Genomic DNA, 288,358 nt, shown 5'->3' with positions numbered 1-288,358 from the left:
GCGTAACTACAGATATGGCAGATATTAACTGGTAGTTTAAAAATCTTCCCACACCAAAACACTAGGCCCAGGTGGCTCTAGGGGCTTGTTCTTACCAAACATGCAAGTAACAAGTAACTCCAATCTTATACAAACTTCCAGAGACCAGACAAAGGGAATCCAGTACTCTCAACTCACTTTACAAGGCTAGCAAAAGAATACTAAACCAGACAAAGACAGCACAGAAAAGAAAAATTAAAGCCAAATCTCACTCACATATACAGATGTAAAAATCCTGAAGAAAATACTATCAAATCCAGCAGTAAGAAACCCATTGAGATCAAGCCAGCAATACAAACCTGATTAATGCTGCAAAGTTATATTAGAAAATCCCTTTTAACAGCTCACGCATTAACAGGTTTAAAGAGGGGAGTGAAACATATCTCCATAAAGGCACAAAAGGGAGTTGATAAAATTCAACATCTACTTATGAAAAAAATGTGTGTACTAGACGTTTGCCTACACAAAACCTAAAGTAAGTATAATACTTTCTAGTGAAATATGGAAAAAATTGTGTCCTCTCAAATACAGATCCTGGGCCCCACCCCAAACCTACTGCATCAGACACTCCAACCTGGCTGCTAGTGAACTTGTCATTTGGGCCATGCCCTCAGGTGATTCTGATAAGTTGGCTGCTCAAAGTCAAAGTGGGAGTCAAAGCAGCACAAGAGCATCACCTGGGACCTTACTGCTACTGAGAAGGGTTCTCCAACAGTTGAAGACCCACTGAGTCCGAATCTGCATTTCAACCTGAAATCCACGTGATTAGCAGGGCAGTCAGGTTGGGGACTGCTCGTGAGCATCACTCCAGAATCACCCAAGCACTTTAAAATGCAGATGTCTGATCTTCCCCAGGTCAAATAAACCTGAAGGTCTGTGGGTGGGGCCCGGTCAGCAGGTTGTTAAAGCTCTCTAGGTGAGCTAAAGACCAGTCGTCATGGCAAACCACCAGGTTCTCCAGCTCAGCCTGGGCTCTCTCTGAAGAACCCAAGAAGGAGTTCCTCAAGTTCTTTGAAGATGCTCCCAAGAAAGATGCATGTATTTCACATGTATACCAATGGTGACTTCTTAAGCCGGCTTACCAAACTGAAACGGAGAAAAGAACTCTCTGTTACTCAGTGGGTATGTTGTGAGGATTCAAATGAGACATATTGTCATAGCACTGGACAAAGGGCTTGGCCCAGATTACACCGAACATTAACACAAGGTTTTACGGAGGCGGTAGTGGCCTTGCCAGCAAATCTGCTAACATCACCAGCACATCAAGGTCAAAATGTATCTCTCCAAACTGTGCTGTCACTAGGCCATGTAGCTCCAGAACACATGAAATATGAGTAGTCCAAATTGAGGGGTGCAGTAAATGGAAAGTACATACCAGATTTCAACAACTTAGTACAGAAAATGGGGAAGACATCTCACTAATTATTATACTGATTACATGTTAAAATGATATTTTGGATATACTGGGTTAAATAAAAATCTATTATAAAAATTAATTCCATCTGTTTCTTCACTTTTTTAAATATAGCTACTAGGAAAACGGATTACACATATGAAACGAATTATCTTCCTAATGGACAGTGCGGGAAGCCAGGACGTGAAATGCTACTTAGCCCAGCTTCTCACTTTTATTTACATACAGATCACTTGGGTGGAGATTTTATTAAAATGCAGATTCTAGTTGTGCAGGTCTGGGTGGGGCAGCTAAGATTCTCCATGTCCCCTAAACTCCCTGGAGCTGAGGAGGAGCAGGGGCATCAGGATACTCTTTATCAACAAGGAAAAACTGTTTGGCATCATGAAGTGATAGGAACTTCTGGAAGAATGATCACATCAATTCAGAGTTGATAACAGGAAATGGCCAGCAGGGTTACACTCAGCCTCAACTATCAAAAATCAGTTATTCTGTCTTGCAATGAGGGTTACAAAGAGGTGAGGGCCAGCTCCAATTCCTTCTATCTGTGAGGGCAGTAGGGATTCGAACTTGCTCTCAGAAGGGAACCACCCATGTGTGCGAGGAGCACTTCTGGACTAGGAAGCTTGAAATGGAATCTTGACTGAGGTTTCTTATATCCTGCCTGGGTATGTGTACTCAGTGTCAAGAGCAGCAACCTTCTGGGGTCTCACTGAAACCAAGTGTAAGTCTTCCTTCTCACTGTGATGCACAAAAAGTACTGATGTGTCATGGCAAGGGGTCACTGTTGTGGAGGGACATTTATTATTTCAGTAAAAGAGCTCAGGTCAATTGCAGCCCTGCTGGAATGAACCCTGACAACACATTCCCAGTTCTCCTCAGTCCCCATCTAAATCATCTTAGGGCCATAAAGGAACTTAAAGTTCAGACAAGGGCATTGCAAGCATCACCACCTAATGCTAAGAATCCCCTTCAGGACCCACCTCTGCCTCCAGAGCTCCCACAAAGGGGAAAATAGGACACCCTGATCTGTTCCATTGTAAGAGGCTCTGGGAAATAAACTATGTTTCCTTCTCACAAAAATCTCAAGGATGTGATAGCAACATATAACAATGACCACAAACTAAAGAAAGGGCATCACTGTACTGTCAAGGTCTGCAAGCAAGGGCACCCAAGCTGGAGGAGTTACAAACAAGTTACTTTTCTTTTTACTTTCAATTATTACCCTTCAATTTCCCTTCCTCCTTCCCAGCCCCAACATACCAACAATTGAAGCAAAAAGCCACACAAATCTAATTGGAAACTGTTCGTGACAATAGTCCAAAAATCCAGAAGCTGGGAAGAAAAGGGTGGGAAAGCAATGTGTGAGACCTCTCCCAGTGCTGGACCCAAAGAATTTTTTTATTCATTTGCTAACTGACCGTGGAAAGAAAGACCAAGCCTGAGCTCTGTTGTTTCATTTTGCAGTCAGAGAATATAATTCTTAGACAGACAACATAATTTGTTGAAATTAACCCACCCAAACAATTCTAAACTATCCCTCCTTGCCTGGTTTAAGTCAAAGAATGTTTAGTAAATGTCTGCTGATGAAGAGGGCGATGTTAAGTTTTACCTGTCCAAAACAACGTCTCCAACTTCAGCTGTCTTGATTACAAGTTTGGAAGACGAAAAAATGAATACAGAAATACATAGGTGTTAGATATTAAGATGAAGAGTCGAGGAACACAATACTAAACTAATATAAGTACATGAAATTTCCAAGAGCTACTTATGGAGTCCTTTCAAGATACTGAGAAACAAATTCAAGTAACAAAGAGCACTCAGCACCGATTCTGTTTGAGCAAGGCAGTGCGGACCTGGAGAGCAATCAAGTCCTTTTCTTCCTGTCCCAACCCCAAGAGGGCCATCATCCAGTCTAGTATGTGTGGAGGAACTTGGCAGTGCCTCAAGTTGTATTGAGGAGCTAAGGTAAGGTGTTTATTTGAAAAAGAAAAGACTTCCATTTTGAGACACTGCAGAAAAAGGCAGGCAATATTCTATGATGGAGAGATTGCCTTGCTATTGCCCCATGATTATTGGTTATACAGTACTATCATTTTAGGAATAAAGAAAATGGAAGCTTGGAAGGTGTACCAATGGCTTCAGGTTCATTTGAGAGAGACAATAAAAACACTTGCACATCTCAATGCTGACAGAAGGAGAGTAAGGCAGAAGCCACACCTATAGCTATGGGGGAGATAAGCCAAGAATGGGAAGGATGCTGCCCTCTAACACCAGTTCTCCAAATAATGACAGCTTATATAACACATGACTGCAATAACAATAATGCCACATTGTCTTCAAAGGGTGCTGTTGCACATTTGACTCTCTGAAGAGCTCTGGGAATTCAGTAGGGCAGGTTTTCTTAGATCTATATTACAAATGCAAGAGCCATCAGCGAGATAAAATGACTTGTCCCTTGTCATAGATATAAGAGATGCAAAACTGGGACGTGAACCTGGCTTGTGGAATCCAAACTCAAGAAGATTTCTACCATGTCACACAGACACAAGGCTCTTTCCCACTACTTGCTCCTCAGGTAGAAACAGAACGAAAGCAGTAGTGCAAGATGCCAATTTTCTAAAATGCTTGCCACATTCTTAAAAACAAAAAGATGGGATTGTCCCAGTGCTCCTGTGGAAAAATACACTGTCAACATTTAACATGCAAAACCATCCTCCAATTACAGAATGGCAACTGGATCTCACCTGACTAACTCCACCTGGGTCTCCCGGTACCCTCTTGCTTTCACAGCAGAGGAATTTGAAGGATTCTCTTGCTCTACTCTTGTATGTAATAACAACAACAACAAAAATATGGCCTCAAGTTATTTGAGTCTAAATTGTGAAGGGAACTTAGCACTGCAACATCATCTAAAACTAAAGGATCGAGTTAATAACGAAATGAAATGTCTAGAAAATCAGGCTTACTAGATTTCCAAAAGTTTATTAAAACATATCTGGAAACATTTTTTTCTTTTTTTAAAAAAATATATCCTTCTTGATTTCAGAGAGAGGACAGGAGAGGGAGAGAGAGAGAAAGAGAAACATCAATGATGAGAGAGTCATTGATCGAGCCCGCAACCCAGGCATGTGCCCTGACCGATAATCGAACCCCGATCGCCTGGATCCTGGGTTGACGCTCAACCGCTGAGCCACGCCCGGCCGGGCCATTTTTCTTTAAAAGAAAAGAATGTAGTCCAAGTTAAAAGAAGGGAGTTCCATGTTAACATAGACTATCACTCAGTCCTGCTCAACACCCCTTTGAGGAAGGTACTATTATTATTTTCATTTTACAGATAAGGAAACTGAGACATGGAGCTAAGTAACTTGCTTAAATTCACACAGGTAGTATTAGAACTAGGATTCAAATCCAGAGTCAATAGTTTATAGGCAAAAGACAGCCCCTGTCACCCCATCTGCCAGAAAGGAATACTGAACTGAGAAACTAGAAAATAAAGAAAGCAGAACTTCAAAGAGGTTAGAAATAGAGATGGGGAATTACTAAAGAATAATAAAAACAATCATTTATTCTTTTATAAATTGTTTTTTAAAAACACCTTTAGAAATAACAAGAAACTCTACCTTTGAAACCCTTTGGCCACCAGCTCAAAATGTTGCCTACTAAGCCTTGAAGAGGCTCTGCTTTTCTCTTTATTTTGGAGACTTTAATAAGAACAAGAACCACATGTTCTTTCAGTGGTTTTTGAAGTAACTACATTTTGTTAATCTCCCTTTCACTTTGGAACAAAGAATATTAGTTTATGGAACTTTAATCATTTTTCAGAACCTGTACAAATGAAAACATTTGCTTTGAAGCCACTGAACATACAGAATATGAGAGAACTTGAAAAGGTACGTAGCAGGTGAACTTTTATTTTATTATTATTTTTGTTCAGATGTACTTTTAGAGTAAGCTATCATTAATGCCAGTTTATTGGCACTCTTGTTCTTAAGAAGTTGAGTGCTTCTTCACTCTAGAGCTACAGGCATACCTCGTTTTGTTGTGCTTCCCTTTACTGCACCTCACAGATGTGTTTTTTACAAATTGAAGGCAAGACTCTCCACAAGCAAAAAGATGACTACTCATTTTACTGTGATAATCACTTTACTGGGGTGGTCTGAAACTGAACCTACAATTTCTCCAAAATATGCCTGTAATTTCAAAATGAACTTGTTTCTTTACAAACCACACAAGACTGACAGGCATTTCAGATAGTAGGTTCTCAGTACAAACCAGTGTGCAGGAAGAGAAATCCTTGTATAAGGTAGCCTGACACTGGAATGACATCAACAACCAACATTGACCTCAGCAGAACCTTCTGTAGCTAGAGTGAGGTAACCACTGAGAGAGACAGCAAGGGACTTTAAGACCACCTCTCTAGGTGTTTGAAACAACTTACTGTTTGGATGTAAGGGGGGAAAATGCAATTAAAAATGAGGCTGTGGTGCACTTATCATCCAAAAGGGAATAGCTAGAGAAATGATGGACTCCATGGAATCTCTCTGAGTCAGAGAGATTTACGTTTCAATTTATTTGCTGTAATGGAGCAGCAGTTGATAGTCAAAAACTATCAACTCAAAGTAATGTCCAACTCACTCTCATTCAATCAGCCTGTTTAGTCATCATAGAGTTCCAAAGCTCTATTTTTCTTCATAATGTTAATCTCCATTAAAAAATATAGCATTGTTTATTTTTATTTGTTGTCTGCTTCCCCACACATTAGCCCTGTAAGGCAGGGACATCATTATCAGTGCTGCCTGTCTTCCCAGTGTGTAGGACACTGCGAGCAGACCGTGGGCCTCTGGGTTGAATGAATAAAACAACTGAGAACTTGATAAATGTGTTAGAACTTTAAGATAAGGAGACCAATTGTTTAATAACCATATTAGAATCTAAAAGCCCCAATGAATGTTCTTCACTTTCAAGCACGTCAGGAGACTGCTATACCCTGGCAGCACAAATGGTTTGAATCTGTTCCATCATGTGGAACCTCTCAAGGGTAGATTTGGTTTTGTGAAATAGCCAAAAGTCATTCAGAGTCAAATCTGGTGAATAAGTAAGCACGCCCAAAACATATGTTGGATTAAAACAACATGTGTCCATAAATTAACAAGCCTGATTGTCTTATTTGGCTGATAAACTGGTTTTGAAGGAAATTCAACAGTTTGAACTACAGCAAAATCACTGGCTCAGTTTCAAACTCTAAGGTGGATAGTTTACAAGGAACAAAAACTGAGCCATGATAAAAATAACATAAAATAAGTACCCAGGCTAGACAGCCACCAAGATATCCCCCAGAGACCTGACTTACATTGGCTTTACCATTAAGTTGCCTTGCAGCCTGTGTCACATTAGTTACCTTCTCTGGTCCTCAGTTTTCCCATTTGGGAAATAAATGAACTATATGAACTTCAAGGTCCCAGTCAATTCTAATATGCCATGATTCCATTCTTGATAAGGGTTAGTATGTCTGTTTCGAAACCAGTTAAGATCCACTTCGCCACATACTTTGTATGCGTATCAAAAGCTTATAGTATAATTTTTTGCAGTAGAACATTTCATCTTTGGTTAGGCAAAAACTAAAAGTAGTTTTCACTTCCTGAGCGTAGCGAAACAGTTAAGGGAGGCAACTCGGCAAAGGGCGCTTGCTCCAGTCTGTGCATACTTCCGACAGCGTATCAGGGAACTAACCTTTCCCTTTCAGATCTCCCTTCAACTGTTGCAAAAACAGACAAACCTCCTGTTTGTGACAGAAACAAGCACTGGCCAAGAGCGCAGATCCAGGATTCACCGCAAATGACCGGCTGGGGCCGCTCCGCAGAACCCACGGGGGATGCGGCGGGCACCCACCCCACATGGAGAGCCACGGCGAGGACCTGCTGAGGCGCTTCGCCAAGGAGGCAGGGAGGCCGCCCGGCCCACTCGCCGCCCCAGGACCGGGAAGCCAAGTCCAGGCAGCGGCCACGACGCCCCCACGCCCCACCCCAAGCCAGCAGGCCCTGATTCCCGACCCGACCTCCGTCCACCGCGGGCCTGGGACGATGGACGAGGAGAACCTGGAAACCCGAGGCACCTGCCTGCTACTCTCTGGCCTCAGCCCTGGCAGGCAGGAAGTGCTAAGGCATTTGGGCGAACCCACCCACCCCCCGGGCGCTGCGAGGTACCGCGGGACCTGCCGGTCTGGAGAGTTCCAACTTCCTCTTCGCCGCCCCCCATTCCCTATACCACGGGCCCCCACAACGCCCAGCTCAGAGACAAGCCAGCAGCAAGCACGCACCCACCTTGGGATCCCTGTGCCACCGCCGTAGCCAGGCTGCTCTGCTCCCGGCGCCGCTCCGCCCCCTTCAGGGTCCTCCCCCTGCGGCCTCCCCGCCCATGGCGAACGCCTTCCGCTATCCACCGCACGCCGGTTGGCGGGGATGCATCATGTGTCAGGGGCCGGAGGGCGGAGGGCTCCGGGAAGCTTAAGGAGCCTCGCCCAGGGGCGGGGCTCTTCACCCAGGTGGCTGCTGGGAAACCCTCTTTGAAGGGTCGGGCGAGAGGAGGCCACCGGGAGTTGTAGTTTTAAATAGCGGGGCTGGGAATGGGCGGGGCCAAGATGCTGGGGGCCACTCTGGGAGTAGACGCCAAGCGGAGGCCGCTGGGAAGCGTAGTCCCAGAACTCTTAGTGTCTCACTGTTTTTCTCCAAAAAGGGGAAACTAGAGGAAAAACTTCTCCAGATAAAACTTTAGCGGCTATCACTAAATTTAGCTATTATTATTGGGTGCATAAGGTTAGCTACGTGAAGTTGAGATACTATAAGGGAAAAAGAAGTTTCACTGTTTCTGTGAAACTTCTGTGCAGCATCTGCAATTCAAAAACCGAGCTCAAAGTTGACGCATTCTTTGCAAGAACTCTCTTGAGATTTAGTGAAAGGAAATATTTCAGGACAAAGTTCCTTCTACTTTCTGAGGTTTGGAGCAGGCAAACAATAATTCAGTAAAAAGAAAGTAAAAGAAAAAAGAGAAAGAAGGAAGACAACTTTAGGAAGATAATTCAGTATGTAATTTAAAAAAAAATTGGACACATAGAATGTGTGAAATGTTCTTTGTGATGCATGACAATTACATATAAGCAGTTCAGGTAAATGATTGTCAATAGGATTGCTTTAACATGACATTTTCCCTCTTATGTTTTAGTACTCTAGCATCCCAAAGCAGATGATTTACATACCAGTATATGTGTGTGTGTATAATCTAATATTATTATATATACACATACACACATAAACCCTGTTGAAGAGTCCAGACTTCTCAGATGAGTAACAAGCCCTTCAGATTCCAACCCCACCTACCCTTCAAGACTCCTGCCAATGCACCTCTTCTCTCCCCTCATCCCAGGTTCTGGTCTAACCACGGGGAACTTCTTTCTATTCTCTGGATGCGCCAAGTTCTTTCCTCCCTCCAGCCCTTCACACTTATTCCCTTCTCCTGGATTAATCAAACTTCTAGAAAGGTGGCAGAATAGCACTTGTTCCTGAGCCAGGTAGAATTAAAAGCTCTCCTCAGGGCCCTTTCATAGCACCCATGTCATCATTTGCTTACTTGTTTGCCCTAACAACTCCCCTCCCAGAACTTCTTTAATCACATTCACTTTGTACTGGATTTGAAAGAGTGCTCAGTAAATGCTTCTTGATTGCATGTGTTCATGCCAGAGAGGCTTCCTGGTGTGCTAAAGAATAACTGGATTCCCAGACCTCTGAATCTTGGAGCGGAGGGAGAGAGGAAAATGGATGGGTGGCGGGAGGGCATCAGCTGGGTAGGAGAACTTGCATAAGGTAGGCACTGTGTTCAAGGATGAGGATGAAGCCCTTTGCTCCATTGGGGGAAAGCAGAGGCACTTCTCATCCCAAGACTGTAGTTACTGGGGAAGATTTCTCCAGCACCTCCAACCTGGGTCCAGTCCTAGCTCCAAGCAGAAAGGGCCAGTAGAAGAGGCCAGTCTATGGCCTGTGAAATGGAGACAGAGACTCCTGCCCTGCCTGTCTCACAGTGTATGTGTGAGGATCATGCAAGGAAGAGAGTTAAAAGTACTTTGAAAACTGTAAAGTCTGAGGACCACAGAGTTTCCACCTTGCCGTTGGCCAAATCACTATGTTCTTGACCAAGTCCTACCCTCTCTCAGGCTGTATGTTGGGGGTTCTTCAGCCTTCCCTGCATAAAACACACAAACACACACACACACCCCAAATGCAGGAGGCCTGTGGAGAGGTGGCCAGCTTCCCAGCCAGGGGCTCCTGGACAATACAGAGGAGCAATAGATGTGGCATAGGCTGCTTCTCTGATGACAGAAGGGTAGGACATTTCTGATAACAGAAGCGTGGGACATTTTTCACCTGTTTCCTTAGAGTCCTCCTGCTTTTGCTAAGGCACAGGTGTCTCTTATCCTCTGAGTCTCCATCTATTTCTCCTAAGTTGGGGGAAGTAGAGCAGGTAGGTCTGGCCAGGTGGACCCTTACCCCCACTCCCAGCCTCCTGGGTGAGAAGCAGGCCTGAGAAAGGAAATGGACTGTTTCCTCCTTCTCTTCCTTAGCACACTCACCACATGGGCCCCACTGATGGCGCTTTTACCTCCCAGTCTTCACACCTGCCAGGCTGGGGACTGCCACCACCTGGTTCTACCAGGTTCACTGTATTGGGCCCAGGGTGGAGGAAGGTGGAGGAAAGTGAAAGGCATCCTTACAGAGGAAGGAGAAAGATGAAGAAAGAGGTTGTCAGAAATGAACACTTTAAATGTAGCTGGGGCACTCTCATCTGGCAGAAAGCACTTGGAATCAGAAACCTGGATTCCTGTCTCAGCAATTCTATAGACAAGCTGCTGGCCTTGGAAAAGTTACTTCAACTCTCTTATCATTGGCTGCTTTCTCTGGGAAAAAAATGGGGAGTCAAATATTACCTCCCAGGGTTGCTGTGTCCTAATGCAGCAAGGACAAAGGTGAGTACGGCATATAGAATGACAAGACAGCAGCATTGCCAAGCTGCAGGCTGGCTGATGGCCAGGGCTCAAATCCTATCTCTTCCATTTGTTAGGTGTGTGACTTTGAGCAAGTACATCTCTCTAAGCCTTGAATTCCTCATCTATGAAATGAGAATATTAGTATCTACTCTATAATCTTGTTGTGAAGAATAAACACATGAATGCTGAGGACCACTCTGCCATCCTCGCCCTTTATTTGAAAAGTAGTATCAGCAGAAGGGGTCAGCCATATTGGAAAATAGTTCAGCAGTGATTTATAAAGTTCGATGTACACATGGCCCAAAATACCACCCCTAGGTATTTATCCAAGAGACATGGAAACTTATGTTTATAAAAAGAATTGTATTCAGCCCTAGCTGGTTTGGCTCAGCGGTTAGAGCGTCAGCCCATGGACTGAAGGGTTCTGAGTTCAATTCCAATCAAGGGCACGTACCTCGGTTGCAGGCTCAATCTCCAGCCCTGGTTGGGGCACTTGCAGGAGGCAACCAATCCATGTGTCTCTCTCACATAGATGTTTCTCCCTCTCTCTCTCTCCTTTCAACTCTCTCTAAAAAGCAATGGAAAAAATATCCTCTGGTGAGGATTTAAAAAAATATTTTTAAAAAATTGTATTCAAATAATCATAGCAGTCTTTTCAAAATAGTAGTCAAAAAGGTAAACAACTCAAATCCCTATCAACTGGTGAATGGCTAAATGGCGATATGTCCACACAGTGGAATACTACTCAGTGATAAAAAAGATTTATACATGCTATGACATAAATGAATTTCATAGCAAAAATATTTTGCTATGTAAAATAAACAATACACAAAATATTACATTCTGTATCATTCTATTTATAGTACATTTGGGGAAAGGCAAAACTATAGTGATAGAAAGCAGATTTGTGGCTGACTGGAGCCAGAGGTGTGGGAAGCAGGTGGACTGCAAAGGGGCAAAGAAGGAAGTTTTAGGGCTGATGGAAATGTTCTATGCTTTGATTGTAATGATGATTATGCAACTGTATACAATTGCCTATCTCATTAAACTCTAAAAATAATGAGTGAATTTCATTGCAGATAAATTATATTTTTATAAAGCTGCCTTTATTAAAGGGAGGAGGGGTATCTTCACTTAAGGTTTCTGAGGTTGCCTACAATTGTCAACCTGTTTTGGTTTGGTTGGTGGGCTAGTTGTTGCTTTTTTTTCAAGTCTTGCTCATATATTTTTTTTCAATTTTATTTTTCAATTACAGTTTATATTCAATATTGTTTTGGATTAGTTTCAGATGTATATCATAGTAGCTAGACAATTATATACACTACAAAGTGGTTTCCCTGGTATTTCAAGCACCCACCCGGCACCATACATAGTTATTACAAAATTATTGACTACATTCCCTATGTTGTACTCTACATCCTCAGGACCATTTTGTGAGTACCAATTTGTAGTCCTCAATCCTTTCACCTTTTTCACTCAGCCCTCCAAACCCCCACCCTTCTGGCAACTATCAGTTTGTTCTCTGTATCCATGAGTCTGTTTCTGTTTTGTTTGTTTATATTGTTTTTTAGATTCCATGTGTACGTGAAATCATATGGTGTTTGTCTTTTTGTGTCTGTCTTTAAACATAATTGTGTTTGTCTTTAAGCATAATTCTAAGAGTAATATTCCATCATATATATGTACCACTACTTTTTTATCCATTTGTCTATTGATGAACACTTGGTTGCATCCATATCTTGGCTATTGTAAACAATACTGCAATGAACACTGGGGTGCATATATTCTTTCAAATTAATGTTTTGGGTTTCTTCATATATATACCCAGAAGTGGAATTACTGGGTAATAAAGCAGGTTCATTTTTAATTTTTTGAGGAACCTCCATACTGTTTTCCATAGTGGCTGCACCAATCTGCATTCCCACCAACAGTGCACTAGGGTTCCCTTTTCTCTGCATCCTCGCCAGCACTTGTCATTTGTTGATATGTTGATGGTAGCGATTCTGACAGGTGTGAGGTGATATCTCATTGGGTTTTAATTTGCATGTCTCTGAGGATTAATGATATTAAGCATCTTTCCATATGTCTATTGGCCATCTGTATATCCTCTTTGGAGAAGTGTCTATTCAGGTCCTCTACCCTTTTTTAATTGGGTTGAGTTTTTTTGTTTGTTTGGCGTGTGTGTGTTTTTTTATGTTGAGTAGTATGAGTTCTTTACAAATTTTGGATATTGACCCCTTATGGGATGTACCATTAGCGAATATGTTCTTCCATTCAGTAGGTTTTGTTGATGTTTTCTTTTGCTGTGCAGAGCTTCTTAGTTTGATGTAGTCTCATTTGTTTGTTTGTTTTCTTTTGTTTCCCTTGCCTGAGGAGATATATCAAAAAGTATTGCTAAGAGAAATGTCAGAGAGTTTGCTATCCACGTTTTCTTCTAGGAGTTTTATTGTTTGAGTCTTACATTTAAGTCTTTAATCAAATATTTTTAATTTATTCTTGTATGTGGTGTAAGAAGTTGGTCTAGTTTCATTTTTCTGCATGTATCTTTCAACACCATTTGTTGATGAGACTATCTCTACCCCAATATATGCTCTTGCTTCCTTTGTCAAATATTAATGGACCATAGAAGGGTGGGGTTTTTCTGGGCTCTCTATTCTGTTCCATATATATATGTCTGTTTTTATGCCAGTACCATGCTGTTTTGATTACTATGGCCTTATAGTTTGATATCAGGTAGTGTGATTCCTCCAACTTTGTTCTTCTTTCTCAAGATTGCTGCTGATATTCAGGGTCTTTTGTGGTTCTCTATAAATTTTTAGAGTATTTTCTCTAGTTCTGTGAAAAATACCATTGGTGTTTTGGTAGGAATTGTGTTGAATCTATAGATTTCTTTGAGTAGTATGGTCATTGTAATGATGTAAATTCTTCCTATCCATGAGCACGATATATGCTTCCATTTAATTGTGTATGTGTTTTTTTAACATTTTATTGAATTTATTGTGGTGACATTGGGTAATAAAATTATATAGGTTTCAGTTGTACAATTCTATAACACATCATCTGCACATTGTACTGTGTGTTCACCACCCCAAGTCAGTCTCCTTTCATCACCATTTATAACCTCTATAACCTCTATAACCTCGCCTACCTCCCCCTAAGTCCCTCTCCCTCTGGTAATCACCATACTGTTGTCTGTGTCTATGAGGTTTTCATTTTCTTCTTAATCCCTTCACCTTTTCAACCTAGCCCTACAACCACCCTCCCCACCGAGAGCTCTCAGTCTGTTCTTTATCTATGAGTCTGTTTCGTTTTGTTTGTTGGTTTATTTTTTTCATTAGATTCCATGTATGAGTGAAATCATATGGTACTTGTCTTTCTTTGAATGGCTTATTTCACTTAGCATAATGCTCTCCAGGTCCATCCTTACTGTCACAAAGGGTAAGATTTCCCTTTTTTTTTTTTTTTTTTTTTACAGCTGAGGAGTATTCCATGATGTAAATATAACACAGCCACAGCTTTTTTTATCCACTTGACTTATTTCAAAAAATTAAAAATGGAACTATCTTATGACACAGTGATTCCATTTCTGAGAATATATCCAAAGGAATCTGAAACAATAATTCAAAAGAATATATGCACCCTTATGTTCATTGCAGTTATTTACAATACCCAAATTTGGAAGCAGCCCAAGCTTCTATTTATTTGTATCTTCTTCAATTTCTTTCTTCAGTGTCTTATAATTTTCTGAATACAAACCTTTTACCCCCTTGGTTAAATTTATCCCTAGGTTTTTGTTGTTGTTGTTGTTGTTGTTTTGAGGCGATTGTAAATGGGATTGTTTCTTAGTTTTCCTTTCCAATGCTTCATCATTGGTGTATAAAAATGCAACCAACTTATGAATATTTATTTTGTATCATGTTACTTTACTGAATTCATTTGTCAGTTCTAGTAGTTTTTTGGTGGAATCTTTGGGGTTCTCTATGTACAGTATCATGTCATTTGTGAATGACAGTTTTACTTCTTTTTTTCCAGTCTGTATGCCTTTTATTTCTTTTTCTTGTCTTACCACTATGGCGAGGACTTCCAGTACTATGTTAAATAAGAGTGATGAAAGCAAACGTCCTTGTCTTGTTCTTGATCTTAAGGGAAACACTTTTAGTTTTTCCCTGTTGAGTATGATGTTAACTGTGGGTTTGTCATATATGGCCTTTATTATGTTGAGGTATGTTCTCTATAATCACACTTTACTGAGAGTTTTCATCATAAATGGGTGCTGGATTTTGTCAGATTCTTTCTCTACATCTGTTAATATGATCATATAATTTTTATCTTTCATTTTGTTTATGTAGTGTATCATGTTAATTGATTTGCAGATCTAAGTTGGTTGTTTTTAAGAAGTCCAGGGCTGTGAAGGGGTGTCGTGAAGCTTGCCTTAGACATAACAAGGGCATGCTACAAGGCAAGAGCTTGGGTGAGGTTAGGGGAAAGTCACTACAAGGAAATGATGGTGGCCCAGGCCCCTGGGGGCAGAACTGAGAGTGCTTACCTGGATGGAGGAGCCTGGGGAACTGATTCTGGACCAACAGAGCATGAGATTTGTAGACACCAGGGACCAGAAGTTTCCCCTACCTTCTCTCTGGGAACTGCCAGTGACCTGTGAGCAAACACATGGTGGGTCTCCAGAACACCATAGGGGGCAACCTGGGCTCTGTGTTCACAAGCAGACAACAGTGCTATTGCTTCTTGCCGGTGATTCCCTTCCGCTTTCTCATAGAACTCAGTAACTCAGTGTTGAGCTGGAACTTCCTCAGAGAGGCCCCGCTGGTCAGCAGGATCTGTTTTCCCAGGTGCTGGGTGGAAGTTTGAGCCAAGTAATGGGACATGAAAACACACACACAGAGAAAACAGCTTGTTTTTTGTCCCAGGGCCTTTTGGCCACAAGGGCCAAATATTCAGGGATTATTGTTATGACATCAAAATGTTTCCAAGGGCCATCCCTGTTTGTATCCCTCATTGTTAGGCAAATACAGAATGTCCAGGGATGGCTTTGAGGTTTAGTCTACAAACAGTATGATGAGAAAACTGCCCTGTGCCCCAGTCATATCACAAATCTAACCTAAATCACTCAGAAGAAAGGCCAACTCACAAGATACTCTCTCTCTATCCCTAATTATGAGTTTTGTAAAAAAAAATCTCAGTTTCTTACACTAAAAAGTTTTTAAGGAAGTAAACCCCATGAGGAACTGTTTCATGATACACTCAAGTGTATTTTATTCAAAATAGTTTTTTTAAAAGAGCTTTATCTTTTTATTTGAAATGGGTGACCTACTTCATGTTGACATGAAGAGTGTGCTACTTCTCAAACACTGAAAGGTTTGGAGACCCGAGATTAAAATTGAAAGAGAATATAATGAGAAAGGAAGAAATGAATAAGGAAAAACCTAAATGTCAGCAAATATTTGCTGAACCTGAGTTAAATTTTATTACTTGAGATTATTCAATCAAAAAGAATAAAATATTTAGGAATAAACTTAACCAAGAAGGTGACAGACTTCTATACTGAAAACTACAAAACTTTGTTGACAAAAATTGAAGACTCAAATAAATTAAAAGGACTCCTGGGTTCATATATTCAATTATTTAAAATTGTTAAGATATCAATACTACCTAAAGTGATCTATGGACTTAATGCAATCTTTTATCAAAATTCCAATGGTTTTGTTTGTTTGTTTGTTTGTTTGTTTGTTTGTTTTTTAGAAATAGAAAAATCCATTCTAAAATTCATATGGAATTGCAATCGCAAGGGACCCCGATTAGCCAGTCTTGAAAAAGTAGAACAAAGTTGGAGGTCTTATACCTACAGATTTCAAAATATACTACAAAGCTACAGTGATCAAAACAGGGTGGTACTGGCATAAAGAGAGAAATATAGACCAAGGAATAGATTACAAAGCCCACAAATAAACCCTCACATATAGGGTCAAATTATTTTTGACAAAGGTGCTAAGACCATTCAGTAGTGAAAGGGCAATCTTTTCGACAAATGGTGCTGGGAAAACTGGATATCCACATGCAAAATAATGAAAGTGGATTCTTGTCTTACTTGATATATAAAAATTAACTCAAAATTGATCAAAGACCTAAATGTAAGAGCTAAAATTATAAACCTCTTAGAAGAAAACAGAGCAAAGTTTTCTTGACGTTGGATTTAGGAATATTTCTTGGATATGACACCAAAAACCCAGGCAACAAAAGTAAAAATAGATCAATTAGGCTACATCCAAAATTAAAAACTTTTGTACATCAAAGGACACAATCAACAGAGTGAAAAGACAATCTGTGAAATGGAAGAAATGTATGCAAATCACATATATGCTGAAGTTTGCTATCCAGAATGTATTAAAAAACTCCTACAACTCAACAACAAAAAGTCAAATAACCCAATAAAAAATTGGCAAAGGACTTGAATTAAAATTTCTCCAAAGAAGATATACAAATGGTCAATAAACACATAAAAAGATACTCAGCATCGCTAATCATTAGGGAAATGCACATCAAAACCACAGCAAGATACTACTTCACACTCATTGGGATATGTACTACAAAAACCAAAATGAAAGAAAAAAAAAAAACAACTAAAAAATAACCAGTGTTGGCAAGGATCTGGAGAAACTGGTACCTTCAGTTGGTGGGAATGTAAAGTGGTCAGCCACTATGAAAAAGAGTATGGTGGCTCCTCAAAAAAATTAAACGTAAGATTACTATATGATCCAGTAATTCCACTTCTGGATATATACCAAAAGAACTGAAGGCAGGGTTACAGAGAGATATTTTGGACACCCATATTCACAGTAACATTATTCACAGTGGCAAAAAGGTGGAAACAACTCAAATGCTCATTGAATGATGAATGAATAAGCAAAAAGTGGTCCATCCATAAAATGGAATGTTCTTCAGCCTGAAAAAGAAAGCAAATTCACCTTAGCTAGTTTGGCTCAGTGATTAGAGTCCACGGACTAAAGGGTCCCGGGTTCGATTCCAGCCAAGGGCACATACCTCAGTTGCAGGCTCGATCCCAGCCCCTGTCGGGGCACATGCAGGTTGCAACCAATCCATGTGTCTCTCTCACATCAATGTTTCTCTCTCTCTCTCTCTCTCTCTCTCTCTCTCTCTCTCTCTGTCTCTCTCCCCCCTTCCACTCTCTCTGAAAAAGCAATGGAAAAAGCATCCTTGGGTAAAGATTAAAAAAACAAAGAAAGAAAGAAAGCAAATTCTGACACTTGCTACAGCATGGATGAACCTTGAAGACATAACACTGAGTAAAGTAAGGCAGGCACAAAAGGAGAAGAATAGTATGATTCCATTTATATGAGGTACTTAGAGTAGTCAAATTCATAGAGACAGAGAGTTGAATGGTGATTATCAGGGGCTCAGGGGAGGGGAATGGGGAGTTATTGTTTAATGGGAACAGAGTTTCAGTTTTGCAAGATGAAAAGAGTTCTGGAGATTGGTTGCACACAATGTCAATGTACTTAACACTACTGAACTGTACACTTAATAATGGTTAAGATGGTAAATTTGATGTGTATTTTACAACAATTAAAAAATTAATTAAGCCTCCACAGTAGCCTGATTTAAGAGTACCAAGAACCCAGACTCCTTGACAAGGTCTTCAGTAGTTCATCTAAGATGTGATTGTACCCTGTAAGTGGTCCTGTGTCCTGCTTCAGAAACAAAGCCTCCCATAGGAGGCCAGAATTAACCAAAAGCCCAAATCCTAGGCAACTATAAGAATGAGAGAAGCAAGAGCATGGGTCATTTCCAAAAGAAATACTAACACTTGCCCGGCCGGGCATGGCTTAGCGGTTGAGCGTCAACCTGGGATCCAGGCGATCGGGGTTCGATTCCTGGTCAGGGCGTATGCCCGGTTGCGGACTCTATCAATGACACTCTCATCACTGATGTTTCTATCTCTCTCTCTCCTTCTCCTTTCCTCTCTCTGAAATCAATAAAGATATATTTTAAAAAAAAGAAAAAAGGGAAAAAAATTACTAACACTTATTCTTTGTGTCACTGCCAAAAACTCCTGAAAGTCATGAAGAGACACCCTTTCCCAGAATGTTTCCTAATACTGGGGAGAAGTCTGAGCTTGACTTCATGATACCATGAAGGGAGCATGATACTATGGAATGTTTGTACATTCATCCATGAGTGAACATTTGTTTTTTCCCCCACCTTTTGGTTCTTTGAATAATGCTGTTACGAGCACTTGTGTAAATTTTTTTGTATGGACCTACATTTTCATTTCTCTTAGAGATAAACCAAGGATTGGAATTCCTGGGTCCTATGGTAACTCTATGCTTAACATTTGAAAGAACTGCCAGACTGTTTCCCAAAGTGGCTGCACCATTTTACATTCCCGCAAGTAATGTGTCAGTGTTCCAGTGTTTCCACATCCTCACCAAAACTTATTGTCCATCTTTGTTTTACCCTAGGCATTCCAGTGGGTGTGAAATGGTACCTCAAGGGGTTCTTATTTGCATTTCCTGATGACTAATGTCCATATTTTCATTTGCTCACTGGCTATTTGCATATCATTTATGGAGAAATGTTCATTCAGGTATTTTGACCATATTAAAAAACTGAGTTACTTGTCTTTCTATGACTAGTTGTAAGAATTCTTTACATATTCTGGATACAAATCCATTATCAGATATAGGATTTACAAAAATTTTTGCCCATTCTGAGGCTCATATTTTCACTTTCTAGATAGTTTCTGTTGAAAAACAAATGTTTTTTTAATTTTTTATTTTTATGATGTCTAATTTATCTATTATTTTTCTTTTATCACTTGTGATTTCAGTTTTGTACCTAAGAAATCATTGTCAAATCCAAGATCATGAAGACTTAGCACTATGTTTTCTTCTAACATGTAGGTCTATGATCCACTTTGAGTTAATTTTTGTTTATGATGTGAGGTAGGGGTCCAACTTCATACTTTTGCATGTGGATATACAGTTGCTTCAGTACCGTTTATTGAAAAGATTTCTTTCCCACTGAATGGTCTTTGTACCCTAGTTGAAAATAAATGACTATATGTGTATGGGTTTATATCTGGACTCTCAATTTTATTCCATCAATCCATATGTCTCTCCTAATACCACACTTCTTTCTTTCTCTTTTCTCTCCCTGTTCATTGGGAAGTTCACCTTGGATAGTCCCAAATATATCCAGTGCTTTCAAGTTTCCCAAGCCCTTTCAATCCCCCCTTTTTTGGTAGACATTTATGGAAAACATATTACAAATGTTCCTGTTTCCCCCCCCGCCCTTTGACCCCCTCCACCTTGCTTTCACCCTTTCCCCAGTCTTTCACTGCACTATTGTCTATGCCTGTGTCCATGGGTTATGCATATATGCATATAAGTTCTTTGGTTAATCTCTTTCCACCCCCTTTCCCTCTGAAATATGTCAGCCTGTTGAATGCTTCAGTGTCTCTGGGTCTATTTTGTTTTGTCAGTTTATTTTGGTTTTCTTTAAGAAGAAGCTAATGATCAACTCCTTTTATTAAATAAGGTGATCATCCCTCCTTTACAGATGAGGAAAGCATAGCTCAGAGAGACTGTGGGTAGCTCAAGGTAACTGTGCTGGAAGGTGGCAGAACTGGGGCCATAACCTTAGTTTTCTACTATAAACTCAAGCTCTCTCCTGGGTAGCACACTTTTCTTTGAAAGGCATGACTTTAAAGACATGCATTTGACCCTTTTAAATAAAGGCAGCTCCCAGAGTTTGTTTCCCTTCCCTAGTTAGTTCATAGAGGTGTTGTGAGACCCAATGTAGCTCATATAACTGAAAACCTTCTAGAAACTCTCAAGAGCTAAACACACCTGAGGAGTTATTAGTCTGTGTTTCTACAACAGCTCTCACCTGATATCATCTGGATCAAAGGTTGAAATGGGACATTTCCCACACTTTCCCCACACTGTAGCTTTTGTTGGACAGTGGACTACTGTAACTATATCACTTTTCCTCTGTCCAAGTACAAAAGGAACTCTGAGTCCTATGGCTGTCCCAGTTGTGTTTATTGTCCAGGAAGACCCCAATAACACATGGTATTCCTTTAGGATGGAAGTAGATACAATATCTTCTTTTAACTCATGGTCATTGTTTGGCCATTGAGTTATGTTTTTATATTAAACACTATCTCAATAAAAAAGCACTGAGCATCTCTGATGTTCTAGACACAGTAGTGGGCACTAAAGGGGACAGAGAAGATTAAGAGGGAACCAAGACAGACAAGAGATGACAGCTTTAAAGGGAGGACAAGCACTTAAAGAAATTCCTGTCATGTTATTTCATTTAAACTGTGTGCCGGAACACAGACATGGCCCCTGCCACCACTGGTTAGGAGCAAGTAATGGATTACAGTAATGGATACAAACTCCCCCAAATAGCTCATTATAGCCAGGCTACAGGCCATAAAGGGATGGGAGTCCAGGGAGCTATGAGAGTAGTGGCCAGGGCCCTGGGCCAATCAGGACATCAGGGGTTCATCTCTGGGAAGGGCACATTTGAACTAAATGATGTAAGGACAAGCACTGTGGGATGGAGATGTGTAAACTGCTCTGTGAACCCAGAGGATGAACTGATGAAATCTTGGCTGAGGTAGGGTATGTTTCACAGAAGCAATAATGTATGGGCTTTGACCAATGAGTAGAAGTTTACCAGGTAGAAAAGGAGAGGAGGACCACTTGAAGCTGGAGTTAGCACAGACAAATTCTTGGGTGGCCACTATTTGAAAGGGGGCACTATTGATTATCATGCTGGTACAACAGGCATAAGATGAGACTGTCCCTGGTAAATACATATGGGAGATTCCCCCTAGCCAAAACACACTATGGAAAGTGCACAGGGAGCATTAAGAGAACAGAGTAGTTAGAGTGCAGGATTGGGGGTGAAGAGAGGATTTGGAACAGAAGGCGAATGTATTAGTTTGCTAAGGCTACCATAACAAATTATAAGTCTGATATCAAGCTGTTTGCATGGCCATACGCCCTCTGAAGGTGCTAGGCAAGGATCTGTTCCAAGCCTTTCTCCTACTGTCTGGTAGTTGCTTGGCTTGTGGCAGCATCACTCCAAATGCTTCACATGACATTTTCCCTATGTGCATCGGTCTCTGTGTTCAAATGTCTATTTCTTTTTTTAAAAAAAAATGTTTTTATTGATTTTAGAGAGAGAGGAATGAAGAGGGATAGAAAGATAGAAACATCAATGAGAGAGAAACATCTATTCACTGCCTCCTGCATGCCGGGGATCGAGCTTGCAACGCAGGCACATGCCCTGACCAGGAATCGAACCGGTGACCTCTTGGTTCATAGGTTGATGCTCAACCAGCAGGGCTAAATGTCTCCTTTTTATGAGAGCACCAGTAATATTAGATTAGGAACAACCCTAAAGACCTCTTCCTAACTTAATCATCTGAAAAAGACCGTATTTCCAAATAAGGTCACATTCATAGGTACAGGGTGCTGTGACCTCAACATCTTTTGGAAGGACAAAATTCAGTCCTTAAAAGTGAGGCAGAAGATGGTGACAACTGAGAAAAAATGTCACACTGAAGAGTCTAGACTTTCCTCAAGGTCATGAGGAAAAACTACCAGTTTACCAATTTAGTCCAATTCGAGATTGACAATGTAGGGTGTTTTTTTGTTTGTTTGTTTGTTTTTTGTTTTTTTTTCCTCCTCACAGTTACAAAAATGCCTTTTTTCATATTGCACTTCCCTTTGAAAATCAAAGAAAGCAAAATAAGTATCCTAAAAACAATGAGATCCTTTAATAGAAAGGGTATTTCCTCACTCTCAAACCATTTTCACCACCCCAGCTTGCAAGATAACAATTGTGCTCTCTATTAGAATACACACTGTAGGGTGACTCTCAGTAAATACTTGTGAGGTAGAATAAAAAGCTGCTTATTTTTATGGACAGAATTTTAGGGGTGGATGTCAATGCCTTGGTGTTGTGTGTGATGTATCACCAGCACTTAAAACTCTCATTTACCTTTGATTCTTGACTTACAACAGGGGTTTCCACATGGCTCCTGGTGCCCCAGGAAGTACCTTGGGGACTGCCCAAAGGGTGGACAGGGCTGACCAGAGGGGCTCAAAATGGACTGCTTTTATACTGGTCAGATTTGTCTGAAAAATGCCTTGCACTTTTGTTAAAAGCTGGGGAATCCCAGGACTTGGTGCTCATGGCCCCCTTCTCTCAGCTGAAGAGCAAGTCTATTTGGCAACTGAATGGATTTCATTATATTTATTCATCTAGCAAGTATTTATTAAGCATCTCCTATACACCTGGCAATGTTCTGGAGACTGGCATGCAGCAGTGGACAGGGTGTGTTTCTGTGGTTAACCCTTCAGAAGGAATTTTGGTGATAATGTAAGCCACTTTGAACCACATTTTTCTCAATCAACAATATCACCATAAATAATATCTAATAAAGACCAACTCTGATATGCCCACATTGGCACAAAATTCATTTAGAAGCATATAGTGGATTAAAAGTGTCTCCCCCAAATTCATGTCCATCCAGAACCCCAGAATGTGACCTTATTTGGAAATAGGTTCTTAGCAGGTGTAATTAGTTAAGGGCTTTGAGGTGAGATCCTGAAATCATGCAATGACTGGTGTTTTTATAAGAATGGGAAAGGACCAGAGAGACACAAGAGAGAAGAAAGCCCTGTAAGGTGGAGGCAGAGGTTGGAGTGATATGGTCAAAAGGCAAAGAACGCCTGAGGCTACCAGAAACTGGAAGAGACAAGGAAGGATCCTCCTCTAGAACCTTTAGAGACAGTACAAACTTGCCGTCACTTTGATTTTGAACTTCTACACTCTAGAACTTAGACAAAAAATTTTGGTTTTGAGCCACCCAGCTTATGGTAATTTGTTCTAGCAGCTCTAGAAAGGCCTTCTATCAAGGCTTTCCAGACCCTTTATTTAGCTTTCTCTCAGAAGAGGAAGGACAAAGCACAGCAGTTTCCAAACACTTCGTGACATATTCTAGCCATTAGACCTGCTGGAGCAGAGAAACTGGCTGCTTTCTCACTTCCTCATCCTTTTTCTCACCTATTCAGTAAGGGCTGTCCATGAGTACTGAGGGTCCCTCTACTCCAGAACACAACTGGGAGACATCTATACAAGGGAATGAGGCAACTCTGGGTCATTTCTGCTCCCCCTCAACCTCATTTCTCAAGGAAAACATGTCTCACACACAGTGATTCCGCAGCAGGTCTGGCCCTTCTTTGCGTACCTCAGCGTAACCAACCCAGACTGCCAGTGCAACATTGGTGACAAACTTTAACCAAAGCAGCCCCACTCTCCTCTTTCCCCACTGCATGCCATCTGTTCTGCACTCTCTATATCACAGGGTCCAATAGGCCAACAGGAAGGGGGGGGTGCAGTCAAGCCCATACCAGGCAGGTTTGGGTTCTAACTGTGAGAGCTGTTGTTGGGAAATTCCTTTTGAGAAATCTGGCTCAATAAAATGTGAGACATGAACCTACATCCCCATATGGTAGCTTATTAAATCCTCACAACTGCCCCACAAAGTCAGGATGACTACTATACTCATTTTAGAGATGAGAAAACAGAAGTTCAGAGAGGTTTTGGGGACTTTCCTAAGGTGATATGGCTCTTAAGTGGCACCCAGGGCTAATCAGGTCCAGGGCCCAGGTGTTGGCACTTTGCCCACTGCAACCTCATTTTTAGATGTGCTTTGTAAAGGGTGAGATTCAGCTGCAGCCACACTGCCAACCTCCATTGAGCTGCTGCCATTATTTGTTTATTTGTTGTTATTTTAACAAGCTTCCCAAGGCTCCCAACTCCTATAGTAAATTTATGGAAGCTAAAAAGAAGGCATTGCTTCAAGCATCCTTGAGGGCTGCTTGTTTTGGTTCTTTAAAAAAAATGTCTCCCAAATGCCTGTAACTTGTGAAAAAGCAAACAAAATCATTGCTAGTTTGATATTTCTTCCTGTTTACAGTGGCTAGCATATTTATTTTAGGCCAAATTAAGTTCTGGTTTTATATGAATTGTGTACACTTTGTGTGGCCTGGGCTTTGAATAACTCATGTCCAGAGAACACTGGCCCCCACTGACAAATCCCCAAACCCCTTTCCTCCATTCTCAGTAATTCTCAAGGTGTAGGTAGCTACTATGCTGGGTATGTGGTGGTCATCGCTATGGTTCTCTGATGTCAGACCCTCAGTCAGGAAGTCCCAATATGAGAAATGTGTAGGCAGCTGTCTTTGAGACATGGACTCTCAGTCTGCTCTGCCACCAGCAAGGGGAAAGCTCAGAGCTAAAGCATGCTAGGTTTTCTGAAGGTAGTCTTGGAGAGAAAGGAGGGGGAAGAGGCACAAGGACTGAATGAATATGACCCAGGGGCAGGGGCTTATGGTGTCAAATGGGACTGCCTCTGACATCCTCCTCAGGGGCTGCTGCAGTTCCTGGAGGCCATGCCTGCACTCTGACAAGGAGCCCTGAGTTGCTGTCATATTTTCCTCCCCGTCTGGACCCCCAACCCACTGTAGCACTACCCTTACTGGCTCTCTCCCTTTTTTGTCCTTCACACCCAGGAGTAAGCACACTGGCAGCCAGCACCTTCCCGCTTTGAGACAATTGATGAATTCCACAGCCTTTTGGGCGTCTTGGGGCATGGTGCCTGGTATGGAGGTTCAGACCCCTTTTAGAAATCATCTCCAGGTAGCCTCTAGCCTTCAGGCTTTTATTCCTTGGGTGGGACTCCTCCTACCTCCTCTATTCCTCCCCTTCCCTCTGAAGGCTTCTTCTTTATCACACAGGTTTGAGGGAATGATAGGCTGGACAATTGCCACTTGCTTCAGGGCTTCAAGACACCACGGAGGCATTTTTATCTGAGGGGAGCACCACTCTTGGGACTCTAGTTAATAGGGCCCCTGCTCTTCCCAGATGAGGTGCCTTTGGGGTATTCCCATACCTCACTCCCTGAAGTTCCCAGACTTAGAAAATAAAAATATAGGTCATCCAGTTGCATTTGAATTTCATGTAAACAACGATTTTTTTTAGTATATCTCTTGCGTTACTTATATAAAAATGATTTTCTCCATTTGTTTGTTCCCTTATCTGTAATTCAAATGTAACTGGGTATCCTGTGTTTAATCTGACACCCCACCAGGCAGCCCAATGATTCACACCTCCACTGGTATTGGCACAAGGCAGCAAGTCAGGCTCCCAGCCTGCACTGGAGAATGAAAGGACTGTGGTGTTTGTAAATAGTTTGAACTTTCCCACCCTTCTCAGTAAATGGCTCAGCTGTCACTCTCCGCAGAAAGCCTGGCCTGTTCATCATTCTCTGTGCCCATAGAGTCATGCCTTGGGCACAGTACTTACTGGCTTCCAATATAATTATGGGTTTTCATGTCTTATTCTCCACTGGGCTTAGAGCTGGGGCTCATTAATCTTGGCTCATCTCCAACTCTCTGCCCCCTTCATAAGATGCCCAGCAGGATTTGGGACCCAGGATGGGGAGACTTTATAGAACACACCCATGGATGAATGAGCCAATGCCTCTGATTGCATCTAAATACAAATGGGCTGACTTGTGAATGTTAAGGCCTGGTGTGTTCTGCTTTATCCAATAGAATGGTGGGTCCCTATGGGAGGGAACCTTACCTCTTTCAATCCTTACCCTATCCCCAAGCACCTAGCAGGTGGTCAATACCCAGCAGATTCTCAGTAAACACACTGTTGCATGAATCAGAAGTTGTGTTTGTGGTTCCTGCCTACCTCCATTAACACTTCAGAGGTGCCTGGTAAGCATCTCCCAGGGAAGAATGAGTTGACAGTGACTACCTCTAGGGGAGTAAGAGGCGGAGTGGTGAGAAGGGCCAGAAAGTATCAGGTGGGAGTTTTGCTCCCTCAGCTGGAGGAGGCCACTGGCCTGGCTGAGGGAAAGGAGGCAGGAGGGAGGCAAGCAGTGACTGTACTAGGGGGAATGGGAGATAGAGCAGAGCTAGGTCCGGAGAGGCGGACCAGGGGCTGCTGGAGAGTCTGCAGGGAAGGCAGCGGTGCTGGGCAGCCTCAGGCTGGCTTTCCCGGCAGTCTGAGCTGGGAAAGGGAACGCCGGCGGCTTTGCGCCAGCCCTGGCAGCAGGACAGTGGGGATTTGCGAGAACCCGGCTCTGGGGGCTGTTCTGTCGCCAGCTGAGATGAGCGGCGAGCACATGACCCTTCTGGCCAATGGGGAGGCAGCGAGGTCAAGGGTACCGGTAGCGCGGAGCCTAGTGCACCGCGAGAACTGGCTGAGGCTGTAGAGACCTCCAGCCCTCGGTGCGGGTGACAGGGTTCCCACCTTGGGAGAAGCACCAGGGCCTGTCCCGCCGCCTGGCCCCTGGGCACCCGCCCCAGCCTGGAGGACAGCTTTCCGTTGGTTGCTGTGTGGGTGGGATCTGGACCGGGAGTGACTGCCAGGAATCCCGGTGGGACTCCTCCTGGAACCAAGTCCAGAGGGAACAGGACACTCCCTGTTCGGTTGGTAGAGGGGAAGGCCTGCCTGCCTGGGGAGCTCCGGGATGGAGGCCTGCCTACTTTCCCTCTGGGCTGGCCCCTAATGGCCACAAGCTCCAAAGCTCAGTCTTCTGCTGTGCCAGGTGCAGCTTCTGAGAAACCGCTTGCCCTGTTCCACATACCTGGAGCCTGAAAGAGTGGCAGGAGAGGTACCCAAACCCTAGTGGATGGTTTGTGAGGGAGCCCCACTGTCTTTCACTACTAACAAAGCAAGGGCTAGACCATTCACCCATACCTAACATGGGACCTCACACCTAGTAGGTGTTGCAAGAGTGTACATTGCTGAAGAAACTAATGAATGAATGAATGAAAACTTGTGATTGTTGCCAAGGTTGAGGACTGGCCCCTTGGGGAATGCCTCCTGACTGTGGGTGTCTCGACCTGAGGGGCTGTGACAATTCTCCAGTGCTATGTGCCTTTTAAAACAGGGCCATGGAAGAGGACACTGTTGTTCTCTGGTGCCAAAGAGGGGTGAACTCAAGCCAAATAACTGCAGTGTCCACTTTGGGGGAACATAATAAGTCTGAACAATGTGATAAAACAAAGTTCCTTCTTGTCCTGATGTCCAGTCCTTCCAGCATCACTGTCCTCTAGCAGGGCTGCGGGACTCTCCACTCAGAGAGCCTGCCTTCCTCCATACCTTCGAAGTCCTCCAGTTCTGCCAAGCCAGCTTCACTTGCCTCCTCCTTTAGGAAGGCTCCTGCCTCCTTCCATCAAAGACAATGGACCTTTCCCCCACCCCTGACATCTGTCTCCTGCAAACTGTGTTGTGGTTCCACTTTTGGAAATGTCCCCTCTCCTGGAGTCTGAGAAACCTGGATTGAAATCCTGGTACCTCCACTTTCTAGCTTATGTCTTTGAGTCACTTTACCTGCATCTATAAAACAGGATGATCATAGCAGCACTAGCATCGTTGTGAATGCAATGACTCATATAAAGCATCTGACACAGAAGTGGTTCTTGGCAAATGGCAGTCTTTGGGCTTCTGAAGGGTAGAACTGTAGCTTCTTTACTCTAATGACTTACAGACAGTCCCTGTGAGTAGGCACTCCAGGAAAATGTGTTGATTGAGCTGTTGCTGCACTGCCTTGCTTGGCCGGGAGTGGTTCCCAAAATGGGCAGGGCTGAACTTGCAGGCTATTGCTGGGGCTGGAGAAAGGAGGCAGGGGCCAACCAGTCTCAGGGTAGCAGTTCGGAATGTACTGGCCACCAAAACCAACTGCTTTTAAAATTGGGTGTCCAGAGGAATCAACTCCTTTCAGTTTCCTCTGCAGCCCAGCACAGAAAGGAATCAGCATGCTTGGCTGCCTCCTTCTTTTGGTGCCATCCACAAGATGGCTGCCTCTGGGGGTCTGGGCCATGAGGCTGGTGCTCAGGCAGGCTTTATCCCCTGCTGCAATTTGCCCAGTGACCCAGATTTGTGCCCAGGCACTGGTCTAACTCCCACCTGATTTGGCTGGAGCAAGGTTTCCAGTTTTAGCAAATAAAAATATAGGATGCCCACTTAAATTTAAACTTCAGATATACAACAAATAGTTTTGTAGTTTAAATATGTTTCATGCAATCTCTGGGACAACTTACACTATGCAATTATTTGTTGTATATCTGAAAATCCCATGTAACTGGAATCCCTGTGATTTCCTTGGCAAATCTAGCTGGAGCTTATCCAGCTGCTGGGAATTGGAAAGGAATCAACCTTGCAGGGTGGAGTGGGTGGGAACTGCTCCCACCGAAGGCACTTTGAATTAATGTAAGAACAATGGCATGGGTTGTTCTGTCTTTCTTTGCATGGAAAAAAAGCATTTCATGTCACTCAAAAGAAAACAGTATGATGAATTTCAGCTCCCTGCCTTGCTCTATTGATGTTGACCCAGAACATGCCTAGATTCTGAAAGGGACATTGACTGTTTGACAACTGGCTCTTTCATTTTTCCCTGCAACACTTCTAATGGTTGGTGCCCACTACCCTAGGGTCCCATTTGTAATACACTCAAAATGGGATGCGTAGTGGCCTTTTGCCTCTCCAGAGGTCCCTGTTCTCCTGGACTGCTCAGACACTCCAAGTACAAAGACCACTTAGTTAAGTGGCCTGAGCCACAGATACTACATGTGAAAAAAGAATGCAGTGGTACCTTGGTTTTAGAATGTAATCTGTTCCAGAAGACCACTCGAGTTCTCCAACGTTCGAAAACCGAGGACTTAACAGCCAACAGCTAGGCCTCAGGATCTTGTACTCAGTGGAAGCTGTGTGGCATGTTCGACTTCCAAGGCATTTGAAAACTGAAGCATTTACGTCCGGGTTTACAGTGTTCATAAACCGAAATGTTCATGGACGGAGACGTTCGAAAACCGAGGTACCACTGTAATTCAGTTTCCCCAGCATTTCTGAAGTGCTGGGCTATTTATTTATTTATTTATTTATTTATTTATTTATTTTTAATCCTCACCTGAAGACATGTTTTTATTGATTTTTAGAGAGAGGGGAAGGGAGAGAGGGAGAGAGAGACATTGATATAAGAGAGGAACATTGATCAGTTGCCTCCTGTATGCTCTCCACTGTGTCCCTACTGTGTACCCTGATGGGATCGAACCCTAAACCTAGGTACGTGTCCTGACTGGGAATTGAGCCCATAACCTTTTGGTGTACCGGATGATGCTCCAACCGAGCCACTAAGCCAGGGCAGGGCCCTTTATTTTATACAACCTCTAATCCTCACAACCCTGAGAGGCCATGTTATTATTCCCATTTTACAGATGGGAAAACTGAGGTGCACACAGGGAAGATATTTTGTGTGGTGTCATACAGCAAGTGAGTGGTGAGGCTGTAGTTCATACTTTATTCTCTCTGAATCCAGCGCCTTAACTCTTCCCCTGATCTTCTCTGTGAAACCTTGTGCCTACCAGCTTGATCAATCCCTGTTCCAGACCTCAGTTTTTCCATTTGTTAAATTAGGGGGGATAGACAAGTTATCCCTGAGATCTCTTCAGTGATTCTCTTTTCATAGAGATCACCAAACACATGAATTCACTCACTATTTTCATGTATGCACCTGTTGCAGGCACAGAGACTTCTGAGATATTATTCTTTGCCCCAGAACAAAACAACTGGCCAACATTTATATTGCAATGCTTGGTCAGCAACTAGTGGGCTGCCAGTCTTGCATAGCATGGGCCTGGTGGCTGTATATACCTACTGAAGGTCAAGGGCTCACAGTATTTTCTGTGCAGGTGACCTGCTGCTACACAAAACCTTTGGTCTCCAGGCCTAAACAGGAATGGGGCAGTAGGGTTAGCTAAGTGCCAAAACTACATGTAACCTGCTTATAAATTATTTCCCATAGATTTTGGGTGGTTATATGTTCATTTTCATTTTTTCCAAGAAGATTTTGATTTCTTCCTTGATCTTTTTGATAACCTATTCATTGTTTAATAACATGTTATTTAGCCTTCATGTGTTTCAATGTTTTTAGTGGGTTGTTTTTTTTTTGGTTTTTTTTTTGTAGTTGATTTCTAATTTCATGCCATTGTGATCTGAGAAGATGCTTGATATGATTTCAGTCTTCTTGAGCTTGTAGAGAGTTGCTTTTTGTCCTAACATGCATTCTATCTTTGAGAATGTCCCTTGTGTGCTTGAGAAGAATGTATATTCTGTATCTTTGGGATGGAATGTTCTGTAAATGTCAATTTATTTCATCTGATCTAGTGTGTCATTTAGGATCCCCGGGTCCTTGTTGATTTTTTGTCTAGAAGATCTATCCGGTGATGTCAGTGGGGTGTTTTAAAGTCTCCTACTATGATTGTATTGCTGTCAATATCTCCCTTAAAGTCCTCCAGAAGTATTTTTTTTATAAATTTAGGTGCTCCTATATTGGGTACATATATGTTTATCAAAGTTATATCCTCTTTTTGGATAGATCCCTTTAGTATTATGTAGTGACCTTTCTTGTCTCTCATTATGGTCTTCATTTTGAAGTCTATTTTGTCAGATATGAGTTGCCACCCCTGCTGTTCTTTCATTTTCATTTATGTGGAAATTTTTTTCCATCCCTTCACTTTTATCCTGTGTGAGTCATTTGTTCTGAGGTTGATCTCTTGTAGACAGCATATGTATGGGTCATGTTTTTTAATTCATTCAGCTACTTTATGTCTTTTGATTGGAGCATTTAAGCCATTTACATTTAAGGTTATTATTGATAGGTACTTATTTGTTGCCATCCTTTCTTTATGTCTGTGTTCCTCTCTTTCTCTACAGTTCTTGTTCTTCTTACACCAGCCCCTTTAGCATTTCTTGTAGTGCTGGTTTGGTAGTAATAAACTCCTTTAGCCTTTTATTTTGTTTACAAAGCTCTTTATTTCACCTTCAATTTTGAATGATAGCCTTGCTGGATAGAGTAACCTTGGGTTCAACCCCTTATTTTTCATTACTTTGAGTACTTCATGCCACTTCCTTCTGGCCGGAAGTGTTTCTATTGAGAAATCAGCTGTCAGTCTAACAGGTGCTCCTTTGTAGGTAAATTTCTGTCTCTCTCTTGCTGCTTTTAAGATTCTTTTCTTATCTTTAATGTTTGCCATTTTAATTATGATGTGTCTGGGTGTGGGTCTTTTGGGGTTCATTTTGATTGGGACTCTCTGTGTTTCCTGAACCTGTGTGACTTTTTCCTTCACCAGGTTAGGGAAGTTTTCTGTCATTATTTCTTCAAAAAAGTCTTCTAATCCTTGCTTGGATTCTTCTCCTCCTGATACCTGTGTGATGTGGCTATTGTTACGTTTCATGTTGTCCCAAAGCTCCCTTAAACTGCCCTCCTGCTTTTTAATTTTTTTTCTAATTGCTGGTCTTATTGGGTGTTTTCTTTACATTGTCTTCTAATTTGCTGATTCGATCCTCAGCTTCTTCTAATCTACTGTTGGCTCCTTCTAGTGTATTCTTTATTTCAGTTATGTCATTCTTCATTTTCAATAGATTCTTATTAAGTTGCTTGAGCATCCTTATAACCATTATTTTGAACTCTATATCTGATAACTTGCTTGCTTCCATTTCATCTAGTTCTTTTTCTGATGATTTCTCCTTTTCTTTCATTTGGGTGTTCTTTGTCTCCTCAGTTTATTATGCCGGTTGTCCGGGGGTACCAGGTCAAGGCTGCAGGGCATGAACAGGGCCTCATTTCTGGTATTCCCAGGCCCCCAGATCTGTCAGTGAGGCTCTGATGGCAGGCCTATGTGTTTGGGAGGCATTGTGTCACGATGGCAGGGACAAGTGCAGTACATCAAGGCTGTAGGCCAGGTAGCCAGGCAGGCAGGCCTGTTGCTCTGCATCAAGGAGTCAGGAAGGCTGGCAAAAAGGCCTGGAGTGTCGTGTCAAGGAGGTGAGGCAAGCAGGCAGGCAGGGAGGCTGTGCACATCACGTCAAGGAGGCATGGCGGGTAGGCAGGCCAGCAGGCAAGCTATGAGTGCCCCATTAAGAGGGTGGGCCAGACCGGCAGGCAGGCAAGCCTGGCCCCAACCACATCAAGGAGGCACAGCAGGCAGGTAGGCAAGCAGACAGGCAGGCAGGCAGGCAGGGTGCACCCCGTTAAGGAGGTAGGCCAGGCAGGAGGGCAGGCAGTCAAGTTGGCTGTGCACCCTCGTGAAGGAGGCAGGTAGACGGCTGTGTGTACCTGTTAGGGAGGTAGGCAGGAAGGCAGGCAGGCTGGCTGGCTGTAGGCACCCTGTCAGGGAGGTGCTCCTGTCAGGGAAGCAGACAGTCCAACTGTGCAACCCCATCATGGAGGCAGGCAAGCAGGCAGGCCAGAAGTGTGACTCCCTCAAGTTGGCAGTCAAGTTGGCCATGGGCACCACTGGCAGGGAGGTTGTAGGCCAGCCATGTGACCCTGTCAAGGAGGCAGGCAGGCAGGCAGGCAAGCAGTCAGGCCAACCGTGGGACCCCTTCATGGAGGCAGGCAAGAGGGCAGACAGGCTCGCAGTGCCACCGCTCAAGGTGGCAGTCAAGTAGGCCAGCCCTTGGCTCTGTGTCAGGGAGGCACGATCCTGTCACGGAGGCAGGTAGGCCAGGCGCTGCCCGGCTGTGGGAGCTTGGTTAGGGAGGTGGTGTGCCCATCGCTAACACCACCTCCCTTGGGACACTGGGTTGGGCTGCTCCCCACAGCTGCCTTCTGAGGAGGACCTGGAGAGCCTCCAAAATGGCTTACTCTCTACTCTCAATCAAAGAGTAGTGCCCAGCTGAGCTGGCAACTCCTCTGCCATGAGTTCTCGTACCCCCAGGGATCTCCCACACTGACTGACAGATGTTCCCCACACTCATACCCACACACACACTCCCCTCCACACACACACTCACCCACTCATACCCTCAGCATCCTTCATCTTCCTTCAGTCTCACCAGGCATCTCCTTATCGAGTGGAAGACCTCCTGCTCCCCACTCTTGTCTCATCAGGACTCAGACATCCAGGGAAAATGCATGGCAGTTCCAAATTTCTGGTTCAAAAGTTCTTTGACCTCTGAGATCAGTCCTCAGAAAGCCTTGTTGAGACACTCTGCTCCCTCTGAAGATGGAAGGGGCACAAGTTTTTCTGAGGGCTGCTCTGTACCTAATACTTCATCTGTGAAGCTGCACCTCCTGGCAAATGCTGAACAGCTGCACTGTTCTCACTCACAGTCCATCTTTGTCCCCAATGTGGAGCAGATGTACAGCTTGCTGGATGAAAAACCACACAAAGGGCCCCTTCTATGCTGCCTGTGCCACCAAGCCCCTCTCGCAGCACAGTCAGCTCTACTTGTAAGTTATGAAGCATGGGCTTGGCCTCTCCACCTGGATCCCACACTCCCCCAGACATGAGAACAGAGGAAAGCACAGGTCTGAAAGACTTGCTCTGCCCTGCTCTTCCAGACATGCTCGAATGCAGAAACCAGCCAAAACTCTTCATAGATGCCACCAAGCACCTGCTCATCAGCAACTCAGCAATGCCATGACTAGAGCTGGCTTGGGCCAAGCTGGGAACCAGAAAGTGTTGCTTTTTCTGAGTAGGGGTGGAATCACGGTTTTAGGCGTTCATACCTTCCCTTTCTCCTTTCTCTGGCTAAATCTTGCGTGTTATTCAAGGCCCAGTTCAGGAATCCTCTCCTCTATCTGCTCACCCAGATAGTTAGTGCCCTCCTATGGGTTCCCACAATAGTCTTGGAGTGCTGATTTCATTGTCTTTCAGCATATGTCTTCCACACTGGGCTGTGAAGATGGAGAAGACCTTGTCCTGAAGTGGTCTTCTCCCAGCTCTTTGTGTGGTGGGCTCATTACTTTCAAGTCTCAGTTTAAATGTCACCTCCTCAAAGAAGCATTTATTGACGTCCCTGGCTAAAACCCACCCCAACCGACCCTGGTTATTCTCTTTCAGTGTCTTCGTAGCACTAATCACTGCTGGAATCAAGTCATATACTTGTTCTTCTTTTAGGTGAAATGCACATAATGTAAAATTAACCATTTTAAAGTGTACAATTCATTGGGATTTAGTATATTCACAATGTTGTTCAACAATAACCTCTATCTAGTTCTAAAATATTTTAATTACCCCAAAAAGAAACCTCATACCCATTAGCAGTCACCTGATTCCTCCTTCTCCCCACTCCTGGCGACCACTAATTTGCTTTGTGTCTGTATGGATTTGCGTCTTCTGGACATTACATATAAATTGAATAATATAATATGTGGCCTTTTGTGACTGCCTTATTTCACTTTGCATAATGTTTTCATGGTTCATCCAAGTTGTAGAATGGACCAGTGCTTCATTCTTTTCCATGGCCAAATAACATTCCATTGTATGGGTAGGCCACATTTTGTTTGTCCATTCATCAATTGATGGACATTCAGGTTGTTTTCAGCTTTTAGCTATTGTGAATGGTGCAGCTATAAACATTGCTGCACAAGTTTTTGAGTGAACGTCTGTTTTCAATTATCTTAGGCATATACCTTGAGTGGAATGGCAGGGTCAAGAGATGACTCGATGTTTAACTATTTGAATAACTGCCAAACTGTTTTACAAAGTGGCAGCATTCTTTCTTATTACTACCAGAAATGCACAAGGGTTCCAATTTTTCCACATCCTTGCCAACACTTATTTTGGTCATTTTGATTATAGCCATCCTAGTGGATGTCAAGTATAATTTGGTTGTGGTATTTGTATTTTATTTCTTCTTGTCCTTCCTTCCCAAAAGTGAGTTCCTTTAGGCCAAGGGGACATGTCTGGCCTGTTCTTTGCTATATCCATCACCTACCCCTGGCACATGGTGGGTTCTCAACCCATGGAGGTTGAGGAAATGCATGAATGAATTTGTTCTCACTGAATCCTGGGCTCACAGCTGAGGAACTGGCTCAGAGAAGGCCTATAGTGGCTGTGTGTTGCATGTTCTGACCCAATGGCCCTGGGATGTGGTCTGGCCCCCAGGGGAAGAGGCTTTTAGGATCACCCAAAGGGCTAGACACAAGCAGCTGGAGTGCCTCAATGGGATCTGGAGTAATGAAGCAGGAACTGGAGTGGGGCTCAGCCCATGACAAGGACACCTACTCAAAGTGGGGGTATGGAGGGAGGTGAGCGAACAAGGCTGAGGAACCCCAGGAGCACTGGTCCACAAGCCAATTGTTCCTTTGCAATCTTCTTTGTAACTCCTCCTGTAGCAGTCCTTTGGAAAGTTCCTTCTATCCTTGCCTCCCCAACTCATGTTGCCCCTTTGGGATTTAGAGACCAAGCTCTGGGTTAGTGGCCTGTGGAACTGAACCTCTTCAGGTGCAGCTCTTGTTAATTGTCCCACAGTTGCAACCACAGGGGTGGGGTCTCCTCCCACTGCCTGGTGGGGAAAGGAGATAGCTTAGGGGGAGCTGGTGGTGCTGGGGTTTCTTCTAACCTGCCTGGCTCTAAATGGGGCATGGTGAAGCTTGCAGGCTGCAGATCATGAGTGGCTTGGGTTCTACACAGCCCATAGATGCCAAGGCTTTTTTTCCTGACACAGCAACATGCAAAGGCATTCCATGGGTTTTACTAAAGGCAGCCCTTAGGGAAAACTTTGGTCATTTCTCTAAAAATTAAACACATAGAGTTACCATGTAACCCAGCAATTCCATTCCTAAATATATACCCAAAATAATTGAAAACATGTTCAAACAAAAACTTGTACACAAATGTTGATAGAATCATTATTCACAATAACCGAAAGGTGCAAACAACCCAAATGTCCATCAATGGATGAATGCCTAAAATGTGATATTGCCATACAACAGAATCCTGTTCAACTATAAAAAGAAATGAAGTATCAAATCATTGTTGTATACCCAAAACTAATGTAATATTATATGTCAATTATATCTAAATTTGAAAAAACAATAAAGTACTGATATATACTACCACATGGATAAACCTTGAAAGTATTACCCTAAGTGAAAGAAATCAGATACAAAAGTCCACATATTGTATGATTCCATTTATATGAAATATTTAGAACATGCAAATACACAAAGACAGAAAGCAGATTACTCGCTGCCAGGGGCTGGGGTGAGATGGGCACTAATGGCTTAATGGGCACATGATTTCCTTTTGGTGTGATGGAAATGTTTTAGAAATAGGCAGAGATGTTGGTTGCACAGCATTGTGAATATACTAAATGCCACTGAATTGTCCACTTTAAATTGTTCATTTTCATGTTAAGTGAATTTCACCTCTATTTTTTTAAAAGCAGCTTTCTCTACCTAATACCCCTTTAGGCCTCAGGATTGCTAGTCTTCAGGCTTCAGTTTCAGGCAAACACAAGAAAATGGTAGGCAGCTACATGCCAGGAATCATTGGGCATTGGCATGTATCCACACAGTGCACAGAAGGAAGGTCTACTGCCCTGTTCCTATAACTTTCCTTGGCGTTTTCATTCCTGAGAGAAGTAACCAAATCAACACCTATTGTTTGTACCCTTGTGAGCCAGTGTCCAGAGAATACATGATAGGAGACTCCTATAGTTTTCACATTCAGAGAACCCCCAGGAGCTTTCTGGGACTGGCACATAGCCAAAGTGTGGAAAGGCTCACACTTAATTTGGCAATGGAAAATAGAAAAATACAGCTTCTTCTGGGAGGTGGACATAGTAACTTCATAGGGTAATCTCTGCTTCAGGCTCATAGCATGTAGAATAATCCAGGAGCATGGCCTTGACTAGTGGGCAAGTATTCAGATGAGTGGTGCCACTGAGCTAGGCCCTGCTTCTCCCTAAGATTTTCTGAAGTTCTGAAAACCTGTAAAGACCTCAAAAATAGAAATTAACTTTTCAGCGGCCATCCTCTCTTCCCAGGGCATTCATCTGCTGCAGGCCTCAAAAGGCCACCTTCATTAGGAGCCAGAGCCTAGCCAAGTTCTTAGGTCAACCCTGAGCTGAAATCTCCCAAGGCCAGGCTAATCCTTTCAACTTGCTCAGGCCAATAGGGGCCCTCTCAGCTCAGGTCTGCTTTGAATCTGGAACTCTGACCTTGAAATCAGTTTCAAAGCACATAGGTCTAATTCAGGCATTAATTAACATAGCTTTCAATCATACTTCCTGATGCCGGGGAGATCTTTCTAAAGCATAGATCTCAACATGTCTATTCCCAGCTTAAAACTCTCCTAGGCCTCCCCATTGTCTTTGGGATCAAATGCAAGCTCTGTAGCCCTCATTTCAGAACATCTATAGATCCCAGGTTTATCCTGCTGGCTCTAGCCTCATCTCCAGCTACTTGCTTGACTCTCCCAACTCCTCTCTTCTACCACCCCCCAAACAGGAGCTTGGTAGAGTTCCAACCAGAGCTTGCAGATCTGGAGTGGGGGAGCAGGGATTGGGCCTTGGCAAGCCAGGTGCTGGAGGCTGGAGGGGCCAGGGAAGCATGAGACTTCTGGGAGAGGCTGCCAGCTATGTAGAGACATGGCCCGGGCCCCAGGACAATAGGCCCAGTGACTGAAGCCAGAGCAGATGTACTCCAGGTCTGTCCTGAGCTGCCTTCTGTGGGCTGGGTACTGGCCTCCTGGCTTTTGCTTTGTCAGATCATAAAGTTACCACTCAAGCCTTGTCACACTGCTAACTACTCAGCACTGTGGAACCCTCCTCTGACCATGGTTTCTTGGCCTTTATCCATGGTCTCAGCTTGCAATGTCTTTATGCCCACTTTTTAAATTTTAAACAATAAGGAAAGTTATTAACTCATAACAGGAAGTCCAAAGATAGGGCAGGCTCCACAGTATCATCAAGTACTCAGATGTTTTTCTGCTTCTCCTTGCTGTCATCCATAGCACTCACCCAAAGGCCAGTTCCCCTTCTGGCCCTAATATGACCGCAGATAACAATTTTGGCTGCTGATTTCTTGTTGGCATCCACTGGGCAAGAAAGCCTCTAGAGATCTTGATGGGCCCTCTTAGTTCACAGGCTCACCCTTGGATCAGTGACTATCACAGAAGAAAATGTCATGTGCCTTTTGGCTCAAGCCTAGGTTCCTGCTTTTTACCCAGAAGTGTGGAACTGTTTGTGTCACTAAGCCCAGCTCAGTCCCTGTCCCACACCTCCAAGCTGAGTCAGGTGATCCCTTCTCAGGGCTATCCCAGCCCCTGTGCCTCCTTTGTCACAGCACTGCTGCCACTGTGTGGTAATTGACTTTTTTTACTGTCACCTCCAGGAAAGGGGAGCAGGGAGATGTCTTGGGTGCTCTGTGGCCTTAAGGGCTGTCCTTAAAAAGCTGCTTTGCATTATTTGGTGAATGAAAAAGAATGAGATAATAAATGGTTTGGTGGGTGCAAAGCCTGAGCAGTGTGAGCATAGGATGGGATAGGATGGAGTGGAGGGAGTGGGGAAAGCCATTGCAGCAGGCAGGTTTTGGTGTGTAGAGGCCATAGTCAACTGGAATGTGCCTGTGTGTGAGCAGCTCAAAGTCCCCAGCACTCTCTTCATTTGTAAGCCCTGAGCTATAGCCACAGGCAGCTCCAGGTGATCAGAGGTTGGCCTGGTGTGGCTTTTTTAAGCAGCTAGACCTACACCAGGTGTGACCCATTCTCCATCCCTCCTCCTGGCGTTTCCTGGCCACTGACTTCACCTTTCCTTTATTTGCCTGTCCTCATCTCAACCTGCGGATTTCACATACACTTGTGCCCTCTTTCTGGTCAAGGGTCGTGCTAACAGTGCCGGTGTGCTAGGGGCTGCACCAGGTGCTTAGTCTCCTCTCAACCAAGCTGTGACATAGGAATCATTACCCCAATTCCCAGAGGGCACTGGGGTTGTGGGTGCAGACAGAAGGGTGCTGCCTGAGAAGTTGCAACTCTGTTGCTATGTCTGGAGAAAAAGAACCTTAGCTGGGGCCAACGTCAGTGTAAAGGCAGCAGATCCCCTTCAGAAGACAAGCACATTTTTTCTCTTTTCTTTTTTTAAAAAAACTTGTTGCTAATTTAAGGATTTGGTTTTTCATAAAAATCCATCTGGGGAGTGTCCATTAATTTCGCATTACTTTCATAGCTCTTTTTTCTTAATTTTTATTGTTGATACCTCTACACATGTCCCCATTTTCCCCCACTTTGCCTGACTCCACCCAGCCCCTGCCCCCCTCCCTCTCACCATCACAACATTGTTGTCTGTGTCCATGCATACATGTACTTTGGAAAATCCCTTCACCTTCTTTCATCCAGTGCCCCTCTCCCCACTCCCCTGACATCTGACACTCTGTTCCATGCATCCATAACTCTGTTTCTATTTTGTTCATCAGTTTATTTTGTTCATTTGATTTCACATATAAGAGAGATCATATGGTATTTCTATTTTTCTGACTGGCTTATTTCACTTAGCATACTAATCTCCAGATTCATCCACGCTGTCTCAAAAGTCAAGATTTCCTTCTTTTTTACAGCTGTGTATTATTCTATTGTGTAAATGTACTACAACTTTTTTTTTGGAGTCATTACAATTAATTTAATTGCTTTTTCTGTTTTGTTTTGTTTGTTTGTTTATCTTTACTGTTGACAGTATTACAGATGTCAAGAGATTCCAAGATGGCGGCAGAATAAGTGGAAGCTACATGGGAGAGTGTAATACTTTCAACAATAAAGATAAATTAAAATTAAAAAAAGAAAAGAAAGAAAGTATTACAGATTCGTCAGCCTGTTCCATGCTTCAATACCTCTGGATCTATTTTGTTGAGTTTATTTTGATCATTACATTACACATATTAGTGAGATCATGTGATACTTGCCTTACCCTGGCTTATTTCACTCTCCAGGTCCCTCCATGCTGTCTCAAAGGGTAAGAGATCCTTCCTTTTTATAGCTACATAGTATTCCATGGTGTAAATGTCCCACAGCTTTTTAATCCACTCATCTACTGATGGGCACTTGGGCTGTTTCCAGATCTTAGCTATTGTAAACTGTGCTGCTATGAACACAGGGGTGCATATATTCTTTCTGATTGGTGTTTTGGATTTCTTAGGATATATTCCTAAAAGTGGGATCACTGGGTCAAATGGCAGTTCCATTTTCAATTTTTGAGGAAACTCCACACTGTTTTCCATAGTGGCTGCACCAGTCTTCATTCCCACCAGCAGTGTGCTAGGGTTTCCTTTTCTCCACATCCTCATCAGCACTTGTCACTTGTTGATTTCTTGATGGCAGCCATTCTGGCAGGTGTGAGGTGATACCTCATTGTGGTTTTAATTTGCATCTCTCAGATTGTTAGTGGCACTGAACATCTTTTCATATGTCTGTTGGCCATCTGTATGTCCTCTTTGGAAAAGTATCTATTCAAATCCTTTGTCCATTTTTTAATTGGATTGTTTGTCATCCTGGTGTTGAGTTGTATAAGTTCTTTATATATTTTGGAAATTAACCCCTTATCACATGTATCGTTGACAAATATGTTCTCCCATACAGTGGGTTCCCTTTTCATTTTGTTGATGGTTTCTTTTGCTGTGCAGAAGCTTTTTCGTTTGATGTAGCCCCATTTGTTTACTTGTTTCATTTCCCTTGCCCTAGAAGACATATTGGCAAAAATATTGCTACAAGAGATGTCTGAAATTATGGTTTTGTAACTTATATTTAAGTCTTTCATCCATTTTGAGTTTATTCTTGTGCATGGTGTAAGTTGGTGGTCTAGTTTCATTTTTTTTGCTGGTACTGTCCAATTTTCCCAACACCATTTATTGAAGAGACTGTCTTTAATCCACTGTATGCTCCTGCCTCCTTTGTCAAATATCAATTCACAATATAGGTGTGGGTTTATTTCTGGGCTCTCTGTTCCCATTGGTTTATATGCTGATTCTTATGCCAGTATCAGGGTGTTTTGATTACAATGGCCTTGTAGTATAGTTTGATATCAGGTATTGTGATATCTCCAGCTTTGTTCTCCTTTCTCAAGATTGCTGCAGCTATTCAGGGTCTTTTTTAGTTCCATATACATTTTTGGAAAATTCTTCTAGCTTTGTGAAATATTTTGTTGGTATTTTAATAGGAATTGTGTTGACTCTGTAGATTGCTTTGGGTAGTATGGACATTTTAATGATGTTAATTCTTCTAACTATGAACATGTTATATTCTTCCACTTGTTTATATCTTCCTCTATTTTTTTCTTCTATGTCCTATAGTTTTCTAAGTACAGGCCTTTTACCTCCTTGGTAAAATTTATTCTTAGGTATCTTATTTTTTGTTGATTCAATACTAAATTGGATTTTTTTAAAATTTCTTTTTTGAAGAGTTCATTACTGGTGTATAGAAATGCCACTGATTTCTGGACATTAATTTTGTATCTTGCTATTTTGCCTAATTCACTTATTAGATCTAGTAGATTTTTGGTACAGTCTTTAGGGTTTTCTATGTACATTATTATGTCATATGCAAATAATGACAATTTTACTTCTTCCTTTCCAATTTGGATGACTTTTATCTCTTCTTTTTGCATGACTGCTGTGGCTAGGACTTCCAGTTCTATGTTGAACAAGAGTGCTGAAAGCAGACATCCCAGTCTTGTTCCTCATCTTATGAGAAACACTTTTAGTTTTTGCCCATAGAGTATGATGTTGCCTGTGGGTTTGTCATATATGGCCTTTATTATGTTGGGGAATGTTACCTCTATTCCCACTTTGCTGAGTAATTTTATCATAAATGGATGCTAGACTTTATCAAATGCTTTTTCTACATCTATTGATATAATCATGTGATTTCTGTCTTTCATTTTGTTTATGTGGTGTATCACATTTATTGATTTGTGGATATTGTACCAACTTTGCATCCCTGGAATAAATCCTACTAGATCATGGTGTATGATCTTTTTAATGTGTTGCTGGATCCAGTTTGCTAATATTTTGTTGAGGATTTCAGCATCTATGTCCATGATAGTGGCCTGTAATTTTCTTTCTTTGTTGTGTCTTTATCTAGTTTTGGAATTTGGATAATGCTGGCCTTGTAAAATGAGCTTGGGAGTTTTCCCTCTCTTGGATTTTTTGGAATAGTTTGAGCAGGATAGGTGTTCATTTTTCTTTGAATGTTTGTTAAAATTCACCTGTGAGGCCATCCAGTTCAGAACTTTTACTTGTTGGAAGTTATTTGATTACTGCTTAAACTTCACTAGTTGTAATCTGTCCATTCAGATTCTCTAATTTTTCCTGATACAGTTTTGGAAAATGGTATGTTTCTAGGAATTTATCAATTTCTTCCAGAATGTACAATTTGTTGGTATATAATTGTTCATAATACTTTTCTTACTATTATTTGTATTTCTTTGGTGTCAATGGTTATTTCTCTTTCATTTCTTTTTTTTTTTAATTTAGCCTGCTTTTTTTTTTTTTTAAATTTCATTTTTGTTTAAAATATTACAGATTTCCTTTTTTCTCCCCAATGACCTGTTCCACCCTGTCCCATCCACCTCCCTAGTCCCTCTCCCCACCATTCTCCATGTCCTTGGGTTTTGCATATATGGATATAAATACTTTGGTTACTCTCCCCCCCTCCACCCACCTGCCCTCCTCCATCCCTCTGGCATTCGTTAGTCTGATCTATGCTTCCATGTCATTGAATCTACTCTGTTCATCAGTTTATAAAGTTCTTTAGATTCCACGTATAAGCAAGATCAAGTGATGTTTGTCTTTCTCTGCCTGGCTTATTTCACTTAACATAATATTCTCCAGGTCCATACATACTGTCCCAAAGGGTATGAGATTCTTCTTCTTTACAGCTGCATAGTATTCCATGGTGTATATGTCCCACAGCTTTTTTATCCACTCATCTACTGATGGACACTTGGGCTGTTTCCAGATCTTAGCTATTGTAAACTGTGCTGCTGTGAACAACGGGGTACGTGTATTCTTTCTGATTAGAATTTCAGGATTCTTAGGATACATTCCTAGGAGTGGAATCAATGGGTGAAAAGGCAGCTCCATTTTTTATTTTTTGAGGAACCTCCATACTGTTTTCCATAGTGATTGCACCAGTCTGCATTCCCACCAGCAGTGTACTAGGGTTCCCTTTTCTCCACATCCTCGCCAGCACGTCATTTGTTGATTTGTTGATGGTAGCCATTCTTACAGGTGTGAAGTGATACCTCATTGTGGTTTTAATTTGAATCTCTCTGATGATTAGCGACGTTGAGCATTTTCTCATCTGTATGTCCTCTTTGGAGAAGTGTCTATTCAAGTCCTTTGCCCATTTCTTAATTGGGTTGTTTGTCTTCCTCTTCCTGAGTAATGCGAGTTCTTTATACACTTTGGAAAACAGCCGCTTATCAGATACATCCTTGGCAAATATGTTTTCCCAGACCGTGGGGTTCCTTTGTATTTTGAGGCTGATTTCTTTTGCTGTGCAGAAGCTTTTTACTTTGATGTAGTCCCATATGTTTATTTTTTCTTTTGTTTCTCTGTCCTTAGGAGATGTATCTGTGAAAATTCCACTATGTGGGATGTCTGTGACTTTACTGCCTATGTTTTCTTCCAGGATTGTTATGGTTTCGTGACTTACATTTTGGTCTTTTATCCATTTTTAGTTTATTTTTGTGTATGGTGAAAGTTGGTGATCTAGCTTCATTTTTTTGCATGTAGCTGTCCAATTTTCCCAGCACCACTTATTAAAGAGGCTGTCTTCACTCCATTGGATACTCTTGCCTCCTTTGTCAAATATTAACTGACCATAATGGCTTGGGTCTATTTCTGGTGTCTCTGTTCTGTTCCATTGATCTATATGTCTGTTGTTGTACCAATACCAGGCCATTTTGATTACAGTGGCTTTGTAATAGAGTTTGAAATCTGGTAATGTGATCCCTCCCACTTTGTTCTTTTTTCTCAAGATGGATGCAGCTATTTGGGGTCTTTTTTGGTTCCATATAAATTTTCGAAATATTTGTTCTAGGTCTGTAAAATATGCTCTTGGTATTTTAATAGGAATTGCATTGAATTTATAAATTGCTTTGGGTAGTATAGACATTATAATGATATTAATTCTTCCAATCCATGAGCATGGTATATTCTTCCACTTGTTTGAATCTTCCTCTATTTCTTTTTTCAGTGTCATGTAGTTTTCTGAGTACAGGTCTTTTACATCCTGGTTAAGTTTACTCCTAGGTATCTTATTTTTTTAGTTACAATGGTAAATGGCATTGTTTTTTTAATTTCTCTCTCTGAAAGTTCATTGGTGGTGTATAAGAATGTCATTGATTTCTGGATGTTGATATTGTATCCAGCTACCTTGCCAAATTCGTTTATTAAATCTAGTAGAACTTTGACGGAGTCTTTAGGGTTTTCTATGTACAATATCATGTCATCTGCAAATAATGACAGCTTTACTTCCTCCTTTCCAATTTGGATACCTTTTATGTTTTCTTCCTGTCTGATGGCTATGGCTAGAACTTCCAGAACTATGTTGAATAAGAGTGGTGAAAGTGGACACCCCTGTCTTGTTCTGGTTTTAAATGGAAATGGTTTTAGTTTTTGCCCATTGAGTATGATGTTGGCTGTAGGTCTGTCATATATGGCCTTTATTATGTTGAGGTATGATCCCTCCATTCCCACTTGGCTGAGATTTTTTATCAGAAGTGGGTGCTTGATTTTGTTAACTGCTTTTTCTGCATCTATTGATATGATCATAGGATTTTTGTCCTTCATTTTGTTTATGTGATGTATCACATTTATTGACTTGCGGATGTTGTACCAACCTTGCACCCCCGGAATAAATCCCACTTGCTCATGATGCTTGATCTTTTTAATGTATTCCTTTATCCGGTTTGCTAGTATTTTAGTGAGGATTTTAGCATCTATGTTCATCAGGTATATTGGCCTGGAATTTTCTTTCTTTGTAGTGTCTTTATCTGGTTTTGGGATTAGGATGATGCTGGTCTCATAAAAAGAGTTTGGGTTTTTCCTTCCTTTGAAATTTCTGGAATAGTTTGAATAGAATAGGTGTTAATTCTTCTTTGAATGTTTGTAAAACTCGCCTGTAAATCCATCTGGTCCAGGACTTTTGTTTGCTGGGAGTTTTTTGATTACTGCTTCAATTTCATTAGTTGTTATTGTCCTATTCAGGTTTTCTGCCTCTTCTTGATTCAGCTTTGGAAGGTTGTATGCTTCTAGGAATTTGTCTATTTACCCCATGATGTCCAATTTGTTCGCATATAGTTGCTCATAATATTTTCTTACAATCCTTTGTAATTCTGTTCGGTTAGTTGTTATATCGCCTCTTTCATTTCTGATTTCACTTATTTGGGTCCTCTCTCTTTGTTTCTTAGTGAGTCTGGCTAAAGGTGCATCAATCTTATTTATCTTTTCAAAGAACCAACTCTTGGTTTCATTGATATTTTGTATTGTTTTTTTAGTCTCTATGTCATTAATTTATGCTCTCATTTTCATTATTTCCTTCCTTCTACTTCTTCAGGGCTTTTCTTGCTGTTCTCATTCTAGTTCTTTTAGTTGTTGTGTTAGATGGTTCATTATATCGTTTTCTTGTTTGTTGAGATAGGCCTGTCATGCTATGAATTTTCCTCTCAGGACTGCTTTCGCCATGTCCCATAGATTTTGGATTGTTGACTTTTCATTTTCGTTGCTTTCCATGAAGTGTTTGATTTCTTCCTTGATCTCCTTGGTAACCCATTCACTGTTTAATAACATGCTATTTAGCCTCCCTGTGTTTGAATATTTTTGAGTTTTTTTATACTCATTGATTTCTAGTTTCATGGCATTGTGATCTGAGATGTTTGATATGATTTCAATCCTTTTAAATTTGTAGAGACTTGCCTTGTGCCCTAACATGTGGTCTATTTTTGAGAATGTTCCATGTCCACTTGAGAGTAATGTGTATTCTGCTGCTTTGAGGTGAAATGTTCTGTAAATGTCAATTAAATCCATTAGGTCTAGTGAGTCATTTAAGATCTGTGTTTCCCTGTTGATTTTTTGTCTTGATGACCTGTCCAATGCTGACAATGGGGTGTTAAAATCCCCTACTATGATTGTGTTGCTGTCAATCTCCCCCTTAAAATTCCCCAAGAAATTTTTATATATTTAGGTGCTCATATAGTGGGTGCATAAATGTTTATAGGGGTTATTTCTTTTTGTTGGATTGATCCCTTTAGTATTATGTAGTGACCATATTTGTGTTTTATTATGGTCTTCATTTTGAAGTCTGTTTTGTCAGAAATCAGAATTTCTACTCCAACTTTTCTTTTCCTTTCCATTTGCATGGAATATTTTACTCCATCCCTTCACTTTTAACCTGTGTAAGTCTTTTGCTCTCAGGTAGGTCTCTTGTAGACAGCATATATTTGGGTCCTGTTTTCTTATTCATTCAGCTACCCTATGTCTTTTGATTGGACCATTTATTTTGTTTACATTTAATGTTACTATTGCTATCAACTGATTTCATGCCATTTTCCCCCTTTATGCTGATGTACCTTTCTCTCACTATTCCTTCTTTTTCTTAAAGCAGTCCTTTTAGCATTTCTTGTAATGCTGGTTTGGTGGTACTGAACTCCTTTAACGTTTTCTTTTGTGTGTCTGGGAAGCTCTTTATTTCACCTTCAATTTTAAATGACAGCCTTGCTGGATAAATCAATCTTGGTTGCATGTTCTTGTTTTTCATTACTTGGAGAATTTCGTGCCACTCCCTTCTGGACTAAAGAGATCTGTTGAGAAATCAGCTGTTAGCCTTATGCGGGTTCCCTTGCAGGTCACTGTTTGTCTCTCTCTTGCAGCTGTTAATATTGTCTCTTTGTTTTTGACATTTGCCATTTTAATTATGATGTGTCTTGGAGTGGGTCTCTTTGGGTCCCTCTTGTTTCAAACTCTCTGTGCTTCCTGAACTTGTGTGGCTTTCTCCTTTGCCAGCCTAGGGAAGTTTTCTATCATTATTTCCTCCACCAAGTTCTCTATTCCTTGCTCTCTTTCCTCCCCCTCTGGCACTCCTATAATGTGAATGTTGTTTCCCTTCATGTTGTCCAGTAGCTCCCTTAGACTTTCCACATGCTTTTTAAGTCTTTTTTTCTTTTTGCTGCTCTGATTGAGTGATTTTTCTACCTTTTCTTTTAAGTCACTTATTCTATCCTCTGGTTCATTGAGCCTGCTTTTAATTCCTTCCAGTGTATTCTTGATATCAGATACAGCATTCTTTATTTCTGTCAGATTTTTGTTTATGTTATGTGTCGTTTTTTTCATGCTTTCCCTGAAGGCCTCGATCTGATCCACTATTATCTTGTTTTTCTCTTTAAATTCATTGAACATCTTCATCATAAATACTCTGAAGTGTGTTTTGGATAACTTGCTTAACTACATCTCATCAAAGACTTCTTCTGGCGATGTTTCCTTTTCTTTAATTTGGGGGTTATTTCTTTGTCTCCCCTTTTCGATAGGTCTTAGTGTTTGTATCTATATATTAGATATATTTGCTGTCTCCTAGTCTTGTGGGATGGGATTTTGTCTTGTGGGTCCAGTGAATCCCAGAGGTGTGTTTTCCTTATACTACTGAGCTCTTTGCTCTAGGCATGTCCTTCTTGTGGGTGTCCATTTTATAGGTTCTTTATGTTCTGTTGTTGTGGAGGGTCTAGAGTGTTGTTGACCAGTCCTTGGGAGGACCCTCTTCTCAGGTTGGCTAACTGTGTCTCAGCCCCAACCTCATCATGTAAGCTGTTGTATGGGTGCTGGCAAGGCAGGACAATACACAACTAAACTTCCAGGAAACAAGGGGTATCTTACAAAATATCTTGGCAGTCACAATGAAAACAACCCATGTGAAAAGAGAACTGGGAGAGTGAAGGGAGAACACACACGTACACAAAAAGAAGCTTAAGAGAAAGACAGAGAGAAAGAAAAGTAAGGCTTAGAGAGAGAGATGTATATTGTTGTTAATAGTGGTGAAAATTTAGAAAATGATAATAAACTAAAATGTAAAAAATAGAGAAGGTACTGGGAGATTACAGAAGCAGAGAAAAGATTCTGAAAGAAGGACCAGCAAAAAATTAAGGGAGAAAATAGGAATAGGATAATAGTTGAAAATGAGAAAACAAAAATACAATAAATAGAATAAGAGAAACTAACAATTGAACAAAAAGACAGGAAGAAAGAAGGGAAGATAACAAATGAAAGAAAGAAAAGTAGAAAAAGAAAAAAAGTTATACCAATGTTTCGAGAAGAGAGAGGGAGCCCTGGCAGGGGGAGATTCCAGTAAGAGATTTGATGGAAACTATAGAGAAAAGCATTAAATTTGGTTACAATGATAAAAAGTCCCAGTCATTGAGCAGGGAATATCAAGAAAGTCTTGATAGTAGAAGCAAGGATAAAACCAAACAAAGTAAATAAACAAAACAAAACTAAAAACAAGCTAAGCAAGACAAATTCTTTTATAAAAGAGAGAAAAAAATTTAGTTAAAAATGTTTTATAAAAAAAATTTTTTTAAAAATTATTATAAAATTTTAAAAAGCTGAAAAAACAAATGAATTTTCTTCCCTTTCTCTTCTTCCTAAGGAAAAAAAAAAGAACAAACAAACAAATACACAAACAAAAAACAAAAAGAAACCAAAAAAACCCCAAAATACCAAAACCAAAACCAAACCAAAAGAAAACAAAAAAAACAGAAAAAAAAATGACAGTCAGGTGAGTTTCTTCTAGGCAGCTTATGTTGTCTGCGGGTTACTGTTTTATATGCTGAATTCTATTCTCCTGGGAGGTACCTGTGTATCAGCCAATGTGAGGAGCCGTCTAGGTTTGGCTCTGCTGTCCTTAGGTAGATGGTTGATCTGAGGCTCTCTGTGGACCACCTCCTCTTGTCAGCTATTTTGCAACTTTGTTGTTGCCTGGTCTTAGTCCAGAGTCTTCTGTAGAGTCCTTAGGGTGCAGGATGGCTAGTGTAGCTCTGGGTATCATGCCCCTTAGAGGTTTCGCTATCAGGCACTCGCTCTGTGGGAGTTAGCCTCTGCTCCACAGCCAGCTCTTCTGTCTCTACCCTGTCCTCTGATTCCAGTTCCCCAGGCTCTGGCCTGCTGTAGCTTCAGATTGATTTCAGCCTGTTGCCTTTTCTGTATGGGCCGTTTCAGCAGCCCGGGCTCAGTGGGTTAGATTAAAAACACATTCTGGTGAGCCCTTTTCCTGCCCAGCCCCCAGCAGGGGTTTTCAGCATTTCCTCCAGTTCCCAAACAACAGTCCCTGAGAGTCTTATTCTTGTAAAGTCCTCCTGTGAGCTGCTCTCCCTTCCCCCTCAGGACTGTGCCCTGTGGGTGTGTCTGGGGCTTCAGTGAGCAGGACCTGCCCCTTTCCTGTTTGGGGCAGTGCTCCTGGCTGCCAGAGAGTCCAGCAGGCTCTGCCCCTTCCTGATCAGCTCTGGTTGGCTGGTTGCACCAGGCTCGCCCCTCAGACCCTCTACTGCACAGACCCCAATCCCAACCTCAGCTGGTCTGTCCGTGCAGTGCACACCAGGAATGTAGGAACCAGTTCTGTGATCAAACTCACAAATGCACAATGCAACACACAGGCAAAGAGTATGCCCTGCATGGTCCTGCTGCCCGGGTAACGAAGCACCCAGCGGGAGGTGACCCAAAGTCAGCTCCCTGCAGCTCCCTGCACGCTTGTCTCAGCAAAGCTGGGGTGGCTTCACGCACCACCATGGTGCCGCTCATGGCTGGTCACAGATCCCAGCCTCTCCTCACTGGGAACTCACGGTGCAAGGCTCTCCTCTCCTTCCCCATGCCATGCAGATTCAGTGCTTTCTGGGACTCAACACACTGCCTTACAGGGAGGCAGAGGGTACCCATGTGTGGCCGCTCAGCACAGTCCTCTGGTCCCTTATCACTCGGGTGCCACACAATTTGGGACAGCCTTTCCTATGGTCGGCACCCCAAGCACTAGACGCCAGTTGCAGCCGCCACTAGAAGCTTTGTTTCACTAGGAAGTGGCCATCCGCCATTAGAGGCCTTGTTTCCTAGGAAGAAGCAGTCCTCTCCTTGTGGTCTCACTGCTTCCCTGGGTCCCTCTGCCCTGTGGGTGGGGTGCTCTTTCCACTCTCGTCACTCTGGGTGTGAGATCCCTGCTTTTGGATGCGGGTCTGCACTCCCTATGGGAGGGAGCTTTGTAGCCTCCAAGCCTTGGGCTTGGAGCCCAGCACAGACTTCACAGGGCACTCCCCCTTCCTCTGCCTGCCCCCTCTTACTGGACTCTGTGATGTTTCTTCAGTGCTCCCCACTTGTACTCTGTCCACTCAGGTATGTTTCTCTGGTTTTTCCAAGCTGTCTACATAGGATTTTAGGAGTAAATCGAGTCCGTGGCTGGGAATGGGGGCACTCTGCTCCTTCTCACAGTGCCACCATCTTCCCTCTTCTTCTTTCATTTCTGATTTTATTTATTTGGGTCCTCTTTTTTTTTTTTTTTTTCTGTTGAATCTGGTTAAAGGCTTGTCAATCTTGTTTATCTTTTCAAATAACCAAGCCTTGCTTTCCATCTGATAGCCACAGCCCTTTAAAGTGTTACTTTAAACTGTGATGTTTAGATTCCAGTTGTTTGCCCACCCTCTGGATGCCTTCAACACAACCTCTGGTTTCCACATGGGCTGTGAGTAGAATTCGACTGTGCTTATATTTGATTGAGCCTTGGGATGTAACCTTAAAGTTACACAGAGGGTTTATGAAGCCACTCTATATTTGCAGTAGGTCTTTAACAGGCTTCTTATTTGAAGCTGGGAGCTGATGTGCACAGATGAAAGCTTATTGACGTGGTCAGAAATTAATGCTTCAATATAAATGGTGCATGAGGAGCAAACATTGGCTGAAGCCAAATTCCTAATAAAAACCCTGGAATATTCCTAGGAGGTGAGAAATGGTTCCTTGGTGAAATTTGAAAATAAAACATAATTATCCACCTTTCCACTGTCTCTAGTCTGGTCCCTCCCTGCCCCACAAGAAAGTCCTGGCTTTCAGTTAGCCTAGTGGCACCTGTGCAGGTGTTCAGAAAAGTTCAGTCAAATGCAGGGTAGCAGAGACTCACAGGTTAAAATTTTACCCATGCATATAAAGGAAAGAGAATATTCTCAGCCTACTGACATTGTAGAAAGTATAGCAAAAGAAAGAGCAGAAAGGCACTATTGAGTGAAGAAGGCAAACCCTCCCTGCTGACATTTACATGACCCTCTTATGATTAGATGTGGTTCTGAAGGCACCTGTCACATAGTAGTCACTTAAAAATTCAGAGTCTTTCAAGGAAAATCTTACCTCAGGTTGTCCTCCAAGCAATGAAGATGGTTGTAGTCATAACCAATTATAATGGTTGCTTTATGATGAGCTCCTACACTGTAATGGTTCGTGGGAGGGTCTTCATTCTGCCCGCCCATATCTTCTCTTGCTCTCCTTTCTAGACACAGAGTACACTACATTGCCAGTCCACTTGTAGTTAGGAGGGGTGTTGTGATGACCTTTTGCCACTGAGACATGAGCAGAAACATTGTTTGTTGAATCCAAGCATTTGAGAGCCAGTATGCCAGTTCCATGCTCTCTCCCTTGGTCACCAGCAAATATGGTGACTCCATGTTGAGGTAGGGAAACCACAAGATGAAAGCAAGCCTAGATTCCTGGGTCAACTAAAGCAGAGGGTCCCTGCCAAACTGCATCAGAATTTATTTCCATTGTACTATTTACATCATTAAGTTTACATAGATATTTTGTAATATAAAGATTACTACATTGCATATATTATATATTACATACATCACATATATTATTGTTGCAAAAAAACTCTAAAACACAGAGAAATCACAATTTCTCCCTTTTCAAAATTCTTCCCAAATTCAGCCTCCTGCTCTGAGGTCACCACAAGTGACATATTGGTGCATATGGTTTTAAAGCTTATATTAGCATTTTTCATACACAGATGTGCTATGAAATATATGACCCAGGACCTACATATTGATCTGTCACATGCCTTTACCACTTAATAATTTGGATGCAGGATATTCCCACGACAGCACACACAGACCTACTTCGCTTTTGCAAGAAAAACAAATAACCCTTCTCAAAAGCGGGCAAAAGAATTGAACAGATATTTTTCCAAAGAAGATATTCATGTGGCCAATGAACAAATGAAAACATGCTCAACATCACTAATCACTAGGGAAATACAAATCAAAACCACAATGAGATATTACTTCACACCCATTAGAATGGCTACCATTAAAAAAGACACCTTAGAAAATCACTAGTGCTGGCAAAGATCTGGAGAAGTCAGAGCCTTTGTGCACTGTTGGTGGGAATGTAAAATGACACAGGCACTGTGGAAGACAGCACGGCATTTCCTCAAAAATTAAAAACAATTACCATGCTTCTGAGTATATGCGGCAAAGAATTGAAATCTGGTTCTCCAAATGATATTTGTATACCCATGTTCAGAGCATCACTGTTTATAATAGCTAAAATGTGAAAGCAAACCAAGTGTCTATCAATAGACAAGTAGATAAGCAAACTGTAACATAATGGAATATCATTCAGCCTCCAAAAGAAAGAAAATTCTGAAATATGCTAAAACACAGATGAGCCTTGAGGACATTATGCTAAGGGAAATAAGCCAGACACTAAAAAACACAAATGCTGTATGAGTCCTCTAATATGAGGTAGTCAAATTTATAGAGACAGAAAGTAGAAAGGTAGGTGCCAGGGGCTGAGGAGAAGGGACAATGAGGAGTTATGGTTTAAAAGATAGTTTCAGTTTTGCAAGAGGAAAATAATTCTGGAGATGGTGGTGGTGATAGTTGCACAACAATAAGAATGTACTCAATAATAATGTACTGTACATTTTAACATGATTAGGATGGCAAATTTTATGTTTTGTGTATTTTACCACCATAAAAATATACATTTTATTTAAAAACACACAATGTAAAAGAAATGAAGAGTGCCTTTGATTGGCTCATCAACAGACTGGACACAACCATGGACACAATGAGCAAGTTTGAAGAAATGTCAAGAGAAACATCCAAAACTGAAATGTAAAGAAAACAAAGAATGAAAACAGTGGAAGAACACATCCGAGAGATGCAGGACAAGTACAGAAGCTGTAAGATATCTATAAGTGGAAGAGGAGAAAAGGAAAAAAGAGGAAGGAACAGGAAAAATATTTGAAGTGGTAATGGCTGAGGATCTGCCAAAATCAGTTAGTGACATGAAAGCACACATCCAGGAAGCTTGGAGAACACCAAGTAAGATAAATAACAACAAAAAAATCTGCATTAAACATATTATATTCAAAGTGCAGAAAATCAAGGAGAAAGGAAACAACAGAAGCAGAAGTAACCAAAATTGTGAGAGGAATCCATTCTATTACTTCTCTGTCTGTGCCTCTGCCACTTGGCCAGCGAATCAGATCCATTGGAGGGAAGTGCAGAGTAGTGTGGGGAGTCTGGGGTCCCAGCTTCAAGCTAGAGGACCAGAAGGGGGTTCCCTGGGAACAGGGAGTATGGTTAAGGCAGTCAGTTCCAAACAGTTTAGTCTGTCCATGACCAGTGTGGACAACCTGTACTGGTGTTGTGCGTGGAAAGTGCCAGAGCTGGGCCCACCTGGCTGTGTCCTAGTCAGTACTGTGAGCTCTGCAACCAGGCTCCGCAGTCAGTTTGGATTCCCCGCACTTGCAAAAGCAGCATGGTGAGTTTTCCTCAGGAGGAAGGCAAAGCTTCCAGGAGCAGTTCTGGAAAACCTAGATCACTAAGCCCTCCCCCTTGCCCTTCCCAGGTGTCTGGTTTGATTTCCCCCACATCCTTATGAAATCAGCAGGTCTCATTCAGTAAGCAAACTTTACATTGTTACCTTGGTTATCTCCTCTTCTCCCCCAGTCCCTTTCATCTGGAAGGATTGTATGCAAAGGGACAAAAATATTTCACAAACATTGTCATACAAGTGAACCAGAAAAACACATGTTCAGGAAGTGATCAGGATGAAATTCTGAATTTCCACAAATTTCAAAAGGGGTTTCCATAACACTTTTCATCCTGCCTGCTTTTCCAGTGAGGGGTAGGGAAAAGGTCCATGCCTTTCTGTAGACCGTTCAGTGAATACTGGCGTGAGCACCAGGAGAGAGGTGAGAGAGTAGACAGTCAGCCCTTGTTGCAAACTGCAACTATTCAGGCCAGTCCTGCATAACAAGTCAATGCAGAGGACCCTCCACAGAGGGGGTCCAAGTCAGAGTGTGTGGAGGGCTCCCAGGCATTATAAGGGCCCTGCTTCCTCATGAAGCCTTCACAGGCATCTCTAATGAGAAGTGCAAGCATGTGCATCAGAAATCCACTGTCCATGAGCAACTCTGACTCACTGGGTCCCATAGATAAAAAAACCCTTCATCCCCGGCATCTTCAGGGATCCAGATGGTGCAGAACAGCACTTGGGATGTTTTGAAAGATTCAGACTCCACAGAGGGGTGTCCCAAATCTGCAACAGTCCGAGAGTCCAGGACCTGTTCATTAAGTTTTGCTGGCTTCTATTCAGCACCCCTCCTGCTAAAGCTGAAACAGCCTGTCGTGGACAGTTTCAGGTTGTAGGTTAGAGAGAAAGGCAGTGAATTGGGATTTGTGAGTTTGGGGTCCAAAAACTCAGTGTTTTTTTCTGCCTTGTCAGCTTTTGAGTCCCTCCCAATTGACCCCTAAAAAACATGCACCTCTAAGCGGCAGCCATGTGATTGCAAGAGAGCTCATTAGCAAACTACAGGGTTCTTGGAATTGGGGGCAGATCTGGGAAGAAGATATGATCAGGAGAGGCAGCAATACACAAGGATGGGGCCTGAACAGGGCTAAGGTAGAGGGGAGTTGCTTGCAGCAGGAGACCCTCCATGAGTTTTTGGGTCAGGAGGGCACTGTCCAGAAGGGAGTGCTAGGGTCTGAATGTTTGTGTCCCTCCTAAAAGGCTGATGTTGAAACCCTAACCCCTGAAGATGAAGGCACGAGGAGGTTGGGCCATTGGAAGGTGCTTAAATCATAGGGGCTGAGCCCTCAGGGATGGGAGTAGCACTGTTTAAAGAGACTCCAGAGACAATCCTGCCCCTTCCACCATGTGAGGACACAGCGAGGAGGGCCCTCACTGCAGCACGCTGGCATATTATTCTTTGACTTCCAGCCTCCAGATCGGTGGGAAGTAAATTTCTGTTGTTGATAAGCTACTCAATCTGTGGTATTTTGTTATGGCAGCCCAATTGGACTAAGGGAAGAAGGCAAGGGAACAACTGGAAAAGTGGCATTGGAGAGGAGGCTCACGTGTCTAAGAGAGGTTGCTCAGCAGCTCAGAGGAGTGGCTTGGGGTCTTAGAACCACAAGGCTCTATCTTACCTGTTCTTAGCAGCCAGGCTAGCCCCAAGGGCCCCATAGCCCAGAGCTCAGCACTTTCTTTATGGCTGCAAGGCTGTGCAGAAGCCACAGACAAGTCAAAACTGAAATCACTTTCCCTAGAGAGTGGCTGTCCTGGTAGCCCAGTCAGTTGTGCTGCCTAGAGTCACCTGACTCTGGGGACTCGGTTCATAAGGCAGCAACACACATGGGTCATCTCTGGGGCCTTTAGGGCTCTGAAGAGCAAACCAAACACTTCTCTCAAAAGGTCCTGAACATGGTGCCTAATAAAGACTGTCTGACTTATGGCCACGGGACCCAGGGTTGAATTTCTGGGACTGAGCAGGCTTAGCAGAGGGAGGCCAGTTCCATATGCCTTTCTTCAACGCCAGTGACATCAGCAGTGTGAATATTTCATCTCCAGAGTACAAGGTGAGCCTGATGTCATAGTTCCATGGTTCTTGAATCAAACAACATTAGCTAATGGTCCTACAGAAGCCCTGGGACTCAAGAATGCATATATCATATCAAATCCACAAACTGCCAAACTGTGGTTTCCAGAGACTTCTCTCCAATTTCCCTCCCATAAAACTGGCGAATCCTTTCGAATAAGTAATCAGCAGAATCGTAAGCTATCAAAGGTCAAAAGGAAAACTTTTCAACCTTTAAATAACTTGCTAGAGAAATGATACTTTGGTAAGCAACTGAAGGGAGCTGGAGGTTTAACCAGAGACACTAGGGGCCCCCCTCTGAAAAGCCACCAATTTTTACCCTATAGGGCACGTCCTCCCAGAATAAACTGACTTCTTGAATGAATGGTTTGTAAGCCTGTCTTGAAACACAAAGACCATGGATTGAGCCCGAATCCAGACCTGGGGGCTCTGTTAAGGATGCAGTCCTTAGGCTGAGGGGCACCTTGGGGGATCCTCTTCCCAAATGCCTTGAACTTTCCTTTCAGAAACAAGGGATTGCTCCTTGGAGAGGACAAATGACCTTACTTAGTGGCAGAGCTGGGACAAGGACCTGTGCAGGTTGTGCCTTTCCATGGTACCACTCTATCTCCCTATACAGAATGAGTATTAAGGCCAAAGTTGTCCACAACAACTAGAGATCATGGATCACCAAAACCACTGTAGTATCCACTCCTCTATGGTGAAGATGACTTGGATTTGGCTTTTGTCTCATTCTACACCCAGACTCTCATCTACATTCAAGTACATATTTATGATTATCTTCATGTTGGCTTCCTTCAGTCATGACTACCTAAACAAGTTGTAATTTTCTTTGGTAGTGAGTCTGTGTAAAGTAGTGCCTTTGAAAAGTATATAACCCAAGAGCAAAAAAATGATCCAATGGACCTATCTTCAAAGTGATGGCAGGAGAGGGACACACAGATGGGGGGAGTGTTGTGGGCTTCAGGCAAAGGGAATAACTCTGGCATGAGAGTGAGTCAGTGCACTGCTTTGTTTCAACAGAGCTGAATATATGCCTAATGCCCAAATCAGTAATGAAAAGGGGAAGTACCAAAAGAGATCTAATTTGGAAGTGGGAGGCCAGAAATCTGAGAAAGCAAAAGCCCATCCACCTCACTGAAGAAAGGAGATGATGCATAGAGGAGGCATCAAGGAAGGCTGATTTGAGAAAGCAAATGCAGGCATCCTAAAGTGAGCCCACCTTGGGTAGTGAGAAGCGTTCCTATGGGGAAGAAATGGAAACTAAAGCCAATCTTGTGATCTGAGAGGGGTGAGATTTGGGGGAAAGTGGAGATCAAGAGGGGGCGTTGAAAAAGGGGGCAACCACCTGAGGCTGGGCCAACCGCCATCTTCTGGGAGGTACAGTCTCCCAGGGGCCCATCTGACCCAGGCAGTCTTGATGGTAGCCAAGCTAGGACTAACCAGGGCCTTGCTCTTGAGCAATGAAACAGGCCATCAACAGACCTACCTCTGTAGGGGTGGGAGTGGAGATAGAACCATGGCTTCTCAACACACCCAGTGCCTAGCAACAAGAAACAATGTGCCTGGCAGCAGATTAACATCTTTTCTGGTAACCTGAACCCTGTTTTTCTGTACTTTCTAAAAAGAGAAAAGCTGGGGGCTCTACACATGTCTACTGCCCCACACTTAGCCAAGGCCACACTCCAGAGCAGCCATGAGCCAGCTTCATGACATCACATGACCAATGAACAAGACTGTGACTAAAGCAGCTGGTTGCCTCACGACCAGGGCTCTAGAATTTTTAGGACAGTATATATTGGGCATCCCTGCTGTGACCAAAGGCATTTCTGACCCTAGCGTTCATTGATAGGATCCCGGGTAGCGAATGCTTTTTGATGTAGAGCATCTCCATGGCTAGTCAGAATAACAATGACATGCACGAAGCCAAGCTGGCCCCATCAGAGGATGGACAGCCAAAAGTCAGGGTTCAATCTGATACACTCTGGGATCCACATGTGGCTTTGGAGAGGCATGGGGACCAAGCTGCGAGCCAAGATCCAAGCCCCCAAGACAACCTGCAACCACAGGACCCAAACAAAGGTGCTGCCAACGTGGAAGGAAACATTCTTCTTGGGCTTTCCTTCCCAAGAAAGTTTTGGAGGATAGTGGAGGATGATGCCTTCACATCTGTGTGCTGGAATGTTGACGGAGACACAGTAATCATCGAGGAAGACCTTTTCCAGAGGGAGGTTCTTTGTCGAAGGGGCAAGGAGCAAATCTTTGAATCAGACAGCCTGAAGACTTTCATCAGCCTGCTGAACCTCCATGGATTCAGCAAAATATGCCCAGCAGACTCTTCAGTTTGTTCTCCAGGGAACAATATGATGGTAAAGTAGAAAGCCCTCCTGTTTACCACGTTCTCTGTTACTCGAACATCTTCCCAGTAGACCGAGAAGAACGATATACTGAAAGGGTTTATTTCAGGGGATAACTTTTTGTCACATGAGACAGGATTTATCCAAAGATGAGAAAGTATAGATTTTCAAATGAAACTATAACCCCATTAGAGATAACCTGCAGGGATAATTAAAGACTCTGAGAAGCTAGTTAATGGCAAAGAGATATATTTTCTCCCCAAAAGACTAAAATAATTAATTTTGTTTCAGATCTATCGACACTGCAATTTCCAGAGAGACAAGCCTTGGCTCATCGAGAACATTAAGACAAAAGGCAACCTGATGACTCATGCTTGTCCAGGGACCAGCACAACACTTCCAAAGAGAAAGAAGAAGCTAGCCCCTACAAGACACTCCCCAAGAATTCACCACAAGAATGGCACTAAAGAAGCTGAGGGAAAGGCCCAGAAGAAAGCCTCACGTGCTCGGGGACCCAGTGGCACCCGGCCACTCAAGTACTCGGGTCTGCAGTCCACGAGCAGTGCCATGGAAGTCCAGTGTCCAAGTGAACAAGGTGGCCCAACTGGGGAGGGCACATCTAGGAATGTCATGTTTGTGCCCACTGCTACTGCTGGAACCAACGGCACAAGGGATCTGCCCACCAGCCCCCTTAATGACCCACTATATGGTTCAGTGATGTCTCTGTACAACACCTGTTATTCCATCCTGATGGCTGGCCTTTCAGTCATGGCCCCACCCAAAGACCCTGAGGAGGAGGGGGAGGAGGAAGACTCTTCAGATAACAAGTGTTCACTCTGTGAGCAGTTCAAGGACAATGCAGGCCCTTAAGCTCACAAGTGACAGAAAACAATCACCACTTTGCAACCACTAATCCATTTTGGCTTTAATAAAGAAAAGCAAAACTACATGGTAGTAAATAAACAATCCAATGAGAATTGTGTGTCCATGTTCTTCTGTTTCCGTGCCACACACCTCATCAGATGAGCCCGAGGAGGCTAGAAATCCTGACCCGAGACAGGCTTTTGTTCCCATTGTCCTCTTTCATTTTCACACACTCAGCCAAGGATCTGGCTAGGGAGTCCTGAGGTAAGACCAGGAAGACTGGGTCCCTGGGCTCTGCCTGCTGGTCAGGAGACAGTACTGCTTGGCTCCTGACCTTGGGGGGATACCTTTACATTAGTCATTCATCTTGAAACAGGAGAGTCTTTCCTCACGGGACCTCTGTGATACCAGAAAGTTTCTGATCAGCAGTTCAGCATCTCTAACTCAAATTCCAAGGGCCTCCAGGGAGAACCACCTAAAACTTGGACCACTCCATCTGGTAAGCAGTGTAAGACCATTTCAGTCAATGCCTGGGAGAAAACTCATCATCCTCACATCTAGCCACCATCAGTAACTCTGCTAGAAGGGACCTAGATAAATAATAGATTGCTCATGAAGAACAAAAATCTCTACTCATCACTTTTCCATCAGAGCTGTATTTCAGATTCTTTGGTAACTAAGTAGCTATGTGACATGTCTAATACTCATCTTCACGACCCAAGTGACACTTTTATAACAGGCGAGTCACTTGCCAGGACAGACAGGTGCTTTGTTTCAAAGTCCAATGACCCCCTTCATGATGAATGAGGCCATTCCTGACTGGTCACCCTTCGGCAATCATTCAGTGCCTCCTCACGGCCCTCCAAAATATCCCCTGGATGCTGCTATGAGTTTAACCAGAACCAAGAGAGGGGAAAATGTGTAAGGGAACCCCAAACACTAACCAGTTTTCTTAAGACATTCCAGGAATGTGCAAGACCAAAACGAGTGACAATATCAAGATACTTAATGGCAGCTTCCCCTTTTTCCTATAAGTCCTTGAGACTGTCAATGAGCCCACAAAGGCATCCCATGAGGAAGGACTCCTACATCTGTGTGCAGAAATCTGTTTACAAGAATAGCAGATGGTGAGTAGCGCTCTTTCCACAGCAGTGCCAATTCAGATTGAACCTGATTTCTACGTCTGGGACATGATGGCCAGTTGATGGTCATGATTCAGCTGGTTTCTTGGTAACTTCCCTTGGTAACTTTCCTCTTTCTCTGAGGGGATTAGGTGCTCTGGCATGTCTACCTGGTAGACATCCTTTCCCCTTGTCCTGAATATGAGCTCCAGTAACCATATGGGGTTTGAAAATGCAGTCAGGTACTTCGGTTTGGTCAGTACAGCCTGATTTCCACTTCCACAACCTCATCAGGAGCTATGTTTTCTAGGCACTACAAAGTTTCCCCAATGTCAGCGAGCCCTGCGCACCAGAGAGAAGCACAGAGATGGTTTTCCTTCCATAAATCAAGGCTTGCCAGTAAGAGAAAATTATTATTCAAAGTTATGACCACTAGAAGCTAAGCAGATTTCACCAAACACAGAGTGAGCTGGGTGCCTCTGACTGAGCACTTCCGATGTGTCAAACTCTGTTCAGGGAATTCTGGCTGAGGCCAGTGGGGAGAGAGAAATGAAGATGACAGGGCCTGCTCCTCAACAACTCCATCCAGTAATGGGCAAGTTCCAGCCAGATTGCTGAGGGCAGCATGTACAGGTCAGAAGGTCCCCAGCAGCTGTGGGGAACCCACAGACAATCAGGTCCCAAGCACTGTACCAGGTGAAAGGGGTTGATGTGGGATCTCAACCACTGAGTGGTGAGGGAACTTGCTCAGGATGCCATGGGCAGTGGGGATGGGGCGAGTGTGTGAAGTGAAGCAGACAGCCTGAGTCTGGAGGCCACCTGACCCTCTGTGTGCTGTGCAGCCTCTCGTGGTCTGTCACACACATGTATACACATAAACACACATGCGAACACACATGCAGACTTGGACCTGTCCTTGCCTCTCGGAACACCAAGGGGAACTGAGGCCTTGAGTGGACAAAAGGGTTGACCCAAGGTTGTAGAAACTTGGCCCACAGAACCCCAGCCCAGGGCCCCTTGCTGCAAGTTTGAAGGTATGCTGCTTACAGAAACCATAGCCCCACTCCAAGAGGTTCAAAAGAAAACAAGTCCCAAACTCTTGAGCAAGGTCCTGAGAGTACTCTTGGAGGGGTCTGAGCAGCCCTGGGTTATGGCCATTTGCCAGCGATCACTCCTTTTTCCTATCACCATTCAGTCAGTTGCCAGGTGCAATGGAAAGGGCTGGCAATGTGGATGCCTTGTCAGTCAGATGGAGTCTTTGGGGACCTCAAGGAAGAAGGTGGGGAGAGCTACAGAAAGGCAGTCAGGACAGGGTGTGGTCAGTTCTACAAAGGAGGTCACTGAGGCCAGGAGAGCACAGAGAAGGGAGGAAGGACCTTTTAGCTTCACACCCTGTGGGTGGGTTGTAGTCCTCTCACAGTACAGACCATCCTGGGCTTTACTTCTTCTCCCCACCCCAATGACACCAATACTATCAGCTCCCTGGTCCTTTCACTCCAAGGTGCTACCAGTCCTGGAGCACCCTCACCCCTCTCCCAAGGCTGCTGATTGCTAATGCTTGGAATCCAACCTCAGCTGGGCCCTGGGACACCATGTGATCTTGGATAATCCTGTCAGGTGTCTCCTGAACCCTTTGGGTGCCACACCCCTCCATCTCCTAGCTGCACCGCTGTTATCCACTGTCAGGAGATACCCCTGGCCCCCAGCTGAGCCTAGAAAAATGAATAACAGGATCAGGAACAACTAGCACCAGTACCCACACACCATCCCCACGCCAGGCCCTGGGATGGGCATGATTCACAGATCCTAGAATTCAATCCTCAAATAACTGGGTAGGGGCAGTGCCACTGTCACCCCATTCTACAGTTGAAAAGGTGTCTCTGAGGGATGAATAGATGGACCACAATCATGGGGTCCCTGACTGCATCACCCCCCTGTCCTTGCCTCCTTTCCTTGTACCTGGGGAAGGGGGCCTTTTCTCCTCATTGGAGGACAGAGCTTTGCAGTAGCAGGAGCAGAAACCTGGGAGAAAGATGGCCAGGTCATAGTACCTGGTGGAGCTCAGTCCCCATGGGGAAGTGAGTACCTGGCACCTAACAGGACAGTCACAACTGGTGGCTACCCATCATCATAATGGGTACTGAGGCTCGGCTCTGCCCTCTACATGAGCACCCCCATGCTGGCTGTCTCTCCCGTCCTGTCTTTAAAGGACATAAACGTCACCTCAGCTATTATGTCCTTATGTTTATGAAAACACACCCACTCTCATAGAGAAGGCCTGGAGAAAGAAATTTGCCTTGTGTTCATTCCCTTCCCAACCCACTGTCCTGCCAGGCCCTGTGCCCAGCTCCTCTCCATGCCCTCCCTTCCTCTGGCTGGATCACCTTTCCTCGTGTTCTGAACCCCACCTCTCTTGCTCACCCAAGTACCTTATCCATAAAAAAAAAGGGCTTTATAGAGGTAATCAAGTTAAAATGAGACCCTCATCCAATGACTGGTGTCCTCACCTAAAGGGAGAATTTACAGACAGACATGCATACAGGAGAATACCTTGTGAAGACGAGGCCGAGATTTATAAACCAAGGGATGACAAAGCTTGCCTGCAAACCACCAGAACCTTGGGGACAAGGATGGACAGATTCTCTCTTAGTCCTCAGCAGAGGCAAATTCGGCTGACACCTCAATCTTTGACCTCCAGTCTCTGCAACTGTGAGACAAGACATGTCTGTTGACTAAGCCACTAGGGCTGTGGTGCTTTAATGTGACTATCTCGGCAAATGACTACAGAGGCATAGCTCTTTCCCACACATCTTCACAGGATAGAGAACGATTTTGCCATTGACAGCCCATCAAGCACATTCCTTCATGTCTGTACATTTTCTTCAGGCCTATATTTTGCTGCCTGCATGCTATCTCACTGTCAGCTGCCCCAGGATTGACTGACTTTCCCCTACTGATGAAGAGTTACAGGCCACTTTGCACTTTCTGCCACTATAAAAGAAACTACCATATTCATCGACTGTAGACTTGTTAGGAGGAGGCCTGGGTCATGTGCATGCACATCTGAGATGCTGATACACGCCAGCAAACAGCTTTCCACAGAAGCTCACCAGTGAATGCTCTGCCAACCACAGGCCAGGATGCCATTTACTCATTCTTTTGTCAACCCTGAGCATCACCACTGTGTTTAATCTTTGCCCACCTGACAAGTGACAAAGAGTCACCCTAGTCATTAGGTTTGGATTATTTATGACGGAGGCTGGATGTCCCCCTGTGGCCTGGCCATTTGTTCTACTGGGGTATATGCCTGCCTAGTTTCTGCTATTGAGTTTCTTGGCCCTTTTCTCATCAAAGCCACAAAATCACAACAAGGAGACCTGAACTGCATGGGTGGCATTCCTAGGGAGAACTGAGGTAACTGTAAAGGCACGAAGGGGGCTGAGTGCTCTCTTGCCTCACGATGCAGAGTACCTGTTTTGTAGCCTGAGGAAGAAACACACTTTCACTTGTCGCTGCTTCTTCACCTGCATGAGGACAAGGTGGATAATGAGACAAGGTCATTAAGGACAAGACAGCAATGTTGGCTAACATACCAGAATAGTCTTCTACTCAGCAAGGACTGGAAACCACCAGGACTGAGGAGGTTCCAACTGGTGGGAAACATGTATGGCCCCTAACTCAGGGTTTGGTCTGCTAATCATTGCAGTGGCTCTCTCCTCCTCTACCTGGTCAGGGACCACATGATGACCTAGCCAGCAGCAGCGAAAACCATTTCCTCTAAGTGGGTCGTGTTCTTACAGTCCAGCAGACCCCGTATCCAAGAGGAGAAAAATCTCACCTTCCCTCACATGATCAAATGGGAAGGATTTGGGGACCCTACAATCTCATTCATCTCAATGTAATCCTGGGTAGGTCCCACTGGGAGGGGTGCCATGGGCAACCAGCTGAACACCCCACAGCCTGGGGTCTGGGTAAGGTGGTGAGAGCCTAAGGGCCAAGCAGGTAGTGGGGAGGACAGACCTGTGCATGTAGACCAGTATGCTCATCTCCATGAGCAGAAGCTACAGAGGTCTGTTGCAGGCACACGCACACTTACAAGGATGGTGGGCAAGTGAAGCAGCCAGAGGAAGAGACAGAAAAGTGCAGCCTCAGTTGTGGTGGGAGTTTGTAATATTTTCTTACAATCTTTTGTATTTTTTTGGTGTCAGTTGCTACTTCTCCTCTTTCATTTTTTATTTTATTTATTTGGGTCCTCTCTCTTTTCGCTTGATGAGTCTGGTTAAAGGTTTGTCAATCTTGTTTATCTTATGTTGACTATTGTACCTTTTTTAGACTTTAATTTATTTCTGCTCTGATATTTATTATTTCCTTCCTTCTACTCACTTTCGGTTTTGCTTGTTGTGTTTTCCTGTGCCTTTAAATGTAAAGTTAGTTGGTTTATTTGAATTACTTTTGTTTCCTGAGGTAGACCTGTAATGCTATGAACTTTTCTCTCAGGACTGCTTTTTTTGTGTCCCATAGATTTGCGTTGTTGTGTTCTTATTTTCATTTGTTTCAAGGCCATTTTTGATTTCTTCCTTGATCTCATTGTTAACCCATTCATTGTTTAGTAACATGCTATTTAGCCTCCATGGCTTTGTGTGTTTTTCAAGTTTTTCCTTGTGGTTGTGTTCTTGTTTCATATCATTTCGATTAGAGAAGATGCTTGATATGATTTCAATCTTCTTAAATTTATTGAGACTTGTTTAGTGTCCTAACATGTGGTCTATCCTAGGAAATGTTCCATGTGCACTTGAAAGAAATGTATATTCTGCTGCTTTGAGGTAAAATGCTGTAAAGGTATCAATTAAATCCATCTGATCTAGTGTGTCATTTAAGGCCACTGTTTACCTGTTGATTTTCTGTTTGAAAGATCTATCCATTGATGTCAATGGGGTGTTAAAAATCTCCTACTATGACTTTATTACTGTCAATCTCTCCCTTTATGTCCATCAAGATTTGTTTACATATTTAGGTGCTCCTATTTTGAGTGCAAACATGTTTACCAGGGTTAAATCCTCTTGTTGGATTGTTCCCTTTATCATTATGTAGTGTCCTCCTTTGTCTCTTTAACGACTTTGTTTTAAAGTCTATTTTGTCAGATATAAGTAGTGCTACCCCAGCTTTTTTTTTGGTTTCCATTTGCATGAGTTGTCTTTTTAAATCCTTTTCATTTTAGTCCTTTTAGGTAAGTATATATTGCCATTTTATTCTTTTAACTCTTCCTTTTTGCTTCTTACTTTTCTCCTTTTTTCAAAAAAATTGGCTTTATTGTTGAAAGTATTACAGATGTCTCCCCCCTCCAATGACTCCCTCCATCCTGCTCCCGTCCCCACACCAGGCCTTCCCTGCACTATTGTCTGTCCATGGGTTGTGCATACATGCATATAAATTCATTGGTTAATCTCTTCCCACCTCCACCCCTTCCATCTGAAATTCAACAGTCTGTTGCATGCTTCAGTGTCTCTGGATCTTTTATGTTCATCAGTTTATTTTGTTCATTAGATTCCACATATGAGTGAGATCATGTGATACTTGTCATTCTCTGGCTTATATGGCTTAGCTTAATATTCACCCAGTCCCTCTATGCTGTCTCAAAGGGTAAGGAACTCTTCATTTTTACATCTGCATAGAATTCCATTGTGTAAATGTACCACACTTTTTAATCCACTCATCTACTGATGAGCATAGGATTGTTACCAGATCTTATTGTAAATTGTGCTGCTATGAACACAAGGGTGCATATATTCTTTTTGATTGGTGTTTCTGGCTTCTTAAGATATATTCCTAAAGGTGAGATCACTGGGTCAAATGGCAGTTCCATTTTCAATTTTTGAGGAAACTCTACACTGTTTTTCATAGTGGCTGCACCAGTCTGCATTCCCACCAAGCAGTGTACTAAAGTTCCCTTTTCTTCATATGCTCGCCAGCACTTGTCATTTGTTGATTTGTTGATGGCAGTCATTCTGGCAGGTGTGAGGTGATATCTCTTTGTTGTTTTAATTTGAAGCTCTCTGATGATTAGTGACCCTGAGCGTTTTCTCATATGTGCCTTGGCCATTTGTATGTCCCGTTTGGAAAAGTGTTTATTCAGGGCTTCTGCCCATTTTTAAAATTGGGTTGTTTGTCTTCTTTTTGTTGAGTTGTATGAGTACTTTATATATTTTGGAAATTAACTCCATATCATATGTGTCATTGGCAAACATGTTCTCCCATACAGTGGGCTCCCTTTTCATTTTGAGGATGGTATCTTTTGTTGTGCAGAAGCTTTTCTTCTTGATATAGTCCCATTTGTTTATTCTTTCCTTTGTTTCTCTTGCCCTAGGAGATGTATCATTGACTATTCTGCTTTGTGAGATGTCTGATATTCTGCTGCCGACATTTTCTTCTTCGATTTTAATTGTTTCATGACTTACATTTAAGTCTTTTATCCATTTTGAGTTTATTCTTGTGTATGGTGTAAGTTGTTGGTCTGGTTTTATTTTTTTGCATGTACCTATCCAATTTTCCCAGCACCATTTATCGAATAAATTGCTCTTGCCTCCTCTGTCAAATATTAATTGAGCATAATTGTATGAGTCAATTTCTGAGGTCTCTGTTCTGTTCCACTGATCTATATGCCTGTTCTTGTGCCAATACCAGACTGTTTCGGTTACAGTGGCTTTGTAGTGTAGCTTGATATCTGGTATTGTGATTCCCCCCAACTGTGTTTTTCTTTCTCAAGATTGCCGTGGCTATTCAGGGTCTTTTTTGGTTCCATATAAATTTTTGGAGTATTTGTTCTAGATCTGTGAAATATATCATTGGTATTTTAATAGGGATTGCATTGAATTTATAAATTGCTTTGGGTAGTATGGACATTTTAATGATGTTAATTCTACCAGTCCATGAACACTGTATATTTTTCCATTTGTTTATATCTTCCTCTCTTTCTTCAGTGTCCTGCAGTTTTCCAAGTAAAGGTCTTTTACATCTTTGGTTAGGTTTATTTCTATGTATCTTATTTTTTTAGTTGCCATGGTAAATGGGATTGTTTTCTTAGTTTCTCTTTCTGAGAGTTCATTATTGGTGTATAAAAATGCAATCAATTTCTGAGTATTAATTTTGTGTCCTGCTACCTTGCTGAATTCATTTATTAAATCTAGTAGTTTTTTGGTGGCGCCTTTAGGATTCTCTATGTACAATATCTTGTCATCTGCAAATAATGACAGTTTTGTTTCCTCCTTTCCAATTTGGATGCCTTTTATGTTTTCTTCTTGTCTGATAGCTGTGGCTAGGACTTCCAGTACTATGTTGAATAAGAGTGGTGAAAGTGGACATCCCTGTCTTGTTCCTGTTTTTAAGGGAAATGGTTTTCGTTTTTGCCCATTGAGTATGATGTTGGCTGTAGGTTTGTCACATGGCCTTGATTATGTTGAGGTATGATTCCTCTATTCCCACTTTGTTGAGTTTTTGTCAAAAATGGGTATTGGATTTTGTTGAATGCTTTTTTCTGCATCTATTGATATTATCATGTGATTTTTGTCTTTCACATTGTTTATGTGATATATCACATTTATTGACTTGTGAATATTGTACCAGCCCTGCATCCCTTGAATAAATCCCACTTGGTCATTGTATATGATCTTTTAAATATATTGCTGGATCCGATTTGCTAGTATTTTGTTGAGGATTTCAGCATCTATGTTCATCAGGGATACTGGCTTGTAATTTTCTTTCTTTATAGTGTCTTTATCTGGTTTTTGAATTTGGCTAACGCTGGCCTGGTAAAAAGAGTTTTCCTTCTTGGATTTTTTGAAATAGGTTGAGGAGGATAGGTGTTAGTTTTTCTTTGAATGTTTGGTAAAACACCCCTCTGAAGCCATCTGGCCCATGGCTTTTGTGTGCTGGGGTCCCTTTGATTACTGCTTCAACTTCATCAGCAGTTAACAGCCTATTTAGGCTTTCTGACCCTTGCTGATTGAGTTTTGGAAAGTTCTATTTTTCTAGGAATTTATCCATTTCATTCAGGTTGTCCAGCTTGGTGGCATATAGTTGTTCATAGTATTTTCTTACAATCCTTTGTATTTATGTTGGGTCAGTTGTTATTTCACATTTTTTATATCTGATTTTGTTTATTTGGGTCCTCTCACTTCGTTTCTTGGTGAGCTGGCTAAAGGTTCATCATTCTTGTTTATCTTTTCAAAGACCCACCTCTTGCTTTCATTGATATTTTGTATTGTTTTTAGTCTCTATGTCATTTATTTCTGCTCTGATTTGTATTATTTCTTTCCTTCTACTTACTCTGGGCTTTTCTTGTTGTTCTCTTTCTAAGTTTTTAAGTTATAGGGTTAGAGAGTCTATTAGAAGTTTTTCTTGTTTTTTGAGGTAGGCCTGTAGTGCTATGAACTTCCCTCTCAGGACTGCTTTCATTGTGTCCCATAGATTTGGAATTGTTGTGTTCATTTTCATTTGTTTCCAGGAAGTTTTTGATTTCTTTCTTGAGCTCTCTGGCAACCCATTCATTGCTTAAAAAATGCTTTTTAGCCTCCATCTTTTTGAATGTTTTTTAGTGTTTTTTTGGTAGTTGATTTCTAATTTCATGCCACTGTGGTCCAAGAAGATGCTTGATATGATTTCAATCTCCTTGAACTTGTAGAGACTTGTTTTGTGTCCTAACATGTGGTCTTTCTTTGAGAATGTCCCGTGTGCACTTGAGAAGAATGTATATTCTGCAGCTTTGGGGTAGAATGTTCTGTAAATGTCAATAAAATCCATCTGATGTAGTGTGTCCTTTAGGGTCACTGTTTCCTTGTTGATTTTTGTCTGGAAGACCTATCTAGTGAAGTCAGTGAGGTCTTAAAGTCCTCTAGTATGAATGTATTGCTGTCGATCTCTCTCTTAAAGTCCTTTAGAATTTTTTTTTATAAATTTAGGTGCTCCTATACTGGGTGCATATATGCTTATCAGGGTTATATCCTCTTGTTGGATTGATCTCTTTAGTATTATGTAATGACCTTTCTTGTCTCTCTTTATGGTCTTCATTTTGAAGTCTATTTTGTCTGATATGAGTATTGCTACCTCAGCTTTTTTTTCATTTTCATTTGTATGGGAAAATTTTTTCCATCCCTTCACTCCCATCCCGTGTGAGTCTTTTGTTCTGAGGTGAGTCTCTTGTAGACAGCATATATTTGGGCCATGTTTTCTTATCCATTCAGCCACCCTATATGTTTTTATTGGGACATGTAATCCATTTACATTTAAGGCTATTATTGAAAGATACTTATCTACTGCCATTTTGTTTCTTTATGTCTATGTTTCTCATTCTCTTTATTTCTATTTCTAATTACAGCAGTCCCTTTAACATTTCCTGTAATGCTGGTTTTGTAGTGATAAAGTCGTTTAGCCCTTTTTTGTCTGGGAAGCTCTTTATTTCACCATCTACCTTGATTTATAATCTTGCTGGATAGAGTAGTCTTGGTTTCAGATCCTTGTTTCGTATTACCTTGAATAGTTCATTCCATTCCCTCTAGCCTATAGAGTTTCTGATGAGAAGTCAGCTGACAGCTTTATGGGGACTGCTTTGTAGGTAACAGATTGCTTTTCTTTAGCTTCCTTTAAGATTCTCTCTTTGTCTTGAATTTTTGGCATTTTATTATAATGTGTCTGGGCATGGGCCTCTTTGAATTCTTCTTGCTTGGGACTCTGTGCCTCCTAAACTTGTGTGACTTTTTCCTTGACCTGGTTAGGGAAGTTTTCTGCCATTATTTCATCAAACAGATTCTCTAACTCCTGCTTACTTTTGACCTCCTCTGGCACGCGTATAATCCGAATATTATTACATCTCATGCTGTCCCAAAGCTCCTTTAGACTGTCCTCCTCTTTTTAAATTTTGTTTGTTTGTTTTGGGGTCTCTGATTGAGTGATTTTTTTCTACCCTGTCTTCTAATTCACTGATCTGATCCTCAGCTTCCTCTAATCTGCTGTTAATTCCTTGCAATGTATTCTTTATTTCTGCCATGTCATTCTTCATTTCTGACTGGTCATTTTTCATAGTTTACATATTTTTTTCATGCTGTTGAGCATCCTTACAATCAGTATTCTGAACTCTATATCTGAGAGATTGCTTATGTCCATTTCATTTAACTCTTTTTCTGAAGACTTCTCTTGTTCTTTCATTTGTAGCTTGTTTTTTGTTTTGTTTTTGTTTTTGTTTTTTTTGTGTGTGTGTTTTGTCTCCCCATTTTGGCTACTTTTTTGGATTTGTTTTTAAGTGTTAGGTAGATCTGCTAGGACTCTCAGTCTTTTTGGAGGGTCTCCGGTATAGTCTAATGTCAGATGCAGTTGGTGAATCACCCTGAGTACCCTGAGTACCCTGTTTGGAACTATCAAAAACCCTGGGCTTGAGCTCTCCCCTGCTGGGCTGGGTGCATTTAGACAGGACCAAGACTCACAGCAAAGTCTGCTCTTCTAAGGCCAGGGTCCCGAAGCAGATCAGGCAAAGACTCAAAGCACCCTGAGGTCTGCCTCTGCATGCAGACTGATGAACGTGATTCTCTTAATGAGCCACAGACTATAGAAACTCCTCTGGTCAGGGTAAGAGGCTTTCCAACAGAGTGGAGCAATTGCTTCCCCTCTCAGGCAAAAGCCAAAAATTCTCTGCCCAAGAAAGATGTCCTTCACAGTCTGGGGGAATGATGTGGCACAGGAATCCAGATGGGTATCCTCTGATCTCACTCTCTAGAGCCCACAACCCCAGACTCTCTCCACACAGCTTTAGTCCACTTCATTCCCCCTCTGCCTAACCCCAAGGTGAGTGACTGCACAGGAAACTTTGTGCATTGGCTCTTTAGGAAAGTGCCTGCAGTTCCAGCTGCCTCTCCCTGGCACACAGAAACCCAGTTGCTTTTCTCAGCCAGATGTTACTTGGGCACCTTTCTCAGTTCTGGTGCTCTTGGCTGGGAAGCCCAGGCTGGGGTTTTTAGGCCCCAAAGTCCTTAGTTGGAGCCCCCCACAGCTGAGATATCCCTCCAGACCTTCAGCTGCTGCCTGTGGAAGCCCAGTGAGCCCTCTCGTGTCCACACTTCCTACCAGTCTCTATGCGGTCTCCACTTTTCTTTCTTGGTTGTGAGGGTGCTCTCCAGCTACTCTTCAGTTGTTTTTCAGGATGGTTTTTCTGTTTTAGTTGTAAATCCAGATTGGTCCAGGGAGAGTGTCAGTGTAGCTTCCACTCAGTCTGCCACCATCTTGGATCTCCCTCTCTTGTTGATTTTTTTTCTTAGATCTATTTAGTGATGTCAGTGGAGTATTAATGTCCCCTAATATGATTCTATTGCTGTCTCTCTCCCTTAAAATCTTCCAGAAGTGTTTTGTGTGTTTTTTTTTAATATTTGGGTCCTCCTATATTGGGTGCATATATGTTTACCAGAATTGTATCCTCTTGTTGTATTGACTCCTTTAGTATTATGAAGTGGCCTTTATTGCCTTGTTATGGCCGTCATTTTGAAGCCTATTTTGTCAGGTATGAGTATTGCTACCCCAGCCTTTTAAAAAAAATTCTGTTTGCATGGGAACATTTTTTCCATTTCTTCACTTTCATCCCGTGTGAGTCTTTTGTTCTAAGGTTGATCTCTTGTGGACAGCGTATATACGTTTTATGTTTTTTTTATTCACTCAGCTACTGTATGTCGTTTGCCTGGAGCATTTAAGCCTTTACATTTAAGGTTATTATTGATAGGTACTTATTTGTTGCCATTCTTTTTTTATGTTGTGTTCCTGTCTTTCTCTACAGCTCTTGTTCTTCTTCTTACACCAGCCGGTTTAGCATTTCTTGTAGTGCTGGTTTGGTAGTAATTAACTCCTTTAGCCTTTTTTTGTTTGCGAAGCTCTTTATTTCACCTTCAATTTTGAATGATAGCCTTGCTGGATAGAGTAGTATTGGATTCAGTTCCTTGCTTTTCATTACTTTGTGTACTTCATGCCACTCTCTTTTGTCCTGAAATGTTTTATTGAGAAATCAGCTGACAGTCTAATGCAGTGGTGGGGAACGTCTGGCCCATGGGCTGTATATGGTCCACTAAATCATTTGTTCTGGCCCTGCCAAGGCAACTACAGGCAGAAATCGAAATTCAATAAACCTAGGAGCTTTTTCATAGTTAATTTTTAAGTTGATAATTTTGTATGGCTTGCAAAAGATGTTATAAATATCCCAATGGTCCTTGGCAGGAAAATGGTTCTCCACCCCTGGTCTAATGGGAACTCCCTTGTTAGGTAACTTTCTGTCTCTCTCTTGCAGCCTTTAAGATTCTTTGTCTTTAACATTTGCCATTTTAATTATGATGTGTCTAGGTGTGGATCTTTTGGGGACTCTCTTGATTGAGACTCTCTATGTTTCCTGAACTTGAGTGACTTTTTCCTTCACCAGGTTAGGGAAATTTTGTCATTATTTCTTCAAATTCTTTATTTGAAGGTTCTCTATTCCTTTCTTAGATTTTTCTCCTTCAGCCCTCCCATAAATGTTAATACTGTTGTGTTTCATGTTGTCTTAAAGCTCCTTTAAATTCTCCTCCTGCTTTTTAATTTTTTCCCAACTGTTGCTCTGAATGGGTCTTTTTTTCTACCTTGTATCTTAATTTGCTAATTTGGCCCTCCACTAGTTTACTGTTGATTCCTTCCAGGGAATTTTTTATTTTAGCTATGTTATTTCCACTTGATTCTTATTCATGGTTTCTACCTCTTTTTTTAAAAAAAAAATTTTTTTATTACTTTTAGAGAGAAAGGAAGGGAGAAGGATAGAAACAGAGAAATATTGATGAGAAACATTGATCGGCTGCCTCTTGCATACCACCTACAGCAGATCAAGCCTGAAAACTGGGCACATGCCCTGACTGGGAATCGAACCTGTTACCTCTTGGTTCATGGGTTGACGCTCAACCACTGAGACACAACAGCCGGGCTCTACCCCTTTTTAATGCTGGCATAGGTCTCATTAAGTTCCATAGTGTTCTCATTAAATTGCTTTTAGTTCTCACTAAATTGTTTGAGTACCATTACAACCATTATCGTGAATTCTTTATCTGACAAATTGCTTGCCTCCATTTCATTTAGTTCTCTTTCTGGCGATTCCTCCATTTCTTTCATTTGAGGGTTGTTTCTTTGTCTCCCAGTTTTGCTGTCCCTTTGTACTTGTTTCTATGTATTAAATCAAATTGCTATGCCTCCAAGTCTTTGTGGGGTGGTCTTATGTAGTAGCTGTTTTGTGGGCCTCAGTGGTGCAGTCTCTTAGATCTCCTGAACTGGGTGCTCTTGGAATGGCCCTTGTTGAGTTATTTGTGCTCTCCTGTTATAACTGGGTCTGTAATGTTGTTGTTCTGTTCATGGATGAAATCTTCTTTTAGGCTGCCTAGGACTGTGAGGCTCACTCCCAACCACAACAACAACAAAAGCAACCACAAAAGAAGAGAGAATTAGGAAAGAGAAAAGAGAGCAAGAACGACAGAAGAAAAGGGGGGGAAAAACACAAGGAGAAAAGAAAAATAAAAGAGGGGAAGAAAAAGGAATATGAAGGGTCAGAGATGAAATAAAGAAAATAAGAATAAAGAATAAGGGAAGGAGCCCGGCTGGGCCTGGCTCAGGGGTTGAGCGTCGACCTAGGATCCAGGCAATCGGGGTTCGATTCCCGGTCAGGGCACATGCCCAGGTTGCGGGCTCGATCAATGACTCTCTTGTCATTGATGTTTCTGTCTCTCTTTCTCCCTCTTCCTTCCTCTCTCTGAAATCAATAAAGATATATTTTAAAAATAAATAAATAAATAAATAAATAAATAAATAAATAAATAAAAGAATAAGGGAAGGAAAACAGTATAAAAGTTAAGAGGAAGAAAAAAATTTGAAACTGAAAATAGAGGAGACCTAAAATAAAAAGAGAAAAAAAATGAGAAAAGAAAAAAAATTAGATCCATGAAAGAAACAATAAAGACTAAAATAATAAATCAATAAAGCAGATGGATAAAGAAGATAAATTAAAAAAGAGAATAAAGGGGAAGAAAAAAAGTGAAGTGGCATTTGTAAGCAGCATTTAGCGCCTCCTGGGAGCTCTCTTTGGATCCTACTCTTCTGATGACTGCAGCTGACTGTTCTGTCTGCCATTTCTGAGCTTCCTGGGAGGTACTTAGGTGATAACTACTGTCAGAAACTACCCTCCGTGGCTTTCAGCAACCTATTTGAACCTCTAAGCAGTCCACAGTTTGTGACTGTCCCCACAGGACTTGGCTGCACGTGGGAGGGGTCAAGCTGCACTCTAAGGCCAGTTTGTTAGCAGCAGGAGGCCCAGGGCCAACTAAGCAAACTTCCCTAGGTTCCCAAGGCTCCACCTCAGCCCACCTTCAACTGCTGGCCAGCTGTCAATCTTAATCACTCAAAAGTCTATTTCTGAAAGGACTTTAGGTGGAATCTGAGGAGAAGATACTGTTCAGATTTCAGGGAAAGTGGTGGGTGTGTTTCCCCATCCCAGGGCTGCTCCTCTGAAAGTGTCCCAGAATATTATTCTGCTTTCAGCTGGGCGGAGATCCTTATATACAGTCCAGTGGGATCAGCTGGATACCAGGAGTTTCTATCAGCTGTCCCATGTGGAGGAAGCACCAGTTAGGTTCCCGGGATAGTGAGTTGGATGGTCTCACCCCCAATCCAGTCACTGATGTTCCCTGAGACTTCTCAAACTTGTAGGCTTGACCTCTGCTGCTGTCTGCTCTTCAAAGTTTGAGATGCAGTGTGTGGCAGGCAGGGCCCCTGAGGGTGTGGTGGGCTGTATCACCTAGGGTGGGCTTTTTCCGTCTTCCTGAACAGTGGCTTCTGGGAGGGTCTAGAGTCTCTCAGGAAAAATGGCTGTTCTGGTTTTGGGGGATATGACCAAATGTAGGACTCCTGGCTGCTGCTTTTCCATGTCTTTCCCCAATGCTTCCCACTTCAGCCTATCCTTAGGCACTTCCAGCCCACACTGCCTCCCTCCACCAAAGCCTCGAGTAAGTAGCTGCAGATGAAACTCTGGTGCTCCGAGATTAAAAAAACAAAAACAAAAGCAAGCCAACAAAAAACCTGGGGCTTTCTCTCTGGTTGTCTCTGATCTATGGGCTCTGGTCTCCCGGGCAGCCAGAAGCCCTGCCGCCTTACATGGCTGGATGTTACTGTGAGCCGCTGGTCTCACCTCTGATGCTCCAGGTTGTGGAGCCCTGACTGGGTTCTGGGCCTCAATGTTCTCAGAGAAATAACCCTCCTGTAGCCAAGAGATTCCTCCTCCCTCTCAGCCTGCCACTGGTGGAAGCTGGGTCAGCCCCTCTGGTGACCTCGCCCTTCCTACCAGTCTCCAGGTGTTTTCTGTCCTTCATTGATATAAGTCTCCTCCTCAGCTGGATCTCAGTTGGTAATTCTGGGCGAATGTTCCCCAGTTTAGTTTTATTTCCAGTCTGGCCCAAGGAGGAAGTGCTAGAAAGGTCTGTCTGTCAACAACCTTCCTCCCTCCTCCTTCTTCTCCTCCTCCTCCTTTTTCTATTTCTTAAAGCAGGCCATTTAACATTTCTTGTAATACCAGTTTGGTGGTATCAAACTCCTTTAGCTTTTATTTTTTCTGGGAAGCTCTTTATTTCTCCTTCAGTTTTAAATGATAGCCTTGCTGGGTAAAGTAGTCTTGATTGTAGGTCCTTGCTTTTCATTACTTTAAATATTTCATGCCAATCCCTTCTGGCCTGAAATGTTTCTATTGAGAGATTAGCTGACAGTCTTATGGGAGCTCCCTTGTAGGTAATTGTCTTTCTTTTGCTGCTTTTAAGATCCTGTCTTTGTCTTTAACCTTTGCCATTTTAATTATGATGTGTCTTGATGTGTGCCTCTTTGGGTTCATCTTGTTTGGGACGGGACTCTCTGCTTCCTGGACTGTGAGTCTTTTTCCTTCACAAGGTTATGGAATTTTTTGGTTATTATTTTTAAAAATAGGTTCTTGATCCCTTGCGCTCTCTCTGCTCCTTCTGTTATCCCTATGATGTGGATGTTTTTACACTTCATGTTGTCCCAAAGTTCCTTTAAACTATCCTCATTCTTTTTAATTCCTTTTTCTTTTTGCTCTCTGATTGTGTATTTCTACCTTGTCTTCAAAATTGCTGATTTGATTCTCAGCTTCATCCAAACTAATTTTTATTTCTTCTTGTGTATCTTGATGTCAGATGTGGTATTCTTCATTTCCAACTGGTTAGTTTTCATGGTTTCTATGCCCTCTTTCATGCTGTTGTAATTCTCACTAAGTTCCTTGTGCATCCTTATGGACATTACTTTCAACTCTATATCTGATAGATTGCTTTCCTCTATTTTATTTAAATCTTTTTCTGGAGATTCCTCCTATTCTTTCATTTGGGGACTGCTTCTTTGTCTCCCTGTTTTGGCTGTCTCTTTGTATTTGTTTCTATGTGTTAGATAGATCTGCTATGACTCCCAGTTTTCATGGGTTGGTCTTATGTAGTAGGTGTTCTGTGGGACCCAGTGGTGAGGTCTCCTTGATCTCCTGAGCTGGGTGCTCTAGGAATGTCCCTATTGTGTGGGTTATGTGGGCCCTTTTGTTGTAATGGAGTCTTGATTGCTGTTGGCTTGTTCATGCATGGGATTGACCCTCAGGCTGGTGGACTGTGAGGCTTAGCTCCAACCATGCCATGCATGCTGCTGTTTGGGTGCAGTTTCGATGTGGCTTCTTCTGCAAATCCTTGGTTGTAAGTCTCCTTTTCAGCTGGTCCTCAATTGGTTATTCACGGTGATTATTCCTCAATTTAGTTGTATTTCCAGTTTTGTCCTGGGAGGAGGTGAGTGCAACATCCATTTACTCCACCACCATCTTAAAAGTTCAAACCCACTTTTTCTGTAGCTCTTCCTACCATCTCCCAAACTGTCATTTATCACCCCTATTCCCTCCCCATCTGTGTATCCACCATCCACTTATGGATGTGACAAATATCTTTTGGGTATCTACTATGTGCCAGGCACCAAGCTGAGCACTGGAGATCCCCCAGGTCTCTGCCTTCATGGTGCAGTTGTAATCATTCAGCATCAGGAAAGCTGGACTAGGGAAGCATCACACACACACACACACACACACACACACACACACACACACACACACAAACATGCCCCAAGTGCTTCAGGACCAAACCATTCTCATTTCCCCAGGGTCCTGTTCAACAGAGGATGGGGCTTAGTCCCTCTGGCCCCCACATTTTCTGCTAGGAAGGGTCTGTGATATGTTCTGCTGCTCCTGGGAGAAGGCAAATGATGCCAGCCTCTTGATCCTTTCCTTTTTCCAGGCTTTTCCCAGGGTTCTTCTGATGCCCTCAGCCATTTGGTCCTAGAATAGATGCATATGCTGGACAGTCTTGAGCACAGGGGGCCCCCTTGGGGCCACCCTGGGTAAGCCTTTTGGGGCTAGACTCAGGAAGTTGGAGAATGCCTCCCTCTACTATGAATCTGAAATCCCTTGGACTCAGGTACTCTGGCCGAGGGAAAGAGAGCATTTACTTACAAAACTCCTGTGTATATGTGTTCTGCAGCCTGGAGTAAATTTCTGGGTGCTCTGTGGTTTTCTGCTTTTTCAGTTCATTCTGGTTGCTATAACAAAGTACCACAGACCAGGGGACTTATCAACAACAGAAACTCATTTCTCACAGCTCTGGAGGCTGGAAGTCTGAGATCAAGATGTTAGCATGGTCCTGCTCTGGTGAGAATACTCTTCCAAGTTGTAGACAACCACCTTTGCATTGTATCCTAATATAGTGGGTAGCAGAAAAAAGGAGGCAAGCTGTCTTATGACTCTTGTAAGGGCACTAATTCCATTCATAAAACTTCACCCTCATGACCTCATCTAATTCTAATTACTCCCAAAGACCCCACTTCATAACACCATTTCATTGGAGGGTAGGGTTTCAACATATGAATTTGGAGGGGGGATACAAGTATTCATTCCATAATAGCCACCTTCCCTTGCCATGGACAGGGGCGTATGGAGTTAGAGGGAATGCCCCTCCAGTGAGATAGTAGCACTTTCTCTTCTTCCCACAGATACCTCAGTCTGGGTGAGGTATGCAAGGCCTTGAACCCTCTCAGGGGCAGGGAGCACATACAGGGCTTGCCAGGGAGAGCATTGGGCCTGCTGAAGGAACTTGTACCATCTCTGGGGGGGGAGGAGGGTATTGAGCAAGGCCGGGAGTGCTGGGGTAGCCATGACCCTCTTGGCCTGTGCCCTAAGAGTAATGTGCAAGGAGGCCTCTCCTGTTCCCCAGGGAAAGGGGAAGGGGTGAACACTTGTTAGTATTGAATGACAGCTTGGCAAAATACCAAGCCTCTACATCTGGGATCTGTAATAGCCTATGATCTGTCTTCCTGGAGGGTCAGTTTTACTTCAAAACTGGGGGAAAATAGTCACTTTAACTGATAACAGATAGATTATTTTATTATATTTGCACAAATGTGGATGTAGTATGCCTTTGAATGCAAACTTCCTATGGATTTCTGAGCTATAACATAAGGTATCAAAAGAGAAACTTGGGGCTGCCCCAGGCCATCCTTGGGGTCTGCATCTCATTCTCTTTAGCTGTTAAGGAGACTCAATGGAAAAACTTAAAAAACAAGGCATGCTGGTAGAAAAAGAAGTGGCTTTTGACATTAGATGGACTTGAATTACCATCCCACTTCCCTCCATAACTTGACTTCTCTGTTGATGAGATCACTGGGACCTTGAACAAGCGATTATAATACTTGGGGATGATGATGACTGCCGTGCAGACTGAAGTGAGGAAAAGAGACTAGGAAGGGAAGCAGGCCCTGCTCAGACCACTGCCTGGGTCATGGACTTGATTGGGAGTGCTGCTGTTCTGGGCAACACTGCTTTGAGAGCCTTACCTTGGGTTTTTCTACTGTTGTCTGGTGAGGCCATGAGTGTTACTGAGCCTATGTTGTGTCTGTGCCAGGCACTGGGCTGAAGAATTTACCCCCCATGATTTTCACCACTTTCCTACCAGCTATAGGAGAATACCAGGGACCTCTGGGGCTTTGAGGGGGAGAGTAGACAGGGGCTTACCCCCACCCTCAACCAACTTCAAGGTAGATTTAAGCTCCCCAATTTGTTCTAGAGTCCTAACCTTGATATCTTACCATTTCTTCCAAAAGGGAGGCCTGGGAACCCCCATGCAGAAAGGATTTCTCTTGGTCTACTACGCAGAGCCCCATAATGTCCTTAGTGACACTCAGGTTAAATTCCCCTGGGCACCCTTATTGCATTTCATTGTCACACCCACTTCTGGCATTCTCTAGACTTGGAGAGACGTCATTCTGACCCAGGTTTCTGGGTTTGTTGGAAGCCTCCAGATTGCATCCTGAAAAGCAATTGCTTGGGAGACCATGTGGAGCCCTTCCCTGGAAATGTGCCTCCTTGTATGCCATGGTCCGTGTCAGTCAGAGCCTGAGGTTTCTATCACTGCTATTTCTGCATGCTAACTGCACATTTGTTTTAGACTCATCCCAGGAAAGCCTGCTCTGATTTAATTCCTTTCACACTGTTCTAACTTATTTATATTTAACAGTTTGAACACTGAAGTATCTTGATTAGAATAATCAATTTTGTGTGAAGAAACAGCCTCCCCACCAAAGTAGAATTCAGCCAAGTATCCAGATGCTGAAAAAACAGTCTCCTCTTACCAGCCACATAACCCTAGACCTCAGGAGAGCTGTGTCTGGTGGGATCTCCAATCCCCAGGTCCCGCCACTGTGAAAAATGAGATTGGTTTTAACTGGATCCTTCTCAAAAGATTTATGAAAGGAGGCTGTTCCTCCTGCATAGCAGCTTCAGGTTTTAAGTTTGTCAGCATTTTTAGTGGCCCTATTAGTGTTAGGAGCATTTAAGAATAATCAAGTATGATAATAGCTAAGACTCATTGAGCACTGACCAAATTTCAGGCACTGGGCCAGCTCCTTCCCCTGCTATAAGGTATTTCACTTGATCCTTGTGGTCACCTTCCAAGGAAGATTTTATTATTATGACCATTTTTCTGATGTGTAGACTAGGGCTCAGAGGAAGTAAATAGCTTTTAGATAATGTAGTAAGTAAGTGGCAGTGGTTAGATTCAAACATAGGGCATCTGGCTTCAGAACCTTAGAACAGAATCGCTTGGCTGAGCTGAGAGTAAGCACTAGAAATAACTTGAGGATTTGATGCAATCCCTTCATCTCTAGGTGGTGAAACTGATACCCAGGGAGAGAAAGGAACCTGTCCAAGTTCACAGAGCAAATAGAATACACAGGCCAGTGTGATTTCACAAGTTACTATAGCTGGATGATGAAGTGAACCCCTAAGAGATTTGAAGGAGAGGCTATTTGCTTTCAGAGTCATCTTTACTCTAAACATCCCCAATACTTAAATCATTTCTCAAATGTCAGAGTTTCTTTGAAAAGGTTAAAAACCCCAGAAAATTAATCCTATGTCTACTCAGGAATGAAAAGCTTGCTCAATTTTTATACCTGTGCATTTATTCACCCCTCCAGATATTTATATTGTGCACCTAATGTGTGCCTGTCACTGTTCTACATGCCAGGGAAACATCAATGAATAAGATAGATACAAGTCCCCACCCTCATGGAATATATGTAGTAGTGCACAGACAATGATAAGCTGGGGGTGAAAAAAAGAAAGTCCTAAATGGCAAACAAACATGGCATGAGGCAGGAGAGGATAAATAGATTGGTTGGTCAGAAATGTCCTCAACAAGATGTCTTTTAAACTCAGATCTGAATGCTGAGAAGAATCTAGCACTGAGAGGACATAGAAAGGCATTCCAAGCAGAGAGACCACTAGGTGCAAAGGTCCCATGTGGAGAGAAGCTTGCTGTATTGAGGAATAGAAAGACTGTGTGGCTGGAGCGTGATGAACATGGGTAGGGTGGTGGATGAAGTGAGAAAACCAAGTAGGGGCTGGGACTGTGGGATTTTGCAAGTCAGGGTAATTGTCTCTCTGATGGTTGTGGAAAAGGGACCAGTGGAGGAGGCAGGAGTAAAAGCAGGGAGACCAGTGTGGATGCTGTAGGGAGTTAAATGATGCCCCTACTACACAAATGTCTCTACCTTGAACCAGTGAATGTGACCTTATTTGGAAAAAGGATCTTTGCAGATGGTAATTAAGTCAAGGATCTCAAAATGAAGACCATCCTGGATTTCTTGGGTGGATCTAAATCCAAAGACAAGTGCCTTTACAAAGTAAAGAGAAGAGAAGAAAGTCATGTGAAGATGGAGGGAAGCAGAGATTGAAGTGATGCTGCCACAAGCCAAAGCACACTTGAAGCCACCAGACACTGGATGCTGCAAAGAATGACTTATGGCCTCCAAACTGTGAGAGAATAAATTTTTGTTGTTTTAAACCACCCACTTTGTGGTAATTTTTATGGCAGTCCTAGGAAACTCATACAGATACTATTGTGATAATAGAGATGATGGTGGTTTGGATCAGGCAGTAGTCATGAAGCTAGAAAGGTGTGGACAGGCTTGGAATATGTTTTGAAGGTAGAACTGATAGAACTTGCTAATTGGACTGGATGTGGGGATGAAAGAAATGGGAGGAGATTACTAGTTACAAATCTTTAATGGACACTCCACAGTAAGTGGCCATCCTAGTAGACTCTCTAGATTTTCTGCTTGAATAATTGGAGGAATAGCAGTGCCATGCACCTAGATAAGGAAGACTGGTAAGGGAAGGCTTGGGAGCAGCAGGTTGGTAGTATGTTTAGCCAGGTTAGCTTTGAGATGCCTGTTAGACACCCAGGCAAGGTTAAGGTGGCAACCACATATTTGAGTATGGTATTCAGGAGAGGGCCTTGATGGGGATGAATAAATTTAGAGAGTTGTCAGTGTAGAGATGATATACTTTCTTTTTCAGTATTTTTTATTGTGGTAAAACACATATAATTTACCATCTTAACCATTTTGAAGTGTAGAGTACAGTGGTATTAAATGCATTTATAAAGTTGTGCATTCATCACCAACATCTGACTCTATAGCTCTTTTCATCTTGTAAAACTGAAACTCTGCCCTTATTAAACAATAACTCCCCATTCTCACCTCCCCCCAGCTCCTTGAAAACATTTTACTTTCTGTTTCTATGAATTTTACTACTCTAAGTAACTCATATAAGTGAAATCATGCAATATCAGTCTTTTTGTGTCTGGTTTATTTAAATTAGCACAGTGTTCTCAAGGTTTATCCATGTTGTAGCATGTATCAGAATCTCTTCTTTTTTTTTAAGACTGAATAACATTACATTGTATGGAAAGACCACATTTTGCTTGTCTGTTCATCCGTCTATGGACCCTTGGGTTGCTTATCTGTTGTAGTTAAGGTTAATAATGCTGCTTTGTACAAGTGTGTAAAAGTATCTCTTTGCAAACTTGCTTTCAGTTCTTTTGGGTATATAACCAGAAGTGGAATTGCTAGATTATATGGTAATTCTATTTATAATTTTTGAGGAAACTCCATACTGTTTTCCATAGTGGCTGTACACTTTTACAATCCCATCAACAATTCACAAAGTTTCCAATTTCTCCCTGTCATAGACAATACTTGTTATTTTCTGTGTTTTTTTAATGGCATACATCCTAATGGATATGAGGTGATATCTCTTTATAGTTTTGATTTTTATTTCCCTAATGATCAATGATGTTGGAGCACATTTTCATGCACCTATTGTCATTTGAATATCTCCTTGGAGAAATGTCTATTCAAGTCCTTTGCCCATTTTTGAATAGGGTTATTTGGGTTTTGTTGTTGTTGTTGTTTCTGAGTTTTTGGAGTTAAGAGATGGTATATTTTGATAGTTACAAGACTGGATGCAATTATCTAGAGGGTGAGTGTAGATAAAAAAAGAGTAGAAGTTCAAGGACTGAGCCCTGGTTCATTCCAACATTTAAAGAATGAATTGGTGAGAAGAAGCCAGCAAAAGATCAAAGGCTGTTGACAAATCAAGGGAAATACAACCTGAGAACTAACTAGTAGTTTTGACAAGATCTAGGTCATTGTTGACTTTGATGAGAACTGTTGTAGTGGCATGATGGGAATAAAAACCCAACTAGAGTGAATTGTGAAGACAATTAGAATGAAGAAATGGCAATATCCTGTATAGATGACTCAAGAATATTTCCTGTGAAGGAAAGTGGAGAACTGAGACACTTAGCTTATAATAAGAATGATCCAGGGATGGGAAAAATTCATGATGAAGTAGTGAAAGGGGATAACTGCTGGAGCAAAACCCTTGCAAAAGTGATGTGTCTGGGGTCCAGGATGCATGTGGAGGAGCACAGTGATATGTCTTCTATGGTTACATCAGGGAAGACAGGTGAGTGGGTATAGATGCCAGTCCTGGGTAGGTGTGGTGACCAGAAGATGAAACAGCTCTGATCTGATTGTTTGTACTTTTAGATGGGAGGTGAAAATGTGAAATTGTTCTTTAACGGAAGTGAAAAAACACCTGTATTTGGGGAGTGTAGTAAAATACTGGACATTGTTGAGTTATCATATGGTGTGTATTGTTGTTATTATAATTAAAAATACTAAAATAACACCACTTCCAGGCATTTCTGCTTAGCAATGTGGTAACATAGTTAAGAGCACTGGCTTTCAACCTTTCCTTCCTAGAAGGGGAACCCTGACTGAGTTACTTAAGTCACCCAATATCACACAGCCAGAAAGTGAACAAGCTGCGATTAAACCCAGAGCCTCCAGCCTTCCTCCTGTGTCATGTCACCTCCGTTCACCAGAGAAAATGTAAGATATCAAGAAATAACCAGAGGATTCCAAGATGGTGGCAAATTAAATGGAAGCTACACTGACACTCTCCCAGGACCAAACTAGAATTACAACTAAAATATAGAGAAACCATCCTGAACAATCAACTGAAGACTAGCTGGAGAGAATCTTCACAACAAAAGACCTAAAGTGGAGACTGCATAGAAACTGGTAGGAAGTACAGAGGTACAAGAGACCTGGCTGGGCTCCCACAGGCGGCAGCTGAAGGTCTGGAGGAATATCTCATATGTGGGGGCTTACCACTGAAAACTCTGGGGTCTAAACCCCAAGCTGCGCTTTCCAGCCCAGAGCTCCAGAACTGAGGAAGGTGCCCACATAACATCTGGTTGTGAAAAGCGAAGGGTTTCTGTCTGCCAGGGAGAGATGACTAGAAATGCAAGTACCTTCTTAAAGGGACAATGCACAAAATTTTGTGTGCAGCTACTCACCTTGGGCTCCAGCAGAGGGAGGGCAGAGTGGACTAAGGCTGTGTGAGGAGAATCTGGGTTTGTGGGCTCTGGAGATAGAGCTCAGAGGGCAGCCATTGGGATTCCTGTGCTGAGTCATTTCCTTATACTGCAGAGGACATCTTTCTCAGGAAGACATTTATTTGTCCAAGCAGCTTTTGCTTGGGGGGTGGGGGCAGGAGCAATTGCCCCACTCATTGGAAACCCTCTTGCCCCCACCCTGTGGAGTTTTTGCCTGGCTGTGGTCTACAGCCTGAGGCTCATTAAGAAAATCAGATTAGCCCAGCTGGGCATAGCTCAGCGGTTGAGTGTCGACCTAGGATCCAGGCGATCAGGGTTTGATTCCTGGTCACGGCACATGCCCAGGTTTCGGGCTCGATAAATGACTCTCTCATCATTGATATTTCTATCTCTCTCTCTCCCTCTCCTTTCTTCTCTCTGAAATCAATAAAGATATATTTAAAAAAAGAAAAAGAAAATCAGATTAATCAGCCTGAAGGCAGAGGTGGACCTCTGGGTGATTTGAGTCTTTGCCTGATCTGCTTCCAGACATGAGCCTTGGGAAAACAGACTTTGGTGTGCATCTTTGTCCTGTCCAAACACACCCAGCCCCAGCAAAGTGAACCACAATCTGTGGGTTGCTGATAGCTCCAAACATGGTACTCAAGGCCAGTCACAAACAGCATCTGACATTGGCCTGCACCAGAGACTATCCAAAAAGTCTGAGAGTCCTAGCAGATCTATCTAATACATGGCAACAATCCCAAATAGGCAGCAAAAGTGTGGAGACAAAAAAAATAAGCCCCAAATGAGAGAACAAGAGAAGTCTCCAGAAGAAGAGCTAAATGAAATGGAGATAAGCAATCTATCAGATATAAAATTCAGAACATTGATTGTAAGGATGATGACAAAAGATAGGGAAACTATGAAGGAATTCATGACATAGCAGAAATAAAGAATACATTGGGAGGAATAAACAGATTATAGGAAGCTGAGGATCAGATCAGTGAATTAGAAGACACGGTAGAAAAAAAACACTCAATCCCAAGAGAAAAAACAATTAAAAAAACAGGAAGAGAGTTTAAGGGCTCTGTGGGACAACATAATAATATTCACATTATAGGAGTGACAGAAGATGTAGAAAGTAAGCAAAGGATAGAGAAATTGTTTGAAGAAATAATAGCAGACAACTTCCCTAACCTGCTGAAGGAAAAAGTCACACAAGTCCAGGATGCACAGAAAGTCCCAAGCAAGAAGAACCCAAAGAAGCCCACTCCCAGACACATCATAATTAAAATGCCCAAAATTAAAAAAAAAAAAAAAAAAAAAAAAAAGAATCTTAAAGGCAGCAAGAGAAAAGCAATCTATTACCTATAAAAAAGCTCCCATAAAGCTCTCGCCTAATTTCTCACCAGAAACTCTACGGGCCAGAAGTGAATGGCATGAAGTATTCAAGGTGATGAAGAGCAAGGATCTGAAACCAAGACTACTCTATCTAGCAAGATTATCAATGAAGATAGATGGTGAAATAAAGAGCTTTCCAGACAAAGAAAACTAAAGGTGTTTATCACCATCAAAACAGCATTGCAGGAAATGTTAAAGGGACTGCTGTAATTAGAAGTAGAAATAGAAAGAGAAACATAGGCATAAAGAATTAAAATGGCAATAGATAAGTACCTTTGAATAATAACCTTAAATGTAAATGGATTAAATGGTCCAATCAAAAGACATAGGGTAGCTGAGTGGATAAGAAAACATGTCCCAAATATATGCTGTCTACAAGAGACTCACCTCAGAACACAAAGCTTACACAGGATGAGAGTAAAGGGATGGAAAAATTTTTTCCCATGGAAATGGAAATGAAAAAAAAGCTAGGGTAGCAATACTCATATCTGACAAAATATACTTCAAAATGAAGACCACAAAGAGATTCAAGAAAGGTCACTACACAATACTAAAGGGATCTATCCAACAAGAAGATATAACCCTGATAAACATATATGCACCCAATATAGGAGCACTTAAATTTATTTTAAAAATCTTCTTGCAGACTTTAAGGGTGAGATCAACAGCAATATAGTCATAGTAGGGGATTTTAACACCCTACTGAGTTCACTGGATATGTCTTCCAGACAAAAAATCAACAAGGAAACAGTGACCCTAAAAGACACACTAGATCAGATGGGTTTAATTGATATTTACAGAATATTCTACCCCAAAGCTGCAAAATATACATTCCTCTCAAGTGCACACGGGACAGTCTCAAAGATAGCCCACATATTAGGACACAAAACAAGTTTCTACAAGTTCAGGAAAATCGAAATCATATCAAGCATCTTCTCGGATCTCAATGGCATGAAATTAGAAATCAACTACAATAAAAACACTAAAAAACATTCAAACAGATGGAGGCTAAATAGCATGTTATGAAACAATGAATTGGTTACCAAAGAGATCAAGGAAGAAATAAAAACTTCCTGGAATCAAATAAAAATGAACACACAACAACCCAAAATCTATGGAACACAATGAAGGTCCTGGGAAAGAAGTTCATAGCACTACAGGCCTACCTCAAAAAACTTCTTAAACGTTTAATAGACTCTCTAACCCTACAACTTAAAGACGTAGAAAGAGAACAACAAGAAAAGCCCAGTGAAAGTAGAAGGAAGGAAATAATAAAGATCAGAGCATAAATAAATGACATAGAGATTAAAGAAACAATACAAAAGATCAATGAAACCAAGAGGTGGTTCTTTGAAAAGATAAATAAGATGATACATCTTTATCCAGACTCATCAAGTAACAAAAAACGAGGACCCAAATAAGCAAAATCAGAAATGAAAGAGGTGAAGTAACAACTGAAGAACGGAAAATACAAAGGATTTTAAGAAAATACTGTGAACAACTATATGCCACCAAGCTGGACAACCTGGACAAAATGGACAAATTCTTAGTAAAACTTACAGAACTTGTCACCCAAAAGCTGCCAAATATGAATTCACCTCAAGTGCACATGGGACTTCTCAAAGATAGACCACATGGTAGGACACAAAACAAGTCTCTACAAGTTTAAGAAAGGATATTGAAATAAAAAATATATATATATTAAAATCATATCAAGCATCTTCTCAACATTTATAGCATGGAATACTATGTAGCTGTAAAAAAGAAGGATCTCTTACCCTTTGGGACAGCATGGATGGACTTGGAGAGTATTATGCTAAGTGAAATAAGCCAGTCAGAGAAAGACAAGTATCACATGATCTTACTCATATGTGGAATCTAATGAAAACAATAAACTGATGGACAAAATAGATCCAGAGACATAGAAGCATGGAACAGACTGAGGACTCTCAGAGGGAAGGCAGGGGTGGGCGAGTGGGTGGGGAGATATTAATCAAAGAACTTATATTCATAAATGCATAATCCACTGCTACAGACAACAGTATGGGGAAGGCCTGGTGTTGGGGTGGATCCCGGGTGGAAGAGATCAATGGGGGATAAAAAAGGGACATCTGTAATACTTTCAACAATAAAGATAAATTAAAAAAAAAAAAAGAAATAACCAAATACTTCTGCCATTAAGATATTCTTTAAGAAAATGTCAACTCGTGGGCTCCATAGTTCGCTGCATGCCCATTTCTGGTTATTCCAGCCTGGGCTTTCAACTATGGAATGCTCCCGGGGCTGGCCCTGCCAGGTTCCCAGGCTCTGTCTCTTTCTTCTCTCCAAACCTTGAGCAGCTTGTCTTTGGCACCTACAAGCCCCTTTCTTGGAGCCTGGAGACCTGCCCAGTCCAGCTCAGCTCTGTATATCAAGAGTTTTGAAGAGAGGCAGAGTTTGTCAGGCTGTGTGAGATCCTTTCCTCACTTTCCCAGAACTAAGAGGGGCCAGGCCTTTGACTCTCCGATGATCAAAAACAAACATTTCCGAGAATCTTGAAGAGATTTTCAGGGGGGCAAGGTTTTCTAGTTCCACTCCACCAGGCACCCATTAAAAATGCTTGGCCTCATGCTGGGTGTTCACAGAGAAAACATAAGAAGCACTATGATTGGTATTAAAATGAACTTTAGAGGCAAAGATATTTTAGGCCAAAGACAAAATCTCTCTCATATTTTTTGGGTGAAATCTTCCATTTTTAAAAAATGTTGGTGATGAACTCAAATCAGAAACACCATATCAAATGTCCCAGGTCCTTGTCCTTGTTATAGCTTCATCCCAATAGAACATGAGTCCCTCTGGTGGATTGGAGAACATGACCACCATGTCTTTAAGACATTCATAGAACCCAAAAGAATCACAGAGAAGTTCAGTTGAGTTTGCAGGTGAATTGAAGACTTGCTTCTCCAGGAAGCAGTTTTGGAAATTGCCAGGAGTCTTTTTGATGTTCTAGTGCTGTCTATCTTCCTGCCTTTGAGTTTGTAGGAGGACATTTTAGTGATGACAGAATTCTGTTCTGCTGATACATTTATGAGCATGTCCTCCACACTGCACTGTGATTGTGTGGGTGCATGCTCGACACTGTCAGATTTGCCTGCTAGGATTAGAACAGGAGTCAAAAAATCATCAACTCTGGCCATGCATTTGGGCTTTGTTTCTTTCCCACAGGGACAGCTTTGAGCAAGGGCATTTAACATAATGGAGCAAGTTAGCCTGCTGGGATTTGGCAAAGTCTCCATGTTTTGTGTTTTACCTGGAACAGAGACAACCTGGGACTATTACAATGATAGGTAGATGGTTCAGTTATGGACTGAATGTTTGTGTCCCCCCAAATTCATATGTTGAAGGCTTAACCCCCAATGTGACTGTATATGGAGATAGGGCCTTTGAAGAGATTATCAAGGTTAAATGAGGTCATAAAGGTGGGGTCCCAATCTGATTGGGCTGGTCCCCTTGTAAGGAGAAGGAGAGACACCAGAACTCTCTCTCTCTCTCTCTCTATCATGTGAGGACACAGCAAGATAACAGCCATCTGCAAGCCAGAAAAGGGGCCTTTACCAGGAACTGAATCTGCTGGCACTTTGATCTTGTACTCCTAACCTCCAGAAATGTGAGAAATAAATTTCTGTTGTCTAAGCCACAAAGTCTGTGGTATTTTGTTATGGCAGCCTGAGCTGACTAATACAAAGGCCTTCCTCACAGATCTCTTCCCCATCTTGATGATTTCAGTAATCCTGTCACAACAGGCCTGATGAACTGTGGTGAGATGTATAACTGACCCTTGAAATTCGTGGCCTGGTGATGCCACTCCTTCATCTCAGGGTGGGGCAAGGCAGATACTGTCTCCATATCAGGCTAGCAGAACTATGGCACTTTTGATAGGCAACTTGGCAGGATCTCTGCTTACTCCCCATCCAGGTACAAAGCACATCAGGCACAGAGGTTGCACTCCCTGGGGGTCACTTATCCATCATGGGTTGGGCCAGTTGATTGTAGAAAAGGAAAGTGTCTTCCTTGGCCTCAGCTGAGGCACCACGTTTTTATTCTGCAGCTTCTTTATTGGTAAATGAGGGAGTGGTGGTCACCATTCTGACTATAATTCTTCTGCCTCTAGAACACCCATAGGTGAACATTCTGAGCAGAAGTTGTGCAAGTGGCAGCCTTATGTGCCTGTGCCTGGGTGGAGCAGTACATCTAAATGGTGTCTTTGGCTATTCACAGCTGTGGTGCCTATTGACTTAGATAGAGGGATGGATTGCACCCGAGGGGTCTTCTCAATTCCACTTTTATGAACTACATCACCTTAGGCAAGTCACTCTACTTCCCTGAGTGCCAGCTTCCTCCTGTATGAAAAGGACATCACAGTACCAGGTCCTGAGTGTTAGTAAGAGAAGGGACAAAGACCATATGTCCTTAAGGCTGTGAACTCAGAGTCTGGGATATGCCAAGTGCATAAGTGGGATTAGAAATTTACACCCAAACAGCTCTTCAAAGTATGTATATGTACAAAGTAAAAGGTCACTTCATCAGGTGACATAACTGCTCTATTGGGCTTCCACTCCAAGGGAAGAAGCAAGCTTTACTTTTGCTAATTAATGGTGCCTTAATATTGTCAAGTTACACTCCCTCTGCCCCAGTCACACTTGGAAGTGAGTGCCCCTCTTTCTGTACTGCTTTCCAAGATGACATCCCAGACAGGCCCCAGTTTCCTTTCTCCTCCCCTGCTCCCACCCCTTGCTATCTCTGGGATTTCACACCTCCATCACCCTGGACTTCTCCCAGTGGGACAGAGGTCTTAGCTCTCAGCTTCCTGAAACACCTTCCAATGTGCCTCTAGCCTGCAGACAGCCCTCATGGGACTCTAGACCCATGTATCTACTTCTCCCTTTTCCTACTATCCCTTTGGTCTGAGTAGAGTCGATGAGAGGAGGAAGGAGCATTTTTCACCTCTTTTTCATCATATCCTGAGATTCTACTCCCGCTAGCATATGAGAAAATGGGCTTGGTTCTTGATATGATAATAATGGAAACTGTATTAGTCAGTGTGCTATCAGAGAAAGAGAACCAGTAGAGTGTGTATATGTGTGTGTGTGTGTGTGTGTGTGTGTGTGTGTGTATTATGAAGAACTGGTTTATGAGATTGTTGGGGCTGGCTAGGCAAGGACAACATTTGCAGGACAGGCCAGCAGGCTGGAAACTTAGTCTAGAGGGAAAATTTCCTCTTCTTCAGGGAAACCTTACTCTTTGCTCTTAAAGCCTTTCAACTGATTGGATGAAGCCCACCCAGACGTGGAGGATAATGTTCTTAAAGACAACTGATTATAGATATTAACCACAGCTACAAAATACCTTCACAGCAATACCTAAATTAGTGTTGATTAAATAATTGGAAACTACAGCTTAGCCAAGGTGACACATAAAACTGATCATCTAATCACAGGAGCCAATCAAATTTAGAAAATTTTTTTCTCTGTAAATAAAGCCTGGCTTTCAAGACTGTCTGGTCTTGGACACAAAAATCTTATTTTGGGTATCAAAAACTGACTTTATATTTATTTTTATTTTATTTTTAATTGAATTTATTGGAGTGAAATTGTTTAATAAAATTATATGTTTCAGGTATACAATTCTATAACACATCATCTATATATTCTGTTGTGTGTTCACCACTCCACGTCAAGTCTCCCTTCATCACCATTTATCACCATTTACCCTCTTCTACCTTTCCCCCAGCCCCCCTTTCCCTCTGTTAGTCACCATACTGTTGTCTGTATCTATGATTATTTTTTTATTAATCTCTTCATCTTTTTCACCCAGTCCCCCAGCCCCCCTCCCCTCTGACAGCTGTCAGTCTGTTCTCTGTATCTATGAGTCTGTTTCTTGTTATATTTTTTCTGTTATTGGAATATTGTGGGTAGAATATCACACACAAGGAAATGTGAATGAGAAAAACACAATGAATTTTTAATGCAACAATGCCCAAGGAAGGACATTTTGTCTTTACAATTATAAATAATCTCATTGGAGATTAAAAGAAGCAATTAATGAAACCAATGAGTTCCCATTTAAAAAGAGCATATATGATGGTGGGAGGTGGGATTTGTCCCCAGCGTGGTGGGCATAGATTGCTGAAAAGGGGCCAGGATAGCCAAAGTTGAGAAAAAGATGAAGGGTAAAGAAGATGTCAAGGACAGAGCAAGGGGCATGTTTCCAGCCCGGCTTAGCACTTGGTGACTTTAGAATAGATGAGCCTGTTGCTTAAGGAGTCAGGTTTAATATTACCAGCTGCTAGACATAGGAAGAACACCTCAATTCCTAATTTTTTTCTCATCCAAGAGACAAGCTTACACTGCAAAGGTCACCAAGTGGAACCAAGCTAACATCACCAAGTGGAAACAGCCACTTCAGAAGGTGATGGCTGCAGCCCCTAGTTTCTTTCAGAGACGTCTGTCTCTAGGCTTAGGCCAACCTTAGCTCATGATCCTGGGCTCCTGAAAGACTTCAGAAGGAAACCATGTGGTTGCCTGTGCACAGTAAACTTGTTTTTGATCTCTGCAAATATAAAGAAGGATTTCCAAAGTGGATGTTTAGTTGAGTCTCCTTGGACCCACACCAGTGTCTCTTTTAGGCCTCTGTCCTTCCAGCAGGAAGTCCTCTCCTGGGCAAAACCCCAATCTGATGGTGTGATGCCCTGATCCTCACAGCCCAGCTAGTGCAGGCTGTGCCCAGAGGCAGAGAACCATGTGCTGGGGCTCTGCATTCAAATCCTCTCAGGGGAATGAAGATTAGGAGAGTAGCCAGATATTAAACGCTGTTCTCTAGGATTGACATATATTGATTTTTCCTTTTAAAATTTATTTCAATGGGAAAAGGCAGTTTATTTTATTTTATTTTTAAAATATGTTTTTATTGACTTTAGAGAGAGAGGAAGGGAGAATAGAGAGAAACATCAATCGACTGCCTCCTGCACGCTCCCTACTGGGGATCGAGCCCATAACCTGGGAGCCCATGTGCCCTGACTGGGAATCGAACTAGTGAACTCTTGGTTCAGAGGTTGATGCTCAACTGTTGAACAACACTGGCAGGGCTATTTTATTTTTTTGACGAACAATTTATTCTAAGTAGCAACATTTTTGTTTTTTTGCAAAACCAATTTTGTTGCAATATAATTCAAATAACATACATTTTAACCACTTGAAGTATGCAGCTCAATGGTGCTTAGCATATACACAAATATGGACAACAGTCACCACAGTCAATTTTAGGACATTTCACCTCAAAAAGAAACCCTTTGCCCTTTACCTGTCACTCCTCTATCTGTCCACTGTCTCCAGCCCCTGGAAACCACTAATTTGCTTTCTGTCTCTATGGATTTGCCTGTTATGGACTTTCAAATGAACTAAATCATATGATATATTAACTTTTGTGTTTGGTTTCTTTCACTTAACATAATGTTTTCAAGGTCCATCCAAGTTGTGGCATGGATCAGAATTTAATTCCTTTTCATGGTTGAATAATATTCCATGGTATGGAGAGACTACATTTGTTTAGTCACTCAACCGTCGATGAACATTTGGGTTGTTTTTATTTTTTGGCTATTATAAATAATGCTGCTATGAAAATCTGTGTACAAGTTTTTGTGTGGACATTTGTTTAAATTTCTCTTGGCTATTGCCCAGGACTGTCATGTGGTAACTCTAGGTTTAAGTTTTGAAGAATGTATTGTTTTTTAATCCTTCACAACATCTCTATTAGGTATAGATACTATTATTAGTTTTATTTGGCACATATGGAAACTGGGCACAGAGAGGCTAAGTGATTTGCTGACCTGCCCAAGGCCACACAACAAACAAATGATGGAGCCATGTTTTGAACCCAGAGACTCTGGCACCAGAGTTCCAGTGCTTAAAGCCCATCCTGTGCTGCCCCTTGGTTCATAGACTGTGTCCAAGTCCCATGAGGTTCTGGGGAAGTCAAGTCTTTGCCTTTGGCTTGAGTCCACGCTTGTGGAATCCTCTCACTGTTGCTTGCAGGCCAAGGTGGTCAGAGTGCCAAGCCTGTACACTTTGTCCCCAGAAGAGCTTTGTAGTCACAGCAACTTAGAAGGAGACAAGGCTCTGGGTAGGCAGGCTGGTTGGGTGGCTACGGCTCTGGGAAACACTTTAAAAGGACCACACATCTCATCATTCTCATCATTTGTTGCTGACTGTGGGCCATGTTACTGAGTGCAAGGAGATTGATTTATCAAATTCAAAGACAAAGTGACCCAGAGAACAGACATGAGGGTGCTCTATTTCCATGAAGGCTCCATGCCCCATGCCTTTCATTGTCAATGACCAGAAGATTTCAATTTGCAGAGAACCAGCAGATGCTTCAGCAGACATGGTGAGCCTCTAGATTTTCTAATGGAGAAGCCCCCTTCTGTGGCCACACAGTGAGAGGGGTTGGAAAGAAAAGGAGGAAAATCCATTTGAAAGGAAAGAAATGGAGCTGACTGCCTATGGAGGTGTCCTGAAGGCTGGAGCCAAAGCTGGGAAGATGGGTCCAGTAAGAGCCTTCCACAGTCTGGGACTTGGAAAACCCTGTTTCTAAATCAATAGGCCCAATGCCATCTCAGTCTTGGGAAGGCCCAGCCTGAATCCCTTTCAAATATGGGCCAGGTGACTCTGGGACAAATTAAACCCGCTGGGGGCAGAGCTCCCCAATTTCAGAAACTACAACAACAAAATAGGATCACAACTCCTCTTGTCTCAGCCTGAGGGCCAACCTCTGGTAGGAGCTTTGGGTACCTTCTTCCTGATGGGCAGACCAGGTTACTGAAGGTGGCAAGAACTCTCATGAAAATATCACTCTGTGTGTGTTTGTGTATGTGTGCATATGAGTGTGTGTGTGTGTGTTCTCCTTACAGCCCCTATCCCCAGTTTCAAGCATGGGGACTAGCTTGGCTTATTCAGTCATCCCTACCTCAGGGGAGGTTAGAGTATAAGCAATAGTGCCTTGAAGCACACTTTCCTTCCTAACATTTGAAAGGCAAATTAAAATAATAATGCAAAATGCTGTGCAGTGCAGAGTAGGGAGAGCTTGCATTGTGGTGGTATCAAGTATGTGGAGTGGGGAAAAGGCTCCTGCCACACACTTTTTAAAAGTAAAACTGAATTTTAATGGTAGGTTCCTTTAAATGCATTTACTTGGTACTGAAAATTGAGACAATTGGTATGGAGCAGAAAAATATTTACCTTATTGCAATCACATTTGACCCAAATAATACCATGTAGAAACACCAATGTCTATTTCCACATCTGTTTGCTCCAATAATCTTTTGGTTCATACCCTTACTACTGGGTCTCATCTTATCGATTTTAGAATTGAAGACACGAGTGCAATGTGCCAAAAGAATGACCAATGACTCTAATAAGCAGAATTATTTGGCATAATTCTACCCATTCTTCCTTGTTTTCAATTCCCAGAGAGCATCTTTGCAAGGCACCATGGATATCCACGCCTTTATTCAATTGCATCCTCATCCTATGTGCAAGGCAAGCCTTTAAATGCAAATCTTGGGTGCCTTGGAGTTTCTGTTTTGTGGAGAAATGCTAAGTCCCATTTCTGATGCTTGTTTTGGTTGAATCTTTTCTTCTTTGTGCTGCTATTGGAAGAGTTCTTCCAGTAGGTAGTAGAAGGCTTAATGGTCAAATTACTGATGCCCTTAACTAGCATTCATGCAGAGGATAGGTGAGAGGATGCTTTCTTCACTCTAAGGTCTGAAGAACATTTAGTAAAATGATAATATTTAAATTCAAGTCTCAGTTAACTCTGATAGTAGAAATGCTGAGTGAGTATCAGGTACTGAGTGAGAACTCTCTGTTTTATTAGTCTTTCAATGTCCAAAGTAACTCTGGCTGCTCTAAAGACCTTTGTTGTTGCATTTCCTCTTCAATGTCCTGCTCTTGAAGCAGCCATTATGTTGAGGGGATGTAGTTGGTACCAGGACTGAGGGTCAAGTTATTGAAGAGCTCAGCATTTCTGAGGACAAAAGATGACAAGATGCTATATCTTCCTGAGAACTTTCTTTTGAAAGCATCTGGGAAGGCTCAGGATCTCAGGCTGGGTTGAAATTCTGTGGTGGTTCCACGGAAGTTCAGTTATAGCTTGAAGCTCTGCTTGGATCAGGATTAGGAAGGTGATGCTCGAGGCTCTTGAATTAGTACAAGTTGGCCTGGAAAGGATTCCAGCTGAGTTTGGGCAGTGGAACCCAGACTTCCAACAAGTGGGAATTCCCATGTGTTTTTTAACAGCTGCACAGTCCTCCATTGAATGGCTTTAACCACTCCCAATTGGGAACACTTAGGTTGTTCCCAATTTTTGGTTAGATCAAACAATGCTATAATCAACAATTTTGTGCACATGTATCTAAACACTCCTGTGAGTTTTCTGTAACAGATTCTTATCATGTCAAAAGCCAAGTCAGTTATACTCAATCTTGGAACTTTAAATACAGATTCCTGGACTCTACCCTAGCACTTCTAAATCATATTCTTTGAGGTTAGGCTCCAGGCAGGTGTATTTTTCAATGAACAGCTGAAGTTAGAACTCTCCTGAGAACTGCCAGACTGTCCCCAGAACAATTGCATGTGTTGCCCTCCAACCAGCAGTGGAGGAGAGAAAGGGTCTGTGTGCTCCAGCTCCAGCTCCAGCTCCAGAACCTATTATCAGTTTTTACATTTGGGACCAATCTGATAGAGAGGACATGGTAGAGCATCATTGGTATTATTGACATTTCTTTCATTATGAGGGAAGCTTAGCACTGGCAATTTGCCTTTTTTCTGTTTACTGTCTATTCATGCCCTTTGCTCATTTCTTCCTCATTGGGTAGTTCATATTTTTCTTAGTGATTTGAAGGAGCTTTATTTTTATTTTTCATATAGTGCATACAAAAGAATAAATGTTGATCAAGGAAAGTAATTTAAATAAGGTGATGAAAATAGAAAATTTTAAAAAGAATAGTTTCAAAAATATTGAGAATACAGAGACAATTCAGTTGAACACAACAGTTGAACAATGGTTTGAATGATCAGTTTCTGAAAAATGTTGTCAGAATAGGTGAGAAAAGACCTGTCTGGTTGTCTCACATAGGAAGTTACTACTGCACTCCCTGTGATTTTATGCTAAGCTATACTCGCCTCTGGAAAAGAGGCTGTAGGAAAACTGAACACCATTCTCCTTCCTCCTCCAAAATATAAACTTGGTCTTTGTGGTCTCTTTTTCCACCTCAGAGTGCTAGATATGTACTTTAAAACATCTCTATAATTTATAAAATATATGTTTTCCCCCAACATTTTATTATGAAAATTTTCAAGTAATCAGAAAAGTTTGAAGGAATGTACATTGAATCCTTATAGACCCACCTCCTGGCTCTACCACTAACATGCTACTCTACTTCCTTTATCACATCTCTCTAATTATCCCTCCATCCATTAATCATCTTTTTTTTAATGTGTTTCAGAGTAAGTAGCAGGCATGAATACATTTCACCCCAAACTCCAGCAGATCATTAACTAGAGTTCAATATTTGCTTAAGGTTTTTGTATTTTAAGTAAAATTAAGTTGCAATGAAATGTCCAGATCTTAAGTGAACCATACTCTGAGTTTTGGCAATGCATACACCTGTTTAACCAACAAGAAAATTTACTGTCACCCTAGAAGTTTCCCTTGTGCCCCTTTTCAGTCAGCCCCCATACCTGCCCTGAGGGTCTCACTGCTCTGATTTTTTTTCGCTATGGATTATTTATGTCTATAGATGGGATCATGTGTATGCTTTGATGTCTGGCTTCTTTTCAGCATGATGCATATGAAATTTATGCATGTTGTGTATCCTGTATCAGTCCTTTCCTTTTCATTACGAAGGACTTTCATTGTGTACTGATGAGTAGTATTACATTGCACAAACACATCAGAGTTGGCTTATCCATCCTCCTATTGATAGACACCTGGGCTGTTTGCAGGTTTTGGTTACTGTGAGTAAAAAAAATTGCTATAAAAATCTTGTCTTTGTCTTTTTGTGGACAATTAACTACTTTTCTCTGTATTAGGCATATCAGCCATTGTCTATCATGTGTTCAAATTTTTTTCTAAATTTGTCATTTATCTTTTGACTTCCATGGTGCATTCTGTATGAAAGTTTTTAAATTTTATGTGGGCAATTTTATCAGTCTTTTCTTATGGCTTCTGGGTTTCATGTCATGATTGGAGAAACTTGATCTATCTTGATATTCTAAAAATATCCACCTTTTTTTAGTGCTTTTATGGTTTGTTTGTTTGTTTGTTTGTTTTCTATTCTAATCTTTGAATCGTCTGAATTTAGCTTGATGCTAGGAGTGAGGTAGAGGATCCACATTTATTGTTCAAATGGCAAGTCAGTTTTTCCAACACCAGGTATTGAGTCTCCCTCACTGATTTGAAATGTCACCTTTCTCATTGTCTCAATTCCCATGCATATTTCTATTTTCTTTTCATTGACTCCTCTGGTTTTTCCTGTCAGGGCCATATTGTTTTAAATACAGTAGCTTCATGATACACTTTAATACCTGGTAGTGCTAAGAGCCCTTTTTTGATTTTTCTTTTTTTATAAATTTCCTGGCTATTTTTGTTTTGTTGTCCTGCCAGATGGGCCATCTTGAATCATTTTGTCATGTTCCAGAAAATAATCCTGCTGGGGTTTTTATTGTTATCGTAGAGATTTTACAGATTAATTTGAAGGAGATATCTCATCTTTCCAGAATACAGAAGGGGTGAGAGAAAGACAAATATCCAGGTTCTGGTCTTGGAGACCAAGTGGATTTGGGGCCTTAAAAGTGGGGCAGTGGGGTGTGATGCCTGCCTGCCACTGAGCAAGAGAACACTCAAGCTTGGAGGAAAGACGAGTTCAGTTTAGACCTCCTAAATTGGAGATGTTCATGGGAAGTATGCAGAGAGAAGCCTTGGATGTAGAGGCCTTCCTTACAGGCCTCCCTCATTCATTCTAAAGTCCATCCTCCACACAACTACCAGAGTGACCCAAAGCTTCCCTTGTGGAATCAAGACAGCCTGCAGGACCCTGTGTACTCTGGCCCTGCTCACCTCTGCACTCTCTCTCCTGCCTCCCCTTCTCTTGTACACTAGACCCATCCACCTGCCTCTTTTCCATTCCCCCTAGCATTTGTATTTGCTGTTTCCTCTGCCTGGAACATCCTTGAGCACACACTAGAGAAGGCAACAGTATGTGCTTCTTCAGAACCCCATTTCCACTTCCATATTCCCTGACTTCTTATGCTGAAGGTCAAGTGAGATACTACCTTATCCGTAGTCCTTTGCCCTGAGACCTCCAGGGACCTGAGCCTGCTCTAATGGAAGAAGGACTCCCTGGGATCTCACTTACCTCCTTGGTGACTTCTGGTATTTTCCTTGGGATTGGACTCAAAGTTGGGGCTGGGGTAATGGGATAGAGTATGGAGAGACCACTTCTCCATAATGATTGTGCTTCTTTCTCCACCCTCAATGGAGAGGCCTTCAGGGATCTCCTTGCAAGCTCCTGAGGAGCCACTGGCAGCTGAGTGCCTTCTTCTTCAGGGCCCTTTCAGGGAAGGACTTTGAGAGGCTGGGGGAGCTTATGAGGGATTCCAGTTAAGCCTTCTGTCTGAAGTAGAATGAGGGTGAATCCTTTTCACTGGGGGCATCTAGCAGCCTCGAAGATCTTGTACTCTTTTTTCAAGGGTCATAGAGGGCTTCAGCCCAGTGTGCAACCCAGTCCAGCAACATTCCCATGGGGACTGAAATTTAGGACTCTGTCCAGATGCACCATGTTCTTCTTGACCAGGCTGAGATGCTGAGATACAGGCACGTGGACCCATTTGTCTGCCAGGGGAAGAAACTGGAAGATAAGAGGAAGATAAAGAAGGCCTAGTTGAGTGAGAGGAAGTAATGGAAAGAGCAGGAGAGAAAGGTCTCAGAGCAGGAGAGAGGGCCAGGTTGTAGGCCAGAGGGGAAGAAGGGTTCCAGGAGCTAAGGACAGCACTTTTTTGGAAGGAAAGAGAGTCCAGTGCTGCTGAAGGGGCAAGTCTACTGAGTACTGAAAACTTTCCATGGGATTTATGGCCAGGAGGAATTTTGTAGTTTGACCAGCTTACTTGGGGAGAAAGAGAGGGGACTGGAGGAGCCAGATAACTCTAGGTTGTGTGGTGAGTGGGAGGGGAAGGTGGCAGGGAGCTAGACTTCTAGCTGGATGGGCTGCGGTGTTGAGTGGTTTTTTAACATGGCTTAGTTGAAAGTTCCAGGGAAGAATCCAACAGAGAGAGGTTGTTGGTACAATGGCAGAAAGGTAGGAGTTGATATCTCCTACAAGAAGCAACTTGGGATAACCATAGTGGGAATGAAGATGGGAAAGGACTGCTGGGGAACAGGCTGAAGCTATGTGGCAAAAAGAGCTGTCTACACTGCTGTCCACACCATCTCAACCTTTAGGTTATATCATGATTGCAGGGGGAAGTGAACCCTCTGGGAATGGAAGCTGGAACCAGCCTAGTGGGCCAAGCTCAGCTTTTATTTTGGGGCTCTGAGGACCAGCAGAGCGGGGATAGCAGTGACCCCAAATCCCTCTGGCAGGCTGAGGAAGCCCCACTAGGAAAGCTAGGATGGGGGATCTATAGGTCATGGCTACAGTAGCCCCTAAATGGCCTGCTGTGAGCAGTAGTCACTGGGCAGTTGGGTCCAACACAGAGACAAGGAAGGACACTTGGCTCAACTCTTCCTGCTCCTGGGCCTACTGGAGAGAGGGGACAAGAGAGGTGGACCCAAGTGCTTCAGTGTGGCCCTGAGGGGAATCCAGGGCCTGCCTATTACCTGACACCACTGGGGCACTTGAGCCATAATGCAGATGGCTCCTGGGTTGTGCTGCCTTCGAGGGGCAGGGAGAGCAGAGGCAGAGACCAAGACAGAGTGATGAGTGAAGCTGAGGGACAGCTGTAGGACACATTCATTACCCAGACCTACGAAACATGCTGTGCAGGAAGCAGGAGAGGCCTGTGTGAACAGGTGGGCAGAGCCAGTGCTTTTGGGCAATGACTGTTTCCATGATCCCTCTGGCCCGTGGGCTGGGGAGGCTTGCTTTCACCACTGTTGATATTTGCCCTGAGTCACAGTCATTGAGCGGCGGGTGTGGGCATCTTCCTAGAGCATTTTAGGCTCTGCTGGACAGAACAGGCCTGTCTCGGTGTACAGGTCTCTCCCAGTGTGCCATTATGTCGGACCTTTTTTAAAGTGTTTTTTGTTGTTGTTGTTTTAAATCCTCACCTGAGGATATTTTTTCCATTGCTTTTCAGAGAAAGTGGAAGGGAGAGAGAGAGAAACATCGATGTGAGAGGGATATATCAATTGGCTGCCTCCCGCACACACCCCTGACTGGGGCCAGGAATCAAGCCTGCAACCGAGGCACTTGCCCTTGGCCCGAATCGAACCCAGGACCCTTCAGTCCACGGGCCGACGCTCTAACCACTGAGCCAAATAGGCTAGGGCATGTTGGAACATTTTGTACCTTGAGGATGAAGTATAAAAACTCTCCCAGCCAATTAGGGGAATAAATGTGATGTATTCCATTGTTACTACATCTGATCCCAACTGGAGCTTCAGCTGTGCTTTTATAGGACATGGGGAAGTGGTGATCCAGCTAGCTTCCTCACTACCTTTGGGGAGATGCGGTTCCACCTGCAACCCCTGTCACCTGTGCCTCACCTCCTGAACGCCCCTGGGAGACACACAGTTTCCAGCCATCTTATTAGGGTTCCCTGGAAATGAGGCCCAACCATAAGCCAAATTCAGATGAAGATCTGTGGAAGCCACTTTCTTGCTCTGAGGAGTGGCTCTACTGTGGGGTGACAGGAGTCCCTGTTGTTTTTGTGTAGTTTAAATAGGAAACAACAGGCAGCCAACCCACTTGCTGCAAATTCTGGGGGGCAGGAAGGGGTGGGCTAAAGGGGACTGGGTGGAGCTTGGCAAGGTTTGGACAGTCAGGTAAACTGGAGTAAAGACTCTCCTTCTGCTGTGGTCTTGAATGTAAAGCTAAGCAGTGGGGACCCCTGCACCCCTGTGGCCTCACACTCCAGCCTACTGAACTCTTCCTGTTCTAGCATTCATGATGATAAGGGCTTTGGGGAATGGGAGGCGGGATATCCCTCCTTGCCCCCCCCCTCATTGCAGGGGTGCTCAGCTGCCCAGTGACTTCACCAGGACCCTGTTGATTGTCTTTGAGAAGTGAAAAAACCTCATTCTCCTGTGCAGCAGATATACCACCTGCCTCAGGGTACACCTCCTCATCTCCAGCTGCTCTATATGGATGTGTTTTACATGGGAGGAGTTGACACTTTATTAAGGTGTTACCCTCTCAACTGAAAGAAGATGGTGGTGCAGAGTTTAGATTCTCAGTGCAAGCCTCTCCTTGCCCCCCAGTGAAGTTAACTTAGTGGCCTTCCATTCTGTTTCCTCCTCTATGAAATGAGGGGCTGAGACACCAAATGACAAGTCTCTACGCTGTGATGTGAAAAGATCCCAGCTTGCCTACATAAACTTCTCACCCCACTCCCCTCCCTGCAACATCTTTCCGACGTTCTGGGCATCAGTAGCCTCTGAAAAAGCCAAAGGAAGGCACTGGCTGGCTTCATTGACCTGGATTTGCAGGTACTGAATGATCCCTTGAAAAATGAAAACGGAGGCACTTTTCTCCTGGCTGTTTATTACAGAAGGAAGAAAAAAAATGTTCTGGTTTGAAAGAGATGCCAGATTTAAAACGAAGAGATGAAATACGAGGTGGCAATTAAAATGTGATTACATAGAGTCTGAACATTGAGAAAAGTTTACAGGACAGAGGATGTGGGTTTTCTGTAACAGACACTGAAATATACATGGTGATAACTGCAGATTGAAACCATCAAAGACAAACCAAAAATCAAGGATTAATGTTTATAGACTGCCCCCCACCACAAAGCCTTACATCAAAACAAGTACTGAAAGGCTTTAAACCAGGAACATCTCACCTTCACCCTGCAAGGGTGCCTCTGTAGAGGTGCAAAGCTGAGGTTCTCTTGTCTGAATGATAGAGAGGCACTCTAGATCCTCAAGGTTGACAGCTCAGAGAGTGTTCAACTCATATTCTCTCTTCACCTTTCTCAAATCTATAGAACCCTCTCAGCCTCCTAGCAAATTTCCTCTGTGGAGCACTTACAATAAAAGCAGCTTCTGCTGTAATGTGCTTATCAGGAAAGAGCTAACAGAGACTGACAGGTTTGCAAAAGGGATCAAGAATTACACCAAGTGATCAAATTTTCAGTGAAAATGGCAATAAATGGCCAAGTGGTTTTCTAGTTTTCTATGTGGCATTTGTCAGCTTGTACAACACCTCTTGGTCACATCCACATATCCTATTGCATCAGAACCATAAGCGACTCAGACATCTGGCTTATTTGATATCACTGTAGTGAACAACACAGCATGCATGTATAATAAACACAAACAATACAAAATCAACACAACTGTACTGAAACGAAAGTTGTCACTTTATTTACAAAGTCACAGAAGGAAGTATAAATACTTCTGTCATTAATGTTTAGGAAAACCATTTACAAAATTTTCAAATATATACAGGTATTTTGAAAAATCACCAGCCTTCCATTTTGTTGCAGGTAGAGAGAGGGATGGGCATGGACTGATGCCACTCAGATTGTAACAAGGAAACACTTGTGTGGCTGTCTGGGGCAGGTTGTGAATTTGCTATGGATTCACACCACTCCCTAAAGTGATATCAATGTTGGGGATGCTATCCTGGCTATTCTGGGTGACTTGGCCAGCAGTCTGGGCTGTGACATTTTGAGCAGCAGCATGCTGCTCTTCCAGAATGTCATCGATCAGCCTCAGGTTACACACCCAGTCTTCATCTGGGCTCATGCTGGAGCCTTTCAAGAGAGTTTCAATGAAATCTACCTCACTGCAGTCAGGTGGTGAAATCAGATCATTTAGTGGGGGCTGGGGCTGGGGCAAAAAGTCATAGGGTGGCAGCTCAGTAGGGGGATCCATTCTGTTGAATGGACCTGGGGACTGGCTAGCAGTGATGGCAAAGGTGGCAGCGGCAGCGGCAGCAGCAGCAGCCACATAGCTTGGCGGTGGCTCGATGCCCTGTATGGGACTCATGGGGCCAAAGCTGGCTATGCCCTGCTGGAGGGACTTGGAGGAATTCAGCACAGGCACAGGACCCAGCACTGGGCTCTGTCTGAGGCCAAAGCTGGGGTTGGTCAAGGCAGCATTCACCTTCTGGCCAGGCCTGTCTCCTTGGGTCCCCTGATTGGGAGGCATGACTGCCTGCTGTGATGGACAGGATGGGGTTACCAGGGAGACTCTCACAGGTGCCTTTGTGAACATAGAGTTGCTATTAAATTGCTGCTGGATGCTATTACCTATTTGGCTCCGAGGTGGTGCCCTTGAGACTGCTGGGGTTGTAGTTGCTGATGCCACCCATGTGGCATTGTTGAACATGGTGGACATTCTTGGCACACAAGGCTGTCTGAGCTGGTGGGGACTCAAGGGTTGGCTTCCCAGAGGTCTGGGACAGAACCCTGGCAGTAGCACTCGTGAGGGGGAGGCCTTGGGCATCTCTGTATGTTGGCAGATTGAACCAAGGCTGCCTAGGGGGTTCTGGCCTGAGCGTGAGGGTATGGGAAGTAGGGAGCCGGAGTTGAAAATTCCTTGCTTTTTGCCTGGGGTCGGTGAGATCATGCCCTCATGGGAGAAGATCATGCCCTCATGGCTTTGGTGATGGCTGGGTGAGATCATTCCTGGACTCAGATTGTTCTGAAGGAGCTCAGATCTGGGTAGCATTATGTGCTGGCTGGAAGGGGGGCTTTCCTTGGTCTGGCTAGACTTGGAGGTGACTTGTTCTTGGATGGCTACAGGAAGAGAGAAGGCAGGGTCAATTCCAAAGGCATCCTTAATTTTGGTTGCAGTTGCTGATGGGGAGTGCCAGCTTAGCACCAATTTCTCCCCTTCTACCCTTGGCTCCTACTGAGCATCCCCTGTTCCCCAACTCTTCTCCCCGTTGTTCTTCTACCCTCAGCCCGGACTTCAGTCCTTCTAGGGAGCCCTCTTAGACTCCTGGGTTTGTGCTCACACACCCCTACCCCCCCATCAAGTACAGATAATGTTGGACGAAAAATGTCAGCTTATCTGTCTGTTTTTTCAAGTAGATTGTATGCTCCATAAGGCCAGGGACTCAGTCTGCTTTTATACTCAGTCCTCTGTATGCAGGCCTGGCATTGCTGATCCCTTGACAGATGGAATGGCCTTCCTGGAACTTGTCTTCCTTGTCTCTACAGCTGAAGTGTGCCTGACCTGGGTAGGTGGGATATTCAGCTGGTGTTAGGCTCAAAGGAACAAGGGTTTTTGCACAAGAATGGAGGAGCAATAGCATGATGATGGCATTGGCTAAAATAAAGATGCTGGCCACCTGTTGGAGGGCAAGCAGCCTTTGCTGAGCTCCAGGTGAGAGCACCCTTGGTCTTGCATAATGCCACTACTGGCTAGTAAGGATTGCTTACCGCATGTCTCCCCAACTAGTCTGGAAGCCCCAAGAAGTAGGAACCATTACCTGTTTTATTTTTTCAAACAGCTGTATCCCCGACTGATAAGTTGATCACATTCATAGATGTCATGGTAAGGCAGGGACCTCTGCTATCTGTGGAGGCTCTGGGAGCCCCCCACCACAGACTCTTTGAGACACAGCTTCAACCCCCTTTCCATTGCCTACACCTGAGAGATGGTCCAGGATCCCGTTAGAATAGAAGGTCATTGAGGTGGGGGAAAGAAGGGCAGGATCAGAATCCTGGGGTTGTGACAGCCCTCAATTGATTCTGATAAAACCCTAGGGGGTGTGCCCTTCTCCCATTGAGAATAACTGCTTTATGGTGCCTGATTTAATCAAACTCTTGAATTAAATATTGATATCAGTCATTAAGATCTGACCTTCAATTGGTATCCTACTTAAGTTTCCAGTGTGAGAGGCCCAACCAAGGTGCTGCTTTCAGAAACACCCACAGTAACTCCTTACTCTGGGGTGAATTCGCACCCCACCCTCACATACCACACCCCCATAGCTTGTCCCTTTGGGAAGATTGATCTTAACTGCTTACCTTGAAATTGATTCATCTGTTGAGTGATATACGCACTCTGCTGTTCAGGGGTCATTGCCATAAGACCTGATCTCTGTTTCTCTTGCTAAACAGAAGATGAAAATGAAGTGTTAGAATATGGCTACCAAGAAATATTTGCCTTGGGATCACTGTGTGGGGACTCAAGACTTGGCTTTGGTGTAGCAGAAAGCATGAGTAAACATGCCAACACACACTTGCATGCATGCCCCACCCTCCCAAGCAAAACTCCACAGGTATACATAAAAGTAGGATTCTGCAACCTGGATTAAAAAACCAACTGTGACAGTATAGGATGGGGCTGGAGATACAGAGCTTAATAGCAAGAGCACATTGAAAAAGATTTAGGCATTCTGGATATCCTGTTCAGGATGGGTCAGCAGTGAGATATGGTCACCAAAAGAGCAAATGTAACATTAGGTCACATTAATAGAAGCAGAGTATGTAGGAGGGAGGTGACAGTCCTACACTACTCTGTCTTGGCCAGACCATGTCTATAGTGCTGACAAAAGTCTGGGCATGCCAGTATGAGAGAGACCCAGGCAAACTGGCTGCATTCAGAGGACTCTAAGTGATTGGGGTAGGGCTTGGATTCCAAACCACACAGACAAGAAATGGCTGTGCAAACCAGGGATTTTGGGGCTATGTGGTAGTGAGTACCCAGCTTCTGCTGGGCTGTTATGAGGAAAGGGCCAAGGATTGTTCTGGGTGGTCCTGGCATGAACAACAGGATGATCATATGGTCAGATGGATGCACTGTCAAACACCCAGAATATTGGCTGCAGCATGGACAATTGGGGTGAGCTTCCTGTCTCCATTTCCAAGCTGAGTGGACAAGAGGAGTCAAGCTTCAGGGCTGCAGTCCCAGCACAGAGTGTGGGAGAAACTCAAGGAGACAGTTCCTAGAGAACCAGATGAGGGCACGTGGAAGGCATGACTTGTCCCTTGCACAGAGACTCTCAGCAATTCGGTGCCAGGTTGTGACTGGGATCCAGTTCTGACTCCCAGTCCAGTGTTTATCCACTGCCATCCCTTCCCCCTTCTCAAGAAGCCTGCTCACAAGTGTGCTGACAACCAAGGCAGCTCCATCAGGGAGCACACCCCTCTGAATCCACTTTCTGAGCTCCATCCCCCTAGATGCCAGAAGACTTGACCCTACCACATGGGATGGCCTGCTTTTCTGCACTTAGAGGGCTGATGTTGGGGCATGGGATGGGGGCAGGAAGAAGGTTGGCACTTGAGACAGTGCCCGGCTCCCAGGCCTGGAGGCAGTTCCTGACTTCAGTTCCTGCCAAGGAGAGAGGACGAACACATGGCACTGGGCAGACTACACTAGAAGCTATTTCACCATCTTGGCCTTAGTCTACCTTCTGTTCAAGCTCTTGCCCCCCTCCCTGAGGCTGTTGGGATGTGGGCAGTGGAGGTTCTGTTTCTCAGCCAGCCCATGGAGCTGCCCTCTTCTTGCTAAAGCATGGAGAGGACAGTCATGCTTTTATGCATGCTCACTGTACTGAGCACTTTGCATCCATTACTTTACCTTATGTTGCAACAACCCTTTAAAGTAGGCATGCTATTATCCCAGTGATACTGATTTGGACACTGAGGAGTACAGGGGCCATATGACCTCCCAAGGCCACGCCATCAGGAAGGGGGTGGGAGCATTAGGATCTGTCTGAGATGCGGCTCAGGATAAGCAGGCATTTCTATGGCAGCCCTTTCACTTGTGCTCTTCCCTTCTACCCTTACACCAGCCTTAGGAGATAAAGGCAGAAGATCTATGGACCCAGCTTACTCACATGATATCTTAGGCTCAGACAGAAAGGTTACATGACCTGCCCAATGCAACATGGCTAGGAAGTGCTATGCCTCTTAACTGCAGACACAGTGCCTCTGCCTGTCCAGCCTGCTGCTTCTGGGAACTGGCTCCTGTGGCTGGCTAAGTCTACACTGACCCCAACTCTTTCTCCATTGGCTCCTCCGTTAGTTTCATCAAATAACACAGTTGTATGGGGGTGGGGGCTGGAGCTGGGGGCTGGTGGAAGCTACAGAGTGTAACCAAAGAAAAAGCAGGGGAAGGACAGAAGAGCCTCAAAGGAAAGAGGCAGAGAGGAAAGACACCTCAAAGGCATGGGAAACCAAAGTCAGAGGGCAGAGGAACTGGGTAGTGTCTGACAGATAAAAGAGTGCTTCTCAAATAGTTCAGGGTTACAGGGGGAAGATGAGTGTTGGCTAGTATTCATCTAAGGAAGCACAAAGCCCACAGCATCCAGAGTTGAAGGGGAAACCTTGGCTAGTGGCATGGTTAGATATACACCCAAGTCCAAAGCACACACTTGACATCCAGCCTGTGGGCCACGCCCTCTAGGGTACTACAGCACTGCTGTCAAGCGGGGTCTCTTAATACCTCTGGGGTCATCCAGGGCACTCCCAGCCCTGTGTTCTGGGCCTGTTGTCCCTGGTCCAGCAGCCAGGGCATTCTCTCCAAGCCTCCCTAAGAGACTGCTTCATTTGTTTTGCAGATGGAGGCCTCCATACTTTGTTCTGAATCAATGTGCTTCAAAGATAAGCCCCAAGAAAACAGTTGTTGCTTTTTGACACTGACAATTAGAATCTTTGGAAAATGGAGAAAACAGGAAATGACAACTGTTTTTGGTGCCTAGGAGGAAGGGGTGGCTGAAAATTACTGCTTAGGACACTTATGGAGGATGTCCTAGGCAACCTGTGGATTTTCATAAGCATGCTTATTGGAGGAGGTCATCAAATCACTCATTTTTCAAAGGCTGTAATTGTCATGGTACTGGGTCCTATTGTGCTGACAGGGCAGCACATTGACAGGGCAGTGTTGGTGGGTCCTTTTCAAGCCTACACGTGCTTCCCCCATGCTAGTCACATGGGTGAGCTTGGGTTGGTGCCAGCAGGAAGTCTCCCAGAGAACTAGGGCCAGGGATCTTCTGTCATAGCTCCTCCCAGTCCTGCTGGGCCAAGAGACCACATTTCAGCCAGAATGGCAACCTGGGAAATCATAGAGTTGTTTTTCTGGAAGCTTCTTTCTGATGCTCAGGAAGCTGCAAAACCATGGTCCATATGTGGGGGCTTTGGCAGGGCTAGTGCTTCATCTGTGTGCTAGTCAAGAGAGATTTCAAAAGGCTGGCCCAAACCTCACTGCTATCCCCTGGCACAGTTGAGTCCAACACAGCCCCAGTCCTCCCCCTGCCCCCGCCAGCTGCAGACCAGGACAGGTGCTCTGTCAGCTTTGCTTTTCAGTCATCACAGGTGAATGGTTCCTGAAAGTCCCATGGAATCACCATGGATGCTTCTCACCACTGCAGGGGATGTTCTCAAGACTGATTCAACCAATTAATCAAGCAAAGAGGGATGGGGGATGGGATGGGGCAGCTGATCAGCAGGACTCACACACAGATGCCCACAAAAGATTTCTGGATTTCAGCAGGCTTTAGACTGAAGTTACTGGCCTGGTGATCCCCAGGAGAAGAGCATTATGACTGGGAAGTGGATTACAATGGAATAGCTTCTGGGGGACGCCAAGGAATGGATTCAAAGCCTTATTATGTACAGCACATTGATTCAGGGAAGGAGGGAAAGAGAGAGGGAGAAGGGAAGGAAAAAAGAGGGGAGGGGGAAGAAGAGAGGGAGGGGAAAGGGAGAAAAATGAGAGGGAAAGGGGAAAAACAAGAGGACAGGATGGGGAGAGAGGGAGAGAATAAGGAGAAGTAGAAGGAGGAGGAGGAAGAGTAAGAGGGAGTGGAGGAGGGGGGGAAAGGAGGAAGAGAAGGAGAGATTTTTTTCTACCACTAGGAAACTCCAGTCTCCTTTCCCAGGAAATACAGCCCATGAGTGCTCCCACACTGAGCTACCCTACCCTACAGCAGAAAGCACTTAGCTATGTATTAGAGGTTCAAAGGTTAATGAGCTCTGGTGTCTGGGTTTGTTTGTTTATTATTCCACTAGGAAAACACCGTTTGTAGTTTTGAAAATCAGATTTGGAGACATCTCACCCACTCTTCTGACTTTCCTTTAAAATGACAAGAAGACAGTATTCTGCATGGAGATTATGAAATCAAGACCTGATTTCTGGGGGCTCCTACACCCATATGGATGGGGACACCTCAGACTTGCCATGGCCCATGGATGAAGGCAATGTAGACACTTCCATCAGAAGCCCTGTTTGAGGGGTGTGGATGCTTTTAAACGAAGATTATCCTCAGGTGTTCTGCAGAAACTACAGAGGCTTTCTATAGTGAATGACAGGTAAGGTTCATTTCCTAGTCCCTCCTGTCTCTTAGAGTCTGTGACTTGGTTTCTCCAGAATGCTTTCAGAGGAGGCCACACCATCAGGAGTGATAGGTGTGCCACCAGGCCACTTCTCCCTGTGAACCTGAGGCCAAGATTTTGGATGAGGGGAGTCTGCCGAACACCTGCCCTTTTGTATTGCCTTGATCAATGACTTTCCCTGCCCAAATGCAGCCTGCAAGGTGTGGGCCTCATTGACTCTGGTCCCCCAGAATGAACCTGCCCAAATATGGAATAGGAAGAGAGGGATTCCTTGGCAGCCTACCATGTTCGTCAGTCAGCTGACAAACATTTCTTGTGGGTTTACTTTGGGCCAGGCTCTTTTCCAGGCATGGAGACAGCACTGTGCTTCTCTACTTTTATGGAGTTTACAGTGGAGGGGAGATTGACAAGACACATGTAAGTCAACCAAAGGTCATTTCAGATGGCTATACATCTTCTAAAGAAAATACGATGTGTGAAGGGATCAGGAGTGGACTGGAGTGTGGGGAGGACACCAGAAACCTCAGGTCAGGGCTTGGGTCCCTGAAGGTAAATCAGAACTTGCCACAAGGTTCTCTAAGCTAGGCAAAACTGAGGTCAGTACTAGCTTGCTGGTGTCTTTCTTTGCCCCTCTGGGCTCCTTGTACAAGAGCCAGGGACCTTTCCCATGGTGACCTTGGGGTTTGAACCAGTCTGAAGCTGTCAATGGGGCCTTCATGAAAGCAATGGCATCAAAAGCAAATGGCAGAGAGCTGTAGGTCAGCTGTTTTATTCTTTATTTTCTCTCTTTCTACTTGAACTCCAACAGCGTGAACTCTATTTTGACTCCTCTCTGGTCTCCTCGGTGATTTCAGGACTGCCTGGTCCCAGAAGGGCTTGGTCTAAATGCTGGGAATATCCTGAGGCAGAGGAAACAAATGTCTTTGCAGCTTGCCTTTCTTTTTCCCCTGTGGTGCCTGCCTCCTCTGTCTCCCACTGAGTCTGGCCTTCCTGAATAACAGGCTGAGCTGGCAAGGTACTCTCCCTCAAAGAGCCCCTAGGTGGGTCCAACTTCCAAAGCTTCATAGGGAAGATTAGGGAGCCAAGCATCTTCCCAGTCTTTCACTGCTGGATAGAAGGCATTGGCTTGGGTAGACGTAAGTGGGGGTGAAGATAGGAATTCACGAGGCAAGCTAGCTGGGATCCTCTTGTTTTTTATTTCCAAAGACAGTGACATCCTGAGTGGACAGCGTCCCCATCTGTTTTTGCCAATTCTGTTTCCCTGGCAGCTTTGTGCTGGACAAGATTTCTCAGGTTTCAGCTAAAGAGCACTGTGACTCTGAGAGTACACAGAAAAAAGGGGAAAAAAAGAGAAAAAATCAATACTCCTTGAAAGAAAAGCACTGCTTGTTCTTTCAGGGCAGGGCAGGGCAGGCAGATAAAGAGAACAAAGCTGTACATAAGAAAGCAGAATTTCCATTAAAGGCCAGAATCTAGGAGGCCCTTTCAGCCTGATGACCATCTTCTGATCACTGTCACTTAGCAATGCTCATTTCTCCAGTCTTCTCTGCACATCCTGTGCACACTGGTATTTCATGTACCAGAACAACAACTCCATGATCCAAATGAAATACTCTGCAAAGGCCCATTCTGGCTGGTGTCCTCCATCTTGCTTTCATGGCCACTAATGTGACTCATTAGGGCAAGTCAAGCCACTCCTAGACTTTTCAGGAGGATCCTAACACATAGCATGTTGGACAGGCTTGACTTGGATTCCTTCTGCCTGCCCTTCCCAGGCTGCCAGTACTCCAGTGGGGAAATCCAACTTCTCACTTTTAGGTTGTGTGAATCTTGGGTAGTGTCAAGGAACACCTCTGGGTGCAGAGTCCACAGCAGTTTGCTGTCAGGAGAGGCAATTTCTGAACACCCACTAGGTATGGAGCAGGCAGGCACTGGGGGGATTTAAGGTGCAGAAGTGCAGCCCCTGTCCCCCTTGGGCTCACAATCCGGCTGCAGGGACAGATAGGCGGGGAAGGAAATGGGGTGCTGGAAGGTGGACAGTAGGGAGGGAGTAACTGCACCTGGGGCAATCCCCACTCATTTTCCTGGAGGTGAGGCTGAGGCACCTGGAGCACTCGGCTTGCTTGGGTGTTCTCTCTGTCAAAGACTGGCCGGGACACAGTAGAGAAAGCATTAGAAATTCCTCTTAGGTGTACAGAGCTTTATGGGCTGTCACCTCCTGTGTTCCTCCCAACAACCCTATGAAGCAGGTGGGCAGGCTGAGCAGGGAACTGTGCCCCGTTGACAGATGAGGAAAGCGAGGCTCAGGGGAAGTGACTTACCTACAGTGTCGCAGCTAGGCAGTAGTGAAGCAGGCACCTGCTTCCAGGCCTTCGGATCCCAGCCGCCCCAGGGCGCTGGCTCTGAGGTGCTGTAGGAGGAGGTGACTTGGGCCAGCTCATGAGCAAAGGAGCTGCTGGGCAGGAAGGATTCACTCCCCAGGGCCTGGCAGGATGGGGGCTGTCGCCCGAGGATGACCTGGGGGTGCCTGGCTTCCCCAAGCTTGTAGGCTTTGTCTATATGACTCTACAACAACCGATTGAACAATCCATCAGCTGCTTGGCCACAAAATAGTTGTGACTGATCTTGTCACTTCCTTGACCATTTAACTGGGTCCTTTGGGTAATACATACCAATTCGTCTGGGGCAACAAAACCAAACAACTTTGCAGTTTTAATTGTCTTGGGTCACAGACTCCTTTGAGAATCAGTTAAAAGCTATGGTCTCTCTCCACAGAAAAAGCACAGTGGTGTCTTCCTCTTCCCAACCCATTAACATTTTACATATAATTTCAGGGGTTTTCTGGACCACTTAATATCCATCCGTGAATCTCAGTTAAGAATCCTCTGCCTTGTTGGAAATGGGAGTAAAGCTAGGTCAGATAGCTGTTTCATTGGCAATGACCTTGACCAATCTCAATCCCTCTTTACCCTCTGACCCCCACAACAGAGCACACAGTTCTAAATTGGTTTGTAGGTATGTGTGTAGACATACTGAGGAATCTGCAAAACCGAATGGTGAGCGCAAAACCACACAGTCAAGTGGAAATCTCACAACAGTCCTCACTGCACTTCTCCTTGCCAGGACCCCCCTTTCCACCATGTTTTACAAGACGGGAATTTCATCAGAATTGAATGTATAACCTAATTCTTTCAACTAAAGGCAATTAAAACCCCTACACTTGGTATCCATGTGTAGAGAAAGCTTCAAGACTCAAATGAGCTACTGATGTAGCTCTGACATCCTGGGAAGCACACCGAGCGCTTGGCAACAATGGTGTCCAAAAAAGCCTGCCTTGATGAGTTCTTCTTTCTATGTGAGACAGCCTCTTCACACTCATGCTTTTAATACCCAAGCTGCAAGTGATCATCTGCATCTCCTACCAAACATCCCAGTAGAAAGGAAAATATTTATCCCCCAAATCTAAGCTAAACAGTTAGAATCAATTTGATTCACTGCAATAAACACTAAACATCTACTGTGCGCGATATCTGCAGTGGACGATAGATCATTAGATAGGCGGATGCATTATTTGATCAACAATAAAAATTGCCACTACTAAATTTACTAAGCATTTGCTATGCACCAAGCAAGAACTCAAGTGCTTTCAATATTCCAACTCATTCAATCTGTACATGAGGCAGGAACTATTGTTGTCTTTATTTTACAGATGAAGACAATGAGGCCCAGAGAGGTTAACTGAGTTGCACAAAGTCACACAGCTAGTTAGTAGTGGAGTGGGATGCAAACCAAGGTTTACCTGGTTCCCAAACCCACAAGAAGTTTGCCATGGTGTGTGTGTGTGTGTGTGTGTGTGTGTGTGTGTGTGTGTGTGTGTAGTCATTAACTTGCCATATGAAAACAAGTTTTGAGATGTAAACTGTTAAAATATGCCACTGAGAAAATTACAGTCAAGGTTTTACAAGGGGGCTACATGCAGTTTTTTGTGTTTTTTTTTTTTTAAACAACAAATTATAACTACTTAAAGATGAGTAGTTATCTAGAAAGATAATCTAATACCTGGAAAGGTTTAGAAATTATACCCTCCCCCCAAACAAAACAAAATTGAAAAGCAACAAGAAATATTCTTAGGAAGTAAACTCAATGCACTTGGGAAAGAAAACTTCTTTGCCATTTGATGGTGTACCGACTGTGGAGGACCCAGTGCTCCTCCACTTAGGGTGGGGTTCAGTACAGAGCTGAGCTCACTGGCCATCTCCAGTTTCACTGCATCAAGCTCCAATTGTCTTTGGATCAAGGTCATCTGAGACATAAGCAGAAACATTGCTTTCTACAATTAACAACTCTTTAGGTCTGCATACTTATCTCCTTGATCATCTTAAACATGATTTTATAGCCATATTGAAATTTTTACAGTTCTAAAATGCAAATATTACTAGAGTTTTGATTATTTGCCCATTCCATGAGGACACACTCTAAAAACAACGAATGTGGCTTATTTGTAAATTTTGCTCAGAAATCCCTGGTAGCTTCATGTTACCTGTAGGATATTTGTGATGGGTCAAGGAATAAGACTCCCCCATAGGCATTAACATACGTGTGCAGTGCCTCAGTAGTTCATCAGGTAGAAACAATTGCAGATAGCACATGGGAATTACCAGTGGCAAAAGATAACCCCACATTTCCATTAAGCAGCGATTGGAAGTGGGCCTGGATCCACTCATTCAGGTGGGGCAGAATGGGAGGAGGCAGTGTAAAGACCAGTCCAATCCCAGTTAAAAAAAATGAAATAAAATAGATAAGATTCAATCTTGACTCTGACTGACTAGGAGCTTTATAGCTGATGCTTGTGCATATTCTCCTTTTTATTCAATTTGGAGAAAAAAACTGCTTACCAAACAAACACCCTTTAAGTGTGAGGTCCAAGTTCCAAAGAAAAGGTTGTTAGGGACAGCTCTACTCTTATATATTTCCAAACATAAAGTACACCCATCTCTCTCCTTGAAAATCTCAAAAAAGCAAGTCCATCAGTAATTGGTGGTAGTAATTAATAGCTCTTGGATTGACTGGTTCCACTTAATTCCAAATTTCATAGAATTTAGTCCACAGGATGGGTATGTGTTTGACAGTAGTGCCCAATTTCAAAAACCTCTCACCCACTCAGTACCCTGGACCCTGGGTTTCCCATGATTACTAGAGAGCTTGCTGGACTTAAGTTGACACAAAATCCCTCCCTCTGATCTGAAAAGTCTTCCAATGGCTTGCAGCTATCTAGAAACACAAGCGCATCCTGATAAGCTCTGCCCCTTGACTTCTTGCCCTTTTGGCCACCAGGTTTCATGTTTCATAGTGTAATGTACTCTACTCTCCAGTTATGCCAATTTCCTTGGTGCTTTCCAGACAGGCTGCCACGTGTGTTCAGCCGTCTGTGCTTGTGCACCTTCATTCACCCAGCCTGGAATGCCCTTTCTCCAAGTTTCCACTCTGAGAATTTTGCATTCTTAAAGATCCAGCTCCTCCACTCTGGGAATTCTGCTCTCCTTTGATTTAGCTCCTGTGGCTGAACACCTCCAACTGACTTTTTGGCCAAATCTTAATCATCTTGAAATCTCTCTTGTGCCCAGACAGTGCTTGGCACAGGCGAGGGGCTCAGCAAATACAGGTATGGGCAAAAACAGGTTTACATTTGTGAGTACACAAAACACAGAGTTTATTCTTGTATTATTATTTATTAATTATTGTATTATTTATTTGTATTACAACTGTAAACCTACTTTTGCTTACCCCTGTACTTAGAAAATTTAATCAACTTTACTTTGTTAAGAGTTTGGCATGAAGTCCCAGGCACTTGGGAGATGATAATCTAATGAACACTGTACTGGCCTCTTTTTGGGTTGGACATTAATGATAAACTGAGCCTTGACCCTCATTTAAGCACATGTACTCATACCTTTTCAATGCTGTTGTGTTGATAAAACCCATCAATACAACAGAGAATGATCATAATCACACTGAAAATAACATCAGTCAATACATTTTTGAGCACTCACTATGTGCTGGGCACTGAACTCTGTGCACATATACATTTGAGACTGCCTCTAGTTTACAAGACAAGGAAGTGGAGATAGGCTTACCAGGGATACACAGTGGCAAGGTGGGGTACAGACCTAGATCTGAGTTATAGAGTGACTCAAACCCAAGCAACTCCTAAGTTTAAAAGTGCAAAGGCTCCTTCCCTGCACATGGAGAGGAATGGTCAGGTGTCTTCCTTCATTCATAAAGGAGGAGCTCCACCTTGTTGGTTATTCTATGGCATCACCATAGTTCAAGTGGGCTCTGGTGCAGCAAGTTAAGATAATACTTTGTAAGAAGTGGATAAAAGCTGCTTGGATTTTATAAATTATTGACTGGATTAGATATTGGTCCAATCTTCTCCACCATGGAGATTCAGAAGGAAACAGATAGATGCACATTGGGAAGACTACAGTTGTAAACTATGATTCCACTGGCTCTGGAAGCTTGTAGATTCTGAGACTGAATCATCCAGGAATTCAGACAACGAATCCTGAATCCCTCTCTTTCCTTTCTCTGGTCTTTACTAAATGTGTAGCAGAGGTGAGCAGAGAAAGTCCAAGAGAGGGAACTGGAGACTTGCCCCACGTGCCAAAGACTCTCAAAACCTAAGGTCGTTCAAGGCTGGGCTGACTTCTGAGTCCAGCCCCAGTTGTTCAAGTCACTAGTGGGATGAACATGTTATGGTATTAAATGTTATTCAGATAGCAAACAGGTCAAAGAAGGCCTGTGGAAGAAGCTGGATCTTTGGTCAAATTGGCAAATTTCCCTACCTGTCAAACAGAGGTGACAGGAGACATTTTGTAAATCTGAAGTAATGCATTGGAAAAGCTGGAAAACTTAATGTGAGTCAGACTTCTTGGCCTCTTGCTTGCCATTACCCTATTACCTGGGCAAGTGCAAACGGGATTTCAATATATTACAACCATGTGTCTATTAACAACAATAAGAGAAAGCTATACAACTCAAGTCTGAGTTTTTGTAAGGAATAGAATCCCAGAAATGCTATAAGCAATACTGTCCAAGAGAATTTTCTGAGGTGATGTTGAATCCTCCTAGAAAGAGCAGAACATTCTATACTTGCATTGTCCAATATGGTACTCACTGGCCATATGTGGCAGTTGAGCACTTGAAATGTGGCTAGTGCAAATGAAGAACTGAATTCTTACTTTTATTTACTGTAAATCAATTTAAATATAAATAGCTACATGTGATGGGAGGAGGGGTGAGGGGCTGGGTAAAAAAAGTGAAGGGAGTAAGAAGTACAATTCTTAGTTATAAAATAGTCATGGGGATGTAAAGTACAGCATATGAAATATAGCCAATAGTATCATAATAATTATGTATGCCAGGTAAGTTCTTGACTTATGGGGGAGATAACTTTGTAAAGTATGTAAATGTTTAACCACTATGCTGTGCTCCTGAAGCTAATATAAAATAATATTAAATATCCACTGTAATTGAAAAAAAATGTTTTTAGATTCAAATAAATAAATAAATAAATAAATAAATAAATAAATAAATAAAGCTACATATGGCTGCTGGCTACAGTATTGGAGAGCACAACTCTTTGGCATAATGGCAGGCTCTGGAGAAAGGTCTGGCTTGAATCATGGATTTGCCTTTTCTTGGCTATGTAATTGTGAGGAAGTTACTTAAACTTTCTTTGCCTTAATTTCCTCATCTGTTAAAGGGAGATAATGGTTGTATCTTATTCATAAGGTGGTCATAAGCATTAATTGAATTAACACATATGCAGTGTCTGCATATTTTATGCTTTCTCAGAAGACTCGTTAGTTGTAGTCTTAATTAATAATAACACTTCTGCCATATATCCAGCACCTTTACAATGCTCCAAGCACTGTCCTATGAATTTTATATGTGTTAGCTTAGAATTGAACATGTTGCTCTAAGCATGGTCTGGCCAACACAGTTCATCAGGGCTATCACCTCTTTTATCTTTTGGCAAAATAGACTAATGAAAATGATAAATGATCATTTTGATAAAATTAGAAACCTTTATTGAGAACTACTCAATGCAAGGCACTGGGCTCAGTCCTTTCTTGGGGTCATTTCAATTAATTAATTCTCAGAACAATCCTATGGGGAAGCTACTATTATGATCCTATTGTAAAGATGAGGAAACTGAAACACAAAGAAGTTAAGCAACTTGCCCAAGGTCACTCATTAGTAAGTGCCAGAGCTTGGAGTAAAACACAAGTATTGTATGACTTCAAAGTCCATGCCCTGAGTTTTGCTTGATCAAATTGCCCAACAGAAACCTTTGTTATTGCTATAAGCAGGCCAGCTGCAAGATGATTCTGGAGGGCTGCTAGGGTTCCACAGCTGTGCAATGGCTTCTGGGCTGGCTACTGTGTGATCCAGTGCTCTTTTCTTTTTACAACTATATCCTAAAATGAGAAGAACTCCAAGTATGGAGAGTTCTTTTATGATACATGTGGTACAGGAGGTGGGAAGAAGATAGGGTTCACTCAAGAGATTCTCCAAAGAAATCTAGGGCACATCCATTTCCTGGATCTCTTCTATAAATTTGCATTTTGTTACAGTTTCCTTGGAGCAGGGTATTTTCTATGCAAGAACTGGAAGAGTTTGAGCTTTTCTGGATTTTTCCTCTATAAATGTATATAATTTAACCTTAATATTTCAAAGTTTAAATGTCTAAGGCTGACTACAATTGATAGGGTACAAAATCAAGTTCACTTAGTCAATCAAGTTCTCAGATTTGGAATTTAAACACAGGGCTAAGTTATACTGGTAAATTGCTACTTTGCCTAGAGAAAAAAGAACCCAAGAACACAAAAAGGTAAAATCAATAATGTATAAATCAATTAAGGAATGAAAGAATAAATATATTTTTTTTCTGCACCATGAATTCTAGTGAATAAACAAGTAGCTTATTAACTCCTTGGGGTAGAGACTGTGGTATACCTTCCTGTAGTGCTGGGCACAGAGCAGGTCTGCAGTACAATTTGCCCTTTAGCCTGGCCATTTTATGTGGGGGCAATTTGGCAGAGTGGCCAGTGTTGTACCTGCCATCAGTAATGCTGGGTCTTGAGGTAAGAAGACTGTGTGGTTGGTCAGGCTAGGTGGGCCATTGCAAATCATTCCAGGAGCAAGGTGAGGTCAAGAGCACAGCTACTGGGAACACCGGGTGCTGGGTCAAAGGACAAGGACATCAAGGCTCTCCAGAGTCTAAAGCCTCAGCAGCAAAGACAGACTGTGGCTCTGACAGCTTTCCGGGAGGTGGCTATTATTTCATGATGATGATGGTGATGATGATAACAGCTACCATGTACTGAACATGTACAATGTGCCAGGCACTGCAGTTTTTTATCTCCCTTAATTCCTGCAAAAACCCTGAAAGAGGGATACTATTAGTATCCCCGTTTTATAGGTGAGGAAAATAAGGTCCAGAGAAGCAAAGGCATTTGCCCAAAGTCATGTGATAAGTATGTAGCAGAGCTGGAAGTGAAACTTGGGTCTTACTCCAAAAATCAGGCTCTTAATCACAACTACTAAAAATGCAATGTCCGGAGCTTAACCCTTATGCTTATGCATATCCTCTCTCCCTATTCCCCCCAGTGTGTTCCTGGTGGGTACAGTAAGCACTGCTGACAAGCTTTAGGGTTCCAAAGGAGCCATCCAACTAGCCATCACATTTGGGCAACCGAGGAAGGGAGCAGCAGGATTTCCTTTGGAGACTTCCGGACTTAGATAGCAGATTTAATGCATATATCTAACTCCAATTGCTCCCATGGTCCCACTAAAAGTACAATAAAGGTCTGTCTTTGTTTCAAAAGACAAAATCCTGCAATGATAAGGAGAATGTGCCAGGAGATAACAGCATCATAATTTGCCAAGCTCAAAAGTAGCTAGACCAGGGTCAACTGAATACACAGCCCCAGGAAGCTAAATCACAAGATGATAGAGGGGAAAGAAGAAAAGTAGCTTGGTCTGCATGAAAGAATCTTCATCAGGTACAGGACCAGCAGCTCTAGGTTGTCTCTGGAACTGGGAGATGAATTAGATGGAATGGCCAACATAATGGGGTTGATCCCTGGATTGCCTCTCTGACTTCATGTTCGTAGGGGCCTGCCTCTCTCCCAACCTGGAAGAGATCTCACTTGACCATTTGCTGCTGAATTTCTTGCTCTGCCATCCAGATCCTGATGCCTGGATCAGCTGGGGATGCTCACTTCAACCCACAGAGGTGTCCTGACTTGACCTACATCATCTGGAAGTTGGAAGTCCTGGAGGCAGCTTGGGAAATCGAAAGCACACAGACCAGCCCAATCCCTCTGGCCACACATCAGTGTCCAGGGCCATTGGTGGTAGGCTCCATATATTCCCTTTACAGGAAATTCCTGTAGCCACTGACTCCCTAAGAGGGGATCTAGGGCAGCTTTTCTTCTTTTGGAAGTCTTCAACTAATAGTGGCACTATGACTCTTTGCTGCTTATGGACATACCTAGATTATGCCTGCCACTCGGTTCTTCAAAATGAAGTAATTGCTTGTTTAAGAGTTCATTAATAAGTGGTGAAACTATTGAAACTATATAGAAATGCAAGAGAATGACTGTCAGAATCAAGATAGTGGTCACCTCTGCGGGGAGGAAGAGAAGGTCTCCCCGGGGGTTGACAATGTTCTACTTCTTAACCTAATTGGTGACACTACACTTTTTAAAACTGTTCATATAGATCTTACACACTACTCTGTATCTATGTCATATTCACAATAAAATGAAAAAGCTATATATACAACTTGAAGTCAGTCATGTGAAATATACATCTCTGCATAGAAAAAAGCCCCACTATATGCCAACATGTTAATGGTAGTTATCCTTGATTTACTTATATATTATGTACTTATGTTTTCTGCATTTTCCAAATTTACTACAAAGAGTACATATTATTCTAATTAGAAGATAATAAAAAGTATTGAAAAAAAGACAAGGTGCCCATCTAAGTTTGAAACTAATGAAGATCAACACAAGATAGATGGGATGAGCAATCTACGGACATCTATGCAGAAGATAACTATTGAAAGAGATTAGTGATGTGCCTGATCTAATTAGGATGAGCTCAAAGCTCACCAAGAAGCCTAAGGTGTACTTCTTAGAGTCAGCTCTTGGAAAAAAAGGATAGTTATCTCTGGGAAGAGAGAGGGCTTCTAAGATATTTTGAAAGTTCTACTTCTTAATCTGGTTTATGGTTACATACATCTTGGTTTTATTGTTATATTCTATAAGTAGAAAATATTGTGCTTTGTCAAAGAACAACTCAAGTTCATGTAATATCATAATCACTTAGAGGTTAAAAATCGCTTTAGAATTTCAATTTCTCTCTTTTTTTTTTTTTGCTGCCATTCCCAGCTTCTTCTGGAGGTGCTCCAGTCACAGGAGATTAGGGTAGAATCAAGTCTGCAAGGACTTACCTCAGAACACTCCTTATGGGATTTAGGGTTGGCCTGGTGTTAGCTTTCTGAGCCTCATCAGAAATGCCAACAATTCCAAGATTCAGGATTTTGTCCACAAAGATGCACAAGCACGTATTCTGGTATTCCAACTACAAATGAACCTATGCTTTCCTGCTACTCCTTTCTCTCATGGCTACATATCTGGTCTCCTTCCTTTCCTATCTATATGGGAGGGGGCACCATTCTTTCCTTTTATTGAATACCTCATCTTCTCTCTTCTGACCCATTCTGTCTCCCTGGGGCTATGCCTCTCCCTTTCCTGGAGTTGCACTGTGGTTCGAGATTCTTATTACCCAATCCTCTGTGTCCTTCATGGGCCAGACCACCTGCATTGTGGTCTGAGGCTCTCCCAAACTTTTCCTGCTCCCTCTCCTTTAACTTTCACGGGCTTTCCCGCCAATACATTTATACACCTGATCCCATACATTTTGGCAGACTCAAACAGACACAAAGGAGCACTTGGTTACTTAGCTCTTCTTTCTGCCAAAAATATAGAGAAACCCCCTTTTTCCTCACCCCTTTGCCACTCTCAACACTGCCCCAATGAACAACCACAGTGAGCAGTGAGTAACGAGCACTCTCCTATCTCCTCCCTTAAGCACTTGGCTCACAGCTTGGATAATTAATTTCTATCTGAGCTTTATTGTAGTTTTGTTAGATTTCTTGGGCTAGATTTCTTTTTCTGTTATTTTCCTTCCTTACCCCAGTCATGAATTGGTTGCTTTAAAAAAGACAGTGCAGCCCGTGGCATGGCTCAGCAGTTGAGCATCAACCTATGATCCAAGAGATCGTGGTTTGATTCCCTGTCAGGGCATGTGCCCAGGTTTTGGGCTTGATTCTCAGCAGGGGGTATGCAGGAGGCAGCTGATCAATGACTCTCTCATCATTGATGTTTCTACTTCTCTTTCCATCTCTCTTCCCCTCTCTGAAATCAACAAAGACATACTAAAAAAACAAAAACAAAAACAAAGGTAATGCAAGTTGTGGGGGAACCTCACAAGTCTACTCTCCCAGGATTTCTGTCTAACTTGGGCTTTAACTGAGGTTTTTGACTGTCTCTACCCGCCAAAAAAGCCCAACAGCCCTCAGCCAACACAGTACACTGTGCTCTATGGAGAAAGTTCTGGTCTTCACCGTACTGCTTTGTCTCCCTCATCAGGTCCTTGCAACCCAGTAAGTGGTAGATTATGAGTCTGTGATAACATTGTTAGACAAGGTGGATATGGTCCTTGTCCTTTTAGGGCTGGCACACTAATATAATGGAGACACACTTAAACAAGGATTTGTAATACAAGTTGATAAGTGATACATGAGAATGCTGCAGAATGCTAGAGAAAAAATAACAGGTGAACCCAACCTAGGCTGGGGAGGGTGGATGGTTCAAGGAAGCTGCTTGGGGGAACTAAGCTTAAAGGATGAATAAATGTTGTCTAGGTGAGGAGCCATGGGCACAAAATTGCCTAAATTCTCATATCAATGTTATGTACAACACTGTTTCATTCAGTGCCACTCCTATTCTAAGATCTGATGGATACGCAGAGTATATAGAGAGAATGCTTGCAAAAGGAGGCCTAAGAATCCAAGTTCTCTCTGGAAAAGGCTCCTTTCTGGAGTCACATAGAGTAATGCCAAAGAGTGCCATGCTACAAGGGATAGGGGCTGGGAGGATGAATGAACAATCTTCACATTACTGTTCCTAATTTATTAAATTCAAGAAAGTTATTAACTTTCCTGAAGCCCTATGGCATCTTTCACTTTCAGCTTTGCTTGTTGAAAATTAGATGACAAACCAAAGCAGGAGCTCCAAAATGTTTTTAGATAAAGTTGGGTATGTCCCATTTATAAAACAATATGTTGTAAATAGAGAAGAGAGTGCTGAGGAAAGTCTGAGTCTTAAACGTCAGAATAAGAAGGGCCCATAGGAGTCATCTACACCAGAGGTTCTCAAGGTGGGGGTCCTTGGAGCAGCAGCACCCCCTGGAAACTTGTTAGAAATGTAAATTTCTGGGCCTTACTCAGACCCACTGAATCAGAAACTCGGGGTGGAACTCAGTAATCTGAACTTTAATAAGCCCTCCAGGGCATACTCATGCAAGAACCACAGATTTAATCCAACCCTTTCATCATACAGAATAGGAGACTGAATTTCAGAGAAGGAAGGAGCACTTGACTAGTGTCAAGCAGAATATGATCTGAATGTTGGGCCAATGACCACTGTGTGTTGCTTTCCAGCTTCCCCTTGCCAAAAGAGAGTTGTTTGTTCTTTCTTGTATTCCTGCTCTTTCTCTGTTGAGGTGAACATGGTGGGCAGGGGTCCCTGGAATACAAGGAGTAGTGTAGTGACCAAATTGAGAGGACCACATGTTACCCGGAATTTCTAGATTGGATCTGAACCACTTTGAGGAGAGGGTAAATAAGTTTTCTGTGGGGTGAGCATTTTGGGAGGCATATGCATTGGAAAGAGGGAGCACATGGATGTGGATGGCCACCGAGGTGGATTGTGGCAAATATTGTTGGTTGCTTGGCCAACATCTAGTCTTTCCTTTGTACCTTCCCCAGTTTTCATTCAGGGAGTCTCACTTGCCTCACACTGCTTAGATGCTTTGGAGAAACCTGGTTCCACCTAGGGTTCTAGAGGTAAGGCACTTAGTTCAGCTTACATGAAGCAGCATTCAGGCTACTACACCCAAAGTTCCTGGGAATTTCTGAGAAAGAAGCTTCCTTACTCTTGTGACAGAGCTCCTAGAAGCAACTGCCTCTCCTGCTCACCTAGCTGAGAGCAGGGGAAAGCTTGTAGCCAGGGAGTTGCTGGCAGCTATTCTCTGTTCACTAGGGGGAGCTAGCCATAGGATGAAGCTGATGCTAGGGAAGGCAGAAGAGACAGCTAGAAAGAAACAATATCTTTGGTCACACTGTTGAGCTGTTGATTCAAACTACCTGTGAAGTCTGCCCAACTTCTGAATTTCCACTTACAGGGCTCAGTAAGTTCATTTTATTGTTTAAGACACTGAGAATTGGTTTTTCTGCTACTTGAGACTCAATTTATCTTAGCTGATAAAGAATCTAGCCTGGCCCCTCAGACTTCTGAGTTCATGAGGACTGCACTATACCTCCAGCCTCACATTGGGGAGCATCCTATTTCTGATGATAAAGCATGGACCTGTTGAACCCTGCTCAGCTTTGAGTCATGATCCTTTATCCACAAACCAGTTCATTTAAAGAGAAATCCAACAAACCTGACCTTTCTGTACAACATGCTCCAGCAAATACATCTAGTGCAGATCAAATATCTCAATCTCGGACTCCTCATTCATATCACCAGTGTGGTACTAAAGCTCTTAAATACTCTATTTTGCATTCGTTGAATGCATTACACATTTTAGAAGCAATAGCCTAGTTTTTTAACAACATTAAAGATTTCTAGATCATATTCAATTCCAATGCAAAATTGAATATGTACTTTGTGGATTTCTGTGAAGAAAATAATTGATAATCCAAACTGGAATTCATCTATAGAAAATAGGCAGTGCTAGCTCCTAAAAGCAATTATTGGCACCAAGCCCCTGAAATTTTAAATCCCTTGAAAAGCCCAAGAACCTACCAGAAAGTTGAGATTTGATTTCAGAGGCTATAACTGTAAACCAAAAATTAAAAACCTGTAAGAGGTTTTGCTGACTAGCATGCTGATAGCTCTAAAAACAATCATGAGAGTTCATTCTCTTTCTTAATCCCTAGTCCAATACTATATCAAAAACTTAATCTACAAGGAAAGTTGTAAATAGATGTGAATCAAGTGTAGGGTTACAGAGAAATACTTAGCTTTCAGGAACGTCTTCTGGGAGGGGAAAATTATAAGCTGTAATTTGCCTGGACAATTAACTCAGGCAGGGCAGATGGTGGATGTAGCTACCACCATTGCAAGTGAAATTTAGGGGTGGGGCAGAAACAAAACAGTATTAGTGGGAACAAGGAGAGTGAAGCTCCTGCTTTCCTCTGTGCAGGGTTACTACACATGCAGCATTTTGGTGAGAGCCTTATCCATGCAGAGGGCCTCATTCCGATACCCTGTGTTCAGTTTATAGGCAAGCAGGTGGCATTGGAGCAAAAAATTGGACAGGGGAGGGAAGACTCAGTGGGAACATCAGTTGTCATCAAATCTCTAAAGGGCTCTGAAGTCTTGGGGAGCATATTGGACTAGATTGTTGATCAACATCGAGATTTTGTATTTTGTTTAAAAAATGGGGTATGGAGAAGAATTCTAAACCCTAAACTGGATGTGAGTTTAGCTCTGAAAAGTCACAAGAAGATTTCCTGCTTGCAGCAGAGACTGAGTGGAGTCTGTTAAGTTCCCAAGGCCATGACATCATTCCAAAAGCCGACTAACAGTTTTTATCAAGGTCCTCTGTTACAATCTTGTCTTTTGCAGTATGAGGTAACCATGTATCACAGAGCTCAGAACATCCATCCTGCCCACCAGCTGCTGAGGAAAGAGCCAGGTAGGACAGATCTGTATGATTCTAGATCTATATGAGTTCAGAGGGAATCAACATGGTCAAGGCCATTGCCAGAGGCTGTCCCTTTCCACACCATTCTGCTCCTTTGGTCTGTATTGATCTTGAACTATAGCAGTTAATAGAATAATAAAGGAAGGTGGGAGAACTTTCTAGGGGGTGGTGGGAAGGAATCTCCTTGTGATATAATTGTTCTACAAAAGAAGGCACTTTCAAATGAAAAGTTAATAAAGCAAATAAAAGAGACTAACAATATAGTTGTCAAAATGACAAAAACAAACAAATAAAAACAATACTCCTGAAAGATCATTTCTACAAAGGATATAAAAGTCTGTGCTCATGAAGTAGTAAAATAAACCTTTTGAATAAAAAAAAATTAACCAATGGTGGCAGCTTATTCAAATACAACCGAGTGTCATTATAAGTTACATTTTAAGCCTGACAGGAAAAAAAAAACATGCTGAACAGCCTTCAAAATATATTCACTTAATACTGTGCTAGTCGAAGAAGAAGAAGAAAAAGAAAGAACTGTGTGTAAGTGAAGACCATTCACTATTCTCAGAGCTGACTGAAATCGATTGATTTATGTTAGAAATATTGATGTTGCCCCAGAGTGGCATAAATGAATCTTAACTGGGATAAAAGCAATGCAATGATTGGCCTGAATTTATAAACCAGCTTTTTTTTTTTGGGGGGGGGGGCTTTTCTTATATCATGTGCTTTCTCACTGTGATATATGAAATGGCATCCAGATGTCTTTTTTTGGGGGGAGGGGGGTCCTAAAATGCATGAAATTTTCATCACCACCACAACAGAACAACTGGTGCAAATTATCACTGGAGGGATACAACTGTGTATATGTTGGAGGTTGAAGAAATCACATATATTCAGATAGCACACTTGTAGAATGGTAGGCAAGTGTTTCCCAAGTGCTATAGAAGGACAAGAGCCCCAACTAGACCAGAAAAATGGGTCACGATCAGGAGGTGGGGGTTCTATGTACAGATGCAGAGTCCTCCCTTTGACCCAATATGGTAATATGAGTTCATCAGCATCCAGGACTTGAAGACTAGGAGCTTCAATCAATAATTACTTTAAAACACTCAAAAGAGCCTCAAGAGCTTAATTTTGCAAAGGCTAACAGATGCAATTCATTATCAGCTCATTCCTTCCTGCATTCTTCCATTCATTCATTCAAAGGGTCATTCATTCAGCTTGCTTTTACAGAGCTAGATAAGACATCCTCCTGTACCTGAGGAGTCTGCTATCAAGTGGGGTGCAAACAAAACACAAATGACTCTGATTAAAAAGTGGGCAAACCAGGCCCTGAAAGGCAAAAACCAAAGGTCTTGGGAGTTGAGGTGTGAGTAGGGACATAATGACCAGGTGTGTCGACTCTCCAAAAGGTATTTGGGCACCAGTCAATGGTTTTTCCTTTCTACTTTGAGTGCCAGTGTCAAGGCCTTAGGAGATGGTTCTCACTGTTGTTCAGATCCTTAACCTTTCTAGAACTTCACACCAGGTCCTAGCACTTGCTCCAGATGGACAGTTTTCATAGAAAGCAAGTCATAGACGAGTCCCTAACATTATTTTACTGGCTCTTGTATTAATCAGCAAACCGAGAGTCACCCTAGTGTTTCCAGACTTGCAGATGCACCAGAGAACCAATGAAGGAAGTGGGGCTTCTTATCTCATTCAAAAGCAGAGATAATGTCCCTTCCTGTGTACAGTCATTTCTTTGTTCCCCCACCCATGTGTTGTCATTTCTCCAAAATGCACAGAAAAGGACAGAAATTGTGTTCAATTTACCAGGAAAGCTATTCCTAAGGCTATGTCCAGGAACCCTATCCTTAGCACTTAATATGCATGCATTTCATTAAGACATCCAGAAAACCCATCTGGCCCACACAAATGATGAGTATACTTGCAGTCAATACTGCTTCTCTCTCTGACAGAAAACAGGCAGATCAGCTTGCTGCCTTTATATCAGATGATAATGTTATTTAAAAATAAAATACTGCTGCCCAACCTGCATAGTTCAGTGGTGGAGCGTTGACCCATGAACCAAGAGATCACTGGTTCAATTCCTGGTCAGGGCACATACCTGGGTTGCAGGCTCGATCCCCAGCTTATCAATGTTTCTCTCTCCCAGATGTTTCTATCTCTCTATCCCTCTCCCTTCCTCTCTCTCTAAAATCAATAAAAACATATTTAAATAAAATAAAATAAAATACTGCTTTTGATTAAGAGAGTATTAGTGAGTGTTTTAAAACTTCAGTTTTCCTTTTCTTTTATTTATTGTTGTAAAATTGCCATTTTGAACCTTAAGTGCGCAGCACCATGGAATTTAAGTACAGTGGTACCTCAGTTTTTGAACGTAATCCATTCCAGAAGACTGTTTGAGTTCTGAAATGTTTGAAAACTGAAGGATCAACAGGCGACAGCTAGGCCTCAGGATCTTGCACTCAGCGGAAGCCGTGTGGCATGTTCGACTTCCGAGGCATGTCAAAAACCCAAGCATTTACTTCCGGGTTTACGGTGTTTGTAAATCTAAATGTTCATCAACAGAGACGTTTGAAAACCAAGGTACCACTGTACACCCACATTGTTGTGCAGCCATCATCACCCTCTGTATCAACAACTTTTTCATTATCCCAAACTGAAACTCTGTCCCCATTAAACACTAACTCCCCATTCTCCTTACCCCTGGTCCCAGGTGCCCACCATTGTGCTTTCTATTCCTATGGATTTGACTACTCTAGGGATCTCATAGAAGTAGAATCATATAGTATGTGTCCTTTTGTGCCTGACTTATTGTACTGAAAATAATGTCTTCAAACTTCATCCATGTTGTAGCATGTGTAGCGTTTTTAAGGTTGAATAATGTTGCATAATATGGACATACGGCATTTTGTTTATACATTCATCAGTTGATGCGCATTTGGGCTGTTTCCACCTTTAGGTTATTGTGAATAATGCTGTTATGAACATGGGTGAACAGATACCTGTTCAAAACTGTTGGGTCATATGGTAGTTCTATGCTTAGTTTTTTGAAGAACCACCACAGTGGCTGCACCAGTTTACAATCTCACTAACAGTGTACAACATGGTTTCCAATTTTTTCACATCCTTGCCAATACTTGTTATTTTCTGCTTGCTTTTTTTTTTTTTTTTTTAAATAATAGCATCCTGGGGGTTGGGAATATGGCAGCACTGTGAGCAGCAGCAGAGTGGCCCCCGCTCCCAGCCACGGACTCAATTTACTCATAAAATCCTACATAGCCAGCTTGGAAAAACCAGAGAAACATACCTGAGAGGACGGAGTTGGAGTGGGGAGCACTGAAGAAACATCATAGAATCCGGTGAGAGAGGGAGGGCATAGGAAAGGGGAGTTCCCACTGAAGCCTGCGTTGGGCTCAAAGCCCGGAGGCTTGGAGGCTGAAAAGCTACCTCCCCTCAGGAGTGCGGACGGCATTCAAAAGTGGGGCTCTCACACCCGGGGCGACAAGAGGGGAAGGAGCACCCCCGCAACAGGGCAGAGGGAACCAGGGGAGGGGTGAGTCCCTGAGGGGTCGGAGCCTTCCTAGGAAACAAAACCTCTAATGGCAGATGGTGCCTTCTTAGCCATACAAAGCTTCTAGTGGTGGCTGCAACTGGCATTTAGTGCTCTGGGTGCTGAGCATAGGGAAGGCTGTCCCAAAGTGTGTGGTACCCAAGTGGTAAGGGACCAGAGGACTGCACTGAGCGGCCCTACATGGGAACCCTCTGCCTGCCCATACGGCACTGTGTTGAGTCCCAGAAAGCACTGAATTTGCATGGCATGGGGGGAGGGGAGGAGCCCTCCCACCGTGAGCTTCCAGTTCGGAGAGGCTGGATTCTGTGAACAGCACACTTGGAGCCACCCTAGCTTTGCTGAGATCAGCGGTGCAGGGAGCTGCATGGAGCTGACTTTGAGTCCCTTCCCACTAGGTGCCTTCCACACAGGCAGTGGGACCTTGCAGGGTGGACTTTCTGCCTGTGTGTTGCTTTGTGCGTTTGCAAATTTGACTGGGGAACTGGCTCCCATCTTTCTGCCTTGCACTGTGAGAAGAGACCAGCATAGGCTGGGATTAGGGTCTGCACAGTAGATGGTCTGAAAGGCTGGCCTGGTGAGACCAGCCAACCAGAGCTGAGCAGGGAGGGGCGGAGCCTGCCTGCCTTTCCTGCAGCCATGAGCACTGCCCCCAACAGGAAAGGGGTGGGTCCAGTTCATTTAAGCCCCAGACACACCCACAGGGCACAGTCCTGAGGGGGAAGGGAGAGCAGCTCACAGGAGGACTTTACAAGAATAAGACTCTCAGGGACTGTTGTTTGGGAACTGGAGGAAATGCTGAAAACCCCTGCTGGAGGCTGGGCAGGAAAAGGGCTCACCAGAATGTGTTTTTAATCTAACCCACTGAGCCCGGGCTGCTGAAACGGCCCATACAGAAAAGGCAACAGGCTGAAATCAATCTGAAGCTACAGCAGGCCAGAGCCTGGGGAACTGGAATCAGAGGACAGGGTAGAGACAGAAGAGCTGGCTGTGGAGCAGAGGCTAACTCCCACAGAGCGAGTGCCTGATAGCGAAACCTCTAAGGGGCATGATACCCAGAGCTACACTAGCCATCCTGCACCCTAAGGACTCTACAGAAGACTCTGGACTAAGACCAGGCAACAACAAAGTTGCAAAATAGATGACAAGAGGAGGTGGTCCACAGAGAGCCTCAGATCAACCATCTACCTAAGGACAGCAGAGCCAAACCTAGACGGCTCCTCACATTGGCTGATATACAGGTACCTCCCAGGAGAATAGAATTCAGCATATAAAACAGTAACCCGCAGACAACATAAGCTGCCTAGAAGAAACTCACCTGACTGTCATTTTTTTTCCTGTTTTTTTGTTTTCTTTTGGTTTGGTTTTGGTTTTGGTATTTTGGGGTTTTTTTGGTTTCTTTTTGTTTTTTGTTTGTGTATTTGTTTGTTTGTTCTTTTTTTTTTCCTTAGGAAGAAGAGAAAGGGAAGAAAATTCATTTGTTTTTTCAGCTTTTTAAAATTTTATAATAATTTTTAAAAAAATTTTTTTTATAAAACATTTTTAACTAAATTTTTTTCTCTCTTTTATAAAAGAATTTGTCTTGCTTAGCTTGTTTTTAGTTTTGTTTTGTTTATTTACTTTGTTTGGTTTTATCCTTGCTTCTACTATCAAGACTTTCTTGATATTCCCTGCTCAATGACTGGGACTTTTTATCATTGTAACCAAATTTAATGCTTTTCTCTATAGTTTCCACCAAATCTCTTACTGGAATCTCCCCCTGCCAGGGCTCCCTCTCTCTTCTCGAAACATTGGTATAACTTTTTTTCTTTTTCTACTTTTTTTTCTTTCATTTGTTATCTTCCCTTCTGTCTTCCTGTCTTTTTGTTCAATTGTTCATTTCTCTTATTCTATTTATTGTATTTTTGTTTTCTCATTTTCAACTATTATCTTATTCCTATTTTCTCCCTTAATTTTTTGCTGGTCCTTCTTTCAGAATCTTTTCTCTGCTTCTGTAATCTCCCAGTACCTTCTCTATTTTTTACATTTTAGTTTATTATCATTTTCTAAATTTTCACCACTATTAACAACAATATACATCTCTCTCTCTCTAAGCCTTACTTTTCTTTCTCTCTATCTTTCTCTTAAGCTTCTTTTTGTGTGCATGTGTGTTCTCCCTTCACTCTCCCAGTTCTCTTTTCAAGTGGGTTGTTTTCATAGTGACTGTCAAGATATTTTGTAAGATACCCCTTGTGTCCCAGAAGTTTAGTTGTGTATTGTCCTGCCTTGCCAGCACCCATACAACAGCTTACATGATGAGGTTGGGGTTGAGACACAGTTACCCAACCTGAGAGGAGGGTCCTTCCAAGGATTAATCAACCAAAATCTAGACCCAACCACAACAGGAGACCATAAAGAAACCACAAAAGGGACAACCACAAGAGGGACACACCTAGAGCAAAGAGCTCAGAAGTATAAGGAAAACACACCTCTGGGCTCCATTGGACCCACAAGACAAAATCCCATCCCACAAGACTGGGAGACAGCAAATATATCTAATATATAGATACAAACACTAAGACCTACCAAAATGGGGAGACAAAGAAACAACCCGCAAATTAAAGGAAAGGAAACATCGCCAGAAAAAGACGTGGATGAGATGGAGTTAAGCAAGTTATCAGAAATGGAGTTTAGAGTATGGATGATGAAGATGTTCAAGGAACGTAAGAAGACTCTAGATGATAAGACTGAGAACCTTAGTGAAAACATGAAAAAAGAGATACATACCATGAATAAAACTCAGACAGAGATAAAGACTGCTGTATCGGATATCAAGAATGTACTGGAAGGAATTAAAAGCAGGCTCAATGAAGCAGAAGACAGAATAAGTGACTTAGAAGACAAGGTACAGAAAATCACACAATCAGAGCAGCAAAAAGAAAAAACACTTAAAAAGCATGAGGACAGTCTAAGGGAGCTTTGGGACAACATGAAGTGAAACGACATTCACATTATAGGAGTTCCAGAGGGCGAGGAAAGAGAGCAAGGGATAGAGAACTTGGTGGAGGAGATAATTATAGAAAACTTCCCTAGGCTGGTGAAGGAGAAAGTCACACGAGTTCAGGAAGCACAGAGGGTTCCAAACAAGAGGGACCAAAGAGACCCACTCCAAGACACATTGTAATTAAAATGGCGAATGTCAAGGACGAAGAGAAAATATTAAAGGCTGCAAGAGCGAGATAAGCAGTGACCTACAAGGGAACCCCCATAAGGGTGACAGCTGATATCTCAACAGAGATTCTTCAGGCCAGAAGGGAGTGGCATGAAGTTCTGCAAGTAATGAAAAGCAAGAACATGCAACCAAGACTGCTTTATCCAGCAAGGCTATCATTTAAATTAAAAGGTGAAATAAAGAGCTTCCCAGACAAAAAAAGGCTAAAGGAGTTCAGTACCACCAAACCAGCATTGCAAGAAATGCTAAAAGGACTGCTTTAAGAAAAAGAAGGAATAGTGAGAGAAAGGTATATCAGCATAAAGGGGAAAAATGGCATTAAATAAGTTGATATCAATAGTAACCTTAAATGTAAATGGAATAAATGGGCCAATGAAAAGACAAAGGGTAGCTGAATGGATAAGAAAACAGGACCCAAATATATGCTGTCTACAGGAGACCCACCTGAGAGCAAAAGACTCACACAGGCTAAAAGTGAAGGGATGGAGTAAAATATTCCATGCAAATGGAAAGAAAAAGAAAGCTGGTGTAACAATTCTTATTTCTGACAAAACAGACTTCAAAATAAAGACCATAACAAGAGACAAAGATGGTCACTACATATTACTAAAGGGATCAATCCAACAGGAGGAAATAACCCTTATGAACATTTATGCACCCAATACAGGAACACCTAAAAATATTAAAAATTTCTTGGAGGACTTCAAAGTGGAGATTGACAGCAACACAATCATAGTGGAGGACTTTAACACCCCACTGTCAGCACTGGACAGATCATCAAGACAAAAAATCAACAGAGAAACACAGACCTTAAATGAATCACTAGACCTAATGGATTTAATTGACATTTACAGAACATTTCACCCCAAAGCAGCAGAATACACATTCTTCTCAAGTGCACATGGAACATTCTCAAAAATAGACCACATGTTAGGGCACAAGGCAAGTTTCTACAAATTCAAGAAGATTGAAATCATATCAAGTATGTTCTCAGGTCACAATGCCATGAACCTAGAAATCAACCACTATAAAAAAACTCAAAAATATTCAAACACAGAGAGGCTAAATAGCATGTTATTAAACAATGAATGGGTTACCAAAGAGATCAAGGAAGAAATCAAACACTTCATGGGAAGTAACAAAAATGAACAGACTACAACCCAAAACCTATGGGACATGACGAAAACAGTCCTGAGAGGAAAATTCATAGCATTACAGGCCTATCTCAACAAACAAGAAAAAGATATAATGAACCATCTAACACAACAACTAAAAGAACTAGATCGAGAACAGCAAGAAAAGCCCCAAGGAAGTAGAAGGTAGGAAATAATAAAAATCAGAGCAGAAATTAATGACATAGAGACTAAAAAGACAATACAAAAAATCAATGAAACCAAGAGTTGGTTCTTTGAAAAGGTAAATAAGATTGATGCACCTTTAGCCAGACTCACTAACAAACAAAGAGAGAGGACCCAAATAAATAAAATCAGAAATGAAAGAGGCGATATAACAACTGACCCAACAGAAATACAAAGGATTGTAAGAAAATATTATGAGCAACTATATGCCAGCAAATTGGACAACATAGGGGAAATGGACAAATTCCTAGAAGCATACAACCTTCCAAAGCTGAATCAAGAAGAGGCAGAAAACCTGAATAAGCTGATAACAGCCAATGATAATGGAGCAGTAATAAAAAAAACTCCCAGCAAACAAAAATCTTGGACCTGATGGATTTACAGGCGAATTTCACCAAACATTCAAAGAAGAATTAACACCTATTCTATTGAAACTATACCAGAAAATTCAAGAGGAGGGAAAACTCCCAAACTCTTTTTATGAGGCCAGCATCACCCTAACCCCAAAACCAGATAAATATACTACAAAGAAGGCAAATTCCAGGCCAATATACCTGATGAACAGAGATGCTAAAATCCTCACTAAAATACTAGTAAACCGGATCCAGCAATACATTAAAAAGATCATACATCATGACCAAGGTGGATTTATTCCAGGGATGCAAGCCTGGTAAAACATCTGCAAATCAATAAATGTGATACATCACATAAACAAAATGAAGGACAAAAATCATATGATCACATCAATAGACACAGAGAAAGCATTCAAAAAAATCCAGCACCCACTTCTGATAAAAACTCTAAGCAAAGTGGGAATAGAGGGATCATACCTCAACATAATAAAGGCCATATATGATAGACCTACAGCCAACATCATACTCAGTGGGCAAAAACTAAAACCATTTCCATTAAAAACAGGAACAAGACAGGGATATCCACTTTCACTGCTCTTATTCAGCATAGCACTAGAAGCCCTTGCCATAGCCATCAGACAGGAAGAAAACATAAAGGTATCCAAATTGGAAAGGAGGAAGTACAACTTTCATTATTTGCAGATGACATGATATTGTACATACAAAACCCTAAAGACTCCATCAAAGTACTACTAGATTTGATAAACGAATTTGGCAAGGTAACTGGATACAAAATCAACATCTGGAAATCAATGGCATTCTTATACACCAACAATGAACCTTCAGAGATAGAAACTAAAGAAGCAATACCATTTACCACTGCAACTAAAAAAACAAGATACTTAGGAATAATGTTAACCAAGGATGTAAAAGACCTGTACTCGGAAAATTACATGACACTGAAAAAAGAAAGAGAGGAAGATTTAAACAAGTGGAAGTATATACCATGCTCATGGATTGGAAGAATTAATATCATTTAAATGTCCATACTACCCAAAGCAATTTATAAATTTAATGCAATTCTTATTAAAATACAAATAGCATATTTCAGACCTAGAAGAAACATTTCAAAAATTTATATATAACCAAAAATGACCCGGAATAGCTGCATCCATCTTGAGAAAAAAGAACAAAGTGGGAGGGATCACATTACCGGACTTCAAACCATTACAAAGCCACTGTAATGTAAACGACCTGGTATTGGTACAACAGGCATATAGATCAATGGAACAGAACAGAGACCCCAGAAATAGACCCACGCCTTTATGATCAGTTAATATTTGACAAAAGAGGCAAGAGTATCCAACGGAGTAAGGACAGTCTCTTCAATAAGTGGTGCTGGGAAAATTGGACAGATACATGCAAAAGAATGAAACTAGACCATCAACTTTCACCATACACAAAAATAAACTCAAAATGGATAGAAGACTTAAATGCAAGTCACGAAACCATAAAAATTCTAGAAGAAAACATAGGCAGTAAAGTCACAGACATCCCATGTAGTGGAATTTTCACTGATACATCTCCTAGGGCAAGAGAAACAAAAGAAAAAATAAACATTTGGGACTGCATCAAACTAAATAGCTTCTGCACAGCAAAAGAAAACAGCCTCAAAATACAAAGGAACCCCCATGGTCTAGGAAAACATATTTGCCAAGGATGTATCTGATAATGGGCTAATTTCCAAAGTGTACAAAGAACTCGCATTACTCAGGAAGAGAAAGACAAACAACCCAATTAAGAAATGGGCAAAGGACTTGAATAGACTCTTCTCCAAAGAGGACATACAGATGGCCAAGAGACACATGAGAAAATGCTCAACCCTCCTAATCATCATAGAGATGCAAATTAAAACCACAGTGAGGTATCACTTCATACCTGACAGAATGGCTGCCATCAACAAATCAACAAACGACATGTACTGGCGAGAGTGTGTGGAGAAAGGAGAACCCTAGTACACTGCTGGTGGGAATGCAGACTGGTGCAACCACTGTGGAAAACAGTATGGATATTCCTCAAAAAATTAAAAATGGAGCTGCCTTTTGACCCAGTGATTCCACTTCTGGGAATGTATCCTAAGAATCCTGAAACACTAACCCGGAGGAATATATGTACCCCGATGTTCATAGCAGCACAGTTTACAATAGCTAAGATCTGGAAACAGCCCAAGTGCCCATCAGTAGACGAGTGGATAAAAAAGCTATGGGACATATTCACCATGGAATACTACGCAGCTGTAAAGAAGAAGAATCTCATACCCTTTGGGACAGTATGGATGGACCTGGAGACTATTATGCTAAGTGAAATAAGCCAGGCAGAGAGACAAACATCACATGATCTCGCTTCACGTGGAATCTAAAGAACTTAATAAACTGATAAACAGAATAGATTCAATGACATGGAAGTATAGATGAGACAGATGAATGTCAGAGGGATGGAAGAGGGCGGGTGGATGGAGGCAGAGAGAGTTACCAAAGAATATATATGCATATATTCACAACCCAAGGACACGGACAATGGTGAGCAGAGGGACTGGGGAGGGGCTTGGGATGTGGTGAAACAGGTCATTGGGGAGAAAAAGGGATATCTGTAGTATTTTAAAGACAAATAAAAATTAAAAATTAATTTAAAAAAATAAACACACCACCATTAAAAATAAAAATAAAAATGAAAAAAAATAATAGCATTCTAATTGGTGTCAAATTTTTGTATTTTGAGGATATGAAATTAGAAAGCCACATTTAAGTGCTTTGTTCATTTTCACCAGAACTCATCTTTGAAAGTATTGCTTGATGCAAGGAAAGGGTCATGGCATTGCTCCCAGTTATGTCTATTCACTATAGTTAGTGTCTCCCACACATTCCAAAGCTTTGTCACATGGAAATAAGTGATCATTACTCAAAATTGGAAATGAGGAGTCCACCTTCGTCTATCGGCTTACTGAGTTAGCTGGCTTTGACAAATTGGGCCTGCAAAAATGTCTGAGTTCCCACAATTATGCTCACATCCTCAGCTCAAAAATGAAGAATGGCCATACATTTAGGTGACAAAGGGCAGGGGCAAGCCAGGTAGAACCTGTATATTTAGCCTCAAATCCAAAGCTCCCAAAAGCAAATCAAAAGTTGGAATAATTTCTGATGAAGCAGGAGTATGCTTATTTCAGGCCTTCGGGGCTATATATAATTTAGGCCATGGCTACATGATAATTTCCAAAAGTGTGCACTTCCCATTTTTCTGCGCACCTAGCTCCAATAAACCAAATGAAAATCTATAGACTCTGTGGGATTCCAAGCTGCACATTTTCTAATCTAACATGAAACCTGGTTAACATGGAGGGAAGGACCAAAGTATGGGGGAAACAGAATAACACTGCACTTTTATTTCACTCTGTCATAGGAGCTGCTGTTGCATTGGCAATCAGAAACAGGGCCGTGTCTGCCAGGGGTATCCATGGGCTCTCAGCATGGCCACAGACATAGCCTTGGGGAAGGAGTTTGATCATTTTGGATCTTTACATTGCTTTTTATCTTTTAACAACCTCACTGCTTTTGATGGTAAGAACTAACAGGATAAGCCCTCATCTAACAACAAAACAGAATAAAATAGACAAACTATCGTCAGTCACTGTGGGCAAATTATCAAGATAAAATGAAAACCCAAACTTTTTCAACTCTTTAGGTAAAAGCAGAAAGTCTTCCTTTGGGGGGTGGGGAAGTGGGGTGTTTTAATGGTAAGCAGTGTTCTACCCTCTGCTGCCCCCTACAAGCTCACAAATAGCCAGATCAGAGCACATACAGGGGTTGCTTTACACAGCAGGCTCAAGGGACAGAGGAGGCTAAAAGTACAAATGGACTCAGGCAAGGTTTCCATAAACCTGTGATATAGGCCATTAATGGATTGGAGAGAGGGAAGTTGGGGAGGGTGCAGGAAGGAGGGGAGAGATGCAGTCGAGCCCTTTTCATACACCTGGATAGGTCACATCTCTGACCCACATGGCTACTCTGGTGCAACCCACTCCTGCACTCAGTGACAATGCTGGATGTAGGCATTAGGGCCATAACTGAACAGAGCAAGTACACTGTGATGTTCCATCTACCTTAGACATTTTTAATATTTTGCTAACTTTTACTTGGGTTCATAATCTGGAATGGGAGTGCATCTCTGTGTTGTTCTACATTTTGGATTTGTACATATTCATGTGTAACGATTAATGTCTGCCCTCTTCTACTCTCTAAAAATGGAAATGAGATTCCTTTCCTTGCTTTACAGTGAAAATAAGCAGGTTTCTTCAATGAATTTAGTATAAAATGATTTATACACTTTGTTTTTAAAATGTCTCATTTTGGGCACACCAACTCAGAAAAGTTGATTGTTTCTCTTCGGTATGTTAACACAAAGTGAACAAACAAAAAACTTGATAGGAGGCCTCTGAAAAAGGTTGCCTTTTCAGCTTCCATAAATCAATTACTAAACAATTATAAAAATATATGGACTGATCTGTATTATTCAGGCATCTGTACTGGAGAAATTTTTACATCCCCATAAATTTTGGTGTTGACCTCACTGAGTGATGGGTACTCCAGGGCCAAAAAGTAACGTTGCTTCATTGCAATGTGTCATCTTACCTGTTCTTCAACTATTGACAGAAAAAAAAGGTTGATTTTTAAAGGATTAGCATTTGACAAGAAATTCTTTTTAAATTTCTGCTTTTTGAAAAAAGAACATACCATTGAGGTGGAGGATCATTAATGTTTCTCAGAAACCAAAAAGAAACAACAAAAATCTAATTCTTGGTAACATTAGTACCAAGCGCTGAGCCTGTATTTCCCAAATTCAATAGCCTATGGAGTTTCATTTCCTAGCAATTCAGAGTGGTTAAAACAAAACTTGTTCAACACTGAGGCACTGGGCCCTAAATTTTCAAAATATGTTATACTGTGTCTAATTATATTTCTTCCCTGAGCAGCTAAAAAAGTTTCTCCAAACTAAATAGTTCTTTGAGGCCCATTTAGAAAGAAAGGAAAAACTAAGCTTGTATGTACAATAGTGCTTAAGTACAAAATAAAGTTGCTTATTCAGTAAAATATTGTCATATCTGGTAGAGAAGATGTGAGCAGGGCAAGACCCCACTAGGACAGGATCCATGAGCTCTTTGAAACCTGACTTGTCCTCCCCACCTTCCTTCCTTAGTGCAGTACAGAGCTTTCTCCAGAGGCCTCTACTCTTGTATTTCAGCAGAACTAACCTTTGTAATAAAATTTGTGATGCTCCTCACCAGAATTAGTAAAAGATAAAAGCAAAGAAACTTTTATCATAAAATGGGGAGCAGTATTGCTCTCCCACAACTCTTGCCCTCAAAACAAGAGAACTAAGGGAAATCAGAGAAGGGACTTGCAAGTCCAAGGCCACAGGCATGTTCTTGACAATATGTGCAAAATCTGATCCTGGGAGTCGAATATTTTGGCAAGAAAATGGTCACTTACTTTTAAATGTCAATGAACAATTTTGAAAAAAGGAGAAGGCTCACTGGCTGCCATCACTCCTGACTCTCCAGTGGTAAACGGAGCTGATGTAATTTTGACAAGATTAAAGGATTGTCTTGCTCTAAGTAATTTGGTTTTATCATTTTTGTTTTCAATGAGAGGTCACAGCTCAAATGAAAATAATTTAATTTGCTGTGCTAATTGAGACAGCAGTAATTAAAAGTTCTGCTCTACTGAGCAGGTGAGTCTCCAGCCTTAGAAACCCAAACAAAAAGGAATCTTGAGTTTCTACAAAGGTTCTCTTTGGAGGCTTTGGGGGTAGGATTGAGTGGTGAAGAGGAGGGAGAGGAGAGAGGGCAAGGCCTCCCTAAAGGTTCAGCATGGGTGCTCTGCATGCTATGATATCCATCTGGGACCCAGTTTCAGCAATGCTCAAAAAAAAAGAAAAAAAAAGCCAACCAAACCAAAAAACTCCCACAAAAAACAATGCAGGTTAGAAACACCAATTCCCCAATGCCAATGACCAAGCAAAATCAGTGTTCCTAGCAGCACTGGTGCTGGGCAGCCAACAAGGCTGGCCTGTACTCTCCTTACCATTTGCTCTCTTTGCCTATCAGCAGTGGGCCCTCTCTCTGGATCTAGAAACCACAGGTAGCCCTCAGCCTGCTGCAAGGAGTAGGGTTGGGGCCAAGCTGTCTGCAGGTAGAATTGGGTTTCTTCTTACCCTTCTCTCTGTCCACCTAAAGTCATCCTGGGGTCTATTTGTTACTCAGTATCCACACAGGATGGGCAGCACCCATATGACTCCTGGAAGCTCTTCTCCTTTCTGGGGTCACCAACTTGTGTTTGCCAATTGGTTTCCTCTCAGCCATCTGACAAGTGTTGTCCCTGACACCCTGGGAGGGCACTCCCCCGCCTCTCCTCTGTAAGTCACCACCCACCCCTGGGAGCCAAAGAGGAACCTCTGCACTGAGGCAGTCTAAACCCATTACACTGGGTTACTGGTGTTCTGAGTTTCAGGAACTTTCTTTATATAGTAGCAGCTAACACTGATGAAGTATTATTGTGTGCAAGGCCCTATGCAAGCACTTCTACCTCATCTCATTTAATCCTCCCAGCAACCCCATTAGATAAGTATACTAGTATCTCCATTTTACCGATGGGGAGACTGAAGCCCTAAGAGGGTAAACAGCTTGCCAAATGAGAATGAGGCAGAGCTGGGATTTGGAATCAAGTAATCCAAAACCTGGGCTCTCTTGAACCCAGCCTCAATCCCAGCCACCAGGGCCTGTGCCCTGTCAAAGGCCAAAGACTAAAAGCTTCGGTGTCACCTGCCCTGTGCTAGCTCCCTTCAGCCCTGGGTGTTGGTAGTGCTGCACTTTGGAGTGCTCAGTTTGCCAGGGACAAGAGGAACCTATGAGTGAGGGCAGCAAGAGGGCTTCCCCAAGGCCCCACCTCAGACCAAGCTTCCCAGATGCCCATCAAAGGCCCAGACCTAGAAGAGGGAAGATGGCAACCCCTCTAGATTCATCCATCATCTCCACAATTGCTGGGTGTTCATAGCTGCCTATGCTAAGGAGAGGGGAGACTTATGTTCAAGTTAGAATGTACAGTAAACGTGGGAAGGGCCAAGTTTAGCCTTGCCCAAGAAAGGCTTTCTTTTTTTTTTTTTTTTGATAATGTTTTTATTGATTTCAGAGAGAGTGGAAGGGAGAGGGAGAGAGAAACATCAATGATGAGAGAATCATTGATCAGCTGCCTTCTGCATCACCCTCACTAGAGTTTAACCCAGCAACCTGGGCATATGCCCTCACCAGGAATCTAACTGTGATCTCCTGGATTATAGGTTGATGCTCAACCACTGAGTAAAGCTGCCTGGGCCATCAAGGAAGGCTTTGTTGCCTTCTTTTGCCTTTATCAAAATCTGACCAAGCAATATCATGACCCTCTTTGGTCTGTTTCTCTGCAGCTGCACCCCCACTCCACTTCCTCCTGTGTCTTGGCCTGCCTCAAGGATCAGACTACAGGCCTTTTTGTTCTTATTCCAACTGGCCACACTCCCCTTCTCTCCTCCCCAAGATGCTACACTCTCAGCTCTGGCTGCCTCTTGCTACTTCCACTCTTCCAGAGCACAACTCTCATCTCCTTGATAGACCTGTTTCAGTGTGTGTGTGTGTGTGTGTGTGCATATATGTATATGTATGTATACATATACATATATATAATGATTTTTAAAAAAATTTATCTTTATTGTTGAAAATTACAGTTGTCCCCTTTTTTGCCACCCATTACATCCCTCCACCCCTCATCAGCCCCACCCCCAGGTCTTCCCCATACTATTGTCTGTGTCTATGGGTTATGCATATATGCATATATATTCTTTGGTTAATCTCTCCCCACCCACCCACCTATCGATGCCCACCTTCCTTCTGAGATTCGTCAGTCTGTTCCATGCTTCCATGTCACTGAATCTATTTTGTTCATCAGTTTATTAAGTTTAGAGTCCACATATAAGTGAGATCATGTGACGTTTGTCTTTCTCTGCCTGGCTTATTTCACTTAGGATAATATTCTCCAGGTCCGTCCATACTGTCCCAAAGGGTATGAGGTCCTTCTTTACAGCTGCGTAGTATTCCGTGGTGTATATGTCCCATAGCTTTTTATCCACTCATCTACTGATGGGAACTTGGGCTGTTTCCAGATCTTAGCTATTGTAAATTGCACTGCTATGAACATAGGGATGCATATATTCTTTCTGATTAGTGTTTCAGATCTTAGGATATATTCCTAGAAGTTGGATCACTGGGTCAAAAGGCAGTTCCATTTTTAATTTTTTGAGGAAACTCCATGCTGTTTTCCAGAGTGGCTGGACCAGTCTGCATTCCCACCAGCAGTGGACTAGGGTGCCCTTTTCTCCACATCCTTCCCAGCAAGTGTCATTTGTTGATGTTAGCCATTCTGACAGGTGTGAAGTGATACCTCATTGTGGTTTTAATTTGCATCTCACTCATGACACTGAGAATTTTTTTTCATGTCTCTTGACCATCTGTATGTCTTCTTTGGAGAAGTGCCTGTTCAGGTCCTTTGCTCAGTTTTTAATTGGATTGTTTGTCTTTCTCTTTTTGAGTTCTTTGTACCCTTTGGAAAATAGCCCCTTATCAGATGCATCCTTGGCAAATATATTCTCCCACACCGTGGAGTTCCTTTGTATTTTGAGGCTGATTTATTTTGCTGTGCAGAAGCTTTTTAGTTTGATGTAGTCCCATTTATTTATTTTTTTCTTTTGTTTCTCTTGCCCTAGGAGATGTATCAGTGAAAATTCCACTATGTGAGATGTCTGTGACTTTACTGTCTCTGGTTTCTTCCAGGATTTTTATGGCTTCGCTACTTACATTTAAGTCTTTTATCCATTTTGTATTTATTCTTGTGTATGGAGTAAGTTGCTGATCTAGTTTCATTTTTTTGCATATAGCTGTCCAATTTTCCCAGCACCACTTATTGAAGAGACTGTCTTTACTCCATTGTATGCTCTTGACTCTTTTGTCAGATATTAACTGATCATAATGGCTTCGGTCAATGTCTGGGTTCTCTGTTCTGGTCCACTGATCTCTATGTCTGTTCTGTGACAGTACCAGGCTATTTTGATTGCACTGGCTTTGTAGTATAACTGGACATCTGGTATTGTGATCCCTCCAGCTTTGTTCTTCTTTCTCAAGATTTCTGTGGCTATTTGTGGTCTTTTTTGGTTCCATATAAATTTTAAAAGTGTTTGTTCTAGATCTGTGAAATATGCCATTGGTATTTTAATAGGGATTGCATTGAATTTATAGATTGCTTTGGGTACTATGAACATTTAAATGATGTTATTTCTTCCAATCCATGAATACGGTATATTCTTCCACTTGTTTATATCTTCCTCTATCTGTTTTTACAGTGTCCTATAGTTTTCTGAGTACAGGTCTTTTACCTCCTTGGTTAAGTTTATTCCTGAGTATATTAATTTTTTGTTGCAATGGCAAATGGAATTGTCTTTTTAGTTTCTCTTTCTGAGAGTTCATTATTGTTGTATAAAAATGCCATCAATTTCTGGGTGTTACTTTTGTATCCTGCTACCTTGCCAAATTCATTTATTAAATCTAGTAGTTTTTTGAGGGAGTCTTTAGGATTTCCTATGTACAATATCATGTCATCTGCAAATAATGACAGTTTTACTTCCTCTTTTCCAATTTGGACGCCTTTTATTTTTTCTTCTTGTCTGATTGTCATGACTAGGACTTCCAGGATTATGTTGAATAAGCGTTGTGAAAGTGGACACCCCTGTCTTGTTCCTGGTTTTAGTGGAAATGGTTTTAGTTTTTGCCCATTGAGTATGATGTCGGCTATAGGTTTGTCGTACATGGCCTTTAGTATGTTAAGGTTCCTCTATTCCCACTTTGCTGAGAGTTTTTATCAAAAATGGCTGTTGGATTTTTGTCAAATGCTTTTTCTGCATCTATTGCTATGATCATGTGATTTTTGCTTTTCAATTTGTTTACGTGATGCATCACATTTATTGATTTGTGAATATTGTACCTTCTTTGCCTCCCTGGAATAAATCCCACTTGGTCATGAAGTATGATCTTTTTAATATATTGCTGGATCCGATTTCCTAATATTTTGTTGAAGATTTTAACATCTATGTTCATCAGAGTTATTGGCCTGTAATTCTCTTTCTTTTTGGAATTAGACTAATGTTGGCTTCATAAAAAGAGTTTGGAAGTTTTCCTTTCTCTTAGATTTTTGGAATACGTTGAGGAGGATAAGTGTTAGTTCTTTGAATGTATGGTAAAACTCCCGTGAAGCCGTCCAGACCAAGGCTTTTGTGTGCTGGGAGTTTTTTGATTTACTGCTTCAACTTCATCGGTAGTTATCAATCCATTCAGGTTTTCTGACTCTTCCTGACTGAGTTTTGGAGGGTTGTATTTTTCCAGGAATTTGTCTTTTTCATCCAGATTGTCCAGCTTGGTGGCATTTAGATGTTCATAGTATTTTCATACAATCCTTTGTATTTTTGTTTGGTCAGTTGTTACTTCACCTTCATTTCTGATTTTGTTTATTTGGGTCCTCTCTCTTTGTTTCTTGATGAGTCTGGATAAAAGTTCATCAATCTTGTTTATCTTTTCAAAGAACCACCTCTTGGTTTTATTGATCTTTTGTACTGTTTTTTTAGTCTCTATGTCATTAATTTCTGCTCTGATCTTTATTATTTCCTTCCTTCTACTTTCACTATTCTTTTCTTGTTGTTCTCTTTCTAAGTCTTTAAGTTATAAACAGTTTATTAGAAGTTTTTTGTTTTTGTTTTTTTGGTAGGCCTGTAGTGTTATGAACTTCCCTCTCAGGACTGCTTTCATTGTGTCCCATTGATTTTTGGTTGTTGTGTGTTCATTTTCATTTATTTCCAAGAATTTTTTATTTCTTCCTTGATCTCTTTGGTAACCCAATCATTGTTTAATATCATGCTACTTAGCCTCCTTGTGTTCAAATGTTTTTTAGTGTTTTTATTGTAGTTGATTTCTAATTTCATGCCATTGGAATCTGGGAAGATGCTTGATATGATTTCAATCTTCTTGAACTTGTTAGGGAATTGTTTTGTGTCCTAACATGTGGTCTATGAGAATGTCCTGTGTGCACTTGAAAAGAATGTATATTCTGCAGCTTTCGGGTAGAATGTTCTGTAAATGTCAATTAAATCCATCTGATCTAGTGTGTCATTTAGGATCACTGTTTCCTTGTTGATTTTTTGTCTCTAAGACCTATCCAGTGAAGTTGATGGGGTGTTAAAGTCCCCTACTATGACTGTATTGTTGTCAATCTCTCCCTTAAAGTCCTCCATAAGTTTTTTTGTTTGTTTGTGTTTTTTTTTTTTTTTTTATAAATTAAGTGTTCCTATATTGGACACATATATGTTTATCAGGGTTATAGCTTCTTGTTGGATCAATCCTTTTAGTATTATGTAGTGACCGTTCTTGTCTCTCTTTATGGTCTTCATTTTGAAGTCCATTATGTCAGATATGGGTATTGCTACTCAAGCTTTTTTTTCATTTCCATTTGCATGGAAATTTTTTTTCCATCCTTTCAGTTTCGTCCTGTGTGAGTCTTTTGTTCTGAGGTGGGTGTCTCATAGACAGCATATATTTGGGTCAAGTTTTATTATCCATTCAGCTACCTTATGTCCTTTGATTGGAACATTTAATCCATTTATATTTAAAGTTATTATTGACAGGTACTCATTTATTGCCATTTCAATTCTTTTTGCCTACGTTTCTCTCTATTTCTACTTCTTATTATAGCAGTCCCTTCAATATTTCTTGCAATGTTGGTTTGGTGGTGATAAGTTTTTTAGCCTTTTTTTGTATGGACAGCTCTTTATTTCACCATTTATTTTGAATGATAGCCTGCTGGACGGAGTAGTCTTGGTTTCAGATCTTTGTTTTGCATTACCTTGAAAACTTCATGCCATTCCCTTCTAGCCTGTAGTTTCTGATGAGAATTCAGCTGAGAGCCTTATGGGAGCTCCTTTGTAGGTAACAGATTCTTTTTCTCTTGCTGCCTTTAAGATTCTCTCTTTGTCTTGAATTTTTGGCATTTTAATTATGATGTGTCTATGTGTGGGCTTCTTTTGGTTCTTCTTGCTTGGGACTTTCTATGCCTCCTGAACTTGTGTGACTTTTTCTTTCACGAGGTTAGGGAAGTCTTCTGACATTATTTCTTTAGATTCTTTATCCCTTGCTTATTCTCTTCCTCTCCTTCCTCTCCTAGAACTCATATGGTGCTAATATTGTTAAGTTTCATGTTGTCCCACAGCTCCTTTAAACTGTCCTCTTGTTTTTTAATTGTTTTTCCTTTTTGAATCTCTGATTGAGCGATTTTTTTTCTACCCTGTCTTCTAATTTGCTGATCCAGTCCTCATCTTCCATTAATCTGCTGTTCATTCCTTCCAATGTATTCTTTATTTCTGCTATATTATTCTTAATTTCCTTCATAGTTTCCCTATCTTTTCTCATCATCCTTACAATCATTATTCTGAACTCTATACCTGATACATTGCTTATCTCCATTTCATTTAGCTCTTCTTCTGGAGAATTCTCTTGTTTTTTCATTTGGGGCTTGTTATGTTTTGTTTTTTTGTCTCCCCATTTTTGCTGCCTATTTGGGTTTGTTTCTATGTATTAGGTAGATCTGCTAGGACTCTCAGTCTTTTTGTAGCGTTGCTGGTGCAGGCCAATGTCAGATGCTGTTTGTGACTGGCCTTGAGTACCCTGTTTGGAGCTATCAACAACCCACAGCTTGTGGTTTCCTCTCTGTTTCAGTATTTTGAGTTTAGTTTTTCCAATGGTAAATTTGGCTGATGGTAAAATTGAAGTTCTAACACCAATTGTTGGGTTTTTCTAGTACATTAAGTTATCTCCAATAGTCTTCAGGGTGAAGGAGCATTAAGTTAAAATTCATTTTGCCCTAATGATTAAAAACAGAGAGAAATCATCCAGCCTCTGAAGCAGGGTGGGCAATACAGGGAGAAGACATGGGGTTATTAAAATCCAACACACCAGAGCTGGGTGTTCCAACTCTGAAGAGAGCCCTTTCCTTAGTAATCCCAAGTCCACATCCAGTATCTGTAATTTCATGTCCAAAAAGCTCTGAAAGCTTATTTTATTTTTGTAATTTTGGTGACAAAATTTGACCTGGACTTAGGTAAATATTCATATTTCTTTTCAAAAATAATAAAAAGCTGCACAGTTTCCACAGGAGGGTTGTGTGATTTTTTGTATATGCACCATGTTACCTTTCTAAAGTCCCAGATGTCCTGAATTTGGATATATATCTGAACCCAGGGATCTCAGACCCAAGACCAGGAGCTTGCAGCAGCCCTGAATGAGCACATGGTGTGTGCAGGGCAGGGGTGTAAGCAATTTCAATTTAGTGTCTGCTTTGTCATTTAATGCCCTTAAAGATGGGAATGATTCCTGTCCACGTGTGCACCTGAAGATCAAGGTGATAAGTGGCATTACTCTTGGCACACAGCCCAGTCAGTGTTGGTACCTGGACTTGAACCCCAGTTCTGTCTGCCTCCAGTGCTCTTTCTTAAACCACCATGCTAAACTGTTGTCCTAAAGTCAGCATTTGCCTTTTACCTTCAGTGCCAGCAAATGGTCCACTGAAATTGGATCATTCATTCAACTGATAAAATGTAATTGCTTACGATTAGAAATACTAGTCTGCAAATAAGAATGGGCTTCTATAGACAGCTGAATTTGGCATTTCTGCTTACTCATGATTTGATTTAGAAACTACACTTTTAAAAAATTTAATATCTGGATCAAAATGAATGCCCAGTCCTCCTGCAGTGACCACCAGCATCCATGGAAGATCAATGAGCTAGTCAGCGCCATGTAGTCAGCAAGGAGTGTCTGCTGGGGTTCAATATAGCCATCAGTAGAACTTGACAACTTCATCATGCTGGAAGCAAGAAGCGTGTCCTTCCCCACCACTAGGGCTGCTGTCTGTCCTTGCATGGGTGACCTAGCTCTTGCCTCACTTTCCTCTTCCTTTCTTTTTTTCTCGACCCTGGAAGACTGACCCGGGCTGAGTTCTTAGGCTTTAAAGTGAATAGGGAAAGGCCACAAGAAGGAACAACAGAGCTGTTCATGTGCCCAGCTTGGAGGCCTCCTCAGTGCATTTTGGCTAGAAGAATGCCATGGACAGAACAGGGTGCAGTGTAGAGGGGTAGAATGAGAGCGTGAAAAAGCTCCAGAAAGAATGAAGAGGAAATCCCAGCCAGCTGAACAAAAATAGATCGCTTTCCTTTTCCACCTGGCCTGGAATGATCTATGTGTGGCAGGGACTAGAACAGGAAGAGCCCATAAGGTTAGTAGACTCCACAGCTCCTCACAATCTCATAGTGGGCATGGAGTCTGGAGAGTGCTGTGCATATTCTGTCCTGACACAGCACCAGTTTTGATAGTCACATCTTAGCCTCCAGAAAACAGATTTGGAGGCTCAGGGCCAGGAATTAAGAGTCATAGTTATAGTAAAGCTTTGTTGCCAGGTACTTTGTGCCAGGCCCAGTTTGAAGTATTTTATATGTATTAACACATTTAATCCTCTAACAACCTATCATCATGCCCAGCCTCTGGAGGCAGTGCCTTGTGCATGAGGTTATGAGTGTGGGCTCTGTAGTGAGACTTTCTGCTCTGGTCCTGACTTGCTGTGCGATTGTGGGTAACTGGTGACTTCTCTGTGCCTAAATTTTCTCAGTTTTAAAGGGAATGATAACAGCACCTTACTCTGAGGATTAAAATGAGAAAAGGCAGGTGAAGTACTGGGTTGCATGGCTGGCCTGTGGGCACTGGCTGGCGCTGGTTGGGAAGGCAGTTCTTGGCAGCAAGACATCTCATTCAGGGAATCCAGCCCTGTGCTTCTGCTGGTGGAAACCGCCTGAGCTCTTCCTAGGTTAAGGGAGCTTGGCTGCTAGGTCTTTCTTCTGAACAGTTTCTCCAGCTCCACCTAGGTAATTGGTTGGGTGTGATTTTTATAACCCCACTCATTAAGAATTCTCCCTTTGAACCAGCTCTGAGGCAACACAGTCAGGTTACAATGTACTCCATTGAAGACATGAAAAAACCAAAAGGCTAACAATGTTAGATGGTGACACATATCCAGGATGAGGATCTTGCTTGCTAGGGTAAGAGTTCCAGTGCTGATACTGACTCTCCACTGAGCCAGCTGCAGAAGTTCATGAAAATACATGGCAACAAGCCTATAACAAAATCAAACCAAAGTGCTCCTGAACTGTGGACAAAGGCCTGCAGTTCATCCTGGCCACCCTCACGGAAGCTCTGCTTGCTGTATGTATCTATTCCCTGTGGTGGATCAATTCCCTGTGGTGGAGCACTCTGTTTGGTTATCTTCATGAGACCTGGATGAAAAAGGCATAGTCTCTGTCCTTCAGGGGCTGCCAGAGTCACGTTCATCCAGGGACTTCAGGAAAGAGGGCAGCCCAGCAGGTGTTTCCCTTGGGCCAGATCCCTGGCCAAACACTTTATAGCTATCTCTTCCTTGGCTTTTCTACAGAAGAGGGAGGCAGAATGGGAGAGAGAAGTACCAAGGCAAGTCAGGGAAGAGCTTCCTAGAGGGGTGCCTGAGCCTTAGGAAACAGTAAGAGTGGGATAGGAAAGAAAAGGTAGAAAGGGAAGGCGAGGCACAGGGAAGAGCAGGAGTTGAGGCCAAGAACGTAGAGTGGCCCGGAGCTGCAAGCACTTCTGGGTTATATTCCTGGCCAGTGTTGCTCAGTGGTTCAGTGTCAACCTATGAACCTGGAAGTCATGGTTCATTTCCCTGTTAGGGCACATGCAGGGGTCATGGGCTCGATCCTTGGTATAGGGCATGTGGGAGGCAGCCAATTAATGATTCTTTCTCATCACTGATGTTCCTATCTCTCTCTCTTTCTTCCTTCCTCTCTGAAATCAACAAAAAAGAAACAAATAAACAAAAATTCTGGGTTATTGAAATGAAGTGCCAGGCAGGGCCCAATGGACATTGCTAAGAAAGTAGATGGAGACAGGTTAAAGGCCTCTGGAAATTTCTGAGCATGTATGAAACATGATCAGGTCTCTGTTGGAACAATGCAATGCTTAGAGCAATGGATGGATGATTAGGGGAAACCAACCTAAGAGTCAACTGAACGAGTTCAGACAAAGAATCAAGAGGGCCTGAACGTGGGCAGGGATAAGAGCAATGGGAAGGAGGGACCATGGCATAGTATTCTGGCAGACATCAGTGGTCCCTGCCTCCTGGTATTCACACCCTCACACTTGCATCTAATGAACAGAATACAGCAAAAGTGATGGGATGTCACTTTCAAGACCAGGTTATAACAACTGCAACTTCTTACTTCCTGGCACTTCCCCTGCTTCTTTTGTTGGCATACTTCTGTCTTGCTCACTCAGATGAAGCTAGCTACCATACTGTGAGATGTTCTATGAAGAGGAACCCATGGCAAGGAACCATGGGAGGCGCCTCTGGCCAATGGCTTACGAAGAAATGAGGCTTCAGTCCAACAACCTTCAAGGAACTGCTTCTTGACAATAGCCATGGCAGTGAGCTTGGAAGTAGATCCTTCTCAGCTGAGCCTTGAGATGACTACAGTCCTCAAGAAAGACTTGAAGCCAGAAGACCCAGTTAAGCTTTGCTAGGATTCCCACCCACAGAAACCATGAGGTAATATATGTGTGTTGTTTTAAGTAGATGTTTTGGGGTAATTTGGTACATGACAATAGATAATTAATACAGGCATAGATCTGAACAATGAAAAGTGGGAACTGTGATTTACACCACCTAAGGAGAATCAGCTGAATTAATAAGTGGTAAGACTGTAGAAGCTGAGGGAAAGAGAAGTCACAGTAATTTGGAGAAAAGCACAGGCTCTGGAGCAAGACTGCTTGGGTTCAAGTTCATGCTCTGCCCTACTAACTGTGTGACTCTGAGCAAGTCATTTCAGCAATCTGAGCCTCTGTTTCTTTGTGTGTAAAATGGAGACGGTAAGAGTAACTACCTTACATGTATCTGTCATTTCCATTTAGGGCCCGCTTTAGCATCCAGCGCAGTGGCAAATAGCACACTGGAGCTGCTCAGCAGAAGTCTACTGTGGCATTTCTAGAAGGCTTAATGTTTAGACTTATGCCATCAGGGACAAGATTTAAATGTTTCAGTGCAATTTTCTTGCATCCTACAAAGCCTTCACTGGTTCTGTGCTAGGGAACATGCTCCATGACCCAATAAAGGAGAAGGCAGTTATTTACAATTGTGACTTGTCATCCCTGGCTCCTGCTCCTGGCAGCACCTGTGGGTGCAGTTTTCTTCCTGCACAGGAAATGAAACCATAACATTGGTCTCATTAATTCTGTGCTTCAACCAGGCAGAATTAGCTGGCTTCAGTTGACTTTTCCAGAGTCAAGTCTAGTCTCAGGGAGGACCAGAGCTTGGAATTGACTCCAAAGTCAGGTATGAATAGCACGGGACATGGTTTTTACTTCCAAAACCAAGGAACCCAACCAGATATAAAACTGTCTTACCTGTCTGGGCAGAGGAGGCATGGACTCTGAGGCTGTTGATCTCTGAAAGCGCTGGGGCTGCTGCATCATCTGCTGCAGAAGGAATGAAGAATGGTCAGGCTGCTGCTGCAGTTGCAAGGTGGCCATGGCCCTAGAGGAGGCAGTGGCAGAAGAGGCCTGCATCAGCATAGGCTGCTGCAGATAGTGGAGCAGAGAAGGCTGCCTAGAGGTGGCAGGCATGGAGGATATCTTCTGGGGGCCTGGTTCAGAAATGAAATGTGACAAGGGCTTGGTGTTGCCAAAAGTAAATGGCTCTGGGGCTCCTGGTCTGGAGCTGGCCAGCCCCTGCTGCATGATCATGCTCAGGGTCTTGGATGAGTTGGTGGCCATGGGCTTGACGATGGCATTTGTTTGCTGGTGCTGCTGCTGCTGGCTTAGTGGATTACTGCTGGGAGTGAGGCTCTGGATCAGGGAACACTGTGGAGTGAAGGACTGCTGCGGCAAGCCTGGGCTGGAAAGCTTCTCTGGGTGGTAGGGTGGGGAGGGCCCCGGATTGCTGGTGGGCAGAGCAGACATCAGGTGGCCTTGAGGGCTTTTAATGGTAGAGGACACTAGGCTGGTGAGAATGGAGTTCTGTGGGCTGAATTGCTGCTGCTGATTGAGAGCTGGACTGGGGAGCTTCTCGGGAGCATAGGAGATGGTGGACCCAAGGGCAACACTGCTACTGGACACCATGCTTGAGAGTAAGGCATTGGGAGAGCCTTGGAGAGTACTCCCCGGAAGATTGCTGGATGACATGCAGGATACCATGAAGCTCTGTGGGCTGAAAGGTGGTAGTGGGTGTGGTGATGGCACTGGGCAGTAAGGTGGGGAGAGGCCTGAAGGGGTCAGGCTAGACCAACTGGAGGTAGGGCCTTGCTGCTTCATAGCAGATGCCTGCTTGCTGGCCGCTAACACCTTCAGCTGGTGGGCATGATGCCACTGAGGCACTGGGAGTGGGAGCATAGCCTGGACCTGGCTCTTGGCCTGTGTTGTCACAGAACTAGGTGTGACCATCTGTTTACTGGTGGAAGGAATAGCATAGCTGATCCCTGCAGAGGAGGGCAGGATTTGAAGTGATATGCCAGTGACCTGGCTGCAACCAGAAGTAAACTCCTTACTGGAACCAAGGCTCTCCAAGCGTGGCATCTGAGCTGAAGGTTTTCGAGTTGTGCTCAGGGTTGCCTGAGAATGATCTAAGACTGGTGGTTCTTCTGGCTTGCTCCCCAGTATCTTCTCAAGATCTAGTTCATTTGGAGAAGGGCCTTGAATCTCTGTTAGCTCCTCTAGCAGATCCTGAAGTTCCTGGTCTTGCTCCACAGCCATCATGTTGTTGGTTTTGTCGTAGTAAGGAACAATAGGCCCTTTGAGTCCCATTTCTGCATTCTGTGGTACCACAAATGGAGAGTCCACTATGCTGCTATTCATGGAATTATTTTCAAGTAGTAATGAATGGCTGGCTGCTCCCATAGCTGAAGGGCTAGGGTTCATTGTCAATGGACGAACCTGCAGCTCTGCACAGGGCATGTTGGAATGGGTACCTGGGCCCACAGAAAGGGTGACATCTTCAAGGCAAAGCCTCTTGATTTTATTAGGGTAACCCCCATCAGCCATGCCTAGAAACTGGATGTTATCCCCTTCCTGTCTCCTCTTAATGGTTCCCTGTGGCAGAGAGAGGGGGGAAGGAGGGGAATTATAAAGGCTTGGCACAATAAAGCTAATGAAGAGCACACTTGCAATATAAAACATATCTCAGTTTCAAGACTTTAATTGTCAAACCTTTATAATACAGCTTATCTTTGGAACCATAATGCTTGTTTCTTTGTTGTTGTGTTTCATTTAAACTGTTTTGTTACATTTTAAATAAAGCATTATATTATCAGTAATACTAAATACCACAGGAAGTCACTCAAATGATATTCTTTGCCCACTTAAAGGCGAGTTCAACAAAACTATGCAGAAGACATTAAATGAACTGTGCTGCCAAAGGCAAGCATTTGAGAGCAAGCTAGAAGTAACTAAGATATTTTCAATTTGCACTTATCTACAGATATCCAGATTTTTAAAAAAACATAACATAAACATTGAACTTTTAGGTTGCTTCCTTGTGTTTGTTAAATGCATCAAGCTGCAGTGATAAAATGGAATACAACAGAGCCTTTAGAGAACTGAAGTAGCTCTGGGTGTATTCTTTAGAGCAGTCGTTTAAGATATACTATTTAGAGGAAAGCGCAAGTTGCAGAACAGTCATTGTAGCATGGTTCCATTTATTTTTACACACACACACACATGCACTAACATGCATTGCTATGAGTATACAAAAATAACTTGGGAAAATGTATAGCAACCATTTGGAACAGTAACTTCTTGGGGAGGACTGGCAATACCTTTCCTATTCTCTACATTTTTGTATTGCTTGCTTGTTTTTAATAGAATGACTTGCAATGGAAAAAAGTATAATGGTATCTAAATAAGAAGTCCCTCTCTGCAGATGCATCCTCAGGTTGGGGAGATGTGAGACAACAGGAAAAGACTCCAATCTGTGATATGCATCTTGGGGGAGGGGCCTACCATTTATAAAAGCATACCTTTTGGAACAAAGCAATTAGTAATGTAGTATTTCTTACTCTTTCAAGCTTTATACAGTCATCTGTACCTGTCACGTCAATGGCTATGACCTGCAAGTAAAGGGGAAAGGGAATGGAGTGAAGTGCAAGAATATGAGTGAGTTGAGAGGGGCTTGAAAATCCCCTAAATGCCAACAGTCTAACGGATACATTTCTCTTCAAGCATTTTTTTTCATGTAAGAAATGCTCTTTTAGCTTTGGAAGTCTTACTGGAACACCCAGTACTGTCCCCTCATGTTTGGTTCATAAGGGGATCAACAAGTGTGTAGGGGCTACCTGCTAGCAGAACAGTGGCCATGACTCTCATGGCAGACTAAATCACTTAGAAACTTCCAGATTCCCGGGATCTTCCACCACAAATAAATTGCTTCAATCTCGTCTGGAGTGGTGCCCAGGCATCTGAAGTTTTTCAAAGCTCCCTGGATGATTCTAAGTGGACAGCCAAGTTGAGAACCACTGGCCCAGAGCACAGGTGGAGGCAATGCGGCATAGAACTCTACTCCTGAGGCAGATGTATGGAGGTCTTGGTCTTGCCACTTAATATCTCTGAGCCCCAGTTTCTTCATTTGTAAAATAAGCATAATTTTTTTCCTCATCTCATGATGCTGCTCTGACTCTTATGTGAAATGGGGCAGATTCTGTGGAACCTAGTAGATCTAGTAGTGCCCTGGGAGTCCAACCCCATCCTATTAAAGACAGGGGCCCTGAGACCCAGGGAGGAACCAGGGCTTGCTCAGAGTTGCTCAGTTGGAGGGCAGATGCAGGGACCCTCCATGACCACTCAGCTGTCTTCTGACTCATTACATTAATCCACCAAGGGGGCAAGACAGTGCCTGCCTCGTGCCTACAGAAGAAGCTCCACCGCTCTGAGTGAGGGGACTTACCTACTTTTTTGCCTTTTCTTTTGAAATGATCAGATCACATGTTTTCCTGTCTAGTCATTCAATCAATATGGAGTAGTCCACAAGCAAGTCACTGGGTCCCAAACTGAAATTTGATCTCTTCTACATTCTCCCAAAAAGGTCAAAGAAATCCAATATATAGAAAATAGAAATGTATGAAATGGATCAATAAGGAATGACTGAGTATGGGTTTTATATAGGATCCCCTGCAGGGACTCTGAGATGGCAGCGGTTGGGCCCAATGTGCTGTTCACAATATCTTGGACTGCAAGACAGATTTAATGACAATGAAGTCTATGTAGAATTAAGCAGGGGAGAGAGGGGTTTGGGAGATAGGAAGGGAGTGCAGGGGCTATGAGAAGTAGTGGCCTGGAATCTCTGGCAGATTTCATGTGCTCCTGGAGCTTTCATTTAATTGTAGGCCTGCCATTAACCTGTTGGAACTAAGGTGGCAGGAGGTGGAGAAAGCAGGGAGTGACCCCTGGATGCTAAAAGTAATATTAGAAACCACTGGCAAAGGACAGGTGTTTCAATTCTCATGCAACTTTTCAGGCACCCATCAGTGCACCCAAGCCAATGTTTTCCACTCAGTTCCAATTTGGGAACCCAACCAGCTCCTCAATGACAAAACAGACCTCAGGGTGCCCCAGTGGGATGTTAATGGCAGTCCTACTGCTGGTGGATTCAGTTGCTGGAGTGGGTGCCACCCTTGCTGTGCCACGTCTGTAGCTTGACAGCCGCTCACCTCATTGAATGCTTTGGGAGCATAACTAATCAGGAGGCAGGCTGTCCTTGCTATCCCTGGGTGTGCAGGGTTACTAGTCGAGGCTGCAGTTTCAAAAGAGGAACAGATGAGAGCTTCTTCTGAGCTCTCCTTTTTCAATAGACTTAAAGGAGACTTGACACTGTTAGAAGCCATGCAGCTTTGCATCTGGGATTTTATGGTGAGAGCTTTCAACAGTTAACCTGCAGCACCCTCGCTGACTTGCCATAACCTCAGCAAAGCCTAAACAAGGCTGGGGAAGGTGACTGCATTTATACGGAATTACCCAGCCTCACTCTAAATGCATCTATTTTCAGCAGGCATTGGTGAGGCTTGGAAATCAATTATCCAGTTAATATCCCCCCTAGATACAGGTTTGCCTCATTGCCTCCTCTTGTGCAATCCCATGATTTGTTACTCATCTCAATTGCAAGAAGCTGGCTGGGCTGTCCCCCATGCTTAGTGCACACTGACACCTTCGCTGAGTCACCTGGACCAGTGGGTGCTGGGCTGAGGTCTGCCTTCCTGGGCTGGGTGTTGATTAACTCCTGTGGCCAACATTTTAGATCAAATGTATCAGATAGCTTGCTACTCCTGAATGACTTTCCCTCTCAACTTTGAACTGAGTGTGGCAGATCCCCAACGAAACTTTCAGGCCCTTCTAAACAAACTTTCCAGCTTCATGCATGTGCTGTTTCCAGTCTCTGTGGACTCCATGACAGGAAGCTATTGGTCCCAGCTACCAGCCAACCTCTACTTCCTTCAGGCGATGCATTGCACATGATCTTGCCCACTCACTGCGAGATTTTAAATTTTTCTATTTTTACAAGAAAAGTGAATCAGTAGACACTGGCAGGATTTCTAGAGAGCACATCTCAACCTCCTCTTTTTACACAAATCAGAATGGGACTTGGTTTGTTTGTGGTCATACAACTAGTTAGGGTATAATGACAACAGTAGACCCCAGGTGTCCCAGCTTCCAGCCTGAGACCTCACAGGCTCTGTCTTGGTTATGTGTGGGAGAAGGCACTGGGAGGGGAGGGCTGGTACTCTGACATTTTTAAGAAAAGAATGACTTTATCTCTATCCTCAAATGCTTAAAGACTCCCATTTCATAATCAGGGAGACAAAGCCACCAATGTGATCCCCATGACTTTATAAACATTCATTAAAATGCATTTGAAAGCATGTGATGGCTCCCCCACCCCTTAAATAATGAGTAAACAAAGGAAACCCTTCTGATAGGGACCAAGTTCATCTCTAAACTCAATATTTCTGGTTCTCTCTAAACAATGACATAATGGCACGTATTCCCTTTTCTACACTTTTAGTTCAAAATGGCACAAAGGACAAATATTTCTTGGAAAGGGTCTAGATTATAAGAGTAAAGTACAGACTCATAAAATGGGCATATGGAGATAAAGAATATAATATATATAAATATATCACTCTTCCCAAAGAAGTCGGGCAGGCTGTTATAATCACTTAATTTTGGACACTAACTGGAGGTTAGTGAAAGGCCAGCAAAAATATGTATAGGTACTACTAGGTAAGACTGTAGGAGGCCAAAGGTATCCAGGAGAGATGAGTTCAGTGAGCCACATTATCTCTCCAGAGGGCACTGAGCATGTAGGCCCTGGACAAAATTGTCAAAAAAGGGGAAATCATTTATTATTCTGCCATTTCTCGCTCACCAGTGCCTGCTCTAGTTCAGCTCAGGCCAATCTGCTTGCTGGTTCTTAGTCTCTCTCTCTCACAAGTGCATCCATATTCTATCAACAACTCTCTTCAATACTGGTCCACATTCCCTCTATGAGTTTCCTACAAGATGTTGGCCAACTAGATTGGACTTCAAGCCCTCTGAGACAAAAGTGGTCCCCAGTAAACTTGCTCAGAAGAAAGAAATAAAGACATCAGGGCCCGGCTAGGCGTGGCCCAGCGGTTGAGTGTTCACCTAGGATCCAGGAGATCGGGGTTTGATTCCCGGTCAGGGCTCATGCCCGGGTTGCGGGCTCAATCCCCAGTCAGGGGCATGCAGGAGGCAGCCAATTAATGACTATCTCATCATTGATGTTTCTCTCTCTCTCTCTCTCTCTCTCTCTCTCTCTCTCTCTCTCTCTCTCTCCTTTCCTCTCTCTGAAATCAATAAAGATATATTTAAAAATAAAAAAGAAATAAAGACATCATGGAGCATGATGGAGGTAGCCCCAGAAGAGATAAGACAATGATGCATCAGGATTAGGTTTGCAGAAAGAGAGAGAATAGGAGAGAGATACAGAGAGAGAAAGAACAGGATCAAATTAGTACCCACGTATATAGTATAAATGCTTATATGTAGGCACATGTGTCATTTGCATGTTTGTTTTTCAGATAAATGTCTCCACAAACTAAAACTGACCTTTCTGTAGAAATGATTTTCAGCATTTCCAGAATTGCAAGACATGAGGCTCTGGAGAATCCCAGGGTACCTGGGAATGGCAGGGAACCCTGAATGCTGATTGGCTTCAAGAGGGGCATGTTTTTCTCAGGAACGAATCTCTGCTAACAGATGGTTTGGAGCAAGATTCTTAACCCACGAATAGGGGATTTCTTGATGCCTCTGGCTTGCCCCGAGCCCGCAGACTGCATGCTCAGCCCCCGACACAGGCAGAGACCAGGTAGGGTGGAGGAAAAAACCCTGGGTTAGACACCAGAAGACTTCCATTTAAGTCATAGCTCTTCCATTTGCTGTATGACTGTGGGCAAGTCATTCCTACTCTCTGAGCCTCAATTTATTCTTCTGTAAAATAGGTGCTCGAGCTGCCTTGTGTGCCTCGCAACATTGTTGAGGCGTGCACATTGTGAGTAGTAATTGTTACTGATGTTATTCTCCAGGCCCTGGATCCTTAAGGTGCCATATTGTCCTACAGTATGAGCCTCGGTTAGCTCTTTGACAAATAAGGACCCATTCACTAAGATGAGCATCATGTGGGGGTGGGGGAAGGTGAGTGGCCTAGTCTTGTGAACACTGACCTGACAACCAGCAGTGCTGCCTTTAAAATTCCACTTTCTGCTGCTTTCCACCATCCACCACTCTAGGTTCCCCGACACTGTCTACAGGACTCACCCCAACCTGAGGACTTGTGCCTCAGAAAAGCTTTAAGCAGAGCTAGCTGAGTAGTAGCCCCAACGAATGCACAAATAAGCTGGTCTGGGTGAAGGATTTTCTAGCACTGTGTTCCTTTTCTGTAATGTAAACACACCGGTTGGAAGAATTGGTATCTCTAAGAATGGCTCTAAACCTATAGATGCATACGGATTTAATGAGCTCCTAATTCATACTGTACCACCCCCTGAGAAGATTTGAAGTATTCTGTCATTGAACAAGCCTTTTTTGAGTGCTAACCTTATACTCCTGGGCTGTCAGAAAGCCAGGCCCCTAGAGACAGGCTGATTCCTCCCACTTATGTTTGGGCCGGTGAGACCCAGAGCCAGGAAGACATGTGTCCATGGTCCAGTGTCTCTGTCACCTAGTTCGACCTCTTTTCACAGGAAGAAAACCTGAACTGGTTTCCAAACACATTCCTATGTAGCATCATTAGTGGGATAAAGGTGATTACTTGGGGGAGAAAAAAAAATAAAGCTGTTTCAAATGGCTGAACAGACTTGGCAAGGCTGGCCTATATAAAACAGGTGCCCGGCTGGCGTGGCTCAGTGGTTGAGCATCGACCTATGAACCAGGAGGTCATGGTTTGATTCCTGGTCAGGGCACATGCCTGGGTTGTGGGCTCAATCTCCAGTGGGATCATGCAGGGGGCAGCAGATCAATGACTCTCTCATCATTGATGTTTCTATCTCTCTCTCCTCTCCCTTCCTCTCTCAGAAATCAATAAAAATATATTAAAAAAAAGATAAAGGGAGTGTTGTCTGGGGGCTGGAATAGAAGCTGAAGGCCAAAGCCAAGGACATTCTCCTAGTCCAGAGAATGCTGTCTGTACAGGACTCAGGTCAAAAAGTATCATCTGTGTTTCACCTGAATTAAGCTGATGAGGCCAAAATCATGTGGGGAAGGGGAAATTTGGAGGCAGAGCTGAGGTTAGGGGAACCAGGGCCACTGAGCAGACTTGGATTACTGTATAAGAAGAGGGCAGAAAGGGTGGTTTGAGTTGTGTGGAAATCACACACCATATGGGATAGCTCTGGCTTTCCACCCAGAAAATCTTTAAGACTTCTACTTCTGACTAGGTGAACATAGCAGCAATAGTTCTCCTTACAGCAAGGTCCCATTGGATTGCAATGGCAAGGTCAGGACCAAGATGACAGTCCTGACTTTCCAGGAGGCACTCATCTCCATCTTAGGACACCAACTTGAGTAGTTTAAATGAGGCAAAGAGAAAAACAGTTGCTGATTGCTTAGCTTAGTACCTTCTCCTCCTGTACTCAGGTGCAGATTTCTGTTTTGTGGGAACTGAAATTTATATGATTTGGGGTGCCCTCTTTATGAAAGAAAATACAAGGTTAAAAGAACAAAATTAGATACCAGGCCTTGGAAGGTTTGAAGGATAAGTTTCGAAGCTTAGGCACAAGTGACTTTGCACCTTCCTGTGGCCCAACAATGAGCTAAATAAAATGGCAAAAGGCTTTAACACATGGCAGAAATTCACTTTCATGAAAAACCTGACAGCTGTGTAGGTGGGAGAAGAATACAGAGACCCCTAGTTAGTCCAGTGCATTCAGGAGGTCATGCTTACAGAATAAGTACATTTTAGCTTCTGATTGCCAAATTCTGGTTTTAAAATCTACTAATTGTCTGTACCCATTTCTGTTAGTAGATTTTAGAGCCAAGCTGTATGGGCTTTGATGACGTAGAAACAAAGGTTGGGAAAGGATGCCATATAAGCATCAGATCATTCCAGAGAGGATCTCCCCATGGTCTTGGTCCTTTTTTTTTTTTTTTCCACCTTAATTGAGGTATGATTGACAAAACAAAAATCATATATATTTAGGTTGTACAATGTGATTTTTCTAAAAGTGTACAATGTGATGATTTAACATATGTATACAATGTGGAATGTTTTATGTCCTCTTTTTTGAATTGAGGTAAATTAACGTTTTTTAAGTGTACAGTTCAGTGGCATTTAATACATTCACAATGCTATGCAAATTGAGGAGAATGAGGCCTGCTTCATAAATTTGTTATAAAGATCATGTGAGCTTATACATGTAAAGTGAGCACAATGCCTGGCATGGCAAACATAACAAATAAATACTCTCTATCTTCCTACTCATGAAAATGCAAACACATTCTTGGTGGTCCTAAAATAGCCTTTAACATGGTTTATCTAGCAGCATTTGCCATTCAAAGCAGATCTGCCTTTACTCATTGGCTGTACTCCTGAACAGCTGTGTGCAAGTCTAACTTTTGTAAATCAAATCATAATAAAATTCAACAAGAATTTGCCAATGAAAGGAAATCTTCAGTAAACCCTTTTCTGAAGTAAAAGATCTCTCATCCAAACTTATCTTTTTTGAAAGATGTGCACTTAGTGATATTGGCCTTTCTTGTAATAAATCCTAATTTAATTTTGGCCACAAACGTGCTGATGTTCCACATCCCCAAAGCACATAGCAGCAGGAGTAGGTTGCATATTGAAAATAATGACAATCTAAAAATATTTGTTTCTTTTTGTGACTGCAACATGGAATGACTCATACCTGAAAAATATCCCCTGCTTCTGTGCTTTTGTGTGTGTGTGCGTGTGTGTGCGTGTGTGTGCATGTTGATGGTGGTTGGTGGTAGTGGTCTGATGGTGCTAGTATAGATGATGGTGATAGTAATGATGGTGGTGGTAGAGGTGGTGGTGATGGTAATGTTGGTAGTGATGATGGAGGTAGTGGTGATGGTGGTGGTAATGGAGGTGGGGTAGGTATGGTAGTGACAGAGGCAGGTGATGGTGGTGGTGATGGAAGAAGTCATAGAGATAAAGGTGGCATTGGTGGAGATGGTAGATGTGAAGGAAGTGGTGATGATGTAGATGAAGTGGTGGTGGAAGTGGAGGGGTGGTGGAGCTGGTAGAGGTAGAAGAAGTGGTGAGGGTAGAGGTGATAGTGGTGGTAGTGGTGATGGTGGAGGTGATGGCCATAGAGGTGGTAGTGGTGGTGTCAGTGGTGAAAATGGTGGCAGTGATGGTGGTTTTGAAGTTAGTGATGGTGGTAGTAGCGCTGGTGGTGGTGATAACGATGATTGTGGTGGTGATGGTGATGGTAGTGGTTGGTGGTGGTTGCAGTGATGGTGATGGTAAAGGTGGAGGTCTGATGGTGGTGGTGGTGATGTTGGTAGTAGTGGTAAAGGTGGTGATGATTGTGGTGGTAGTGGAGGAGGAGCTGATGATCAAGGGCTGTTTCAACAGGATATGTGTTTCTTTCTATACTTCTGTAAAAAGCTCTAGTGACTGGGGCTGAGGAAGAAGGCTCACTTTGAATGTGTTATTTACAGAAACCTCAAAACTGTCTCCTTACAGTCAATCATAATTATCTTTTCCTCACCTGGAAAATTAAAGCTGAATTACTGGTGAAAACATGGGAGATTTTTATTTGTTAAAATGCTACCAATAAAGTAATTTTATGTCAGATTTAACTACAGGAAAGGGCAGAGCATTTCTAAGTTCCTTAGCTGTCATGTGACTACAAAAAAAAAAAAAAAAAAATGGGCAGCAGTTAGCTACTGTACACTTAGCTTTTTGAAGTCATATAGTCAGAGAGCAGAGTTGGGTGTTGGTGTTTGGGGACTGGTTTCCTGGAGGTATTTTATATTGGCCAAGTTCATTGCTCTAAACTCCAAAGGCTTGACTTGAAAAAGAGGCAAGAAAGTGTTCAGATTTTCTGACACTGTCCCACAAGCACAGGCCTAACATTAGACAACTTCAGTGCCTGAACCTTATTCTAGAAATAGAGACATGTGGAGAGAGTTGCACTGGGTTTCTGTTTACTACAGAGATGAAAACTTCTAATTATATGAAGCAGGACTTTCTAGGAGGCTCAGAATAGAAATCCCCCCATAATGAGCACAAACTAGGAAAACAAGTGGTGAACCAGACTATGAAGGAGCTGGAACTCTAGTGGGACAAAAAGTAAGTGAACAACAAGAATAAGAACAGAGTGTGAGCAGTATTCTTCAGAGGAATGAAGAAACAGTGATGTGACAGAGTGGTCAGCAGGCTGTTCTGAAGGGGACACATTTAAGCAGACATCTAAATGCAGTCCAGAACACAGGCTGGGAGCAGAATGTTCCAGGCAAGAGGGCATAAGCAAGGAGGCCTTAAGGAGAGCTCTTGGCATGTTCCAGGGAAGGGCAGGCAGATGGCCAGTGGGCTTGGTGCACAGTAAGCCCAGCAAGCATCTGTGAGCTTGCAGATGGCTTTGCTGGCCATAGGGAAGGGGGTGGATTTTAAGTTGTTGGCAGTGGGAAGCCATTGGTTGGTGGGTTAAACAGAGGAATGATTGGCCTGATCTGTTTGTAAAAGGTCTCTCTGGATGCAGATGGGAGAGGGAGAATTGGATGTTGCAAAAAGAATAAAGACCAGCTACAGAGGCAAGGACTATGGAGAAGGGACAAGATCCAGAGCAGAGGTTGGGCCAGCTTTGACAGAGGAGAGGAAACAGAACACTTGGGGAGGTGTGAAGATCTGTGATTTTCCTTCAAGCAACGCAGAGTGAAGTACCTATTTATTAGGGAAAACTATGGCCTTGGAAAAAATGAACCAAAGCCAAGTGACTTAGATCAGGGGAGGGCAAAATTTTTCTATAAAGGCTCAAACAGTAAATATCTTAGGCTTTTCAGGCCTTGTGGCCTTTGTTGCAACTCTGTAGTACACAATATGTTAACAACTCAGTGTGGCCGTGTGCTAATAAAACTTTATTTATAAAAACAGGCTGTGGGCCAGATTTAGCTTATGGGGCAGAGTTTGCCAACCCCCACCCTAGAGCACAAGATGAGCATCTTTCCCCAGGGAAATTGTTATTTCCAAATTGCCCTACTCACACTTCAGGGGGCCACATAGGCCTACCGTTCACAAGAGTGGTAGGCAACATTTTTGGAGCTGAAAAGCCTCAAGATTTAGACCATTATACAAGTTAGTTGACCAATCCTGAGATGGATAAGGCATATAAGTACTCCCGAGTGCCACGTTTCGGCTTCACTAGTGACAGCTGTTATTATTGAGCATTTGGTGGTAGGTACTACACAGGTTCCAGTGAAAGCAGAGTGCCTCCTTCTCCAGAATGCCCATCTGCCTTGCTCGTCCAGACTTTCTATACTCTTGAGCAATGCTCATGTTGTTTAGCAAATTAAAGTATGCGCACCTCCCACAGGCCTTCATGGCCTCACCTTCTGCCCCTTCTATTCTCAGCCTGGTGCTTTGGCCAACCTCAAGGTTGCCATGTTAGGCTTCTGCATTTCCTGTCTGCACAACACAGCTCTCTGAAGGCAACGACTGTTTCTTCCTCATCTCTTTCCCTCAGAACACTTAGACTCATGACAGGGCTCATCTGGCATCTACAGATTTGAATTAACCATTGGAGCAAAAGGTTTCCTGCAAATTATCTTGTTCTCTTCCCATTTCCAGCACAAGACAAAGAGACAACCACTTTTCAGAAACTGTAATGAATTTACTAACAGGCCCAATGACCCTGGACATGCCCTTTCTCCTTTGTGTGTTCTTGGCCTCTTGGGCTCAACAAAAGGGGTAGCTAGGATAATTTCTGGCCAAGAGAAACAGCAGACACTGCTTAATGAGGATTTATTATGTATCAGGTACCAAGCCATGGAAAGAAGGGTGTAAGAGCAGATCTCAGGGTCACAGGAGTAGCTATGCGACCTGGCAGCCTGGGGAAGCAACTGAATGGAGAAGCACCTCTAAATGGGGAGTCAGGAGAGTGACCGAACCCCACAGCACTGGAGGGAGGCAGACAAAGTTAAGTTTTTGTAGAGAGGTTTTGGGGGTGGAAGGTAGTGGCAGTGGCAGCTATACCTGGTCCTTGGGTCTGGGCCCCCAGTGGTCAAGTCCAGCAACCTGTGGCTCCTGCCTGCCTTTCTAACTTAGGTACTTTGGGGATTGGAGATCTGGTGAGGCAGGAAATGAGAAGGAGAAGGGAAATGCAGGATGGAAGGGGAGGAGAAGGAAAGGAGGCAAGAGGGAAAAAGGAAGACCTTGGAAAAATTATTCAATGTTGACTATAGAAATCAAAATCTGTAGCCCAGACCTTAGAAGCACATGCTTCCCCCACCCTGAGTTCTGGAACGTGGCATTCCATGGGCAGCTTATGACCCAAATATCTGCCTGCAAGGAGTCAGTTACGTTGAGCTCTCCAGTTGGAAATTTTCAGGAAAAACAAGAGGCCTCAGCTGTCACAGGTCAGCCCAGAGTTTGGAGAGTCCCAGGCCCACATCTTCTGGGATGACCCCCTGGTTTGCACACATCTTAGAGGAGGGTGGTGTCTGAGCTTCAGCTCAGCTGGGCTCTTCTGGAGCCTTGACCTAAGGTACAGCAGTGACTACTCTCCTCCCCTTGGGAGTTCAAGCTCCAGACACCTGTCACCTTAAGCCTAATGTCAAGGAAGCTGGGGGCAAGAGCCAGGCAGAAATGCAGACAAGGCCAGCATAGGCTTCTGGAATTCCAGAAATAGACAACGCCAAGCTCCCAGATGCCAGCAGGAGCCAGGTGCCAAATAGAACTGCCCCTCTCAGCATCCCTCCTTCAAATAGACTGCGGTTTTCTGATCAACAGTTTTCTGAACTGGGCTACTCAGGTAGGACCCAGATGCAGAGCCCAGTGGTGTGGTGCAAGCTGAACAGCGCTCAGCCTTGGCATGAGAGATCTATCTGAAGGCAAGACCTCTGACAGGTGGCCTTCCCTAGTTGGGTGTCTGGAACAGGAAAGGACCCTTACTGCAGGAGGAGGAGGAGGGAGCAAAGGGAGTGAACAGCTGCGTGCTCCATGGGGAGGAGCCTCAAAATAGAAAGGCACATAGGCACTGCAAGCCTTGACCCAGAATGCTCAGAGCTACACCATAAATCCAGCTCTCCTCAGTGCAGTGGGGCTGTGATGAGACTGAGAAATCCTCAGGGGTCCTGTGTGTTTCCACCTGAGTAGCAAAGACAAACATTTCCCATTGCCCTTCTGAGCCAGTGCCAATCTCTTATCATTAAAAAAATTGCTAACAGAAGTTATGCCCTGTGTGGTTTACACAGCGTTTATATCTACATCTTGTTCATTGTCATCCAGAAACCCTGACATGGCCAGAGGGCAGATTATTAACCCTATTTTCTTGGTGCAGAGACTGAAACCCAGATAGTCATGCAAGGTCTCAGTGTCAGGAACAACTGCCTCCCCCATAACCTGTCCTTGGATCACCTGATGCCTGGAAGTGGGGCCACATCTGCAACATGCCCACAGCCTCTGTGGAGCAAGGAACACTGAACTTCTTCTCTGGGCTTCCAAGAGGGCTGTTTAGACAACTCAACCCAGGTCCCAGCTGGCTGTCCTGACCTCCCTGTGGGGGTGTTTAATCCCCTTGGCTTGCTGCTCTCAGGCTGGGTAGTGGATGATGGTGGCCAGAAGGTTCCAAGGAGCTACCATGATTAAGTAAAGATGCTTCTTGTCTTTCTCTGGAATACAATCTCTAGACATTCTGAGACCCTGTTTTGCCCCCAAGCATCATTCCATACAGCAGAAAGCCTAACTATCTGAGCTCCTAAGCTGGGAATGGGAAGCAGCAGAGAGGGAAGAGCTTTGTAGTACAATTACCTGTGTTTGTAGTCTGAATTTCCCACCCACTGACTTGTGTAACACTAGAAAAGTCCCTATCTTCTCAGAAACTCAGTCTCCTCATTGGTGAAGTGGAAATATTAATCCCCATGTCCCTGGAGTAGATGAGCTAATTCGTACAAAGTAGCTCACATGAGAGTCATCAACCATCCTCTCCTCATGGTTGCAGAGCAGGACAAGTAGAACTACAGAACAGGACAGAGTTGTTCCCAATGGAGGCAGCCTAGAAATCGTTTGCTCCTTGACTGTGAACTGCTGTAGTTCAAGATCTAGCCCATAGGAGGGACCCCGGAAATGGGGTTTCTAGAGGAAAGGGGCTTGCTGAAGGTCTCACAAAGCGCTGCTTACAGCCCTGGAATCAGATTCAAGTTCTCCTTACTGACTCCTTTTCTCTGTTTACAACAAAAAACATGTGCCCCCAAGGATATTGGATACAGACTCTAAACCCAATCACACACTGCAGCAGGAGGTGAACAGACCTCTTCCCCCTGGATATTTCTAAGGTCATCAGTGTAAAGAAGATGGCCAGTTAAAATGAGGCCAGTATTTTTGTATCCATCCAATTCTCCACATTTCTGGTTACACTTGGGCCTTCTCTCTCCTCCTTCTTCAGCTCCACTTTCACTTAGAGGTAAGAAGAAGAAGGGATGGAAAGTTGATTTTGGTCATACTGTGGGTGGAAAGCAGGATGCACTAGTGAAAACTCAAATGGGGACACTTGATGTAGCTCCCCACTTTCTTGATAGGCATCTTTCTGTTGGTCATTCGATTTCTCAGACCTTAATGTCCTCATCCATAAAGAGGGAGAATGGTTGGGAAGTTCAGAAGGAATACCCCCTATGCCAATTTACTATAACCTATAGAGTGAGCCATTTATTGTCATTAAATGACAAGACACAAAAAATGAGCAATGAACAGTATCTCCTTCCTTCTCCAACTGCCTGTCTAATGTCCTCAGCAACCTCGTTTTGTCTGGCACTGCCTTGTGAACAGAATAGGTGGCTGCTCAGACCTGGGAAATATTTGCAACATGTGGTGAGGTATCAACTAAGACAGATGATGTGTGATGTGTACACTGGGTTCCAATTCCATGCAAGCCCCAGAGCACTCACATCTGAAGTGCTAATAATTTAGAGATTCTCACACTAATACTCAATCGACCCACTGATCTGGGGGAGGAATGGAGAACTTAATTCAAAGAAAAGGATCAAACATTCTCCTTCTGCCTCTTGTTAAAACTGCATATACTAACTACAGAGATTGGATGCCTTATTAACCTTGAGTGGATGCCCAAATGTTCAGTGATTTTGGCCAAGTTGCTTAATCTCTCTGAGCCTCAGTTTCTTGGCGATAGTCTTTTCATCTCAGGGTTATTCTAAGGATTACAGGAGGTAATGCCCCCTCCTCCCCAGTGCTTAGCAAGTGACTGCCACCTAGTCAATGCTTAATTAAAGGTGGCTATTCTTATTCCTGGTTCACTTGACCTCAAGGAGGACAAAGGATGGGCAAAACCCCATAGGTAGTTAGGGGCAGAAGCTCAGGTGTCCTGAGCCCTGGTCTTAGGCCAAAAAAAAATCATCACATCATGTAGATGTTTTCCTGCAAGGGTGCTGTCAATTATTCACATGGAAATCCCAAGGTTGTTTACAAGAACTCTCCTTTGAAACTGACAGAATTTTATTAACAGACCTTGACTTGAAAATTGGTTTGTTGTTGTTCTGTTCTGTTTTGTTGTTGTTGTTGTTAGTTTGTCTTTGGGGAAAGGACAAGAGAACCAGGTAAGCTGAGTGTCTAAATCAGATTTTCATGTTGAGGATGATAGTAGGGTGGAGGAGAGTGGTATAAGGAATGTGCTTCCACATGTACACAGTTCCCTGGATCTGGGGTGCAAGGTGTTGCCCCTGGATGTTAGGAAGCATCAGAGGGAGAGCAAGCAACAGAAACAGTTGAGATCTAGCTCAGGTCACACCCTGGAAGTACAAGCCCAGCTCCTGCAAGGGACCTCCTGCTGCTGCTCACATTCTGGGCCCTGAAATAACTTGTTTGGACATCAAGTTTCATGGTGAATTTATAGGCCATTCTGCTTTTAATTTGTCCATTTCTGTCCCTCCTTCAGCAAACACTTGGGCTGCTGACATCCTCAGAGTATGCAGCAAAGCTCCATGTTAGCATTGGGTGTCTTCCTGAGGTTGTAGGGATTGACAAGCCACGGACATTCAGCTGTGCTCAAACCAAGAGCTGCCCTGGTTGCCAGCTGATGGTAGCAGCAGTGCCTGACTTGGTCAGGCTCCATGCATACCTCTCAGACCTGGCTAAGGGAATAGGTACTTTCACTTCCATCCCCTTCAGAGACGATACACATCTTCCAAGAAGACAAATGTGTTTTTTTACTGTGAAGAGGACTCATTTGAGAAAAGTTTCTTTTGTAGTGTGAGACATATTTTTGGATTCCCTGAACTGGGGCAAACTCTGGGTTTTGTAGGACAGCTTAGACTATCAGAAACAGTCAGGTCACTCAGAGCCAAGGGCAGAGAACAAGATATGCCACCAGAGGCGGGAGAAAGGCTGATTTCAATCAAGTCCAACTTGTGACTCTAAAGCAACACAGGTGAATTTTTGGAAAGGTTTACAAAGGGCTCTAAAGGCCATCTACAAAGAAAAGCCAAGCCTGAAAATGGCATGAGCTGGTAACTTCTTCAGAATGAGAGCACAGATGTACACTTCAAGGACCCATCTAAGTAAAATTCTTCTGATATTGAGGTCTAAACTGATCAAAGCCAAAGCAGTTACTTACTAGTCTCGCTTTTTAAAGGGTGTTGGTGGGGTCCCGAAGAGAAGGGGAAGAGGACCCTTGCAACTACAACCCACCCACTTTTTCCTCCCAGAAATGAAAAGAAGTGTGATGCAAAGGAGAAACTGAAAAATCATGCTGAAACTAATCATGAGCTCTGAGTGTATTACCAAGAGGTTGTTGATTATAAAAGAGAAACAAGAAACAAAACAGTAATTGGGATGGAGGTTAGAGATTACCATCTAGAAGATGCCTGTCAGAAGGGTTGGCAATTTGGAGGACAGACCACTGGCCAACTAATTGCTCCATCTTTGCCATCTCTTCTGACTGCCATCTCTGTGACAGCTGGAACTATAGTAAACAGTTTTGTAAATGTCTATATACTCAATACCACATTTTCAATACCTTGTTGGTGGAAGACAATGAGAAAAAAAGAGAAGCAAAACTTCAACAATCTGATCCTACCCCTGTGCACACATGAGAACCCTAGACTAAATAGAAAGCCACCTTACTGAAAGTGGATTGTCCTTGGGATTGGAGAAGCCAGCCCTCTCGTTATGCAAAATGACTATCTCAGAACTCTCACCTCCTAGTTCTCTGAACAGGAAGGAAGCATACCCATGGTTCTATAAGAGCCATTTCCTCTCTGCTCTATTAATTTCAGAGATTAGGTCTGTAGACCTAATACACCGAGATAACAGCCATTGTGTTTGCTGCAGCTCCTACTAACCAAGCTAATCTTGGAAGTTTAGCAATGTTGCAGGCTTTTATTGTCAAATTCAACCAACCAATGGCTTTCATGACCCCTTCTGTCATCCTGGATCCTAAACCTACTGCTGGAATCCTTAACTTGATTTTCCAACACATGGATGATGTCTGGATTCCAAGCAAGGAAAGTAGAAATTTGTCAAATTAGTTTTTAAAAAGATATGAAGGCCAAAGAGTTGAACGAAAATCTGTTTGAATACCTTATTTACTGCCTTCCTGTTCTCAGTGGTATTAGGAAGCTAATGCAATACATCTAGTGCCTGTCATTCCCACACTCCCGATTTCTATGAAGAAAAAAGTAAGCTTTCTTCCCTCTCACTTTTCTTCTCTTTCCATTTCAAGGGGTGCAGTGCAGAGATCACTGGTCTGGGAATCCAGTGGAGTCTTGGACTGTATGTCCTGATCTTCCAGAAACTCACAAGGGGCAGGGTCACCTCATCTCCTAGATCTCTTCTATGTCAGATTCCAGTTCATTATATTTTAGTTTGGTTTCCTGCCTTCAATTTTCACACAGAATTACTATAATGTATCTTACATTCAAGTTTAAGATTAGAAGCATTCAACACCCCCCTCCCCCAAATAGCCCATTGTCTGACCGATTCCTGGAACTTTCTGGGCTCCTGACGATTTCCCACCATGGCGATATGGGGAAGTATGTTCTTGATTACAAGCCGAGTCTTCCAGTCATCCATTGTTTGATCTGCAATTTTATTCTTGACTCTCCAAGGTGTTTTCCCAAATGACCTAGACACAGGGCTTAGGGAGACAAAAAATACACTGTCTTTCAGATAAGCAGAGACGAATGACCCCATGAATCACAGTCTTTCACTCTGAGGGACAGGTTTGGGTGGAGTCAGCCACATTCTTTTTCCTGTCTCTCTCCCCATTCCACCAATCTCATTGAGCCCCCAAGACAAGGGGCACTTCTGTGAGACAGTTGGTTGGGATGGCCATAAGGCAGAGCCAAGTTCACTGGATTGCTGAGGGATGGGTGGAGGAGCAGCCAGGTGTAACTAAAATAACACTGAGATTAATGGCAGGGGATGTGGGTCCTAGGTAGGGCTTTGGTTTTGCGTGGTATGCAGTAAGGTCTATGGAATAGCTCTTCTGTTGTTGACATAGCTTTTTTATATGAAAACCTTGTTGGTTAGATCAGGTGATGGTTTATGGCTGGCCCCTTCGGCTCTACTGGAGCAAGCCATATGGCCCATAGAAAGAGCAGCTCCCACTCCTGCCCTTGTTAACACCCAGCTAAGTGAGCTAACAGTTCATAACCTGACAGTCAGTGGAAAGAAGCAATGCATGTTGGAAGGGGCTCATGAAATCCCAGTGCACTGGTTTACAAAAAATTAACCGAGCAGGCTGTGATACTGGCTACCCCAATGTATACCCTCCATGAGAGATGAGAAGACATGTACAAATTCAGGTAAAGCTGTTTTTTTACATTTCGTTTTGTTTCATTTGTTTTTCATGATGTAGACATGAAATAAGAGCCCTGCTGAGGCATTCATATATGAGGGTAACACTTCTTCCCATAAATCTCCTTGGCATTATAGAATCAGGCTCTAAAATTTCAATGTCCAGACTTCTGACTGGAAAAATGGAGAAGTACTTTTCCCATCTTCACACTGAGTACAAATAAAACCTCTAGACATTATATATAAAACAAACTTAAGAAGACACTGGAAGGTGGAGATATAAAGGTAGACTAGATAGGAACTTGGGACCTGAGGAACGACATGGTGGTGAGTTCCCTGGGTTTTCTTTTTGCTTCAAAAATACCAGATGTGGACCTGGAGAAGACCACAACCCAAAATGCCAATGGGCACAAACAAAAAGTCCCCAGAAAAATCCTGCTCTCTTTAGATAAAGTACCAGGAAGGGAGCAGCCTGCCAAGACAGAGAACTTTTATATAAGAACTGTTCTGATTTAGCTAAACACCACAGGAAAAAAAGTGTGGTTCTCCACCCCCCGGTTCCATCAGCAAAAGCCAAGGAGGGGACTCGACTCCACCCCCACCTGGCAGTAATGATTCATCTCTCCCTGTCCCTGCTAAGCTGGTATCAGAGTAAGCCTAACAGAGAGTAAGGTAATGAGTCCACATCTCATCCTCACCAATGTCAGTGGAAATCACATGGGGAACAGTAATGAGGCAGTCCGACCCATCCCAGCCATGGTGGCATCAGTGGAAGCTTAGTGGGGAGCTGGAACTATCACCACTGCTCAGCAGTAATGAGGAGCCCAAACCTACCTAGTGTCAATGAAGGCCAAGTGGGAAACCTGGATTTCTATACCTACATGGCAGAAATGAGATGGTGCCTCCCTTTCCTGCTGGAGCATTGTCAGAGGAAGTTAGCTAAAACAGATATAAATAAATGCTGATGTAACAGAACTGTCAACCCAGAATCTTATACCCAATGAAAATAAGCTTCAAGTATGGAAGGGAAATCAAGACATTACCAGGTGAAGAAAAATGAGGATTTTTTTTAACAACAGATCTCTCCTAAGAGAACGGCTAAAGGAAGTTCTCTAAACAAAAAGGAAGTGATAAAAGAAAGATTTTTGGACATCACAAAGGAGAAAAGAACAATGGAAAAATGAAAAGATATGAGTAATTATAACAGACTTTTCTTCCCCTCTCAAGTTTTCTAAATCATCTTTGATGCTTGAAGTACCAATCGTAACATTGCATGTTGTGGTTCTAAAAGTATGTGGAAGTGAGGAAGTAACACAGTTACATTATGAACAGGGGAGGGTAAAGAGGTAGAAAGATAAGAAAGATTTCTATATTTCACTGGAACCGGTAACATGTTAACACATGTAGATTGTCATAAGTTATGTATAAATGATGTAATATCTAGAGCAGCCACTAAAAATGGTATACAAAAAAATACATGCAAAAACACGATACATGAATCATCAAATGCAATTCTAAAAAATGTTCATGTAACCCATGGGGAGTCAGGAAAAAGAAAATAGAGAAAAAAAACCCAGAATAAACAGAAAATAAAAATAAATTGGCAGAATTTAGCACTAACATCATTAAGTTAAAATTATCTAACTACACCAATTAAAACACACAGACTGGAAGAGTGGATAATAAGAGATGACCCAACTATATACTGTCTGCAAGATGCTCACCTCAGCACTTTTTTGTTTGTTGATTTATTGATGGTAGCCACTCAGGCAGGTGGTTTTAATTTGTATGTCTGATTATTAGTGACATGGAGCATTTTTTCATATGTCTATTGCCCTTTCATATGTCTCTTTGTATGGTCCTTTGCTTATTTTTTAGTTAGACTGTTTGTCTCCCTGGTGTGGAGTTGTATAAGTTCTTTATATATTTTGGATATTAATCCCTTATCAGATGTATCATTGGCCAATATGTTCCCTTATACAGTAGGTTCTATTTTCATTTTGTTGATGGTTTCTTTTGCTGTGCAGAAGCTTTTTAATTTGATGTAGTCCCATTTGCTTATTTTTTCTTTGTTTCCCTTGCCAAAGGAGATGTATCAGCAAAAATATCGCTTTGTGAGATGTCTGAAATTTTACTGTATGTTTTCTTCTAGGATTTTTATGGTTTCATGACTTTATTTAAGCCTTTTATCCATTTTGAGTTTATTCTTGTGTATGGTATAAGTTGGTGGTCTAGTTCCTTTTTTTTTGCATGTACCTGTCCAATTTTCCCAGCACCATTTATTAAAGAGACTGTCTTTACTCCATTGAATGCTGTTGCCTCCTTTGTCAAATATTAATTGACCATAAAGGCATGGGTTAATTTCTGGGCTTTCTGTGTTCCATTGATCTAATTGCCTGTTTTTGTGCCAGTACCAGGCTGTTTTGATTATAGTGGCTTTGTAGTATAGCTTGATATCTGGTATTGTGATCCCACCAAGTTTGTTCTTCTTTCTCAAGATTATTGACTCTATTTGGGGTCTTTTTTGGTTCCATATAAGTTTTTGGAATATTTGTTCTAGATCTGTGAAATATGCCATTGGTATTTTAATAAGAATTAATGATGTTAATTCTTCCAATCCATGAGCATGGTATATGCCTCCACTAGTTTATATCTCCCTCTAGATCTAATAATGATTGTATGAAATCAAATATATCATCTCAAATAAATGATATTTTAAGGTATCTGTAATGTGATGTGAAAAAAAATCTGTAATTTCTTTTGGTGGCAAAGTCACATACTGGTAAAACTACTGTGGTTTGTTACCTACATTTATAATAAAAGGAAATGGTAATTTTAATTAGAGATTGGAAAATATAAAGGTATAATCCCCTCCCCCCCCAAATTGTATGTCAGCTATAGTTAGAAAATAAGTTAAAAACAAAAACAAAAATATATTGAACTGAATGAAAATACAATATATCAAAACTTGTGGGATACATGTAAAGCTATGCTGAGAAGGAAATTTATAGCACTAAATACAGTAGAAATGAGAAAAAGTCTAAAATCAATCATAGAAGTTTCCACCTAACAATCCAAAGGGGAAAAAAGAACAGCTAAATTAACCCAAAGCAAACACAACGAAGGGAATATTTTTTAAAAACCCAGATATTATTATTGAAATACTGTAAACAGAAAAAAAATAATGAAACCCAATTGGAAAAAGGTAATTCTCTGAAAAAAATAACAAAAATTTAACCCTAGCAGATTTTGCTCAGTGGTTAGAGCATTGGCCCATGGACTGAAGGGTCCCAGGTTTGATCATTATGGCCAAGGGCATGTACCTTGGTTGCAGGCTCAATCCCAGGCCCTGGTTGGGGCACATGAGGAAGGCAACCAATCAGTGTGCCTCACATCACTGTTTCTCTCTCTCTCCCTTCCACTCTCTCTTAAAAGCAATGGAAAAAGTATCCTCGGGTGAGGATTAAAATAATAATAATAAATAAATAAATAAATAAATAATAATAATAATTTAAAAGCCTCTAGCAAGACTGACAAAGGGAAGAAAGGGAAAATACAAATTACCAATATTGGAATGAAAAGGGGGATATTACTACTGACTCTGTAGACATGTAAAATATAATAAAGGAATACTACAAACAACTCTACACACATACATTTAGATGAAATTAGATGAAACAAACTAATTATTCTAAAAGCTCAAACTACCAAAATTGACCCAATATGAAATAACCTTACCAGCCTTACTTATAATTACTAAAGTAATTAAATTCATAACTTTAAAAAAATCTCCAGAAAATGAAAACCCCAAGGAATGATGGTTTTATTAGAGAATTATACCAGTTGTTTAAAAAAGAATTAGCACCAATCCTACATAATCTTTTTAGAAAATAGAAGAAGGAACACTTCCCAACTCACTGTGTTACTGACACCAAAGACAAAGACTGTACAAAACAACAGCCTAATATTTCTCATGCATATAGACACAAAAATTCTTAACAAAGTTTTAGCAATTTATGAGAAAAATTATGCACTAAGATCAAGTTGGGTTTATTCTAGGGATGCAAGGCTGATTCAGTATTTGAAACCCACCCCACATTATCCACCATACTAACAGGCAAAAGAATGACAATCATGTGATTACCTTAAGACAATATTGAAAAGGAAGAACAAATTAGAAGATTCATACTTTCCAATTTAAAAACTTAGTATAAAGCTACAGTAATCAAAACAATATGGTACTGGCATAAGGACAGACATATAAGCTAATGAAATAGACTTGAGAATCCAGAAGTAAACCCATAAGTTTATAGTCAACTGATATTCAAAAAGAGTGTCAAGACTATTCAGTGAATGAAAGAATAATTTCTTTAACAAATAGTGATGGGACAAATGTATACTCAGAAGCAAAAGAATGAAGTTGGACCCCTACTACATACTATATACAAAAATAGATCAACAACCTGAACATATGGGCTAAAATGATAAAACATGTAGAAGAAAACATAAAGGAAAATCTTCATTGTATTGGATTTGGCAATGTATTCTTAAATATGACATCAAAAGCATAAGCAACAAAAAATAGATAAATTGGACTTCATTAAAACTAAAACTTTTGTGTATCAAAGGACATTATCAAGAAAGTAAAAAAATCTACACAATGGGAGAAAACATTGGCAAATCATATATCTGAGAAGGATCTGGTATTCAGAATATATTAATAACTCTTACAACTGAACAATAAAGACAAACAAAACAATTAAGAAATGGGCAAAAGGTTTGAATAGACATTTCTCAAAAGAAGATATGCTTATGGCCAACAAGCCCATGTAAAGATGCTCAATATTTTTAGGTGTTAGGGAAAGGCAAATCGAAACTATGGCATACCACTTCCTCCCCACTAGGATGGCATAATAAAAAAAAGGAAAATTACAAATGTTAACAAGAATGTGTAGAAATTGGAATCTTGTACATTACTGGTGGTAATGTAAAATGTTACAGTTGCTGTGGAAAATAGTTCGCTGGTCACTCAGAAAGTTATCATCTGACCCCACAATTCCACACCCAAAATAACTAAAAATAAGTACTCAAATACTTCTACACAAATGTTCATCGCAGCATTATTCATGATAAACAAAAGGTGGAAACAACATAAATGCCCATCAATGTAAAAATGGATAAACAGATTTCGGTATATCCATACCATGGAATGTTATTCAGTCATACAAGGGAGTGAAGTACTTCGGCATGCTATAATGTAATGAACCTTGGCAACATTATGTTAAGTGAAAGAAGCCAGTCAAAAAAGGTCATATATTATATGCTTCTATTTATGTAAAATGTCCAGAATAGGTAAATCCAGAGACAGAAAGCAGGTTGATTGTTGCCAGGGGGTGGCTTTGAGGGGTAAAGAATGGGGAGCCCTGGCTGGTTTGGATCAGTAGTTAGAACGTCGGCCTGTGGACTGAAGGGTCCGGGGTTCGATTCCGACCAAGGGCACGTACTTTGGTTGCAGGCTCCATCCCCAGTCCCAGTTGGCCCCTGAGCAGGAGGCAACTGATAGATGTGTCTCTTTCACATCAATGTTCCTATCTCTCCCTCTCTCTCCGCCTTCCAATCCCTCTGAAAAACAATGGAAAAGATATCTTAGGGTGAGGATTAAAAAAAAGAAAAAAAAAAAAAAAGAATGGGGAATAGCTGCTTAATGAGTATGGAAATTTATTTTGGGGTGATGTAAATGACACTGAATTGTTATGCAAATTTTACCTTAATAAAAAATAATGACAACATAAAATACTGTCTACAATGGGAGAAGCGATCACTCATGCATTGCTGGTGGGAATAAAAAATGGTACAGCCATCTGAAAAACTATTTGACTGTTTCTTAAAAAACTAAACATGCAACTACTATATGATCCAGCAATTGCACTCCTGGTTATTTATCCCAGAGGAATAAAGACTTGTGTTCATACAAATATTCACAAATGAATGTTTATAGAAACTTTATTCATAATAGTCCCAAATAAGAAACAACTCAAAAATCCTACAATGATTGAATGATTAAACAAACTGATACATGTTTAGCATAGAATACTATTAAGCAATAAAAATATATTACTGCTGATATAAACAATGATCTGGATAAATCTGCAGAGAATTTTGCTGAGTGAGAAAAGCCAATCCCCATAACTTACATACAGTATGATTCCATTTATATAACATTCTTAAAATGACAAAACTGTAGAAATCGACTAGTGGCTGCCAAGGATTAAGGAGGGGGTGGCTCTGGGAAGGAAATGGATGTGTCCATAAAAGTGTAATATGAGGGACATATGTGGTGATGGGAATACTCTGTACCTTGACTGTACCAATGTCAGCATCCTGGCTGTAATATTTTACTATACTTTCACAAAATGTTATCATTAGGAGAAGTTGGCTAAACTGTACATGGGATCTATTTGCATTATTTCTTACAATTGCATGTGAATCTACAATTATCTCAGAACAAAAAAATTAATTGATATCATATGATCATATCATTTTATACAGAAAAAGCACTACACAAAATTCATCATCCATTCATGATAAAAAACCTCTCAGAAAACCAGGAACAGAAGGGATCTTCCTCAACTTGATAAAGAACATCTATAATAAACTTACAGATAACATTACACTTAATAATAAAGTTTGAATAGTTTCCCTCTAAGACTGGTAATAAGGCAAGGATATCTGGTCTCTTCACTGCTTGTATCAAATCAATATGTTGTACACCTTAAATTTACATGATGTATGTCAAATATATCTCAATTAAAACAACAACAACAACAAAACAAAAATATAGTACTGGAAGTTCTAGTTAGTCCATTAAGGCAAGAAAATGAAATAAAAGGCATACATTTTAGAAAAAAAAATAAGCAAAACTATCTCTATTTGCAGTTGACAGAATTGTCTACATGAAAAGTCGTAAGAACTTTTTTTACAAAGTGACTCCTAGAAAAAAAGAAGTGAGTTCAGGAAGGTCTCAGGATACAAGACCGACATCTAAAATCCAATTGCACTTATATATACTTGCAATGAACACATGGACACTGGAATTAAAAATACAATACCCTTAACTATTGCTCAAAAAATTCTTAGTAGAAAATCAAGCAAAACTAACAGAACCTGTATGCTGAAAATACACAACAATGATGAAAGATATCAAAGAAGATCTAAATGAATGGAGGGGTATCCCATGTTCATAGATTGAAAGACCCAACATAGTAAAAGATGTCAATTTTTCCCAAATTGGTATTCAGCTTTAACCAATTCCTATCAAAATCCCAGCAAGATTTTTGTAGATATAGACAAGATTATTCTAAAATTTATATGGAAAATCAAAGGAAGTAGAAGAGCTGAAACAATTTTGAAAAAAAAAAAAAAGATTAAAGTGGAACAAATCTATCTCTTTGGTTTTATTATTTAGTATACAACTACATTTATCAAGATTATGTGGGATTGGCAGAAGGACAAAGATAAAGATAAATGGCACAGAACAGAGAACACAGAAATAGACCCACACGAATATGTCCAACTGATAATTTTTTTAAAAGTTTTTAATTACAGTTGACATTCATATTATATTAGTTTCAGGTGTATAGCATAGTGGTTAGACATTTATATACCTTATGAAGGGGTCCCCCGATAAGTCTAGTATCCACCTGGCACCATACATAGTTATTACAATATTATTGACTGTATTCCCTATGCTGTACTTTACATCCCTGTTACTATTTTGTAATTGCCAATTTGTACTTCTTCCCTTCACCTTTTCACCCAGCCTCCCCAACCACCATCACATCTGGCAACCATTAGTTTTGTTCTTGGTATCTGTGAGTCTACTTCTCTTTTTGTTTGTTTGTTTATTTTGTTTTTTAGGTTCCACAAAGACAATCTCTTAAAAAAAAAAAAAAAAAGGTACTGGGAAAACTGGAAAGATATCCAATGGTCTTTTGATTGGAGAATTTAATCCATTTACATTTATGTAATTATTGATAGTATGTAGTATTGCCATTTTATTGTTTTCTGATTGTTTTTGTAGTTCTCTGTTCCTTTCTTCTCTTGCTCTCTGCTCTTGTAAATTAATGATTTTCTGTAGTGTGTTTGGATTTATTTCTCTTTATTTCTTATATATCTCTTGTATATTTTTGGTTTGTGGTCACCATGTGCTTCATATATACCAAGTTACGTTTATAGCAGTCTATTTTAAGTTTATGGTTACTTAAGCTCAAACACATTCTACAATCACTACCATTTTTACCCATTCTTTCCATGTTTATATTTTGTCATAATTTTTATTTTCTATTGTATGTGTGTGTCTGTGTGGATTCCTTAATTTACTGTTGTAATTATACATGATCTTCCTACTTTTGTCTTTTGACCTTTGTACTAGTTTTAATGTTCATTGATCTACTGCTTTTTTGAAAAATCCTCACCCAAAGATGTTTTTTCCACTGCTTTTCAGAAAGAGTGGGAAGGAGGGAGAATAAGAGAGAAAGAGACTGATGTGAGAGAGAGATATCAATTGTTTGCCTCCCGCACTCACTCCAACCAGAGCCGAGGATTAAGCCTGCAACTGAGGTATGTGCCCTTGCACAGAATCAAACCTGGGACCCTTCAGCCTGCAGGCCAATACTTTAACCACTGAGCAAAACTGGTTAGGGAAATCCACTGCTTTTTATTATGTGTTTGCCTTTGCCAGTGAGAATTTTTTTCCTTTTGGTATTTTCTTATTCACATTTTTAACTTTTTTTCTTCTCAAAAAAGTCTCTAACATTTCATGTAATATTGGTTTGGTAGTGATGAACTCCTTCAGAGCTTTTTCTTGTCTGGGAAGCTCTTTATCTTTCCTTCCATTCTAAATGATAGACTTATTGAGCAGAGTAATCTTGGTTGTAGGTCCTTGCTTTTCATCACTTTGAATACAGTGGTACCTCGGTTGTCGAATGTAATCCATTCCAGAAGACTGTTCGAGTTCTGAAACGTTCGAAAACCTAGAGATCAACAGCCGACAGCTGTCTTAGGATCTTGCACTCAGCAGAAGCTGTGTAGTGTGTCCAAAAACCAAAGCATTTACTTCCGGGTTTACAGAGTTCGTAAACTGAAATGTTCATCAACAGAGACGTTTGAAGACCAAGGTGCCACTGTATTTCATGCCAATCCTTTCTGACCTGCACAGTTTCTGTTGAAAAATCAGCTGACAATCTTATGAGAGTTCCCTTGTTGGCAACTAACTGTTCTTCTGTTGTTATTTTTAAGATTCTTTCTTTGTTTTTAAACTTTAGCATTTTAATTATAATGTGTCTTGGTGTGGGCCTCTTTGGGTTCATCTTGTTTGAGGCTCTCTGTGCTTCCTAGATTTTTCCTTCACCAGGTTAAGGAAGTTTTCAGTCACTATTTCTTTAAATAGGTTTCCAATACTTTATTTTCTCTCTCTTCTCCTTCTGTTACCCCTATGATGCAAATGTTATCCCAGAGATCCCTTAAACTATACTCATTTTTATAATTCTTTTTTTCATTTTGCTGTTTTGATTGCACATGTGGAAGTCAACCAATAGATGTGTCTCTCTTTTATTGGGTGTTTTCTGCAAAACTGCTGATTTGCTACTCTGCTTCATCTAATCTACTATCAATTCCATCTAGTGTATTCTTCATTTCAGTTACTATATTATTTCTAACTGGGTCTATGTTTTCTGTCTCCATTTTTATATTCCCTGCTTCTTTGTTGAAATTCTCACTGACTTCATCTATTCGTCTCTTAAGTTCATTGAGCTTCCTTCTAACCAGTGTTTTGAACTCTGCATATAGTAGATTGCTTTCCTCCATTTGGTTTAGATTTTTCTGGACTTTTGCCCTGTTCTTTCATTTGGGACATGTTTATTTGTCTCCACATTTTGGCTGCCTCCCTGTGTTTGTTTCTATGTATTAGGTAGATGTGCTATGTCTCCCAGTCTTGGCAGAGTGGCCTTATGTATTAGGTGTCCCATGGGGCCCAGTGGCACAGTCTCCCTATTCATCTGAACCAGGTGCTCCAGGTTGTGTGAGTTTTGTGTGCCCTTCTGTTGCAGTTGAGCCTTGATTGCTACTGGCACATCAGTGGGTGGTATTGACCCTCAGGCTGATTGGCTGTGAGGACTGGCCCTAATTACAGCAGACAACCTGTTGTATGGAGGCTGATCTCATGGAGGGGGAAATATTTTAGTGGGGCTCTGGTGCCTGCTAAATTCACCCTTATGGTGTGTCATTTGTGGCACTAATTGGGTGGTGCTCTGTTGTGGTCTGAAGCCTGCCACCAGGTGTGCTGTTTCTGGGGCCTCTTGGGTGGGACTCTGATGCAAGCCAAGTTCAGCCTCTGACTTTGTCTGGCTTGAGACCACCTGATAGGAGCTACAAAGTGATCTGTGGTTGGTAGCTGCCTGTGCTGGGTGTGGAGGCACATGGGAGTGGTTATGCTGTAAACCGAAGCTGACTGTCACTAGTGTCAGGCTTGGGGCTGCTTAGCAAGAGCTACAGGGCACACTGAGGCTAGATACTGCTTTTTTAGGGTTTGTGGAACTTTGAGAGACTTTAGGAAAGTCTGCAGCATGGGTGGAGGCCAGAATATGCCCAACTGATTTTGACAAAAATACAAAAGCAATTCAGTGCAGGAATAATAACATTTTAAATACATGGTTCTAGAGCAATTGAACACCTATAGACAAAAAAATAATAATAAACCTCAACCATAACCTCATACTTTACACAAACATTAACTCAAAATGGACCAAAGATTTAAATGTAAAACATAACAATACATACAGAAGTTTTAGAAAAAAGTATGAGAAAAACTTTGGGATATAGAGTTAAGCAAAAAGTTCATTCTTAGACTTGACACCAAAAGCATGACCCATAAAAAGAAATATTGATGAATTTAACCTTATCAAAGGTAAAATCTTTTGTTCCATGAAAGACCCTGTGAAAAAGATGAAAAACAAGCTATTGGAGAAAATATTTGCGGACCTCACACCTGATAAAGGACTATTACCTAGAACATACAAAGAATCTTAAAACTCCACAGTAGGAAAACAAACTATTCAAATAGAAAATGGGGAAAATACATGAAGTAACATTTCACTGAAGAGTTTCTACACATGACAAGCACATACAAAGATGCTCAATGTCATTAACCACTAGAGAATTGCAAATTAAAACCACATTTGAGATCCACTACACACTTATAAGAATGACTAAAATTAAAAATATATATATCAGTAACACTACCAAAAGGTGGTAAGATTGTGGAGAAATGACATTACTCATACATTTCTGGTGGTAATCAAAAATGGTGCAGCCACTATGCAAAACTGTTTGGTAGTTTCTTCTAAAAGTAAACATGCAACTATCATATGACCTAGCAATTTCACTCTAGAGCATTTATCCCAGGGAAATGAAAATTTGTGTTCACACAGAAACCTGTAGTAACATCAATTTTCCAGTTTGGATATTATACAATTGTTAGATAAGATGTAACTATCAGGGTCCTCTTTGTTTGCAACTTTCCATAAGTCTATAATTATTTCAAACTAAGAAGCTAACTGCTATTCAAAAAAGATTTTAGGATCCAAATCCATGGCAGCACCAATTCTTCTTGTTGCTTCTGGAACATATCTTAAGTAGCATTCTTTTTTAAAGCAGTTTACAGAAGTTTGTACAGAACTTTTTATTCTTTAAAAAAACAATTCTCATCCAAATCTTTCTTGAGTATTTCAGGGGCCAAGTCCATGGTCTCAGATGTGACCTCACTCAAATACTAAGGTTGGGAGACATCAGAATAAGGGCAAAATGGCCTATAATATACAATGCACCCTGGGGTGGGTGGGGGGGGGTGGATGCCTGGTGGAGGGGATCAATAGGGGAAAAGGGCAGACATCTGTAATACTTTCAACAATAAAGATAAATTTAAAAAATTGAAAAAACTGACCTCATTTACCACTAAGGCCATCACTAACTCATTGACTCGACATCACTAGCCTATGTGGGAGATGAAGGCCCAGATCTCACTTCAGTGCTGGCAATACAAAACCTATCAACATCAAGCAAGTTACCTATTCAATGGACACAGACAATAATGGGGTGAAAGCCTGGGGAGGGGGTGGAAGCAGGGTGGAGGGGGTCAAGGAGTGAAAATGGGACATCTGTATACTTTCAACAATAAAGAATTTTTTTTAAAAAGCAAAAGACCAAAACAACAACAAAAACCATGCTGGTTTGGCTTTAAAAGATTCTACTCCACTGATTTCATGCACTGCCCCTTTGTGGCTCTAAGCAGCCAAAGTAAAAGGGACAAGGGTGGGTAGTGGCCAGAGCTTCCTAAACAAAGACCTGATTCTCTGGTCTGCAGTAGCAGCCTAGTAGCCCACCACCATTTCTCCTCGCTCATGTACCAGCTAGGCCCAGGGCAGGGGAACTTGGCCAATGGAGGGGACGTCAGGGAGTGATCCCTACTTGGAAACTGACTTTGTTTGATCCAAGTCAGAAGGGGTCCCCACCCTTAGCACACCAGACTCTAGCCATGAATTTGGGCCTCAAAGCAGCCCTTTGGCAGAACTTTTTGTCCACAGCAGAGGTACACCACCTTTCCACCCCAGAGGCTTGCTTGGGCTCCTCTCCTGGCAATGTCCATGAGCACCTATCCAGGAAACCTATGTCCTCCATAAAAAGAACCCCCCCTCCTGACAGTGTTTCTCACCCAAGCGCAGTGTTGGGCTTTAGATGAGACCCAAAGCTATCTGCCACACACACTTTGGATTTTAGCCTCCTAAATCCATATGAATTCAACTTTCTTTTTCCTCCTATATCCATGTTGGCTTCAGGAAAGGGAAAAATGCCCCCATCCTCAAGTAATGCGATGTTCCAAGGAAATGTGTTGTTGTGCAGCTGTGTGGCCTGTGTACATGGGAAAAGGGGGCGAAAGGCATATACATACCTCAGGTTCAGAGCAGAGATCTATGGGAAGGCTTTCTTTCCCTTTCAGGCTCTAAGCAAACATCTGGGAGCCCCTACCACTACATTCAGAAGAAGACATCTGGGTAATACCTTCTGGGTGCTATCAGCCTGAGCTTTGAAAGCATCCCCATACATCTGTGGTCTTCACTGTCTCATTCCTCTCATGCTAGCCAAGGCCTCTAATACTGACCTTTTGCTTCCGAGACCCATAGACTTTGCCAGATTCCTGATGTCCATCTCAAAGTGCCAGTTGAGGCCAGCTCTACATTGTTGCCCTCTGAGTCCAAGCATGGCAGAGAAAAGAAACAAGAAGCCAAATCAGAAGCACTTGTCAAAAGGAAGTAAGAGGGGGCATGAGGATATTGGTGCAGTAACCCTAACTGAAATCTTTAAAAGCTCAAAGGAGCCCGGCAGGTTGTGGCTTAGGGGTTGAGCATCAACCTAGGATCCAGGAGATCACGGTTCGATTCCCAGTGAGAGCAAATGCCCTGGTTGCAGGCTTGATCCACAGTCAGGGGTGTGCAGGAGGCAGCTGATCAATGAGGACTCCCTCATCATTAATGTTTCTATCTCTCTCTCTCCCTCTTCCTTCCTCTCTGAAATCAATAAAGATATATTTGAAAGAAAGAAAGAAAGAAAGAAAGAGAGAGAGAGAGAGAGAGAGAGAGAGAGAAAGAAAGAAAGAAAGAAAGAAAGAAAGAAAGAAAGAAAGAAAGAAAGAAAGAAAGAAAGAAAGAAAGAAGAAAGAAAGAAAGAAAGAATAAATAAAAGTGCAAAGGAATCTTAGTCCCTCATACCCAAATCCTACCAAATTAGTCAGAGAACAAAGGAATTAAGGCATAGAGATAGCCTCGGCTTCATCAAGAGGGTCAAAAGGTGAGCTGCACAGTGAAACCAAGTTGGGTGCTTACTTCTAAGCCGCACTCAACATACTTGAATGCGTCCCTCATCCTAACTGCTTTTTCTGTGCTCAACGGATGGGTTGAGGGTGAGGAGACAGGAGCTATGTTCTCTCATCCTGAATATCTGGATTGTTAGGCAGACTTTTGGTCAGGATAGAAGACATTCGATGTTAGAGCGCTCGAATTTTCAAGGGTGAAATTTACCTCTAAAACAAACAAACAAAAAGGCCAAAAGATCTCCTGGTTTCAAATGGACTAACAGAGAAATGGCATCCATCTAGTTGGGTGGAGGTAATGTTGATGGCAAAATTATTCAAATCTGTCTTCAAACATGTACATTGGTATTATGGGTTAAATTGCATCCCCGCATTCATATGTTAAAGTCCTAACCTCCAACATTTCAGAATGTGACTGTATTTGAAACTAGGGTCATTGCAGATGTAATTAGTTAAGATGCGGTCATACTGGAGTAGAGTGGACCTCTAATTTGGTATTATTGGTGTCCTTATATAAAAGGGAAATTTGGACACAAAGGCATGTACACAGAGAGAACACCGTGCGAAGACCGGAGTTATGCTGTCACAAACCAAGGAACTACCAAGCACTAGGAGAAAGACTTGGAACAAATACTTCCATGGTGCCTTAGAGTGTGGCCCTACTGATACCTTGATCTCAGACTTCCACCTTCCAGGACTGTGAGAAAATAAGTATGTTCTGTTTAAGCCACCCAGTCTGTGGAACTTTGCTATGTCAGCCTTAACAGACTAATACATTGGGGATAAAAATATTTCTACAGGAAAGGTGTGGATGCCAGTGAGGACTGGCCTGTGTTGACAGCAGAATATACTTGCTGGTTACTCTGAGCTTCTGAGCTTACTTACTCTTCTGTGGCAAAAGTTCATCTCTCATTAGGATGAGTGGAGCATTCCAAGCCCAAGGAAGTCTTTGGTTCTCAGCACTTTAAAAAACCCAGTTCTGGACTCTTATCACTCTGCCCACCCCACTTGCCTGAAGCCAGAGATCATCCTATCCCAGGCATCTCTGAACCAAAGCACCTGACACAGTGCTTTTCTCATGGCAAATGCTTTATAAACTTTTGCAGACACACTGTGGTGTGGGGGCTATGTGGAAATGGAGAGGAAGCAATGGAAAGGAGGGGCCTCCAATGAAGATCCAAGTGGCTTAATGGCTGGCTGCACACAGACCAGGAGGCTAAGGCCATTTCTAACTCCTGATTTCCAGGCTTGACAGTGGGAAGAAGTGTGGGGCTGCTGATAGGCAGAGAACACTGCATGAGAAATATGGCCACTTTGGGCTTTAATCATAGATCACCCTGCTCTAAAAGGGACGGGTTAACTGTTACTAATTACTATCTGCCACTAATAATCTTGGTGTTAAGTTGGGCATGAATCAGGGAGGATGCCCTGGTCCAGCAGGAGCTAGACCTGGGAGAGGCAAGTTAAAAGGCCAGGCTGAAACAGGCAGGTCAAGGTTTAAGAAGGCTGGGCTTCTAGATGTCAGTAGTCAGAGCTTTGGAGTCCAATGACATGTCCTGAAGCATGAAGGCTATCTTCTCAGTTATGGTGTTCTAAGAAAACTGCTTAACCTTAAAGACTAAGTTTCCTCATGTGTAAAATGCAAAGTTCTATAGAGAAATGTAACAGCTATCATTGGTTGTCCACTATGAGGCAGGCATCTGGTTTGGTGATTTACACAGAGCATTTCACTGGTTCTCTCCAACATTCTTACAAGGTACATTTGAATAACTTATTCTGTGTTCCCATCACCCTTGGCAGGAAGTATTTGTCTAGCATGTGGCTCCCCCTCTAGACTGTGAGCTCTGTGAGAGAAGGAAGCATGCTTTATGTGTATCTGCAGCTCCATAGTGTTCAGAGCATGCAGTAGGGGAATCAGGAACTATTTGCTGAATAGCGTCAAGCTTGGATGGATGGCAGAACTAGAAGCCTCTGAAGGAGTCCCTTACTCTAGAGCGTACATGACATGGTATGTTGGAGACCATATGTCCTTAGGAAGGCATAGTACATTGTTCAATATTTCTGTGCATATGACTTTAAAAAGCCCAAAGTAATGTGGAGAAATTGGAAGCCTCATATATTGCTGGTAGGATTGTAAAATGGTACAGTGACTCTGGAAAACAGTTTGGTGGTTCCTGAACAAGTTAAAAATAGAGTAGCTATATGATCCAGCAATTCCACTATTGGGTATATATCCAAAAGAATTGAAAAGATTTCTACACAGAAACTTATACATGAGTGTTCATAGCAACACTATTCCTAAGAGGTGGAAACAACCTAAATGTCCATCAGTTGGTGAACAGGTACACAAATGTGGTCTATCCATACAATGAAATATTATTTAGCCACAAAAAGGACTGAAATGTTGCCATGCTACAATATGAATGAACCTTGAAATCATTATGCTAAGTGAAAAATGCCAGGCAAAAAGGTCACATAGTGCAAGTTCCATTTGTAAGAAATGTCCAGAATAGACAAGTCCATAGAGACAGAAAGTTGATTTGTGGTTGTCTAGGGCTGAGGGGAGGGAGGGAATGTGGAGTGACTACTAATGGATACAGGGTTTCTTTTGAGGGTGATGAAAACATTTGGGAATTAATTGTGGTGATGGATTCATATTTCTGTGAATACACTAAACACAATGAATTGTACACTTTCAAAAAATGAATTTTATGGTATGTAAATTATATACTAAGATTTTTTATAAAGCCCAAATTGTTATCACTCCTTAATCTAACTTGGGGTTTTAGAAAGATGTTCCTTTTAGAGAATGGATGAAGCAAAATCTTTGTTCAGATTTTAGAGGAAAACTAAGTTTATATCCTCCTTTTTTGGTAGCTGCTCACCACTCAGTTGTAGACATGAAATCACACACACAAGCAAGGTACCTCCACCCCCCCCCATTGAAATGATTTTTAAAAACAATGTTGTTTTTAGACTTATCAAACAAGAATAATGAAATCTTGGCCTAGGGAAAAGGGAAACATTGGAAATGGCTTGGTTTTGTAGTGATTTTAGCAGTTAATAGCTTCAAAGTGTAGAAATAGCTTGTAGACATGTGCCACTTGGGCCCAGATGCCAACCATAACAACAAGCTGAAGCAACCAAGTAAAGGTTTGCAAAGCACTTTTAGCTGGCGGTCTAGGAGAAACAGTGGGTGGAGCCTGGGAGTCTGGGAGCCTGGGTTCCACTTCCATCTTAAACAAATCACTTGACCTTTTTTAGTGTCAGGTTCCTCACCTGCAAAATGGAGTTGATCCCCTTTGCTCTTTTTGCCTCACTTGTACTATGCAAGGGTCATATGAGAATTTGAACCTGAAACCACCTGGGTCAGAGGTGCAGGGGGAAGGCCATCCTGGTCTGCAGTGTAGGAAATGGAGCCAGAAACTGAAAGCTTAGTTAGAATCCTGGAATGTTAATATTGGGAAGGAAAACTAGATATTATAAGGTAACCTCCTTCTTGTACAAATAGGGAAATCAAGGCAGAGACTTGTCCAGAATCACAAGGAACAATGGCCAGGGAAAGCTGATACTAAAAGTCAGGTTCACTGAATCCCAAGTAAGGGTACGATTGCAGAGGGCTGGACTGAAGACAGACACTAAGTCTAATATTCCCTCAGATCCACATTCTGAAGAAGAATGAGCAGAAGAAGCCTAATAAATCTCCAAGGCAGCCTCCCAGGTTGTCTGGTGACCCTGCTTTTCTTTAAAGAAGTGCTGGCAATATTGAGGTTGCAGCTTCTCCCTGACAAGGCTGAGGAGCCAGTTGCTTCACCTCTCTGGGTTTCACTTTCTTTCAATATACTAAAGAGTTTGGCCTAGAAGACCCAATGCAAGCTTGTCAGTTGGCATCAACTCTGCCTCGACTTCACTCTATGGTCATTCACTATTATGACTTGCCAGCCACAGTAGACAAACAGACTTTCAGTGGCTGCCTCCAGATTCCTAGTAAAGTTGAGTGGAGTTTGGGGTGCCCTCTTTCCACATTAAATGAAAGACTCCTGACCCCCTCCCAAACAAGGCACTGTGGGGGATCAGAGGCCTGGATCATTAATTAGGGCAGTACTCAAGAATTCTTCCTCAACCTCAGAGCCCAAAATGCTCTAAAAAGAAAGTGGGAGAAAATAAAGCCACAGCTAGGAGAGAAATGTGGGCAGTTGTCATTGGGCATTGCAAGAAAGTGTCCCCATAGCCCTGCATCCACAGTCCAGCTACATATACTGTGGTGGGTCCAATGAGAAAACTACTTAAGAAGGTGGGTTGGGGGAAAGAAGGATACTTAACAAGTGGTCAAAAGAAGCAATGAGTTAAAAGAAGAAACAGAACAGACAGGTTTTTGTTTTTTGTTTTTTTAAAAAGAAGACTATTATTAGCCAAGAAACGATTTGTGAAGAGTTTATGTTCTGGTTGTCTTTCTTAATGCATTCTACTCTTTAGATGGATTTCAAATAATAGGAAAAAGCCCTTAGTGTTCCACTTAGAGACTTTGTGTGGAATCTCATTTGATGAGAGAAAAATGTGCTTTCAGTACTTACTATGAAGAATTAAATTCTCTCCTTTCTTGGAAATGCTTTGCAAATACATTAGATATTATTTCACAAATGAAAGAAAAGCAATCAAGGCTACTACCATCAGCTTTGGAGAAAACAATCTAATTTTCAAAATATGCATTGCAAGTTGGCAACAATGACTTTGGTTTCCAAAAACAGTGGAGAATTTGCTGTGCATTTCAGAAATGGTTCCCAGGTATTTCCCTTCGAGAACACAGTCAACACAGTACATATAAGCAGGTATTAAAGATGAATACAATTTAATAGGCAACCATTCATCTGCATGACATGATAAACAGGCAAGATTAATGCTGTGCAGAGGGCCAGTTCTGGCTTCTAAAAGAACTGAAAAGGAAAGGTGACATGAATAGTTTCTGTAGGCTACTCTGGTTGATAGCAAGAGCAGGTTTCCACAGCTCAAACTATAGAGTCAATTTCTATTGCCAGTCATTTGCAGAGTTCACCTATTTATCAAGCATGAAGCTCCATTGCTGTGATCCACCGCAAGCAAAGAAATTCTGTTGAATCATAAGTATGTCTTAGATTAATTCACTTGACCCATGGCTACTGCTATTCCATTCCATAAGCTCAAACGTTAATACTGGAGCAAATAAGGCATATTTTATTCATCAAATCTGTCTTTCTTGAATCAGAAAAAAACCAAAACTATGCCATTGGCTGGATCTTAAAACTGTGGAGGCCACCTGTGTAGTGTGTTAGATTACTAGGAGGAGGAACTTTCAGGAAAACAACCAGAGTCTTGCTTCAAGCTTATTCCATCTTGATCATGGACTCCAGCCAGCTCTGTTCACCTGAGCTTAACTTTATCCACTGCATTTATTTCTTCTGAACTGATTTCTTCTTCAAAATCCAAATCAATACCACCTCCACAACTTCAATAGTCTTTCTTGCTCTAATTCCTTCAAGGATAAATACTCAACTCCATTTGGGGATCAAATACAAATATATATTTCTGGAATTTAAAGATTTAAACAGCTAGAGTTTGACAGGTATATTACTACAACGCATCACAGACCCACAGAGCTCCAAGCTCGTCAATGGAGTGTCATCCATTACCATCCCTCAACTGTGCACTGAGTTGATTAGGAACTCAGAAATACTTCAAATAAACACTTTGCCAAGGCTGCTGTTCACTCATCCAATCAGCCATCCATTTATTTATCCAATCAAACAGCCTGTGTCATACTGATTCATCCTTCAGTTTGCTTACACTAAGCAAGTATGAGAGTTGTAGAAAAGTTATAAGAGAACAAAATGTTTTCATTCTGTATTGCAGTGAAATTCAGGTACAGTAAAGTCTTGTAAACTATATAACCTTTGTGCATCCAAAGGTATTGTTTTAATAATGGTTACCTTTCAAAATGGTTAAGAAACCTCTGGTGGTTTATGAAATTCATTTCATAATCATTTAAGAAGTTGCTTTTTATGAGGAAGTATCTCTGCTGAGTTTCTCCTAGGCACTGGAAGTTAGAGGGCGTAACCTACACAGAAAGGATTTTTGTTTTCCATAAAAATATCTTCCAACTCTCAAAGCATTTGTCAATATATTCAGAAGAATCAGAGTAAAACAAACTCAAGGATTGTTATTTGGTATGCTGCCTACAGGATTTTGCACAGGCGTTCACTAAAAAGCTCTGAAGTTGGAATCAGGAACCCTGGGTTCAAGTCCCAGTTTGGGGAGATCACTGGCTGCATGCATGTAATTTTGAGCTTCTTCATCACCCTGTCCCTCACTAGCCTGGACACCTCTGCTTATCTGTATCACTTGATGTCAAGTGAGCACCAGGCTCCAGGGGTGGCCACAGCAACACCTTCGCCTTCATGCCAAACAGACGATTGCTGGCACTGTAGTATGAGACCATGGTAATATATCAATTTTTAAAAACTCACCCAAGGATATGTTTTTATTGATTTTTTTTCTTTTCTTTTTTTTTTTTTTTAGAGAGAGAGAAATATCAATATGAGAGAGAAACATGAATCAGTTGCATCCCATAAGCACCCTGACTAGGGATCAATCCCGAAACCTAGGTTTGCGCCTTGACAGGGAGTCAAACCCACAACCTTTTGGTGTATGGGACGGTGTTCTAACCAATTGAGCTACCCAGCCAGGGCAGAACATGGTAATATTGCTGGCAGGCCCAGCTCATTGCTGAATCATACTGAGATCCCAGCCAACTAGAAGTACCTAGTTTTTCACAAAGGCAGATCTTACATTTTGGTCTTGAACCCCATCTTACACTTGGGCAGATGGGGTTCAGGACCAAAATGTAAGACCTGCCATTTGCCCCTATTGTATTTCTCACGACAATTTCAAGCTTGTCAACATCTCTTTGGATCCTAATTCTATGCTACAGGGAATTCTCACCCGCTGGCAGGGGCAAATCTGGTAAGAGTGATTTCTCTATCTCATCTAGATCATTGAGAAAAAGTGAAGCAAGACCAGGAGGGAGACCTGGGACTTGCCTTTAGAATTCCCTCTCCAAGGGAGGACATTAATCCATTATCCGTGGTCTGTAGATACAGTCCTTTAATTGGTTTTACAATCCATAACTGGGCTGTAAATGAGGACTCCACAGCAGATGCTGCCAAATGCTTTGCTGAGGTCCAACAGCACTCGCCTGCTTTTTTCTGGCGTACCTAGCCCGTGAGCTCTTCCAACAGAAAAGGAAACTGTTCTCACATCACAAGCTGCTCCTGATGAGCCCGTGGTGGCTTTGAGGGGTCTCTGCTCCTTCTGATTCTGTTTTAGACCTACTTTTTTACAGGCTTCCTTTTCTGAGCACTCATTCACTCACTAGTTCTCTCATAGCATTTTCTACAATATTTCCAGGAAGCCACATCAAATACTATAGCTAGGTAAGATACCAGTTTAAGGAATTATTTTGTGGAAACTTGGAAGTACATGTAAATCTGGGGTGGGGGGGATGGGCGGTTATGGTTCTTTTTTGCAGTTCTGCATGATTCTTTAAGGGTCCATGATAAAGTTTCATGGTCTTGTTAGCAAGTAATCTCTCTCCCTCAGCATCCTGGACTGTTGTTGACCCTAAACCAGAAAACCCTCTCACAATCCCTTTATCCATCACTGTCTTCAAGTCTAGCAGAACAGCATCACCTGCAGGTCAAAGATCATTCTCTTCTATAAAGAAGCTTAAAGCTTTTCTCCAAAGAATCTTCTTCTGAGGGATGAGTCTCTTCACTAGCCAGTGACTCCAGGGGTGTGGTGTCTCTTTGCCTTCTTTTCTCTTTCAAGGGCACCACCTCCCTTGACTGATGCATCTTGGCTGCTTCACTCAGATGCTGCTTCTTCTCCAGGAGGTCTGGAATCTTCTTCTTGGTGTGATGAGCCTTAAACTGATTGTTTCTTGCTACTGGAATGAGGTTTCTTCCCATCTGGCCTGTCTCATGCCTCTCTTCATGGTCCTGACTCAATCTTGTCTTCAAAACAGTGCTCTCAGGTAAAATGGGAAGGGGAAAGCTGAGCCTCTATAACAATTTCATAAATGGCCAGAGTGGGCTTATTCTGAATTGCCTTGGGCTCACAGCCTTCCAGTGATGGCTGAGCATCAATTGCTGTATTTCTAAAACAGGAAGCATATGATGCTTACACAGAAGGGAAGAATCTGAGAAATTCTGGACAAGAGAAGTCAACTGGGGGCAACTGAGTGGTCAGTGAAAAAAGAAGACATCTCAGATGATTTCTCAAGATCCTTTAATAGGTAGAAGAGGTGATCTGATCACCCACAGTAACTAGAAATATAGGAACCATCAAGTGAACATCTCATAAATTCCAAAGGCAGGTTTGTGACACCTCAAGTAGCTAAAGGGATGTTGCAATTGGAATAAACTTAATAGTATTCACTTTAATTAAAAACAAATTCATAAGGCTCTTTTTGGAAGAGGGAGAGGGAATGAAACATAGCTATTAAATAAAATTAGTGGGGGAAGTTGTCACAATTCTATGGAGACTTGAGACAAAGCACATCAGTTCACATGGTATCCACTGGATTGGGCTGGAATGGCCAACAAGATATACAGCTGAGCTATGGGAAGGACTGACCAGAGAAACACAAAAGATTGCAGAACTGGCAGGGAGTTCACTTGGAGGGATGCAAGAAAGGAAAAACCTCAGGATGCAGCTGGAGAAGTGGATTTGCGGGAGCACTGGGTGGTCCTCTGTCTGCTTGGATTGTTGAGAGTTAGTGGAAGTCTAGAAGGAGAGTGTTGGGAGAGGGTCAATGCAAGGAGGATTGAGGAGAGCTTCACATGTTGCTGCCCAGTTAAGGACAAAACCATGGAGAGAACTGAAAGCTTTCCTTCTCACATTCACGATTGTTTTGTGTTGTGTTCTGGTGTCAGGTCTGGAGTTTAAGGGCCTCTACATTATTATCTGCAGCTAAAAGTAACTATTTGGTCTCCCAGTGCTGTTGATTTGCTGGCATGTGAACTTTTTTCTTCCTAATGAGTGGTTGTTTCCTTTTATAAAAATCTGTATCACCACACTAACACCATTTTAGCTTTAGAACATTGTGTGGGCACTTTTAAATCCTTGGTTTTTAACATAGTTCCTAGAATATATGGTTTTAATCACTAAACTTTGATTCCCTAAATCTGACTTAAAAAAATGTAATTTGGCCCGGCCAGGCATGGCTCAGTGGTTGAACGTCGACCTAGGATCCAGTTGATTGGGGTTTGATTCCCTGTCAGGGCACGTGCCCGGGTTGCGGGCTCGATCCCCAGTCGGGGACATGCAGGAAGCAGCTGGGGTAGTGGATTTGCGGGAGCACTGGGTGGTCCTCTCTCTGCTTGGATTGTTGACTCTCTCATCATTGATGTTTCTATCTATCTCTCTCCCTCTCCTTTCCTCTCTCTGAAATCAATAAAGATATATTTTTTAAAAATGTAATTTGGAAAGCAAATGAGTCAGTTAAATAAAGTGGATTTCAATTCACTGGCAACCTGCTTGCTTCCCCTGTCGGTATGTGCAGTTTCTGCTCCTGGAGCTCTGACAGCTCCCAAAAGCTGGCTTGCTGGGACATGGGAAAGAAAATAGGCCAAAGATTCCTTAGCAGCAAAGGGTCTTCTTGTTGGGCAGGTTTATAGGGTAATTTTCAGATCAGGGCATTGTGGTTTGTGGTGAGAGCATCCCAGATACATTGACAGACAGCCTCTAATCAGCCTCTGGTACAACTTGTACACTTTTCCTCTGCTCATCACAGTGGCCTTGGCTAGAGCTTGTCTGTTTTATTGTGTTGAAGGCCAAACCATACAGGCACTATTCATGCCAGAGGCTGAAATGGCCTTGCAGCCGGCAAGATTGCTCTAAAGCACAGGCATTAGTGACCACCAACTCCCCCAGCAAGACAACAATCTATCATTCTCTGCAAAACCTGGTGTCCCAGCTAATCAGCCAAAGGAGGAGTAAGGAGTGGTCAGTGCTCATAAACTCTTTTGGGGGAGAGGGGAGGTAGTGCGATCAGAGCTGGCTCTTTGGAGCCTCACAATTATTCTGTGAAGCAAATGGGGCTGGGGCTCTTATCTCAAAGGAGGGTGCTTTGGCTAGGAAGGAGAATGGGGCACTGGCGATACCCAGATAGTACATGGCTACCTCAGAGTTCCTTCCAGGGTGAAAGTGCTCACCTTTATTAGGAAGGATCTAGGGTTGGATCCTGGCCTAGCTGTTGAGCCTTCCTTCAACTTGGTAGGGTCTAGACTTCAGATTCTGTGCTATCCTGAGAGGCAGTGTAATAGCCTAGCAATTAAAGCATGGCCTGAATTTTGAATCTTAGCTCTGCCACTGATTGGATATGTGGCTTTGGGGAAGCTACTCAGCTTTTCTGTGCATCTGTCTCCTGATCTATAAAGAGAAATGATAATAACATCTCCATAGGGTTGTGATGAAGATCAAAGGCATGATATCTGCAATGTGCTTAAAATAGTCTCTGACACATGGTAAGTCTCACCAAATGTTACCTAGTGCTACTGTCTTCCTCTAGGCCTTCATCCAGTTCCTGCTAGAGGGGCACTTGGCCACTGTGGCAAAATTGCTGCTGGGTGCAGTGAAACATTGTCATGGTGCACAAAAGAATATTAACTGTTTTTTGTCCAGTCTCTCCCTACTAGAATATGAGCCCCATGCTGAATACCAGTTCCTAGAAGAGAGCCTGGAACTTGGCAGATCCATCAGCAATGAGTGAATGAGTGGGTACAGGACCCCCCCCCCCTTACAGTGTATGGCTCTGGAAAAGATCCCAACATTAAAAAATTACTAATATGGGTACAAATACCTTTGGGTGTCAAAGAGAAAAAGAGACCTAAGCAGTCTTCAGCCTTTCTACTAGGACAGAGTGAAAATCTGTCCTAGGAGCCAGGAGGATGGGCTTTGAAAGACTCTGCTTCTTTCTTACTTTGGGGCCTTGGGCAGTCCCTGCTCTTTTCTGGGCTTCAGTGGCCTCTCTGGATGACAAACAATGCAAGGTGAGACCTTGTTCTGCACCCTCCAGGAAGTCCCTTTCCCATCAGGGCCCAGCAGGCTCCAGTGTACACACACACACACACACACACACACACACACAGCATTAGCAAAACAAGAGGGGGAAGGGACACACCCAGTTCCAAGGCGTGGGCTTACTACTATCAAGTTCAGGGTCAGACTAAATTTCTGACAACAATATCCATACACAATTTCTATATCAATTATAGGAGCCGACTTCTATGGCTTACTTTATAGAATGTTCATTTCCCCTCCTTCCCATTACTGTGAAATACATATTTTAAGAAGACTTTTTAGAAAACAGGTAAGTTTTAACAGGAAGGATTTTAAATTGCCACAGGCATAAACACACAAACTGAGATTGATGTTCTGTGTGCTTCTAAGAGGACATATTCTGTGAAGTGGCAGCTCAGCTGGCCACTTTATCTGAAGTGCAGACCATGCCATAGCAGAAAAAAGGATGAGCCCAGACTAGTCAAATGTCTCACGTCATTTTAGGTTGTTCATTTTACCACTTTTGCTTCCAGAAACCAGATCCCATCTTGGCAGTCATGGTCCTCATCTCTAACTCCTTGTCATCTTTGGTTATACACAATATTAATAGCTAGTCCAGATGGTGAGGCTGGCATATCTACCTGCTGCCAAGCAGCCAGCCAAAGGTATTATCCAATCAAATGGGGTTTTAACAAGAGGCAAAGTCAGAGACATGAACTGGTGTATGAACCACAATAATGCTGATGACACGGCAAGGGGAACACCAAACTGATTGTACCCACATTTCGTAAAAAACAATACAATCTAAGAGAAGCTGCATTGGGTGGGAAAAGTGTCAGGCTGACAGCTCAGCAGGCCCCCAACATCTCAGTGGAGTTACTCAAGACCAGTGGGAATTTTGCAGTACACCTGTCCTTTTGAAGCACCCCATAGCATCCTCACAAGAGCTTGCCCAGTCCCTGCCAGGAAAAAATGCTCCTCCCTTCTCTGTCACATTCCACTTCCCCATAGTTGTAAGTTCTCTTGCTTGCCATCCCATTGTATTTCCTTTCTTCATCATTTTTCAGCATACTCAATTGGTAGAGAGCAGCATACTCAAGTGGCTTATAGATGGTAACAAGCTAGCAGAGAAACATTTGAAAAGAGCTCATGCAACCAAATGCCAGTGTGTGAGTAAACCACCACCCAAGACCTACTTCCCCACATGAGCCCTGAATGCCTAGTTACTAAGTGCTTCCATTTGCAGATATAAAAATTCACTTGGGAATTATTTCTGAAAATACCACTGAAGCCAATATTTGGACTCCAGTAATGTTAGTAGGGTTGCATAATCACTAAACTCACTTTTCTGCGATGTGTCTTTGTAATACTCTCCCAGAAAAATGTACTAGAATCTTGTAGATAATATTTGATATAGAAGTAATTTAACAGTACATAGAAATATTAGATTTTAAATTTAAAATATTGTACTATTCAGATAAGAGAAGAGAGATTTTTTCCCTTATTGAAAACAGATGTTTTTACAAAATTGCTGAAAGTAATTATTGTTGGGGGCAACGATGTTGATCATACTCTGTTAACCATGATTGTGAAAGCAGGGAGGGCACCTAATAGGAATAGGAACATAGTTGTACTAACTATAGATAAGAAGTTTTCCTACAGACCCTGGGAAACTGGAGGATGTGCTGCAAGAAGAAAAACAGAGCTTTAAAAAGATAAGAGACACCTTGGGGCAGGGATGGGTCCCTTGCTCAGAAAAGAAAATGCATTTTGAGAACAAAGGACAGGATGCACTTAGGTTTGGTTGCTGTGCCTGGAGCCTGACCCCCTTCTGGGACTTTACCTCAGGAATGCTGGCTATCCTCAGGTCTTACGAACTGGCAACTGGGTTTTAACACCATTGAAAATTAACTAACTTGTTATCAGACTTCAAGATTCTGAAAGAAGAAACAGGGACCACAGACCTTGCAGCAATTCTCCCAACCCTCTCCCACCATCCCCTCTGCATGCAGTACTATATAACCAGCCAGGTATAAAGGAAGGGCAGAGCAGATTTTATGTGGACAAATCCCAACGATCTCCCATTTGCCAGCAATAATGGAATAAATGCTCATATTTGATTCAACCTTGTCTCTGCTGAATTGGCTGAAGTAGCGATAGGCAGCCTGGACCCATCGTGGCCAGTTTGATAATCAGGAACAGAGAACATTAATCAAGAGAAACCTATTCTTGAGATTCCAAGATGACGGTGGATTGAGTGGAAGCTACACTGACACTGTCCTAGGACAAAACTGGAATTACAACGAAAATGTAGAAAAACCATCCTGAATAATCAACTGGACAAAGGACATAAAGTGGAGACCACACAGAGACTGGTAGGAAGTGCAGAGGCACCAGAAGGCTGGCTGGGCTGCCGCAGACAGTAGCTGAAGGTCCAGAGGGATAGCTCAGCTGTGGGGGTTCCCATTGAGGACTCTGGGGCCTAAACTCCAAGCTGGGCTTCACAGCCCAGACACCAGAACTGAGAGGGATGCCCACATAACATCTGGCTGTGAAAAGCAGTGGGGCTGCTGTCAGCCAGGGAGAGATGGTTGGAAATGCAGGCACCCTCTTAAAGGGCCAATTCACAAAGTTTTGTGTGCAGCCACTCACCTTGGGTTCCAGCAGGAGGGCAGAGTGGACTAGAGCTGTGTGAGAAGAGTCCAGGATTGCTGGGTCGAGGGAGTAGAGCTCAGAGGGCAGCCATTTTGTTTTTTAATATATCTTTATTGATTTCAGAGAGAGGAAAGGAGAGGGAGAGAGAGAAACATCAATGATGAGAGAGTCATTGAACAGCTGCCTCCTGCATGCCCCAGACTGGGGATTGAGCCCGCAACTCAGGCATGTGCCCTGATCAGGAACTGAACACCAATAGCCTGGATCTTAGGTCAATGTTCAACCACTGAGCCACGTTCGGCTGGGTGAGGGCAGCCATTTGGATCCTTGTGCTGAGTCATTCCCCTCCCATACAATAGAGGGCATCTTTCTCAGGCAGACCTTTACCTTCAAAGCAGTTTTTCCTTGGGGGCGGAGGTAGCAATTGCCCCACACTGCTGGAAAACCTTGTGCCCCAACCTGTGGAGTTTCTACAGCCTGAGGCTCATTAAGAGACTGAATAACAGCCTGTGGGTGCTTTGAGTCTTTGCCTGATTTGCTTCTGGACCCAAGGCTTGGAAAAGCAGGCCTTGGTGCACATCTTGGTCCTGTCCAAACACACCCAGCCCCAGCATAGGGAACCACAAGGTGTGGAGTGTGAAAAACTTCAAACAGGGTATTCAAGGCCAGTCACAAACAGCGTCTGACATTGGCCTGCACCAGAGACTGCCAAAAAGACAGCAAGTCCCAGCAGATCTACATAATATATAGAAACAAATCCAAACAGGCAGCCAAAATGGGGGGACAAAAAACAAGCCTCAAATGAAAGAACAAAAGAAATCTCCAGAAGAAGAGCTAAATGAAATAGAGATAGGCAATCTATCAGATATAGAGTTCAGAATACAGATCATAAAGATGCTCAACAGCATGAGAAAATAAACGTAAACTATGAGGGAATTAAAAATGACAGTAGAAATTTAAAAAACATTAGAAGGAATAAATGGCATATTAGTGGAAACTGAGAATTGGGTAAGCAAATTAGAAGACAGGGTAGAAAAAAAATAACTCAATCAGAGATCCAAAAAGAAAAAACAATTAAAAAACAGGAGGACAAATTAAGGGAGCTGTGGGACAACATGAAATGTAACAATATTTGCATCAGAGGAGTTCTAGAAGATGTAGAAAGTAAGGAAGGGATAGAGAACCTGTTTGATGAAATAATAGCAGAAAAGTTCCCTAACCTCATGAAGGAAAAAGTCACACAACTTTAGGGGGCACAGAGATTCCCAGCAAGAAGAACCCACACCCAGACACATCATAATTAAAATGCCAAAAATTCAAGACAAAGAGAGAATATTAAAGGCAGCAAGAGAAAAGTAATCTGTTACCTATAGAGGAGCTCCCATATGGCTGTCAGTTGATTTCTCATCAGAAACTCTACATGCCACAAGGGAATGGCATGAAGTATTCAAGGTAATGAAAAGCAAGGATCTGAAACCAAGACTACTTTACCCAGAAAGGCTACCATTCAAAATAGACGGTGAAATAAAGAGCTTTCCAGACAAAAAAAGCTAAAGGAGTTTATTGCCACCAAACCAGCATTGCAAGAAATGTTAAAGAGCCTGCTGTAATAAGAAGTTGAAATAGAGAGGATGAGAAATATAGGCATAAAGACATAAAATGGCAAGAGATAAGTGCCTATCAATAATAACTTTTAATATAAATGGATTAAATGCTCCAATCAAAGGACATAGGGTAGATGAATGGATAATAAAACATGACCCAAATATATTCTCTCTACAAAAGACCCATCTCAGAACAAAAGACTCACACAAACTACAAAAAATCCCCAAACCTTGTGGAGGACTTTAAAGGAGAGATCTACAGCAATACAGTCACAGTAAGGGAATTTAACACACCGCTGAGTTCACTGGATAGATCTTCCAAAGAAAAAATCAACAAGGAAACAGTGACTCTAAATGACACACTAGATCAGATGGGTTTAACTGACACTTACAGAACATTTCACCCCAAAGCACAGAATATGCATTCTCCTAAAGTGCACATGGGACATTTTCAAAGATAGACCACATGTTAGGACACAAAACAAGTCTCTACAAGTTCAAGAAGATTGAAATCATTTACATCATGGAATACTATGCATCTGTAGAAATGAATAATCCCTCACCCTTTGAAACCGCATAGTGGGACCTGGAGAGTGTTATGCTAAGCAAAATAAGACAGAGAAAGAAAAGTATCACATGATCTTAATCATATGTGGAATCTAATGAACAAAATAAAACATTTAAAATAGGTCCAGAGGCATAAAACCATGGAACAGGCTGATGAATTTCAGAGGGGGGGAGGAAGGGGTTGGGTGGGGGAGGAGTGAGTGGGTGGGTGGGGAGAGATTAACCTAAGAACTTATATGGATATATGCATAACCCATGGACAAAGACAATATGATGGAGGGGATCAATGGGGGAAAAGGGAGGATATTTGTAATACTTTCAACAATAAAAATAAATTTAAAAATAAAATAAAATAAAATAAAATGAAATTTAAAAAGAAAAAAGGAAAAATCTATTATTTTTATTATGCAAAATTATGTAGATGAAAGAACCAATAAACTGAAAATGAAATTAACTTGGACCAGAAAAAACTTTATTTTATATAATTTATCTTTATTGTTGAAAGTATTACAGATGTCCCTATTTTTGCCCCATTGATCCCCTCCACCCGGCATCCACCCCACTACCCCAAGCCACACTGTTATCTCTATCCTTGGGTTATGTATATATGGATATAAGTTCTTTGATTAATCTCTCACCACCCACCCAACCCCACCTTCCAATTGAGATTCCTCCGTCTGTTCAATGCTTTTATGTCTCTGGATCTATTTTGTTCATCAATTTAGTTTGTTCATTAAATTACAAATATCAGTGAGATCATATGATACTTGTCTTTCTCTGATTGGCTTATTTCACTTAACATAATACTCCCATGCTGTCCACCCATGCTGTCTCAAAGGGTAAGAGATCCTTTATTTTTTACAGTTGCATAGTATTCCATGGTATAAATGTACCACAGCTTTTTTATCCATTCATCTACTGATGGCATTTGGGCTGTTTCCAAATCTTAGCTATTGTAAATTGTGCTGCTATAAACATAGGGGTGCGTATATTCTTTCTGAATGGTGTTTCTAGTTTCTTAGGATATATTCCTAGAAATGGGATCACTGGTTCAAATGGGAGTTCCACATTTAATTTTTTGAGAAAACTCCATACTGTTTTCCATAGTGGCTGCACCAGTCTGCATTCCCACCAGCAGTGTACTAGGATTCTCTTTTCTCCACATCCTTGCCAGCACTTGTCACTTATTGATTTGTTGATGGTAGCCATTCTGACAGGTGTGTTGTTTTAATTTGCATCTCTCTGATGATTAATGAGTTTGAGCATTTTTCACCTGTCTTTATGTCTATTTTGGAGAAGTAGCTATTTATGTCTTTTGCCCATTTTTTAATTGGATTGTTTGTCTTCTTTTTGTTGAGTTGTATGAGTTCCTTATATATTTTGGAAATCAATCCCTTATCAGATGTATCTTTGGCAAATATGTTCTCTCGTAGAGTCTGCTCCACTTTCATTTTTTTGATGGTTTCTTTTGCTGTGCAGAAGCTTTTTATTTTGATGTAGTCTTATTTGTTTATTTTCTCCCATGTTTCCCTTGCCCTGGGAGATGTATCGGCAAACATACTGCTACTAGAGATGTCTGAGATTTTCCTGCCTATGATTTTTTCTAGGATTTTTATAGTTTCACAACTTACATTTAAGTCTTTTATTCATTTTGAGTTTATTCTTGTGTATTGTTTAAGTTGGTGGTCTAGTTTCATTTTTATGCATGTACCTGTCCAATTTTCCCGATACCATTTATTAAAGAGACTGTCTTTACCCCATTATGCTCTTGTTTCCTTTGTCAAATATTAATTGAGCATAATGGCTTATTGGGTCAATTTGTGGATTCTCTGTTCTGTTCCACTGATCTATATGTCTGTTCTTGTACCAGTAGCAGGCTGTTTGATTACACTGGCTTTGTAGTGTTCCCTCCAACTTTGTCATTCTTTCTCAAGATTAATGCAGCTATTCGGGGTTTTTTTTGGTGACTTATAAACTTTTGGAGTGTTTGTTCTAGATCTGTGAAATATGTCTTTGGTATTTTAATAGGGATTGCATTAAATCTATAGATTGCTTTGGATAGTATGGACATTTTAATGATGTTAATTCTATCAGTCCATGAGCATGGTATATTCTTCCATTTGTTTATGTCTTCCTCTATCTCTTTTTTCAACATCTTGCAGTTTTCTGAGTATAGGTTTTTCCCACATTGGTTAAGTTTATTCCTAAGTATCTTAATTTTTTTGTTGCAGTGGTAAATGGGATTGTGTTTTAGTTTCTCTTTCTGAGAATTCATTATAAGTATATAGAAATGTCACTGATTTCTAGGTATTAATTTTGTATCCTGCTACATTACCAAATTCATTTATTAAATCATAGTTTTTTGATGGAGTCTTTAGGGTTCCCTATGTATAATATCATGCCATCTACAAATAATGACAGTTTTACTTCCTCCATTCCAATTTGGATGCTTTTTATGTTTTCTTCTTGTGCAATTGTTGTGGCTAGGACTTACAGTACTATGTTGAATAAGAGTGGTGAAAGTGGACAGCCCTGTCTTGTTCCTGTTCTTAGGAGAAATGGTTTTAGTTTTTGCCTATTGAGTATGATGTTGGCTGTAGGTTCGTCATATGTGGTCTTTATTATGTTGAGGTGTGATCCTTCTATTCCTACTTTGCTGAGAGTTTTTATCAGAAATGAGTATTGGATTTTGTTGAATGCTTTTTCTGCATCTATTGATATGATTATATGATTTTTGTCTTCCAATTTGTTTATGTGATGTATCACACTTCTTGATTTATGAATATTGTACCAGCCTTGCATCCCTGAAATAAATCCCACTTGGTCATGGTGTATGATCTTTTTAATATATTGCTGGATCTGATTTCCTAATATTTTGTTGAGGATTTTAGCATCAATGTTCATCAGGGGTATTGGCTTGTAATTTTCTTTTTCTGTAGTGTCTTTATCTGGCTTTGGAATTAGGATAATGCTAGCCTCATAAAAAGAGCTTGGAAGTATTATTTCCTGTTGAAAAAATATTTTGTTTTATCCCATGGACTCCATTTGATGTTTCACATTTTTCCCAGGTACACTATAGGTTGCCCCACCACCATTGTGGTAAGAGCAGCCCACCACCACCACCCAGTCTCCCCGTGCTGTGCTAGTAAATGTTTAAGAAGCATCTCTCCAGGGGAGAAAAAGCTCTGATTCAAAGCTCTTTTGCAGCACTTGATGATTTCTGTTGTAAATACTCTCACTATGGCCAATTTCAAGCTACCACAATGATGTGAAATAGCTCACAAAATTCCCACAAATGTAATAATTGGCTTTCAGGAGCTAGTGTGAGTCAGCTCCAGCACACCGCTGCCCCCTCCCCATCTGTGTGTCTCCTATGATAATCACTAAAGCTAATCTTTATTAAGGCCTAAAACTGTACCAGGATATTTTGCAAACTATCTCATTTAAGCCTTTATCAACACTAGAAGGTAGATACTACTAGTATCCCTGTTTGACAGAGGAGGAAACTGATGTTCAGAGAGGTTCAGCAACTCATTCAAAGTCACACAGCTCATACATGGGGAGCTAAGATTGGAACTGAAGGTTGTGCTTAGTTCCCTGTTTATACTGTCACTAAGAAGAAAGTATAGTGTAAGAAAAAATTTGTAAGGTCAACAGTTTGACTTAACTGAGAAATCAGGGGGGAAAAATCTCAACCAATTACATAGGTTTCAGTATTGCATTAGCAGAGGGCTCTTAACGTATTAACCTAGGGTTCATGGATAGAATTCAGAGAATCTGTAAACTCAAGTGGAGAAAAAAAAAATCACATATCTATTTTCACTAACCTCTAACTGAAATTTAGCATTTCCTTCAATTATGAATTTTGGCAACAAACCACAGTAATATTTGCAGAACATGTGGATTTGTTGCCAAGAGAAATCACAGATATTTTTATTTCATATTACTGACATAGCCACAATCTCCTTGAAATTGCAGTAGTTCTGAGATCTACTGCTTAGTCTTATTTAATGTTAAAAAGCACTTAAATAAACATATCGCAAATTTGTTTTGTTAATATGATAACTATCTTGATCTAATTGGTATTTTTGTGATCCCATTATTTTATTTTATGCATTAAATTTTTTTTTTCTTGAGAAAGGTCCTTAAGTTTCACCAGAAAGCCAAAGGCACCCATAGTACTGGAAGGTGTAAGAATCCTGGCCTTCATTTCACAAGCACCCAGTACTGATCCTCTTCCCTTCCAGAAGGTTTGAGAACCAGCTGGGCCCCAGAGAGGTCAGAAAATACCCATCATAAGTACTATAAGTACCCTCTCCTGCCTGTGTCCAGGTATAATGAGCCTTCTGATAACTGGTTAAAGAGATTCTCCTGAGAACTCCATGTCTGGTTTCCAGACACAGGCATGCTTGTTTGGGATGGCTGGGTCAAGGTCTGTAATTGTCACAAGCACTCCAACATTTTTTCCCCAGTGAGACAGCTTGGCATTATGAGTCAGACCCTCCTGGGAAATGGCTGAGGAGCAGCTTTCAGAGATGAAAATGAAAACGAAGTGGAGAGGACAACTGAGGGAGGGGAGGGGAAAGGCTGAGTCAGACCTCTGATTCCTGTTCTAGGCTATCCTAGAAGCCCCACTCTGTGGAAAACAGGTTCTGTCCTGCCCTCTCAGCCTGAATCACTCCAGGGAGGCTCTGCTCCTCTGACTGTGTCTTCCTTTGTGGGCCTCCCAAACCTAGCCAATGTTTGCCACAGAGAAATTCTAGAACAAATGTGTTACTATTTTGATGGAAAAAATACTAACAAAGTGGGTCTTCCAGGGTACATGGGACTCACCTTCTTTTGGCTTGAGCATCAAGGGATACCATAGGCACCCCGAGAATCCCAGGGGCATGAGGGAAGTAAAGCTGCAGTTTGAGATTTGGTATAGTTCAGTATGGGTAGCACTTGTTTTTGGTCATTTATAGCCATGCTCTGAGAGATGATGGAGGTCCGAGGAGAATGTGCCTTCCCTTTCTGACTTGCATGCTTGGATTGCATCTTGCTGGGAAAGTAGGTCCTTGCACAAATTCTTTTTCTTCTTAACAGCGCTGCCACTCCCTGGCTATGTGATAGGGAACAAGGACTTGACCATTTCTGTGCCTGCGTTCTCATTTGTAAAATGGAAGCAATAAAAATAGAATCTACCCATCAGGTGCTGAGAAGGTTAAAAAGAGCCTCCAAGTGTAAAGCCCTGATTCAGAAGGAGCACCAGGTAAGGATGAGGTGTTGTGACTGCTCTTCTTAGCATTAGAAAAAGGCATCCAGCACACACGTTTGGCTAAGAGGGCAGGCCTTTATCTTCATCCTCATCTCATCACTTTAAATCCAAGGATGGCCCAAGGAGACTGAATTTCACCAGGGCAGGAAAGACTGCATTAAGTGCAGTTAGCATAAATTTCTGAGATGCAAAGAGAGGTTTGATATAAGATGTCTGCAAAATGCTTAACTTCACTAACAATCAGAGAAATGCAAATTAAAACCACAATGAGATATCACCTCACACCTGTCAGAATGGCTATCATCAACAAATCAACAAACAAGTGCTTGCTGGTGAGGATGTAAAGAGAAAGGAACCCTTGTGTACTATTGGTGGGAATGCAGACTGGTGCAGCCCCTGTGGAAAACAGTATGGAGTTTCTTCAAAAAAATTAAAAATAGAAACTGCCTTTTGACCCAGCTATCCCCCTTCTAGAAATATATGCCAAGAAACCTGAAACACTAATTGGAAAGAATATATGCACCTCTATGTTCATAGCTGTGTTATTTACAATAGCCAAGATCTGGAAACAACCCGAACGCCAGTCAGTAGATTTTTAAAAAGCTGTGGTACATTTACACCATGGAATACTATGCAGCAGAAAGTAAAGGAAATCTTACCTTTTCTGACAGCATGGATGGACCTGGAGATTATTCTGCTAAGTGAAATAAGCCAGTCAGAGAAAAACAAATACCATATGATCTCACTTATATGTGAAATCTAATTTACAAAATAAACTGATGAACAAAATGGAAACAGAGGTATGGATACCTGGAAATGACTGATAGATTTCATAGGGGAAGGGGGTTGGAGGACTTCATGAAAGTCAAGGTATTAAACAAAATTACATATATATATATGTAGTACATAGACTCAGACAACAGTTTGGTAATAGCCAGAGGGAAAGGGGATTGTGGGGTAGGTGGAGGTGAGCAAAAGTGGGGGAATGGGGATTAAAAGGGACTTTTCTTGGGGTGATGGGTGCACAACACAGTGTGCAGATGATGTTTCATTGAGTTGTACACTTTATACTGATATGGTTTTTCAAACCAATGTCACCTCAATAAATTCATTAAAAAGCTACAAACAAACAAAAAGATGTCTTCAACAAACTCCCTTTTGCAACTCAAATACTGGCATGAGGCCCTGGAGCTGAGCTCAAGTTCTCATCCTTGGACCACCTAGTCTTAGCCACATCCTGTATATGGGAAAACTAAGGCCTAGGGAGGGGGACAGCCTGACAGCGCTAAAAGAGCCCTTAGTACAAAATTCTCCTCCCTCCAGGTATGGCAGTCTCTTGAGAGCCATAAAGGCACACAGGCCTCTGTCTGGCAGGAGACATCTGAGAAAGCATGGTATCACCCAAGCCACCTCTCTACCTTGCCTCTCTCCAATCAGCCTTTAAAGAGATAATAGGAAAGAGAAGGGCTGTACAATACAGCAAGCATTGGAAGGGTGGAAAACAGGTAACATCAAAACTGCCCTCTTTTTCTGGCATTTTCCAAGATGTAGGTTAAGTGTATGCTGTCCCACTGCACTGGGTTCCCAGACCCGGGAAATAACATGGTTGTACAGGCCCACTCCAGGTACTAGAAGTGGGTACTGAGAAAATCTGCTCATTCATTCTCCAGAACATTTCAATTTCTCTAGCAGGCAACCAGGAGAAAGGCTCTGAACATTTGGCTCTCCACTCCCTTCCTCAGCCACCTGCAGTTTCCAGTCATCCCTTCAAAGAAAACACCAACTTCACTCTTGGTGACATTCTCTTATTTCCAAAACTCTGTCCCCCATATCCAGTTTCCCCTTCACCACTTGCCCCTCCTCCCAATTTTGTTTCATAATATAAAACAAAGGTTATTTCTGGATCCAGCCTAATGTCCAATTTTCAGCAGAACATGTGTGAAAAACCATGAACCTCTGCCAATCCCATGGAAAGCCATGGATTCAAAAAAAAAAAAAAAAAAAAAAAATCACACCAGCATGGAATGTAATCTTGTACAACTACTTTGAAAAAAACACACACAACAGTTTAGGAATTTTTTAAAAAGCTAAACATATACTTTATGACCCAAGTATTCTAGTCTTAGGTATTAACCTAAGAGAAAAGAAAGATGTCCACAGAACACTTGCCACTTATATTGACAGCAGCTGTATTTATATTCACCCAAAACTGGAAACAACCCAAACGCCCATCAATGGGTGAATGAATAAACAAATTGTGGCATAATCCATAGAATAGACTAATTCTCAGCAATAAAAAGGAATTAACAACTGGTACACACAACATGACAGAATGTCAGTCATTATTCCAAATGAAAGAAGCCAGACTGAAAAAAGATTCTATTCTATGATTTCATTTATACAAAACTCTAGAAAATGTGAAATACTCAGAATTGGGAGAAAACAGATCAGTGGTTGCCTGGGGATGGTGGAGAGGGGCAAGAGAGGCTTACTAAGGGCAGAAGAAAACTTTAGGGGGTGATGGGTATATTCATTATCTTGACTGTGGTAATGGTGTGGACATGAGTCAAAACTGATCAAATTGTACTTGAAATGTATGCAGTATATTCTATGTTAATTGTATATCAATAAGGCAGCAAAACAATGTCCCACCAAGAATCGGTGTTTCTAGTTTTCAGTGATATCTCTGAGCCTCAGAGTATGGGAATATGGGCATTTTAGACATTTCATAGTGTGCATCAATGAACTTTCTCATTGTTCGTATGGGCCTGTGCTTTCTCAGCTTTCTGGATGAGAGTCTCCAGTATATTTTCACTGGAATTTTTGGAGGGCTCCCAGGAAGCCACAGCCTAGAGAGAAGGTGCTTAATGAAGAAAATTATTCTTTAAAATCACAAGCATTTGATTAATCTCTCTCCCCCACCTCCGCCTACCCTCCTGTACTCCTCCATCTGTTCTATGCTTCTATGTCTCTGGATCTATTTTGTTCATCAGTTTATTTTTTTCATTAGATTACACATATGGGTGAGATCATGTGATACTTGTCTTTCTCTGATTGGCTTATTTCACTTAGCATAATACTCTCCTGGTCCAAATGTTGTCCCAAAGGGTAAGAGGTCCTTTTTTACAACTGCATAGTATTCATGGTGTAAATGTACCACAGCTTTTTTTTCCACTCATCTACTGATGGGCACTTGGGCCCTTTTCAGATCTTAGCTATTGTAAATTGCGCTGCTATGAACATAGGAGTGCATATATTCTTTCTGATTGGTGTTTCCAGTTTCTTAGGATATATTCCTAGAAGTGGGATCACTGGGTCAAATGGGAGTTCCATATTTATTTTTTTGAGAAAACACTATGCTGTTTTCCATAGTGGCTGCACCAGTCTGCATTCCCACCAACAGTGTATTGGGTTCCCTTTTCTCCACATCCTCACCAGCATTTGTTGTTGATAGTAGCCATTCTGACAGGTGTGAGGTGATGTCCTTGTCATTTTAATATGCACCTCTCTGATGATTAGCGACTTTGAGTATATTTTCATATGTCTCTTTGTCATCTGTATGTCCACTTTGGAGAAGTATCTATTTAGGTCCTTTGCTCATTTTTTAATTGGATTGTCTTCTTTTTGTTAAGTTGTATGAGTTCCTTACATATTTTAGAAATTAATCCCTTATCAGATGTATCTTTGGCAAATATGTTCTTCCATACGCTGGTCTCCCTTTTCATCTTGTTAATCAAAAAACTTATATGCATATATACATAACCCATGGACACAGGCAATAATGCAGAGAAGGCCTGGGTGCGGGAGACTGGGGCAGATGCTGGGAGGAGGGGATAAATGGGGGGGGAAGGAATACATCTATAATACTTTCAACAATAAAGATAAATTAAAATAAATATAAATAAGTAAATAAATAAATAAATAAATAAATAAATAAATAAATAAATAAAATTCACAACCATTTGGAGTGATCCTTTCATAGCAATTGAGGGAATGCACTTGGCCTTGCCTCCTTACACTTCCATTTTACCCCTTTCTACCACAGGGTGCAACTGATCTGCCCAGAAGTCAGATGGGAGCGTGTAATGTTTTGCCATGTAGGCAGCCTGAGGTGGCTCTCAGGAGGGCTGGACTACCCTGCTTTTCATTCCACCTGGACAAATGGAAGCAAATATCCACTCACTCAGGCCCTCTGTGCTGTCTGCTATTTAGCTTAAGGTAGTGAGATTGCTCTGCCTCCTTCAGGACCACAGACAGAATTATTGATTTCCGAATGTTCAGAAACCAAGTAAGAAAATATGGTTTGAAGCCTCCAGTGACTTTGTTTATTGAGGTAAAAGTCTTATAACATAAATTAGCCATTTTAAGGGTATAGTTAAATGGCATTTAGTATATTCACAATGCATCCATAGGCTCTATCTAGTTCCAAAATATTTTCATCACCTCCAAAGGAAACTTTGGACACATTAGCATTACTCCCCATCTCCCACTCCCCGTCTCAGGCCCTAGCAAACATGAATCTGCTTTCTGTCTCTCTGAATTTATCTATTTGGAGCATTTCATATAAATTAGATTGTACAATATATGGTCACTTGTGTCTGGCTTCTTTTCCTTACTATGTTCTGGAAGTTCATCTATATTGTAGCATATATCAGTACTGTGTTCCTTTTCGTGGCTGAATAATATTCCACTGTATGGACAGTGATGACTTTTAATATTTATGCCTTTTTTCTACTTTCTAAATTGAAATCTTCTGCTAGAACACATACTAGTCAAAATCTGTATAGCTGTCACATGTAAGGAATGAGATGAGGGGTGCTGAGGTAGAGCAGGAAGAACACCCCGAGAGGTCTGGGTTCTAAACTCCCCAGGGATATTCCAGTCTATTACAAGGAGGTAACCATCTAAGCCACAAGGCAGAATGAATTTGTAGATCTTGGCTTGTTTCCCTAGCAATCGCATGTGACAACTTCTGAGCAACACCGGTATTTTTTTTTCTAATACGTCTCCCATTGAAAGGCAATGGGGCAAGCTGGGTCCAAAATACAAAACTATCTCTTCCCAAGCCACCAGTACAGCCACTGCCAAATTTTTACATCATGAATATCCCCTTATCACCCCCTCAATAGTCCTTGAGAGCCTATTCAATTGCTCTTTCAGTTTTTTGTGCCTGCCATAAAAAATTATCACAAACTGGCTGGCTTAAAACAAAAGAAATTTATTGTCTCACAATTTTGGAAGCTGGAAGTCTGAAATCCAAGTGTTGACAGGGTTGGTTCTTTCTGAAGGCTCTGAGGGAGACTTTTCCACACCTCTCTCCTAGCTTCTGGTGCTATCAGCAATCATTAGCATTCCTTGGCTTGTAGATAAATCATTCCATCTCTGTCTCTCTGTTCACATAGCCTTCTTTCCTTGTGGATATCTATAGTAACTTTCCCTCTTCTTATAAGGTCATCAGTCATACTGGATTAAGGCCCATCTTAATAACATTACTTTAACTTGGTATCATTGGCAAATACCCTGTTTCCCAGTGCAGTCACATTCATAGGTTATGGGTTAAGACTTCAAAATATATTGATTTTGGGGGGAGAGTACAATTCAACTCAAAATACCACTCAAGTCTACAAGCTGAAAACCTTGCACAATTGTTAATAACAGGATTTCTATCACAGATTGTAGCTCACATCTCCATATGGGAAAAACATCAGTGAAGCCTGTCTTTGGAGGAATAGCCATCTGTTGATTCTCCCTCTCAACCATCTGTCAGGTCTATGTGCTTCCACTGTCCTGGTTTATTCTCATCATTTTCAAATTTTATTTATGATTATTATTTATATTTTTCAAAATATTACAGGTGACCCTTTTTCTCCACAATTACCAATTCTGCCCCGACCGATCCCCCCTCCAGTCCCTCTCCCCACCATTGTCTGTGTCCTTGGGTTGTGCATATATGCATATAAATTCTTTGGTTACTCTCTCCCCCTCCACCCACCCACCCTCCTCCATCCCTGACATTCATCAGTCTCATCTATACTTCCATGTCATTGACTCTATTCTGTTCATCAGTTTATTAAGTTGTTTAGATTCCACGTATAAGCAAGATCATGTGATGTTTGTCTTTCTCTGCCTGGCTTATTTCACTTGGCATAATTTTCTCCAGGTCCATCCATACTGTCCCAAAGGGTATGAGATCTTTCTTCTTTACAGGTGCATAGTATTCCATGGTGTAAATGTCCCACAGCTTTTTTATCCACTCATCTACTGATGGGCACTTGGGCTGTTTCTAGATCTTAGCTATTGTAAACTGCGCTGCTATGAACATAGAGGTGCATATATTCTTTCTGGTTGGTATTTCAGAATTCTTAGGATATATTCCTAGAAGAGGGATCACTGGGTCAAAAAGTAGTTCCATTTTTAATATTTTGAGGATCCTCCATACTGTTCTCCATAGTGATTGCGCCAGTTGGCATTCCCACCCGCAGTGTACTAGGGTTCCCCTTTCTCCACATCCTCGCCAGCACAAGTTGTTTGTTGATTTGTTGATGGGAGCAATTCTTACAGGTGTGAACTGATACCTCATTGTGGTTTTTAATTTGCATCTCTGATGATTAGTGAAGCTGAGCATTTTCTCATGTCTCTTCAGCATCTGTGTGTCCTCTGGAGAAATGTCTATTCCGGTCCTTTGCCCATTTCTTAATTGAGTTGTTTGTCTTCCTCTTGCTGACTAGTATGAGTTCATTGTACACTTTGGAAATTAGCGCTTTATCAGGTTGATCCTTGACAAATATTTTTTCCATGGGGTTCCTTTGTATTTTTTATTTTATTTTTTTTAATTTTATTTTTGTTTAAAATATTACAGACGTCCCTTTTTCTCCCCAATGACCCGTTCCACCCTGTCCCTTCCCCCTCACCAGTCCCTCTCCCCACCATTGTCTGTGTCCTTAGGTTGTGAATATATGCATATAAATTCTTTGGTTATTCTCTCCCCCTCCACCCACCCACCCTCCTCTATCCCTCTGACATTCATCAGTCTCATCTATGTTTCCACGTCATTGAGTAATTTCTGTCCACCAGTTTATTAAGTTCTTTAGATTCCACGTATAAGCGAGATCATGTGATATTTGTCTTTCGCTGCCTGGCTTATTTCACTTAGCATAATATTCTCCAGAAGCATTCAGACTGTCTCAAAGGGTACGAGATTCTTCTTCTTTACAGCTGCATAGTAGTCCATGGTGTAAATGTCCCACAGCTTTTTTATCCACTCATCTACTGATGGGCACTTGGGTTGTTTCCAGATCTTAGCTATTGTAAACTGTGCTGCTATGAACATCGGGGTACATATATTCTTCCTGATTAATGTTTTAGGATTCTTAGGATACATTCCTAGGAGTGGAATCACTGGGTCAAAAGGCAGTTCCATTTCTAATTTTTTGAGGAACCTCCATACTGTTTTCCATAGTGGTTGCACTTATCTGCATTCCCACCAGCAGCGTACCAGGGTTCCCCTTTCTCCACATCCTCGCCAGCACATGTCATTTGTTGATTTGTTGATGGCAGCCATTCTGACAGGTGTGAAGTGATACCTCATTGTGGTTTTAATTTGCATCTCTCTGATGATTAGCAAGATTGAGCATTTTCTCATGTGTCTCTTGTCCATCCGTTTGTCCTCTTTGGAGAAGTGTCTATTTAAGTCCTTTGCCCATTTCTTAATTGGGTTGTTTGTCTTCCTCTTGCTGAGTACTATGGGTTCTTTGTACACTTTGGAAATTAGCCCCTTATCAGATACATCCTTGGAAATATGTTTTCCCAGACCGTGGGCTTCCTTTGTATTTTGAGGCTGTTTTCTTTTGCTGTGCAGAAGCTTTTTAGTTTGATGTAGTCCCATTTATTTATTTTTTTCTTTTGTTTCTCTTGCCCTAAGAGATGTATCTGTGAAAATTCCACTATGTGATATGTCTGTGACTTCAATGCCTATGTTTTCTTAAAGAATTTTTATGGTTTTGTGACTTAAATTTAAGTCTTTAATCCATTTTGAGTTTATTTTTGTGTATGGTGAAAGTTGCTGGTCGAGTTTCATTTTTTTGAATGTAGTTGTCCAATTTTTCCAACACCACTTATTGAAGAGACTGTCTTTGCTCTATTGAATGCTCTTGCCTCCTTTGTCAAATATTAACTGACCATAATGGCATGGGGCTATTTCTGGTGTCTCTGTTCTGTTCCATTTATCTATATGCCTGTTGTTTGCCAATAACAGATTGTTTTGATTACAATGGCTTTGTAGTACTGTTTGATGTCTGGTAATGTGATCTTTCCCACTTTGTTCTTTTTTTTCAAGATGGCTGCAGCTATTCGGGGTCTTTTTTGGTTCCATATTACTTTTCTAAATGTTTGTTCTAGATCTGTGAAGTATGCTGTTGGTATTTTAATAAGAATTGCATTGAATTTATAAATTGTTTTGGGTAGTATGGACATTTTAATAATATTAATTCTTCCAATCCATAAGCACTGTATATTCTTCCACTTGTTTAAATCTTCCTCTATTTCTTTTTTCAGTGTCCTGTAGTTTTCGGAGTACAGATCTTTTACATGCTTGGTTAAGTTTATACCTATGTATCTTAATTTTTAGTTGTAATGGTAAATGGTATTGTTTTTTTAGTTCCTCTCTGAAAGTTCATTGTTGGTGTATAAGAATGCCATTGATTTCCGGATGTTGATTTTGTATCCAGCTACCTTGCCAAATTCTTTTATCAAATCTAATAGTACTTTAACAAACTCTTTAGGGTTTTCTATGTACAATATCATGCCATCTGCAAATAGTAACAGTTTTACTTCCTCCTTTCCAATTTGGATTCCTTTTACGTTTCCTTCGTGTCTGATGGCTGTGGCAAGGACTTCCAGGACTATGTTGAATGAGTGGTGAAAGTGGACACCCCTTTCTTGTTCCTGTGGTTTTAGTTTTTGCCCATTGAGTATGATGTTGGCTGTAGGTTTGTCATATATGGCCTTTATTATGTTGAGGTATGATCCCTCTATTACCACTTTGCTGAGAGTTTTCATTAAAAATGGGTGCTGGATTTTCTCGAATGCTTTTTCTGCATCTATTGATATGAGCATATGATTTTTGTCCTTCATTTTGTTTACATGAAGTATCACATTGATTTTCGGATGCTGTACAGTCTTGCATACTTGGAATAAATCCCACTTGGTCATGGTGTGTGATCTGCTAAATGTATTGCTGGATCCATTTTGCGAGTATTTTAGTGAAGATTTTAGCATCTGTGTTCATCAGGGATATTGGTCTGCAATTTTCTTTCTTTGTAGTGTCTTCAACTGGTTTTAGGATTAGGATGATGGTGGTCTCATAAAAAGAGTGGGAGGTTTCCCTCCTCTTGAATTTTCTGGAATGGATTGAATAGAACAGGTGTTAATTCTTCTTTGAATGTTTGGTAAAACTCACCTTTAAATCCATCTGCTCTAGGACTTTTGTTTCCTGGGAGTTTTTTGATTACTGCTTCAATTTCATTAGTTGTTATCAGCCTATTCAGGTTTTCTCACTCTTCTTCATTCAGCTTTGGAACATATGCTTCTAGGAATTTGTCCATTTCACCCATGTTGTCCAATTTGTAGGCATATAGTTCCTCATAGTATTTTCTTACAATCCCTTGTATTTCTGTTGGATCAGTTGTTATATCGCCTATTTCTTTTCTGATTTTATTTATTTGAGTCCTCTCTCTTTGTTTATTAGTGAGTCTGGCTAAAGGTGTATCAATCTTATTTATCTTTTCAAATACCCAGCCCTTTGGTTTCATTGATTTTTTGTATTGTTTTTTCAGTCTCTATGTCATTAATTTCTGCTCTGATCTTTATTATTTCCTTCCTTCTACTTCCTCAGGACTGTTCTTGCTCTTCTTGTTCTACTTCTTTTAGTTGTTGTGTTAGATGGTTCATTAGAGGTTTTTCTTGTTTCTTGAGATAGGCCTGTAATGCTAGGAATTTTCCTCTTAAGACTGTTTCGCTGTGTCCCATAGATTTTGGGTGGTTGTCTGTTCATTTTTGGGTTTTTTCATGAAGTGTGATTTCTCCCTTGATCTCCTTGGTAACCCATTCATTGTTTAATAGCATGCTATTTAGCCTCCATGTGTTTGAATATTTTTGAGTTTTTTTCCAGTGGTTTATTTCTAGTTTCATGGCATTGTGATCCTAGAAGATGCTTGATATGATTTCAATCTTCTTGTACATGTAAAGACTTGCCTTGTGCCCTAACATGTGGTCTATTTTTGAGACTGTTCCAGGAACACTTGAGAAGAATGTGTATTCTGCTCCTTTGGAATGAAAGGTTCTGTAAATGTCAATTAAATCCATTAAGTATAGTGAGTCATTTAAGGTCTGTGTTTCCCTGTTGATTTTTTGTCTTGATGATTTGTCCAATGCTGACACTGGGGTGTTAAAGTCCCCCACTATAATTGTGTTGCTGTCAATGTCCCCTTTAAAGTCTCCCATGAAATTTTTTATATATTTAGGTGCTCTTATATTGGGTGCAAAGATGTGTACAAGGGTCATTTCCTCCTGGTGGATTGATTCCTTTAGTATTATGTAGTGACCATCTTTGTCTCTTGTTATGGTCTTTATTTTGAAGTCTATTTTGTCAGGAATAAGTATTGCTACTCCAGCTTTCTTTTCCCTTCCATTTGCATGGAATATTTTACTCCATCCCTTCACTTTTAGCCTGTGTGAATCTTTTGCTCTCAGGTGGGTCTCTTGTAAACAGCATATATTTGGGTCTTGTTTTGTTATTTATTCAGCTACTCTATGTCTCTTGGTTGGACCATTTATTTCATTTACTTTTAAGGTTACTATTGATATAAACTTATTTAATTCCATTTCTCCCTTTATGCTGATGTTCCTTTCTCTCACTATTGTTTCTTTTTCTTAAAGCAGTCCTTTTAACATTTCTTGCAGTGCTGGTTTGGTGGTACTGAACTCCTTTAGTTTTTTTTTTGTTTTTTTTTTTGTCTGGGAAGCTCTTTATTTCACCTTCAATTTTAAATGATAGCCTTGCTGGATAAAACAATCTTGGTTGCATTTTCTTGCTTTTCATTACTTGGAGAACTTCATGCCACTCCCTTCTGGCCTCAAGAGTTTCTGTTGAGAAATCAGCTGTTAGCCTTATGGGGGTTCCCTTGTAGGTCACTGCTTGTCTCTCTCTTGCAACCCTTGATATTTTCTCTTTGCCCTTGACATCTACCATTTTTATTATGATGTGTCTTGTAGTGGGTCTCTTTAGGTCCCTCTTGTTTGGGACCATCTGTGCTTCCTGTTCTTGTATGCCTTTCTCCCTCACCAGCATAGGGTAGTTTTCTGTCATTATTTTCTCCACCATATTCTCTATTCCTTGCTCTCTTTCTTGCCCCTCTCGCACTCCTGTAATGCGAATGTTATTTCACCTCATGTTGTCCCAAAGTTTCCTTAGACTGTCCTCATGCTTTTTAAGTGTTTTTTCTTTATGCTGCTCTGAGTGATTTTTTTCTACCTTGTCTTCTAAGTCCCTTATTCTATCCTCTCCTTCATTGAGCCTGCTTTTAATTCCTTCCAGTGTATTCTTGATATCAGATACAGCATTCTTTATTTCTTTCTGATTTTTGTTTATGTTATGTATCTCTTTTTTCATGTTTTCACTAAGGTCCTCACACTTATCATCTAGTGCCTTGTTTTTCTCGTTAAGTTCCTTGAACATCTTTATAAGCAATAGTCTGAACTCTTTTTCTGATAGCTTGTTTAACTCCATGTCATCAGTTTTTTTCTGGTGATTTTTCCTTTTCTTTAATTTGGGGGTTGTTTCTTTGTCTCCCCATTTTGGTAACTGTTAGTGTTTGTATCTATATATTAGATATAGTTGCTGTCTCCCAGTCTTGTGGGGTAAGATTTTGTCTTATGAACCCAGTGGAGCCCAGAGGCATATTTCCTTATACTTCTGAGCTCTGCTTTAGGAGTGTCCCTTTGTAGGTTCTTTGGGCTCTCCTGTTGTGGTTGGCTTTAGATTGTTGGTGACCAGTCCTTGGAAGGACTCTCCTCTCAGTTTGGCTAACTGTGTGTCTCAGCCCCAACCTCATAGTGTAAGCTGTTGTATGGGTGGTGGCAAGGCAAGACAATGCACAGCTAAACTTCTTGGAAACAAGGAGTATCTTACAAAATATCTTGACGGTCACAGTGAAAACATCCCAAGTGAAAATAGAACTGGGAGAGTGAAGGGAGAACACACACACACACACACACGGTAAAAAAAAAAAGAGAGAGAGAGAAAGAAAAGTAAAGCTTAGAGAGAGAGAAATATATTGTTGTTAATGTTGATGTAGTTTTAGAAAATAATAATAATAAACTAAAATGTAAAAAGTAGAGAAGCTACTGGGAGTTAATAGAGGCATAGAAAAAATTCAGAAAGAAGGGCCAGCAAAAAATTAAGGGAGAGAATAAGAATAGGATAATATTTGAAAATGAAAAAAAAAAATTCAATAACGGGAATAAGAAAAACTAACAATCGAACAAAAATACAGGAAGACAGAAGGGAGAATAACAAAAGAAAGAAAGAAAAGAAGAACAAGAAGAAAAAAGTTATGCCAATGGCTCAAGAGGATAGAGAGAGAGAGATAAGTCCTGGGCAGGGAGGGAGTCCAGTAAGAGATTTGGTGGAAACTATAGAGGAAAGCAATAAATTTATTGATTATAATGATAAAGTCCCAACAATTAAGCAGGGAATATCAAGAAAGTCTTGATAGTAGAAGTGAAGATAAAACAAAACAAAGCAAATAAACAAAACAAAGAAACAAATCAAAAAACAATCTTAGCAAAAGAAAATTCTTTTATAAACAAAAATGAAGTAAAATTTTTTTAATTGAAAAAAATTATTATTAAATTTAAATGGAAGAAAAAACAAATAATTTTCCCCCTTTCTCTTCTTCCTAAGGTAAAAGGAGAAAAAAACAAACAAACACAGACAAAACAAAACATAACCAAACAAACAGGGTGGAAAAAGACAGCCAATCAGATGCATTTCTTCTGGGCAGCTTATGTTGTCTGGAACTCACTGTTTTATATGCTGATTTCTGTTCTCCTGGGAGGTTCTTGTGTATCAGCCAATTTGAAGGGCTGTCTAGGTTTGGCTATGGTGTTCTTAGGTAGATGGTTGATCTGAGGCTCTCGGTGGACCACCCCCTCTTTTGCAACTTTGTAGTTGTCTGATCTTACTCCAGAGTCTTCTGTAGTCTTTAGGGTTCAGGATGGCTAGTGTAGCTCAGGGTATCATTCCTGTTACTTAGAGGTTTCACTGTCAGGCACTCACTGTGAGGGAGTTAGTCTCTGCTCCACAGCAAGCTCTTCAGTCCTTACCCTATCCTCTGATTTTAGTTCCCCATGCACTGGCTTGCTGCAGTTTCAGGTTAATTTCAGTATGTTGCCCTTTCTGTATGAGACATTTCAGCAGCCTGGGCTCAGTGCTTTAGATTAAAAAACATTCTGGTGAGCCCTTTGTCTGCCCAGCCCCCAGCAGGGGTTTAATCTTTTTCTCCAATTCCCAAACAACTGTCCCTGGGAGTCTTATTCTTGTAATGTCCTCCTGTGAGCTGTTCTCCCTTCCCCTTCAGCAATGTGCCTTGTGGGGATATCTGGGGTCTCAGTGAGATGAGCCAGCCCCTTTCCTGTTGGGGATGGTTCTCCCAGGCTGCAGGAGAGGCAGGTGTGCTCCTACCTTCCCTTTCCACATCTCCTCTCTTACTGGACTCTGTGATGTTTCTTCAGTGCTCCCTACTCGCACTATGTCCACTCAGGTGTGTTTCTCTGTTTTTCCAAGCTGGCTACATAGTATTTTAAGAGTAAATCAAGTCTGTGGCTGGGAGCGGGGGCACTCTGCTACTTCTCACAGTGCCACCATCTTCTCTCTCTTATCCTCATCTTTACACTGGACTCCTGCCACAACCTCCTCCCAGGGGACCACCCCTATCGTCTTCTTTTCAATTTATCCTCTATACTGCAGTCAGAGTGATCTTTCCAAGACATTGATCTTATTATCTTCCCTGCTCAAAAATATTGGTAGTGCCACATTTCCTACAGGGAAAGTTCCAGAGCATGGCTTGGAACATTTACCAACCCCTTTATGCCCTGCCTTTAGCCCGTTGAACCTCCTAATGTTCTCAAACTCACTACCTCAGGGTCTAAGCAAATTTCTAGCTGCTTGGGTGATGGCTTCTGCCCTGCATGGCCTCTTTCTTCTTCACTGCAAGTTACCTCTGAGCCATAAGTCCTCTCCTTTCCTTGAACCTCAATATCACTTTGTTTGGAACCATCTACCCTCCTGAGAGTTTACTCTGGGCTAGGCATTGGGCTTGAAGCTCAGTGAGAGACGTTGACCTGACACACCAGATGGCACTGGACCCCAACTTACAAAGACTTTGAGGGTCATAAACGTAACCCAATGGCAAGTTCGTACAAGGCAGAAAGTACACCTCACCAGACTTTCATACTAGATGCTTAGCAGAGTACCTGGCACAGAGCAGGTGCTCTAGAAATGTTTGTGGAATGAACTCTGACTTAGGAGACTGAAGAAAGCATTCCAGAATAAGTGACATCTGAATGAGATCCAAATGAGTGAATGGGATTCTGATAGGGAAAGATGACTGAGTGGAATATACAGAGATAGATCAAAGATAGTCCCTGCTCTAAAGGAATTAACCTTCTAAAAATAATTATACTACAAGGTAGCAAGCAACCTTGGAAATAGAAATGCCCTATGGGGATTAATGGAGGAGGCAGTATTCTAGAGTTTGTCTTGTATTCATATTCACTGATGTTATATTTATTCATTGGCCTGATGTAATGATCACTGACAGTCTTCTTATCAAGTTGCTGATGCTGCCAATTCTCTTTATCTCCACTGATAGAGCAGGAAAGAAATGTCCTCAACTAATGTCAATACAGGCTTTTGGAAAGCTTGTGAATTCTTGCTCCTTCTCCCTCCTTCTTCTCTTTCTCCTTCTTTTCCTCTCCCTCCTCCCACCCGGAGTAGCTGGAGATGATGTGGGGGAGGAAGTCTGGGTCAGCTCAGAAAATGCCCTGAATGTTAGACAAAGAAGTCTGGCCTTCTGTCTGTGTATACTGAAATCTGGTAGAACCATGTCCAGAATTGTGTTGTAGCAGGAACCCATTAAAAGTCCAAAGACATAACAGAAAGAATGACTGTAAGCTGAAGAAGCAGTCTAGGGTCATGAGTTCACAGTTCAAGGTGAATGCTGATCAAGCACACGGTGATGATTTTAGAATTAAGGTAATGAAAATATATATCTGGAAATAAAATTGATTGCCACATAAGAAAGTAAGTTTCTTGTCCCCTGGAAATATGTGTTCAAGCACATGCCAGGAAACCACATAATGCAGACATTAAATAGAGAATTTAGGCATCAAAAGTGTGATTAGGCTAGATGACTCTCTGATTCCATCTAACATGGGAATTTCATGACCATGGCTTCTAAAATGCTAGAGAACCAATTCTGAATGACCTGGTGAGTGTGTGTAAAAAGATGAGCTGGAAATAACTCCACAATTTCTGGTGAGTGTTGCTATTTTTGGAATGAGGGTTGGGGTGAGCAAGGAAGAAGAGAAATTGATCCTTTCATACACAGAAGTGAAGGTGTGAGAAGGCTAGCTAGAAAGGTAGGTAAGATAAACTGTACAAATCTGGGTCTGGAGCTCAAGTGACAGGCTGGAGATACAGATTTGAGAGTTGCTGGTTTATTTTATGTACCCAACCAACCATGGAGGGGACACACACAATAGAAAAAAAACTTCTACTTACAAAAAGAACAAATAACTAACATCTTTAGAAAGAAACCCAGTAAGCATGTATAAAACTTCTATGAAGAAAATGCTAAAATACTCTGGAAAAATGTGAACGTAGACCTGAACAAATGAAAAGATACTCTTTGCTCTTGAATAGAATGATTTATCATAAAGATGTCAGTTCTTTCTAATTTAGTCTATAAATATCAAATGCAATCCTAATTAAAAATGCCAACAAGCTTTTTAATGCTGCTAGACAAGTTGATATTAAATTTTATATAGAAAGATAATCATACAAGTATAGCCAGGAAAACATAGGACACTTCTGGTTCCAACTAAGATGGATAACAGTCTCATTCCTTCCAGGTCCTCCCTCTTACAACTAAAAACACCTACACATTGCCTAGCAATGTGAATACACTTAACAATACTGAATGTACACTTACAAATGGTTAAGATGGTAAATTCCACATTATGTGCATTTTACCACAATTAGAAACTTTTTAAAAAGCAAACTGCAGAAACAAACAAAACCTCGACAAAATATAACAAACAAGTATAGGAAGACTCTAGAAGGCAGAAAGAAAATGCAGCCAACCTAAGGACTTACTGAGTTGAGCAATAACACAACAGTAAGTTCCCTGGGTTTCCTTATTGACTCCTATATATTCTAAGAGGATGCTGCAGAAGTCTCCAACTTGGATCTGCCAACAGGTACAGTAATTAAAAAAACGCTTTAATAAAAGCCTTTTCCCACTTGTCAGAGCACTGTGGAAAGAGTGGACTAAATGAAAATAAACTTTCTTGAACATCCTCGCCCTACTCCAGCAAACACCAACAGAAAGGCCATCTCCATTTTGTGGTATTAGCTGTAGAAGTGGAAAGACGAATTCCTATCCCCTTTTAAGCAAATGGCTATGCTCTGATTCCTCCGCCCAGAGGTATCAAAGGTCCAAGCATGCTCCCAACTCTCCCACCAGGGTAATGTCAGCTCAACAAGCAATCAGAGATATTTTTGAAACAAATTAACAAAATAGAAAATCTCAGCAAAGAATGAGAAGCTATAAAAAAACAAATGAAAACTATAGAACTGAAAGATAAAATAACAAAAATAAAATATCTCACTAAATGATGAATTAGTAGAGGAGATGAGAGAAGATAAAATTAATGAATTTCAGGGCATATTAATAGAATCCTGACAATCTGAACAATGGAGAAAATAAATTAAAAAAGAAAGAGGAAAAGAAGGATAAGGAACAGGATTTCATGCACTTGTGGGACAACCACAAAAGAGCCAACATTTGTATCATTGGAAGCCCAGAAGAAAAAGAAAGGGTGAGATTGAAAAATTAGTCAAAGAAATAATGGCTAAAAATTTTCAAAATTTGGCAAAATCATAAACCTACAGACTCAAGAATCTAAGATAATACCAAACAGAAGAAATCTATGCCAAGACACTTCATAATTAAACTTTTAATAACTAAAAGGCCAAAAAAAAAATAAAAAAAATCTTGAGACCAGACAATAATGACACATTATTTATAGAGAACTATTACTTCAAATGACAGATTTCTTTTCAGAAACCACAGAGTCGCTCCTGCAGAAGGAAGTGGCATAACATTTTTCAAGTGTTAAAAGAACTGTCAACTCCAAATTATATATCTGGCAAAAAATATTCTTCAAGAATGAAGGGGAAATCAAGATATTCTCAGATGAAGAAAAACTAAGAGACCTTGCTGCTAATAATCCCACCATAAAACAGCTACAAGAAGTTCTCTAAGCAGAAAGGAAATAACAGAAAAAGACTTGAAACTTCATAAAGGAACAAAAAAATTCAGACTGGGTAAAAATAATGATGAGTATAATAAACATTTCTCTTCACGAGTTCCTTCAATCAAATTTGACAAATGATGCAAAAATTATAACACCATCTCCTCTGATACTCAATATGTATAGAACAATGGTTAAGAATTATATTTAAAAAGTGGGGAATGTAAAGAGACCTAAATGGAGGTAAGATTTCTACACTTAGCTCAAAGTGATAAAGTGTAGACTATAAACTGTGATAAATTACTTATGTATACTGTTATTAGAATAACACTCACAGGTTACTAGAGTAACTATTAAGAAAACTATTCAAGGTGATATTCAAAAAAAATATTATGTATAACTAAAAATAAAATCCTAAAATATGTCTAAGTAACCCACAGGGATGCAAGGAGAGAGAAACAGAGGGACAAAAACCAGAGGAAGCAAACAGAAAACAATAAAATAGCACACTTAAGTTGGAGCATATCAACAATTACCTTACATTTATATGGTATAAACATGCCAATTAAAAGGTAGAGATAGGCAGAGTAGATTTTTAAAAATTACCCAACTATATTCTATCTATTAAGATACTCCAAATACAACAGTATAGGTAGGTTGAAAGTAAAAGGATGAAAAAATGTACACAATGCAAATATTAATTTTTAAAAAGCTGTAGTGGCATCAAGCCGAACATAGTTCAGCTGTTGAGCGTTGATCTAGGATCCAGGAGATAAGGGTTCGATTCCCAGTCAGGGCACATGCCCGGGTTGCGAGATGCAGCCTATCAATGACTCTCTCATCATTGATGTTTCTATCTCTCTCTCTCCCCCTCTCCTTTCCTCTCTCTGAAATCAATAAAGATATATAAATAAATAAATAAATAAATAAATAAATAGCAGTAGTGGCTATATTAATATCAGACAAAGACTTCAGAACAAGGTAATTTATTGAAGACAGACAGACATTACATAATGATAAAAGAATCAATCCACTAGTAAAGCATAATGATCCTGAAGGTATATGCACCAAAAAAAGAGTTCAAGACACACGAAGCAAAAAATGAGAGAGCTAAAAGAAGACATAAACAAAATACACATTATAGTTGGAGACTTCAACACCCTACTCTCAGCAACAGATACAACCTCTAGTCAAAATCAACAAAGATGAAGAACTCAAAAATACATCAACTAACAGGATCTAGAAACACTCAACTCAACAATAGCAGATTACACATTCATTTCAAGGGCCCATAGAACGTGTACCAAGATAGACCATACCCTGGGCTCTAAAATACACCTCAACAAAATTAAAAGAATTGAAATCACATAGAGTATGTTCTTTAATCACTATGGGTCAAACTAGAAGTCAATAACAGAAAGAAATCAGGAAAATCTCCAAACACTTCAAAATTAACACAAATAATCCATGGGTCAAAGAGGAAGAAGCCTTAAAGGAAATGAAAAAATGCACTGAAATAAATGAAAATGAAAACACAATAAAAATGTGTGGGACACAGCTAATACAGTGCTAAGAAGGAAATCTATAACACTAAATGCATACATTTGAAAAGAAGAAAGGTCTCAAATTAGTTTCTAATTTAAATCAATAATCTAAGCTTATACCTCAAGAACCTAAGAAGTACAAAAGAAACCCAAAGTAGCAGAAGGTGAAAAACAATAAAGATAAGATAAAATAAGAAGTCAATGAAATTGAAAACAAAAAAATAAAGAAAAATCTATGAAAAAAAAATCTGGTTCTCTGAAAAGATCAGTAAAATTGACCTCTAGCAAGACTGAAAAATAACAAAGAAGACACAAATTGCCAATATCAGAAATGAACCAGGGGCTATTATTTACACATCTGACAGACATCAAATGGATAAGAAGGGAATATTATGACTGCCCTGGCCAGTGTGGCTCAGTTGGTTAAGCACTGTCCCATGCACCGAAGGGTCACCGGTTAAATTAATGGTCAGGGCACATGTCCAGGTTGTGGATTTGATCCCTGGTCTGGGTGTGTGCAGGGGGTGACTGACGATGTTTCTCTCTCTCTCCCTCTCCTTTCCTGTCTCTCTAAAAATCAATAAAGACATATTTTTAAAAACTTTGCATGCATAAATTTGACAATTTAGATTACATGAACCAATTATTTGCAAAGCACAAATTACCAAAATAGATTTTTTTGAATAGCCCTATCACTATTAAGAAATTTGAACTCATAATTTTAAAACCTCCCCTTCAAAAAGCCCACCAAACCCATTGGAAAATTCTACCAAACATTATAAATGAATTAGTCAGGCCATCATGGCTCAGTGGTTGAGCATCGACCTATCATCCAGGAGATCATGGTTTGATTCCCGGTCAGAGTACCTGCCTGGGTTCCAGGCTTGATCCTCAGTAGAGGGCATGAAGGAGGCAGTTGATCAATGACTCTCTCATCATTGATGTTTCTATCTCTCTCCCTCTTCCTTCCTCTCTCTGAAATGAATAAAGACATTATTTTTTTAAAAAAAGATGAATTAATACAAATTCTACACATTCTCTTTCAGAAAATAAAGAGGAAGAAACATTTCCTTATTCATTTTATGAGTTTTTCCTTGATATAAAAACCAGACAAAGACAGTACAAAAAAGAAAACTAGAGACTAAAACCAGTAATGAAGAAAGATGGAAAAATCCTCAACAAACTTTAGCAAACTACAAAGGTTGCTAAAACAAAATAATACTTTTCAACAAATGGTGCTGTGGCAACTGGATATTCACATGCAAAAAAATGATGTTTGACCCCTTTTTCACTATACACAAAAATTAACTCAAAATGGAAGATAAACCTAAATGTAAGAATTAAAATTATCAAACTCTTGGAAGCAACATAACAGTAAAGGTTTGTGACTTTGAATTAAGCTATAGTTTCTTGGTTGTGATATCAAAAATATAACTGATAAAAGAAAAACTAGATAAAATAGACTTCACCAAAATTAAAACTTGTGTGCCACAAAAAATACCATCAAGAAAGAAGAAAAGTGACCCAGAGAATGAGATAAAATATTTCCAATTCATATCTGATAAGGGTTTAGTAACCAGAATATAAAAAGAACCTTCACAACTCAACAGTAGGACAAATAACCGAACTTAAAAATGGGCAAAGGATATGAGTAAACATTTCACCAAAGAAGATATATAAGTAGCCAATAAACATATGAAAAGATGCTCAACTTCAGTGGCTATAATAAAAAAGACAGAAAATTATAAGTGTTGGTTGGATGTGGAGAAATTAGAACCCTTATACAGTATGTTGTTGAAATCTAAAATGGTGCAATTACTTTGCAAAACATTTTGGCAGTTCCTCAAAATGTTAAACATAGAGTTACTATATGACCCAGAAATTCCTCTCTGAGGTATATACCTGAGAGAAATAAAAGCTATGTTTTCACAAAATCTTGTATATGAATGTTCACAGCAGCATTATTCATAAGTTGAAAAGTAGTAGCAGCCCAAATTTCTATCAGTTGGTGAATGAATAAACAGAATGCGGTATATCATACAATGGAATATTATTTGGCAAAAAAGGAATGAAGTACTAATATGTGATAAAACATGGATAAAACTTGAAAATAATTATCCTAAGAGAAAGACGTCAGTCATAAAAAAATATCTATCTATCTCTATTTATAAGAATTTCCAAAACGGGCAAATCCACAGAGGCCAAAACAGATTTATGGTTGCTAAGGACTGAGGATAAAGAGGAACAGGGAATGGTTACTAATAAGAATGTGGTTTCTTTTTGGGGTAACTAATATGTTCTTAAATTAGATATTGGTGATGGTGACACAATTCTTTGAGTATATTAAAAATCACTGAATTGAACACTAAATTTTATCACTTTAAATGAATTTTATGGTATGTGAATCATCAACAAATCTATGTTTTAAAAACACAATGCCATTTACAATTGCTCCAAACAAAATAGACTACTTACCTATTATATCTAAGAAAATGTGCATAGGATCTGTATCCAGAAAATTACAAAATGCTTATGAAAGAAATAAAGATCTAGATAAAGAGACATACTTCATTCATTGATTAGAAGACTCAACATAGTAAATATGTCTTAGACTAGACAACAAAAGCATAGTCTGTGAAATAATCTTTCTGTAAAAGAACCTGTTAAGAGGATGAAAAGACAAACTATGGACTGGGAGAAAGTATTTTCAAATTACATGTAATACAATGGACACATATGTAAAATATATAAAGAACTCCCAAAACTCAATATGGGATTTTGTTTTGAATGGACTGTATCAATGTCTGTCCATGTCCTGGTTGTTATATTGCACTGTAATTATGCAAGATGTTACCAAGGGGGGAACATAGATGAGCATACACAGGAACATTCTGTATCATTCCTTACAACTGCATGTGAATTTACAATGAACTCAAAATGAAAAGGTTTTAAAAATCATTCTGTAAGTCTTCTATAACTAAAACAGTGAGATGTTAGAGAGAGAACAGACAAATTGATCAGTGGAATAGAACATACATCTAGAAATACACTCAAGTATATGTGGAAATTGAATATATGATAAAGGTGATATTTAAAATCACTGGGGGCAAAGACAGATGTTTTCGAAAATGGGGTTATGATAACTGAGTGGCCATTTGAAAAATAGGCAAAGATCCATACCATATAACCATCTACAAGAATAAATTCCAAATGGGTTAGAAACCTGAAACTGTACAAATACTGGAAAAGAAATGGATGAATTCCTCTTTAATGTGAGTGTGAGGAAAGGCTTTCTAAATATGACTTAAAATCCAGATGCTATAAAATAAAATATTGATATTTGACTACATAAAAATTATTTTGCATAGCAAAGAAAAACAAACAACATCAAAAAAGAACAAACACATTGGGAGAAATTACTTGCAACATATATCACAGATTTTTTTAAAAACTAATTTTCGGAGAGGAAACAAGATGGGGGCATAGGTAACAGCTGTACCCGCTGCCTCCCACAACCACATCAAAATTACAACTAAAATACAAAACCACCATCACTCAGAACCTCCTGACATCTGGCTGAACAGAAGCCCTACATCCAGGGAACAGAAAAAGCGTTGAGACGGGTAGGAGGGGCAGAGACACGGGCAGATGGGAGCTGAATCTCGGAGACAATAGTCGTAGGCCCATACATGGTGCCGTGGTTTAAACCTGGGAGGGACATCTTGGGATGGAGGTTTCCCAGAGGAGTGAGGGATCCCAGGCCCACAGCAGGCTCCAGGGCTGGGAAGAGAAATCCTCACAACTTCAGCCTGTGAAACCCAGTGGGGACTGTGGCTGAGGGTAGCGGAGAGTGTGGGAGTCCCAGACTTTCCTCTTAAAAGGCCCATGCATGGACTCACTTAGATGCGCTCCCTCTGAGCCCCAGCGCCGGGCTGCAGCTTGAAAGGAACATGTGACATTTGGGGAGGAATTAACCTGCCTGAACTTGAGGAAAGAGGTGGAGGGGCAGCTTTCTCCCAGACAGAAGAGCTGGAAGAGGCCATTTTCCTTTGGAGAGTCCTCCCCACACACAGCCAGCAGGCAGGCGCCATATTTGAATCTCCAGCACCTGACTCACAGCTTTGGCCCCCAGCTCTGGTGATTCCCAGAGGCCCCGCCCCTTCCTACTTGCAAGCTCATCTAAGCCATTTCCAGTGGCTTTTCTATGCAAGTGGCCTCTTGGGCTGGCACTAGTGGCAGCCTACATTGGTTCATAGCTTGGCCTCTCCTGAGCAACAGCAAGCCTAGCACAAGTAGCAACCAATTATGGTTTGCTGTGTAGCTCATGTTGGGTGGCCCTGGGCAAGGCACAGGCAGAGGTTGACTTTGAACCTCTTGGGAGGCCCCAGAGACAGTGCACCTGCTGATCAGACTGGACCACACTGGATTACAACCCTACCACATCCACAAGTGACACACTCAAGGGGTGCACTTGGTGAACACCAAAGCTCCACTGAAGTAAATCCTGCTCCATAAGGATGTCTCCAGGACAGCAGCTCTTTGGCTTTAGTTGCAGCTGGTCCTCACAGCTGATTGGTCTGGGGGTCAATTCCTCCCAGTGACGCCTACTGCAACCAAGGTTCAACTAAAACTGGTCAGAGCACACAGGCCACACAGGGGAGCACCTAGAAGGCCCAGCTCAGGTGACTGGGGAGGCTGAGCTACTGGACCCTATAGGACACCTACTACACAAAGCCACTCTACAAATTCAAGGAGACATAGCAGGTCTACCTAATACATAGAAACAAACACCAGGAAGCAGACAAAATGTGGAGGCAAAGAAACATGTCACAAAGGAAAGAACAGAAGAAATCTCTAGAAGAGGAACTAAATGAAATAGATCCAAGCAAGCTAACAGATACAGAGTTCAGAATTTTGTTTGTAAGGATGCTTAACCATATTAGTAAGAGTATTATGAAAACAACTGAGACCATCGATGACATAATAAAGTACCAATTTGAAATGAAAGCTACACGAACTGAAATGAAAAATAATTTACAGGGAATAAACAGTAGAGTAGAGGACACTGAGAATAAAATCAGCAATTTGGAACATGAGGAGAAAAAAAACACCCAACCAGAAGAGCAAAAAGAAGAAAGAATCCAGAAATATGAAGACAGTCTAAGGAGCCTCTGGGACAACTTCAAGCAGCCCCACATTCATGTTCATATTATTGGGGTGCCAGAAGGAGAAGATAGCAAGAAATTGAAAACCTATTTGAAAAAATAATTACAGAAAACTTCCCCTACCTGGGGAAAGAAATAGACTTACAAGGCCAGGAAGCACAGAGGGTCCCAAACAAGAGGAACCCAAAGAGGCCCGCAGCAAGACACATCATAATTAAAATGCCAAAGTTTAAAGACGAAGAAAGAGTCTTAAAAGCAGCAAGAGAAAAGCAATTGGTTACCTACAAGGGAGCACCCATACGACTGTCAGCTGATTTCTCAACAGAAACTTTGCAGGCCAGAAGGGAGTGGCAAGAAATATTCAAAGTGATGAAAAACAAGGAACTACAACCAAGATTGCTCTACCCAGCAAAGCTATCATTTAGAACTGAAGGTCAGATAAAGAGCTTCACAGATAAGAAAAAGCTAAAGGACTTCATCACCACCAAACCAGCAGTACAGGAACTGTTGAAGGGTCTTCTTTAAGAAGAAGCTAATGAACAAAAGAATCTGACAAACTAAATAGATCCAGAGACACTGACACATGTAACAGACAATCATATTTCAGAGGAAAGAGGGAAGGGGGGTGGAGGGTGGGAAGATCTTAACCAAAGAAGTTAGATGCATATATGCATAACCCATGGACACAGTCAATAACGATGTGAAGGCCTGGGGAGGGGGTGGAAGCGAGGTGGAGGGGGTCATTTGGGGGGAAAAATGTGACACCTGTAATACTTTCAACAATAAAGATAAATTCAATAAAAAAAGAAGACACTATCCATAGAGTGAAAAGGCAACCCATGGAATGAGAAAAAATGTTCATATATCTAATACAAGATTAATATACAAACTATATAGAGAATTCCTACAACTCAACAACAAAAAACAACTTGGTTAAGAAATAGGCAAATATTTAAATAGGTACTTCTCCAAAGAAGATACAAATGGCCAATAAGCCACATGAAAAGATACTCAACATCACTAATCATTAAAAAATACAAATCAAAATTACAATGAGATAACAGTTTTATATCATTAGAGTTGGCTATTATTTAAAAAGAAGGAAACAAGTGTTGGTGACAATGTGTATAAATTAGAACCCGTTTGCATGGCTGGTGGGCATGTAAAATTGTGCAGCTGCTGTGGAAAACAGTATGGAGGTTCCTGAAAAAATTATAGGTAGAAATACTATATCATTCTGCAGTTCCACTTCTGGTAGATGCTCAGAGACTTGAACAGATATTGCACTCCCATGTCCACACCAGCATTATCCAGAATGGCCAAAAGGTAGAAGCAACCCAAGTGTCCACTGATGAATGATGGATAAACGCCATTCACACAATGTGGTTCATCCAGACAATGCAATATTATTCAACCTTAAAAGGAAGGAAATTCTGACAACTGCTACAACATAGCTGAACCTTGAAGACATTATGTTAAGTGAAATAATGCAGTTACAAAAGGGCAAGTATTGTAGGATTCCATTCACAGGAGGTTCTTAGAGGAGTCAAATTCACAGAGACAGAAAGTAGAATGCTGGGTGCCAGGGGCTACTGAGTAAGCTATTCAGTGGGTACAGAGCTTCACTTTTGCAGGATGAAAAAAGTTCTGGAGATGGATGATGATGATGATTGTCCACCAATGTGACTGTACTTAGTGTCAGTGAATTTTACACTTAAAAATGATAAATTTTTGTTATATATATTTTACCACAATTAAAAATAACAATAATAAATAGTTCACTAGGATTCTAAAACAAAACGAAATTTAAAAAAACTAATTTTCTTAATATAAAAACTCCTAAAATTGAGGATAAAATACCAAAACCCAATAAAAAAGTGGAGACAGTCATGAATAGATGTTCACACACACACACACACACACGCGCACACACAGAGATCAAAAAGGTTCTAAAGCATATGAAAAGATGCTCCAAGTCACTCATGATAGAAAAATGCTAATTAAAATGACTGAGATACCATTTCTCACCTATCAGATTTACAAAAATTAGAAAGTATAGCAAACACTGATGGTGAGGCTTTAGGGGAAAAGACATTGCTGACCAGAATACAAATTGGTACAACCTTTCAGGAGGGGAATATGGCAACTTAACAAAACTGTGTATATGTTTACGTTCTCACACACCACATTATGCAGCTGTAATAAAAGAATGAGAAAGGTCTCTATGAACTGATATGAAATGATTGCTAAGATGTCCTGTCATGTAAAAAAGCAAAGCCCAAAAGAGTGTCTATAGTATGCTATTCTTCACGTGAAAAGGGGCTATAGGAAAATGCGCAGATATCTGCTTATTTGTGCAAAAACAAACACAGGAGAGCAGATGAGGTTGGTTATTAAGAGGAGATGAATGGAATGAGATAGAAAGGATAGAAGTAATGGGAGGTGAAACTTTTGCGCAGTTCTAACTTTTGGAATTATGTTATTATTTCACAGGTGCAAAAAAGAATTAAACTAACAAAACAAAAACAAAATCATAAATACAGACAACAGAATGGTGGTTACCAGAGGTGATGGGAGTGAGGAGAGGTTGAGTTGGATAAAAAGGGTCAATATATGGTAACAGAAGGAAACTAGATTTTGGGTGGTGAGCATGCATTAGAGTATATAAATAATGAATTGTAATGTTGTACACCTAAAATTTATATAATGATATTAACTAATGTTACCTTAATAAATTTAATACAGATAGATATAGATGATAGACAGATATAGAGAGATGATAGATGATAGATAGATAGATGATAGATGATAGATAGATGATAGATAGATAGATAGATAGATAGATAGATAGATAGATAGATAGATGATAGATAGATAGATAGATGATAGATAGATAGATAGATTCAGATATAAATAGATGATAAATTAGATAGATAGATGATAGATATAGATAAAATTAACAAGTATGGATTGGAATTTAGAGGTATCAGTGTGAACTCATAATGGACACAGAGGTGACCACAATGATAAAAATTAATAAAATAATGAAATATAGAGTTAATTAAGTAATTTCCTAGCTTTGTGGACTGAGAGGGCCTATTAGCAATAATGCTCCTGTAGAAATGAGCATACATCTACTATGCTCATTTAGAAACCAGATCTTGGTTTCTAAATACCATTCTCCACTAAAAGAAACTAGGGTGCGTTGGGAAAATGGCTGATTTTTAGGGATGAGGTAGAAACTGTACAAGATGAGCCTGGAGCATCTTGTTATGCCAGAAATTAAGACCATGCTCAGAGAATGATTAGGAATATGTCAAAAAGATATAAAAGGCTCCCTCTGACCAAAGCTCAGACAATTTGATTATCAAAATAAATAATGATAGTAAAGAATTATAACTCATTGAATAAAATAATAATCCATGACTTCACTTCATATAAATAAATACATAAGGAAGGAAAACTATTTTATGGTAGAAAGTGAAATAATAAATATAGAAAGGATGATAGAATTAGAAATTCATTATTCGGCAGCCAGCATAATAAACTTGCCTCAGGCAAGGATCATCAATGGATAGCTAAACTAGTGAGTGAAAGTTTGTGGAGTAACAGGACATTAACATATCTTCAAAATATATTCCCATTAGATCATTACAAAGGAGAAAATAGTAAGTTGATAATGTAGAAACCTGGCAGACACTACATTAACCAAGTGATCAAGGTTAACATCACCAGAAAGAAGACATAACACCACCATGAAACTCCTGATTGATGTGCTGAGAAGGACACAGCATCACTTCTGCGGTATTCCTGCCAGAAGTGCAGAACCTGAATCTAATCGTGTAGAAACATCAGACAAAGCCAAAATGAGGGACATTCTGAAAAATAACTGGCCTGTAGTCTTCACAGATATAAATGCTACAAAACACAAAGACAGACTGAAGAATTGTTCCAGATTTTGTAAGCATCCCTTGAGGTATAGGTGGACAACACATGTCTGTGATTTAAAAACAAACAAACAAATAAGCAAACATGCCAAGCACTGTGGGTAAAACAGTTGAGAAATTAAAAGCTTCTTTTAGACAAGATAAACTGTTAACTCATTGCAAAACTAAGGGTGGGGTGGCTTTGTGTTTTTGTTTTGTTTTGTTTTGTTTTTTGCATAATAAAAATAAGAGTATATGAAGCCAAACCTAAAACAGCCAATATGGCTAAATTAAAATAATTCCAAATAAAAAGCCCCCAAGGACTACCCTCCATTATTTAAAAAATCTTCTTTATTTTAAACTAGGCATTGGTATAAGACCAACAAAATTAAATATTTATTTTAGCTGAAAACAACTCTTGGTTGTTGGGGACAGGAATAGGGAAAAATTCCTTTTTGATAAGCTACTATTTGGTAGCTAGACATCAAAATCTCTCAGCCCAATACTCTGCTAACTACAGGCCCAAAAACTGGAAGTCTAGATGCTTCCTCTGTGAGGGTATGTGGACTATGGGTGGCAAAACAGCCCACAATGAGCTGGCTGAGAGTGGGAATGCCTGAGTCCTGGATTAGCTCAGCTTCTAGCAGCTTGCAAGGGAATCCAGTCCCAGTATTCTCATGTGTAAAAGCTGGATCTCTAAGGGAACATCCCCTTTCCCATTTTTTTGGTCCCACAAAAATACATATCAAATCTTTTTGTCTTTACCCAAAGTTCTAGAACTGTCCTCTACTATATAACAGCCACAGCCCCCACCTACCAAACTAAAATGAAACCCTCATTGTTTTATGTCTCTAATAATTTCAAAAAGAACAAATTATGATTTCTCTTCTTCAAATATTTTAAGTAACTTAAGAGTTTAATTTGCAACTCCGAGAAGCATGACATGTCAAAGCTGGAGGCACCTTCAGATTCTCCTAGTCAACTCCTTTACTGTACAGATGGGGAAACTGAGGTTCACAGATGGACCCGGAATCAGCTTACCTCCAGGTAGACATTATTCCCACTATTGCAACTGGGATCCCTTATAGACTCAGAAAGGTGGTCCCAAACAGTGACTCTCCCAAAGGACAAGTGCCAACTGCCACACTTTCCAATTTACAGACTATAGTTTTGGATGATTACGTGAGGTGAAGATGCCTAAAAGTGCTGGGTGGCATCTACTTTCAAGTGACTTGCAGGATTTCTCCCCCTCCAGAATAATAATGAAGCTTAAAGCCCAGACACTCCAGCAAAGGATGGGAATTGGCTCCATTCTGCATAATGACCCAATACTGAATGCTCATTTTCAACGTGATCTCCACTAACCAGGCCTGGCAAATCTGTCTGGTTTAACTGAAGAAAGGGGGGACCCCTTCAATCCGTTTACAAATCAGTTGGAAGAAAAACAGCACTCCTCTCTGAAGCCCGGGCTCCTAGCAACACACTCTTTTCCAAAAGGTTCCTAACTTGGGGTGGGGGAGGGGGTATGCTCTACAAATGTGTGGCTTTCTTGATTCTGTAACTGCACAGCAACAGGCTCTGCATGGCCAGAATCATCCTCTGAGGGTTCAAAGAGCTTTCCAAACCTGCTATTCTCTCAAGTTGACTTTGAAAACTTGAGCATTCATTAGGGCCAGGTTAATCTGAAGACAGTTTGTGTTTTTAAGAGGTGAAAAGACATTATTGTCAGGAGCCAGAGAGCCTGGAGTGAGCAGAGGCCCAACAAGGGCCAAGGACCTATCTTCATGCTCATTTGTGTTCTTGCAGGGAAATGGCCCTAACTTGTCATGTGACCTTGAACAAGCATAGCCTCCTATCAAAGCCTCAGTTTTCTCATCTATGATTTGCCAGCCCTCCTGAAAAGTCTTCCCACATTACCAGGTTTAGATGTGGGCAGTGGAGAAGGGCTATTTGAATTGAGTCCAGCGGGCCTCTTCCCTCTCAGGCTAACACAATACCAAAGTGCCTGCAAGCTGCTCCTGAGGCTTTTCTCCAAAGAGAACTGCTCCCCACCCCCCTCAGGGCAGGACTCTGGCCAGATCCCAGGGCAGGTCCACCACCCAGTTTTCATAAGGAGCTAGCCAGACCTTTTCACTTATTTGGGGGAGATTCAAGGATCCACTTTTACTTCTCAAGCCAGGTGTGATAGTACTGGAATGTGGAAAACCAATCCATTTGCCTTCTCAGGTCCCATTTGCTAATTTCTGTGGCAGGCTGACATGGAACCTCTTCCAGGGTACTGGGCCAGAAACACATACCCTGGCCCCACTCGGGAGCAGCAGAGTTTGGGCAAGCAGGACCCCTAACCAGTCTTGACCTTCAGAACTGCCTGGATCCCAGACACTCTGCATGCCTGAGGAAGTCCCTCCCAAGCTAGAGACTGTTTTATGATAGCTTGCCTAGGTATAACTTACACAATGTCAGAGGAAGGGACAAAAAGACTTTTCATGTCAAAAGAGACCTGCTTTCTTTTGGTTAAATTTTTCAGGCCACTAGGAAAGCAAAGTGAAGATTGACCAGTGACACCAGAGAGAAACCCTAGAGGGTACCAGAGTCTAATGTGTGCAAGACTGTCACATCAACACTGATTCATTTGAATCTCCTCCCATGCCGTTAAGCTGAGTAGGGCTAGCATTCTGATATCCTCATCTGACAACTGAGGATACTGCAGCTCAGGTAGGTTCACGGACTTGCCTAAAATCCCACAGCTGGTAAACCTCCTGTGCTGAAGGCAAAGCTCATGTTCTTTCACCACATCATGATGTTTGTATGCCCATGTAGTGACCAGGGATGGCCACACAATCTGGCACAGACTAAGACACCATATTGAGGCATTCTTAACCTGTCTCAAAGGATCCCCTAGGGAACCATGAATGGGCTTCCAGAAAGGTCTATGAGCCCCTAACATTAGACTCAACATTGCATATACTTGCATGGTGGTATAAGAACATGACCCCGATGTTCATAGCAGCACAGTTTACAATAGCCAAGATCTGGAAACAGCCCAAGTTCCCATCAGTAGATGAGTGGATAAAAAAGCTGTGGGGCATTTACACCATGGAATACTACACAGCTGTAAAGAAGAAGAATCTCATACCCTTTGGGACAGTATGGATGGTCCTGGAGAATATTATGCTAAGTGAAATAAGCCAGGCAGCGAAAGACAAACATCACATGATCTCGCTTATACGTGGAATCTAAACAACTTAATAAACTGACGAACAGAATAGATTCAATGACATGGAAGCATAGATGAGACTGATGAATGTCAGAGGGATGGGGGAGGGTGGGTGGGTGGAGGGGGAGAGAGTAACCAAAGAATTTATATGCATATATGCACAACCCAAGGACACAGACAATGGTGGGGAGAGGGACTGGGGAGGGGGAAGGGACAGGGTGGAATGGGTCATTAGGGAGAAAAAGGGACATCTGTAATATTTTAAACAAAAATAAAATTAAAAAAAATAAATTTAAAAAAATAAAAAATTAAAGTTTAGATCTCCTAAAAAGAAAGAAAGAAAGAAAGAAAGAAAGAAAGAAAGAAAGAAAGAAAGAAAGAAAGAAAGAAAGAAAGAAAGAAAGAAAGAAAGAAAGAAAAAAAGAACATGACCCATAGCTTTCATCGGATTTTCAAATAAGTCCATGACCCACAAAAGTTAAAGAGTTTGCCTTGTTTCAGAGAGAGAGGTATCCTTTTTTTTATGATTCGGGGCTCAGGAGATCAGCTAGGGTGAGCTCAGGAGAGCCTTGACAGCCAGGTGCTATGGCCATTCTCTAATCTCATGAACAGAACCAGCTTTATACCAGGCATGGCACCACTTGGTGGGGTCCAAAAGGGCCTCCTTAACCCTTGAACACCTCCTACTTGTTCCCTAAAAAGTGGATGCTCTCTAAGGCATGGTAACCCTTGCATCCCATCATTCAAGTTAGAGGTTCCAGATTCTCCTGATGTAACGAGTCACACTATGGCACAGAGGATGGTGCCTTTCAGGGAAGGGGATAGGGCAGATCTAGGATCCAGAAAGGGCAAGGTAGGGAGACTGAACCTGAACTTAGTTTGTTCAGGATTTTGTAAAGGGCCAACCCAAAGGCATGACTGCAAAGGCCAGACAGCCTGTCCCCACCATGGGGGGAACAAGGGTTTAGGACCTAGTCCTTCCTATCTGGATACCACCTTTCAGAAAAGATGTGCTGAGGATAAGAGAGATAACAGTGGCTTCTAGTTCTCAAATCCTGAGGCAAAATGTGCTCTAAAAGAGGAAGTGACTTTCCTTCCTGGGAGGAAATGAAGAGCAATTATGCTTCTCTGACATTGTGGTAGGGATGTGTGTGTGAGTGTAAAAGTCCAGCTCTCCACAACTACCCAGGCAAAGATATGAAGCCCCATGACTAGCTAAGCTGGTCTTCACCCTTATCCCACAAGTCTACCTCTATGGACTTTAAAATAGGAACCAAGCCATACTGCGAAGGACTCCTGTGCAGAATCTGAGTAACCAGACTTCCCAGCCACCCCAGAATGGGCCTGTGGCTTCCGCATCCACTGCTGTTGTTTGGGGAGGTGAGGATCAAAATATCTGTAGGCCTGCCAAAGGACCTTCCCTTGGGGGTCAGCACAGGGAGGAGCAAGGAGAGAAATCTGCTTGGAGAATCCCAGGCAGTTTAATCTTGCAATTTCATTGTCGCCACGCTCTGAACAGGTTCTGTCTCGGGAGCAGGCCCTCGGGAGGCTTCAATTTGATAATGACCTCACCTTTTCTGTGGTAGGAGACCTCATTACCCACCCTGTTAGCAAATAGGAAGGGCTCCCAGGCTGCTTCACTACTAAGGTCATTAGTCAAGCTCTGAAGGCAACACACGGGACAGGGAGCCATGTGTTGGAAGCACTGGCTGCCCGGTGAGATTAGTGCAATGATACTCCTTTACATTGTCAGGGCTCATTTTGAGGGCAAGGTTGTGACTAACACAATAATGCTCCTTACCCCATCGCTGGGGTATCACTAGAAAGAACCAGATTGTTCATTTTAATTCTAATATCAGCACAGTTATTTTAACATCAAGTGTGTAAGATTTGACTCCATACCAGCAAAATTAATTTTAGAGCAGCAAAATGAAATGGCATAGTTCTTTTAGCTTTTGTTACAACATGTTTGTGCAGCAAACTGTGAAGAAAATGTAGTAATTAGAGGTTAAATTAATCCTTGACAGGCAAGCAACTTAAAGACACTGTGTCCTCCTCCCCAAACCTAGAATAATGCATGCCAGTCTTTCAGAATTAGACACGCAAAGCATGTGACGTTGGCAACTGCATCAAAACTACTGTCCCACTTAAAATTCCCAGGTCAGCACTGGAACTACCTGAGGCAGATATTAACATAGATCTCACTAAGAACAAAATCCAAACAATCCAAAACTGCCAAGAGAGCCCACCCAGCCCAACCCTCCAAGGGCCTGACTGTCCAACTTGTAATCAACAACTTGAAAACAAAACAACACAAGACACTCTCTTCTGTGGCACCCATGCCTGAGCCCAACGGAACCTTAACTTATAACCTTTAATGATCTTCAGCTAGTTCTAGACTTGGAGTTCTGGTTCCAATGTGCCTCACTACTGTCCCAAAATGTTAAGCAGAGCACACACTGACACAGAGTGGCTTATATTCCACCAGTTAATAATGTTGGTCCTTCTTTGTGTACCATACTCCTCTCACCACATTTCCTCTTCCTCAACATGAGTACAAAGTGGACATTCCAGACCCAAGTACTTGACTGAGAACTGGAAACCAGGGTTCTGTCTATTTTGGGATCACTCCACTGTGTTCCCTCAGGGAAGTTGGATCCCCTCTCTGGGGCTCACATTCCTCTTCTGTAAAATCGCAGGACTTTACTCTTCCAGCTTGAAAATTCTCCATCTTTCCACATCTGAGTTTTGTATGTAAGCTGGGGCAACTATGTGTGGGACTGTGGTCAGCTGGCTAACGGAACCCCCCCAAAGGAAGGCAGAGATGTATCCTGTCCTCTTTCTTCCCTTCTCTTTTTGTGTCACAAAGCCCTTAAAGAAGCTGGGGGTGAGGGTTTCAGATTCAAACACTGAGGGAAATATAAACATATTATGCATGGGGCAAGGGTGGAGCTCCAAACAATTGGACAGAGGACTTGAGATTGCCCAAAGCATTTAGGGTGACTTGGATTTTGTCCTGCCTTTAGTGCTCTAAGGCCCATGGCCTCCCCCCCCCCCGCCCTCCTAAAGATAGAGGGCACAAACTGGGGCCACCAGGCCCCTCAGATCCGATGCCATTCACTAGTTCAGACCCTGCGGTCTCCAGTGGACTCTTCCAGAATCAGCAGAATGTGTTCTGACAGCTTAGTAGCCTCCTCCTCCTCCAGGGTCCAGAAGAGCCCACCATCATTTAGGCCAGGGAGGAGGTAGAAGTCTGAAGCTGGGGTTCCAGGGAGGCCTGGGGAAAAACCTGTGAGCAAGGACAATTCTCACAGACTTTGCAAAAGGCTTTTTCTTTACGCTGCTCTTGGACCTGTCTCTGGAAAGCTTTATTTCTGGAGCTTGGTGCCCACAGCCAGTGAGGCTGAGGACCTTTGCTATGCTTTACTGGGGGAGGTATCATTTTAGGCTGTGACATATGTGATTGCTTTGGAAATTATGAAGAGGTCAGATCTTAGGAGGTGGCTTGAGGCACAAAAGAAATTGAGGAGGCTCTGTGAACAGGAAGAAAAAATAAAGCAATGAGGTTTGGGAGGGAGGAAACCCAATTCATTTGCTTCTGTTCCCTCCCTTGCAGCAAATGCTACTGGGGCTTCAGAAGCCCCTGGTTGGTCATTTAGGAGCAGGACCCCTTGGGACTCTGCTGTTCTGCCTGCCTCTCCATGAGACCCCTAACTATCAGCTGGCTCTGGCTCTGTGGGCTCACTCTTCTTTTCTAGATGACAACAGCAGTAATGACAAAACCAGTAGTATGCACTTCAATTAAATCCATCAGGTTCATGCAGATTTATAAAGTTTTCCTCTTCAAAGTTTGGAAGATGTTTAAGGACTCAATGTCTGAAAAATCAGACTGCTTCCAGCTCAGCTTCATGAGGCTCCAATCCTGCCATACAGTTGACTGGTGCTGCCTAGGTTACCCCTCAGTGGTGTTGTGAGAGGTGTATGATAGGAATTGGTTTATTGTGCTGATCCATAGTAACTAATTATTGTTCCTCCATCATTTATCTCCCACCTCAGCCACATCTGGGTTGGTCTATTCACACTCTCAGCATTCTATCTGCTCCAACACTCAGCTTTTTCTGCTTGGATAAGGAGATTTTTAGTTACATCCATTATATGTGTATCAACATTTATGGCAGCAAGATAATTGCCAAAGAGCTCAGAGGATAAAAGGTCTTTCTTCATAATGTCTACCCCTCCCCCAACCCACTTTAAAAAATCAATATTAACATCAAGCAGGACAGTGGCAGATTCTTTCATGGCTGCTGCTTCCTCAAAGTTGAAAATGTGATTTTTAAAAAAGCACCCAGCTGGACTAAGGAGAAAAGAAAAGGTTCAGCATTGAATTCAGAGTTTATACTCCAGTGGGATAAATGTGTGTAGAGGGGAAGGCTTTTTGTCCTTGAAACCTTTGCTAAATAACTACAAAACAGCAAATATGTTCTATATTAGATGAGTCCTTTGCAATCATGCCAATCTAATTTCCAAGAGTTTATATTGCATTATCTGTAAACCAACCCAATGATAAGGAGGCCTGCCATCAACAGGCCTTACCACTGGATTCGGGGTACTGGACAAGAAGCCCTTTGGGCCTAGCCGGTGTAGCTCAGTGGTTAGAACATCAGCCCATGGTCTGAAGGGCATGAACCTCGGTTGCAGGCTTGATCCCCAGCCCTGGCCTGGGTGCGTGCAGGAGGCACCCAATCGATGTGTCTCTCTCACATCGATGTTTCTCTCTCTATCTCTCTCCCCCTTCCACTCTCTCTGAAAAGTAATGGAAAAAAAACCCTCCAGTGGGGATAAAAAAATAAAAAGAAGAAGAAGCCCTTTCAGATTGCCTCTCAGACTCCCCCATCCATGATTCTGGGTTAGAATTTCATACTGAAGACACTTGTATATTATTTTGCTTGGCCTTCTGCCAATTTTTATACCTCCCTCTTCCTGATGCCCCTCAAAATCTCAGCTTCATTTTTTTATATCTAGCTGTTTTCCCCAACAGTATTTCACTTTCCCAGAAAAAAATGACTGTTTCATTCACACATCACAGTGTGTTAGAGCTGGAAGGGACTCAGACTTTGAGGTTATGAAGGGAAGGGAGAAACAAGGGAGGAGGATGGACTTGTTCAAGATCACTCTGTTAATTAGTGGGGAGAGTATTCTAGAACACAGGTTTCTCAGCTCCTCTACTAATTATCTCTCCAATGCACCACTACAGAAAAAAAATCAGAATCTTAAAAAAAAGTTTTGCCACATATAGGAAGACCCTTTAAAGGAGATTAGTCAAACTACTGTCTGAAAGAACCCTTTGTTTAAGATCATTTTTTGCCCATTTCATAAGCCTAAGCAGTGCTTGAGTTTCCTAAGGGTGATCTACTAAACAGGTGCATTTAAGCCTTTAGGTGATCAGCTTAAAAGATTTTAAAAAATAATATTAAATGTGCTAGTCAAGCTTGAAAAATTCCCTTTCCTTAATGAATAGGACTGACAACAGTAAATTCCTTACCTTAAGATGCAGTGAATGTATAGTCCCCACTCCCACCCCAGCAATGAGTTATTTCCTAGTTGAGTTTAAACATTCAATAACGTTTCTGTTTCACCCCACACATCTATGTCACTGTGAGCGTCAGTGGCAGGAAAACAAGCGAAGTCACCCTTTGCTAATGATTTCCTAACATGGAATTTCCTTCTATCTCCTCAAGCCTTTCTTCTTCCAATGCCAAACTGGTCCCCCCTCCTCCTCCCAAACACATTGTACTGAGGGAAAACTGAAAATGGTCATGGCCAGAAGAGGATGATTTTTAAGGAGCTCTTACAAGGAAGAGCTGCAGCTCTTTGTGATATATTTAAGTGGGGGGCTGCTAGTTTTTCTACAACTACTAGGAACAGAACAGAGAGGTTTCTTCCCTGGCATCTGGGAATCTGTCAGCCCCTCTCTTTCTTTCCTTTTTCCTGCCTCCCTCTTCCCAAGTTCCACTTTGAGCAACATTCTTACATCAGTGTTGAAGGAAACACTCACATATTGGAGGCACACATGGGCAAAGGACAAGATAGCCCTTAGAGCAGGGGACAAGTACTGGAGAGCCACCAAAGCACAGAGCAATATAGGAGGCCATTGCATTTCTCCTCTGAAGAATATTCAATTTAATATGCAAACTGGTCATCAAGAGAAAAGAGGACTGTCACTTTAAGGGGAAGAAGCTGATTAGCTGCTCTGGCTGGCAGCAAACAGCTGGTCTGTCCTGCCGGTTCAAGGCCATTTCAGCTTCTCTCTTATGGAGGTACCATATGTTCCATCTCGCACATCAGCAGCTTTATTTTCCAATGATCTTGTTCCAGAAGGAAAGCAGAAAGGGGGGAGGAGAAGGTAGAGCTCATGGTTTACCCTTTGAGCACTTTCTTGTGGTTTTAGATGCAGTTGGGGTGTGTATGTTGGAGTGGGGGACTGGAGGGAGGGGTGGAGTTAACGCTTTGCCTCTATTCCAAAGAGCAGAGAACAAATGTTCAACTAACACTTATGGATAATCTCCAGGGAGGGGAGGGAAGTGGTGTAGAGGAAAGATTTGGTAAAAGGCACTAGTAATACGTCAAGAGATTAAATGGGAAGAGGGGGCGGAGGCAGAGGCGATAGGACACCTGTAGGAATCTGAATCTCACTTGGCTCCCACCAGTCGAGTTTGGGCTCCTCCCCCTTCTCCTTATTTGTCGGTTTTTCTTATAGTCAGTATCCCCCTTTCCGAACAAACTTTATGAGGAGAGAAGCCGCTTTGGGCAATGCGGAGGAGGCAGGCCAAGAGGCTGGCAAAAGGTTACTTCTCGCATTATGTTTAACATTCCTCAGTGATAGTCGGGGGTCCCGCAAGTTAGTGAGGTAAAGCAAGTATAAGGGATATGCGCCGGCTAAATCCTAGACACTCCCAAGTGCCCAGCGCTGAGTCCGTGAAGAGGTGGCAGGCCGACACAGGTTCCGAAGGTGCATCTTCGTCCCCACTGCCAGCCCAGGCTGTAAGAAATCGGAGGTGGCATTCCGATCCCCTCCCTGCCTACAAAGGGGTCCCACTGGAACTAGTGTTTTTGTGGTGGGGGTAGGGGATGGGGTGGGGAAGATTGCAGCAGAAAGTGGAGGGAAGGAATGATGCCTGTAGCCCCGGGGTGGCGAGAGCTTCAGGGTAGCTACCGTCTTTTCAGCCGTCGACTCACAACGCCAGACAGGACAGCCGCCCTGAACCCTGGCGGCGAGGGGCGAGAGGCGAGGGGCGAGGGACGAGGCCTGAAAAGCGAAATCCAGAAAAGGGCTCCCCCTCTGCCTGCTCCCAGCGAACTCAGTGACGAACCGTGTCCACCCAGCCCGCGGAGCGCGCGCTGTCCCTGGCCTCTGCGCCTGCTTGCCAGCCGTCCACCTTCGGGACAATCTGGACCTCCAGGACCCAGGTTGTCCACCGCCAGCAGGTTGGGCTTGCGTTGGACACCAAGAGCCAGGGTCTCCTTACGGCTTCCAGGGTTCCTGCCAAGGGTCTTCGAAGCACAGCCCCTCCCCCACCACCTACAAACGCCATCCAGTCCCCAGCCACTCTAAGCCACTGAGAGGCAGCCGCCCCCGCCCTCTGCCTCTGCGTCCCTCTCCCTTCCCCTTTTCTCCATTCAGCCTCCAGGGAAACAAAGGGCCTTTTTAGAAAGCAGTTGGGTAAGCCAAAGAGGCAGCAGGGGTGGGAGGGAGGAGAATCGAAAAGACAAGAAGATGTGGGTGGGGGAGTGCACCGCTTCCCCAAGCCCAGAGCAGCAGCCGCCAGGGCTGGGAAGCCTCCGTGGGTGAGCGGCCGACCACGCCCGACCGGTGGGCTCCCTGTCTGCTGCCCGCTCCAGCAAAGGACTGGGATGCACCGCTGTGTTGCTGCCCGATGGCTCACCGCAGCCCAGGAATACAATCGACCGGACCTCTGCGCCGGAACCGGTGGGGGCGGTGCGATTCCCGCGGGGATCTCCCCCGGGAGATTTCTTCCCATCCAACACTTTCTAAATTCCTTCTGCTGCCAAGCAACAACATTAAGCCACCCTATCAAGTGGAGTACCTTCTTTCAACGTCCCACAGCCATCCTTGTGTTCCTGCCCACGCACACACACCCACAATCTGGGTGCCCCATTTGGCTGTGCCCAGCTGCAGGAGTGCAGGGAGGGGGGTGGCGAATCCCCAGCTTGAGGTGCGTTTGTATGTTCAGGTTCTGAAGACTACAGGGCAGTTTTCTGGCAAGCTAATCTTATTAGTGTCTGCTCAGTCCGAATTTAATCGCGGATAAAAATCAGACCGTACAGCCAGCTTTCCAAGTGACTTCTGACTCGCTGCATTGGGACGGAGCCTGGCGGAGCCAACTGGCGGAGAAAAGTATTTGGCCGCGCTCCGGGAGGCTTCCCGCCCACCGTAGCAGCCGGGTCCCGGGCTATGCCGCGGCTCTGAGGCCTGGGAGCTCGGAAAGCGAGAGTGCAGTTAGCTCCGGCAGGAGCCCAGTCAGGGTTGCCTCAAGCCTCTAGCTGTGCTCCTGGCTCCCTTCCAGGGCAGGATTTGGCAGAAGAGCCAGAGCAAGGCAACGGGTTCGGCGCTCTCACACTCCACACTCCCTTTAGGCGGCAGCAAATTGGGTTGGGGTGGGGTGAAGGAATTCTGCACCCCTAACTCACTAGGGACTGGCCCAGGCTCAGGGAGCTGGCAGGCAAAGGCAGCGTCGCCAGGGAAGCTGGGCTGCAAGCGGCCCAGGCGGCGCTGAGATAGAGTGAGAACCTCAGGGTCGCCCAGGTCTGCCAGGGGAGCCCGCGTGGCTCGTGCCCCTCTGCCTTCCCTCCCGGGTACTTGGCTGCCTCCGCCTGAATAGTATGGACGCCCAGTGGGCACGGGGGAGCAGGAAGAGGCCTCAGCCCCGGGAGATGCGATCTGAGCTCAGTCTGGCCCAGCTTATCTGAGAGGAGGGCTGCAGCGCGCTGCGCCAGGTGGGCCCTGCGCTTGGAGCAAACTTTGGGGTTCCCTGGGTCTCAGCACCCCTGGGCCCAGGCTCCTCCAAGATGGGGATCACAAGTGGAGCTACCAATGCACCACGGAGTCCCCCCAGCAGTCAGACTTCCCGGGCCCGCCTCAGCCTTACCGTGCTGCAGAGCTCCCGCGGCTGTGGTGGGGGCAGTGCTCCGGGGGCAAGCTATGGCTGGCTCCAGCAGCTAGCCTCCAGGGGATCACCACCTGGCTAGTGGCCGGTGCCCCAGCCCCCGCCCGCCGCGGGCGGCTTCAGCTCGTGGCCAAGTTCATGCCGGCGGCGCTGCAGTGGCGGCCTCAATCTTCTCTCTATTCCCACCGCCTGGCTCCGCACCGCGCGCCCGGAAGGTGGAGTTTCGGGGGTTTAAGTTACTGATAGGCATTTCTCACTGCTGTGTCACTCGGGGAGGAGGAGACACGCACGCCGCACACTCATACCCTCTCACACTCTCAGCGATAAGCGGCTCTGGCCTTAAAGGGGAAGCCGCGCTGCCCCGCCAGCGACCCCTCTGGCTCTGAGCCCCGAAACGCCGAGTTTTTAGGCAGGGACAGGGGAAGCGCGGCGGGCTCCTAAAGGGCACCCCGGGCCCTTCTGTTACTTTTTAAAAGGGAAAGCTGCCGCAGTCTGGCTTCACTGCAGTCACCTCATTTCTCCAGTCCACTGGAGCCATGGCAGCTGGGGAGAGACGGGAGGGGAAGAAGGGGCACCGGGGCACTTACCCTGGAGGCTCCAAACGTTTCTGGAGGCCGTCTGTGCCCTCGACAGCAGGTGGACTGCCTAGACTGTGCGTTGATAGAGAGAGAAGGCATCGGGGTGACCTAACGACCCCTGGCACGAGCAGATGGGGATGGCCAGAGGGCCACAGGTAGAGCCCCGCGAGCTTGGGAAACCCGCAGGCGGCAGGTAGCCTTCCGGAGAGTGGGCAGAGCTAGCTGGCAAGCCGTGCGGGCCTCTGACTGACCGAGGGTGAGCAAGGAGCTGGGGAGATCCAGCACTCACCCGCAACACGGTGAGAGTGCGCGCGAGTGACGGAGACCGAGACAGACAGAGACCAACAGAGGCACCAACAGATACCTAGGGAAAATTATGGAGATAGAGTGGAAGAGAAACACCAAGGAAGAGTGAGAGAGATGGCAGATCCCTGGAGGATTCCGGAGCATCACAGGGACAGGAGTCTGGTTGTAAAGTAGCTTATTGAATTCCCTCACCTCGTCCCATTCTCAGCAGAGACCGGCCTAAAGAGCTATCTACCGGGAAGGGGCTCACCTTCAGTTGCGGGGCACTGGATGGGTAGTGCCTGTCCCACCGCCGACGTTTTCGCTGGCTGGCTTCCACTGGACAGCCCAGTAGACCTGCTGTGACAGCAGTGGGAACCAGGGCTCTCAAGTAGCAGCTACTGAACTGCACCCAGCCCCTGCTCACCTAGCTTCTCCTCCCCTTTGCTGTCCTTTCCCCTTCCCTCCTCCTACTCCAGCCACGCCCACGCCTCACTGCTCCCAGGCCCTATCCACCTCAACTGGGACCCAGTCCGTGGTACCCACTCCCCCAGGAAGTGCTCACACTGGAGCCCAAGTCCCCCAGCCAGCCTCGGCCCTCCTGGCTTGGGGAGGCAAAGCCCTTGCTCTAGCTGAGCTGCACCGGCCCTCTCTCAGCAAAGGATTATCCGGGGGCGGACACCTGTGGCATCTGAGGGAATGAGGTGTCCCAGTGAACTTCCCCTCAGCCCGGAGCCCTCCACCCTTTGTCAGGCCGCTCCAGGGCCCGCAGATCCCCTCCCCCATCCTGGGGCTAGCCAGTGCCTCTTCTCCAGGGTCCCCGCCCAGGCTATGTTTCCTAATCTGGACTTCACTGAGCTCTGCCCCCAAGGCCTACGCTGTATCAGGTCCGACAGCAGCAGCGCTTGGCAGGCAAAGCCCCAGAGCCTGCTCATGGCTCCTTCCAGCACCTCTGAGGAGGCACCTGTCACCCTCACATCTGGTCGCACTGGTGGAGCCTCAGGTGGGGAATAAAGGGGTGGATCCCCTGACCTCTCGGCCCCCCCTCCCCTCCAGGCCCTTGCCTCAGGCGGCAGAGGGCTCGTGGCCCTCCAAAAACCTACCGCAGTCCAGTAGTGGGCTGAGTAGGTGCCACCTTGCTGTAAAGTTTCCCGAAGTTCCCCTGTTGAGGGGCAGCGTTCAGGCCCAGCCACCGGACACCTGGCACCCAGTACCAGGGAGAGCAGGACCCCTGGGGGGGGGGGCAGTGGGCTGCACAGCTCAGCTAGGAAGGAATTCACCTTGGTGGGTCTCAACTCAGGCTGCTCTTCCCCCCCCCCCCTCTTGTGGCCAGCGGCCAGGGGAGGTTATTGCTCTCTGATCCAAGTCCTTACCTTCACTCCAGACAAGGCCTCTGGTTGGAATCCTGGGTGGAGCCCTGGCCTCTGGCCTGTGAGGTCTTGCAGGGAGGGGGATTCATCCTAGAGCCACCATGCACCCCTAGAACTAGAGAGAACTCTGTAGTGTCTTGATGGGTATCCGATTAAACAAAGCAGTTACAATGGAATAACTATGTCTATCAGAGCATTACAGAGTGTTTTAAAAATTTGATCCTTCCTCTCAGCACTTTGGTCAAGGAGGTGGAAGATGGGGTTCTGTTCGCACATATCTCCACTCCACCCTCAAGTCACTTCCCCTCTACTTCCCCAGTGGGGTGGATGATGCCCATTCCCCCCAATGTCCTGGGAGCCTGTGACATCACAGCTACACCTAAGCCATATGGCCAACTGCCTGTATGGCATAACCACTTAGATGGACACTAGACATCTCAAACTCCACATGGGCTGAAAAGAGCTCTTGGTCACCCCTTAACCCACTTCTCCCATAGTCTGCCACCTTAGATTATGGCAGCTCCATCTTTCACATTGCCCAGGCCAAATGCCCTGGACTCTTCCTTGGTTCTTCCCTTTCCAGAGATGCAGACAATTCTGTTGTTTCCATCTTCAAAATATATCCACCCTCTCAGCTTTCTCTCCTCCTCCAATGCTACACACTGGACCCAGTCACCAGTGTCTCCCACCTAGATTACTCCAGTAGCTACCTAACCTGTTCCTCTGTTTCTTACTTTCTCTCAAACCCCTCTCCCCCACCTTAGTCTAGTCCCAATCTCTGTTCACCTGCAATGGCTCCCCATTTCACACAGAGTAAAACTGTAGTGATTCTGGTAGCCTAACAGACCCTGCACTTCTTGCATTTCCTCCCTCTGCTCCAGGACTCCTGACTCTTCCTCAACACACCAGACATCCTTCTTTAGGGCCTCTACACTGCTCTTCCTTCTGCTGAAATGCACTTCTCCAGATATCCGTAGAGCTGGCCTCCCCATTTCCTTTAATTTTGACACACATGTCACTTGGCCATCCTATGTAACATTTCAAAGCCCCACACCCATCCCTGGTACTTCCTCTCCCCTTTCCAGATTTGTTTTCTCTTCTGTACTTACCACTAGCTGCCCTCCACTATATGTTAGGTCCCAGGAGGCTCGCAATCTGTGCCCACAGCTGTATTCCCAGCTCTTGCACAGTGCCTGGCAGGGAGTGTCTGCTCAGTGAATGCCAGTAGGATTCTGTTTTCCTGGAATTTTCTGGAAACTCTGGGGACCACAGGATTGTACACACACACTGGGAAACGGGGCCATAGCTTTCATTCATTTCATTGCATTTTAAGGAGGTTTATGATGGAACAAAGGTTAAGTAGGATGGAGGTCAGGAGAGGAGCTTTCTGTTTGTACCCTGAAACCAGCTTAGAATCATGTCACTAAGGGGAATTGTGGCCCAGGTGTATTGTGATTCCTTCAGTTACTGTTGGAAACAAAAGCTCCTTTGTGGTTGTCACCTTGCGTACTCACAAGATTGTTGGAGAAATGGGAGAGGAGGCCAGAGACAGAGGTGGGATGAGGGCTTTCTCCACACTGAGTGGACTGTCTATGAGACTCTTTCATTACTTAATAAGTGGACCAAGTCTTGAGCTAACAGCATATCTTTCTCCATTTTTTGAAGCCTCCAAGTGCTTTATCTGCATGAGCCCATGTACCTGATGAGGTGTAAGCCACTGACATCTCCATGTTCTAAATAAGGAAATGGGAAGCTCAGAGAGGTGAAAGAACATGCCCCGTGTCACAAACATTGAAAGTTGCAGAGCTGTAAGCAACTGGGCCTCAAAGCTTGGGCTTCTTATGTCTTCCATGTGTCCATTCATGTTTAACATTTGCAGTCCTGGCAAGGAAAGGAATCCTGCAGATGTCTCAGGGGGATGCCCTTTTCCTGGGGGAATCTCCTGGCCCTGTTGCTGAGAGGCTGCCAAGCAAAGGGTTGAACTTGAACTACAGGAGTGCAGAGGCACCATGCAAGGCCAGTGTGGGCCTGCCTTTGATCTGAGCCCAGCCTGGAGCTTGAAAACAATCAGTAGTCATCTGTCATTAATAGTCACATTCCTGTGAACATACTAAGTTTTCCCAAATTCATGTAATGAGTGCTGGGGACTTATCTGTAGTGTCTGGAATTCTGTGTGTGGCCTGCACAGATCAGGGCCCATGGAGAACAGTCATGCTGACTGCAGATAAGAAGTATATGTTCAGTTGTTCTGTTCATGGTTATTCCCTTGCTCCAGAACTTCCTGTGGCTTCCTATTGCTGACAGAGCTCAATCCCAACTCCTCAGCATGGCATTTAGGACCCTTCATCGGCAGGCCCCAGTCTCCATCAGCTTTAACTCCTGGTGCTTTCACACATGACTCCTGGCTTCCTGCTTCGCTGGACTGTTGATTGGATATCAAACAATTCTTGGTTCTTCCCACCTCCCTACCTTTGCTCATGTATTTTTGCTGCCTTGAATGTCAGCTAAGGGACAAATCTCAAAAACCTCCTGCTCCATGAAGCCTGGCCTGAGTCCCATTGTAGCATGCATGCCCTCTGTTCTTGACTGTCCATGGCCCTATCTGTATCTCTGACTATGCAGGCCTTTACCCTCAGCTGTTCCTGTTCCACTGTTTTACCAGAAAACGTTTGGGGTTCCCCTGAAACCTCCCTGATGAACTCATGACTGACCTGTGACTGGGGAAGAGGGAGTTCAGGGTGCCCTTTGGATAGCAGAATCTGGATCCAGAGGGAGGAAATGGGGTGATGAATATGGCAGGCTCAGCACTGGGCCTGGCATCCCCTCCCCCAACTTTGCACATTTGCAGATTCTGTTGGCTGTGCCCAACTGAAGGTAATCCCTTCTACCTGTTCTCCCTGACTCTCCCCAAGTTCCCAGCCCCCAGTAGTCATACGCCAATCATGCAGAGTCCCCACCCCCAGCCCAGGCTCTGAGCTCTAGATTCCTGGAGCATTCACTTAGGGCTTGTTGGTTCCTGCTCTGCATACAGTCCTGACCCTAGTGGTAACCTGTGTTCTCTGACCACAGCAGACTAGAAGCCACAACCAATAAGAACCAGGGCAGACAAATGCCAGTGGAGAGGCCAAAGGTGATCACTGCCCCATACAGATAAAACACAACTTGATCGAGGAGATTAAAGGCCAGGTCTGCTTTCTCCTGGCTATATAACCTCCTGAGCCTCAGGTATCTCACTTGTCAAATGGGAGTCATAGTAGTCCTGCCTTACTGGGGAGTAATTGGGGTTGCAGCCCCCTATTAATGGGACCACCCTTGGCAGGGCACCTGACTCATCATTAGTCCTCAGAGAAGAGGCTACTGTTAGGGTTATTATGATAAACACTCTCAAAGACAGGAGGCAGGTGTGTAATCTAACAAGATGAAACATATTAGAATGAAAGCTTAGTCTCCGCACCCTCACAAGCCTAAACACATTATAATATTGGGCAAACTGTGAGGGTTTTGATATGTCTGGCAAAAGGCGAATCTGTGCCAGGTGAGTCTGTCCCAGATTGGGGTACTTGTGGGGAACACATGGCGTTTTGCCCTGGTGGGATGGAGGAGTGCCACTGGGAAATGAGTCAAATTATCTCTTCATTGTATTCTTAAATATTTTTCATTTTCTTGGTGATATTGAGGGTGGTAATCATGATGGAAACAAATGGGAAATTGTTAAAATGTTGATTGAAATTTCCTGGTGACTTCACTGATTTAAAAATAGGAACCTTTAAGAAAAAAGCCCTCATTAACAAGTGAGCAGTTAATTAAGGGGCTGCAGAATGGCTGCATTGATTTCACCATGAAACCAGAAAACTGTGACAAGTCAATTTTTTCCCCAAAGTTCCTTTCTTACCATGAATGCCACTTCCAAAATGCATGAGCAATACCCTCAAAGCATAGATAAGGGTGGGAAATGGTTATCTAAACAGACATGGAGAAATAATTTAGGGAATTAATGTAAATCCAGATGTCTATCAGTTTTGCTTTTGCACATATATACAACTGAAAGACACTGTCAAAACTTTTATATAAATAAGTATGCAGATGGCTTGCTAATTATTACTCTTCATGCAGTGACATCTTTTTCCCCAACAGCACAGGAACGACTTAAGCATCACAGGGGAAGAGGCTCCATCCACTGTTCTAGGACTCTTCAGACCATTTGTAATTTTGTGATTTTTAAAAAAGAAAACATACACACACAACAAAACTCTGCCCATGACTGTCCTAGCAACCAGTTAGGCTACTGCTGTACCATCACCACAAACATTCAGAAGATTAATATAACCTAACACCAGAGGCCCAGCATCAGGTAGGCACAACACCCAGGTAGATGTCTGGAGAAAAAACAGTGTGCTCCAGCTGTTCTGGGTTTGGAAAACACAATCATAGTAACAATAAAAGCAACTAAAGTTTGGAGCACACCTACTATGTGCCAGGCCCTATGCTTCACATCCATGAACTCAATGAAGCCACGTAAAAACTTTCTTAGCTGAGCAAACTGAGGCTCAGAGAGGTTCAGCGACTTGTCTGAGATCACACAATTACTCACTGGTGGAACCAAAATTTGAATGCCCTAGGTGGTCTGGGGCTCAGCAGCCTCGACAGAATCTCATTAAAACAAACTCACCAGGGAGGAGGGAAGTAATGGGCACTTCACATGCTGTTACCCCTGTGCCTGGAGCTTTGCTAGTCTGCTGGCTTGGGTTTCACCAGCTCATAAGAAAGGAAAGCTACATTTTCAGCCATTTTGTGAACCTGTTGATCACTTGTTGGTAGCTTGGCATTGACCCTGGTGGGAGTATCTGCACCACAGAAAAGCAAATGCTGCAAATCAAATGTTGTTAAACATGTACCAATATACCATTACATGAGGTGTTGCACTGCCTGGTTCAAATCCTGACCCCACCACTTACTGTGTGGTTTAAGGAAAGCTTCCTAGTCTGAAAAATGGAGATGACAATAGTGTCTGTCTCATTAAGTTATTGTGAGTATTAAATATAATAATTCCTGTAAATCAGCTAGTACAATATAAGTGATCAGCTAATATTGTAAAAGTAAGTATACTGCAACTACTACTAATTAGCATTACTATTGCTATTATTATTATATTAGGCAGTGATCTGTTTTCATCTACAGTACAAAAACATGTCCTAACTACTTTCCTTGCCTCCAGTTTTACCCCTTTCAGTGCATCTTCCTCACAGCTGCCAGGGTAAATTTTTTGAATGTAGATCTTACTTCATTTCTCCCTTGCTTAAAATATTTCCATAGCTCCCTATTATCCTCAAGAAAACGTCCCTTATCCAAAATTCCAAAATCTCTTAGTCTGCTTTGGCTGTCGTAACAAAGTACTACAGACTGGAGGGCTTAAACAACAAAAATATATTATCCCCTAGCTCTAGAAGCTGAAAGTCTGAGATTAACAGGACAGTAAGTTGGTTCCTTCTGAGAGCAGTGAGGGAAGGATCTGTTCCAGGTCTCTCTCCTTCAATGCACACCTCTGTGTCCAAATTTCCTCCTTTTTATAAGGACATCAGTGATATTAGATTAGGGTCCACCCAGAACCAGTACCACTTCACCTTAATTAATTACATTTGCAATTACCCTATTTCTAAATAAAGCCACATTCTGAGGTACTGGTGATTAGAACTTCAACATACAAATTTTTGTGGGACACAGTTCAACCCATCACAGTCTGCCCTCTGGCCCCCCAAAGTTCATGTGTCTTTGTCACATGCAAAATACACTCAAAATCCCATTCCAACATCCCCAAAGTCTTTACCCATTCCAGCAACAACTCTCAGTCCAAAATCTCATCCAAATGTCATCTATATCAGGTGTGGGCGAGACTTGGGGTAAAATTCACCCTCGACCCAAATTCCTCTCTACTTGTGAGCTGTGAAACTAAGCAACAAGTTATCTGCTTCCAAAATGTAATGATAGGTATGGTAATTATTTTTATGTGTCAACTCCAGTGGGCTAAGGGATGCCAAAAGAGCTGGTAAATCCTTATTTATGGGTGTGTCTGTAAGGGTGTTTAAGGATCAGATTAGCATTTGAATCAGTAAACTGAGAAAAGAGATCCACTCTCAACCAATTTATTGTAGTCCTAAATGTAACAGAAAAGCAAAAGAAGGGCAGATTCTCTCTCTCTCCTCCTCAGCTAGGATGTCCTTGGACTTTGGATCTCCTGGTTCTAAGACCTTCAGAGTCTGGGACTTACACCCACAGCCCCTTAGTTCTCAGGCCTTTGGACTCAGATTGAGACCACTGACTTTCCTGGTTTCCCAGCTTACAGATGACAGATTGTGGGACATCTTGGCCTCCATAATCATGTGAGCCAAACCTACCAATAATCTCCTTATCTATTTATCATCTATCATCTATCTATATCTATATCTATCTATCTATCATCTATCTATCGTCATCATCTATATCTATATCTATCATCTATCATCTATCTATCATCATCTATCTATCTATCTATCTATCTATCTATCTATCTATCTATCTATCTATCTATCTATCTATCTATCATCTATCTATCTATCTATCTATCATCTATCTATCTATCTATCTATCATCTATCTATCATCTATATCTATATCATATATCTATCTATATCTATCTATCTATCTATCTATCTATCTATCTATCTATCTATCTATCATCTATCTATCTATCTATCATCTATCATCTATCATCTATCTATCATCTATCTATCATCTATCATCTATATATCAATCAATCATCTGTATCTTATTGGTCTTGTTTTTCTGCAGAATCCTGACTAATACAGTGGGATAGGCATAGGATAGACATTCCCATTCCCAAAGTGAAAAATCAGAAAGAAAAAAAAAACAAAACGGATCATAGGTCCTGAGGAAGTCTGAAACTTAGCAGGGGAATATTCATTTGATTTTAAGACTTGAGAATGATTCTCTGGCTCAATGGTCTGTCCTCCAGGTTTGCCCCCAAACCTTCACAAAGATAACTCCTGTGTTGGACACAACAAACAACTAGTTATTCTTAACCATTGTTCTTTCACACTTCCATGCTGTGCACACTGTGTTCCCTCCAGGCAGCAGAGGGCCTGGCTTTCCTAGATTACTTGGGGCACTTCTATGCAGCCTGCAGGCCTCAGAAGAAGCATAACTTCCTAGTTGTGTGGCTCTTGATGATTCCCTTCCTGCCCAAGGCCAGGAGAAGGAGCTGCCCCTTTACAAAAAATGCCTCTGACATATGAGCTGACTCTAGTGCATCTTCGCCACTCTGGCCTATAACTGCAGATCCACTGTCTCCTACTAGATTAAGTGCTGCTTGATTCCAGGCATGAACTTTCCTTTATTCTGCCTTTCCAGCACAGGCTCAGACCCAGAACTGCTGTGTGGTATATAAATGCCTGTGTGTCTGAGAGATTGGCTGCACAAAGAAGCCTTTTCTGAACACTTCATGTATGCAGAACACTGGACTTGGGCTGTACACTGTTGGGGGGAGGCAAGAACAAACCATCTCATACTCATTAGAGACAACAGATACCACACTTGAGAGCGGGCCTTAGGAGCAGGTGCTCACCTCTGACACATAGTAACTCATCAGACTCTCATACTGCCCAGTGAGAAATTACACAGCATAGTGGAAACGCAAGTAGCCAGGAGCCAACTTGATTTCAATCCAGGTTTTTCCACTTACCAGCTATGTGGCATCAGGCAGCATGCTTACCCTCTTTGTGCCTCTGTAAAATGGGGCTTAGCAGGGTACCTACCTTACAGAGTTTGAATGAAGATTCAGTGAATTAATATCTGTCAAATGTTAGCTGTCATTCACGTGTAGCCGCTGCTGCTGTATATGCTTGCTGAGGACAAAGCTTGCTCATCTCCTAATAACAGGGCCTCTCTAGCTCTGAAGTGCTGTACATCTTTTCTGTACATAAAATAGCTTTAGTGCACCAACAGGCAACATGGACAGATACGTGTGTGTATGTGGGGAAGGGGCAGGGACCAGTGACGTGGAGTGTTTGGTGGTGGCAGTTAGAGGATTGGCCTAGGAGGCAAGATCATGGATTGCTGGCTCAGTCCTGCAGCTTGTCCAACATGGAAACTGGGGCCAGCTCCTGTCCCTTTCTGGGCTTCAGTTTCCAGCCCTCTCTCAGGTTTGAACCTCCCACCTGCAGCATTTTTCAAAAAGTCCTCCATCCTGCCCTGGTGACTGAGAGACCAGTCCTGGGCTGTAGGTGGCTGTCCGTTGTGCTGTAGCTGTAGCTATGCCTCTCCCATCCTGACTTCGGCAAAGCATGTCTGCTAGCAAGGAAGCCCTGCTGCCTTGAGGAATGATTATAGATGCCACCTGGTGCAATTTGAGTAACCAAGTGAAAGGGCAAGGAAGTGGCTTCCTGATCTTCCCTGTGAGCTGGGACTTTTGTCTCCTCAGCTCTTTCTCCTTAGCGCAGAGATGAGTGTGGCCAGAAAATGCTTTACTATCCAAGTGCATTTTCCCTGGGCACCTCATCACTCTCTCAAGTACCTCACGACCTAAGGTGTAGAGCAACCTCCTTGCCTGTGAGATGCTGCCCAAGGTAGCAATATAAGGGGAATTACGGTATTGGGCATTTGCCAGGAGGAAGAGAGTGTGTACTTTACATTGGACTGAAATGTCCCTGCTGTTCAGAGAAAGGAGATTCAGAGAAGAAGACAAAATCGGTGCCTTTTGCAGCAGCCAAATTTCCATCTCACTGCTGTGTTGGGGCAAGAAGATGCCCAGAGCCAGATCATCCAGGCTGGTGTCACATTGCATCAGTGGCAAAACAAACAGCTTTAGCAATCAAATCCCCTGGACCTAGCAACAAATGCCTGGCTAGCTAAGAGGGCCATGGTGCCCTGCTTTAGAGCTATGGTGTTCTAAACAAGCTAGACATGGTGCCACACTGACCCTTGCAGCAGGTATCTAGAAGCTTCCCACAGGTGACCATGTGGGACTCAGCCTCCTCCCTGTTCTGTCCCTGATCTTAGCCCTGTCCCACTGAAGTCCTCCCTAGGATGTGTCATTGTTCATTCCAGCATCCTGCCCCTGTCTGTAAAACCACAACCACACACTGCCTTATTCCTGAAGAGCAAACATGGCAGTGTGCCATCTCACAAGCACCTCCCCACCATGCCATTCCATAGGCTCAGTGAGGCTGGGACAATCAGAGCAGAAGCCTCAAGGAGCTTCTGTAGCCTGAAGAAGCTACAGCCATGAGAAACCACATTTCTCTATACAAGAATGAAGAGCAAGCAGAACATTTCCTACCCCAGATATAGGCCAGAACTAGCTGTCCGCTGACAAACTCCATGCCAACTCCTTTTGCTCTCTGCTCAGGGCTTGTTCCTGCTAATGAAATGGCCATTTTGCCAGTGTAACATTACTTAGCAATTTATTAGTGATTATTGATTTTCAATTGTGGTTTCCTGGGACTGTGGGATGCAGCAAATAGAAGCCATCCTGCCCATGGATCTCCATCCATTTGCTTGAAGCCATGGGCTCAGATGCAAGCAGCTCACCCATTCCCAAAAGCATTGAGAAGTAGCTCTTGCTGCTTCTGGCAGTTCAGTTTCCACTCACTGTTCTCCTAAAGAACCTTCCATCCCACTTTCTCTAAATCCCCAGCTACAGATGGGGACAGACATCTGTAGATTTAAGTGGATGATCTCATGATGTTTTTTCTTGGCAGTTACTGGATCCTGTTCCAACTTCCCAAGACCCACTGCTGCCCTCTTGTCCCCCAGAGGCCTCACTCCATTATTCACTGTTAAAGGATTCCTGCTTCTTCTGAATGATCCATTGTCCTCAGCTTGAAAATTGGTGGTCTCCATTCCCTAGCAGGAAGGAAGCAGAAGTCTCTGGGCCAGTAGTCTGCATTGCCTGTGGCCTTGGTCCTTCCCACCACTAGATTCCTTAAGCCTGGGATCTTAAACCAGGTGGTCCAACTCCTTCCCCAGACCTCTCTGTGACCCCCAGCTCCAGCCTCTTGCCTGAGAAGGCACTCTCACATTCTCTCCCAAGCATCTTCTGAGCACCTTTGTTCCAGCACTGCAATAGTCATGGAGGAAAGGTCTGTAAAAGAAGATAGGGCTACCAGCACCTCTTATATACCATATCCAATCCACTTAACCTCACCTGTCTCATTCCAGCCACCTTGGAAACAACCATTTTTTTCTGTGTGGGGTCCAACAAACTTGATGGAGCTATAGCTTAATAGCAGCTCACCTCAGGTTTGCATCTCCTGCTTCTATCCCTGGGGGGTGGGGAGGGGAGGTCTTTGCTTTTGACACTATGTCATCGAATGCCAGGGGAGATTTTCTGGTATGCATACATTCAGGGGAGCTAAGTTCCCATGGAAGGAAACTTTTGCAGATGGGGAAAGGAGACAAGGGATTGTTTCTCCTTTCTCCCCCCAGTTCTGCATAATTAGATATCATAGCCTTGCTTTGGCTCTTCTTTCTTTCCTATTTTGCCCAACCTCATTTCTAACTCCTGCTCTCTAAGATAACATTCCCAATAAAGATATTACATATAGCCCTGGAAGTGTGGCTCAGTTGGTTAGAGCATTGTACCATACACCAAAAAGGCTGTGGGTTTGATTCCAGGTCAGGATACATAGCTAGGATGTGGGTTCGATCTCTGGTCGAGGCATGTATGGGAGGCAACTGATAGATGTTTCTCTCTCACATTGATGTGTTCTCTCTTTCTCTCTCCCCCTCTTTTTCTGAAATCAATAAAAATATATCCTCAGGTGAGGATTTTAAAAGAAGATATTACCCAGCCTGCGTGGCTCAGCAGTTGAGCATCAACTTATGATCCAGGATATCACGGGTTGATTCCCAGTCAGGGCACATGCCTGGGTTGTGGGCTCTACCCTCCGGGGGAAGGGCATACAGGAGGCAGCCGATCGATGACTCTCTCATTTTTAGTGTTTCTATCTCTCTCTCTCCTTATCCCTTCCTCTCTCTGAAATCAATAAAGATATATTTAAAATATTAAAAAGAGATATTACATATAAGCCTCTGTTTTGTGCTCTGCTTCCTGGGAAACCAGATACTTGGTACTACAAAGAGCCTTAGAAATCCCAAGGATGAGATTTTGGAGCTGTGTCTCCTACCAGTTACATGGTAATACAGATCCCGTTTCTGGTGGGAACAGGGCTGGTGATAAGCCCTGACATGCAGTGGCATCACAGTTATCTAGACTGTCACTTGTGAAACACGTGGTTATGTGGTAGTTGTAACACTCAAATAGCATGGGGACAATGGTAATCATAAAGATTTGGAGGTTGTCTGGCTTTTGTTACTTTGAAAAACTTGCAGTAAAGACAATGACAAGCTTGGGTCAACGGACCATCAATTTAAAACACCCTGTGAAAGCTAGAGGGTCTCTGTGGAAGCTTCTAAAAGGATCTTTGTCTTCTTCAGCAGTAGGACAGACTTTGATGAATATCAGACCCAACATCAAATTGTAAGAATAAAGTGTTGCAGAGAACATTGAACACAGATTCAGTAGTTTCCTATATCAAGGTCTTGATGGGAAAACAGTGAGAACTTGAGACCTGGGTTGGGAATATTTAGGTGGATAAGCCTGGGAATCTTGAACCCTTATTCTCCAGCATCCTCCATGCTGACAGCCCCTTTCCTTTTGCCAGAGGAGAGCAGTTTGGCCCTGTGTGGAAACCCTGCAATAATCTCACCTGAGACAGGCAAATTACAAAATGATGCTCTTCCTCCTCAAAACCCACCTCCCATTGCCTCCAGGCTGATAATCAGGGTCACGTTTCAGTATAGCTCAAGTTTGAAAGTATAGCACCTATTCTTAAAGAAAACCTGGCATGCCATAGGAATTGCAGAAATGGGCTAATATGCCCAAGCAAGAATTGTGAGAACACTTATGGGTGTTGAATGTTGAAGGTGTTGGACCTAAGGAGTAGACAAGGGAGAATTTATTGATATAATGGCACTCACTTGTGCCCAGGGATTCATGTTCAAAGACATTAAGAATGGGTCCTAATACTCTGCTGAGATAGCTCCTTGAAACTTGGACATGACAAAAGCCTATAATAACTGAGATGGAGCTGCTGTAACTTTCTTGATATAATATCGAGGAAGGAATTATAATGTTCAGAAAGGTGTTAGAATAGATTTATTATGTGATACCGAAGAACCTATCATTCAGATGTTCCTTGGGTGGGCCAAAGAACACTCCCTTCACCAAGGCAGTAAGTAAGAGGGGCATACTTGAGAAGCCTGGTAGGTAGCTGTCCTCTCCAGGTGAGTTTTATAGTATGAGATACCACTATGAAACTGGGTTCCCTGAAATCAGCGAAGATGATGTGACTCTAGAATGGGAGGTGTAAGGTAGCAACACTTAGCCATTATCATAAGGGGAAGCAAAGTCAGAGTAGCAACTGAGGTGCCATACTTAAAGGGATCTGTGTAATGACCAACAGACCATTGTGTTCCTAGGACAGATAAATGGAGAGATAACTAGGGTGTCACTTAATTAGTATATTTTTAAAAAATTTGTACTAATTAAGTGACATAATTTTTAAAAAATGAAATCTTATGAGCAGAAGGCAGATGTCAGCCATCAAAATGAAAAACTCAATCCATTACCCAGTTTCCAGATCTACATTATTTCCCAAACCCAGAACCCAGATTGAAAGGGAGACTAGTCTCCTTGTGGAAAAATGTTACCATGTCTCCACAATAAATGTGACAAATATTCTCCCAGTCTTACTACAAAGGGACTTGAGGACATTTGTGAGGAAACTACTTATAATTTTCAAGAACTGTTAGATACAGGGCCTGAGATTATCAGGAAACCCAAAATGCCATCATGGTTTTCTTGTTAGGGTGGGGATTTTTTAAAGTAAAGTGATAAATGGAGTCCCCATGGTCTAATGTGTCTATGGATCCAACCTGTAGTCATTTCCCTGGTTCCCAAGTATATGATTAAGGTAGATATTTTTAGCAAGTAGAAGAACCCTCATATTGGTACCCTGATTTGTGGAGTAAAAACATTTTGATAGGAAGAATCAAGTGGAAAGCACTGAAACTCTTTGTTGCCTCAGCCAAGATAGTAAATCAGAAGCAAGACTAGGAGAAATTACAAAAATTAGTTCCATTATCAAAGACCTAAAGGATGCAAGGGTATTGGTCCTCATCATATCCTTGTTCAATGTATCTAAATGGTTCCAGCAAAGACCAGATGGATTGTGGCAAATGATGTTGAAATGCTTACTACAAACTTAACCAGGTGGTTGCTCCCACTGTTGCTGCACTGCTGGATGTGCTATCTTTATTAAAGCAGATCAGAACATACTTTGGAATTTGGTGGTGTGTGGCAATTGATCTGGAGAGTGTATCAAGATCATCCATGGTGATGTACTATTTTAATTCCCATCTATATGTGGGATTTAAATGAGTTTGTCTTTGCATGAGAAGGCCAGCAGTACATATTCATTATTTTACTCTAAGGCTAGGTGAATTCTCTGTTCCTTGCTTTGTCACAATGTAGTCTGTAAGGGTCTTAACTTTCTTGATATTTCACAGACCATCACACTGGTCCATCATATTGATGAAATTGCTCACTTTGTGTTAATTGGACCTGGTGAACATCAAGTGACAAGTACCTCAGATGTTCTTGTAAAACACATGCAAATAAGAATGTGGCAGGTAGACTCCAAGAAGATACAAGGGTCTGCCATGTCAGTGAATTTTTGGGGAATCTAATGATCTAAAACATGCTGTGACATCTACTTTAAGAAAAAAAACAGAGGGATTAAAGATGGCAGTGGACTGAATGGAAGCTACACTTACACTTTCCCAGTATCAAACTGGAATTACAACAAAAATATAGACAAACCATCCTGAATAATCAACTGAAACTGAAGACTAGCTGGAGAGCACCCTCACAACCAAGGAAGAAAAGTAGAGACCACATAGAGACTGGTAAGAAGTGCGGAGGCATGAGAGGGCTGGCTAAGCTCCCACAAACAGCAGCTGAAGGCCTGGAGTGATATCTCAGATGTGGAGGGTTCCCACTGAGGACTCTGGGGCCGAGCTTCCCAGGTAAGAACACCAGAACTGAAAAAGGTGCCCACATATCATGTGGCTCTGAAAAGCAGCAGGGCTTCTCTCTGCCAGGGGTAAATGGCTGAAAATGCAGGCAACTTCTTAAAGAGCCAATGCACAAAGTTTTGTGTGCAGTCACTCACCTTGAACTCCAGCAGAGGGAGGGCAGAGTGGGCTGGAGCTGTGTGAGGAGAATCTGGGGTCATGAGCTCTGGAGATAGAGCTCAGAGGGCACCCCTCTGGATTCCTGTGCCAACTCATTCCCCCGCACTACAGAGGACACCTTTCATAGGCAGACATTTACCATCCAAGCAGCTTTTGCCTGAGGGGGAAGCAATTGCCCCACCTTGCTGGAAAACCTCTTGCCTTACCCAGTGGAGTTTCTACAGCCTGAGGCTTATTAAGAGACTGATAACAATCAACCACCCCACCCAGGGGAGTTTCTACAGCTTGAGGCTCATTGAGAGAGTCAGATTAAGCAGCCTGCAGGTAGAGGCAGACCTCAGAGTGCTTTGAGTCTTTGCCTGATCGGCTTCTGGATCCAAGCCTTAGAAAAGTAGACTTTGGTGTGCATCTTGTTCCTGTTCGAATGCACCCAGTCCCAACAGAGGGGACCTCAAGCTCTAGGTTGTTGATAGTTCCAAACAGGGTACTCAAGGACAGTCACAAACAGCATCTGACATTGGCCTGCACCAGATACCCTCCAAAAATACTGAAAGTCTTAGTAGGCTTACCTAATACATAGAAACAAACCCAAATAAGCAGCCAAAATGGGGAGACCAAAAAACAAGCCCCAAATGAGAGAACAAGAGAAATCTTCAGAAAAAGAGTTGAATTAAATGGAGATAAACAATTGATCAGATATAGGGTTCAGAATACTGATTGTAAGGATGCTCAACAGCATGAAAAAAGATATGGAAACTATGAAGGAAATGAAGAATGACATAACAGAAATAAAGAATACATTGGAAGGAATAAACAGCAGATTAGAGGAAGCTGAGGATCGGATCAGTGAATTAGAATACAGGGTAGAAAAAAATCTCTCAATCAGAGATCCAAAAAGAAAAACAATTAAAAAAACAGGAAGAGCGTATAAGGGAGCTGTGGAACAACATGAAATGTAACAATATTCACATCATAGGTGTTCCAGAAGGGTCAAAAGTAAGCAACGGGTAGAGGAAACCCTGTTTGAAAAAATAATGGCAGAAAACTTCCCTAACCTGGTGAAGGGAAAAGTCACACAAGTTCAGGAGGCACAAAAAGTCCCAAGCAAGAAGAACCCAAAAAGGCCCACGCCCAGACACCTCATAATTAAAATGCCAAAAATTCAAGACAAAGAGAGAATCTTATAGGCAGAAACAGAAAAGCAATCTGTTATCTACAAAGGAGCTCCCATAAGGATTTCAGCTGACTTCTCATCAGAAACTGTACAGGCCAGAAGGGAATGGCATGAAGTATTCAAGGTAATGAAAAACGAGGATCTGAAACCAAGATTACTCTATCCAGCAAAGCTATCATTCAAGATATATGGTGAAATAAAGAGGTTCCCAGACAAGAAAAGGCTAAATAAGTTTATCACCACCAAACCAACATTGTAGGAAATGTTAAAGGGACTGCTCTAAATAGAAGTAAAAATAGAAGCATTGCAAGAAATGTTACAGGGACTGCTGTAATAAGAATAATAAATAGAGAGAGAAACATAGGCATAAAGAATTAAAATAGAAGATGATGGTGTAGGTAACAATGGTACCTGCCGCCTCCCACAACCACATCAAATTTACAAATAAAATACAGAATAACCATCATTCAGAACCTCCCGAAATCTAGCTGAACAGAAGTTCTACAACTAGGGAATTGAAGAAGCACATCAAGATGGGTTGGAGGGGTGGAAATTTGGGCCGGATTGGGGCTAAATCACAGGGACGGGGCCACAATCCCCCACCCAGGTGCCATGGTTTAAAACTGGGAGGTATATCTTGGTGGTGAAGGTGTCCTGGAGGAGCAAGGGGTCCCAGCCACACAATAGGCCCCCCAACTGAGAGTTCCAGTGCCAGGAAGTAGTCCCCACAACTTTGAGCTATAAAAATCAGCAGGGATTGTGGCTGAGAGAGTGGAGGCTGTTGAAGTCCCAGGGAACGCCTCTTAAAGGGCTAGAATACTGACTTAGATGCACTTCCTCTGAGCCCCAGTGCTGGGCAGCAGCTTGAAAGGAACCTGGGACATTTGAGGAGGAACTAACTTGCCTGGAATAAAGGAGAGAGCTGGAGACACAGCTTTCTCCCAGACAGGAGAGTTGGTAGAGGCCATTGTTCCTTTGATGAGCCCTCCACCCACAGATCCAGCAGGCAGGCACCTTCTCTGAATGTCCATCAACCTGACTCACACCTTTCACCCAGCCCTGGTGATTCCTGGAGACCCTGCCCCTCCCTACTTGAAAGTTCATCCAAGCCATTTCCAGTGACTTTTCTATGCAAGTGGCCTCTCTAGTCTCATGCTTAGGACTTTCCTAAAATCTCTCAAACAAGCAGCAGCCTGCCTCAGCTTGCCCCATACCTCTGGATAAGTGGTCTCAGGCCTGGCACTAGTGGCAGCCTGCATTGGTTCATAGCTTGCCCTCTCCTGGACACCTCCAAGCCTAGAAAAAGTAGCTGCAATCTACAGTTTGCTGTGTAGCTCATGCTGGGTGGCCCTGGGCAAGGCACAGGCAGAGGCTGACTTTGCACCTCCCTGGAGGCTCAGAGGCAGTGCACCTGGTAGTCAGAATCAACCACACTGGATTACAACCTTATCACATCTATGAGAGACACACTCAAAGGGAGCACTCAGTGAACACCAAAGCCCCATTGAAGTAAATCCTGCTCCACTGGGGTGTCTCCAGCACAGCAGCTCTTTGGCTGTAGCTGCAGCTGGTCCTCACAGCTGATTAGCCTGGGGATCAATTCCTTCCAGTGATGCCAAAAGCAACCAAGGCTCAACTACAAGACAGTGCCCAGAGCCCAAACATGGAAGCACCTAGAAAGCCCAGCTCAGGTGACTGGGGAGGCTGAGCCACTCGGCCCTGTAGGACACCTACTACACAAAGCCACTCTACCAATTCCAAGAGACATAGGAGCTCTTCCTAATACATAGAAACAAACACCAGGAAGCAGTCAAAATGAGGAGGCAAAGAAACATGTCACAAAAGAAAAAACAGGAGAAATCTCCAGAAAAAGAACTAAATGAAATGGAACCAAGCAAGCTACTAGATACAGATTTCAAAATAATGGTTATAAGGATGCTCAAGGATCTTAGTAAGACTCTTCAGGAAACTAGTGAGATCATCAATGACATAATGAAGTACCAATCAGAAATGAAGGCTACATGAATTAAAGTGAAGAATAATTTACAAGGAATCAACAGTAGAGTAGAGGACACTGAGAATCAAATCAGCAATTTGGAATATGAGAAAACAAAAAAGACTCAACCAGAAGAACAAAAAGAAGAAAGAATCTAGAAATATGAAGATAGTGTAAGGAGTTTCTGGGACAACTTTAAGCAGCCCAACATTCATATTGTGGGGATGCCAGAAGGGGAAGAAAGAGAACAAGAAATTTAAAACCTATTTGAAAAAAATAATTACAGAAAACTTCCCCTACCTGGGGGAAGAAATAGACTTACAAGTCCAGGAAGCACAGAGAGTCCCAAACAAGAGGAACCCAAAGAGGCCCATACCAAGACACATTGTAATTAAAATGCCAAATGTTAAAGACAAAGAAAGAATCTTAAAAGCAGCAAGAGAAAAGCAATTGGTTACCTACAAGGGAGCACCCATACGACTGTCAGCTGATTTCTCAACAGAAACTTTGCAGGCCAGAAGGGAGTGGCAAGAAATATTCAAAGTGATGAAAAGCAAGAACCTACAACCAAGATTGCTCTACCCAGCAAAGCTATCATTTAGAAATGAAGGTGAGATAAAGAGCTTCACAAATGAGAAAAAGCTAAAGGACCTTATCACCACCAAACCAGCATTACAGGAAATGTTGAAGGGTTTTCTTTAAGAAGAAGCTAAAGAACAAAATAATCTGACAAACAAATTAGATCCAGAGACATTGACACATGCAACAGAGAGTCATATTTCAGAGGGAAGAGAGAAGGGGGTGGGGTTTGGGAAGAAATTAACCAAAGAAGTTACATACATTTCTGCATAACCCATGGACACAGACAATAATGGGGTGAAGGCCTGGGGAGGGGGTTTGAGTGAAGTGGAGGGTGTCAATGGGGGGGAAAATGGGACACCTGTAATACATTCAACAATAAAGATAAATTTAAAAACAAAACAAAACAAAAAGAATTAAAATGGCAGTAAATAAGGACCTATCAATAACAACCTTAAGGACTTTAAGGGAGAGATCAAGAGCAATATAATCATACTAGGGAACTTTAATACCCCACTGACTTCACTGGATAAACCTTCTAGACAAAAGGCCAATAAGGAAACAGTAATTCTGTCACACTAGATCAGATGGATTTAATTAATATTTACAGAACATTTTAACCCAAAGCTGCAGAATATACATTCCTCTCAACTGCACATGGGTCTTTCTCAAAGATAGACCACGTGTTAGGACACAAAACAAGTCTCTACAAGTTCAAGAAGATTGAAATCATATCAAGCATCATAATGGCATGAAATTAGAAATTAACTACAGTAAAAACACCCCAAAACATTCAAACACATGGAGGCTAAATAGCATGTTATTAAACAATGAATGGGTTACCAATAAGATCAAGAAAGAAATCAAAGCTCCCTGGAAACAAATTAAAATGAACACACAACAACCCAAAATCTGTGGGACACAGTGAAAGCAGTCCTAAGCAGGAAGTTCATAGCCTACAGGCCTACCTCAAAAATCAAGAAAAAATTTAGTAAACTATCTAACCCTACAACTTAAAGAATTAGAAAGTTCCCTTGTGAAGCTGTCTAGACCAGAGCTTTTGTTTGCTGGGAAATTTTTTATTGCTGCTTTGATTTCATCAAAGCCTATTCACGTTTTCTGATTCTTCCTGATTTTGTTTTACATGATCTCATTCATATGTGGAATCTAATAAACAAGAGAGACTGAGGAACAAAATTTAAAAAAAGAAAAAAAAAGACAAATTATTTTACCTTGAATCACCTACCACGAGCAAAGAGACACAGCATTTAGTGGGTCTTTTGGATTTTGGAGGCAACATAGAATGCAGTTGGGAGTTTTGCTCCAAGATATTTATTGAGTTGTTGAGAGGTTGTCAGTTTTGAGTGGTGTTTAGAACAAGAAAAGCCTATGCTGTGGTCCCAAGCTGAAATGAAAGCTACTCTACAGCTTGAGCCTAATGACTTATCAGGTCTAATGGTGCTAGCAGTATACCACATATGTGTGGTAGACAAACCTGCTGTGTGGAATCTTTGGCAAGCTCTAATATCAAAGTCAGAGTGCAGACTCTTAAGATTTGGGAGCAAGATTATGCCTTCTGTGCCAGAGGTTCGTCCTCCTTTCATAAAACAGTTCTCACTCAGCACCCACATATGTGCACCTGGTGCCTGGGGGGTTAACACCTCATGAGATAACTGCTTCTCTTTTTTCTTCCACCATGGATGATCTTGAGATACATTTCATATGACTTCTTAGATGGTCCCATAAATTCAAGCAGCCAGTTGCTTTTCACAGCAGTCAACTTGATAAACATATTCTTGTATTGACTTTCCTTCTTTCCTTGCATTGCTCCCCCTGCCCCTCACTCCTTCTGCCTGTGGTCATTCTCTCCCCCCAAATACTCACACATACGCATATGCCTCTGATTCAACTTTTTGGGGAGTGCAGGCTGTGACAGTAGGTACACACCTGCCCTCACTGAGTTTCCAGGCAGGTTGGGGAGACAAACATAGGACATTTATATACCCGGTGCAATGTGCCCCATACAGAGGCTGCAAACAGTGCAACAGGTGTATAAGAGATGGTCGGAGTCTTTTGTCAACTGCGGAGAGGGGCTTAGGAGAGCTTCCCTAAATTGTGAAGGTTCAGCTGATATATGAAGGGTGAACAGAAGGTTCATCAAGGGAAAGGGGTGTGGGCCAGTGTTTTTGTGGGGGAAGTGTTTTTGCAAGGTGATGGGGAGTAGGGGATACATCAAAGATTGCTGGATGTTTCAGCCTTAGAAGCAGAGGTGGTTGTGGAGATGTGGGGGATGTGGAGGCAATCACAGCAGAACACTCTTTCTAGAAGAAGTGAGGTCCCAGAGGAGATGGGACAAGATGGGGTCCAAGACCCAGGGGATGGGTCACCATGCACAAGGGAAGGAGCAGCCATTCATTTTTTCCTCTGAGATTGAATAGAAAGAAGGAAAAAAGGCAAGGGAGGCTTGCAGTGATTTTGAAGTGGCAAGGATGATGGAGGCATCACGCTAGAAGACCTTGGTTGTTTCTGAAAAGCCTGAGCTGAGCATGCTACTGGCAGAGGCAGGTGGGGCGGGGGCTGGAAGAGGCTGGTGGTGATGGCTTTGGACAGCTGCTTTGGGGAATTCCAGAGGGATTGAATCGAGGAGGGAGCATGCATGCCCTACCTGCCTGCCAGGCTGGAGGGGATTTTGCATAAAGGAGGGCCCTGGGATGTTTGCGGAATGTAGGGTGGGATTACCATTTGCAGCCTGAGTTGCTGTGAGTTCATGCTTACCTTCCACTTGACCCATGCTTGGTTCTCTTTCTTACTGACACTCCCATTGTCTCAAATACACCCCCCCTTTCCCACCACAGAGCCTTTGCATGTGTTGTCCCTGTGCAAGCAACAACTGGCCTTAGATCCCCCTAAGCCACAACCCACATTCTTTAAATCGCAGCTCAGAGCCCCACCCCTAAGAAGCTATCTTTGTGATTAATACCAACCATTCTCAATCCTCTCAGCAGAAACCGCAGATGGGCCCTCTTGTCCAGTGCACTCCTATAATTCCTCTTATTTTCCGAATTTAACCATGGCCAGGAGACTACAAATGCCTTTTTCAAGGCCCTTGTTAGAAGGCCAGCTCTGAAAGCAGGGGCTGAGTCTCCTGGCCCCTGTACCTTGCACGTAGGCAAATAAGAAGTGTCCAGACTTCCTTGCGGGGGGAGGTTGTCAAATATTGTCAGAAGTGAGCCCCATCCAGGAGTTCAAGGCCATCCTAAGGATTCTTAAGCCAACTCCACACACCCCTAGCAAATCTAGGGAGAGCTTCAGCTCATTCATAAGACCCTTGGACTTGGATGCAGATATTGTATGCACATATGTGTGCATGTGTGTGGGCTTCTGTGTGTTTTTCTGGGGAGAGTTCCATAGCTTTTCTCAGGTCTTCAAAAAGATCTCTAACCCAGCCGGGCATGGCTCAGTGGTTGAGCATCGACCTAGGATCCAGGCGATTCCCAGTCAGGGCATACACCCAGATTGTAGGCTGGATCCCCAGTCAGGGGCGTGCAGGAGGCAGATGATGGGTGACTCTCTCATCATTGATGTTTCTCTCTCTCTCTCTCTCTCTCTCCTTTCCTCTCTCTGAAATCAATAAAGATATAATAAAATATAAAATAATAAAATAATAAAATAAAATAAAATAATAAAATAAAATCTCTAACTCCCTAACAGCCCAAAACCATTGCTTCAAACTTTCTTGGTAGATACAATCTGCAGGGGGTCTGCATTCCACTGCACAACTCATCTGTGGTCAGAGTGTCAAATCCAGATAGTCAAAGGGTTACTGCTTTCAAGTCCCTGTGCCACTGCCAAGGGTATTGTGACCACAGATATTTATTTGCACTCAGGCAGAAACCCTTCTGTGAGTCATAACATCCCAAAGAGTGAATGACAATTAATAGGGAGCCAACCAGGTTTATAAGTCTTGAGTAAATTTTTAAAAAAACAAAACAAAAACCCTAACCTGTGGAGCTAGAAGGCCACTTAAAGGCCACCGAGTCCAGTATTTCCAGAAATGTGTTCTATGGAGCATGAGTTTTACCAATGTGAATAGAATAACTGTACTAAGAAAAAATAATTCTGAGGTCAAAAATGTTTAGGAAATTCTGGGTGAAACAACATAAAATAATTCTCTTTCCAGGAGGACTAATCAGAGTCTTCATTAGATCATGAAGGCTTTGAATTTTTCAGGAGGGAGATAGAGCGTTTCCCAACTATATTTAAAGTACTATGAAATTTCTTTGCAGATTATCTGGCAGAACAGTTTTCTGTTTACCAGGTTTGCATCGGAAGCCACTTCCTACGATTTGGGAAGTTTCATTCACCCCCTTCTTAATTAGAGAACTCTGATGAGCACAGGAGCTTCCTTGGTGATGAATGGAGGGTGAGGGCAAACGTGAGTGCTTGGGCACTCCATGCACTGCCACTCCCAAACTCCACCCATAGCCCAAGCTGCAAGATGTTTATTCTAGGATCCCACGTGTAGTGTTTACTTGTGTCCCAGATGTCACCCCAAGCACTTTACAGTTACTCATTGTATCAGGCAGGGTTCTCCAGAGAAACTGAGACAGTAAAACATAAATATATAAGGACTATGTTGAGGAACTGACTCATGTGACTGTGGGAACTAACAATTCTAAAATTTCCAGGACAGACCAGGAGGCTGTAAACTCGGCCAGGAGTTGATGCTGCAGTCTCGAAGCAGAATTTCTTCTTCTTCACGGAAACCACAGTTTTGCTTTTGAGACCTTTCAGCTAATTAGGGCAGGTGGCTAGCCAGTAACAAGGGCAGAATCTTAGCACAGGTAGCCTAAATTCAGATGGTGCTCATACTATTATGGCAGGCCACCTTTCAGAGAAGCCTGCTGACCAAAAGTCACAGGTCTCAGGGCAAGCAGCCCCCTGGTTCTCACGTCAGGCTTTGGGGGTCAAGGCCCAAGGCCAGCCACAGTTTCAGACTGAGGAGGCTGTAACACACCCGAACTCCCTAGATTTTTCACTGAGAGGAGATGCTCCTACAAAGGCAGCATAAGTTTGGCACCTGTCTGTGCCAGGTGTACAGGGCTTTATTTACTGTTTTGTTTGTTGGAGAGTGTCTCTAGGTCGTGTTTCCTGGGCATGTGTGCTCAGGCCCAGGTGGTGGGGGGATGCAGACTTGCTGCCTGGTTGGCTATGGAGCTTCAATGTCCCTGGGCTTCCAGCACTACTCAGGAGCTATGCCAAAGTCTGAAACTTTAGGCTCTTGTCCCAATGCATGCCCTGCTAGGACCTCAGGCTATAAATTTCCTTTACCATGGGCTATAAATTTCTCAAATGGGCATGCTTCAATGAAATGTCCAGAAGTGTTTTCCATGCTGGCCATTGGGCTATTGACCATTGAGTAATCATACTGGTCATTCCACTGTAGGCCTAGTACCCTGATGAAGATCTGAGCTCAAATGAGGCTGGAGCTTGGGGCTGATGATGGTCTGTTCCTTGGGTTGGGCCTGACATGGTAAACTCAAAAGAGGCTTGCTTTCTCCCTGGCTTCAGTGATCCCATCTGTATGATGAGAGGGGAAGACTGGAATGATCCTTAGTGTGTTTTCTATCTTAAAACTGGTCTTCAACAGCAAAGTTGGAAGCCATTTCCCTTTCCCAGGTACTGATAGAGGCATTCCAGAATGCTCTATTGAGGACTCTTTCTGAAGGTGGATCTCAGGAGCTGGCTATGGACAGTTAATGGCTAGGCATTGCTTGTATGCACTCTCACATAAAACAACCCCAAACCAAAAACCTCTAATAGGGCAAGCCATTCTAGGGGCAAGGGATGGCAGTGTTGAGAAAATAAGTCTTGGGAGGAATCAAGAACTTTAAGAGATGCAGCCTCTAAGATTCCTCCCTTCATCCTTTTCTCCCTCCCTCCTCTCTTTTCTTTCTTTCTTTCTTTCTTTCTTTCTTTCTTTCTTTCTTTCTTTCTTTCTTTCTTTCTTTCTTTCTTTCTTTCTTTCTTTCTTTCTTTCTTTCTTTCTTTCTTTCTTTCTTTCTTTCTTTCTTTCTTTCTTTCTTTCTTTCTTTCCTTCCTTCCTTCCTTCCTTCCTTCCTTCCTTCCTTCCTTCCTTCCTTCCTTCCTTCCTTCCTTCCTTCCTTCCTTCCTTCCTTCCTTCCTTCCTTCCTTCTTTATTTTGTTCTCTCCTTCTCTCTTTTCTTCCCTCCTTTCTTTGCTGTCTGCCATCTGACCCTAGGCACAGGCTAGCTTGAACAGCTGAAAAAGGACAGTAGACATGCTCTCTTGGCTCATTTTGGGAGAGGGTTGAACAGCAGCATTCTTCTCCTACCTCCCCTTACATTTAACACACACACTCCCCCATTATTCTGAAAGAAAAATGCCAGTATTCCAAGGCAAAGTACAAATGTGTGCTGACCTTGAGGTCCCAGATCCATAGTAGCAGTTTGACTTTAAAGTAGACTACTATATTGGGTGTGCTGCATGCTTCAGTTATCACTTTCCTTCTGGGTCCCAAGGTGGCTGATCCTTGGACCTCAACTCTGATAGTAGGGAATGCAGGTGACACCCTGGGAGGCAACTCTGACCAACACCAAGGTTAGAAGGAACAGCTGGCCCAGCCAAAAGCATTCTAGGAAGACACCCTTGGCTGGGCTGTATCAGGAAGAAGAGTCTAGAAGCCTGAATTTGTGTTCCTGCCTTTGACCCACTGGGTTTCCATAAGAGGACTACTTGGGATGTGCATAGTTTCTAATAGATTACCAAAGATATTCCTGTTCACTCCATTCATCTAGATATTCTTATAGTCACTACATATTTACCAAGCGCTGATTGCTTGCCAGCATTGGAGGTAAAGTGGTGAACAAGATCCACCTCATTACTCCTCTCCTGTGCTTGCCATCTTACAAGGAAGATAGACAAGAAAAAAACATTCCAAGAGGGGACTGTTTCTAAGTCTATGAGAATCTACTGCAGCTCCTGAAGGGGGCAGGGAGCGCCATGCTTAAGACTGTTGTTAGAACAAGGCAGGGTGAGGGTGAAGGCATTTGACCCTAGGTGTCCTACCTCTCAGCTCAGGGCTTTCTCTATCTCTATTCACTGGCTTCCCCTTATTTCTTCTACCCACCCCAGCTGCTGCCAATTGGATTGTCATTCGTCTAATGATCTTAGCCAATCACAAGGTCTCACACTGGCTTTCTTTTGACAAACCAGGTGACATAACTTAGACTCTTAGCAAGATGGAGAGAAGGCCAGGCCATGGCAACCAAGACAGCTTATTGACCTTCCTTGGCATCCTCAATGGCATGGCCAGGCTCAACCTTGGGCTCCTGACACCTGGGAGTGGGACAGGGTTAGAGGGACCTGAAAGGGGGCTTGTTGGGCTAGGGCTGGGAGAGGGTACAGTGGTCTGCCTTGGTGGGGATGTGGCTGTGTTTAGAATGTAGATGGAACCAAGCAGCTTTGGGCCCCTCCTGTGTGCAATAAGCCTGCATTTTAAAGGTCAGAAAACTAAGGCTTAGAATGAGTAGGAATGTGATTTGCCCAATGTCACTTGGACAGTAAGTGATAGAGCTGGGAGCAGACCCCACTTCATTGGACTCTAGGATCTATTTTAATTGCTCCATGCCATATTGCTTCAGAGAGTTTTGAAAGGAAGAGGACCTGGTGTTGACTGTCCTCAGCATAAAGGAGTCTAGAGGGCATCAAAGAGTGTCAGAAAAGAGCATAAGGGCAAGGTTGGCTGGATGGCAGGGTGATCTTCCAGCCCTAGCTTAAGTTGTTTCATACAGAGCGACTGCCTATAGGGTCCTTTAGGGTGGGTGCCTCCTTCTCTTGCTTTGCCCTTGTTGACATTCACCTTAGATATTTTAGAATGGCATTCAAATCTCCTCAATAGCCAGCCTCACTTCCCCGGCCCAGCTCTATGCTCAGCACTTGTCTAACTAACCAAGGCCATTTCTATGACTGCCCTGTGTGGGAAGTCTAATTCATAGCCCCACCTGAAAACAGAAAATCCAGAGGCACAGAGTGGAAGAGACATGTCTGAGGCCACCTGGCACCCCAACCACTCTCTTGTGTCTCTCTGCCCCACATTGAGATGTCTGTGTCCATTCCTTCCTGCAGAGTGGGGGCTTGGCTCACACCAGCTGAGAATCTGGAATTTCACAGAAAAATCTGGAACTTTGTGACAGCCCCCTCACACTAAAACACCGGTTCCCTTTGTGGCTACATGCATCCCATTCTCCTGGCAGCTTACCCTGCTGTTCCCTGGGTAAAAGGAGCAGGACGCCCTGCTCCTAGCCTTGTGACTAGACCCATCATCCTCTTTCCCTCCTCAGAAAGGACTAACAGGCAGTTCCTAGGCCCCTGGCACTCAGGCCTGCCTTTGCTGTGATAAACCTGATGCTTTCAGACAAGGAGGTCAGCTATACCAGAAATGACAGCCCACGATCATTACCCAGAAAAACCTCAGCAGCTCCTTCATGAGAAGCTCAGCCCATTCCAGGGCTAAATTAGGCAGGGGAGAAATATGAGGAATTCTTAAGGCTCTCGGCTTCCCCCTTTGCATTTTGGGTCTGGGGAAGAAGGGGTAAAATCTATAAAGCTGTATCCGCAGCCCCAACTCTAGTGTTGAGAGGAGAAGGAAAGCTGGTAAGCCTGTATTGGGAGCCCAAGGAGTGATGACCCCATCACCCACCTTCAAACTCTCCTTTGTCATTGTGGCCACCAGGTTTCTTGTTCAATCAAACCCCTCTGGGTCACTGGAGCCCTGTGCCTAAGGCTTCAGATCCCTCCCTTGCTCTGGGGAGCAGGGTCCTCTGGGGGCCCCAGCTGCCTGTATCTGGTGGGGTCCAGGGCCCCCTGTCAGGCTGGCTTCTTTCAGTCTTAGTGACTTCATCCTTAGGCTCATCTAATGGAGGTCTTACTCTCCAAGTCCTGTCCTCTGCCCTGTGGCTCCTGCTTCCCACTTGCCCTCCAGGGATAGCCAAGTGAGAGCTCAGTAAGAAGGAGAGGCCTGCATCTCTGCAGTGCATTTTTGCTATGTTGGAGACATAAGATGAGCCCACTTTGGGCTGTGGCAGGGTGAGATTCTGCTACTAGAGCTGCTGCTGGTTACGCTTTGTGTGTGCCTTCAGGTGGGAACCTGCTTGTGGGCCAATGACCAGTGTAGCTTGCTCTCCTTTGCAGAGATGCCCAGCACCAGGGAAGGCTGGGAAAGCTACTGGCCTGCAAATGGCAGTGCCTTCCCACTTAAGGAGAGCAAACCCTCTGACAGCCTGGGAAGGAAGGAGAAAGAGATGAATGGAGGGAGGAAGGGAGAGATTGCCCATGGCTTCCTTGGACACCATTGTAAATACCCTGTCAGCCAGCACCAGGGCCAACTCGGGGCCAGGGTATTTGCTTCTGAGATGTGCCCTGTGTTCTTGGAGACCAAGTGCTCAGTGTCTGTCACCTTCAGCAGATGACCAGAGTCCCCAAGGAGAAAATCTCATGGCAGCCCCATAATTATACCTATCACTCCCGGTGATCTTGGATGGGGCTGCCTTGACCTCCAGAGTCCATGGGCATCTGGGAAGGCCCTGACAAGAGTCCTGGCCTAGGATAGAGGGACCTAGGGCCACCTTGAATTGCATGTGACCTTGAATATAGCTCTGCCTCCTGTGGACCTGGTCTCCACATCTGTCAGCAACTTGGGCCTGGGGCCTGGCTAACCTGAAGGGCCCTGCTTGTTCTCCCATAGGCTCCCCGAGACCAATCAGCTCAGGGTTTCAGGTGCATCAGAACAGGAGGCCATGCCAGCCTTGGGCCCCTGCTCCCACCCCTTCATACCCATCTCAGCTCCAGGGACTGTATGTTCCCTTTACTCTGCAGAGCCGCTCTCCCCATTATGAACAGTGCTGGACCTGGTGGTCCTCATAGGACAACTGGAGTTCTGATGAGGACGATGAACAGAAACCACAGATGCAAATGGAGCAACACAGACTGAAGCTTATTGATCTCATTCCAGCTTAAGCTGAGGTTCACCTGGGCCATGCACCCTAGAATCAGTACAGCAACCCTGAGAGGCAGTTTCTTGCTGACCTTATTATTCAGATGAGGAAACAAGGACCCAAGGCCACACAGGACCCATCAGTTGTGGCACCAGGAGCCAGTATTCCAACCCAGGCTTGACTGACCCCCGAGCTTTGCCTCCTGGCTGTGCTCTAAGACCCCTGAGAGCTGATATCTTGTCTGGACCCCCACACCAATCAATGCCTGGCACTGTGTCAGGCACAAAGCAGACATCCAGTTGTCATATCTTGAATGATGGTCTGACTAATGGAGGCACCTAGCTAGGTCAGGCCTGGCTTGTCTCCTTAGGGCCTGAGGTGAGGGACACCAATTTCAGTTGGTGGGCTGTCCCTTGTCATCTTAGCACACAACCCAAAGATTCGTGCCCCAGGCAGCAGGGGCTGGTTTGAGGAGCACTTGGTACCCTGTGTTGTTGAAGAGTGAGGAAAGCTGGCTCGGTGGCCTCCAGCTCTCTGAGTGAAGGAAGAAGCTCAAGCGCATATCAGATCCCAAAGAAACTCCAGAACCACTGAACCCATGTGACCCCTGGACACTGCTAACTAAATTGTGATGGGAGGGGTAGGACTAGGTGGGTGAGGAGAATGAGGAGGGGCGACTTCAATATCTTTCAAGGAATTACACTTCTAAAAATGAGCATAAGTTACAATCAATTTCCAGATAATACACGCTTTGAAAGACAGATTGGTAGTTTGCATGTTAATTTTACCAAAACTTTTATTAAACCATTTAAAATGAAAATCTGCCCTGCATTCTTCTGCTAATTGACCCTACCTGGTGAAAGAAGGCCAAGTCTGTGACTGCAGTGATTTTGTGTTAATAAAATTTATTTCTACTGTCTTGCCCAGCTCTCTATTCTGTATTCAAGAAATGTGCGGGCTCAGAGCCAAATATCACAAAGCACAAAGTAGCCAAAGTTCCAAAGACTCCTTCCCTACACCCAACCCCCGCTTTTCTATTTCTGGTCTAACAAAGCTCTGCTGAGCTCCCTGTGCTGCCAGTTCAGATGGAACCATTTGGAGTTCTTCCTCTGTCCTGCAGTGGGGATTTGAAAGTCCCTGTGTCTACTGAAACAGTAGAAATTGGCAGTTTGAAAGCTCACTGAGTTCTCAAGGATTCAGCTGGTAATGGGTAGGGATATAACTTCCCAGCACAAGCAGTATGGTACCTTGCTCATTCTTCATGATCCCATTCAAAGGAATCAAGGGTTGTGGCCAGCAAAACTCCTTTGCCTTATCTCCTTGGTGGCTGCTGTGCCCTGAAGCTGCCGCAGCACTTCCAGAACTTCAGACCTGGCTGCCCTGACTACTTGATGTCCATGTTCCTGGTAGAAAAGGAAGTATCTGGAGCCTTGTCTCCCTGACAGCAAGACAGAGCTTGTGGCATGGCCTTTTTTGTGTCACATGGGACAGGGGTTAACCCTGGATTTGAGGCCCAGCTCTGTCACTGCCTTGCTGAGAGACTCTGGTCAGATTCTGTCCCTCTGGGACTTGGTGTCCCCATCAATCCAGGGAAGGGCATTCATCTTTGGGCCTGTGATCACTCCAATGTTTATGGAGCTGCATGCCTCCTGGTCAAGGTGGGAGGGCACAGAGAGTGCCCACCCTCAACTGTAGCACAGATTGCCTCCATGCCCTGTGCTGCCAGTGGGGTAGACTAGCATTGATGGAGAGAGAAACCATGGCACAATGTTTCCTCACCAGCCTTGCCTCTTTTAGCTCAGTCTCATTAGGGGTTTGTAACCAGTGGGAGGGTCTGGGCAGAGAACTGTGTCCCCCTGGGCATGGGCTCTGGGTCTTCATGGGACAATAGTAGGCACTCTCTCAGTCACTCTTTGTCCCTGAGCATGACAAACTGAACCAACTCCAGATCCTGCCTTGGTAGCTGTGGAGACAGAAATGTCTAAATCACTAAATGTCTAAATTTGGCAAGTGCTATAAGAATGATGCATGCAAAGCACTGTGGGAACTCAGACAAGGGAGTGACTCAGCCTTCTGGAGTATAAGCTGCCAGACAAGCAAGGCTTCACGGGAAGGGGGCATGAAACTGAGCTTTAAAGGAAAAATAGGCATTTAGCAGAAGTAGAAGCAGACAGAATGATGAGCATAGAAACTGATAGAACATAAAAACTCTCAGTGGGCTCTGGGATGCCTTTGGTCTTGTTCGTGTTTACCATCTCCACATCACACAAGGAGGGTGACTGTAGGGTTGTGATTGGAACTGGACAAGTGCAGAGCTCCAGATACCTATCTGGAGAAGGCAGGAGGCAATCTCACTCAGGGAATCTGGAGGGGCCAGTGGTGGCAGAGCTGCAGCCAACCCTCTGGCGCGCGCGCACACACACACACACGCACATGTGTGTACGCATGCACACACATGCAGACATACAGATACATGGTCACACGTGCAGGCACACACAGGCACCCATGCACACGCAGGCAGTGTTAAGCATCGAATTTTTGTGTCCCCTCCCCAAATTGGTATGTTGAAGCCTTTAACCCCAATGTGATAGCATTAGGAGTGGGGCTTTTGGGAAGTGATTAAGTTTAGATGAAGTTGTGATAGTAGGGTCCTCATGATGGGATTAGTACTCTTATAAGCAAAGAAAGAGGGACCAGAGTGCTCTCTATCCACTATATAAGGACACTGTGAGAAGGCATCTGTAAGCCAGAAAGAGAGGTGAGGTCCAGCAATCAAATCTGCTGGCACCTTGATCTTGGACTTCTGACCTCCAGAACTGTGACAAATAAATGTCTGTTGTTTAATCCCCCAGTCTGTGGTATTTTGTTATAGCATCCCCAGCTGACTAACACAGGCACACATTCAGACACATATAAATGTGCTCACATGCATGCACATGATCACCTGTACACACATGGGCACACACTTGAATACAATCTACAGACAGGCATGCACACACATGAACCTGTACATCCAGAGAAGAATTCATGTCTCCACCCATAAACACATGACCCAAATCCCGAAGTGTGCTAAAGGACATGCCCACACAAAAATGCATGTACCCACAGATATGTGCATGCAACATATGCACATTGACTCCCTTTTCCACAGTACCCCAGAACTCTCTGCTTTGGGGCATATAGTAAAATGACTCCACTCTGTAAAGGGAAACCAAGTCTGGAATAGACCCACAGTGTCCCATTCATTCCACAGGCTGAGACTCTCAGTGGTCCAATGGGGATGGATGGAAATCCACTTTTTTATCTGAGCTTGCACTTCTCCACCCTCACCCAATGCCACCAGCCTTGGAGTCCTGGAGAAGGGGCACATGGTGGGGAGAGAGAGGAGGCAGCAACTGCAATTCTGAGGTGAGGAGTGGAAAGGCAGACTGGAGTTTGGCCCGTAGGAGAGGAATGAGGCCTCTGTGTGTATGTGTGTGTGAGAGGATATACGAGTGTATATGTGTGTGAGTGTGTGTGCATATATATGATTATGTGTGTACATGTATGCATTGTGAGTATGTGTGTGAACTGTAGGTAGCAACCCTTGCTTTACCCCCTTGGAAATGCTGAGCCACTGCCACCTGCCACCTGTGTCTACACTAATGTAGGCATGACAGGATGGTTGTGAGCAGCCCAGGGGAGTAATGAAGATGTCCTGGGGTTACAGAACCCATTAGAGAGGTTGGAGGTTGGGGCAGGGTCAGCAAAGATACCCTCTACCATCTCTGAGAAGCAGGTCTGATGATTGCTCAAGGGGACTTGGGGACTGCCTTTGAGAAGGCCTTGCCCCTTGTAAAAGGGCCCAAGTCAGGCTACCAGAAAGCCTCTTCCACTTCTTAGCACCCCTAATACTCTATTCCTGGAAGAGTAACAAAAGAGAAGGAGCAGAGCTACTCACCTGCCTGCTGTTGCCCTGGCTTTAGCCCTGTGACACCCAATTCAGACTTCTGACCTCCAGAAGAGTAAGAGCATAAATGCATGTTGTTTTAAGTCACCAAGTTGATGGTAATTACAGCAGCCAAAGCAAACAGATATGCCTTCACCATATGCTAGCTAGGCACTGTGCTTCAGGATTCTTGCAGACTGTCTCGTTTGCTACCTATGCTCATTTTGCAGATGGGTCTCATGGGGGAATAGCTTACCCATGTGCACCCAGTGGAGATGTAGTAGCACAAAAACTGGTCACAGGCCTGCTGGACTCTGGGTCTTCTGCTCTCCAACTGCCTCTGGGACTGGGGAAGGAAGCACCAAGACTGGAAGCTAGATTAACAAGCAGTTATTCCAGTGCTGGGGAAGGAAGGGGTTGTTCTGGATCAGATGGCACTTGCTTTCTATCACTGACTCTCCCAGAGTTCTGGAGCTTGGCACCAGGGTCCTCCAGTAAGTTCAGCTCCAGCAGTGATGCGCTTTCCAACACTTAGGCCTAAGCATTAACTCCAAGCTTTTGCCAAAATGCCTCCCAGAACAGAGAGCTAAGAGACTGTGAGGTAGCCACTGCTATGGCTGAGCAGTCCCTTTCTGCCCCATCATATCCCTTGAAACTAAGGGAATCTTGAACATCTAACATCTATGCTCTGAGGCCCTGGCAGACTGGACACTGACTTCAGAGTGGAACAGGGTCACACAATTGGGTCAGTGTCAGATCGTGGTAGAGCTTGAGTCTCCTGATTGTTAGCAGTTCACTTTTTCCGGTGGCTAAGACCAAGGGCCCTGATTTATGGGCCAAAGAGGCCTGATTCAATAGCAAGTGCAGGCAATGCCCAATTAGCCTGCTGGCATGGTAGCTGGCATGTCAAAGTGAATTTCTTCACCGGCCCTTGCAAATCTTGTTTGAATAACACACAAAAAAGGTGTTAACATTGATTCAGGAGACCTCACTTCCCAGCTGCTTGTATTAACACTAATGATTGTCCAATCTGTGACAAGAGCAGTGGCAGGGAGGCAGTCCAGCTCACATGGTTTCCCATGTCATTTTCACCAGTGTCTGCTAACTCATGGAAAAAACAGCCAGAGAAGAGGAGAGATGTACATGTTTTCATCTCACCAGACTTGAGTCTGGGGTGGGGGGAGTAACAGATCTTCCCACATCTGTGTTCTGGTCTTTTCTCTTGCTGTTAGGATACTCTTTTTTGGGCAATGTGAGAGAAAATAGACTTATAGCACCATTTGGGACAGCAATGCAAGAAGATGGGAGCCCCTTTTCTGGGTTCTTGCTCATTGGGGACCCCATAGTCTTTAGAGCAGATTCTAATTGCACAAGAGCCCTGGCATTGGAGAAAGTAGTTTTGTCCCCATCTTCCCTCCAGGGTCCTAGCTCTATCCTCAGAAGCTTCTGAGCAACACCAGACCAGAGGACCCCAGAAGGTCAGATTGGGCAGTCCTGCTTCCAGAGTAAACTCACTGCCTAGTAAACAAGAGAGCTAAGGTCTTCTACCATTACCCAAAACTCTGGGAGGCAGATCTCGTTATCCCATTTCACAAATGAAGTTAGACCAAAACAGGTTAAGCTGCTTGCCCACTGTTGCCATTTGCAAATGAGCTGACAAGAAATGGGAACCCAAAGGAAGTGTATCAAGACCAGTGCTAAACCACATGTTGGACAGGTCATGAGTTTTCAGGGTCCCACTGACTTTGAACTACATGTTGGGATTTTTCATTGACTTGCACGATCATTGGGGAGCCACTGTATCTTCATTTCTGATTGATTTACATGTATTAATGGCCTGTAAACAGTCTTAAATGCACCTGGGAGCTCTTTAGTCAGTGCAATCTTTTATTATTATTCTAATACAGTGGTTCTCAAAGTGTGGTTCAAACCCCAGCAGTATTAGTATCACCTAGAGCTTCTTAGAAATACAAAATCTTGGGTTTCCCATCTCCCCTCAGACCCATTGAAGCAGAGATTCTGGGAGTAGGGTCGAGCCAAGGCTGGCTGCATAATTTGTGGGATTCGATGCTAAATGAAAAATTTTTAAAGAATTTCAGGACACTAACAACAGAACATTAAACTAAGTGTGGGATCCTTTTGAACATGGGGCCCTGTGCAACTGCATGCCCATGAAGCTGGCCTTGACTGGTAGAAGCATCTCCCCAATCTCTGCCCTCATGGTCATACTGCATTCTCCTGTATGCATGTCTGTCTCCAAATGTCGACTTCACATAAGGATACTAGTCATATTGGATTTAGGGGACCACCCCACTCTAGCATGACCTCATCTTAAGTAATTACATCTGCAATAACCCTATTTCTAAATAAGGTCACATTCCCAGGTACTGGGGATTAGAAATTTAATGTGTATTTTGAGGGGATAAAATTCAATCCCTAACAATAGGATGATAGCCCACATAGGAAGCCCTTTCTGAGGCTGTGTGCCTTCAAGGAATCAACAAGAAACAGGAAAGGGTCCTCCTTCAAACCACAGTCCCAGAAGCACTTGAGAAGGTATAGGTAGAAAGAGTTATGGTTTTGTCTGGAAGTGAATGTAGAGTGGAGCTTGTCTCAAACCACAGTGCCCTAAGCCAGGATAGTAAGGTCAGCATAAGTCTCCTTCAATGTGTGACCCCCAGAAAGACCAGAGGAACCACATATTTAAGCCCATTCAGCTCAACTTTCAGAGAGGAAACTGAGACCCATAGAGGGCAAAGGGCTGCCCAAGGTCACAAAACAAAGAAGTGGCAGTTAGTCATGAAATCAGGTAATCTGGACTCCCATACCTGTTTCATGACTATCTCCTTCATTTTCCTCTTTAGCAGAGACTCTCAGAGCTATGAGGTTCAACAGAAACCAGACAGAAGAAAAACTCACTCAGGACCAACCAGCAAATCAGTGATGGGGCCAGGACTGGAATCAAGGTCTTTTGACTCCTAGCTCAATGGTCTTTCTGCACCCCTGGACCCCACAGGTGGTGTCCACCCTTGTTTCCCATGTCACATTCCATGGACACCGTGTTAATAAAGGTGTCACACCAAAATTTCTTGCCTGAAATATGTTTGAGAAATTCTAAGGACTTCTCAGGGCCTTTTCTGTGCTATGTGCATTGGGATTTCCCAAGATGGAACAGCATATGCAGAGTTTTCCAGCTGTTTTGACTTCAGATGTTCTTTATCTATAAACCCATGTTGAATTTTCTTCAGACCCTTGGAATGAGCCTCTGAAGGTTGTGAGAACTTCAAGGTTTCTCTGCAGGGCAGCAAGCAGAACAGTGTGGGCCTCAGGAAGATTCTGCTAAAATAACGTGTGGGATGAACTGGGAAGGGAACTGGGAACTGGGAAATGGGAAGGTTTGCCTCTGTGGACTCAGAAACTGAAGTCATCTCCGGCCTCCATAGAATTCTTTAAACTTCAACTTAACACCTCTTAATAAAGCTCTAATTTCTTCTGTGCTAAGGTTTATAGACACATTTCCCTCTCTACAGAAACATCTGGTCTTCTTTTCTGCTTTCACCCATACCTATCCTAGCAATTAACAGCACCTTCCATCCTTCACTCTGCAATCAAGAAAAATTGTCCCACTCCTTGTGCTAATGTCCATCCTCATGACAGAGCTCAGTGTTTCCAGAGGGAACCTGAGATGTTCCACAAGCAAAGGAAGGGGATCATTTATTTAAAGTCAGGAGCAAGTTTTGTGTTTTTTTAAAAAAATATTTTTATTGATTACAAAGAGGAATGGAGAGAGAGAGAGATAGAAACATCAATGATGAGTGAGTCATTGATAGGTTACCTCCTGCATGCCCCACACTAAGGATCAAGCCCACAACAAAGGCATATGCCCTGACCTGGTATTGAATTGTGATCTTCTGGATCCTAGGTCAATGCTCAACCACTGAGCCATGCCCAGCAGGACAGGGGCATATTGACTGGAACCAGAAATGCCCTGTCCCATGAGAGGGCTGTGGTGACCCTTACATCAGCTCCTTGGGGAGGAGCCAGGTCTCACCTTGCCTGCACACCTACAGCTTGTTCCATATGGCAGGGTTGAAATGAATAGTGGGATGGTCAATCTTTGGTGCTGCACTCTTTACAAAGAGGAGCTGATTGTCAGAAAAGGAGATGGTTCTCTCCTGAAATCCATGACAGGGCTTCACCATGAGGTCCAACTTCAAGGGTGTCAGTGTAAATAAGAGAAATGTGTAGAGATGAAATGTCCCTTCTGACATTACTTATTTCCCAAGCTGAAGGAGAATGTATTTGGCAAAGGACTTTTGCTGGAGCCCAAAACTTGACAAACACAGATTGATATGGGCAATGAACCCTAAAGTCCCAAGGCAGAAAAACACAAGTTAGGAATCCAGACAAGGGGCTGAGCTTAGCATATAAGAAAGCTCATGCCTCAGCTCTGGGTTCACAGCAGATTGAACACTCTGAAACATTCCAGCTTGGAGCCACCAGACATGGACTAGGGTCAGTGTGCCCATGTGTCTCATTGTTTTTCTACAGAAGCCTTCAAGGTCAAGCATTTATGCCCTTTTATAGAGAGCAGACGGAGGCAAAAGAGGTGAAGAATTTGGTCCAAAGCCACACAGCTAATTCATTGTAGAGCCACACCAAGCTTTTAGACACATTGCTTGTTAGAAACAGAGGAGTCTCTGATTTAGCACCCTTAGCTGGTGGGAGAGGGGAAGAGAGCCAGCAAGGGCTGTGGGCCCCACCCAACAGCCTAGGCACTGCTGTCACTCTCTATGCCAAAGGGGCAGGAAGCCCCTGCTATCAGCATTCAGGTCACTTATCATGGAAGGAAGTGTGTTCTCTGTCCTTGCTTCAGGGGAATTTAAGAACCTGAAGCAAGTTGGTTAGCACTTGAACTTCCTGTTCTCTGCTGGGTCAAGCTGGGTATTGCTGATTTATTTGGTGGTCAGGAGACAATGGGCAGGTCCACCTGACCTCCCAGTGCATGACAAAAGGTGTTTTCTGAATTTGGCAGAATATCCTGTTTTATTCAAGAGGCACCAACCCCAAATAGAATGAGAGCTCTTACATGTGGATATCCTGGCAAGCTTGAGAAGTAAGAAATG

General features: G+C 42.6%; 2 protein-coding genes across 3 annotated transcripts; one reads left to right on the top strand and one right to left on the bottom strand.

Moving 5' to 3' along the window:
* The first annotated feature begins 58,209 nt into the window (after positions 1-58,209).
* Positions 58,210-59,544, top strand: LOC107537806 (heat shock transcription factor, X-linked member 3-like). Its single transcript, XM_016213924.2, has 2 exons — positions 58,210-58,686; positions 58,966-59,544. Exons 1-2 carry the CDS (start codon positions 58,210-58,212, stop codon positions 59,542-59,544), a joined length of 1,056 nt encoding a protein of 351 aa, XP_016069410.2.
* Positions 59,545-103,185: 43,641 nt separating this feature from the next.
* MAMLD1 (mastermind like domain containing 1) lies at positions 103,186-249,163 on the bottom strand. 2 transcript variants are annotated; one of them, XM_087829276.1, is made up of 6 exons: positions 248,980-249,163; positions 172,446-172,605; positions 155,821-155,871; positions 153,176-154,855; positions 106,639-106,723; positions 103,186-105,399 (listed from the first exon to the last, which is right to left on the bottom strand). In XM_087829276.1, the coding sequence occupies exons 2-6, from the start codon at positions 172,539-172,541 to the stop codon at positions 104,231-104,233; spliced, it is 3,081 nt and encodes a 1,026-aa protein (XP_087685402.1). In that variant the 5' UTR covers positions 172,542-172,605; positions 248,980-249,163; the 3' UTR covers positions 103,186-104,230. The 2 variants fall into 2 exon arrangements, with proteins under 2 accessions (XP_087685402.1, XP_087685403.1); XM_087829277.1 differs by lacking the exon at positions 155,821-155,871.
* Positions 249,164-288,358: the final 39,195 nt, after the last annotated feature.

The sequence above is a fragment of the Miniopterus natalensis genome, chromosome X (genome assembly GCF_054644295.1).
Source record: "Miniopterus natalensis isolate mMinNat1 chromosome X, mMinNat1.hap1, whole genome shotgun sequence".
Classification (NCBI taxonomy): Eukaryota; Metazoa; Chordata; class Mammalia; order Chiroptera; family Miniopteridae; genus Miniopterus; species Miniopterus natalensis.
Note: the sequence above shows the minus strand (reverse complement) of the source record. Positions and strands in the feature narration are given on the sequence as shown.

Coding starts and splice junctions, on each gene's coding strand:
- MAMLD1 (XM_087829276.1), bottom strand. CDS start 172,541: ATGGATGACTGGAAGACTCGGCTTGTAATCAAGAACATACTTCCCCAT. Junction 155,872..172,445: donor CCAGAAAGTTCCAGGAATCG/GTCAGACAATGG, acceptor CTTTACTTGCAG/GTCATAGCCATTGACGTGAC. Junction 105,400..106,638: donor ACAGATGAATCAATTTCAAG/GTAAGCAGTTAA, acceptor CTCTTCCTGTAG/CCATCCAAGAACAAGTCACC.
- LOC107537806 (XM_016213924.2), top strand. CDS start 58,210: ATGGCTAGTCAGAATAACAATGACATGCACGAAGCCAAGCTGGCCCCA. Junction 58,687..58,965: donor CTCCAGGGAACAATATGATG/GTAAAGTAGAAA, acceptor ATTTTGTTTCAG/ATCTATCGACACTGCAATTT.